This window comes from Notechis scutatus, chromosome 2, assembly GCF_049901735.1.
Source record: "Notechis scutatus isolate UNSWTSFEM ecotype Mainland chromosome 2, rNotScu1.2, whole genome shotgun sequence".
Classification (NCBI taxonomy): domain Eukaryota; kingdom Metazoa; phylum Chordata; class Lepidosauria; order Squamata; family Elapidae; genus Notechis; species Notechis scutatus.
Window position 1 is genome coordinate 220,262,235 of NC_142010.1, and position 288,358 is coordinate 220,550,592.

Consider the following 288,358-nt stretch of genomic DNA (forward strand, 5'->3'; position numbering starts at 1 on the left):
GAGTATTTTAATGACAAGGGAGAAGAAACGCCATATTGTAACATATGCACCATACAAATGTCTCTTGGCACCATTGTTCAAGTAAATATGCTAATTAAGATCAGACTACAGTGTTCAGTACATTGTTACCCAATTTAATTTTTTATCCTATTACTTGATCCTTATTTGCAAAAGTGGAGTTTAATAGGGCTGTCAGAAGGATGATTTTATTTCCTTTTGTAAAGTAAAGTCTATTATTTGCATGTTAGAGATAACATCAGTTGTCTTTAACAGAAAACTTTATGTGTAATAGGCAATAACTAATGTCAGCTATGTCCTCTGTATTGAAGTCATTTTTTCCTGCTTCCTCTAGATCTCCTTCTGATTAAGAATGTCACACTAGTCAAGTCAAAATTCTTTTTCATTTATATTACTATACATGCTTTCATAAAAAAAGATAATGCACAACTTTGTAAAAGTTAGTAGCATTTTCGTGTAGATGCCTGACTTGTGAATTCTTTTAATTAACTTTCTCTTTTACAATTTACCAATCATTATGCAGCTCTTGACGGCTGCGCACTCATGTTCTGCAAAGCTCCAGTTATGTTCACGCATCTCAGAAAGATGCTTTAGAATCAGCACTGCAGCTGCTACATGTTCTGATGATTGAAACAATGAAGGCACATCTGAAACGTCTCTTTAAAAAAATTCGTATGAGGAGACAAACAAGCATCTTTGCTTCTACTTGGATGTACCCCTCTACTCCCAACAGATGTGCAAACCAATTATATTATAATGATGATATTGTGTGGAACTTCAAATCTATAATTATTCAGCCTCTTTTCAAAACATCCTAGCACACTTATATGACTCTCCCTCCCACTCTCTCTCATATTATTGGCTTAGGTGAAGTTTGATGCCTTTCAATATCTGAAATCACTGAAAAGGAAGACAGTAAACAGAAGCTTGGTATACTGGAGAAATGTGATTAGATGGTGTATGGCTGAGTTGCCCTGCCTTCTACTTTAATACCTTTGAAGTTTCTAGCTCCCAAATAGCTGGTCACTAATCTCTGGGGAGAGAAATGAAATCATTCTAAATTTTGATAAGCCATTTTCCCATGGAATTTTTTTCCATTAAGCAAGAAAAATGTAAAGTTTTATTATACATTAATAAATAGAATCCTTTATTATACATTATATAATCCTTTATTATACATTAATAAATAGAAAAATTTAATGATGCTATTCATGATTATTCATGTCACCCTATAATTAATTTTCAAACATTCTCCTCAAGACATTTTCTGAAGGACCTCTTTAGCAAACACAAAATGCCTTGTGTACTCCGAAAGAACTGAGAATCAGTTCTTGGCCAGAGGGAGTCTTTATCTTTTTTTAAAAAAAAAGACATTCAAGTGCTCAGTGTCAAGCAATCAAAATCTATACCAGAGCAGGCAGCTTTCTAAAAGAGTTTCCTTACTTTAATAAAGTGGCAATAAAGATTGACACATACCTGTTTTATTTTCGTCCCCATGGCAGCAGAAACACTCTGAAGTCCATGCTGATATTGAGAAGGAACCTGCTCCTGTGATGGAAATCATTTTAAGGTAACTTCTGCTTCTTGCACATCTTAGGGCTGAATGAGTACTTTCTCATCCCCCCCCCCCCACAGTTGAGATTTTAAGTCAGCAAGTGGGAAAGCAAAGTCAGTAAGTTGTTTGCTTTCATCTTATCTTTACAAGATGAAGGCGAACAACTTACTGACTTTGCCTTCTCACTTGCTGGCTTTTTTCCTACTTTGCTGCCCCTTCAATCACAAGGCATAGATAACCATTGTAACCAAGATCCAGTGCAATTGCAAGTTTATATTTGAGGATGCAAGAACAGAGCTGATCCTAGGATCTGTGGAAGTCAATCCGTTTTTTTTTCCTGCCCTGGGAAATATTTATCTTTCTTTATTATCATTTAAGGCAAATTATGTAGAACTATTTAATCAAACATATTAAGTCTTTAAGATGCTACTTAATTGACTGAAACAAACTAACATGGCTACTTTTCTAAAAATAAATGCCAAAATGAAAGTCTTCTGAGACTGTTTGTCAATAGTCAACTGTACAATATGCTTTTGAAACATAATGTCCATTTTGTGTTTTGCCAGCTTCCCTTCTGGAAAAATGAATTTACATGCGCGTAGATACAAAAGCAGAATAAATATTCTCCATACAACCTCAATTAGCTGTGTGTTAATAGGCCTTATTATTGTGTATGTTACCAAAGTGAAAAAGCAAATATTCCTCTTTCAACCACAGGCATGGATTATTTTGGGCTAATTCACTAGTAGCAGGTAGCCCTCAAATTTTCTTTCCTCTGCTTCATTTTCTCCATTCTGCATCCTTAATTAAAATGGTAAAGGATGGGAATCAATAAGCTCTCTTCAAACAGCACAATAGCTTAAATGTGAATCTTGAGCCCAGTTCAAGAAATGAAAAATAATAGAAGGTAAGTGGATCAGTGAACTAATTCAGTGCAAGACATTTTTACGTTGAGTATTAAAAATCTGTAAAAATGTATTATTCCATTTTAAAATGCACTGTCTTCTGCATTTATTTCCTATTAACAACTCCTATGCCATGCACTCTAGATATAAGACATGACTTGTAAAATAATCTCTTTAGTAGGTCCCGTTTATTTTTCATTTTAGCTAAGGAAGAAGTTCCATGGAAGTATTTGTTGATTGTTAGCGTGGCAAGGGGAAGCATTGCAACTATTGTGTTATATTTGTTCGTATTCCTCAGTGAAAATTCTTTATTTCAATTTTTAATGCATGTTTATGCAGAATAACTCACTTCTTTAACGTACCTTATGATTCTAATTATAGGCAAAAGTCAAATATATTTATTGGCAAAAATAAGTAGCTTCAATAATTGTTTAATTACAAGGCACACAGATTAATAGATAAATGAACAAATTTAAGTCAAAAAACCCATATTAATTGTTTTGTAGTGGCACTTGCCATGAAAGCCATGGGGGAAAAAGGATAATGGATCCAAAGTTATTGTGCTATTGCTTCTGTTTATTCTTTAATGTCAATTGCTTGAAAATAGAACTATGACAATTGCATTTTGCTTGTAACCTGGTATCCTGTTAATAATTTATCACTATACCAACTTAACTCTATACTGGCCATCTTGGGCATAACTACAAGGAAAAAAACCAGCTTCAGCAATATGGAAAACTATAATACAGAATACGGTGGCATACTCTTCTGCTTCAGTGACAGCAAATATTATATTTGTTATCTATATTTACATCTATTATGGTATTAATTTGAATCTACCCCTCATGACACAAAATATATTTTGGTAGATTTGCATTCTCAAAACCTTTCCTATTCTTAGATTATCCGAAAGGGTTATTTCATATTTTTAGCAACTCTTAATGGATTTTTAAAAAAATACTGAAGTATATCTTACCTGGTATAGGCAAACTGATTGAAATAAACCCAGTGCAAAATGCCTGAGGTGTTGTCTTACAATTCACCACTAGAGGGAACATGGGCACTTTGAAACAACTGGAAAGCTTCAAAAAATTAGAGCCAGAGAGAGCAGTTAAAACACATACTTCTAGGGGAGGGCGCAGTTGCTGAAAAACTATTTTGTTATACTTGAAAGAACATTTCTCACAGAATTAAAAGTAATGCTGTTAGAAAGCAGGAAGGAAAACCCCTGCCCAAAATGTATTGCATGTCTTTCCCCAAGTTGTCAAAAGAACAGACACAAAGCAGGCTATATTCCTTTAAGAAAATTAATTTTATTTATTTATATATCAAATTTAGAGATTGCCCATCTCACTTACAGAGTGATTCTGAAAGGCGTACAATTCATTGCACTCCCTTTCTTCTTAATTTATTTTCTTGTATAGTCAAGTTCCACTTATAACTTGTGGAACAGTGTTTATTTTTAGTTATTGGCCTGGGATTTTGGTCTCCACTGGGGTAGTTTTTTTAAAAAAATTATGTGAAGGGGTGATGGGTGGATCCATATAAAAGTACAACACCTTAAAATTGCTTTCTGGAGAAAGGTCACCTGAGTCGGCTCACTAGCGGGGGTAGCATACAAATGCATCTGCCTGGAGGCATTAAGATATCTGTCCTGGGAACAAAGCTGATGAAATGGGACTTGCTAAGGTCCACAATTTCTCTCTCAGCAGCACATGCTCTGACATTACAGCTTGCATCAAAGCATGACATGGCATTAACCTTTTCTGGCATACTTTTTTTTCTGCCATGTCATTTGAGTTTGCCTTGTCCCCACCCAGGAATAAGACAGAGTTAAAGCACCGTCTTCTGTGATCTTTGTAAAGTCGAATAGGCTTTATCACCTGCTATTTTGGAAAGAAGTTAGGTAGCTGGCCGACCCTGGAAAAAGAGAGCAGGATATAGACAGCCAAGCACTGTAGTTTTTGCCGACTCAAGGATGGGAAAGGGTATTCAACTCAGTGAGAGGCTTGGGAACCTGCAAATGTAAGTGCAGATCGAGCAAAGAGCACTTTATTTTGAACCATCTTATGCAAACTTCCAGGATTGACCTGCTTTTTAGCAAGGCATCCATCGGGGAACAGAAGACTCCACGCAAATTGTTTACCAGATAGTTAAACTCATTTCTCCCCCTCCCCCTCCCTTTAAAAACAAATCACACTCAAGAGAGCCAGACTAAGCTGGCAGGTTGGGATGAAATTCCCGGATCTCGGCATATGATCACTTCCTTCGGCAGCCGATGCCGCATTCCTTCCTCCCAGATCTGGGTGAATGGCTTTCACTTGGTTCTCCTTTCACCTCCCTTTCCACGGGGAGCGCGAAGAGCTAAGAGCCAAGAGCCGGCACCGGGCATCGCCCTGCAATTCTGCCGCTGTTGCCCCGTGGAAACGGTTACCTGCTGCATCAAGAAACCACTTGGTATAATTCAATTAGTCAGGTTTTCAGAAGGTGGGCGAGTCTGTTTGGTGTAAGGGCGGGCCATAAGGCGAAGGAGACGCCTCTTTTGATAAGATCGGAGTCCAATCGGGTTGGAGGGACAGAAAAAGGGGAAAAGCAATCAATAAGCAAACAATCTGGGCTCTGACTGGCTGCTCCGAGCTTCCTCGTTCCCCTCCTCCTCAAGTAAACTGCCTGCAAAAATCCCACATGATCTACCAGCAGCGCTTTCGCTCCCAAGCCAGCCGCTTGCGCTGTTTTTGTGCACACGCACTGACATAAAACGGAGGCTTCCAAACCTGACGCGCAGACACATGTAGGATGTCTGCCACGGTCCCCGCATAGAGCATCTACGCAGCCCGTCTGTTGCTCACAGCCAGCTATCCCGCGAGCATCCCCGCTTTTCCTTGGTGACCGCTGACGATTTATACGCGGGCAAGAAACCGGTCGTTGCAAAAAAACAAAAAAGAAAGAAAGAAAGAAAAAAGAGAAAAAAGTGGGCGTGACTATTTAAAGACCCCCCCCTCCCCTTTCCCTTTCCTTCCTCCTCTTTGGCAGTGTTGACTTCTGCTCCTCCAATCCTGGCTGGTCCTCGCGGTCCCTGCCTGCCAGCCGCTGCATTCGACTTTTCTTTCATTTGCTTGGCGGACTGGGGAGAGAGGCGCTCCCCCGCTTCTTTCCACTCCCGCCGCGGCGATTTCTGAGAGCGGGGAGCAGCTGCCTGCCGGGCAAGCCCCGGAAAGCTTTCTTCCTCTTCCCCCATCGCCCTGCCTTTCTTGCTCGCCCTCTGATGTAGGCGTCTGCTGGGTTTCCTTGACCTCTTCTGCCCCCCCCTCCCCGCCTCCCCCGTTTTATTTTAATCCCACCGCCGCCTCCCTCTTTCGCAAAGTTGACATTCCAGGGACTCGGACCTCGCTTCGCTCCGGAGCCACTTGGCGAAGCTGGAAGGAGAGACCGCCTGCTCCCACCTCCCGGGGAGCGGAAAAGCTGCTTCCTCGCCCTCTCGGCGAAAGAAGCCCCGAGAGCTGGAAGACGTCCTTTCTCCCACTTTCCGCTTCTCATCCTCTCTTTTCCGAGCACCCCTTCCAGAAGCGAGTCGGTTGGGATTGCAAACTCCTCTCGATCCTCTTTCTCCTCCTTTCCTGCCGCCGGTTCTGTGGGTCTGTGGATTCCGGCCGGGTTTTCCTCCCATCCATCAGCCGAAGAAGAACGGAGCATCCCTCCCAGAGCGAGCCAGACGCTTCAACTCCGGCCTCCCGCAGCAGCAGCAGCAGCAGCAGCAGCAGCAGCAGCAGATAAGCGAGCCCAAGCGGCTGTCTGCTGCCGCCTCGGAAGCTTTGCCGCAGCAGCTCCTTCTCCTCGTCGGCCTCCATCTCCGCTCCCTCGGACCCTTCGCGCCAAAAGGCGGAAAGAAGAAAGTCCCAGAGAGGGAGAGCGCGGGGCGGGGGGAGAGCAGCCCTTTCTGAGGGGAGGGGAAGCCAGGACGGCGGAGCCGCCCATACCAGCGCTGGACGGGGGCAGGGCCGGTGCATGTCTCGCCTTAGGCTCCACACAGGACTCGCCGCGGTGAATGAGCGCCTCCCGCCTTCTTCGCCGCCGCCTGCTGCTGCTGCCCGTCTCGTCGCCCAGCTCCCCCTATCGGGGCACTCAGGCTCCCTACTAAGGATCTCTCCTCGGGACCGGCTTTTTTTCGGCGGGGATCTCCTCAAGCCTCCTCGTTTCCCTTGTACTTTTCTCTTTGTGTGTGTCCTGTGACTTTCTGTGGTTCGTCCTTCCTTCTCTTTTTTTCCCTTTCCTCCTCCTCCTTCCCTTCTCTCGGTGTTTTCCTTTGTTCTTGTTCTTTTTTTTTTTTTTGAAAAGACGCACACGCGCTCGCAGCTTCTCTGTCTCCCACTTCGCCGTGTCTTGCGGCGGGGAGTGATGTTCCACGTGGAGATGTTGACGCTGGTCTTTCTGCTGCTCTGGACGTGCGTCTTCAGCCAAGATCCCAGCTCCAAAACGGTGGCCGATCGCTATGCCGTCTACTGGAACAGCACCAATCCCAGGTAAGGAAGGAAGACGGCGCACTTTTAGCACCGGCGCAGTCTTGAGGGGTTTGGCACGGCAGCATTGTGCTTCTTTCAAAGGGGTACCTCGGGGAAACGGACAAACGACTTCTCTTTCGGACGCTCCCAGGGGCTTTTTGCCTCTCAAGTACGCGTAAGTGGGTGGGTGGGTGTGGGGAGGGGGGGAGAGACACTTGTTTGTGAAAAGAGCAAACTTTTTCTCGTAGTCATCAACCCGGGCATTGCCTAGAACCTCACTTCTCTTTATTATCCATGTCGCCTCAGTGATGAGTCCAGCTAATTTCTCCCTAATGACCTAGTTGTACGGCCGGCAAAATCTCTTCTTGGATCATCGGTAAATCACTCGCGAAAGCGAATATCGGTGGGAAACGAAACGTCCTGAAACGGCGTCCGCGCGCGCGATCCTGTGGAGGACCGGTTTTTGGTGTTTTTCTGCTTTGATAGGTAACAAATGTTATCGGGGGGGAAAAAAATCACCCTCTGGAAATTTTGAAGAGGCAGCGCAGCGAGAATTGCCGCGGTGCTCTGAGATTATGTCAGTCTGAAGTGTGTTTAGGTTTAAAATATTAAGCTATGTTTATATTTGTAGTCGCCCTGGGCTGCTGCGGGGAGACTCCAGTTACATGTAGCACCTGTTCTGAGGGCTCTAGAAAGCAGAACTGTTGCTCTTCCTCCCCGGGGTTCAGTTTTTTCCTCTTTGTTTAACAGGGTTAGTCTTGAGTAAGCTGGTTAAGTCAGACTAAAGGAATAAAGAGAACCTCCTCCTGCTTCCCCAAGGTTTTCAGTGCTTTCAGATGATCCTTGGTCTTGGAGGCTTTCCACAGCAGAATGACTCATGCTGTCAAGAGTATGCATTCACGTGCAGTAGTAGTTGGTGATGTTCTCATAGTGCAAAAGTAAAGTGTCCTGTCTGTAGCTGATGATTTCATGGTGATTTAGCATCATTTGTCAGTAAATGAAATTAAGGTTATTCTGCTATTAATATATATACATGCTTTATGTCCCTGAACATCCTCAATATAAAATGTTCAGTTGAAATTATGTAAAAACAACTTTTCTGTTGCTTCTTTGTTTCCTTTGCTTTAAAAAAAACAATTGTAAGTACAAATAAAACTTTGGGGGGGGGGTTGTTTCTTAATTCTGTAACAATTATAAGAGTGAGTCATGCAATTGGATTAGAAAGTTCTTTTAGGGGTCCGCCTCCCCCTGGTATTTTTCTTGTTTTTCACCAGCTGATAATAGTAATCCTTCCATTGCTGTTTGTGCATAAATAAGGCAACTGAATGTTGTGTCAACTTGTTAAAATGCAAAAAAGTTGTTCTAATATATCAGTAGGATTTTTGTTTTGGTTTTTTTAAACCTTATTGGACTAATCTAGGTTTATAGATGTTTTTACCTTATGTTAGCTTTGTGCTATGGATTCAGAATACTAGCATATTGATTCTGTTGTTGTTGTAGGTAATGTTTTAAAATAGTTTAGTAGTGCTTGCCAAAAACTGTTTTACTGTGTTTGATGGTAGAGAGAAAGTACACATTGCCAAGTAAAAAATAAAAGGTAAAAACTGTTTGTTTTTAAATACATCAAGTTTAGCTGGCTGTTCATCAAGTTAATTTTAATGTATTGTTTTAAGTAAAACAATACTTGAGGATTAGCAGTGAATATGTTCCTGTAAGTTAATTTCCTTGATAGTACTATTGTACTTCCAAACCCTGGCACATCGTCCCATCTTATTAAAAATAAAACTAGCTAAAATATTTCAACTAAAATAAGACAATTTTGTAATAGGTAGAGAGCTGTGGGAGAATTTGTGTTTTTTTGAATGATAAGTGTTATAGAATAAAAGTAACATGCTGAAATATGCATTTGTCAAAGGTGATGAAATAATAAACTGAATTTGCCCACTTTGCTTGTGAAAGCGGAAATGTTTGCTGCTTTGAATTTGACCAAATGACTTGCACATGTTGCTCTTTTGCTTAAATCAAAGCACAGTATTAAATGTTTTGTTTCTCTGCCAGTTGTGGTATCAATTAAACATGCAGTGTAGTGCAATACTTCAGTATAAATAATCGCTAGGACAGTGAGGTCAGAACTTGAACATTTAAACCAATGAACCCAGAAACCAGTTGTATTAGTGAATACCTTTTTAAACACTGCAAAGAAACAGACATGTACATATGTATTTTAAAATATCAGAAAGTAGTGGGTTATAGAACTTTATCAAAGTGGTTGATGGAGTGATACATTTCCTACCATATTACTGTATTAAAATGTATGAAATAGATTTTCTGATCTTAAATAGAATATGATGAAATTATATATTTTTCCATACGTTCATTCATTTGACTTACTTACTACAAACCTTTTTTAAGACAAATTCTAGATTTTAATACATTTTCCCAATTTATGTTTTATCATTGGAAGTTCAAAGCCCATTTATCATTGGAGTTTTAAAGTTTTAATTAACATGAGAGATATTACTTGACAAGCAGACTTTTATATCTTTTGTAAGTTTATGTATAGATTTCTGTAACAATTTCTGAGTTTATAATGCACTTCTAATTAGAATGTGTACCTGAATTTTATATACAGTTAATATACAGAATTAGAAAAAATAATTTAAATGGGATATACTAATAGTCTGCTGAGATTTAAATGAGTGCCCATTTACATTTTAATTAATTAAAAGTAATATATTACAAAAAATAAACATATACAAATATATGTAAAAACTGATGAAATTTTATTCTAAAATACATTTGATTATATTTTGAAAACTATGTTATGAATGCAAATCAAGTATTGAAGAAATTATGATTTGTAATGTTGCTATAAGCACTAATTATGAATTAAAATAAGTTTATTCTTCAAATGTATTCACAATTCTTAAACGGGTTGCATCATCTGTGCTATGAAATATTTGAAAAATTCTTTTAAAGCTACAGTTGGCATAGCAGATACTGTTAAGGACATATATAGACCTTAAACTTTAAACTCTTTATCACTGATGTCTATGATTTATGAGTCTGAATTCTATTTTCAGTTCTTCTAAAGTGATAAGTTTTATAATTTTGAGTACTGAAATATATTTTCCTGTCTATTGTGTTTCTAGATTACAGATACATTTTGAAAACTTGCAAATGCAGATATATTTGAGCACTATTTTATAGAAATGTATTCATAATTCCATCAAGAATTTTAAACAAAGTATGCATATAGTTAGTTTTTCCATTTATATAGTTAATCATATGAAAATGAAACATGTACGAAACCTATGGCCATTTAAGTATTTCCAGAGAAATATGGTAAATGCAAAAAAGGTATTCTTATGTGCAAGAATGATACTATGCAGTACATTCCTGTGCATGTTTACTAGAAATCTTTCCTTCTAGGGGATTCAGTCTAATATAATAATGTAATATTAGCCATAGATTCATTCATAGTAGTTATCACTACAATTTATCAGAGATTTGAAAAGGAATATGGAAGCATAAAATGAATAGCTTATCCTCAAATTGCTCTTCCTGTTAAAGAAACATTAAGAGATTCAAAGATAATCACAAAGCTGTAATAATGACTGTTCTTGTGAATTGTTTGCTAGTGAACTTAATTAGACTTAAATATATTATTATATTGAGACTGCACCTATGCTTAATTGTATTAGGAACTTTAAGCTGAGTATGACCAAGCAGGCTACTTTAGAATTATAACTTTTAATAAATTTCATGTTACATTAAAAGTGCTTTGCTATTCATAATGAAAGGTCATTCATATTGATAATATCTTATTGTGTGCATTTTTTTCTGAATTTTGGATATCACTTAAAGTTCATGACTTAACCTGTTGAAATCCTGTAGCAGATGACTCAAGTAGTTTTGTTCCCAATGGTGTATAAATTTTCACTAGAAAGAAATACACCTGTAATGTTATTTAAACATGTTTTAAATTTATTTTTCTTTAATAAGAATATAACACTTTATTTAATACAATAATTTTATTTTTAATAAGAGATCAGTGGTTTTATTTCAGGCTTTCACAGCATAAAATATTGGCAATTAAAAGCTGATGAAACCAGTCTCCAGCCCAGGGAATTTCTTATGATTAGAAGTGTATAGGAAAAAACTTCAGAAGTGCATTACATACTCTTTAGTTGGGCTGAAAATTGTTCTCTGTATACAGTGATTATCAGTACAGTCTAGCCTTTTGCTTTAGACGTCATCCATTCAGCAGCTACATAGACTTTACAATTCATCAGTAAAAGTAAAGTAAATAAACACATCTCTACTTTTACAAATATTCTTTAAGGATGTGTTTCGAAATTTAGGACATGGTGGCCTGTTTTATTGTTAGAAATAGCTAGATAATGTTCCTTACACAATATTTCTCTTCTTGCAGACCTAGCAGTCTGCCAGCTCTGAAACAAATAGAGTAAGTCCAACAGACATCCTGGGCTTTCTGCCTGTGTTGACTTGATCAGATAAATGTACACACAAGCACACAGGTGCTGACATTAAGGTTAGGGTGGGAAAAACATTGTTGAGAGTAGTTGCCTAGTTAACATTATACTCATACTTTTTAATTACACTGTATTTTATATTTTGTTTAGGAACTAACAAAACTAACAAAAAAGATATAATGATTTTACTGTTTGTGTTTAATGAGAAAACTAAGCATTTCCAGTTACGATGGATAATTCTGAGTTTATAGTTTGGCTTCATCAGGCCTTATAAGATAACTATTACTGATTATACATTTCGCTTCCATAAATTATTATACAATATGTAATAAAGTATGTTCCTTGAAATAAAGATTACTTAATTAAAACTAAGAATGATCAGATCTTATCCTTAGAAGCTGAATATATTGTTTTGTATAGTCAAATACTTTTATTTTTATTAGTTTTCATTGAATTATTGTTCAGTGCAAACTAATGTTACAGTAGCAAAGTTTGTTTTTGCAGTTTTAAAAACTCAAAATTGCTGAAAGCAACATTGTGCGATTATAAATCTTTTATCTTGTACATTTTATTTCAGTCTGTATGTTCTATCTTGTAGCTCTAAGTTGTAAATGTTAGTTTTATTCAGTCTAGTTTGCTGACCTATAATAAAGAATTTAAATATTACAACAATGAGCAATTCAAACTAAATTTCTACATTAAACATGTTACTTTTCAACTTCTAGATTATTAAACCATTTTTCCAGCATTACAATTCTAATGAGGCGTATGCCATTGAGAGCAGTTTCTTTGTGTGTGTATGTGTGTATGCGCATGTGCGTATATTTCTTCCATTTATGTTCAAATCTGTAGTCATTCAGAAATTAAATGTCAAATTTATACGACAAATGTTTTTGAAACCACTTTCTGCTGACCTTAGAGCTATTGATTTATCACCCACATGTAACACTCAACACATTCAATATTTCTTGTAGCTAGTCTTAAACTTGGGTATGATTCATGCACATTATTCTAAAAGCCACTAGAGATAGACTAGTGATTTTAAACAATTGCAAAACTAAGTCTATATTTCCTTCTTGTAAAGCAAAAGAGAGAGAGACACAGAGAGAAGGAATTGCTAATTAGAATATACCTTGTAATGAAGAAGTTGATTTTGTACCTAGTGCTGCATTAATCATGTAAATATAATGAGGTGTTTGGCTTGATTGCCAAAGAGATCCTCTATATCTGATAGTTTATAGATCAGTGAAAATGCCCTGCAAAGTCCTGATCTTTCAATCATGTGAGAAAATGTGATCAAATCTAAAAATGTTATTAATAAATGCAGAAGATAAAAACTTTGTTCTATTTCTTGTGATTAAAATACATTGTCCTCAGTGCCTATATGCTGCTAGTATATTTCTGTAAGCAGAACAGAGTGGGGGGAAATGGATTAGGTAAAAAACAAAGCCATTTATATCACTTAATTAAAAAACAACAACAGATCACTGACATACATTTAAATTGTACATGGTTATGGTCATATTGGGTATACTCAGCTGTTGTCGGCACTTCAAACTTTTCTGCATTTTCCAGTTACAAGCATAACATACGTACAAGAACTGTTCAGAGTACAAATTCTGTTCTTAATGATACGTAATAACCATGTATCTTGTGAACAGTACCTTCCAATTCTTTTTGACTCTAGCCTTAGCCCTAATTCTTTAAAAAAAAGACAATCCAGGTTAGAATATGCCACCATATAAATGAAAAACTGCAAGAAAATTTCCTACTAAGACTTTAAATTTTTTTTTTTAAAAAAAATAAGTAATTTGGTATGTCATAATCTCAAATGGCTCTATAATTTATTTATTAAATTTATACTCCACCCATTTTAACATTGAGAACAACTATTAGCACATTTGTTCATTTATTTGTAAATGTACAAATTGTTCTGGCAAAGAATTGTGTTACTAATCCATTGATTCAATTTCTAAGGGTAGTTTTCATCTACTAATTTTTTAGTTGTGTGAATCATTGAATTATTTTGAGTCTTGTTTATTATGAGTAACAAAGGGGGATGGAAATACAGCAAATGATATATTTAATATTTAAAATCAAATCCTAAACTATTGTACAAGACTCAAAAGCTATTATATTTTTATATAAATAAAGTAACATTCTTTGAAGGACCCCAGACAATATTTATGCAGACAAAACTGTAGTGATGAATCTTACTTTGTAGATTTCATTTTTTTGTCACTTAAGAGTTTTTGTTTAGAAATGTGGCTTTAACCAGCTTTTTTACTTATATTCATTTTTTTATGTTATGCCAATGAACTAGGCCTATATTTTAATGCAAAATGAACACTAAAAATTATAAAATATTGGTCATAAAATAACATTTCTTTTACAATCCATTTCTAGTCAGATCTGTTTGCTCAGTAAACTTAACATCCATTTCATTGAATGTGTATAGGTTGAAATATGATTCAGATGAACTATCTCTGAAAATGGAATTTAATTTAATGTATATACATTCCCATAGGGTGGGGAGAGGTGATTTTTGCTAGTTTTTTTCTATTCCCAGATTTAGATTACGACTAACTGTTGGTCAAAGATGTTGAAGAGGAAGGAGAAATTTGTAAAAAGCCTTCTGTTTTCTTCAGCCAAAGCTTCTGCTGCACTCAGTATTCTCTATTATGAAAGACCTAATTTTATACCTACCAGTTTTAGAATTATTAAAAGTTTTATAATCTCCTATACTCATGCACCATCAACAAATAGTAATGGTTCAGATTATAATAATGCTTTTTATAATAATCTCTTTTATGTATTTTTAATTTAAAGCATTCTAAATTTTGATATACATTTACAGGGAATGAATACATAAAAATAGAGTGATAATAAATAGATACATAGAGAGATACAAACCACACATACTGTATACAGGATGTATCAAAAGCCCCTATAAGCTAATCAAAATCTTTTCTTAATGTATCTTTTCAGAAAAAATGAACATTCATAGGTCATGTATCAAGTGAGAAAATATTTAGAACAAAATGGCAACCAATTAGTACTTTTAATATAATTTATATAACAACTGATGGGTATATCTAAATATATATTGAACATAGTTTTTTTTTACTTTAAATTTCAAGATGTTCAGTTGATCATTATGTCAAAAAGTGATGCTTATAAATCCTCTAATTGGAAATTGTGGTATATGATGCTAAAATGTTTCAAAGAAGGATTACATTTGAAAATTTCCAGTTAAGGTGAATTCGTTCTTCAATTAATTTTGAGATCTGCCCAACAAATTAGTATTAGAAATAGTTTTAACAAAGGTAAGGTAGTGACAAAATCCTATACATTTCTCATACTCATAGAAAAAATAGTATTTTGTAACAAATTAGTTTAAGAATACAGGATTTATTTAATAATTTTTGTAAAGAGGGATTAGTTTGAAATGAATGACCTGAAACATAAGCGGAACTTTTTTTTTTTGCATTGCATCAACCAGTGTAAGGTTGTATTGTAAATGAAGGCTTGCATATCCTCTGGAATATGATTTGAAAGAAGGGCGTTGGAATTTGAGATTGCGCACCACCTCTTTGCTATAATTTCAAGCAACTTGAGTTTTTTCAGGCTTTGTGATGGAATTTTAAGAAATTCATTCATTAAAATTTTATGGGATTCCAGAAAACATCTTTTTTTGCATTGATGTGTAAAAAATATATATGTTGCTTTATTCATCAGCAGACAGGTACTGTGCATGCATAAGCTCTGGAATATTTCTTCCAAATCATAGTTCTAAACCAGAATAACACTAACTATATCATTCATTCATGCAATCAATCAATCAATTTCCACCTAACTCAACTGGATCTGCTTGCAATTCTAAAATTATAAAAAATTAAAAGTAATGAAGCAATATTTAGTACCACACATTCTTGTTTGTTAGAATTCTAGGGCAGTTCTTCAAAGAAAACTTTTGTAGAATAATTTTATTTATTGGTGAAAACAAGGATTCATAATCTTTGAAGAAAAAAAATATTTGTTGCTTTGCTTCATATATTTTGTCAAAAAAATAATAATTTTTTGGAAACTGATATCAGTTTTTTTGTCCATATGCGTGCATTTATATTTTGTTAAATGCATTTATTATTGGTAAATTCATTCAAATCAGACAAGCCAATAACATGTCCATGCAAGACAACATCATTCTTTATTTGTTTACTCTTGTTGGTTCAGTGCATTTTGCCATTCTTTAGCAGCTTGGCTTATTAAAAATTAGTGATCCATCACTAAGAGGGATACAGTAGTAGTGTGGCTTCTTAGAGGAATTTTGTGCCAAGCAACAAGAAATAATAGCAATACAAGAGCTGCCAAATGTGTGCCTTCTAATTCCTAATTAGGAAACAACTAGAGCTGACATTGTAGGAAGAGGGAGTTTCTTCTACATATCGAATAAAAAATACAGAAAAGGAAACAAAAGGGAGAGAATAGTCAAATATTAGCTACCACTGTTTATAAGACTTTTCCATCAGTTCAGTTTGAAAAGTAAAATAGATCTTGGGTTTTGTGAAATAATGGTCACTGATGCTTTCAGATACTTTAACATATTAATAAACAACAGCTTCAGCAGAACATAAGGATGAAGGGTCTAGTCCTTTCCCCCCAATTATGTGAGCAATGGCGTATGAAAGTAAAGCAACATATCAATATTTCTGCTAGCAGGGTTGGTCTTGGCACAGACTTTATCATAATTGTGATGCCATAATTAGCACATTTTTAATAGTACAGTGGGAAAGGCAAGAGTTACAACTGTCATGGGATTTTTTTAAAAAAACCCTCTTACACTGCTGTATTTTTGTTTGGCATTTAATAAAAAAAAAAATCCAAGATAGAATACATGTGCATTTTATTTGGCTGTATTTTAAAAAAAGCTGTTAGGAAAAAAAGTATGATTTATAGTTTCTAGTTATTTATGTATTGATTCAGACTTGTATGTTGCCTCATTCTATAGAATCTAGGTAGATTACAAGTATAATACAGATGTAACACCGAAAAACAATCTATGTTAAAATGAAACAATAATCGGAACATTGAATCATCCATCTGCCAACTACTCTAACCACGGCATGGCATAACATTATTCCTGGAAGGTTTTGTAGAAGAGTAGCATTTAACTCTTCTTTGTACATAATAGGGAATAAATCACCTTGATTTGGAGATATAAATTATTCCAAACCTGTCTTATTTCTGAGGTTCCACTATGCCTATTTCTCTTAGGAACTCTCATCAGTCCCCACTTTTAATTGGTACTATTGGATGAGTTAAATTTAATCAGTTGGACACAAAGATATTGTGAACCCAACCCATTTAAGATATTACAAGGAATCACCAGTAGCTAGAATAAGTTGATAACTGGTGCAGCTCTTACTGTAGAGGTATTAGGTGACTTTGCCAACTCCTAACAGATACAGTAGCTATTTTCTTCTCCAGTTGCAGCATCAGAGTGGCCTTTGTTCTTTTAATCAAGTTATGGTAATTTTTTAATAATAATTTAATGGTATTTTCTTCTCCACTTGTATCAAGTCAATTATTCTTTGTTTTATTTATAAATGTACAAATACATACTTAAATCTAATAGCTGTGAGGGAAGTAGCAGTGAATTCTGAGGGCTGAACTTAAAGGTTGCTTAGTTTACAGCATGCAATTGCAATTGTTTTTTCCTTATCACAATTCAGGAATGTTGGCATCCATACAGTCACATGCATGTAAGAGACTTTCTTCTTTCCACCACACAGAATTATATTCCCTTCAGTTTTAGTAAGGTTTTGAGTAACTTTCGGGATATGTTGAACCTTTGAAAGACGTGTTTTGGAAGACAGAATTGCATTGTAATATTTTTACAGATTGCTGAAACAATTACAATCCTTAATTAAATGTTTATCTAATATCCATTTACTTGGTATCTGCTTATCTAAGATAAAAAAAAGTCTAATGGAACTTACTTTTACATTGTTATATATCAGATTCAGACAACAAATCCATGTATCGGGCAGTTCATTTTATTTTCCAGCTGCAGGCTTTATGCAATATGAAATACCAGCATAAGGGGCCAGTATGACTCATGTTTGTATGTCAATCGCTGATTTTCTGGGTATACAAATTGCTGTTGTAGGAAAATAGGTAGGACAATAAAACCCCGAAACATCCAGAAAGTCTTTTACATTTTTGCCATACAAAATATTATTTTGTAATTGAACTCTTCATTTTCAAAGGTCAGATACCTGCAGAACAATATGTGTATGCACAAAGGAATTTAGCTATATTTTTGGTAATAAAAGAAATCATTTGCTTAAATTCACAATACATATTTATCTCGTATTTTAATTATTGCCTGCTACATTTATTACTAAAATACTAAAATATTTTGCAAAATATTATGTTATACATAATAAATGTGTTAATCTCTGGCATACTATAATACAAACATTCATTTTGCTTCAACAGATTTAACAGAATTAGTATTTTCAAAGTCTATAGCTATGTAACTGTTTTGGGTATCTGCAAGTTTTAAATCCCCAAATAAATCCATTAGCAGTATGAAATAAGTAATCAGTGAAAACATAAACAAGTTGGGATTTGATAAACTTAACATTGAAATCCTGGGCATGTTTAAGCAAAACAAATTCCTATTGTTTTCAAATGAGATTCACTTTCTAGTAAACATGTTTAGAATTTCAACCCATTTTAACTGCTTCCATGTTGCAGACATTATATGAAAACAACACCAGATACATCAGCTAAGTTTTTGTATAAATTTGGTTTGCATTTGGAAAGTTATTTGTTAAAATAAATAACAGTTCTGATCGCATTGACAATATGAGATCTAATGTTTTAAAACTGGTGTTTTTACCATACAGATTAAGGACTTTTGTGTTTGCAAATTGGATATGTAACAGAGTCTCCCTTGGAATACATAGGTATTTTTTTAAAAAAGCAAACTGAGCTAATAGGGATTGAAATCCATGCAATGACTTAAAATAGCCTTTGCATGATAAGATTTGATCTGGATTGCATTTTCCATAAATTTGAATTGAGAAAATATGCAGTTGCATTTCATAAACAAAAAGCAATATTTAGTTTGACTTTAAATTATTTGTTGCAGTCATAAAACACTAGAAATTATTCTTAATTAAAAATAAACAAATGTATATATTATATATTTTACACATTTTGGTACCAAACCCTTAGAAGAAACATATATAAGAAAATGTTGAGGATGACCTGGAGTATATGAGGTTTTTATCAGCTTCTAAATTGGGATTGGCCTCGCTGGAACCCTCTGAAATTGTTCTGTGAAAAATTGGTGCAATTGTGCATAATAGCATTGGATTTTGATAAGGAAACAAAGAATATTTTTTAAAAATCTGATGCTTTAAACTTTGAATAAGATTTAGGTAAAGGGTTATAATGCTCCCAAGTTCACAAGTGAACAAAGCCCCAATCATCAAAACTCTTCCTTTCAACAAGAAACAAAAGAAAAACTGTGGGCATTAATTGCCAAAAAGTTGCAAAAGCAAGGGAATAATTTTGCAGATTCGCCCCCTCCGTTTGGTTCAATAATTATTGGGTTCCAAAAAATAAGGTGGTACAATTTGTACTGGAAACTAGTACTATTCAATGCATAGCATGGGAATTGCTTTGTATTTTCTAAAAATTAAGATAGTAAAATAGACTAGAATAGAAAGCCTGTGGGCTACCATAGTAACTCAAAATAGGATATGACCCAATTTTTAAAAAGCTGATTTAATGCAATCATATAGTCATCCCTGACACCTTCACTGTTAGTAACTAAAAAGTACTGTGCAGAAGAGGGATATTTTTAATGTATTTATTGTAGTGTGTAATGTATTTATTGTATTGTACTGTGCAGAAGAGGGATATTTTTTAATGTATTTATTTTATTTTATCCCTTCTCCTTTAGCAATAAATATTACCTATTTGGGCCTAAAGCATAATTGTGGCTTAATGTTAGTTATTTTATGAAACAAATTATATAGTATGCTATCAGATACTTTATTATATAGTATACTATCAGATACTTTATTATGTCATACTTCAAAATAATTCTCAAGATATTGAAATTAAGGAATTCTTAAATGCTAATTTATATTATTAAATAAATAGTTCATAGATTAAGTGGATCTCTCTCTTATTTTCCAGTACCTAAGGCAACATTTCTAATTTCAAGAGGGATTTTGCACTAATATGGGGATCAATTAAACAGTTGTATGCTGATGGACTAATTAGCGTTTAGGTGAATAGATAGATGAATTGGTTTTTATCTTACCTAAGGAAACCCAGGTGTTTTCATGCAATTAAAACATTCATAACACTTTTCTTTTTAAAAAGTGCAGGTGAAGAATTTATTCTGCTAGATCACTCTCCCTCAATCTTGAAACAGTTGAACAGTTGAAGAGTTAAGTTTTTGAGATCTTTCAGATATGCTCAATTCATAAAAGATCCAATTTTTTTTAATAACCCTAGCAAATACACACACATATTAAATAGAGGATTGCTTTCCATTGCTTTGGCAAAGCATAATTTTCAGAAAGTTACAATGGACTTAATATTAACTCTTTCTAGGGTTTAAAATGTTCCTGTTCCTCTTTCTTTTGAAAAGGGATGCTTGAACATCTCTCAGTGCTTTTAATAATTGTAAAACCTAGTCCCATGAATTATGATCCTTTTTATTTTGTAGCGGACTAATTTATTTGGATTTCTGCAATCTCACAACAATGGGAAAATTATCTAGATTAAATTGTTAGTATTTAAAGCACATTCTTTTTAATGGGATATTTCCAAGGCATGGGGCTAGATAATTTAAGGAATTGCCTCTCCCCAAATATTTCTGTCCATCATATCAGGTCTGACAGGAAAGCCATGGTCTGGATCCCCTCTACTTGGGAATGTCGTCTGACGGTGCCCCGGGGAAAAAAACCTTTCTGATGTAACTTCTTTCTTTAGAACATCCTCCTCCTTCTAAAGATTAGATTAGACCCTGACCCTGCTTAATTTTCATGAGGCTTAAATACATGGTTCTGTCACTAAGCTTGGAGATTTGGATCTGTAATAGAGCCTGTACAACGGTTATATTAATTGCTATTGCTATTTTCTTGTTCCTTAGCTGCTGACTGCATTTGTATGGTTTTTATATTGTATTTTTGCTGTTATAATTTTTAATATTTATTACTTCCCAGAGACATGCATTTGAGATGGGTGGCTGTATACATTGAAATAATAAATATTAAATGAATTTCTAATAAAAATTACTTTTTTCACAATACTACCATTTTGTCAGATGATTTGTTTTACCATTTGATTTCTATACTAACTTTATAAGGTTCCTACATCATAGCATTTTCTTATAGTTACACTTTTATCCCCAGTAAAACATATAATATATTCAGTTAGTATGCTATTATATGAAGGGTATGTATCCAGTTTTTCTCTATAGCCACATATTACTTGTGTTATTCCTATGAATTTATAAGAGTAATATTATGTTCATATTTTAGATGAATTGTTCCAGGTGATTTCTTCTATAAACCTCTGGCAGTTTGGTATTTTATCCTTTTTGGCAAGCTTCCCTAATAAATAATTAAATCTGAAAAATTAATTATTTTATTTATGTTATCATTAGAATAATTACCTAAATCATCCATTTCATTGTGTTCCTCCTTTTTTATCCTTATTTTTTTCCTGAACCTTTTTCTTAATTGGTATTCATATATGATTTGTCTACATTCTGCTTATATTTTTGGTTAAAATAAGATATATTAATCTTAGATCTAATTGTATATTCTGCTTGAGGCTATTTGCATACCAAATCTAAACTGCTGCAAAATACTGATAGGATCTGTGAGCTAAATTCTTTTCAAATATATCTTCAGCTATTTTAAAAGCCAATTATTTTTCCGTAGTCACACACCACAGCCAAGATTGAAGTATGCATCTGTTAGGAAAAAGTAATGGTACACATAAAACACAGAACACAGTTGAATTCCATTCTACTCTATTGAGAAGAAATGGATGTCGTCGTTATGAAGGGTAATAGCTTATTTTAAATTTTTGAAATTTTGAATGCTTTAGAAATAGATTACTTTTTTCTGTAATGGAACAGATGTATGTATATACATTTGTGACCTACTTCACATTTTAGACTTTTCTGTAGTAAGGGGCACTTACATTAACTTTCTCATGATGAAGGATCAGAGATAGGAAAACTGAAGAATAACCTTGAAGAATGCACTGGAATGATACCCCCTCTTCCCATCCCATAAACATCAGGCTGCCACAATTTGACTACGCTTTAGAAAAGCTAGTAAGACCTATCCAAAAGGTGTTTTCTCCGAAAGACAATGGGAGTTCCTTGATTTTTTTTCCTTTGAAAATATTTCGCTTCTCATCCAAGAAGTTTCTTCAGTTCTAACTGACTGGTGGGGAAGAAAATAATATCCCCAAGAAAGTCCAGTTGCCTTTTGGAAAAGGCACCTTTTGGACAACCATGACCTGGATGATTGAGTTTAAAATTGTTTTTTTCCACAAGCATTTGGGTCCAATTGAGTGGAGTCCACTTTTAATTGTTTCATTATTGTGCCAAAATAGTACAGATTTTGGAGGAAGGAATAATTTTTCTGCTTTCCCTTATAACCATATAATCTGGATTGCTATCTAGCTGCCCTTGTCACGTCAAAAAATAAATAGTTTTATTCTATGATTTGCAGTGTTTTCTATAATTGCCATCTTATATTGACAGTGCTTTTTGTCTTTTAGTTCAACTCATTTGTAGAAATTACTTTTCCACTGTATTTATTTAAAGGAGCATGTTGTGTGTATAAAATTGGTTTGTGTTTAATAAATGTAGTTGAGATACACATAATTATACATTGATCTTTTTCGGTTGTACATTTGAATATTTCTAACCATGCTCATGCATAAACAAGTACTGGTAAAGAAATCATCTTGAGGTGATAAAACATAGGACTCTAGTGCTAGTTTTTATTCTGCTTAAAGTAATACTTTAACTTAATGTTAACACAATTTCCTAAGGTGCAATATTAAGTACTATTTGTATTACTATAAAGCGTAAAAAATTACAGTATTCTAAACCATTAATGTTTTTATACAATATCGTGTATGGCTTATTAGTTATCTCGAATAAATTGTGGTCTAGCTGCTTTTCTTCTTTAATAAAAATAGAAAAATACGGAATGGATTGAATTTATTATAGAAATCAGTTTGATTTAAATACACTGTGTTTTGATTATAACTCTACAAATAAAAATCAACAAATAATAGAAGTATTATGGTTGCTTATTAAGCATGAAAATTGTGGTAAGGTATTTAGAAGTATGTTAAAGTATTTAGAAGCATGTTAAAGTAGTTTGGAATTATCCAACCAGCAGTAGTTTCAATTACAGATTATTTTAATCAGCTCCCTGAATTAATCAAAATAGATCAAATAATTTTCCTGTGAAATTCAACTTTGTTAAATTAGTTTGCTGATAATATGGAGCATAATGAATTATCAAAAAGATAGGACATATTGTTTCAAGTAACATATTTTTCAGTGGGTGTATTAAATAATAAATATGAACAAAGCTAATTATGCCTTTGAATAGCATATTTATTTAATTCAGTCATTTGTTTAATGTTATTAATACAGTTATGCATGCTTTGAAAACTAATAGTGTTCTATATTAGACAAGCGCAGCAATTCTCTTCATTAAAGTGACCTGGTCCTTTTTAGCTCCTTCATAAATCTTAAAATACATAGCAGTTTTGAAAGGAAATTAACCAAAAACATTACTGTGAGTCTTCAAGTAGCAGTACCACACCAAGACTGTCTTTCTGTCTGCCTTATATAACCACCAATCTTACTTAAAGTGATTCTGGATGGCATACAAGAAGGAAATAAAATCCCAGAATAAGATAATGATAAAAATATAGTTGATTATTGAAAAAACATTTATTAAAAAAATAAGATATTCAAATTTGACAGAATGAGTAAAATATAAATCTCACCCAACAGTCTACTTCCAGAAAAGCAGGGATTAATATTAGACAAATGAGTAGAAAACAATACCCTAATCAAGGAACTTCCAAGAAAAAACACTCATCCACACTTTTGAAATTGGTAATTTAATTTAAAAGTGGATAGCTTGTATGTCATGAAGTTTATATACATTGATCTCAGGGAACTGCATGATAAAGTGGCATAATCAATCTCTTATAATCACATTTTATACCAAGTAAAAATTTGTTCAGTTAGCTAGTTGTATGCAGAATACACCAGAAGTCATGTTATGATAGAAAATTCTGAAATTCATTTTCATTTACGAAGGTTTTCTTTTTACATGGGATAGAAAAGCTTAAAGATTTGACTAAGAATATAAACCTCTAAGGAGATGCCATTACAGTTTGTTAAAAAATAATAAGTTAATAAATTAGTAATATGTGAAAGAAATCCTGGCTTTATAACCTGTTACATGAAACTCAGTTTTGTGGTGTGTGTGTGTGTGTATTGGGGCAACAGAGACATTAGCTCTTGGACAAATATTTGCTTGAAGGAAGAATTACAGTTGTGCAAAAATAGCTAGGGCTTATGTAAAATATTAGTAATATGTTATTCTGCAATCAATATATCTTCATAAATGTTCTTGCTTTCAATACAAACTGATTTTATTCTAATTAATTGGCTTTTACAATAGATCCCTTAAGGACTATAGTATTTTTTTTTCTATATAGAAAATTTATCCTATTGAACTCATGAGTAATGATTGTACAAAGTTGAATTGCCTTTCTGTGATGGTGGTTTGAGAAATAATTATTTCTCTGTTTATTTTACCGGAGGACCATAGTAAATGACCAATCAAATGTTGTTAACAAGTTAAATTAGAATATAGTTTTCAAGCATGATTCCGCAGTACTTTAGAATCAGAGGCAAAAAAAGTCAATTGGAAAAAAATAGGACTATCTTCATCTTCTCAAACCAAACTTCTTTTCCTGGGAATTGCACCAGAGCTGTTGAGGTCCATCAGCTGCAGTAATCCCAGGTGCTTTGAGTTGCATGAGTGTCCTATGTACTCCCAGGTACTTTTTAGCTTTAAATCCAAAGGGACTTCACATAGCGGATAAGGGAAACTTATCTACGATCTTATCTAATTGAAAGAACTATTCTTAGCTTCCGTTTACCTGTCTATGCCTTGTGTCCTGCTTATTAGATGAAAAGGACCCTTTCTTTCGTTCTTTTGTTCTTTCTTTCCCTTTCTATAGTTTGGTGGCTTAAAAATGTATATCCAAAAACCCATGTAGTTTGGACTGGTTAAAAAACCCTTTCATGAAAGTTAATAGAAGATAAAGGAGTGTTACAATGTAATGTTTGTCTAAAGAATTTGATCCAAGGTGTCCATCTGTTTCTAATGGAGGGTGACAAGGAAGGTTTTAAGAAGTCATCCTATTCATTGTTTCCAAATACAAAAGCCTTCTGCCTGCATTGTTCAACTTTCTGCACCTCTTGTGAGGAGCCATGAGCAAAGCGCTGAATGTTTTATTAGCTCATTCAAACATTTTTTTATGTTTATATGTTTTGTGTTTTTATGTGTTTATGTTTGAATGAGCAAAGCGCTGAATGTTTATTAATCAACTCTTACAAATGAAAAACCTTTGCAAAGAAAAAGTAAGAGTTTTATATTTTTGATTGTTTTTACACAAACACATTTTAGGAGTCTTCTGTGTGTTTGGGGAAACTTCAGATTCAGTTTGGATTTTGGGTTCTCGATCTATTCTTTCCAATTCACTTCATTTTAGACTTTCTGTCCCAATATGTTCATGAGATATTTTAGAAATGCAAAGAAGATTGAACAAGAGCGTGTGTTTTGTGTTCTTTGAGGAAAAGGAAAACAGCAGGGAGAGGAATACCTTTTGGGAACTGAGGCAAGGAAACCTAAGCTGATAAAACATGACTCTTCTCCCCCTACTCTCTCCCCAAGGGAAGTTGTTTGGATAACTTGCCCTTTTCTAAATTCTTTTCTCTTTCTGTAGCCCTTTCCTCTTTTCTCTCTCTTGTCAAGCCCACTTCATAAACGGTAGCAGCTGGAGATCTTTTTAGTGGCATTCAGGGATTACTGCCCTTCAGGATTTTAATAAGCTTCTATGCTTGAAATGTCTGTAAGGGTGCTCTCTGAGACAATTACCATTCAGGGCCAAGAAGTGAGGACCCTTCAGAGGCCCAGATGGTTGTGGTTCTGCATGTGAGCAGATCGTATTCCAAGAACAACAGCTCACTGGAGCAAAGAAGGGGAGGGAAGTGAGGCACCCAAAAAATAGAGAATGAAATAATGTGCATGTGTATACTGAGATTCATCATATAGCCAGGTTTTCTATATAATCAAACAAAAAGCTCTAAAATATAAAGAAAAAAGTTAATACTGTTTTAAAAAGTTAAATAATTCTACTGATTGTAAAGTGTTCAATATGTTGTTTACAAATTGAGTTACAGAACTTTAGAATTTTTATTATTTTTCATTTCATTTCAGTATATTTTAGTTCTAAATGAGCAGAATATTTTACTCTTTACTAACACAAAGAGGAAAGAAAGAAAGAAAGAAAGAAAGAAAGAAAGAAAGAAAGAAAGAAAGAAAGAAAGAAAGAAAGAAAGAAAGAAAAAAAGAAAGCTGATAGATCACTGTCCAGGACACATGGAAATAGTACTGATAGTCCTTTTGTATAAGAAAATATGCTGAGGAATGATTTTTAAAATCTAGAATACTGTGCAGATTTTGAAAAATAAGATGGCTTTGACAAAGAGTCTTAAAAAGATGGATATTTTTGCTATGGCATTCTGAAAAACAAATTCTTGTGGAACATTTCAAAAGTTGCTACTCTATGTAATCATTTATCTTATTGTAAACACTCCTCTGACTATTGCCCATCTATCATTTTAGCCACATGTTGCCATGTAATGGATGTATCTATTTCTGGCTTAGTTACAATAAAATATATCTGTTTAAATCTTAATCAAACCAAATTTTAGATTGACTGGAATTTTGGAAGTCAGGCTTTAAGTGAAAAGAGGTCAAGAATAAGAGAAACTGAAGTCCTTTGTATCTAATTAAAGTCCTGATCTTTTGATGTCTAATGAAAAAGTATCCATTATGTTTTACCTTTATCCTAGCTTATTTATTATATTGTAACTCAACATAATAATGCTGTGATGCTAAAATGCAGAGAATTCGTGATTAAACCAAAGTTAACAACAAGAAGGCTTGTGATGTAAAATTATAAATTCAGCTGTATAGGTGTTTTTGCTGTAAAAATCTGTATTGTAAATAAAAACAACTGTCCCCTAAAATGTAATTGTTTTAGAAATTCTGGAAAGTTGGAGAACCTATATATCTTTCTTGCACAGAGAATGTAATTACATATTTTGATAAAAAGGTAAAACAAAATAGGTGCAGTCCTATACCTGTCTGAAGTATATCCGTCTTATTTAGGAAACATGCTTTTAAATTTAATCTATACTTTGTTGCAAAATAAATTATATATTTCTTTGTTCAATTTTGTATATAGTTAACTTTATTAATTTAGAAGACACATTCTTTTGTGTCTATTTAAGTATTATCTGTTTGGTTTTTCTGTACATATGAACAACTATCTACTATGACAACATTGTCTATATGCCTCAACATAAACAGAGTTATATACATTTCTCAGTATTTAATGCTATCAATATTTTTATCAGTAGTATATGTTTCATAGAAAGTTTAAATGTTATGTGGGAACAGTGCATGGGCAAAGATAATTGGCCATTAGTTTCTGGATAAAGAAGGCACATTGTATATTCTGTTGAAGAAATTGACATTTTTATTTTAATTCTTAATATTTGAAAAAGTGTGAGTGCATTTATATACGTTTGTAAATGTATGAGCAAGGTCAAAATGTTAGGAAATTGGTAAAAAAGGAGTAATAGTATAAGATATATATTCTTTGATATTTACAGAAAACATCTCAAAATTAAATATGGATTGTCTAAATAGCTTTGTAATCTTTTTCAAAAATATTTTTTACAAAACAGAATTTGAACCCTTTGAATAAGCCTTTACTTAAAGTAATATATTGTATACGCTTCAACAAATTAACAAGAAATTGGCAATTTTAGCTAAATAAACTATTTTTAATTGTCTCAAATGTATTAAATAACATTTGTTCGGGTTTTTTTTTAATTAAAACACTAATAGTGTAGTTTCTTGATTTCATTATAACTGATACTAAATAATTACTTGTAAATATTATATATGTATATATTAAAATAAATGTAAAATGTAAATATAAAATATTAAAATAAATGTAAATATAAAATGGTTTTATTCTTATTGATTTATTGACTATAATGTTTAAAGCATCTATACGTCATTTCCACAGAATTTGCCATGAATTCCCTGGTGCTTCTAGTTTTATCTGATTATTAACCTATGATGGGGCAGATAAAGCATTTCCTCATATTGAAATTGTGCATGCTGTGTGCTTTGGACTAAATTAATTATTAAAAGCTGTGTGCAAGCTTACAAACAGGAAGGGCAGGCAGACCTTAGCGCACGAATAATGAAAAAAAATTCCCAGGATAAAACCGTTGGGCATAGCGTGCATAATTTCTTCGTATAGCTTCAAAATGGTGATCTCCTAGAAAATGTCTGAAAATATAATGCAACACCAGGAACAGGAAAATGGTCTTCTTTATTGAATCAGGAGTAGAATTAGTCTCTGGGGGATGGGAAGGACCTTTTCTCTATAGTATACACTTACAACAGGCACTAGGTTTTGTTTCAATTTTGTTTAGGGACTTGGTGCAGGAGGAGACTAAGTAATCTTTCTTCTTTAGTTAAGATGTCCCTTCTGTACCTGCTGTTAATCATAGTGGGCAAAACATGTATCTTAAGGAGTCATAAAACTGGAATAGTTAGAATGGTTGCTGGAGGTGGCTCTTACAGTTCTGAGATCCAGTTAAATTTTCTGGAATTTTGCTTACTGTAAATATATCTGAGCCATGATTGCTGACATGATTATCATTGTTTGACACCTAGAGTTGCAGCACGTCAGTTTCAGTAATACCTGGAGATGTTAGGATTTTTTTTTAACTTCAGAGACCTGGTTGTTAAGTAGTAGTAGTCCATACACAAAGAAAAGGAATTCCTGATGTAACAAATGTGTGCCAAATTGGCTTTTAGTATAGTAACTTAACTGCACAAATAAACACTATCTTTATGTTGTTTTTATTCTTTGCTGGCACTTTAGTAGAGATATCTTGTTCATGAGCTTTCTGCTAAATCTTTCATCCCATAGGTGAGACGGTTGTTTTACAAATATGGTTTTATCTATCCATGTAGCATTTAGTGGAAATGCATTTATATTACTTAATTAGAAACTGCCTTTGCTGAACCTTCCCACTATGTGGCTATTACCTAAGGCTTAAAAACCATGATAATTACCACCTCTCTAAAATGCCTCTCATTACAACACATAAAATGTGTTGAATTAGAAGGATTCCTATGAGATGATTGTTTTCTCTATTTCTGCATGAACAAAATGGATAAAAAATTATACATATATGAAGTAACCATTCAATTTAGTGGAATTTGCCCACTAGATGAGAAAAATATGTTTATATATATTAGTTTATTTTATGTGTTATATAATATGAAGCCACGGATTTATTTTTGGTATACGTGTGCTAGGAATAGATAAGTAGGTCAGTCAAGTTACAATAGTTTTGCAATGATTTTATAGTGTATTTCAAACATTTTATAAAAGATTGCAACATTAAGGCCAGTGATGAATAGGATTTCATCACTGGCCTATTCAATGAACCCTATTCAAATAGAATTCACATGTTACAGATAACTTTTTAAGGTTTTAGTTTATCTAATAAGAATTCTAGTCCAAGAATTCTTATTAGAAAACTAAAACCTTAAAAAGTTATCTATAAAATTGGAAAACCCTTGGAAAACTGCATGCAGTTGAGGAAAGGTTTAAAAACTGCTCATTAAAAAAATATGTATGACTTCTGGATAGTATGAAACAAATCAAACTGAAATGTTCATAATATGCAAATCCATTTCTGCATATGAGATCTATAACCTACTCCACTTTTGCATTTAAGCTAAAATTTGAAGATAGATCTGGTAGAGGGAGGATGTGAAAGCTCTTGATGGTTAGCTCAAACCAGATAATGATAACTTTCACAAAAACAACTGCATGATTGTTTATCGAGTCTGACTATGCTGATTGGTTACATCATATGGATACCATTAACTGAGTTTGCTTTTTTAAGCAACTACTACTCTTCAATTTGAAATAGACATGGCTAAATCCCAACTTTTTCTGGAAGCAGTGCTTTCAAAAGTATATCCTTTTCCATTTCTTTTCTTTTTTAAAATATTTGGGTTTGGGGAGAGAGGAGAAATAGATGTAATGTTCTTCAAATTATTAATTTTCTTTCTTTGTCTCTCTTCTGAACTTTGCTTACAACATAGATTTGTCTGAAAGGATTCTGTAGGAGCTGAGTGTGCTTTAACAACAATCTTTCTGTTACTGAAGCATGAAATATACTTCTCAAATGGAAACATTCCATTTGCTATATCATGTTATTAGTGGATTTCAAAAGCAAACAGAAAGTGTAATTCAAATCCATCCCTCTCAACTGCACTTCATTATAAAGGTTTCCTAGTTGTTTTAGAACTACATGAGCTGTTATTCCTTTTTTTTTTACTTTAATTTACTAACTTGGAAATGCTGAATCATGAAACTGCAGTATGTTTCTAATGAAACCCTACATGTTTTTTCCAAAATGAATCCTACATTATTTCCAACCGCTTCGTCTGTTCCTTTTTGCTGTGCTCTTTATTTTAACATGTGTTGTATAACAATACAGATACCATTACATAGCTTATCCCGGAAGAATGAGAAGTAGTTTTGTATTTTATAATAAAAACCAAGTAAAAGTTAACTGAAAACTATAGCTTTTCAATTATTAGTCATGATCTTTGTATGGGAAATAGGAATTGTTAATGTTTTGCATATGCTTAGCACTACTCTTTCCTTTCCCTAGTTGTAAATATACTTAACATCTATGTTGGCAATATAGTTGATGATAAATCCATTTGCTTCCTTATTTCTTCACTCCTTCCTTTTCTGTTACAACCAGCAATTTTGTTTCCTTTATGGAAATTTAACTAACTGAGATTTACCAAATACCATTTGAAGCAAATTATTTTCAAACAAAACTAACTTAAAAGAAAAGAAAAAGCTCTGTTCTAATTTATCTAGAGTCAATCATTTGCTGTAGCCTTAGGGGCTAAATTATGCACCAACCATGCCTTCTCTAAATTCAGAATCTGTACATTAGCAGAATGAGCAGTCTTTACCAATACGTATATGGCATTACAAGAGCTACATATCAGTGGTGAAAAGAACATGGCATGCAGGTGTTTAAATTATTTATTCTCATAATTGGCCTTTATGTTAGATTGCTGTGCCAGGCCTCAGTTATTCTAGTGCATAATTGATAATGCTCAGAAGTGGAAAAGTTATAAAAGCAGAAGTAATGTGACGTGAAAGTGCAGTGAGGCAACTCTAGTTGGTGAGCCTATTGAGGCCGAGAGAGGTTTGAGGCACAATAGAATTGCATGTGTGTTGCCACTAAGGAAAACACATCAGAATTAAGAAGTTTTTATTCTGGCATGTTTGCATTTTATTTATTGGGAATGGAAGTAGGGATTGTAAAAGTTAGCACTTCTGTTGGTAGGAATAGCTATTTGTAGCAATATTGTTATATATGGGGTATGCAGATACAATTAATTTATTGTCAATCAATTTAGAGCAAATTAATTTTTGTAACCTGTCATTCTTACTAACATTTTAAATCCTCATGGTTATAACAAAAAGCATGCAATGTTCTTGATGTCTTGGTTGAATGGTGATCAGTTGTCTTATATTGTAAATTCATTTTATTTATAAACTTTTAAAAAAGCATTACAATTATTCTTTAAACTGTAAATTGCAAGTTATTCATTACAATTGTTAATGAATAAGATCCAGTCCCCGTGAATAAAAAAGCTGTTACTTAAATATCTTTGGTATAAGGAAATGGAGATGTGTATTATTACATTAGAAAAATAGTTGGATATACTTTTAAAATTTGTTTTAATTTGTGTAATTTGGAACCTGTGTGATTTAGACATATATTTAACAGCTATACAATTTAACAATTATACATTTATATCTAAAATAGGAAGGAATGTTTACACTGAAAATGATCAACCCCATGAATTATGCTTGTTTAAATTATCTTTTTTTTTTTTTTTTTTACAAAAAGTAGTACTGGTACAGAAACTAAAGGTAGAATATTTCTTCCGTAATAGTTTTTAAAGCAATAAACTAGTTAATAGCTTTTATTTCTGGACTTCCAAAATGAGAACTTTGCCTTTCATTTGGAAAAACAGTACAGAGATTTGAAATCAACTCATTTAATAATCATGCCTCATTAACATTTTTGTATTAATAATACCGTGTAAAACAAATAAACACCAGAGAACAATGAAAGATGAATAATTCAAAAATTATTATAGTACTAAAAGACAAACTGTAATTCATAATACAATACTTCATCCACTAAAAAAGTTTCATAGCATTTAATGAAGCAATACAAATGCAGATTCTTTTATGATAGTGTGGAAAAATAATTTAATAAATATTTTAAAGAAATCCTTGTTTCATTGCAGTAGCGTTGTATATTCCATGCCATAATATTAACGGATTTTTCTAAAAATGTCTTTAAGATTGGTGTAATATTCCTTAGTGAATCTTCATGTTGGTGAAGCCACATGAATTTTAAACATGGTTAATTGAAGTGTGTCCTTTACAAGTGAATAATTTTAGAATTCAAATTGGATGACTCAGTTGGGGGAAGGGAGATGAGTGGCCAGCTCATTGTATTTCAGAACTAAAATGGAAAAAATAATAGAAAATGAAGAAATTAAAATAAACTGGGACTTTAGAATTCAAACAAGCACCTGCCATGTAACACCCAAGACTCAGTAATTGCTGATACGAAAGGAAAAGAAGTCTGTACAGTGGACTTTGCAGTACCGCGGGACAATAAAATAGAAGAGAAAGAACTGGAATAAAATTGCAAAATACAAAGATCGGCAAATAGAAGTAGAAATGACTGGCAAAAGAAAGCAATGATAATACCTGTAATGACAGCACCTTGGGTGAATTCCAAAACTTTTGGAACACCCAATGAACACCATTGACATCGACAACATTATTGTCAGTCAATTGCAAAAGAAAATAATTTTAACACCATCTAATAACATCCGCTTATCACAGGTCCTTGGGAAGGACTCAATAGGTGGATAAAATGCCAAATCTTGTCTAAACATCTGCATCCAACAATAACAACATATTGAATTTACATGCCACTCATCTGCTCTCCTTATTGAAGTTCTTTTTTAATAATCTTTTTGTAATTATGTGATCATTAAGATGTGCAGTGAAATGGCAAGATAAGCACTATTCTAAATAGAAATATAAAACTCATTGTGATGGTTCATTCATAGTGGTAACTAATGATGTTGAGATTTTGTTCTCTCAGAAAACTGGAAAAGTCCAATTGCTTATTGTAACTTTAAAACTACAAAATAGGGAATATAAACATACATGCTACATTAGCGGCTACATGATGTACTAAAAATGCCTGCAGTACATTTTAAGAAATAGTGTGTAGTCTTTCCCAACCGAAGACTCTTGTACGTATGGAATTCATGACGCATTTTTTATAAACTTTAAGAAATTAAGATAAAAATTATCCTGAAAAAAAAATTAAAAGTAGTCAAAAGGTTATGAATGAGTAAGCAACTCTACACATGCAAACTTCCAACATAGTTTAATATTCCTTTTTGTTCCTTAAAGAGATAGTCCTTGTTTGTTCTGTTGCATGCTTTGTCTCCAAATTACATTTTATATTTTGTTTGCTGTTAGATTAATCTCTTTGGTTTGATTTATTATTGTTTATGTTGTACATCACCTAGAGTCACACTCTTTGAGCCAAGTGGCCTTATAAATCTTGAAACCTTTGAGGGTGATGGGCAGTTAGGAAATAGAACAAACAAATAAATCAGACAATCTATTGTGGAATTTAGAATTTTTATGCATGTTTCATGAAATTAAAATTGCTCAATTGTTCCAATAATTTTGGTGATATGATATGAAATATTCATTGTGTGAATCTATTCTAAAGTGTTTTCAAAAGTTATACATTACAGGTTATTCATAATTTGATTGAGATCATCCACAGTACTTCTAAAAAAGTAGAAGAGACACTGTTATTATTACATACACATATCTTTTTAAAAAACATTATATGGCAGCAAGCAGTTATACTTGAGAAGCTTCGCTGTTTAGTACCTCTATTACTTGTTAATATGTATCTTAGTTTATTAATATATATTGAATTGTATTTAGGGGGAAAATGCATTGTCATCATTGGAATAATGATTCCATAAGAAGATTGATCTTAAGTGTTGTGAAAAATAGATTTTAATTTTGTTAAGATTTTTTTCCATTCAGAAAGAAGAATGACATTCACCTATTCCAAATATGTTTGTGTAAGGAAGTCTGTCCATAACAAATGCATCTGTCTTATTTAAAACTAAGAATTTTTGTAAGGTAAATTAAATTTAAACATACCCATGCTTTAAATTAAAATTTATCCATGCTCATATTTGATAAGAATTACAATAACAATTCTCTTTCCATAAATAATTTACTCTGAAAAAAAAAGTCTGATTGCAGAATAGCTTGCAAAATAAGGTAATAGAACTATTAAAATACTTGATATGAAATACATTTTGCTATATGTGGATGTTATTCTTAGAAGCCATATGAAATAATTTTTGACTCTATTCACCTTTCTTCAATGACAGATCACATTTATTTGGATCATTTCAAATTGAGCTGCAAGAGAAATGTATTTTTAGAAAACCAAGGGAATTGCTAACTTGTTCAGATGTTTGATCGGCCAGCTTAAAAAGCATAATGAAATTACTGATGTATTACAAAGACAAAACTTTGTGATTATGTTATCTCTTAACATAATGTTAACTATTCAACAATTAGACTCAAGAATCATATACTTTTGGGATGTTTTGGTGTGCAGTTACTGTGCAATGGCAATAAATGGGATATTATTTTAATGATTACTGATTCAGAAATTAAATAATTGTAATATATATAGAATTAAAATGTTTTAATTTTTCAATTATTTCAAAAATTTTCAAAAATGCCAAAGTTACAGTTACATTGCTCATACAATCCTGCTACAAAAAGTAACTTTTGTTACTGGACAGCAAAATGTTACTTTTCCTCAAATTTATCAAATGTCATTTATTATGTAGCATGTATATTTCAATATAGTTAGAAGTAAATATAGAGCTTTTTAATGCCACACATCCTGATTTCACACAGAAACTTCTTCCTCATTTGTTCCGATAGAGACATAGTGATGTTTTCTTCTATCTTAAGCTGTTGAAGTTTATGGATAAGAACAACTAAAGCACAAAGCACAGCCTTTTATATAATTTCTATGAACTATGAATTCATTCATGTGACTACTTCAATGAAAGAAATAGAGTGTAACAGGCTAATTAAAGAGGAGGGGGGGAATAGGTGTACATAAAACAACAGATTTTGTTTTAGATCTGGACAAAATAAATTTTTTGATACATTTTTCTTCAGTAGAAATGGTCTAGGGATAAAGCCCAACAGTAAATTCACCTCCATACCTTATCATTTAAACAACACAAGAACAACAGCAAGGTATTTCTCCAGATACTGGTTTAAGGCTTCTTCTTACTTGCAGTTTATACTTTTTGCTTTTGGCTTTGTTTGCAAAGTTCAAAAACAAATAAGCTAACATAATTTTTATATTTGGACATTCAGAATTTATAGCAGCCAGAATTCCACTGTTTGGATAGGTGCCATACAAATTTGTTTCATAAATTTCATAGACAGCACTCGTGTGCAGACATGCTTACATTTCACAAGCACCCTGAGAAGGAAGACACATTTCAACTCATGGACTGTAACTTGCCAATAGGAAGAATTTGAAAAGTGCCGTAAACTTACCAGTAGGTAAGCATAAATCTTTCAGTCTTTTTATGTCCCAAATGGCTTTTGATTTCTCAACATTCCTATTCTCTCATCTAGTATTGAATCTTTTGAAGCTCCCATAATCTCACATTGGCTAATGCAGGTCCCAAGTGTCTGTGCTTTGGAGTATTTTTTTTTTTTTTTGAAAAAAGACTAAAAGATGCAAGATGGATGGCTGCTTTCTGTTTAGAATGTTTTTATTCCCCTTAAAAAAGCTGACTTCTTAGAACTACAAGTTCTCTGTATAAGGTATGTATTATACAGCACAAGGTTTTTCAAGTTGCATTCTGTGGAACCCTAAAATTGGACGAAAGATTTAAAGTTCCCCTTAACACATCCAATTTTCGATCATAGGAACTTTTTCTTTGGATTGGAGGATTCAGATAATTTTTTTTTTAAATTACTGTCTCTAGTTTCAAACAAAACTAGAAAGCCCTTGGTATACCATATTTAAACATTCTTCTCAGGTATTATTCAGCTCACCGTACCTTTTGCTGAAACAAAGAATACAGCTAAGAGGTTTTCAGAGAGAATTGTAATTTAACCAATTCATTTTTTTGTGTATCAGCCAACTGTTCAAAAATATTCTTATAAAAATAAAATATTATTATAAGCAATAACTTTTTGTACTGCTTGCCAGTTGACCCATGTGCTTCATAATTTTGAAGGTGGACATTTAAGGTATTTAATGAGCATTTATAATTGAGGTACTCAATGGCCTAATAGGCTCCTGATAAATATCCTGTAGCTTCAATTTATCTTTAAAGAGTTAGCAAAGTGAGTGCAGGTCATAGATAATTTGTTTAACTATTCTTGGCTATTTGAAACAGCAGTTTTAGTTACTGCCATGTAAAAATAAAAAACTAGAAGAAAAATAAAATATTTATTTTATTGTAATAGATAAAAAGCTCTTTAAACCAAATGTTTTTGTTCTCAATGAAAACTGCATTTATAGTCAAATGTGAGAAATATGAATGTATTGCCATAATCTGCAACAGTTACTATGGTGGTAACAGTAGGCATTGTATTAAATGAATATATATGTATCTTATGTTACAAACCAGTCCCATGCCATCAAGGACTTTAAAAGTTAAAACTAACACCTTAAGTTAGACCTGGAAGCAAACTGGCATCTAGTGCAGTTCAATCAATCAACTTTTATTTGATCATTGCCCAGAAAAGCCGATGCAGTTCAGGAGCAGAAATATGACATGTGCTATTGTGAGAGCACACACTTCTTGTACTACTTCATTCTGCACCAGTTGAAACTTCTACTTACTCTTCAAGGGAAGTCCTATGTAGAGTCTATTACAATTGTCTAATGTAGAAAAGACTAGGTCATAAGTGACTATGTGAGTAGCCTCCTGACCTAGGAATGAACATAGTGGCATACCTTACAAAGCTGTGCAAAATGCCTATTAACCATGACTGCCATTTTTGTTATATTATTTGTGTCCAACCTTTATTACTTTTACAAATAATTCAAGGTGGTAAATATATCCAGCACACCTTCCTCCTCCTTCTATTTTACAACCATGTGAGGTGGCTTGGGTAGAATAACCTAGCTAGCTGTTACGGCTAAGATAAGACTGGAACTCATAGTCTCCTGCTTTTGATCCTGGCGCCTTAACAATCTACCAGATCTTTATCTGGTGTTGGCTTTCATATGCACCATTATCTTCCCAAGAATTTAGTATGTGGTAATGTATCAATGTTGTACATGTGTGGATAGAAACTGTGTGGTCTTCTGTGATTGATAAATGGAACTTTTATCCAAGTGCAGATTTACTAAGTGCCACTCAAGATCTTACAGCATGGCATCCAGCGTGCCAATAATCACTGGGACTACCATGGCAGATTTATGCCATCATTTTTCAATTTTGGTTTTTAGTTCCTGATATTTTCTGATTTCCAAGTTTTTGTCTTTTGTTCTACTATATTCTGGTATTGCCACATCAATTATCCACACATTCATTGGAAATCCCACAATATTTTAACTTGTTCATTTTCAATTATTTTTTCAACTCTGTGTTTTCAACAGTTTTCATTACTGGCACATGATAAATTTTACAGATGTTCCAGTAAATCATTTTGGGAGAAGTATTATGTTGTTGTCAATCAGTTTGTGTCATCTTCTTTCACAAACTAAGTAATCAATAGTCTGATTTAATAATTTTTCTGCTTCTTTGTATAATCGGCACTTATAATAATTTTATGAGTACATATCAGTGCATATCAGGCCTTCTGTTTTTAATTTACAGTTGTAAGCCATTGCTAAGTTTATCTTAATTTTCTCCTTGATTGAATTGTGCACAGTATACAAAAGTCAATAGTACCCAATGTGGTTGTATTGTACACACTTATGAAAATACTTGTCCTTATAAGTTAAGCTTCATTTTTAGACAGTTGATTTAATTCTTTCAGTTTTAAGAAGCCTCAGGAAGAATGGTAAAGTGCATGTTTTCGGAAATATGTAAAAAAGATATTTCTTCATTCGAAACTACAATACATAATTTTTATAGGCAACTAAGAATGTCAAAGAATAAAATAATTGATTTAGTTTTAATTGATTATGTGCCATAAAGTTATGGCAACTCTTAGTGGCCACATGGATAAAGGAACTGAAGATACAGGCAGTTCCTGGGCTATAACAACATCTGTTCCTAAGTCTGTCTTGGTTTGAATTTGTAGGTAAGTCAGAACTTAAAACTTAATTGTCTACCTATTACTAAAAATGGCAGATGGCATTCTGCTTCTGTTTATTAATCACTAAAAACTGCTGAAAACATTTTGTATATTAAAAATGCACAGTGGTTTATGAAAATGTTATGGGTATATTGGTTTTTCAGCTCAAAAAGAATGTGTACCATTTTTTAATAGGCCGTAAGTTGAAGTTATTTGTAAGTACAGGATGCTAGTCAGATGTTCTTCAACCATGCACTGCCTGTATTTAATGCACATATTCCTTGCGCCCCTCCCCCCAATTCTTTCAATATTCAGATTCATATGATCTGTACTTCACAGTCTGAAGTATAAGAGTCTTGAGAGCTGAGCAGTATGCAAGCTTAAAAAAATATTACCATTCCAATCTCATTCTGCCTCCACAAATTAAAAAGATTAACTATATAGTCATAATGCAGGAATCTCCAATCTTTCTTTGAAGAATGTTCAAGAATATGAACAAAAAAAGGAGATTTTGACAATCCAAATGATTCCTATTAATATTAATTTGTTACATTGTAAAAACATTAATGTCTCAAAATTCTTCCCAGACTTTTTTTTTTTACAAAACAATTTTGGCAAAGAACTACAGGTAAGGGATTGAACTGAATTTATGTACAGTCCCCTTGGTTTCTGAAGAATGATCTCTTTAAGAACAATATATAGAAAAAGATGTTGAACCCATTGAGAAGGCTTTGCCAAAATATATTTCTTTATATGTTTTGACATATAGCTTTATAGGGTTATTACTACTTTACCTTGTGAAACACCATGGAGAAAGAATGCTGAATCCTTTCATTTTTATTGACATCTAATTTGTAGGCATTGAGACACTGTTCTCATTTAGAAAGGGAAAAAAGGGAAAAAAGCAGTATAAAATGTTTTTGTTGATTTTATGTAGGCAGGACTTTATATTTTAATGTCAACTGCAATTTAACCACACCTATTGCAAATTCCAAAACCGCTCAAAACTTATAACTGAAAAAGAATCCTACATTTTTAGATATTTTTTGTATAAAATACACTTTATTTTCATAATTTTATTTGATTTGTCTTCATTTGCTTATGAGGAATTTATCCAGCATTTTGGCAAAACAGTTCAGAAAACTTGTTCCTGAATACGTTCCTGAAAACAAAAATTGAATTTATTTATAAAATAAATAGAATAAACAATTAGGCATAGAATAATTGTTTATGAGAACCAGTGCCACTATATGTCCTTTAGGAATAACTTTCATTGTACACATTCTGATTGGCCTTTATTACAGTATGTTCCCTGATAAGATAAACAATATCATCATACAAATCAACACTAAATTAAAAATTAGGCATCATTTTTTCCTTCAATTATAATTATATTATTGGAAAAAATGGAAATTATATAATCAGAGCCCAAAATTGTTTTTGAGTATCAAAATAGAATAAAGTAACATATTACTCATAATTTTTTTATGAGCAATGAGTTATTTTCTGGGGCAGATAAGATCTAGTTCCATTTAATCTACTCCTGGGCTTTAGCTAGAAATAAAAAAAAAACTATTGGCATCAACAAAAAGGTTTATTTTAAATAAGTGGCATGTAAGGTTATACAACATATTCATGGAATAATGTTTATTGTATTTATTTTCAGAGTGCACTAATGTTTCTAATGTATATTTATATTATAAGGGAATTAGGGAAAGTATATTGATTTATATTTGCATTACATTAAATTAAAGTTTTATATTGAAAACAGTCTTATAAAACTGAAATTATAAAAAATAATTGTAAACTAAAAGCTTCAGAATTGTAATTTAAATACAATTGCATATGTTTTATTTAGTTAAAGACAATAATTTCTTTGTATATGAAAAACACAAAATCTAGAATAAATACAGGTCAGGAAAAACAGTTGACAAACAATAAAGAAAGAATAGAAGTCTTGGCTTATAGGTGTTTTATAACTGCTCTTTACCTTAATACAAGTGCTCACTGACAAGTTTTTTTAAAAAAGAAATACAAGGCACAAATGGTATATAACATGATTAAAGAATAGAAACCATGAACAGGTGCTGGAATTACTGTGGTCTTTTTAGGATCAGAAGGTTAGACAAACTGCCCCCCAGAATTTAAACAGGGCAGTTATTTCATGTCAGTTTAATTATCTTTCTGTTTTAGAAACTGTCAAGTGATCTGGAAACCTTGAGAAATTGGAGCTTTCACATCTCTGAGGGCAAAGTTCTGATTGGGGTTCATTTGGTAATCTTTCTCTTTATGAAAGCCTTAACGTGACTGATGGACTGTTAGAACCATAAGAGATACTTAGTGCAAAAACAAGTTTAATCGGTATGGTATCTTTTGGTAGAACATCTTAGCAGTTTTATGTTTTTTCTCTTTGGGTCATATAGTCATTATGGTGGTCAATACTTTGATTTTATCATTATAATTTAACTTCCAAAGTACTGCGAATAACCCTTGAAAGAAATAGTATGTCTTTAAGTAGCCTGGAATTGGATTTGAACAAAAATAGGATTTTAGAATGTGTACAAATAATGTTCATCAAGTGTTTCATTTTTGTTTTTGTTGAATATTTGAATTTTATTCTTGGTTCCTAGAAATCAAATTCTTTTTATTTATTATGTCTGCATCGGAATTAAAAAAAATAATTGGAAAAAGGACATATTTGTAAGTTAAGTGTAATAATATAAAAATAGAAACACTTGAGATTTTAATTTCTCGAGTCACAGTCCACAGTTAGAATCATGTAAGTTATAAATTAGGATGATATAATTCAAATTTATATTTGTAAGTTAGAAACCTGAAAAAATGAATGTTCATTATTTTTTACTATTTGGAATTAAACAGTATTAATGAATAGACTGTGACTTTATTTGTGTTATGCTTTTTTGACTTTGAAATAGAGATTTGTTAAACTTTTTAACAAGGTAAATATGTCCTTTTAAAATTTGTTTCATCTTGTATTTCCTTTGTTTTACTTTAGAATATTACTTTATTATTATTTTATTATTATTTATTATTATTTATTATATTATTAGAATATTACTAATTCTTTACTTTTTTTAAGTGTTAATTTTTATAGTTTGCTAAGCAGAATATATCTATATCTTAATATTATTTACTATTTCATTAAACAGATTGAAGTGCCTTAATTCAATTGTAAGAATATAAATTAATTTTTATATAGCATGGTATCTTTCATATACTATAGTGAATTTTTTTAAACCCCTTTCCTTTGTTTATCTATTTGAGGCCAAACCTTGTTTGGGCTTTATATATATTAGAGAAAATAAATAATTGGAAGCTGAGTTGTCTTTTAAAATTAGTTCAGACTCCTTTATTATTCATTTAGGAAGTTTTAAATTATACTAGTAGCCTTTACTTTTTACTTGATAATATGACATCTGTTTCTACAGATTATATTATGTCTTTTTAAAATTATATTCCAAAGTGGAATTTCTGTGTAAGATTTCTACCGTATCTCAACTATAAGTTAATGTTTTGTAGATATCGTCTAACAAATAGAAAGGGAAGAAAAAATGAGACATAGATCCCAAACACATTGATGTAGCAAAGATGTGCATTCTAAAACTATGACGTTTTGAGTTTAGTTATTTATTGTATTACTGTATACATCATACAATAAATAACTGAACTCAAAACTTTATAGATTTTTTTGGGTAGTGGGTATAATAAACTATTCAGGTTTGGGAAAATCACTATTCTTCAATATACTCAGAAATTTATTAATCGTTTAATCCTTTTGATGGTAATCTCTGATACCTTATTATCAGTGTAAATCTTGCATGAACACATTTTTAAATTGAATCCAGAAATTTTATGTATATTCCAAATATACTAATGTTTTGACATGGTTTAGACTGTTTTTACGAGTTGGGACATCATTAATTATCTTTAATTCACAAAAGCCTTAGAAAAAATATTTTTATTTGTGAATTTAAATAAAGTTTCATTTTTTTCTTACTCTCTCAGCAAGCATTACTAGGTGCTTCAGTATATATGTGATATATGTGAATTAAGTCCTCCCTTTGGTCTTGCTTTGTGCGGAGATGGTTGAAGTCAGTAAACAGTTAATTTCTAGTGAATACAGGAGCACATCTTTGCTATTTCTTGCTAGGTTACGAATCTGTCATTGCCCCTCTTTCATGCTTGTGTGAGTATGGAAATGATTTGAGACAGGATATTGTACAAAGTGGGTGAATGCATTAGAAGCTGTACCTCGTGACCATACATTGCATCACCATGAAAGCCTCTGTAGAACTCCTCTAATATTCTTTGCACGCAATGGGATTGAGAAAAGGCAGATCAAAATTTGCACTTCTAGAAAATTTCTTATTCACCACATAACACATAGCTATTATTTCTAAAAACACCCACCATATTACAGCCTTTCAGATGCATTAAGATTGCTTTTAAAAGTGTCAGAAATGCAAGAATTAAAGTACAATAGTCCGTGCAGTTAGACGTATAATTGTATTAATGAATAAATGTTTGAATAAATGTTTAAAACATCACAATTGCCTTGAAATGTTTTTAAAGAACAGGTTATTTTATTAAAAAGTTATGAGCCTATGGAATCTCTCATCTCGTATAATTTCTCCCATTATAATAGAATCAGTAAAATAAAACTTTCTACTTGGTTCTGGTAGCATAAAGAGTATAGTTCAAGAAATTAATCCAATTAACTAATGCTCATGGTTTGTCAATAATCATACTAAAGTGTGTTTTCTATTAATCTTTTTTGCAGTACATATTTAAAATCTTTATACTGAACTCTGGTATTTTTATTTATTTAAAATTATTTTGGAAATGATACTAATTTTTGCAGACATTTTGCATGTGTTTTGGTCCAATAGGTTGAAGAGATAATTATGATAAACTAATATATCAGGTATTGCTGTTTTTTCCTGTTCTCCCCTTTTGATATTCATTAAAAGTTGGAGATAATCTGAATTTATAGCATAGACGACCCATGCTCTTTAAAACTTTTGCTGACAAACAAAATTGCTTCAGTCCTTTTAAAAACATAATGGATAGATTAGTAAGCTTGACACTTTGCAATAATGATTGAATGCTTACTATCTAAGTGTAAATTAACAAATTCTTTAAAATGTGGAGGTACAGGTCTAGCTGCTGTTGACTCAGTACTAATAGGCATTCCTCCGCAATGCAATCTATTGACCTCTTATTGTATCCTGAGTCTTATTCCTTTTTTTTCAATGTAGGATTTTATTTTTAACATAGTTCGACAGCTGCCTGCATGTGGGCTTTGGCTTTCTTCTGTTTAGAAATTATTTACTTTATTCTGACTTGAACTTGCTGCCCTCACGGTTCCTGTTAATAACATAGAAAGACAGATCAAAGGAGAGAAAGCCTCTGGATAAAGGAAGTGGGACAGCCCTAGTTGGTATGAACACGATTACTTCTAATTCATTTTTATAAGCAGCAATTCCAATAGTGGCAAATTTAAATAAAGTATAAACTATTCAAAGTTTTCACTCAAGATTCTTATTCATATCTTCTACATAAACCATGAAGTTATATTAATGTATCTTTTCTTTTATGTATATTGAGAGTATTTGCACCAAGACAAATTCCTTGTGTGTCCAATCACATTTGGCCAATAAACAATTCTATGTTCTAAAAGTTATATTAATTTTTTTCTACTAAAACAAGCCTATTTATTTGAATTACTGGAAAGAAATGTAGTTTGTGCTACTATATTTTGACAGACACTATATTTTGTGGTCATATATTAAGAAATGGCCACAAGACAGAGTACATTTTGTCCAAAGTATGAATTTTGATCTGCTACTTTAATTAAAATAATGAGGAGAAATGTCTGTATTAATTTTAAATAACAGTTTTTACAGTTTAAAAATTAAACAGTTTTGGTGAAATTTTTCATTTTTAATTTCTGTTAAAAAAATAAAACAATTGATACTATATATTCACATTACTAGGGAAAAATAAATGGTAAGCTATCATATTTTTTAAAAATAAGGTAAATAATTTTCCTCCAGATTTAACTAATAGCTAGGGTGTTCTATTACTATTTATTTTCATGTTACTATTGTAATGTATGATACGTACAATTAAAAAAAACCAATATCAGGCATTTTGGATTCTATAAATTAATTACAATTGTATTGTTTTGATTTATTGTTACATTATATTATAAAGAATAATTTTTGTTAATATTTTCATTTTATTTCTTTCAATGAATTTTTTTTTTCTTTATTAATATATGCAGTTCAAATTTTAACTTTGATTTCTGTTGAAAAGTAATTTAATAATTTCTAATTAATGGTAAGAAATAAAAAAGCGCATAAACGTATATATTTTCAGTAATTGGATGTTTGAATTAAAGTATATTTGTATGTATATATGACACCTTCTCTTATCCCCTGGCATTGTAGTTTGTGTCTTAAAATAGTAAACCACTCTTCCTAAGACATTTTAGATACATATAATTTTGAAAAGTTTGTAATAGCACATTTATAATTGTCTTGTGATTTTTGCTTCACATTAATTAAGTTATATTTTATGATCCTATCTTTGTTGGAAATAACAGAGATTAAAAATGTACCCAATCCTGGAATTTAAAAAACAATTTATATTAAAAAAAATCCTTTGATAAAGGTATCTCTGTCTCTGTAACTGTAAATAATTCTACCCAGTTTTGAAAAGTTGGTCATCAAAATTGACATAAATCTTAAATTCTAAAGCCCTTAATTTTTTTTTAAAAAATGAAATTTTTCCTGCTAGTAATATTTAATATGTGTATGGAGATAAAATGCACTACCAGTAAAAGTAGCCATCTTTCAGGTACAGAAAACTGTGGTGCTTTTTATGTTGGTTTTGTCAAACTGTGAGAAAAATGTATGCATTGCGAAGCGTGTCCAATTCATATATTTGTTCACCCAGCAGGAAAAGCCAAACCGTCTGAATGGTTAAAGAAAAAACACTTTTGATTGCTTTTTTTCACATGGGTAAAGTAATTGAATTTTGAACTTGCTTTACTCTTTTGTTTTCTTTCTACTATTGAATTCAGTCCAGGAATAAAATAAGTTTATCTTTTGCACTTTTATTGCTGTGGATTGCAAATAGTCATTGACTAAGCAGTCAGTGACTTTTTGCACTCATACAATGATATTACTGTAGCAAGATTTTGCATTAGTCTTGGGTGACATAGCATGTAATATTAGGAAAATTTTAAATATGAGACCTCTCATGTCTATTTTCATGGTTTATAAGAGCTCCTAGTAAATGCTAGAGAAAATGTATAATGCTTTGTCCTTGAAAGTGATGCAACTTTATTGAGATAATATAGGCATTAACTTAGTGGGATAAATATTTTCCTAAAGACAGTCTTTGTACTTTATTATGGAATTTTGACAGAAGATAAGGAGAAGCACAAGGTTTTAAAAATCCATTCTGGTTGTTTTCTTTATTCAAGAACATGCAAATCTTTTGAAAGAGATGCTTTGCAACATACATAGCTTATACATGTTTAGCAACATGTCTTTTGATGCTCACGTAACCACTTAGTAAACCGTTCCCAGCTCTCTCCATATAAGTGTACATCCATATTTACTTCTCATGCCAAATACTCTAAAATATTATATAGTCCTACTGAGCTCTAGATAAAGTTATGATGATTTTATTATAGAGGATAATGTTGATCTCTATGTATATCACACTTTCTTTCACAAATATTTTGGATTTCAGTAGAGTATATCTTAAATACAGAATCTTTAACCTGAAAACTCTTTTTTGTGGCCCTGCTTTTCTGATTTTCATCACCTTGCTTCAGATTAATACAGCAAGCCTCCTCCCTGTGGAATGATTGTTTATTTCCTTGCTATTAATTTGATCTAAACAAACAATAATCACCTTACAAAAAAATAAATACAACAATAAAAAGATTTTTATTCACCTTTTTTTGGATAAAATTTGCAGTTTATTCTATTGATTGAAAGATAATTTGAAGAGAAATGATGGTGAACAGGTTCTGTTAAACAAAAAACTTGTTACAATATGCTTGAATATAACAACAGTGGTGTCTTATCTGTGTTTGTTCAAAAGTATGTGCCACTATTTTAATACTTGTTAGTGAATTAGGGATTACAGTTTATGAATTTTCTACAATAGGATGCTCTGATTATTATTTAGGGAAAATATAATGATAGATTTTGTTGACTCTAAAGTAGACTACAGAAGATTTGCCTGTGAGCTCAAAGCATTTAGTATGATACAGATATACCTACCAAGTCAGTATGTTGTCTATTTTCTTTCCATGCCTGATATTTATAGTACTGCTTTGTTGTAATTTTCTATACTTATCTTCATCCTTCTGTAATCAAATTCTTCTTATATTTTTTTCAGTGATTTTAAAGGTTTTTTTTCAGTGATTTTTATGGGATTTTTTTTCAGACTTCATGAATTCTGATTTTGTTTTTAAATGAGTATAGCACAACAATTAGTGTGCTGTTGTGCATAGTACAGTGCAATATTTCCACAATTCAGATCATCTTTGTGCTGCTTTTCTCTTATTAATGGCATTATATCATCACATACATTGATAAATCACAGACCACATTTTCACACAATTTGGCAAAACTTTTCTCATTAGCATACTTTATCACATATTTAATTTGTACTACAATATTTTTGCCTATAATTTTATTTAATATTATTCAAATTGTACCAAAAATAACAGGTATCTTGGTTATTATGATCTTAACATCCTTTTCGCATAATCTTTTGTCATTAAAAAAAGTACTTTGAAACAGTGTTCTATTGAAAATAGTTTTTGAAAATATGGAGAAATTGAAAAAGATGATATTTTCAGCTGTCTGTCACTACTGCTATAGGTTAGATGTAATAGAATAAGATATGCATGTGGACAAATAATAGTATATTTCTTGAAGTATGGAAAATTGTGGCTACTTTCTTTACCAGGTAAGGTAACCAATATTAAAATAATATTATTGTCTCTGTGAAAGGAAATAAAAAACAAGATTGATCAATGAATGGTGAAGCTTCAATCAATGTCCAGGCAGATGAGAGTACATATCTTAAAGAGAAAAGAGGACTTGAAACCATGAAAATTCAGTCCATTACATTTCAGAAAGATTTGGATGCATTGAAAATAATTATTATAATTACTGATTTCCAGGAAATCAGAATTCCCATTTTAAAAGAAAAGGAACAATGTTGTGATACACTTACTATAAATCTGCAAACAGAACTATTTTGAATTGAACAGTTACTCATAAACAACTTAAAAGTAATCTATCTTTGGATGTGAATAATGTTACATTGAAGAATGTATTCAGGAAATCTTCTCACTGCCAGCTGACTTTAAATTTGAGGTATTTCATATTGACAGATGAAGGGCTAGATGCAATCCTTTACAGGAATCTCCTATATATAATTTCTAATGTCAGAAACACAGGTATCTTGCTTTAACTTTCAAGATGATCTACTGAATTAAAATATTGTGGAAGTAAACCCTTTTCACACATTTTAAAAAGATATTGTTATTTTCCATGCACACCAACAAGAAATAAAAATATTAGATATATCTTATTGTATCCAGCAATCTCCTGTTTTTCCCTTGGTGAACAAATAACTCACAAGCCTTCTCCTTCTGTGGAATATTTAGAGATTCTGTGCTTATCTGATGAGCAACAAATTTATTTTTCCTCTTCATTTTCCCTTTTGTTTCATACTCATTAATGCTATATGAATATGGAAGGCTATTTTTATGTCTTTTGTTATAGAGCAGAGAGTGGATGGGTAGTAACTAAAGCTAAATTAAAAGTTTAATTTAAACGTTTTCTTTTTTCCCTTTTAGTGCTAATGCACATGGGAATGGGTATTGTCCTTTTTTAAAATCACATTTTTATTATTTTTTGTAATTTAAATGACCCCTATATATTTGCTACTCATTAAGCTTATTATAGTGTGAGAAGCTTATAATGTGTGGAAATTAATTCTGAGATTATTTTGTTTACATGGAGACGTGGCACTTATTCAGATGGTATGATAATAGATCCAAATTTTATAAAAGGTTGGTGGGGAAACACTAGTGTTAATAATTTGGAAGATTACAATGAGAATAATTCTGTTACAAAAAACACTGGATACTCCAAGGACAGCTTTTTTGAGACTTAAGACTATTGTTGGAATGGATATTAGTAGATGCTCAAATAAAGCATATGGGGTAAATATTACCAGTAGTCCTTAACTTGTAACTGGTCATCTAATAACTGAAGAGGTTTCAGGCAATCTCTCTAGAGGATTTTAAAAAACCTGGTACAACCATTTACTTCATAAAAAACATAGAGATAATTCTCTCCGTGAAAATGTGGAAAGCCTTGGATCTGATGGATTTCTGGAGGAATGATGGATAATTTTGATAAACTTATTAGAATCTATATTCAAACTCAAATACTTTGGTCACCTAATGAGAAGGAAGGACTCACTGGAAAAGAGCCTAATTCTGGGAAATATTGAGGGCAAAAGAAGAAGGGGATGACAGAGAATGAGGTGGCTGGATGCGTGAGCTTAAATGGACTCTGGAGGATGGTAGAGGACAGGAAGGCCTGGAAGAACGTTGTTCATGGGGTTGCGATGGATCGGACATGACTTCACAACAACAACAGAATCTATATTATTACAAATTTATATAAATGTATAATAAATTGATCTTTCTACATTCCATTTTATATTCATACATTACAGTAAAAGCTTAAGAAAAATCCTGTTGTAACTTACTTTGAAATGTGATGCCACCCATAATTCACTAATTCAATTCATCTACATTGATAAAATAGAAAAACATTTAGTATTTATCTGGTGATTAATATTTTAGACATTGTGACAGGTAAGTTATAGTGTAATCTTATTAGATGCAGAAAATGCCCTTTGATGAGTTCAAATTGAGTTGTGGGACACCTCCGAAATCTGGAATTTTAACATTTTTTGTATGGGATGATTATTTGGTATCTTGTTCTGTGTCTGGAGTAATTAACAAATTACAAAACAATAGTTTAGATTGCAACCTTTTGTAGTGCATTAGTGTGTGTTTTAATTTGCATATATACATGCTTCCTTTGTTCTTTAAGGTAAGCTCTCTTACAAAAAGGCATATTATCTGCAATCAAATAAATTTATTCTCCCAAAGGCTGTAATATAGCTGATTATAAATAAGTATACTTTTAATTCAGGTAAATATTTAGTTTAACTTCTGGATTTTAACTTAACACTTTATAGGCCTCCAGTTACCATATTTTTCTGACTATAAGATGCTTTGAAATATAAGATGCACCTAGTTTTTGGGGAGAAAAAGAAGACCCCCCCCCGCTTCTGTCTCCCAGCAAACAGCAAAAGCCTGGTCAGCTTCAGCACAGCCTGATTAGCACAAGCAGCTGATTGTTGGTTAGAATTGTGTCCTGATGATCAGCTATTTCAGGCAGTGGCCAAAGGGTGGGGGCCAATGGGTGGGCGGGACTTCAGCAACATTCATTGTATACACACACAGACATTTTCACCCACTTTTTTTGGGGGGAAGTGCGTCTTATACACTGAAAAATACGATAATTGGTTCCAGTGATTGCCTAATTAAACCATGAGCCTCGAGCCAAGCTTCAAAAGAATCCAAAAGAGACCAGAATCTGATTTATGACACACCGGGGGTGTGTGTCACGGTAGGCTCACAGGTGACCATAAATTATGTGTGGCAGAGTTGGTTTCATATAGATCATGCCAACATATGTTGCTCCTAATCTTTTGGATTCTTTTGAAGCTTGGCTCGAGGCTCATGATTTAATTAGGGAAGTCGCCGGAATCCTGTCAGCATGTTTTTTTCACAAAGATTCAAACAGCATAATTCGTCTTTACTTTTTGGAGATTTTGCATTGATTTTATATTATGTTAACGACTCACTCCCATAGAATCTGGAGGTTTAAAAAATACCATAAAAAAACATTAAAAATAATCAACCGAATAACTATGCTAAAGGGACTACAGCAGTTTTTAAAAAAGTAATATTACTTATAGAAAATGGGCAGGAAATCTTTGGGTTGTATGGTTCATTCCTGGTCTATTCTCTTTGTTATAATGTTCTTTGAAATACTGTGACAGGCTTGGAGAGAAATTGAATCAAATGCAAATTCCTCAGAAGTAAGACTGGCAAATTCAAATTGAAAAGTGTTCAAATGTCTGACTTGTTTTCTTAATGTGTTAATGTTTGGGGAAATTAGCCTTATGTTGTAGTATAAGTAAACTGCAAATATTACACTTTTTAAATTGTTAGAAAAATACTAAAATGAATTGAGAAAGAGATAGTATGACAACATATATTTTTTTAAATGTTGAAACAGTTTTTACTGTTATTTAAAGGAATCTTGGTAGTTTGGTAGTTTAGAAATACATTGTGTTTTACCTAGGTTAAATTCACAGTTCTTTTACCCAAAACAGTCCAAGCAATTGTGTATAAACATTTAGTCAAAAAAATCTCCCTAAGTGAACGGAGACAACTTCTACACTTTTCTGCAAATTTGAGTGCATATACTATTCTTGTACGTGTAGATCCAAAGTAGAAAACAGTGACTATAATAGATACATAATTTGAATACTACTTTGTGTTTTATAAGTATAAAATAATACGTTCTAAATATTTATAGTCAGTCTGAAAAATGTATTTTTCACATTTTGTCACAGAATTCTTCTAGCCCATAGTAGTTCTGTTTGCATGCAGAAGCTTTGTTGCACATCTTTTCTGCAAGAGGTTTTTTACTTGTAAACCATGCAGATAGCAAGATTGGCAGTGTATAAATTTGATTAATAAATAAAAATAAAATTAATTCATAGTTGATTTGGAGATATGTTTCGGATTGTTGCTGATGTGCCTAACTTAATACACACACACACACACACTTACATAACAATGACCGACAGTAACATATAGGTTGTTATATAAACAAAAGTGTAATCCATTCTTTGAATTTCATCTAAGCCCTTTAATAGATCATTTGCATCATCAGGTCCAGATCAGTTTAGATAATGGATGTGGGCTGACTGTCAACAAATTCAGCAGAATCCTGTTCAATCTTTTGCATGAAGTTTCTTTAGATGTTTGATTCAGAAATGTGAATTCAATCAGCAAGTGTTTTGAATCAAAAATTTAAAATAAGCATTGTGATACCTTAAGGTTTTCGATTCAACAATTGAATGTTTTGCTCATTTACATTTTCAAATTGAAACAAAATGAAGAATTTTAGGACTTCTGAAAACATTTCCTTGTTCATGTTATATAATAAATTATTTGGGATAACATCAGCAGCTACATACAATTCTAGAAAGAAATGAATCGGAACTGGTAGCAATGTCACCTTAATACTACTTATAATTTTTGGAATGGCTTACCTGCTTATTCTGAAAGCAGTCATGAGATGACAATGATTCATTAGTAGATTAATTAGGCTTATCAGATTTCAGTGAAATATACTTGAATTCACTCATTGTAATCAGTTGAATTTTAAAGTGCTTAACTTTGGCAAAATTGTGCAAATGCTTAGAAAATCTTTATTCTAAATTATTTGTTGAAATATTTCCATCACCTTTACTGCTTTATTTCATAGTTTCACTGCTTAATCTTTGCATAAATCATAAAATAAGAGATGACATTTAGTAGCTTCTTGGCTGTTGATAAGTGGAGCATGTCAAATGCGTCTGTACATATGGCTGAAGGATGAAGAAAAACCACAACAGAGCCACAATGAAGTAAATTGTGTGTGTGTGGTCTTCAGGATGTATTTTATGTGGCATTTTCATGATGTGTAAACCAATTGTGTTTAAATGTAATTAATCTGATTTCAGTTTGTGATGTGTTATTACGGTAATTTTAAAAATTTATTTTGCAGTAAAGATGGTACTTAATAGTGATAAAGGATTTTGACATTTGACACTGTATTGTAAATTGTTTCACATTGGCTTATTCTCCATATTTTCCTTGCAGGCATGTCAAGAATCCTACACTGTATTTCTCAAAACTGTATTTAGTTAAATTAATGTTGAAGAAGAAATCTGTCTTAGAAAGAGATCAAGTTCTTGCTTGTTGAACTGAAATATGGGCCTTGAGCATAGATAGCACAAAACATTAAAATAGTAATAAGATAGCACAGGTTGTGTAGTCATGCCAAAACATGAAAAGATCAATGCATTTTGAAGAATTAACAGGACCTAATTTCTTTTGAACAACCTCCGTTTAATCCTAGGATTCATTCATTGATTGATGTGTCCAATTGTACTGTTTGTTTTAGAGTATTAGTTTGAACAACTCATGCTCTGAACTACTTTCATGGAACATACACTCATAAAATGAGATTCTAGAAAGAATGCAGAAAAGAGCAACAAAGATGGGACTGGAGCATGGGTGGGATTCAAATTTTTTAACAACCGGTTCTGTGGTCATGGCTGAGTTGGTGGGCGTGGCTTGGTGGTCATGTTATTGGCTGGGCGTGGCCAACTCAATATCACTCACATCGAGGCACGCATTCCTCGCCTGGCCTCTCATGACTGTGGGAATGCTGCAACAGTTGTAAGTGTGAAAAATGGTCATAAGTCACTTTTTTCAGTGTCATTGTAACGTTGAATGGTCACTCCACACAAGCAAAATACCAGCAAAGGAGGGGGAAAAAAAATCCAGAGAAGTTCCTGAGACAGGAAGTCTAGTCATGCCAAGAATGTAATAAGGGTTACCAGAGAGGCAGTTTCTGTAAGCAACACCAGAATGTTTCCTTCCTGCCTTCCTTACAGGATTAGGCCAGTAATTCTAACAACCAGTTCTCCAAACTGCTTTGAATGTTAACAACCGGTTCTAGAGAATAGATGCAAGCCTGTAGAATCCCACCCCTGGACTGGAGGCTAAAACATATAGAGCAGTGGTCGCCAACCAGTGGGCCGGGGACCAGTATGCGAGAAAATTTTGGTGGTCCGCAGAGAAATGCCCCCAAGCAATTAATACAGGCTGCATGGGAACACAAGGCTGCACCGCCCACATGGTCCACCTACTGCTGGCCCCCACCCTTCAGCCAATTACAAACCTTACCTTGAGTACAGCCATGTGAACTGGAAGATAAGACCAATTGCAGGGGACGGAAATCCGCCCTGGGGTGGGTTGCTGATGTTGGTGGGAAAGTTGGTCCCTATTCCAGAGCTGCAGTAGTCACAGGACTGGCCCTTTGGTCATCCCGGAGCAGCTGCTCCTCCACCTGGGTGCACTGGCCTGCCATGGATTGGAGGAGCAGCTGCTCTGGGATGACCAAAGGGTCAGTCCTGTGACTGCTGCAGCTCTGGACTAGGGACCTACTTTCCCACCAATGTCACTGTCAGTCAAAATTCATGTTAGTGATCCACGGGATTTAAAATTATGAGTTTGGTGGTCCCTGAGGTCCAAAAGGTTGGTGACCCCAATATAGAGAACAGTTGCTAGAACTGGGTATGTCTAGTTTGATGAAAAGAAGGTTTAGGGATGACAAGATAGCAGTATTCCAATGTCTCAGGGGCTGCCAAAAGAAGAGTTAGTCAAGCTATTCTCCAAAGCAGGACAAGAAGCAATGGATGGAAACTAATCAAGGAGAGAAGCAACTTAGAACTAAGGAGAAATTTCCTGACAGAACAATTAATCAGTGGAACAACTTGCCTCCAGAAGTTGTAAATGCTCCAACACTGGCAGTTTTTAAGAAGAGATTGAATAACCATTTTCTGAAATGATATGTGATTTCCTGCTAAGCAGGGAGTTGGACTAGACCTCCAAGTTCCCTTCCATTATTCTAAATATTTTGGATTTTCTTGTGAAGCAAATGTACTTTCATTGGGAGGAGAAATATTCTTTCCTATGATAACATTTTTTTGTACAATGTTGTGTTTTAATTAAAAATTGAAGTCCTTGCATACTAGCAGAACTTTTATATTTGATTGATCATATTTGGAAAAATCACTCCTTTGTAGAGAAGTAGCCAGTTCTATGTGATAAGTAAACTGGCTTCCATGAGTAAACTGGCTTATCTATGTGATAAGTAAACTGGCTGAATTTTCCATGTGTAGCACCAGGGATGATAATTCTTTTATTTAGATTTTTTTTATGCCATCCAACTCCAACTGAATATATTCTTGATGTGAAGATGATGGCAATTTTTCCAAATACTTATATAAATGTGAACATAACAACCTAAATAGATCTGGAAGATCCCATCTTTTATGTCTAACTTGTCTATCTCTGGCAGCTTATCCAGAAGTTCTGGAATTTGTGCAATAATTGTGGTACTTCTTATGCCTTTTAGCCTATCACATTCATCCTTGACCTCCTATTTATATCACTATTAACTGTGACTGTTTTTGCTGTGATATTCATTTGTCCAAACCACATTGATTATTAGACATATGGATGCTATTGTAAAGGAGATTGGAATTCTGTTTTCATGACCATTACAAGTGGTTCTCAACTTGTGACCATTTGTTCAGTGACTATTTCAAAATAATTATGAATGAAGGAACTTACGACTTGTGCTTGAAATTTTGGCTATTGCAGCACCCCCGTGGTCACATGATAAAAATATAAGTGCATATTAGCTTAAAAATGCTTAAAACAGCAGGCGCACTTCAACTTCCTACATTTGCCTATTTCTCTTCTGATCTCACTTCCACCAGTCCACCAGTGAAAGCAAAGTTGCTGCAGCCAGGGAAGCCTCACCACCCATCTAGCCCACCAATGTAAGCAAAATTGTCCACACCCAGGAAAGCTCACTGCTCACTGGCCATTGTTTTTGCATAGCAATAAAGCATCCCTGCCAACTCATATCCTCTCTAACAACCCTACACTTAGCTTCTCTCCACCCCCCCACCCCCGTGACTCTTTGTTCCTCACCTGGGACTTGGCTGGTTAAAAACCCATGTGATCACTTAACTATCACAATGGGGAATGCTAGGTTCATGGTTATTGAGTGAAATGATCATGTGATGTCTCTCTGAATTTGGGATTCTTTCCCCACTTCTGTTATTGGTCGAGGACTACCTGTAAATACTTAAAATTGTTATTTACAAAGGAGAACAGATTTAATCAGTAGTGATAATGCTGAATGTTCTATAATTTACAACTTTTAACATACTAGAAACAGTAGGCATATAAGCAGTAGGCTAACAGTTAAACTATAACATAATAGATTTATAAATAAAAGGGAATAAAAATGGGAAAAAGAGGAGTTAAATCAAATTTGACAGAAATTTTGTGGCTCTTAGATTATTTTCTATTTAGTTTTCAAAACTTTCAAAAATAAAACAACTAGAATATTTTTCTAAAATGAGATTTGTAGATGGATAGATTGTGGGCTAGTTATTAAATAATTTATATTTATTAGAATTTCTTCTTAGCTCAGTTACTTATGCTTTGCACATAACTTTAGAACTTGCATTGAATTATTTATTTTGTGTTCATATGCCAACTTATCTGGGACAGAGCCCACTAAACTTACTGGTATTTATTTCTGAATAAAATGAACAGATTGCATTGCTAATTTAGTAAATATAAAAAAAAATGTGGTAGGTCTTTTTTTTTGTAAAATGGAAAAAAGCTGAAACATGATTTATTCAGCAGTAAACTTTATAAAGCGGAACATGGTAAATAAAAAATACTAAACATAGTTATATGAAATTGGGTTACTTTTCTTTCTAGCTAATGGTTAGTATTAGAATATATATAGATCTTCTCACCTATTTCTCTTTTCTGCCAAATTCCAACTCATCTTGCCTATTTAAGTTTCCTTTTTTGCTTTGCAATTGCTAGTCAAATAATTCTTGAAGCTACATACTTTAACTTTATTTTCTTACACGCCCAAGGTTCTAAAATCCTCAGAAATGTAAGTTTCTTGTATTTTAACTGCTCCTATCTTCTAGTCCTAGTTAGCATTTGTGTAATTATTTTGATCTAAGTGCAGTCTTTTCATTAAACATCCTCCAATGAAAGTCCAAGCATTGCAGTAATCTAAACAAAAGATACTATAACATGACAGAAGTAATCAGAATTTATAAATAAAATGGAATATGTAACTGGTAGGAGACATCTATGCTTCAGAGGCACTTGAATATCCAATTATCTTTATTATTTAAAGAGGGTACAATTTCTGTCCACAACAAACTGAATACTGTCATTCACCATGGATCACTCAACAATATCAGCCAATCCTTATCAGCACTGAGATTAAGTTAATTAACCCTTATCTAACCCATAATTTGTCCAGACACCAATTTAACAGTTCACTGCTTCCTAACCTCAATCAGCTGTATAGAAAAAGTATATGGAGATGTTATATTGGTGACACTTTCAAATCTCTGCATGACCTTTTTCAGTACCTTAATGGAAATTAAAGGCATGAAGGTCAGATAGTCTTTATATGGATCTAAAAGTTCTATTCCATGTAGGATAGAAACAGAGTAAAAATGTAATTAAATAAAATAAAATTGTATCTTGCCTGTCTTTTCTCTAGCATCAGGATGATGAAGATAGTTTCAGCACTGAAACCTGACTTAAAATTGAATCAAAATATATCTCAGTGAAATTTTTGGACCTGTTAAACATCTCGGCAAGAGTATGAACTAAAAATTGTTACAAACTCATGAATTTTGCAAGTACTGTATAGCTTCACAATTGATTCTTTGCGGTTAGCTGAGACAGTTATCTTTTCTGCTGAGAATCTGGCCACATTTGGATTAGCTAACCAATATCTTGATGATATTGTCACAAATATAAGGGTATATCAGCCAACATTTTCACATTGAAAGTATGAATTTATTTAATACAGACTTTCTGTCTGTGGTGCTTGGCAGTAAAAGGAAACCAGGCTTACAAAGAACATGGTGGTTGGACACCATCAAGCTGACACCAGCCAGAGCATAGAATAACTTACTACAAGTTCAGAAGATGTGAAGAAATCTGTTCCATAGAATTGCTAAGAGTTGGATATGACTAAATGGACATCATCATCATTATCAACATCATCAACAACAACAATATTAATTGTGTCTTATTTGTACATTTTAGTTGCACTCCCCAAGGACTACTTGTCCTATTCTACTGATGTAGATCAGTGGTCCACAACGTTTCCGGATCTGTGGGTCATTGGTGGTGGTGGTGAGGAGGGGATGGTGTCACACACACATCTGCTGCTTTGGCAAATAGAGCTTTGCACGCTCGCCTGCCACTTCTGTGACCCAGTTCCCAATGGGCTGCAGTTTGGTAACTGGCTGTGGCCCATGAGTTGGGGATCCCTATTATAGAGAGTAATAGAATGTTGGACACCTAAAATAATGACTCTTCCCTCTTATGCCAAAGAATCAGTGCCATGCAATCTTGAGTTTCTTACCAGTCCCATCCTCTCTTTGAAGACTAAGCTGATACAGTATTTATTTAGCTATACTTCTTATGTGCAGTTGTCACATTTTTATTAAACAAAAAACATGTTGCTTGGTTCAAAGTATAAAACTCCTCAAGTTCTGTCTATTTGAAAGTTATTTGAATGAATAGAACTAGTTTGAAGATAGAAAGAAGTAGAAATTGATCATTGCAAAATAATTTGAGAATGTTAGATTATAGAATTTGTACAACAAAAGTCATATTCTTGCTACTTATGCAAATCACAAATGTTTGTGAGCTCTTATGAGCATAAAGCACTAATGAATTTGTAGCTCCTTGCTCTTTTTTTTAGTTCCAAAATTTCTTAAGTCAAGGACTTGCTGTTCCATAGTAAACTATAGAAATAACTCATTAGTTAACCCTAATAAAATCATATCACTTTAATAGTAAAGTCGTGCATTTTAATGATCAAGCAAATATTTATGAATTAATTTAATTGACTGTTTATAAACAGTCCCAAAAATGGCTTTCATGCTAACAATATAAAATCTTGCTGAATATTGAACAAAAATACCTCTGATACTTTTAAAAGAATTGATGAAATACCTGTATGTGTACTTTTTCCTACTAATGTAGGGGTAGCCTGTGGGTTTTCCCACCCCCGGTTTAGCAAGGGAAAAATGTTGTGATACGTCACATAATGACAATGTGATGTCATGAGTTTGACACTGCTGCACTAATGCTTTCGTTTTTTGGTAAGAACATATAATTCTCTTAGGAATTTATAATTAATGGAATGTCAGGCCAAATAAACTCAACAGTCATATGCTCCTTATGATGCTAAATGCTACTTTAAGTATTTGATTAATTAAGCTTTTGATTGTGCTATTGGGGCATTCATGACTATTTTATTGTATTGGGAAGTTATAAGTAATAATAAATAGAAAGTAAGGTTTTCCTGAAAGTTTTCAATACGGTTGCGAGATGTTTTACAATAATAATACTGAAAAATGTTAGTGCAAAGAAAACAGAAGACTGATAGAAGAGGCAAATATATTATTCATAATAATTAAGTGTAGGATGATGGGAGTATACATTAATGAAGATATTTCCTCTTTGTCAAATCTTTTCAGGCTTAACTCTTAAACTTTTCCATATCTATTTTCATGCTAGTAATATGGCTGTTCATAGAGTACATTACCTTTCTAGACAATTCAGACCACACAGATATATGATTTTTTCCCTGTCTGAATTCTATAATGTGACTTATTCTTAAATCCTGACTTTTCACCAATGCTTGTGATGTCAAATAGTAGTATTTTTTTTCTTTTGTTTGAGACTTAAAGTTATACAGAAAATACTAATAATTCACAATATGACTGTGTATGAAAGTTTGATGAAGATAGTGTATTGTCACAAAGAGCCAATAAAACAACTCAGTGACCTTATAGTCCATCTTAAATAATAATAATAATAGATAATATTTTTTCTTTGGAGGCCTTGCTTATATTACAGTTTTCACACTAACTGTAGTACTGGTAGTCCTCACTTTATGACCACAACTGAGCCCAAAATTATCATTGATAAAACAGTTGTTAAGTGAGTTTTGCCCCATTTTATGACCTTGCCACAGTTGTTAAGTGAATCACTGCAGTTGTTAAGATAGTAACACAGTTTTTAAGTGAATCCGGCTTTGCCATTGATTTGTCAGAAGGTTGCAAAAGGTGATCACATTTACCTGGATACAATTGCCAAGCATCCAAATTTTGGTCATGTGACTATCGGATGCTGCAATGGTCATAAGTGTGAAAAACTATCATAAGTCACTGTTTTCAGTGCCACTGTAAGTTCGAACTGTCACTGAACAAATGGTTATAAGTAGAGGACTTCTTATATCACAATCCTATAACAGCGATAGACCACATAAATTATGATATAAATTGTAGTTAGATGCCTACATTTACTGTTACAGTATTTAATAATGTCAGGTATGCCAGAGTTTATTTATCAGCTAATTATCTTAAATTCAAAGATGAAATTATAAATCAGTCCTTCCTTTTACCTTCTGTTAGCCTGCTGTTTTGTTTTTGGAAAAACTCCAAAAGTCTAACACAGCAGCATTAAAAAATCATTTTAAAAAAGTTTCTCAGGCTATTTTATATAAAATCTCATTTGTGAGTGTTAAGAGTAAAACAATTCAAGTAGAAGTTCTAATTAGGATAAGTTAAATTTTAATTTTATCATTTATGTGTTTTAGAGTCAGTATGGATGCTTAATTAGGATTGCATTTCTTCACAATCATATTATACCTCTAAAATATATATATTGAAATCACTGTGGTACAAATAAATAAGAACACTTATAAGTTAATGGAATGATTCACTGTGTATTGGATCTGAATAAAAATATTACATTGCTAATCACTGCATTTTTTGTCTTAGTGTGTATGAATATTTGCATTTATGATACAATATTTGCAGGGAGAAGATAACATTTCAAGTATCTGATAAGTCATTTTTGTTATAAAGATGAAGCATTTTAGAGGCTTTATAATGAATAAACAAAATGCTGAAAGACATCTAAAATTCAGTGTAGTTGTTAATTTGGAACTCTGGAATTTTGGAATGTGTATGTTGAGGAGATGCCTTTTATGCTAACTTGCTTAGTTACGCTTTTAGTTGTAGGTCATTGTACATTTCATTAGAAAAGCATTTAAAATTTGGGTTTGAATAATCTAGCTGTGAGGAGGAGGGAAATATAGGCAATTTGCACAAAATATGAATTACTAATGACTAATTTTCAGATACTATAGAAATAGTTTGAGCAATGTTTAAACAAAGAGGAGATTGTTAATTGAGCAAAAATCCATCTTCCTTTTTTCTCTATCACATGAGCTTTGACAGTTCCTCACGGGGTAAGAAGTGTTAGTACATAGGTGGTACATTGGAATATTTTTGAGATAGGCTTGCTGATCCTCGGACCTGTAGCTTTACGGAATTGTTATTTTCCCATTTAAGATTCTATCCATTGAAACCAGTGGAGGTGAGAAAGAGTAACCAGCTAAAGCTGTGTGGATCAGGTTGAATCATCCAAAGTGGTGTCATACCTGTGTGGCCCCTTTTTGGGGGGGGGGGGTTTTTTTTTTTTTTTTAAATAGGACTCTTAAAATTTTCAACTTTAAACTTTGTGGCCCTCAGCCAGTTCAAGTCCAGGGAAGTTCCATTTCTAAACTTTGTTCAAATAAAGGAAATAATTGTGCTACTCGTTATTTCATGTTGAATTAATATCACATTTTAAAGCAATGTGGTTATTTATTTAAAGTATAACAATATACATTGAAATAAGAAATAATCTATAATAAATAAGTTTTCTCTAGTTTGTAAGAAGATGCTGCTTTTCCTTATGAAGTTTTACATAGTGAACAGTACGTAATATTGCTTTATCTGACATTATATTGAAGGCATTGCTTATGTTGTTTAATGTTTATTAATTGGAATGATAGACATAAAATACAGCTATAAACTAAATCTGTGTGAATGTCTTAACCTTTTTATGATACACTATTTCATTCTGTATATTCAAGGAACAGTGAAAATCTTTCCTTCTTGAACTCCAGTTTTGCTATTGAAATCATATTCTGTTTCCTTAATAGTTCATACGTCAGAAGGTAGAAGTATTTTAATATGAGGTGGTGGTTATGATTATACAATGTAGCTATTAATTTTTATAATGAGCTATTAACATTTGGTAGAAGGTTTGTCTTAATTTTGTGAATTGCTATCACTGCAGTTTCTTTTAAAAGAATAGTGCAGGAAAATGAAAATGTTTAAATGAAATTGCGGCAAAGTGTTATTTCAGTAGAAAGATTATCTCCCACCTACTTGTCACCATTTTATTTAACATACGGGTTTCCTGCAGAAAAGTCTTTATTCAAGTACACTATGCAGCTTATATGATCATCTATATTTTTGCAGTAAAAGCAGGGGTGGGCTTCAAAATTTTTAGCAATGGGTTCTCTGCCCGGTTGCTGGTGGGCATGGCCTAGTCAGCCTGCGCCATGGGGTGGTTGGCATTTTTGCCCTCCCTGGACTCTGGAGGCTTTCCTCAAGCCTCCGGGAGGGTGAAAACGTCCTCCCTGTGCTCCAGAGGCTCACTGGAAGCAGGAAACAGGCTTGTTTCTGGCCTTCCTGAACTTCCAGGAGGCCCATTTTTCACCTTTTCTAGTTTCCGTGCGTACCCTGCACTTATCTGCATCCAAAATGGGCCGTGTAAGGACTCCTGGGAGGATCAGGGTGAGCAGGGCCAGCCTGGAATGGGATTTGGGGGTTCTCCGAACTGTGCAGAATCTTAGCTAGAGGATCTCCTGAACCCCTGCAAATGCCCAGCAGCCCACCCCTGAGTAAAAGCTCTCTAGTTTATTTTGGAATTCGTTCTGATAAAATATTGTTTTCCATTTTATCTTGTGTGAGGAATTTTACCTTTGAAAAGTTTGTGAATTTTTATTTTCTACCTCAAAAATATATACTGGGGACTTCCAGTTGCTCTTCCATCGTGGTCGAAGTGAAATCTGCGATTGTACGTGGTTTTACTCCAAGCTCACTTGTTGGAGGATCCCAATTGGGACCGGAACCACCCTGGATTTGTAGTGAAGAAAGGGGGAACTGCTTGGAGGTTCGAGGGGATCCGCATCTCCCCTCCCTGACAAGATAAACCCCCTCCAAAGATAAGTTGCAGCTGTGGTCAAAAATGGCCACCACGAAGACGGGAAGCAGTCCAGGAAACTAAGACTGTGCTGGAGTGGTGAAGTAGCAAGCAGAGTGTGAACCAGGCAAAATACATGGACGTTAAGGTACCCTAAAACTATTTTGGATGAAAGTGTGTAGAAGCAGTGATCAGAGAGAGGGAGGGAAGGAAATTTGAACTTTTAAAACTGGCTTTGAATATTGAAATGAACTAATTTAGAGGTGAAAATTCATAGGAAAATATTTGAGCACAAAAGGCTTGGAAATTAAATTGGATAATTATTGGACTTTTGGCACTAAATAGGCATAAGTAAATGCTGTAATTGAATGTGTTGAAAAGAAATAATACCTAATAATTGAAATTAGAGAAATTAATAAAAGCTTTATAACTAAACAAAAGGGGAAAAGTGAAAGAAAGGGTGGAACAAAAGGGGAAAAGTGAAAGAAACTGTGGAACATGGAAATACTGTTGAGTGCGCCACCTGATGGTACCAGAAAAATTTCAGTGACTCTCTGAAAAGTGTTTGTTTTTTTTTTAATTGGAACTTGGAACTTAAAAGAAAATAAGAGGTACTCCATCATAATAAAATTAAAACCCTGAAAAGTGAAATACTGGAATATTACAAGGGGAAAAATATTTGAAAAAATTGTTTTGGAACCAGCCGGTGACTTTGAGAAAAATTTGGAAAAGAACCTGGAAACAAAGACTTATGGACATTGATTGTTGAAATTAAATATAACAAACACTGGTTGAAGCAACCTAATGGACATTTGGATTGGATATAATTATTAAGGAAGAGGGAAAAAAGGAGCAGCATATACAGTGGGGGAATTATTTGCGGAAATGAGACTGGATTTACAAGATATGAAGGAAATGATGAAAGTAAGCTTGGAAATGTGCAGCAATGTAATACAAAACTAGAAATGGCGATTCAGATCGAAGAAGAACAAAGAGAACCAGAAGGGGAGGAGTTAAATAAAGAGAAAACCAGTCTTGAAGATCAAATGGAGCAACAATCATTTAAGCAGGAGGAAAAAAGATTTAAAGTTAAAAATTTCTGGTTTGATGTGATAATGAAAGGGGGAAAGGTTCAGAAAACTAGACAAAGGAAAGGGAAACAGCAGAAGAGGGAACTACAGAAGAAAGATCGAGAGAAGGAGGAGGATAAAATAAATATTGGAATGAGAAATGGAGGAGAATAATAATGGGAAAAAGTGAAACTAAGAGAAAGGACCAGAAAATAAAGAGAAACAGGAAGTAACCAAGAATGAAAAGAAATTACACAGTTAGGAGGTTGAGAGACAATAGGTAAAAAAGGATAGGGAAGGAGATTCTGCAAGGTAATGTGATATATAAGAATAAGTATTTGAAATTAGATAAGATTGGAACTGATATTTTTCTTTCTTTCTAAGGATTATCATTATACTAGATATGGAATTTAATGAAATAGATATGGAAATGGGAATTTATTATAAGAATATTAATTGATAATCAGCAATGTATAATATTATGAGAATCATAACAGAAAGATTAATATCAGTTTCTATAATTAATTGACTAATTAATATTTTGCAATATATAGATGATTTATAAGGTGATTGAGAAAAGAATACCATGCGGAATCTGATGTAAAATATATGTATATCTGATACTTAGTAGATAGGAAAATATTGCTATTAATGTAGAATGAAGGTGGTAAGCTCGATTTGACAACTAAAGGGGACAATTTTTAGAATTAATAGAACAAGGGTTGATAAAATGGCTAATGTGACAGATAAAAGTAATATGTGCAACAAATATAGAAATGAAATAAGAATCTTAGATAATATTGTAAAGTAAGATTTGAGAATATCCCAAGAAAAATGAGTTGAAATTGGATAAAATAAGTTTAATGAATTTAATATTAATAAGTAATAATGTGATATGAAACTGAACAAGAAAGATGAATATGTAACTGTGATCATGTTTTTATTGAAATGTAAAAACCTGGAACTACACTGCTTGCCAAAAGAGAGGTTTTCTTTAAAAAGAAATTAAAAATGAAAGAAGGAATTGAATAATGAAATTATCATGTATGCTTTAAAAATGTGGTGATTGGCGTTAGAAGAATATATTGGAATATTGAATAATTAAATAATGAAAGATTATAATTTAATACAAATATGTGTATTAACATTAGAGATATGATTAATGTTATTACTTTTGTTTGCACCAGAATGTATGATGCTTAGATGCCACACTGTTTATGTATTGATGTGTATATATAGAATAAAATAAAAAAATTGGAAAAAAATATGTACCATTATTTTTCAATTTTACTTCAAATGACACATTTTCTTCTTTTTGGTCATTCTAAAATTCCTTTTTACTTAGGTAAAACTAGAAAATCGTAATACATTAGACCTTATGACAAAAACCTTCACGGAGCTTCTCATCATAGGTATATGATGTACACCTGTAAAGACTTTGTGTTTGTTCAATGAAAGTAGTGGCTTGGTCTAGTAATGTTATTAAAACTCTTCTTAAGATCTTTACACAATGGAGATATTCAGTAATCATGGTAGATATGTCTTGGGGTGTGCATGTTTAATTTCCTATCATTTACAGTATACCACCAAGCCATGCTGAGATAGGACACCAACTGGTGTGAGTAGCAGAACTAATATTAGGGCTGAATTCAGTAATGACTGAAGTATTAATTGGAAGTTTTATTTATATTTATCAGCAGGAGACTTACAGGTAAGAAAAATAAAGCTTTAAAGCTATATTACAATTTGGAGGCAAAGTTGGAAGCTAGTTTCTTTAATTAGGTTTTGGACAAACAGGGCCATGGAAAACAAGAGAGATCTTAAAATTTCAGGACTAGCAAATTTTAGGAGGGAAAAAATAAACTATTCCCTAACAGTGTAATGGGACTGAATGTGTGCAGTGAACACAAATTGCTGATGAAAGGAGGAAAGGATCCATATAGGGATGAAATTGAGTAAGGCAGCATTGCTGTATTAGCTAAATCATTGAAGAGGCAGCTACCACTTATACAAAGCAATAGATTTTCTCATATCATAATTTTCAAATTACAAATCTCTGAATTACTGGCAGATGGTTGGCAGAACAATAGGTTAATTTTTGAATAAATCTGAATGTTTTCATTGTTAAAAGCAAATGTGATTATTTGACAAAAGAAATGCACTAGTAATTAAAGAGAATTGTTCTGATGTGATGCAATATTAAGATTTTTTTCTGTAAGCATTTTTTAAAGCTTATTACATAATTGCAAAGCTATTACCATTTTAGAATATTTCTGTGTGGGGATTTTGCTTATCTTTCCATTTATAAACTTAGGACTGAAAAATTACATTGTTCATAACCACGGAGTTTACTAAAAATAAAATTAATTTTACAATTGTTCTGTTCTTAGTGTAAAGTAAATATAATAAAACATTTGAGTTTCATTTTAATAACTTAAGATTCAAAGTATTTCTTTGGATTTTAAGATGGTCTCATAATGAACATGCTAAATGTATATTTTATGGATAAATTTACTTTCAGATTACAATAAAAAAGTCTATGGCTATGTCACAAAGGGCCAAATCAATAGGCAATGTATTTTGCAAAACCATATTTGAAAATGTTTGATTTGTTATTATATAGATACTTTAAGTCTTCGGGAGAACAGAGAAATTGCATTTTTATAAAAGTCTAGAATGCGCTTCTAAATGTGCTTTTTCCTAAAAATAGAAAAATATGAAATGGCAATTTATGGATTTGTGGATTAAAAAGGTTGAATATGAATGAAGAGGACTTTGTAATGTAATCTTAAAGAGGGAGGAAGACTAATTAGTTTGTGTGTAACTTCTGTAAAGAAGTTTGGAAGTAATTCCTTTATATCTTTTCCCATCTGTACTTCTGCACTTTTTCTGTTTTCCATTGTAATGTTATTGGAATACAATATTTTATAAGTCTTGTACTGAATTATAAAATCTTTTTTGCCTCTTTCCATAATTACAGAAGAAGCCAGGCTATGTTTATCAATACGAGTTTAAGGTTATTCCAATTCTGTAATTAAAGTTGAGAGAGCTACGCCCTCCTCTCCTCAGTTCTCAACATGGCTGAAGTCTGGAATTTCTTCAGTGAAACTTCAAAGCTAGAAGAAATCTTGTCTCCAACTCAGAAATGGAAGTGACAAATGTTCAGTTTTGCTCTAGGCCTAGCAGGTATCCTTAGATCAGAACAGAAGGGCAAAACTATTTATATCTCTTAAGTGTTGAAATATAGGATTCCTTTATATTTGTCTTTTTAACTATGAAAGACAAGCAATAGATGTTTCTCTGATCTTTTGTTATGTTTGAAGTAGCATAAGTTCATGAACAAGACTTTGCTCCCTTTAGGGAGAGATTTTGACAATAAAGATGATGTGGTTCTGCCTTGATGGCAGTCAAAATAAATTGTTCCCTGTAGATAACTTTTAATGGTGCTGTTGTAATGGAAAATGCTTTAAATGTTTGTGTTGTGCAATTAACAGTTATGGTTTCTGTGTTTCTAATGTAAAAACAAAATAGTGAAATTTCTGTTTCAGTTAACTGTTATTGTATTCTCTTAACAAAGCACTGAAATACTCAATTTCTCCATTTTTCTTTCTTTAAGGGTTAAAAAAAAGTTGTGTCATGCTTTGTCAATGGACAGTTTTCAGTATTAATTCAAAAGAAGAGAAAGTGCCCTGTGCTGTAACTGTGTACCATTTTAAACTGGAATGTGCTTCAGTCTTTTTCAGTGATGCTTATATATGAAAGTGGGAAAAAGATACACTCTGAATTTAAAATTAACGTATTTTAATATGCAAGTAGGATTAACTTTTCCTGCCTTAAGCCTGTCAAGATCAAACTCAAGCAGGCGTTCACATCCATGATTGAAACTCACCAACCTTTTTTTTCTTAAGTTAACATTTGTCCAAATTCTCCCCATTGGTTTTGTCAATAGATCTTTTAAAGGCGGAGATTTTTTTAAAGATCTTTTAAAGTGGAGTTTGCATTAGTCTTTTTTTCCCAGTAGCTTCAGGCCCAAGGGCTTCTTTTAATAGGCATTAGTTAAAGGACCTGAATTGAGTAGACGTTTGTGAAGGAGACTTGAAGTTTGGAACAGAATTGTCTTTTATAGTTTTTCCAGAGGAAAAAATCTTCTTATGTGAATAAAGGCTTTAGACTAATCTCTCTCCATCTGGAAAATGGAGAAGCCAGAGGTTGTTGGCACCAGGTCACATCCCTTATGTAAACTGTCAAATTCTTTTCATATTAATGGTGTATTAGCTTAAACCCATGGAAGGTGGTTTTCATTTATCAGCCTTATTTTGTTGCTGGCAAAAATTAATTCTGCTGACTGATAATACATTGGATTCTGTTTTAAATACTCACTTTTGTTTTCTTAAAAAAATGTTGACTTGAAGTAGCATTATATTGGATTTTTTTTCAAGTGACTCTTGTAGCTAATTAACCTGAGATTTTAAGTTTCCATGCAAGTGAAACTGTCTATGAGACATGCAATATTTGCACTGCAAAGTATAGTAGTAGAGGGTTGCCAACATTAAATAAGAATGATGCCAATGCTAAAACAGAGCATCACAGAATATTAAATATCCCTATTGAATTAATGTGATATTTTTATGTTGGCTGCTTAAGTCTCTTCGTTTATAGACCAGCTAATGATGATGAGAGAGAAAAATAACTTATTGACAATGAAAATCTATTGAAACAAGATTAAAAGAAGATATTACTGGTTCATATTTTAGAGCTTGTAAATTGTGCTGACTTTCTGATAGATAATTAAGGCTATGCAATTCAATACTATAGCATATACATTTCAAAATTAATTTTGTGATAAAAGTCAAAGAAATAAATATCTTCACATTCCTGATTTTCTCTCTCTCTTTCCCTTTCTCCATTTAGAAAGCTTAGTAAGGATAGAACAAAACACTTTGGGATTTTATGATTTCTTAAAAGTTATAATTTTCATTAGCTGTCTAAATACAGTGGTATTTAGGATGAGTAACTGAGTATTTCAGTTTATATTGAAAAATCTTATATCACTAGGAACCATTCTTCAGCTTCTTCTTTTTAAATTTGTGGATAATGAACTTAATAAAGAGGCAAAACAGTTGTCATCTGTGTCTACTTATTCTACAGTCTTGTTCCTCTCACATTCAATACATGGCTATGTAGGTTGGAAACAGACAATATTTTAAGGAAGCTTAGATAGCTTAGGCCAAATAACTTGTTTGCCTCAGTGTAACTAACATGCAGAGTTTCCTCAGGAAACAATGGGATGGTTTATTGGACAACAAGAAAAATGGATGAATGCTTCTGACAGATAATCAGAGCTATTGTCATTAAGTTAAATGTTGCATATTTTTTATACTGGAGCTTTTGTCATCCTAATGACATAGCTGACTGGAACATATTAGCAGCAGTTTTCCTTAAGTAACCGTTTCCAATTGATGATGGTGGGAATGTGCTTTCGGATAATCTTGCTGCTTGTGTTACACAGGATTTTCTGACAGACCCCTGAAATGCTCCAGCAGTGGTGTTGAAAGGAGGTTGTTGCTATGTAAGATCAGTGTAATTTTATGAAACAACAGTTGTTCTTCCTAGCGTCCGAGGAAACTGACAACTGATCACTGTAAGGATCTCAAGGAAAGCTGTGCTTTTCTTTACTGAGGATTACAAAAAACTTTTAACTTTTTAAATTTGCAATCCCAAATAATAAGTTTAGTTTAAAAATTTAATTTACCATGAAAGTGGTAATACCTACTTTTACTAATTTTATGAAACTAAGTGCTTATTATGTACATTTTAAAGGCTATGTTTTTCCCCTTTTAGGTGCTCAAAAGCAGTGATTAATAATCAGTTTCTTACATGAAAATTATATTTCAAATTATTTGCAAATTTTTATAAGTTAAATTTGAGTTTCAAGGAATATAAAATCCCATGGAAGAAGTGATCTTTTGTTATTAATCTCAGTGAATGACATTGGAGTCAGGTTATTGCTTTGAATTATTTTACTCTTAGTTGGAACTGAATGTAATTTTAGGACGGAAAGTATCTTTTCTATATCCTGTGGCTTTAATATTTTTCATTGTTAGAAATTCAGTTTGTTCTTGATATCTCATGAATGTATCTGTATTTCTTTTATAGTGGTTTCCAGAGAATAGATAACACATTTAACTATGAAATAATAGTTAAAAATAAATACTTAAGACTTGTAGTTGAGAAACTGTCTTATATAATACACAACAGGTAAAATTTTAAATCAGTTTGCAATCTGGTAACCTTTTCAGTTTAAAATGTATTTAAACTATAAAGGACACTGAAATATATTTTGGATTTTTTCTGGAGGGGGGGGGAGGGTGTCAGAAATTTAGAAGAAAAGTGAAATGAGAAATTTCAAAGTAAGAGCCAGCAGGGGGTGCCATTGCTAGTTAAAGCTAGATAGATAATACTGTGAAAACAGAACAAGCCTTCTGTAATCCATATATACTTCCATGAACTTTTTTTATTAGATTCCAGTCCTGTCAATGAAATATTTTCAATTGCCCATCCTATAGGTAAAGAAGCCATGTACAACCGTATTCCTTGATGGTTTTGGCTGTGTGGCAAATAGCGCAATTGTTCAATATTTTGACTGCTGCCTTTGCAACACTCCAAAATATTAACTTTAACTTCTTGCAGCAGAATAGAATGCAATAGAAACATGTACATACCCACCATGTTCTAGAGAAATGTGAAACATAGTAGTAGAATTCTTCAGAGACCCAGAAGTCACCAGCTGGAATTGTCTCCTTATTATATTATGAAATTACATAGGACAAATGACTTCTTTTTTAATAGTCAAAACCAACAAAGCTCCTTTTTGGTCTGTTTTGTATAGCAGTTTTTATTTAAAATGATATGAGTGTAAGAAAAAAAAACCTTTGCTATATAGAAAGAGCATGATAATTTCAGAATGAAAGTTCACCAGTTAGGTAATCACAATATGGTTTGAAAGCCTGATCCATTAATTAAAAAAAATCCCATTAATAAAAAAACATAGTTGATCTCTGTGATCATATTAAGAGCAACTGTGTTCTCTTCGCTGATGATGTAAAGCTATTCAACACCACAGACAATACTGCTACCCTTCAAAAAGACCTTGACTATGTGTCAGAATGGTCAAACAAATGGCAACTTCAAATCTCAACAAATAAATGCTCTGTCTTACATATTGGCAAAAAATAATAATCAGAAAATAAAATACAAGCTGAATAGTCAAGACCTTGTTGATGACACAAACTTTGTTAAGGACCTTGGTGTACTCATCTCAAATGATCTAAGTGCTAGAGCCCACTGTAACTACATATCCAAAAAGGCATTAAGAGTTGTTAACCTAATCCTGCATAGTTTTTTCTCCGGTAATATCACTCTACTAACTAGAGCATACAAAACATTTGCTAGACCAATACTTGAATATAGCTCATCAGTCTGGAACATATCTTACATATCTTTTTTTTTTTTTAAACAAACTTTATTGATTATACAACTAAAATGTCAAACAAACACATACACAACACACAGAAAGAAAAGAAAAAAAAGATTAAAAACTAGCAATTTTTATTGACAGTCTAAGGTTCCTTATTTGTTATCAATATTGGTAACATATTTACAAATACATCTTATTGCGAATATATAATTACTACCTCTTTTACATTTTACAGTATTTACTAATATATTTTCTATTTTTGTTCTATCCAGTCATACCAGCATTCCCAGCTTCTATAGTATTCTGATGTTTCTTTTTCCTTAAGTGCTAAGGTTAATTTATTCATCTCTGCACAGGCTGTTATTTTCTGAGTGACCGTTTCCTCTGTTGGAATGTCTGCTTGTTTCCAACACTGTGCAAAGATTATTTTGGCTGCAGTAAGAATGTGCAGTATTATACCGTATATACTCGAGTATAAGTCGACCCGAATATAAGCCGAGGCACCTAATTTTACACAAAAAAACTGGGAAAACTTATTGACTCGAGTATAAGCCGAGGGTGGGAAATGCAGCAGCTACTGGTAAATTTCAAAAATAAAAATAATTAATTTGGGAAACGATCTCACTATCATGAAAGGTTTAATTGATTCACTAACCCAAAAGAAGAAGATGATGATGACAGCGGGAGGCAGGAGTCAGTCTCTTCCTCCCTCGGAGGCCCCCTGAGTCAGGAGTCACTACCACCGGCGCGCCCCAGTCCGCCGCCTGGGAAGGGAAAGGCAAAGCGCTTTTGCCTTTCCCTTCCCGGCTGGGCTGTTGGGAGTCCGCCCGACTCGACACACCATTTTTTTTCAAGGGAATCTGACTCGAGTATAAGCCGAGGGGCATTTTTTCAGCACAAAAAATGCGCTGAAAAACTAGGCTTATACTCGAGTATATACAGTATATTTGGCTTTTTTAGAAAATTGTCTATTAAATATCCCCAGTAAGAATTCTGGTTTTAATTCACTTTGCTCCGCCATTATTTCATCTAACCATTTTTTTATTCTGTGGCAGTATCTTTGGGCTTCAGTGCAGGACCACCACATGTGAAAGAATGTTCCGTGTTTCTTTTTACTTTTCCAGCAATTCGGATTCATGTTAGGAGACATCTTCGCTATTCTCGAGGGTGAGAGGTGCCATCTATAAACATTTTATAGGCATTTTCTTTATATGTTGCTGATTTTGTAATTTTATTATTCCTTGTCCAGACCTTTTCCCATTCCAATAATGTAATGCTACGTCCTATATTTATACTCCAAGCTATCATGTTGCCTTAGACTACTTCCTCTTTTAATTCTATCTCTAATAAATAATTATAAAATTTAGTTATATTTTTTTAATCTGGGACTAATAGGATTTTATCTAATTGTTGTGGCTTAGCATAAATTCCAAAATTTTTCTTATCTTGACTGTATCTATTTTGAATTTGCAGGTAAGCCCACCGGTCTACTTGTAGCCCTTGTTCTTGGAGATCTTGCCATGATTTTAAAGTTCCTTGCACATCAAGAAGGTCTTTGTATTTTATCATTTTGTTAAGATCTAAATTATTTGGATGTATCATCGCCTCCATCGTTGAGACCCAGATTGGGATTTTTAAATTATTTTATTTTATTTTATTCCAATTAGCCAATAAGGAGTCTCTAATTATATGTCTGTGGAAATAATTCTGTTTGATTTTTCCAGCGTCCCATAAAAATGCGTGCCACCCCCTCTGTAAGTCGTGGCCTTCTAGAAATAGGATTCTTTTATTCGACAAGTTTACCCACTCTTTCAGCCAAAATAAGGAGGCTGCACTATAGTATATTTTCCAATTTGGGAGTGCCATACCTCCCCTGCTCTTCATATCTTGCATTGCCTTTAGGTTTATCCTCGGTTTTTTCCCTTGCCAAATAAATTTGGTGATTATCTTGTTAAGTTCCACAAAGTAATTTTAATGTATTTTTATTGGTATTGTTTGGAATAAGTAAATAAATTTGGGCAGAATGTTCATTTTTATAGTGGCAATCCTCCCTAGTAAGGAGATTTGCAATTTGACCCATATCTCTAAATCTTTTTTGACTTGTTGTAATAATTTATTATAATTATTTTCCATTAGAGTTTTGCATTGAGCCATCAGCCAAATTCCTAAGTATTTAACTTTTTTTACTATTTATAATCCCATTATCCTTTCCAGTTTTAATTTCTGTTTTTCTGTTAGATTTTTACTAATTTGTCTATTGGGAAGGAGTCCATTTTGATCTTTATGTATATATTCATTCAGTATTTTTTTTAATCTATTTGCTATAATTGTGGTAAATATTTTATAATCAGTATTTAACAGGGAAATTGGTCTATAATTTTGCATAAGTCGTAAATCTGAGTCTTCTTTCGGGATCAACGATATCAGTGTCTCCTTTCATGAATCCGGCATTCTCACTGCAAGTAGGACCTCATTATATACTTCCACCATGAGAGGTCCTATTTGTTTTCCTATTTTCTTATAAAGTTCCCCTGCTATCCCATCAGGTCCTGGGGTTTTATTGTTCTTTTGATTTTCTGTTCCTGTTTTTAACTTGGGCTACGTAATGTTTCTAGTTAACATTTCCTTCATCTCCCCGATTATTTTTATCTTTAGTAGTACCCAAACAGTTTCTTATCATGTCCTCGTTTACCTCCTTTTTATAAAGATCTTCGAAAAATTTACATGCAATTTCTTTTTTCTGTTCTATTCCCTGTTGGGCATCCCCATTTTCATCTATTAGTTGGTAGATCAATCTTTTTTCTTTTTCTTTTTTAAGTTTATAGGCCAACCACCTTCCTGGTTTATTGGCCTGTTCAAAGAATATCTGTCTAGCTGTATTCAACTTTGAAACCATTCCTTCTTGTTTGATTAAATTTAATTTGTGTTTAGTTATTATCATCTGATTTTTCAATTTGCAATCTTTTGGGGTGTTTGTAGCTGAATTTCTAATTCTTTAATTCTTTGTTCTAATTTATTTTGTTGGGCATATTTTTCTTTATTTCTCTTAGCAGTATATGATATCGTTGTACCTCTTATTATTGCCTTCATTGTGTCCCATATATTCTGTTTCGTAGTTGCCTCATTGTTATTTTCTTTTAAGAAATAGTCTAATTCCTCCTTAAGTCTATTCATAAATTCTTTCTCTTTAATTAGCTGTGTATTAAACTCCACCTTTTCCTTGGTTTCTTCCTACCTTTCCACACTATCTGAATTGGATTGTGATCTGCCCATTCGTTTGGTAAAATTTTGATCTCTTTTAATTCATTTACTAGCTCACCATTCATCTACACTATATCAATTCGTGTCCATGACTGATGAGGGTTGGAATAAAATGTAAATTACTTTTTCTCAGGGTTTAATTTCCTCCACATATCTATCAAATTTAGTTCAATCATCATTTCCTCACATGTTTTCGGTAGTTCTCTTTTTTTCCTCCCCCGCCCCCGCTACTGTGATCTTTCTGGTGGTCCACAATAGCATTGAAATCCCCCAAGATACAAATATTCATTTTCTCTAATTCTACTATTTTCCCATGTAGTTGTTTAAAGAATTCCTTTTGGTTATCATCATTGGGCATAAATTACCACTAATAGAATTGGAGTTGATTTAATCCAAATTTGTAACACCAGAATTCTTCCATTGGGGTCTGTCCAAATTAGCTCTACTTTCATGTCCTCTTTCACGTATACTGCTATCCCTTTCTGTTTCCTAAAATCTGCTGGTGACGTATACAAATTCCCTAGCTTGGGGAATTCTAGATATTTTTCTTCTTCCTTCCTTATATGAGTTTCCTGTAAACATATTATGTCTGCATTTTGTTTAATTAGTTTGGTTAGTATTCTTTTCCTTTTCATCCTAGAGTTTAGGCCATTTATGTTAATTGATAATATTTTCTTTTCTTCGTCCATCACCTAATTGACTCTTGCTCTTTGTCTTGTAGTTACTCCTGTCTCTCTTTGTAGCTGATTATGCGTCTTCAGTTCTTCTCTCTCTTGATGTTGTATATTTTTCAAGTTCCTATAATTCCCATCTCTATTCTTTTGATAGTCTTGGTCGTCTTGCGAATTTGTTTCTAGTTCGTCTCTACTGCTCAATTCTTCAGGGCCTACCAATCATTCATAGAATTCTTGGGCTTTTTCCATGGAATCTACTTTAATTTTTCTTTCTTCCCATGTGATTAACATCCCCTCTGGAATTAGCCATCTGAATATGACACCTTTTTGGTTTAATTGGTTCTCCAAGAATTTATAATCTTGCCTCTGCTCTCTCGCTCTTCTTGGGATTTGTTTAAGCACCAAGATTTCTTTTCCTTTATATGTAATTGTTTCTTCTCTAGAAATTTTATATATAACATCTCGAACTTTTCCTCTGGCAAATCTTACATGGACCTCTTTTGGATATTTATGTTATCTTGCGTAATTTGTGCTCACTCTGTAGACTTTGTCTAGCTCTTTCAGGATATCATCCTTATCTTTTTCCAACAGTTCTGCTAATATTCCTGCCATCACTTGTTCCAAATTCTCTTCTTTAGACTCCATTATGTTTTGGAATCTCAAATATGCTGCGGCCTTGTCCATTTCCAGATATACCAAGGAATCGTCCATTTATTTGCTCACGTATCTTAATTGCTCACCAACCACTTCCAGCTTCTTTTCCATTTGTTCCGTCCTTTTCTCAACCTCCTTTATTGTTGATTCATTCCTTTCTAGTGCTTGTTGTATTGTTTCAATGTTTTGTTCCAGCTTTGAGATGTCTAATTTCATTTCTGCCTTTAAGTTCCTCATCTCTTCTTTTAATTCAGTCAGCTCGTTTCAGTATGATTTTTCGTCATTATTTCCTGAAGTTTCAGGATGGATTCTTGTAAAGTAAGAAGGATCGATTGGATATTAGCATTCGTGATGACAGGTTGTTTCTCTCCAGGTAGTTTCTTCAATTGTCTTTTGTGCCATCACTGAGGGCGATGGTGTCGCAGTTGTTTGTATTAAAGTAGTCTTCTTCCCAGTTTTAAGTGTTGTGTTAGTCATAGAGGACATTTTTGTTTTTGTTTTTGTATTATACTAAATATGTTGTGCCAAATTAGCATTCGCTGTTGAAAAGTATCAGCTATGTATAGCCACTACTCTAATTAATATAATGTGTTTCAGGATTAACCTCTCTTGTCAATACATATATTCTCCAGAACAATTTTAAAGCTATTTTCTAAATCAAATACCTGGATTTGTAGATCTTAATAATATATCAAATTCCTCTATTTAAATTTAAGTACTATTAATCTGTATATCTATAAATGCTATGAAATTCCTAATCTCAAAATAGTCTTTTAAAATAATATTTCAAATGCTTACAAATCTAGATGAAAATATATCAACCTTGCTATATAATAATTAATTAGTTAATCTATAGTAATCACAATTAGTCACAATTAATTATTTAATTCAATATAATCAATGCCTCTAATTAAATATCAATACCTAAATAATTGATTATCTCCTCCTATTTTTTTTAATTGTGCTTTAACCAAATATAAACTTCAATATTTACTGATGTATCAATTAAATCATGTATAAATTACGTTTACCACATTCGAAAATCAGTTGAGTTGGTGTCAAGAAATAATTATTACAATCAGCAGAGTTTAAAGGCTTAAAGTGTCTTAATGTAGTTGTTCAGTTCTTTGTCTCTAAATCAAAGTTCCTTCACTGAGCGCACTGGAAGCACAGACTTGCCGAGTAATGTCTCTGGTTTCACCGTCTCACCGCACTCTCCGCTATAGCCATTCCTCCTTTCATTTAAAAGTCTTGTAGGTCAATCTTTAAATTTCATATAGTCTCTTCCTTTAATAAATCTCCTCCACTTACTACAGCTCCAGTTCAATAATCCAAAAAGAGTCCAGTAAATTATTCAGTTTTGTCCATGGAATATTTAAAGTTGTAATAAAGCTATTTAATTCCTTACTTCAGATCTCCCCCGGTCTCACGTTCGTCCTTCCAATTTCCCAAAAATCCACAGTTCAAATCTCTCGAAGTTCCTGTAAATTAAACTTGTTCTTTCTTTCTTTTTCTTCCCCCCAATTATTGTCAGTCACTCAGGTCCCTCCGATTCTCTTATATTCTCTATCCGATCACTCGCGTCTTTACCCTCTTTTGTTTCACGAGCCCTTTCTCTTTCACCACCACTTGTATCTGCTTTGGCCGCTGTTTTTGGGCTTTGCTCTGACTAAGGTTCTCCACTATTGAACACTCAATCAGGATCGCAAATTCTTTCACCCGCACTCATCTTTCACCACAGTCTGTCACTCACTCGCTTCCTCTAAAATGTAATGATCTGGACTTCAGGACCGCCATTACTGACAGTGTCTTGATGTTGGTCTCTCTGCGTCGCGATGAGAATCACTTTCTCCACACCGCGACTCGAGTCTTCCCACACCGGCACGCTTCTCTACCAGATGCGTGCACCCCTAAGGGTCACTCCAACAGCAAGAGGAGATAGCATGAAACCCAGAGCGAGCTTCACCACCTCCATTCGTCCATATTTCGTCACCGGAAGTTTTCTCGCATTACATAATATTAATACAATTGAAAAAGTCCAGAAATATTTTATGAGAAGTGTCCTCCGCTCTACTTGTAGCAGAATACCTTATGCCACCAGACTTGAAATTTTAGACCTAGGCAATCTAGAACTACGCTGCCTTCGGTTCGATCTAAGTATAGTACATAAAATTATATATTGCAATGTCCTACCTGTCAATGAATACTTCAGCTTCAACCAAAACAATACAAGAGCACACAATAGATACAAACTCAAGGTACACCGCACCAAACTTGATTGCAGGAAATACGTCTTCAGCAACAGAGTGGTCAATGTCTGGAATACTCTACCTGACTCTGTGGTTTCTTCCCCAAACCCCAAAAACTTTAACCTTAGACTGTCTACTGTTGACCTCACCCTTTTCCTAAGAGCTCTGTAGTGGGCATGCATAAGCACACCAAGAGCTCTGTAGTGGGCATGCATAAGCACTACCATCCCTGTCCTATTGTTTCTTTTTTTCTTATTTGTATCCATTTCATGTATTCATAACCATGTTTATACTTATACCAGTTATCTAATAACCACTTGACTAAATTAATTAATTAATTAATTAATTCCAATGTACTCTACCTTTTGGTTAGATTATGCACAATCTGAAGTCTGGAAAATTTCCCACTCTTGCTGATATAGACAGAAGCAGCTCTGCAGGCTGTGGAAGTTTAATGAAAATTTTTCTACAGCATGGTCTTTCTTAAGAATGAACCTAATTAAGATTTGCAACTGGTTTGACCTCAGTAATATGCAGTTCTTCAAGCTTTTAGGAAATATTTAAATGGGTTTAAATATAATCTATCAATAGTTGGCAATATTTTTACCCAGTATAAATTATTTTAATTGGATTGTTATTATGAATAATTTAAACATCTCCAGTGTTTGCAGTGAGGATTGAATTAGAACTAAGTTTGTTGTCCTACATGCTGTTCAGTTAAATTTGCATTACCGTATTATTTTGTAATTTTTGGATTCTGTTCCATTGGATGCTGTTCCTCAGTGAAGGTATTATTATTGTTGTTATTATTATTATTATTATTAATTGCACAGTCATCCAGATGCTCAGTCATCCAGATGCTCAGTCATCCAGATGCTCAGTCATCCAGATGCTCAGTCATCCAGATGTGGTTTTGGCATTTTTGCCTACCTACTGAGTCCTTACCAAGGATCTGGGATAGGCAAATCTGGATGTTTAATGATGTTACAGATATTGCCGTAGGATGAAAGTTGTTCCAAGTAAAGCTGCCTTCTGCAATTGACTGATGGCAAATTGGTCAATGCCTATGGTGTTCAAGTGGTGCTCCAGTTGTTTTGGGACTGCATCCAAGGCGCCTATTACTATTGGTACTACTCTTGATTGCCATTGCCATAGTTGTTCTACTTCTATTTGTAGTTCTTTGTATTTTGTTATCTTCTCCAGTTTTTTCCTTTTCTCTTCTGCTGTCTCCAGGCACTGCCACATCCACTATCCAGACTTTTTTATTGATAACTGTTAAGTCCAGGATGTTACGTGGCATTATTATTATTAATATTAATGTTAATATCATCATCATCACCACCTCTTTGATTAATTAAACATGAAACTGAACATTGAAAAATGTATCACAAATACCAGTGACTGGTGCTAATGGTTGATATGTGTTGTTGCCAGCATCCTAGGTATCAACCAAGTATCTTCTTAAAATATACGATGTTCCGAGTTGCACAGTTTTTTGCAGTTCCACTAGTGTTATTGCAGGAAGCTGTAATTTCTTGATGTGTTTTGTAAAATTCTTGGACATGGTACCAAGTGCCCTGAAGACAGTGGGTATCCCTGTTACATGTTTCATCCATAATCATGTAGTTTTGATGGCCAGGTCACGATATTTTGTGATTTTTTTTCTTTTACTTTGGCGTCTCCTGATACAGCGATATCAGTAAATTGCATACTTTGTCCCTCGACAACCATAATATCTGGCTTGTTGTGTTCCAAATGGCGATCTGTCTGTATTTAAAACTTCCACAAGATCTTCACCGTCTCATTTTCAATAATCTTTTCCACTTTATGTTCCCATGACCTTTTGGATACAGGTAGGGTGCATTTTTTACGTATTGACCAGTGGATTAATTTAGCAACTCGATCATGTCTAGCTTTGTAGTCAGTTTGCACAATTTTATTGCACTCACATATTAAGTGTGGAACAGTTTTAACTTTTTCATTGCAAAGTCGGCAGTTTGGGTTGTCATGGATTTTTGTATGTTCGCTTTCTTGGCATTAGTTTGTTGTGCTTGTTCCTGAGCAGCAAGTATTAAATTTTCCGTTTCTTTCTTGATTGTTCCTTTCTTAAGCCCATGTCAAGTTATCACATTTTCCTTCAATGTTTTTCAAGTGCTGTCCATGCAAACTTTGGTTTTCCACCCATTCAATCTGTCATCCAGCTGTTTTTCCTTATATTCTGCCTTTGTTTCTGTTGTTTTTATAATGTTCTCTGTTTTCACAGCCTGCAGCAATTTTTCTGTACTTTGCTTCAAATAAACATTCAAACTTCATTTTTCTTCTTGTATAGTTCGATGGATTGCAATAGCCCTCTGTCCCCTATTCTTCTTGGCAGGTATAACCTATTGGTGTCACTTCTGTTCTGACCCGGGCTTAGCAGAACCAAGAAACAGACTCCTTGTCCTGAAAACCCCCTCTTTATTTTGTTACTGTGAATGCATAGGATTCACACACAGAAAAGTCCCAGCAATAATCATTCCAAGGGTTAAGTGCAAGAACAGACCTTATCAGTCCTTGGATAATTGCCAGGCCAAGAACTTCCAGTCACAAGCTGTAAATTATTTCCTGGCAAGGTGTCTCTGAGGCACGAACCACAATAAGTAAATCTTCATAATAAGAAGAACTAATTATCTCCTGCAACCACCATTCCCCTTTTGCTTCTGTTTATTCCCCAGGGAGGGGCCATTCAGTGTCCACATATGCCTTTCTTTCTGAGTCAGCCCCTGTTCCTTAGTTGTTCTCTCCTAACAGCTCTCTGCATACATGCTTCTGGAACATGCTCCAGCTGTTCTTTTTCCCCACTTATCTCCGACTCTGAAGGCAGCTGGGAAATGTCGGATGGCCCTGGCCCTATCTCTGCTTCCAATGCAGAGCATCCATCAGAGCCTTCCCCAAACTGCAGGACGGGACCAAGTTCATCCCTAACCTCCTCACTTTCTGAGTCTGCTGCCAGCTCTGGTACATATTCAAAAGTTTACGTGTTTTCTGGTCCAGGTTTTCCAGTTCAGCCACAGTCCAGTTGATGATTCCAGGTGGGTTGTGTATCACTGGAACTGCCCATGTATTAATTGCTTTATGTTTCCAGCATTCAGCTTTGATTTTAATATTTTGCAGATCCACCTGATATATTCCTTTTGAATGGAAAACTCTTTGATTTTTCCATTCAAGATATTATCTGCTTCCAATATGCCTAGGTATTTGTAACTGTCATCCTTTGCTAATGTTTTCATAATGCTTCCTTTTCCCAGTTCTATTCCTTCTAATTTTTTTCCCATTTTTCCTTGCTGCATGCATAGTAGAGCACATTTTTCAAATCCAAAGTTCATTTTGATGTCATTGCTGAACAGTTGAACTGTGTTGATTCAAGTTCAGTGGGGCTTTTCGCATACAGTTTTAAGTCATCCATGTATAGTAGATGGTTTATCTTGCCATGTTGGCTAGAGATTTGGTAGCCCAGTTTTGTGTTTCGTAGAATTATTGTCAATGGGATTAATGCGATGTTGAATAATAGTGGCAAAAGTGAGTCCCCTTTGAAGATACCTTATCTGATGTTGACTTCACCAATGTTCTCATTTGCTGTTAGAACTGTTTTCCATTTTTGCATATTTGCTTTCAAAAATGTACAAATATTTTTGCTGATTCCAAAGTTTTTCAGACAGAAGTTAATCCAGCTGTGGGGTAATGTGTCAAATGCCTTCTTGTAATCTATCCATGCCATATTTAAATTTGTTCTTCTTTGTTTTTCATTTTTTAGTACCATTTTGTCAATGAGCAGCTGATCTTTTGTTTCTCTTGATTTTTTGTAATTTCCTTTTTGTTCTACTTGGGTACAAACTGTTTTCCATCAGATGATTGAATACTGAATTTGCCTGTACTCTTGTAAAAAGTTTGAATGTTGTTGGCAGACAAGTAATTGGGCGATAGTTGCTTGATTCTGTGCCCTTTTTTGGATCTTTCATTAGCAAGTATGTTCAGCCAGCTGTTAATCATTCTTCGTTTGTTGCATTTTGAAGCATTTCATTAAATTGAGTGGCCATGCGGTGATGAAGGCTGGTCAGGTGTTTTAACCAGTATCCATGCAGTTCGTCCAGGCCAGGTGCGCTCCAGTTCTTGACTTTCTTTACTTGTTGTGCAACCATATCAGTTGTTATTACAATATTCTCCATTTTGTTTCATGTTGTTTGTTTTTGAATATCTTTGATCCAGGACATAGTTTTATCATGTTCCACTGGGTTTTCCCACAGTCGTTTCCAAAAGTTCAAAGTTTTTCCTTTAAAAAATTGTTGTTGTTGTTGTTTTGTAACCTATCTTGCCATAGGACTATTCTAAATAGCTTATAGCAATTAAAATGGAGAAATGAAAAGGAGTGTAAACATAACACTGGTAAAGTAATGGAACAATAGAATAAGTGAAAAAGAAAACAGTGAGAATAGATTGATATGAGCATAAAAGATATGAGCAGGTAGGGACGCAGGGAGTGAGAGATGAAGTGGGATTTGCTATCAATCCAGTTTCCAACTCCAGTATAGAACTCCTTTGTTAGGTCACCAGGCCAACTAGAAGGGCCAGGTCTTCAGGCTCTTATGGAAAGCTAGAAAGGTGGAGGCAGATATCACCTTGGAGGGCATGATGTTCCAAAAGATGGGCCCTAAGGCAGAGAAGCTCTTCTTCTGGATCTCATCTCACAATATCTTATCCCATCTCATCTCATCCCATCTCATGATATGATATCAGGAAATTTTATATTCAAAAACTCCTTTTCCATATAGCCTATGCAGTGTTTAAAACATTTAAAACATATAGAGTTTGCCATTAATAAAGCAGAGGGGATCTAAAATGATATAATCACTCATTTCCAGTATATCAATACAGTGTTCAAACTTTATTTCATTTATATCTTCTTATCTAGTTATAAGTGCATTAGTTTGTTAAATACAAAATTTGATAATGGTATACACTTTTGTGAATTTTGTGCTGCTATACCTATAATGAAGCATCATGTTTGTATAATAAAATTAACTTTTTAAAAATGGCACATTAGTTGCAAAATGATTTATTAGGACTGTTAGGAAAAAAAGTACAAGGGTTCATGGATGAATAGGTCAATATGTGCATATGAAGTGAGAAATAAATTATGGATAATGAAATAGAAAAGACACCGTTAGGATAGCAAAGGAAACAACCCAGAGAGAACAAGGGTATCTGTGACCAGTTATGAACCTATCCTTGACAACAACATATAGCCACCCATCTCAAACCAGTCACTCTGAGTGGCAGATAGTGTAATAATAAAGACAAATAATTTTATAATTACTATTATTAAAAAAGATAAAAAATCTCCAGCCTTTAGCTACATCCTGTATTACAAATAAAAGATAGTGACTTTGATTATTCCACAGCCTTTTCATGAAAAGAGAGAATTTAACTTTGTAACAAACTTTGATTAATTAAGCACAATGATAAAGCTTGCAATCTTATATTGTATCCCTCTGTTGTCGACAACATTGTAGAGCAAATGCAGGTTGTTTTGACTACAGGTGAGTGAGACATTTCCTCAGCATGTGATCTGTTTAAGATTTTTTTAAAAAACAATCAACAATCAGTTATGATATATTTGTTCATTTTCTGTTCATTACTTGATTTGTTGGGAAGATATATCCTTGATTAAAAGGATATCTCTTTTCATCTAAATAAAAGTGTCTATATACATAAAAATGTTTCAAACTATAATAACTCTGATTATCTTTGCAAATATGCTGTAACTTACTAGTCATTATTAGTGTTAAGCCAGATATTTCTTTAAAAAAAAATACCCCCTTGCTTCTTAAGCTAAAGCAACTCTGGAAATCTTTTTTCTTTTTACACATCAATGTCTCTGCCATAAATTGCTTGTAGATGGAGTTGAACCAGTCTATTTCCATTGTCTGAATGGAAATAGGCACATGAAAACCACAAATTAATCAAATCTAAGGCAAGAATAGGGAGCTCACACCCTTTTACATTCCTCTGAAAGAAGCTTTGAATTGGAGGGAAAGAACCTATCAAATACACATGAAAAATGGTGAGTTTATGAAGGAAACTAAATTGTGCAGCTTAACTGGACCTGCATACCACCATGTGTCTGGGAATGAGAGGAGAGCTGTGGATAGAAGACAAACAGTCTGTGAGATTTTCTCCTGAATGATCTCATTTAATTGATTGATTCTTGTGAGGTCATAAATGAGCTTCTTGCTGAGTCAGGGTTGGAGGTCAAAGTGTAGTGCCAGCTGCCTATCCAGCCATAAAACAATGCAGCTTCCTTTCCTATGTAAGAAAGAGGCATTCCAGCATAATGTTTTATTAGACTTCAGGGTAACCTCTCTTTTTACACGCCTTGGGATTCTCTTCAATAGAAATTATACAGTGTCACTTATAATTAACCTTTTCTTCTCTGTATCCATTTGCACTTGTGAATTCCTAAAAAATCATCCATGAATACTTTGCTGTGACCACTGTAACATTTCTTTCTATTTTTCTCTTTTGCTGTATTTCCCCAAGGTACATTGCAATTCATTCTTTGAGTTAGAAAGAAACAAGGAAGGTACAAGTAATGAAATTATTCCCTTTGTGTGGTATTTCATTTGTTTTTAATATTTAGTGGGTAGCACACATGTATTATTGCTTCAGCCTTTAAATAGATTTGCTTTATTTTCCAAGTATTTTAGTAAAATTTGCTTTATTTACCAAGTATTTTAGTAAAAACTAAAATATCTTTAGCTCTTGTGTTTTAAAGGCTAACATAACATTTTATAAAATTTTATATTTTAGACCATGCTTTATTACCTAGGCTGTCATGAAATGCATGATTTCATATATCTTGCAGACTAACGTTAACTTGCCAGTCTAAGAGATCAGTTTAAGTTGCAGTAACACAGTAATATATGTTTAACTTTAAAAGCAAAACAAAAACAGTAGCAGAAGAAAGTAAATGACAATTTACATATAAGAAAAGTAATAATTTTAAAAAGTATGTAATTCTCAGCAGTAGGCTGCTGTACACGGATCTTTGACAACAGATGCAATACTGTGATAGGAATTTAGATGTATATGTTTACTATGAGCCTGCAATGAGATGCAGCATCAGTAGCTTGGTGGCAGGGGTCCAAAGAAAATTACATTGACTGTCATCTATTCCCATCCTTGAAGGCTTTAAACAGGGATGAGACAATAATCTATCTGCTGTAGAGAGATTATAAAAGTTTTGGAAGTATTAGTGTACTGAGGGATATCAGCTTCTTGGCAGTCACACATAAACAATCTTTATCCCCTAACATACCCTAATTTAAAACTGAAGACAGCATTCTCTTCCTTTGCCTTATGTTTGCATTTTGTTCCATACTTTGGTTTTATAGTTTTGTTGAAATTACAGATAATATTTGAGAAGGGCAATAAATGAGTGTTACATTTGACTTTTTGGGATACTTGCATAGATTTTTTCTTTCGTCTTGGGGCTTCTGGTAACTTTTATCTGCTATTAAAATCTGTTGGAACTGCTTTACTTTCTAAGCTCAAGCTTCCAGACATGTCAAAGGTCATATTCCAACCAAATCAAGAGGGTAAACCACAAAGCAAAGGATGTACAATTTCTCAAAGAAGTGATATTCTTCTTTTTGGCTTCTTGGAAATTTTAATCTAATAATAGAGCTAAGCCGCTTGTAAATGTACAAAGTGCTTGGGTAAGCCATGTTAAACAAGTAGCTGACTCTCATTACATTTTTCCTATGATATTTTAAAAATGAGAAAGTATTGGAAAAAGTTAAGAATAGCTAGGAAATTCTGAGGAGATAAAGATAATTTATCATATATTTCTTTTAAAAAATCTTTGCAGTGACACTTTAATTCTCATATGCTTGTAAACTGATTTGTGTCAAAATAAAAACCTATCGCTTAATGGACTTAACTTACTGTATAAATATTTTTAAATTTCATAATTCAATCTTTAATAAAAAGTAATGTTCAGAGTTTTTTTAAAAAAATGCTAGCTTACAGGAAAAGATAAGAACCCAACTTGGCTGGATAGTTATTTTACAGTATTGCCCCCTCTTTTTTGATAAGTCTGAACTTTGCAAAGTAAGTAGCTAAGGAGGAAAACTGCAAGGTTCCTAATTTGTGCGATTTCAATAAAAATCCATATATTGGTACTGCCAAAAAAAAAAAAAGGTTTTCAGAATAAAAATATCTTTTTTATTTTCCTTATTTTTGAACACCACTTAAAACACAATGTGTGTTATTGTATTACAAACTCAACTTAATGCAGTGCTCAACTTTGCATATTTTCATGGTGTTGTGTGTCTTTTATAATCCTCACAAACTTAGAATCTGAAAAATTACTAGAAGTGTAAACATGCGGCAAAGTGGCCTTGGGGCAGAATAAGAATTAGATGCAATAATTTATGTATAGTTATGCTGTTACATTCTTTCTGAGTATACCTTTATAGCCCAAATTCAATCTGTAGAAAAAGTTCTGAAGTGTGTGTGTCTCCTTATATGTTAAGAAAATATGAATCAATACACCTTTCAAAAATAATAATTTTAATATGTTTTCAAAATATAAGGAACAATGCTAACATTTATGAATGTTTTGCTTTCAGGACATCTGGCATATCAAGCTCTAGTTATATTTTATGGAAAGTATAGTAATTGCCTGTTCTGTCCTAATTCATCTTTAGCTATAAAATACGTACAATATATATTTCAAAGTCTTTTTGGAATTACATTTGTAATGCTATATGGTACCTGGGAGCTGTGCTGTAGGATATTTTGTTTAGCACAAAATGGTATCTTCCTACAAAGTTTTGCAATGATTTCTGTAAATGTATAAATATATTTTGGAGTATTATGGAATGTTTAATGCAAAAGAAATATCCATAGCAGTTAAAACTGTAACAATGTATGCTCTTCTTAACAACTGGAGAAAATAAATAAATAAAAATGTCAGTTATCTGACATCATCTATAAGCATCACATGACCCAAACTATTCCAAAACTAATATGTTAGGTTTTTCTTGTTTGTACCTTAGAGATATGCTGAATTTTGAATTAATAGATTTTAATTCATAGGAGTTCTTTGGTTCTGGAGAATATCCATGGACAAATGTTGAATTATTATGGAGAATATAGCTCTTCTTAACAAACCATCCCTTCTTGGTCTCAGTGAAATTATAAACGCTCAGGTAAGAATATATAAGTAGGAAATGAAAAGTAGACTCTAATTATAAGATCAAATTTTATGGATGTTTTAGATTGGAGAACAATATTTATCTGTGAATCATGCCTATGTATGTATGTGTTGCATTATTGAAGAACACACTATACAACTGTTATTATTAATGTAGCTCTGTTTAGCACTTAAGTAACAGGTTAGCACAAAGCAAGAAAAATGGCAACTTTCTACTCATCCTGCACCTGGAAATGTCTGACAGATCCAAGTATGCCTTAATCCTAACTGATAAATGAAACTTGACACAAGCAGTTATGTAAAAAAGAAGAGTTGGATTCAGAAAGAATGTGGAAGGCATAGCTTTCATCTAAGTGATGCTGCTTTCCATAGAAGTGGCAAAAGCAGATGATAAAAAAAGGCTTGTCTGGCAGTATCTAAATTTAGAAATAATAAAACTTTAACAGAAATGTTTTTTGGCAGCAGATATGAAATTAAACAGCTATTACTCAAGGACAGAAATCTGGAAAGGAAGACAACATAAATTTTACTTACCCACTCAAAAAGATATAGATAGAGACACATACAGGTAGTTTTGACTTATGGCCGCAATCTTCCATTGCTAAGTGTGCTGGTTGTTGCGTGATTTGTACCTGATTTTGCAATCTTTTTTGACATTGTCATTAGTGAATCACCAGTAACTAAATGGAACATGCAATTGTAAGCAAATCTGGCTTACAATTAATTGTTCTTAATTGACTTTGCTTGTCTGAGAAGTCAAAAATGTGATCACGTGACCCTCGGACATTGCAGTTAATGTACATACGGTTTCCAGAATTTTGATTATGGGATCGCAGAGACATTGTGATAGTCATAAATGTGAGGACTAGTTTTTTCAGCATTATCATAACTTTGAATTAAATGAATGGTCATAAGTTGATGATTATCTGTAGAGAAAAATATGTGCAATGTTCAGCTGAAACCAAATCATACAGATCTCAGTAAATAAGCAAATGTGTCATATTTGTGTGTGCCCTAAGCAATTCATAATTTGCTTGTTTTTATGCCCCACACACTAGTGTATTATATACACTAGACAACCCATGACCTGTTGGGTCATCATTTCAGAGTAATTTCTTTAGAAGAATTCTCAGCTCCTTCAACAATGGCAGAGTTTCTAAAGTGCTGTCCTCCCTGATAAAGTTCTTTAAAATTCACCAATACTCAGAGATGTATTTGCCTTGAAAATAGCTCATGTTGAACTGTATAGTACAATCAAACATAAGCTGATCACAGGAAATGTTTGTGACATTTTGTATTACAGTGGTACCTTGGTACTCAACTGCTTTTGAGACTCATTAAATTTGATATTAAACACATTTAGGAGTGAAAATTTCCTCCCACTATTCATTGTTTGTTGGGTACTCAGAATTTGTTGTGGGCTATTTCACTACATTATTTCTTATGGGAATAATGGGGATTTTTTGGGAAAAATCTGTTTGTTATTCATCATTTTTGGTACTCATTGCACCTTCTGGAACCAATTAATGGTGAATACCGAAGTACCACCACTTATAATATTGAATGATAATTTTAATGGCATAAAATGTTTGATAAACTTTGCCAAATTTCAATTCCATGAATCTGAATTTTGGACATATAGTGTAATTTAGCCTTTTTGAGGTACTTTGGTGCAGAAATTCTTGCCCTATGGTGCACGGTGTCACCCTGTTAAAGGTCACAGACACAATCATTTTAGTAATATACACACACATACATATATACAAACAAGCAAATTACGATGTGCAGATTTGAATATTGTCCACATTTCATTCAAGAAAAAAAGATTGTTTTGTAGCATCTGTTGGCAGATGTGTTGAGGAAACACTTGCTCTTCCATTGCAGGGTTTTCAAATCCAGATTACTGTACCATCTCAAATGCATATGGACACATGTACAAGGTTGTGCATATTTACAATGGTGCGCATCTTCAAACTGTCAGAAGTCAAATTCCTAAGATCAAGCCACTAATCCTACTGCTGCTGCTGCTACTAGTACTATTAGGCTGTACAAATAAAGGAAAAGAAGTAGCTGGATGGGGAAGAGAGTAGTTCTGTTTAGGCATTACAAAAGGGGTTAAATTCTCCAGACAAACAACTCTTCCAAAGCAGCAGGCTAATCTTAAGGCTAAATTTCAAAGTACTAACACTTTTCAGCAGCAGTTTTTATACTTACTTACACCTCCTGACCATTTCTTGTTTTTAACGGGTTCGTCTAATAAAGGGATGTAACAGAACTCTCAATTCATTACTAATAATTTGGAGGAAAACTGGCTTAAAGTGGATGAGTACAAGAATAAAGTGGATAAGCAAACTTACTTCAGTGGTTGCACACATATTCTTTCATTCAACTGGCTGATGAAAAGTTTAGATATAGAATGTATTCTGAGAGACTCAGAGTCAAGAATTGTAGCTAGCTGTGAGTCAGCATGCATCCTAGGAAGTCAATGCTTGCTAACTCATAAAATTCTTCATGATTCTGTTTAACAATTTGTTCAATATCATGGGAGCTCTGTTGCATAATATCTCATCATTTTTTGCATTTTTTTGTCTGAGAATGGATAAACCAAAATAATACTTTTACTCTGTGACTGAGTTTATTAATGCTAAAGCTCTAGTCAATGCTTATTTTCTTAATGCTGACCTGGTCAACAAGGCAAAAATTATTTCTCTTTTTTGTTTTTTAGCAACTGTACAGAAATTGTAAAAAAATTATACAAGCAAACTTGTTTTTTGAGAATGCAACTTATGTAAGACAGGTATGGAAAGTGCTCAACAAAGTTGGTTTTGAAGTGTGTAGTCATTGTAACACTTAGAAAAATGTTTCTCACAACAAGAAAACATGATAAAGTGTTAAATTTTCCATCTAGCATCCTGGTTTGTTGTCGTAATGTATATTAAATGTATTTTAAATAGTTTCTGCATAGTTTAAATAGCTGCATTTGGATGGAAGATTTCAAAAATAATATTTAATATAAATAATAATATTTAATATAAACAATACAGCTGTCAAGACCTCTATTGGATTTGAAGCACTTCTTTCCCAATAGTTACATTCAGAGGAATCCCAAAGTATGACCTTAAATTTTAAAATGCATACAGTTAATGATAGTAAAAGTTGAAGATAAAAACTGCTTACAATGTATTTTATCTGTGTTGCATTGTTAAACACAAATATTTTAAGTTTAAATAAGCTTAGGGTTATTCTGATGAGATAGTTGATGAAAGTGGGATGTTATGCTTGTCAGTACAACCTTATTCGCATGAAAAAAATACTGGTGATTATGGCTATGGAATTCATTTAATAAAAGCAAATGATATTTATTATTTCATTACTGAAGTTTGGAACAATAATGCATAGTCTTAAAAATTAAAAATTATTTTAATGCAAATCAAGTTTATAATGTTATTATAAGAACACAAAAACTAGTCAAGAGAAGGAATGAAGCATAAAGTGACATTGATAGGTTAATTGTATCATAAGAGAGATCTAAACCCAGGGGTGGGATTCTACCAGTTCTCTCCAGATCTGTAGAACTGGTAGCTCTGAAGAGCAGCAGAGACAGAACCGGTTCTGTCTCTGCTGCTGTTTTGACCCACCCGCTCACCTGGGTTCTTACCTGACCTTTATTTCCTGCTTTTTCAACCTCAGCTGCTTTGCGTGGCACAGCTGCGGTTGAAAAAGCAGGAAAAAAGTGCTTTTTCAAATGCTGCGCACTCGCATGCGGCGCTGTTCAGCTGTCCAGGCAGCAAGCTGACAACGTTTTACACACACGTGCAGCATCGTAAATGACCGAACTGGTACACCGGTCGGATCCCACCCATGTCTAAACCTACTCACGTCTCTTCATGACATGTACTTAATTTTGAAAGATCTTGAAACATGTGCTTTGGAGCTGTTGTTGCTACTTTGGTTGGATTGTTTAGCCATGATAGATCATTCTGAGAAATCCAAATGATTTATTCATGCTAGAACTTGTACCCAATACGGGAGGGTGTGCTTTTATACTTTATCCTTTTCTCCTCAGCTACCTGTCCATAATATGAAGAAAAGGTAATGAATAGAAAGAAGGTGAATAGAAGTAAGTGCTAATAGCACTTTTAAATGCTCTTCATGGCATGAAAAGTGTTATTAAATCTATGGTTGCATTAGCCAGCAAAACCAAATGAAAGGATTTTACATAATTGCTTTGAAGAGGTACTTGGCTGAGTAGATAAAAATTTGACATATTAGAAAACTAAGTTCTGTTTTCAATTTTGCATGCAATAATTTGTGGTTATTTATTCATCATTGGGCATATGCAAGTGTTCATACCTGTGTACCATTTCTTTTTCTTTTTTTTTAACAAATTTTATTCAGTTTTTCACATTAAAAACAAAAATCTCTTTTTAGAGGACAACATATTTCCGGGTCATCACCTTTACATACAAATATGACAGCAATTATATATTCATATATGCATACTTAATTCTATTATTACCTTTTCCATTCCAAATTTTCAGTAAGGAGAGAAACAAACACATTAATTCTAGCCTCTTTCATTAATCTCAATCGAAACAGCTTTTTGTTTCATTTCAATTATTTCAAATATAATCCTTTGATATTTATTTTAAAAATAAAGATAAACAATATGTGTTTGCCAAATAATAATAATAATAATAATAATAATAATAATAATAATAATGTTACCAATGTCTCTCCTTGCTTTTAATAGTCTATGTTAACTTATTAATTTGGTCTGTCATATTCCCTTTCCATTACACATTCTTTTTATAAATTCTAGATTAATACAAATTTTAACACTAAAAAAAAAGTATAGGTTTCCCCCCTTTTACTGTTTTGAGTGTGACACCTCAATGATTAAAATATACCTTTATTCCCTCATCTTGATTCCCAATAAACCATTATTTTTAAGACGTTACAATAATAATCATTACATCTTTTCATTTGGATTCCACAGCATATTTCTCCCCTTGATTTTTAATAAGAGTTATCAGTATCTATATTACCCTATTTTCTAAATATTTTTAATTGCAGAAATATTTTTATTACCCCTTGTCACCCTGCAGAATCCCCTTTTTAATTCATCAACCATTATCTCTGAAAAAACAATTTCTTTTCAACATTTTACTATTTCTTTATTTCATGCACCTGTTTCTTACTGCTTCTCCTCCCCCTCTTTTCCCCATATCTTTTCTCATTCCAATTTATATCCCTCTCTTTCTTAATATCTTCCTTTCCCCTTTTCTGCTGGATCTTTCTGCCTTTCCTGACTTCACAGGTATTCCCCCTTTTGATTGCCTTCTTAAATTTCAACTTTTTAACCTTCCTTCTTTCCCTCCTTCTTTGTAGTGTTCTTTGTGTTAATTGTCTATTTAAAATGTCTTCTCCTTGAATCGACTCCTCCTCCTCTGAAGCTCTTTCTTCTTGTTCTTCAATCGCCATTTCCATTTTTTCTAACACAGAGTAAAGTGATTCACCTCTTTCCTGTAGTAATTCTCTCATATTTTTAAGTTCCATTTTTAATTCCCGAAGAGATATCATCATTACACACACTTATATTTTATGATCGTTAAAGTCCACACACAAAAAAACACTTTTACTTTCCTTCTTTCTTCTTTCAATTTTCTAAAGTTCTCAGTTATTCCAGCCGAGGGTCTATATCAAAAACATCAATCAATCTCACAGTCAGTCTTTCCTTGCTTTTTCCTTTATTCTGGTTCTGCTTTCACTTTCTAAGATTCTTACTTTGTTTCAATATTTCTTTAATGTTATATCCACACAAGTTCATTCAGAAACAGGATGTTTTCTGTTTTGTTTGAGCTCAAGTTTTTGTCAAAAGGTGGCACTCTCCATTATACAAAGTCTTCACCTTTTTCCCCTATTTTTTTATTTAGGGTTTTTCGAACCTCAATATTCCAGCACAGTCCAGTCTCCAATTTGTAAACTTTATTATTATTATTTTTTGACAATCTTAAGCCCAGCTTTATTTTATGCCTGTTTATTCCCAAAATATTTTAGTCCAGTTTAGTTAAATCTTAGTTCCAATTTCTTCTTTTCCTGGTTCGAAGCCTCGCTTAGCTGTCAAAAATATTTTCTTATTTTTTTTTCCTGTTCCTTTGTAATTTCGCTGCTCACTTCTCTTTTCTTAAAAATTCCATGTTACCTTAATCCTGGGGTTGTATTGCCCAGTTGTCCCGGTTCAGATGTTATCCACCTCTTTCTTCCCTCCTGCACAAATCTTAATCCAGCTGAGTCCTCCTCTTCAGGGTGGCCATTTTAACCACCACTGCAGTCGTCTTCGGGGGGAAAAAGACCAAGCCCAGGGGGGGAGGGATGTGGCTCTCCTCAACCTGGCTTGTGGCTTCCCCTTACTCCACCACCCCTCCAAGGCAGCTTCAGCCTCTAATCGTAATGATCGGGGCTCTCCAATGAAAGAGCATGGACCATAGCCACAGAGAGTCGCGATCTACGGTCCATCAGCGAGGAGGCTCCACCTTCTTCCACCACCTGTGTACCATTTCTGAAGTCATATGTCTGCTAAACAGTGAATACTGCAGAAAGTAGAACTGCTGTTAATGATCCAATAAAATCAAATTACTAATCCCTTAAAGCTTAACAAACTTATATGTTCTTAAATAAATTGTTGTGGCTATTTGGTGAAAGGACTTATATTTAGAAATGGGAAAAGCCTACTCCTCTAGTTCATTTTAGAAAGAAAAATAATAATTAAATATCTTTGTGGAAGGATGGAGTTTTCTATTTCAAAATAATTGAAATACTTTTTTGCCTTTAAAAAAATATCAAAAGAACATACTGCATATAAGTGATGATAAGATTTTCTTATTTTTTTTTATTCTCAAACTGGTAGACATAAGGATTTCCCTATATATTATGGTAGCTAACTTAAATATCTGCTTTTAAAGGGGTGAATGCTGCAGTTGGTCTGTCATAACTCCTATGAGTAGGGCTAAATTAATCAAATGTGTGCAGATAGGGCTTTGTTTTCTATTTTATCTAATGGATAAAGCAAAGAATTAACATCCAGTTTATATTATCTATTTGGAATTCTGTAGTTATGAGGTTTATGCATTGAAGGATTAATCATGTTTGGTTTACAGCCAAGATTATAAGATAAACATACACTATTCTGCATGCCAAAACTTGCTATCTTGACAAATAGGTAGTGCTTGTGAAAGATGTTGATTTGATGGCAACAGTAGCATTGTCTAGCTTTTATTTTCCTGTTCCTGGAATACACAGACCTGCCATTGAGTTGTAACTGTTCCCTATAAATGTATTTTAGTTTCTGAAAACACATTTGTATAAATATCTGCTTCAACGTTACAGAAACAAAACAGTATTGAGATTGTTATGAATTAGGAAAAAAATTAATGAACCACTCCTGTTATAATTAGAAGGTCCTGATTTCAAATGAATGTGATTGAAAACATACTTTGAAGAAGATACCTTTCCTCACTCTTCCCAACTGGCATGTGAATCTTGAAAGTTTTTAAATTTTAAGCAAAGAGAAAAAAAAATTGAAACCAAAATTACTTCCATATTTGATATTTGTTTGTGAATAGAAATTACATGGCCTCCCATCTCTCTCCAGTAACTCTGGGTACCTAACAATATATAAAACTAGGTGGCAGTGTTCAACAGCACTACAGTATATTGGAGGAGGGGATTAGCTTTGCATGATATGAAGTATAAACCACAGATTATTGTCTAGCAGTATGCATGAAATAAGTTTATTCAATAAAACAGTTAACCATGGCTTAGTTAGGATATATAAGCTCTTGTGCATAAACTATGTATAGCTGTTAGCTGTAACTGTTTTTCCCATGTGTTCGCAGTGCCTGAATTAAATAATACAACATAAGAAAATACAATCCGAATCAAAGTAGAGAAAAACCATTAAGAGAACATTTAAATATGTTGCTGCATCTGCATATTTCTAAAGGCAAATAGACAATATTATCCTAATTAATATATAAATAAATGTATACTAATTTAACTATAATTTTAATTAATTTAACAATTTTCAAAAGTTTTCCTGGCTTTTTCAATATAATTGAAAAAATTGTATTGGCAGTATTTTAAGCTAATATTTTAAATTGCTTTGTTCTTTATCATTTCTCCCAATAACTTTCACCAATTCTCTCTCTCTCTCTCTCTCTCTCTCTCTCTCTCTCTCTCTCACACACACACACACACACACACACACACACACAGAGAGAGAGAGCATGTTTTTAAATATTTCTTTTTTTTTTTTTTTACTAGAGCATTGTGTGCTATTATAACATTCTGTGAGAAATGTTGTAATCTGATACAAAAGTTTTACAACAGTTGATCTGGTCTAGCATAATTTACAAAGAGAACATTAAAAACAATAGCATTGCTGTAAGCCTTGATCGTTGCTGATTTTATTAGTAAATAGTATTCAACCTCTGCCGCATTATCATTTTTCATGGTATAACTTCTGCAAGATACATGCTATATAAACTTATAGTATTTGTCATGTTTATTTGGAACTGAACTCCATTGTGAATTTTATTGTTATGAAACATTTTTAATACTATAAAAATATTTAATACTGCATGAATAATTCAGTGAAACTCTTTGTTACTTCTATTTTGTTTTTTATTATACAACAGATTTTTCAGTTCTAAATAGTGCTAAATAAACTTTTTTTATATTTCTTTCCATGTGCTGTATTCCTCCTTTTGAAAAAGGCATATTCAAATTTTGAATTAACATTCCAAAGTAGACTATTTCATTAAATAGTATATTGGTACTAAACATGATGGGCTTGGTGGCTTCATTTGTTTACTTAGTAGTGTATATCTCCAATCAAAACCGGAACAGATTTCGTTGAAGATATCAAAATTTCAAGAAAAGATGAAGTTGCATTGTATCACTCCAATTTTATTAAATCATATTGCATATAAAAATCAAAGTTGCTTTTCTCAAGTGCTAATATTTTTATATAATATGTGCCAGGTTCTAACAATATTTTATTGTTTTATATAGTCAGAAACTTTTATGTAATTTTGTTCTATCTACGATTCCTAAGAAAGAGAAAAATTAAGTCAAAAGTTCTATATCAGATATTACATTGTATCTAAAATAGCTGAATATCTAGGTTTTTAAAATCAAAGTATCTGTATTATTAATTATAAATATAAAATGCAGGGCATAATGAGTACTGTTGCTTCATGTTTGGGGGAATGTCAGTCATGTGAAATGTATTGTTTTGGTTTTAGCATCTTTTTACAGATGTGGACATAGTTTTTTCTTCTGCTTTCAAGCTTTAAAGTTTTGGCTTAATTTGATGCTGATGAAAGTTAGAGCCTGAAAGCACATTCATCAATGAGTCATATTAAAAACAGGTTTTAAACAGATTTCTTCAAACATATCTCTCTGTAATGTCAGGTTCTGATCTGAGACACCTTGGCTTGCCTGGACCTGTGTTTCACCTGGGCAAAGGCTGCTAGTTGTGATTAATCAATGTGCGATGAAATGACAGCTAAGATTAGACTAATAGCACGTAAGTAATTTGTGAAGGCTTAATGCCATCTAATGTTCATGATACAATAGTTGTGATTTTTACACTAAAAATGGTTATGACTTTTTATTCAGACATTCATACCTGATTTGTGAATGCTCAATTGTTTAATCTCTATGTCTTTCTGCCACAGTAGATTGTAGGATTTAGAATAATTTAATAATATGAAAGTATCAAGATATGATCCATCATCACATTACTTGTAGATACTCAAAGGTTATGAATACTTAATTTTAAAAACCACAATTCTAAAATTATTAAGTGACTTGAAAATAAACCACAAGTTTTCCAAAAAATTTTTCCCCAAATATGTTTCCTGAATATTAGTTATATATGTAACTTCCTTCCCATGGTTGTGATAATTGGAGGAATCTGAGAAATAATATCCATATATGTATCTGGACAATACTCCATATAGAATAATCCCAAATTAATTATCCAAGTTATTTCTGAAAAGTGCTGCTTAAATAAAAATGTTTGCTTGCTGACAGAAAGAAAATGGAGCTGTACTGATCTCTCTTCCAAAGCCTTGAATACATATCAAGAAATATTGTCTAATGCAGGGGTCCCCAACCACCGGGCCGCGGACCGGTACCGGGCCGCAGAGCACTCTCTACCGGGCCGCAAAGAATTTTTTTTTAAAAAATGGCGGCTTTCTTCACCTTCGGTGAATGCTGCTGGGATCGGGATCAAGGACACAAATGAAAGAAGGGGAGGCGGAAGCAACCGAAGCCTGTCCTTCTCTCTGGGTCAGCTCTCTCAGTCGCTCTCTCGCTCCTCCACCAGCCCAGGAAGAAACTGCTTCAAAGAAGCGGGGGGCTTTTCCTGTCGCCGAAGCGCCCATTTCTCCCCCACTCCCACCCCGTCTGCCCGCCCGCTCGCCCACCCGCGCGCGTGCGCGGGGTTCAACCCAGTGCTCCGTTCTGCCTGCCTGCCTGCCTTCGTTAATGGTTGAATCGGAACAGCTTCGGCTGAGTAAAAGAGCGAATAGTTATTATTCTCAGCGAAGCTGCTCCCAAACAACCAGAAACTAAGGCAGGCAGGCAGGCAGGAAACGGGACAGTGTGGATTGAAGCGGCAGTGCGTGGGCGGGCGGGTGGGGGTGGGTGAAGGCGCTGAATAGCTGCGGTGACAGGAAAAGCCCCCTCCTTCTCTTCCCCCGGTCCTTGCAAAAATTTTCTGCTTGAAACCGGTCCCTGGTACAAAAAAGGTTGGGGACCGCTGGTCTAATGTATCTTCCATAATAGATACAAGTATGTTCTAAATTTTGTCATGTAGGAGTGGGCTTGTAATTCATTTAATTATACTAGGAAAAGTAACCAAACAAACTGTTATAAAAAACAGAATTACATACTTCCTATGACAATTCTTAAATCAACAATCTGAACTTGCTAAAGTTTCTAAGCCCTCCAATAGTAGTTTGTGTCACATGTTGTAACTAAAGCTACTAAAATATTTTCAGTTGCAAAATCAGGCATGAAACTAGATTAAACAGTGAGCCAAGAAAATTCTTACAGTCAAAATAGTTGGGCAACTGGATTGATACTATTCCATGAAAATTTCTGTTCTGTCACCCATGCATCTTCAGATAGATGTTATCAGACCCAGAAGGCTTGGTGATTTAGCATTTTTAAAGTGGCAAAAGGATCATGATAGCCATTTCAATTCATTCTCACCTGATCCCTGTCCCAGGACTTATATATTGTTGTAAAACAAAACCCTACGTGAATGACTCTGTACTGTTCAGGACTTTAATATAGTCAAGTCAACAAGTTTATCTAGTACTAAAGTCCCAGGTGTTCTTTTGTCATTAGGTGGTATAACAGTACCTTGAAGCTAAAATGAGGGTCCTATTTCCATTCTAACTGTTTGAACTTGCAACCAACAAAAGAGGATTATTTCTGTTTTGATGGTCTCAGTAGAAATTTATTGCTTTCTGATTCATTCTATTGATTTTAATGAACAATTAAGTTCTTTTTTTAAGTCAATAACAATAAAACCATTAGGTATCTAGCATTCTTGCTTTTGACTTACAACAGTATTTTAACATTGTTTATACTGATTGATGATAAAAACAAAACTGATAATGATCAACACATGGAGGACTTCAGTATGACCATTAAATCTTACTTGAATAATCATAAGCCGCCTTAAAATGTTGTTCTGCTGCGTACACAGGAAATAGTTATAGATCTGTGTAAATGTAATCCAGTAACCAATGAGTTCATAATTTAAAAAGCTATATGATACTAACTGGGTGATGCTTTTGAAAATGTTTCTAACAACTGACATCACTGCCAGCATTTTATCCTGAACTATTCAAAATCTTAATAACTGACTTTTATATTCAGATATTCATGTCTTCCTTTTTATCACAGTATGTGATTAATTTATTTTTAAAATACATGACATTAAATAATTTATTTCGAGACACCACCCTGATTATACAAAACGTGTGATATGTTTACAGTATTGAATTAGTGACTACTCCTTTGACCTCACAAGTGTTGATGCCGATTTTTGACAATAGACTAGACACTATTTCTTTCCACAGTCTTTTGGTCTCTGCAGTGGGTGGGACAAACAGTGAAACAAAAATGTTGTTTACTATGAGCAGATTCATCCCATCTTTAGTCCCACACATTCAGTAATCTATTTCTTAACCTCTGTCATCAAGACTTCCTTTCTTTTGAATAGCAGGCTCTCATTAAATTACTAGAAAGTGATGGAAAAAAGTGTAATATTGTACCTCACTGCTGCTACTAACAGCTTTAACATCTAGCTGTTTTTCTTGTTTTCCATTGTCATTTCAATCTGGGATATGTTTTGTATTTACTTTATATACTCGGAACATAATACTCACAACGTTTTTGTGTGTAATGAGAAGCTAGGCTTTGACAAAAGTCCAACATTACTAATCAAGCAGAAAGATAAAAAGGAAAATAATTGATGAAGCATATTAGAACAACTTAATCTGAGTTTGGGATTACAGCCAAGATTCTGTAAAAGAACACAACCATAATAATGGGAATACAGACAGTCCTCAATTTACAACCATAATTGAGTCCAAAATTTATGTTGCAAAGCAAGATATTTATTAAGTTAATTTTGCCCCATTTTATAATTTTTCTTGCCACAATTGTTAAATGAATCACTGCAGTTGTTAAATTAGTAACATGGTTTTAAGTGAATCTGGCTTCTCCCTTGACTTTACTTGTCAGAAGTTCTCAAAAAGTAATCATGTGGGGATGTTGCAATTGTCATAAGGGTGAAAAACTCACTTTTTTCAGTGTTATTCACTTTTTTCAGTGTGATTGTAATTTCAAATGGTCACTAAATGAATGGTTGCATGTAGAGGACTATCTGTAACCTAACTGAAAATCTGTTTTATGCTTCTCTTTTCTTTCATGTACACACAGACTCCTTTGTCTCTCTTCTCATCTTTTGGTTGTGGAAGTAATAAAGACTCAATAAGAATCATATAATATTTATTAAAATTTATCATCATGTAAGAAAATTATTAGTACAAATCATGGTACTTTCTTGATGAACAAAATGCAACCACTACTTTCATGGTTATAAAAATATCAGAAATATAGACAATCTCTGTGCTTATGTTTCTGTGTATGAGCACTGAAAAATTATGTTAATTTCCTATTCTTTTAGCTTTGTATGCAGCATATAATTATCTGAATTTTTGTGCAATAAAATATAACCTGAAAGTATGTGTTTAGCCATTTATGAACTCCTAATAACTCAATAAACTGAGAAGTGGCTAGAGTCCAACTTTCACAATCTGCGTCTACTCTGTCCACATATTTTCATATATATGGAGATATCCACTACATATTTCTCTCTCCATAGACATAAAAGTAAAGATAAGGGTTTCACCTTTCCAGCCTTGTCTGACTCTGTGTGGTGCTAATCTCTGATTCTTAACGAAGGAACCAACATTGTCCAAAGATAGTTTTGTGATCATGTGGTCAGCATGACTATGTGCCAAAATGCATGGAACACTGTTACCTTCCCCTGCTGTTACCTATTTTATCTACTCACATTTGCATGCTTTCAAAGTGCTAGGTTGGCAGGAGCTGGCACTGGTGAGATTCAATTTTTTTTAACTACTGGTTCTGTGGGCGTAGTATTTGCCAATTCTCTGAACTACTCAAAATTTCCACTACCGGTTCTCCAGAAGTGGTCAGAACCTGCTGAATACCACCTCTGGAACTGGGGCAAGTAATAGAAGCTCCTCCTTTATGTGGTGCTCAAATCTTAAATCCTTTCCAGCTGACAAACTCAGCATCAACTGCTGAACCATCTCGTCCAGTGGTGGGATTCAAATTTTTTTACTACTGGTTCTGTGAGTGTGGCTAGGTGGGTGTGGCCATGTGATTGGGTAGGTGTGGCTTTTTTTGCAGCATCACTCCCACCCCATTTTTGGGCCTTCCTGGCCACAGCAATCCTCCAGGGGGGCGTTTTTGCTCCCAGAAGACTCCCCTGGGGCTCAGGAAGAAAAAAACAGAGCATAGGAGGGGCATGCAACACCCCTTCACACTTGGTCTTGGGGACTTCCTGACCTCAGAATATGGGGACTTCCTGACCTCCTCTCTAGGTGGAGTGTTTTTGCTCCCAGGAAGCTTCCTTAGGGGCCAGGAAGGCAAAAATAGAGGGGGGCTGCACCCCTTCCCTCTATTTTTGCCTTCCTGGGCCTCAGGAAAGCCTCCTGGGTGAAGCAGTAAGAAGCGAGGGGAATCCTGGCATACTTGTTCATAGGAAAAGCTGATTGTTGAGAGGTTTAAAAAAAGAAAAATACCTTAAGGAGTGACTGGGCGGGTGAGCATCGGGCGGACAGGGTGAACGAGCAGTGACCAGGTGACCGGGTTGGGGTCATGTCCAGCCAGAAGTTACTACTGGTTCAGTGACCCATGCCAAATCCTTGCTATTGGTTTTCTTGAACCAGTGAGAACTGCCTGAATACCATCACTGATCACATCCCCCTCTCCATAAATATAGAGCAACAGATAAAATTAATAAAAATCACCTAAATCCTAAATTTAAAATTTCAGGAGAAGAACTCAAGTAAAAGCATGGGGGACAAGGCAAACATTTCACTTTCTCTTTGTCTATATGTAGCAGATGAAATATGACAGAAAGGATTTCATCGTATGGGAAAATTTTCTTATAAAAGTTTTATTTCAGTTGCTGATCTCCGAACCTCAGCAGCATTTACTAATGTGGACTTAATACTAATGAATATTTTGTTTAGAATAAATATCGCTGTCTTAAAAACTGGCTAACAGTATTATTATCCACTGTTTGTCAATAAGTGTAAGTAGACTCCAAATATAATTAAATATCACTGAATATTGTTCAAGATTTGAGTTGAGATAATATTAGCGGTTACACATTTACACTGCTGCATTTTTAGAAACCACTGTGAGATCTACCCTTCACTGTTGCTTATGGGTTTAATTGGTTTTATCTGTTTTTGTCATCAGTCTTATCTTCACAGATGGTTGTAGGGATAAGATTTGGAGAGGAAAATTCAAGTCACAATGCCTTCTGTCAATTAATTCTTATTTGATATTTCTGCCTGCATTTTAGTTCCTGTGATTCAGGTCTTGGGCTTTTAAAAGGATTCTTTGGCAGGGTTATGGAATTGTATTTGGACTATGAGTGGTAGTATGCGTAGTATACTATGAGTGGTAAATTTTACGTACGTTATGCACAAAATCAGGAGTAACAATTAACCATTGGTGTTGAGTGTATACGTTTATTTGTTCCATTTCTTTTTTTAGATTTTAAATCTGCTAATCTAAGATTAGCTATTATATAGATTCCTAGGAGTGTCACACTAGATTTAATGGGACAAATAAGTCACATCAGTAAATATATATGGCTGTGCATTGCTTCAGAGTGTTCAGAAATGACATACTTGTCAGCCATTATATCTTGTGCCATTATTCCTGGGAATCCACAGCTATTCTTCATAAGTGCAGCATGATTCCAGAAAAAATGCGTTTGTTTGAAGGAGTTGCTGACAGGTGCTATGCGCAGGTCCTTGTGGGCTCAACAGTACCACTTCCCTTAGAGCCTAGAATACTGCATTATCCTAATATTAAATGTTTCCAATGTACATCGATTGAATTGTGGCTAATTACATTTTTTATGGAAAAAATATATATAAATGTATGGTGTGTACAATTTTAGGTTCAGCAGACATTTATCTAATACAGGGCTGTCAAACTTGTGACCGTGGGCTGGATGCATCACGTGCTGCCATATCCACGCCTGGTTTAGTGAAGGGGAAAAGACACAATATGTCACATGATGCCTCTGTGATGATGCAAGTTTGACGCCCCTGATCTAATACATTTAATTTAATTTTTTGTAAATTATAATTGATTAAACAGTTCTTTCTGTATTCATAGACATTTTGGCATTCTGGCTGCTATATTATTTTGCTGAAGATAATATATTTTTCAATGATGAGCGAATAGTGTGGAACTTGACATAGGAAGGCAGATAGATTTCTATACAAACTTAATGCAGGTATGTAAAATTCCTGCAATCCTAGTTTGTTATTATTCTGTCACTTTTTCCACCAATTTCATTAATTGGAAAAAAGGGAAACCTATGACTTTTAATGTTTGACCCATTTGTTAGCAAGCAAATTAAATAAAAGATATTCCTATGAAATAACAGGAGCTCCAGACTTTTAAAATTTAATTAACATACAATAGGGAATTTTTGAAGCTGTATCAACTTAATCCATTTTAAAAATAAACATATTTATAGACCAAAACAATTTGAAATTAAAGAGTGTCTGTATCATGGTTATTTTAATTAATTTAAATGCACAGGTGCATTTACCAATTTATTTTTGTTTATAATGATAAAGGAATAAATTTAACATTACAAAAAATTCAGGTACAAAAAGGTAAAAAGTGTGTAAATATGTAAAATGTGTAAAATATATTTATTTGTATGTTATTTATTTTAAATGAAATTTAATCTGAAGTTGGGCAAGACCATTTAGATCATCAGATTCTGCTTAAATACATCCAATGATGGGAAATTTGTACTAACCATGGGATGACAAGGAGATTGAAGTCATTCTGCATGCATAGTTACACTCTAAATTCTTCTGTCTGCCCTCTGTTGCCACAGCCTGGGAGATGGGCTTGGTGCCTTAGCTGTCTCATTATTAGCGGCTCCATCTGAGATGTTTGCTAATGTCCCAGTAAGCTTTTCTTTAAACTCTGAAACCTGGGAATTTCTGCACCGAAAGTGTATGGCCTGCAATAAGCTCTACACCATCTTACTTGTAATAGAGACTTATGCCCTGTTGCTGTATCAGTTGTACAGGATTGTCAAAGCAAATTTGTGAATGGAAAGTGGGGAGACTAGTAGTATCTATATCCACTAGTTCTATAGCATAAACAAATTGTCTTTTGATTCACTGAATAAATTAGTTCAAAGAAGGTAAAGAATTGAAAAATAGTTTTGGTTAATACCCAATTATGGAATATATCTTGAATAATGTTAAGCTCTTCTTGTGTCTCTTTGTCTCAGTTGCTGCTTTCATAAAAAGACCATTCATACTGTATTCCTTTTCGACATCTATCTTGTTCTTTCCTTTACAGTTTTTTACCAATTTCAGTCTAGTAAAATTGGTAATGGCATACTTAATTGTCAGCAACTTTGTCAGTATTGAAGCTGACAGTAAAATTCAATAAACTAAAAAGATTTACAACTGTTTCATATTTTATGCAGTTAAGGTAGAGTACCAAACTGTCTGCTAATTATATTTTGTAAACTTGTTTAACTCAGACTACATTTTAATTCTAATATATTGATGAAATTTCTGTATAGTCTGTAGTCATGAACTATTGTAATTGATACCCCAGGAAAGTGTTTAAGATTTGAAAACTATAATATAACTAGTACTAGTAATTCCATTAATTCCAATGAATTAATGGAATCTATAAAAAGAGAAGCATCTTAGCAGTCGGGAATCTGCAAATTCTTTGAATGAAGTTTTTCAGAATGCATGAGAATGCAAACAAATCACATATTTTTAAATTGTTAATTCTGCACTGTCTTTTTTAAGACTCATAAAATTGTTACAGAAGCTGCTTTTAGATGTCTGCATGTATCCTGTAATATACACAGCCAATTCAAGCTATCATCTATTTCAAAATTTTGCACTGCAAGCCACATAGTATAAATCATTGAAATTAATTTTATGAATAAATGACAAAGAAATAATTAAATGAAATGAGGAACAGATATTTGGGTTTATCCTAGAATCATTGATTATTGAAGAAAAATGAAAGCTTGATATGGACTGTTCAAGAATAAGCTATTCAAACTAGTCAAGGGCAGAATTGAGAAATAATCAAATAATTCAAAGTGCAGATTGTACAAAGATGAAGAAGAAAAAAATATGTGTGTAGGACATGACACAGTTGCCCAATTGATTCACTGAATTATCTATAAAAATGATTATGTGCCAGGAATGAAAAATTGGTGGGAACATAGAGTTGAAAAAGTTGAGAGTAAGAAAATTAAAGTATTATGGAAGTTCCCACCAAATCTTAAGAAAACCTGCACATTGACAAAAATTCTGTCAATTACAGAAGGCCAGAATTGCTTGTATCCACACATATTAAGAAATTATATAATACCTTAGGTTCTTAGAAAGAACTTGATGTTTATGAAAACCAATACCAGCTAAAGAACTGGCAGCTGTGATTTCACATTGTTGTATGCATAATAATAATAACATACTCAATTTATTATCATTGTTAAGCTCAGTCTTTGGGCAGTATACAGAATATAAATAAGTAGTTAAACAGTAGTTAAAGATAAAATGGACACCCCAGATTTATATAAATCATAACAATGACAATAAGTTCAAGTAATAGACAGAAAAAAATTGCAAGCATATAATACTGATATGGCCATAGCAAGCATATAATACTGATTTAGGTTCCTCCAGCAATGCTTATCTTTTCCTGATCTACAAGGAAAAGGTTCTCTATAGAGGCTATAAATTACAAGGCTATAGTTTAGCCTTACATAATGGCATAGACCTTGTAATATGTATTTCAGTTTTAACTTATTTATATATTTAAATGCTTTAAATCAGGCTTGTCCAACCTGCGGCCCGCATGTGGCCCAGGTCGCCTCGTAATGCGGCCCAGTGCCCACCCCAACCTTCTGGTAAGAGCCAGCGAGGAGGAGGAGGAGAGGCAGGCGCGAGGCGGGGCGAGGCAAGCGCCACGCCAAGCAGCAACAGAAAAGGTGGGCGCCGCCTTTGCTGCTTCTGCCCCCGCTGCCGCCCCCCCACCACACTGCCGCCGCCGCTGCTTCTGCCCCCGCCGCCGCCCTCCCACCCCGCTGCCGCCCCCCCCACCCCGCAAAATTTGGCCGGAAAATTAATAAAAAATAGATAGTTTTTAATAAATAATTAATAATAAATAATAAAAATAATTTATAATTTATTATATAATTTTATAATATAATTATTTTATAATAATTTATTATATGTGCGGCCCAAACCAAATTTTCATCTTCTAATGTGGCCCAGGGAAGGTGAAAGGTTGGACACCCCTGCTTTAAATGAAGATGACTTGGCAATATATGCATGCAGACATTTTAGAGTGTGTTGCTTCCTCTAATAGTTTTATAATTAATTTTGGAGACATTAATCTCTAAGTAAAGTAGAAGTAATGAAACACATGGCTATTGTCTAAAATACAGTTAAAAGCTATCATATCTTCAAAAATTGATAGAAAATAAACAATTTGCCAGTTACAAAGTGAAGCTTGCTCATATGTGCTAAAAAACGCACATACAATGGAGAACTTGTAATTCTCAGCTGAAATAACTTGCATGATGGCTGTTACTTCCCATCTTAGAGAAAAAATATCTTGGTTGTTTTAATAGCTGGTAAGATGATACTGTATTGAAAGAGATAAGGAGAAATGCCTTTTCCTAGTTTGACAGCTATGGGCTCATCTGGTCTTCAGAGCATTGGCCAATGATGAATGACTTTCCCAGATGTTATTCTTGGGCTCTAGTTTGACCTGTATGATTCATTTATTTCCATATGGTAGCTATCATACGTTGCTATTTTATGTCATAACTTTGAGAGCTTTTCTGTTCTGTCCACAGAACAAAATAAAAGGAATAGATGAAATGAATCAAAGAAAATAATGCATTTAGTCCCTTGACTTTGGTGCTCATCAGTGAGACAAGACAAAAGAATAAATTTCTGCTCTTTGTTGTTTCTAATCCAGGTTACTTCAAAAATTATGTTGTGCTATTTTTTCTATGAATCATTTGCCTTTCTGACATAACAGTAGACTATGTAGAAAGAATAGATACGTTTATATTGGGGGTTGGAGGGTATATGTGCTAGGTTACATGGTCCTAAAATGTTTAAGCATTCTGTTTCAACACTATTCCTTGTCCATGTTATTTTGTGCTTTCTTCCATTATTATTACACTAAATTCAGTGAGGCTTGTTTCTGAATAAGGCATACAGAAAATTATATGGTTTTATAGGCAGATACCCAAAAAATATGAGACACTTAAATTCACATACTAAGTAAGAGTAATTCACCCTTAGTTATTTTGCTCAGATTTGTTAAAATGTTAATGTAGAAGACATAATTGACTTCCTTCCATATCATTTGAAATAATGATATAGAAAGGCCACAAAAAGTAATGGTTTTATAGATAAAAATAATGTTAACAAAACAAAGTTGTGAAGGTAGTATAATGAGACAAGACATATAGTTCATTGAGTTATTAGTTTCTACAATATTTTTGCATAATACCTGTTTTTCACTAGATTAATGGTAAAGAATAGAAAAGAATGCACATTAATTTATATGAGTAATAATTTATAATTATAAAATTTGATTATAGATCATAAGTATGTATCTTTTGTTACTACATTGTTTATCTTTGTAATGTAATGTACCTTATGTTATTAAACAAATAGATTTAATGATAGGTTAACATGCATATTATGCAATGTGTCTTTTGTGAAAAACTGCTCTATAATAAGGTTGAAAAGTATTTCAGCTCTGAAACTTAGTTTTATTAGATTTTCCTTAAGCACTAAAGAAGTTTGTTTTTCTATTGTAGCATTATGCTGTTATCTTTCTACTTTTCACCAAGCTAGATCATGATCACTCTTTTTTTTTTTTTGGCTCTTACATTTTTCCTGTCTCATATGACCGTATATTGTTGACATGCTAGTAAGGAGGTAGATATGTAATTCTTAGTGGAGGCTAGCCTAAGCAAATACAGGATGTAGGTATTTTAAACAAAACAAAACATTACACTTATTAACTGTAAAGCTCAATGAAAATTCACAAGAGAGGAAAGGGGATGGAAGACTTCACTGTTCAGACTGAAAATCTAGACTGATTTAGCAATTGTGTTAAATGCTTTAGCACACATTAGAAGAAAGATTAGGGATTTTAATGCAACAATTAAAAGTACTACTATAGCATATAAAATATGAATCAAAAATATATTTGTCCTTAGTATATAAATATATGTAATTCAATTCACCTTAAAACATTTTATTATTTGCATATCTAACAGTTATCTCAAACTACTCTATCAAAAAAATCTTATAAAAATATAAGTACATTCTTTTATGTTCATATAAAGTAAACCAAGTGAAACAAAACAGTCATATATATATCTGCATTCTGATGTACTAACAGGTAAAATGGTCCAATGTTTAAATTAGATTTAAACATTAATCTAAATTAGATTAGATTAGATTAGAAAAATGGCTCTCTTTCAAAAAAATGTCACCTGAAAGCTTATAGTGTAGGTTTATGATTTACAGGTTTAGCTCAATCTTATTTGTCAAAGATATATTTGAAATATACTTGGTATAGACTAGATTTTTTAAAATTCTGTATAGCATGTTCCATAATACTTGTTAGTAGAGATATATTTCTACCAATAATAATTACAGTCCAAGATTAAATATGAAGAAATAGGGTGGCAAGAAAAAAATATGTCTTTCATTTGTTTTCCAGATGAGAGAGATTTACTATTTTCTTAGATATTAATTATTAGCTTTCAGAAAAGTACTTACGACAAAATTGAAATATGGTGGAAATTGTTGCGGCCAAAGGTATACTTGTGAGGTTCAGGTCATCCAACAGGCTTCATTACAGACTCCAACTGGCTCTACAATTTTAGGTGCCAGAAGGAAATAATGTATTTCCCCCATCTAACTATGTTTATATTTTTCCTGACATGTTTCTCTTTCTCTTTTTCCCTCTCCCCCTCCCTCACATACACACTCTGAAATAATTTCTCTCTGACACATACTCAGAGTGTGTGTTTCAGAGAGAGAAATTATTTCAAATATACATGTATATAAAAATCTATTTTTTATTTTTAAATTAGGAAGATTAATGGTTTCTTATTTTCTTAAGAGCTGTTGATTATAGAATTTCCTGTGTGTATACAGAGATAAAGTATAATCATAATTAGTGCAGAAAGTAGGGGTTCACACCCAAAGACCTGCTATCTGAACTGATCCTTCCTACAGTCCCTCCCCCCATCCCCCAAACTACCTGGCTTATATAAAAAAGGGAGAGAGCAGCTGTCTTTTGCCTATTCTTGTGAGCTCTTTCTGTCTCTTCAGGTGGCTATTTTAGTGATGGGTTTACCTACTGCTTCAGTGTGCAACAGAACCCCCAGTGGCAGAAGTATGAGCAAGTGTGAAATGGATGAGGAAATGTTGGTAAGACTGTACAGTCTCTAGCGTCAATGGTTAGAAGGTTGCTGACTCACCATATAAAACATAACTTTAAGTCAGTAGTATATGCCCGAGAATGATAGATTTCTATTCCATTTCATTACATTTTTAATCAAACTAGATGATCATTGTATGTTTAGCTTCCAGAGCCACTGGAAACAATTGTTTCTGGTAAACTTTACAGCTCCATATAGTTTACACAGACATTGTGTTTGATAATAAAATAATAATGCCAATAATAATCATGCCATCAAGTAGCATTGCCTTATCCCAGGTCATTGGAAAGGTGGATAAAAAGGCCAAATCCAGTCTAAACATCTGGCTAACTTTGTAATGAACCGTAATAATAACAGGAACAACATATTAGATTTACAATGCTTTCAAATTAAATAGATTTAAGCAAAGTTGAAATTAAAAATTCAATAAAATGAATGAGATACACAAAATAAATCATGCTTTTGAGAAAGTGCTCATTCTTTTTTTATGAAATGTGGTTTCAAAAATTTGCTTTGATATTAAAATGGTCAGATCTATGACACCAATATTTTGTTCTGTATATATTTCTTTCAGTAAATTAAAGTCACTTAGTTGCCTTTATTGTACATTGAATTTCTGTTGCAGCAAATGTATAAAATCTCAAATTACTAAATCCAGTTAATTCTCCATATTGTGATCTCTTAGCTGTTTTTTTACATCCTATTTGCCCCAGGGAAAACTGGTTGCTATTGAACTTAAGAGTCAGTCAAAAGAAAAAAATTACTGATGTTGAGAAGGTAAAAAGATTGCTGTTTCTCAGTTAAATAAAAATGTTTCTGTTTATAAAAACTACTGGTATGTTTTTCTTTAAAGTGTATGCAGCTGGCAGTTTGAAATTTAATGTTTCACAAGTGGTGATTATTACTTGTAATATTGTTTAAAACTGCATGCTTGTTTCAGTCTTTATTTATGACTTTTAGTGACAAGCTAGCATTGCTTTATATACAATCATTATCAAATAGATGGTGTGCAGAAGTATAATATTAGGTCACAGGGCAAATGCTTACTATGACTTTGACGTGATTTATGAAGCATGTGAATAACTTAGAAAAACTTTAGTGATTACCTGGGTCTTCAATTTTACTGCTATAATCTTGTTAGTACAGAAATACAAATAAATTGAGAGCTCCTTTTAAAATATCCCCAAGTATGGAAAACAAATTAAAGAATTTAGAAATACTGGAAAACATTTTTGAGTTTGCTATAAATTGCATTATTTTTATCTGGCCTGATACAAATAGAATAGCATTTCCAGTTCAAGGGACGTTAAGCTTTTTGCTGCTCTTTATTTTTAAAACAAAAATAAAATATTTTAAAGCTGCTTCTAAGGTGTATTCCATATACCTTAAGTATGCATGTATTCTATATAAAATCTTAAACTTCCATCAGTGAATAATCAGTGTGTCCATGAAATTACCAAGAGTCAAGAGCTTGGTTAAAAAATTCATTCTTTCCTCATTATCCAGTTGGTTGCCTGATTGATCTTAGAGGTAAGGAGATGAAGAAGATACTTAACAGAATTGTCCTCATTGGTCTTTCTCTCTACATCAATCTAGTGATGTTTTATAGTTTACTGAAGTTCTCTGGAGATAAAACATTAGAATGAACACCTAAAACAATACAAGCAAAAGACAAAGAACAAATATGGCCAAACATGGATACAATCCCAGATTTTGGATGTACATGGTGATGCTGAGCATCTGTGCTAAGTGGATTAAGTGGATTATCTAGATCCTTCTAACCTAGGTTCAAGCCTGGACCAAAAATGATACTACAGGTAGACCTCAACTTACAATATTTCATTTAGTGACCATTCAAAGTTACAATGGCATTAAAAAAAAGTGACATTACCATTTGCCACACTTATAACCGCTGCAGCATCCCCATGGTCACATGATAAAAATTCTGATCCTTGGGAACTGGTTCATATTTATGACAGTGGGGTTATGTGATAAGCTTTTGCAAGCATCCGACAAGCAAAGTCAATGGGGAAGCCAAATTTACTTAATAATCTAACCGTGTTACTAACTTAACTGTAATGATTCACTTAACAGCTGTGGCAAAAAAGTTGTAAAATGAATCTAAACTCACTTAACATATGTCTCAGCAACATAAACTTTGGGCTCAATTGTGGTCATAAGTTGAGGACTACCTGTAGTCATTCTTGTGCATGGCCTGCAGTAAGCCTTAACTAGGAGAAATCTGCCTCTCATCCTGATTGACCTCTAAAAGAACATTCAGTATGGTTATTCATGGTGCCCTTTTGGGAAATCTGAAATATCTGGAAGTTGAGAGTACCTTTCTACAATGGTTCAGCTCTTTATATATGCACAATTAGTGAGAGAGGAGTTAGTGACCCAGTAGTGACTTCATTCTGGGCTGGCCTACCCTGGGTTCTTTTCCAATTATTTTTAATTGCTACATAAATTGCTAGGAGAACTAATCAGTTCAGGATATACTATCAGCATGCTGATGATATCCAACTTCGTACATTTTCACATCAAAATAAGCAGGAAGTAGATTTGTATTTGATTGGTACTGTATTTCTCACTTCTTTTTGGCTAAATTGGGTAAGACAAATGATCAAAAAGTTGTGAAATCAATTGCGATACTTCTTTTAGGACAGAATATAGTTCCAGAAGTTGTCTGTGTGGATGTACAGAATTGCATATACAGAATGGGTGGACATAATGGATCATTCATTTAATTTAGAAGATCAGTAGGGCACATAAAGTACACAAACAGTATTCATTGAATTGTGTCCTGAAAAACTGAAGGAAGTAATGTTTTCTGTGATGAAAACACACGGCTGTTTTCACTCAGTTCTTAGTAGTTTTGAATTAGTTGGAAAGAGTGGCTGCTATACGCAGAATAAAATATGTGTTTATAACTATGTCCTATTAACATTCACAGAAAGGTAAACATCTGTCAGTCCATTTGAAGAAAACAAAACAGATATTAACAATATACTGTAGTTAAAATGTTAAATATGATGTATTATTTTCACTGCATTCAGATCTTTCACGTTAGAAAAGTACATGCTTTACAAGCTGTCTATTAACAGTTTTTTTAACCCATTCTTTCTTAAACTGGTTCTGGGGATTATTATTTTTTTAGGTCTCTTACTACCATTTTATGAAATCCTAGTTTGAGTGCTTGGATTATTATAGGTTATTAAAACTCAAATATTTGCACCTGGTCTCTCTCTTTAAAAATTGAAGGTAGCAAAATATACTGAATTCTAAGTAAATTTCGGTACAGTAAGGGCTATATTGTAGAAGATGATTTTCCCAAGGAATTGTATAAAAAGAGCCAGAACTTTGGACTATGGGATTGGAGAAAAACACTGGTTGTTTTTTTTTTTTTTTTTACAAAAAGTACCCCTTTGCTTTCTAATTGGTATTAATTGGTTCAGGAGGCTATTAGTTATATTTGAATCATATAGTTAATAGAGCATTATTTATCCCAGTTCTTCAGTGTTCCTTTTGAGTATGTTTAGAAGTACTTGGAGCTCTTATGTTTCTAGAAATGGTATGTGTATTATCTGTAATTCCAAAATTACCAAAGACTTGTAAATCATGATGACCTCTAATGACCTGGCAAAGCTAGGAAACAAGGCAGTAGGGTCTGAAATTATCTTTTCTTCTCCAAATTGTATCCTTGTGCTATTTGTTTGTTATGTGATAGAAAAGGGTGTGTAATATTCCCTAATTATTGGAACTATATGCAAACACAACAAAGCACTTAGAAGAAATCCATTTTTAAGCCAGGCTAATTTACTGTTTGGAAAAGTTTAATGTAAAGTAATGTAATAACCAGACCTGCTAACTTTTGAAAGGAAAGTTTTTATATTGCATCTGTTTGTTATTTAAACTTCATTTTATAAACTGTCTATTAACGTTACTTCTGTTTCCATCAGGAAAAAGTGCAAATAGAGCAAATAAAATAAGTTCTCTTGCCTTTTCCATGCTCACAATTCCTGTTTAATTCAGTTCTGAAATCCATTGACACTTGCTGTACCTGATACAATTGTGTGGGTACAGTATGTGTGTCTTGTATCATCTTATTAAAACCAGTTTTCACTTTATTCTCATCAGGCCATTTATCTTTGCAGTGTATCTAATGGAGCTTCATTCTGCCTTCCAATTAAGATAAACTATTTTTTCAGAGGTAGATAAAAAAAAAGGATTTAACAAAAAACTGTGAAAATAATATTGTATTGTTTATATCATATATTTCTCATAATTTTAAAGTATTCTGTTTTGAAATATATGCTATACATAACCTATACTTAGGCTTTTTTTGTCATCTATAACATTATTGATAGTGAAGCAAATCAAAGCACAAACAAGCTTAAACTTTTTGGGTGCAGTACTGATCATGGATTATATTAACATTTATGTCTCTGTATAATTTGCATGTAATATAGAATGATGTCAGGCAGAACTTGTATGTGTCACACGAACTCTTTAACTACTAGGAAATTGGGATTAGTCAGGAACTTAATTGAGCTTTGAACAAAAAGAAACCAAATCCCACATTCCTGAAAATAATTTCTAATAAAATTCAGAATTTGGATTGCTCAAGAATGCAGTACAAGTTTTGATAGCTTGCATAATGACATTTTAAAAAACGATTCATCATATCCAATCCAAAAATTATACACTATTTTTTAAAAAATCGAATAGATAAAATTTCCATGATTTAAGATTTAATTTAATATATTTCTCTAGGTTAAAAGGAAAAATTAGAAAATAATAATACTTTATCATCTCTAATTAATCTATAGTCCTTAGATTTGCTTGGGAATATTTTCCATTGAAAATAATTGGATGGACTTCAAACTTGTTAGAAATAGAACTGTGCTATAAAATATAGCGTTAGATATACAATATAATAAGAAATACTAGATACCCAATTATCTTTTACATGCCAAGCAACGTAATTATTTTAAATTTCCAGACCAAATTTGTTAAAAACTGTTAAACTAATCATTGCCTGCAAGGTAAATACATATCTAATGTTCTAATATTACCTTACTAAGAAGCAACTATAAAGTGCTAGCTTAAAACAATTCTGCAAGATGATGATAATAGTTAATATATAGTTAAAATAAAAGTGAATGTCTAATAATTAACTTCCTTTGTTTCTCCAAATAAAAACCAACAGCTTGATAAATTGATTTGTTTTATATTTATTTATTTTATTTTATTTTTATTTTATTTGGTTTGTCAATTGCTTATAAGATAATAGGTATAAGTAAAAACATAGTTATGAATACATGGATACATATAAGAAAAATAAAAGAAACAATAGGACAGGGGTGGTAGGCACATTGGTGCGCTTATGCACGCCCCCTACAGACCTCTTAGGAATAGTAGAAAGTCTAAGGTTAAAGTTTCTGGGGTTTGGGGAAGAAACTACAGAGTCAGGTACAGTATTCCAGATATTGACCACTCTGTTGCTGAAGTCTTATTTCCTGCAATCAAGTTTGGTGCGATTAACCTTGACTTTGTATCTATTGTTTGCTCTTGTATTGTTATGGTTGAAACTGAAGTATTCACTGACAGGTAGGACATTGCAATGTATGATTTTATATACTATACTTAGATCGGACTGAAGGCGGCATAGTTCTAGGTTTTCTCGGTCTAGAATTTCAAGTCTGGTGGCATAAGGTATTCTGCAATGAGTAGAGGAGTGTAGAACTCTTCTTGTGAAATATTTCTGGACTTTCTCAACTGTGCTAATATCAGATACGTAATGTAGGTTCCAGACTGATGAGCTATATTAGAGTATTGGTCTAGCAAATGTTTTGTATGCTCTAATAAGTGTAATATTATCAGAGAAAAAGCTACGTAAGATTAGGTTAACAACTCTTAATGCCTTTTTGGCTATGTAGTTACAATGGGCTCTAGCACTTAGATCATTAGAGATGAGTACTCCAAGATCCTTGACAGAGTTTGGATATCAACAAGGTCTTGACTATTCAGCCTGTATTTTATTTTCTGATTTATTTTTTTACCAATATGTAAGACAGAGCATTTATTTGTTGAGATTTGAAGTTGCCATTTGTTTGACCATTCTGATACATAGTCGAGGTCTTTTTGAAGGGTAGCAGTATTGTCTGTGGTGTTGAATAGCTTTACATTGTCAGCAAAGAGAATGTAGTTCCTCTTAATATGATCACAGAGGTCATTTATGTAGAGTATGAAGAGAGTTGGTCCTAGAACACTGCCTTGAGGGACACCACTCTTGACAGGTACAGAATTTGATAGGATGCTCCCAATTTTGACCATTTGTTGTCTGTTTGACAGGAATGCTTCTAGCCAGTTATGCAGGTGTCCAGAGATACCATAAGATTTTAGTTTTAGGAGTAGTTTGTCGTGTACCACTGAATCAAAGGCTCTACAGAAGTTTATGTAGATTGTGTCTATTGCTTTGCCCTGATCGAGTTGTGTAGTCCATATGTTTTTGCAGTGTAAGAGTTGCAGATTGCAGAATAGTTTTTTTCTGAAACCAAATTGTTTATTAGAGAGTAGGTTGTTTGTCTCTAAGTGGAGGATAATGGTTTGGTTAATAATTGATTCCATGACTTTACAGGTGACGCAGCATAAAGAGATTGGTTTGTAATTTTCAACTAGGCTGGGGTCTCCCTTTTTGAAGATGGGGATGACCGTGGGCTTTTGAAGTTGGCAATATAATAACCAAAGTTCTTGTTTGCCAAAAAACAAACAACAAACTCTATATTTTTAACACAATAATTGTCAATAATATTAAAAGATGCAGTAAAGGAAAATTGTATGAAGCCATACAATTATACTGAAGACGCATGAAACAGAACATACATCATGGCAGGGCTTTTTACCTCCAGTTCTCTGTCATTATGAGCCTAAAGCTTCTCTGGCCTTGGTTTCACTTGTGATAAAGGCTGATGGTGATACACTCTCTATTCATTCCATCCCCACCCCCACCTCTATATTACTAGTTGGTGAGGTTCTGGAAAAGAAAACTTCTGTGTGGAAAAATAAGGTACTCAAATTGCTATTGCCTCCTGTTCATAACAATAGAATTGACTTGAAAATGATATTTCTCAATATTTCTATGTGTGGCAGTTAAATAACCATAATTAGCCATGCTTACCCACTGCATTAATTAATATAAATGAAAGATATTGCATTTGATTTTTGAATGGGTCCCTTTCCCTACTTGAATCAAATGATATGTGACTTGGTTTTAAAACTTTGGTCTACACATGTTACCTAGCTCATGCAGTAATCATTAAGGGGATACTTATATGTATGAATTTTTAAAGTATAAACCATCTGTTACTTAAGTGGTATGGAAATAAATGGAATTAACATCCATATTATCTACCCTTTTAAAAAGTTTTTGCAGTATTAGCATATGTTGATAGGTACAATTCTGAATTTAGAATAAAAAATATTTGATACCTTCCAGGTTAATTATGCTTTCAGCTTGTTGAAAAAATTTCAACAATATGATCCAATCTTTTTTTTAGAGTTTATTAGAGTTCAGTGGATATTTTTCTTGCTATATAACAATAAAATGTTTTTACTTACAGATAGCCATAAGGAAAAGTTGATTAAATATTTTTTTCATTAAAACTAATTATGCAGAAGATTTCCAGAGGTCAAAACAGACCCAAGAAATTAATAGTTTAATTAGCATGTAATTAAAAAAAAATTCTTCATGCAGTATTTACAATTGATGGAATCCCTACCACCTATAATGAAAGAGAAAATAAATGGAGGAATCACATTGAATAATTTTCAGGGCAAAATCATAATTTTTAAAAAAAGGTAATTGTGGGGAAATTTTTATTTGTATTTTGTTTTTTCTTTGGCATACATATTTTTGTTTCAAATAATAAATATGTTTGTTTAGTGTAAATTGGCAAGATATCATCATTCGCCAGGAGCTACGTCTTGATAATGCAAGTTTTGAATGGAAAGAGGATTGAAACATTTTTCCTACTTCTCAATCTGTCACCTTTCAGTGTTAATAGACAATGGTATGCATATAAACTGCACACTAAGGCAAAAGAAAGGATTCATTCACTGAATATTTCTGTTGGTGTTGAAAAAAATTCTGAATGTGTTATTTATTTATTAAACCAATTTACATAGCTCCCCATCTCATAAACAAATGGCTCTGAATGGTACAATAGAGCTAAAACAGTTAATAATTGCTGTAAAAAGTGTAAACCTTTACCTTTGTACAGGAAAGGAGAAAAATGTTGAAGTTTGCTGGAGCCCATCCTTTTTTTAATTAACATATATTTTCAGGAGAACAGGAGACTTCTGTATAAAAGAAATATCTACTTTAGGAATAACAATTAGCTTTTTTTAGTTTTTCACATTGATTATTTCTATTCTATTCTATTCTATTCTATTCTATTCTATTCTATTCCACCCCACCCCACCCCACCCCACCCCACCGCACCCACCCCACTCCTTTCTCCTATGCCTATCCCCGTCCTATCCTAAACATTAAAAGTATTCTGTTACTATTAATTTATAGGTTGTATTTGTATATTAGTCATAATATTATATATATTTATACTATAAGTAAGTTTGAAACCTATTTGAAATTATTTGGACATTACAGCACTGCTTTTTTTTTAAAAAAAAACAAGTTTTATTAATTCTTCAAAACAAACAATACATACATACACAAAAACACAAAACATAAAAGCATAAAAAATCTCTTTTCTGAAAGTTGCTTAGTCCCGGGTTATAACTCTTGGTACAGACACAAATTCAAATTCATATTCCTTTTATATACCATTTCATATCTTATTAATATTTTCAATTTTCTATATAACTTCTCCTCTCTTTTAAATTTTCTCAATTTTATTTTATTTATCTCCTCTCAATTCAGATCATAATATTTATTATTCTTTGTCTGTTCTATTTCCAGCCATCCATTTATTTTTCTTCTTTAAAAAAGAAGAAAAACTTCTCCTGTACACTATATGGAGTATGATGCCTTTATCTCTCTCCCCTATATTTATAATACTTAATATAAAACACATAACGTACATTGGGATTCTGTCTGGTACATTCTAAAATTATACTATATTATCAAAAATGATACAAATCTTATCATTAGTATTGATATTCATTTATATCTTGAACGTTTAACACATTACTTTTCAATTAAATCACATACTTTTATGGGAGCCCTATTTTCCAAAATTATTCCCCCCCCCCACATCACATATTATAGCTCATTATTTCATTACAATGTTCCTCCTTCTTCTACTTCAAATCTATCATTTCACGAAAAATTTCGCTAATATACCATAGTCTGATCATTAATATTAACAATCATTTATATCTTAAACATTTTATCCATTTCAATTAAATATCATGCCTTTGTGGGAACAATTATGCTTTCCAAAAATTATTACCCCCCCCCCCAATCACAATCTTAAATCATATTTCATTGCAGTACTCCTTTTTTCTTAACAAAAATTTCACTAGTTTATGTTGAATATTTTATCACATTTTAAATTACATATTATTTCCAATTTTCTATGGTTATTTCTAAATACAAATATAAAAATACAGTCTTATGTACCTTTCTAGAATCCCTTTATCAATAAAGTTTATCCATTATATCTAAAAAACTTTTGCCTCTTAACATCTTGCTCCCCACCATTAGGGCTTCTCATCCCTTCCTTTCTCCCTTGCTTCTTCTTCTCCTTGTCCTCTTTAACCCCTTGTCTCTCCACCTCCTTTTTATTCTGTTTTCCCCCTTTCTGTTGTTTCCTAACATAATGTCCCTTTTCACCTTATTCTTCTCTTTTTGGGTTGTTTTTCCAGATCTTAGAGTCCTCTTTTCCTTTTTCTCTTTCTTTTCCCTTCTCCAACCAAAGTCATTTGTTCATCAAAGATGGCTTCTTCTTTGTCCCCTTCATCCTGTTGTTAATTCTGCTTCACATAAGTATAAACCGTCATTTCCAAAAATTGAAAAATAGTGCCAAGACCATATTTCCCTTCTTGTTTTTCTTTTTCATATTTTTGATATACAAGTTTTAATCCATCCACAAGTGATGCCATTGTGAAGAGAAAAAGTTTTTCCAGACAACCACCCAAATGTTTTGATCAGAAATAATTCTCAAAAGTTCCAAAATCACCAAACAATCCAAACAGGCTGTTTCTTTTAAATACCTTCTTCTTCTTCACTTTCTCTTTCTGGAGTTAAAGTTTGATCACAAAGTTCTCTTTCAAATATATTTTTGGAAGTCTTATTGATGTTTAGTAATTCTTTAAAATTCTAGGCAATCTTCTCCTTATTCTCAAATTTTGCTCCAATTTTTTCCCCTCTCCCTTCCCACTCACAGCCAAAAGGATTTTTTCCCTCCGCTGTCACTTTAGGAAGGAGAGTGGAACAAAGAAAAAAACTTTCCCTTGTAAAGTATTCGCAGCTTGTAACTCTCACTAGGGACAATACATACTTAGCAGCCTTCAAGTTTCCAGGTCACTTTCTCTTGTCTTGTCCCGGTTAGAAGCAACTTTCACTATTCTTCCGACTCTCTCCCTCCTGCACCTGCTTGTCCGGCTGCAGATTTCTTCGTGGCGGCCATTGCTGACCGCCGTTCCTCCGCCTCGGGAAAAGGGGTTTAGCCGGCTGGGGAGGGGTCTGCGGCGCCCCCAAACCCCTTTCCGGATCCCTCCTGTCTTCAGCTGCCTCTACGGGCAGCTATATCCCCCAGATCCAAACGGATCAGGGGAACCTTAGCGGCGAACGCAGCAGGGATCGCGCGGTGTCGTGAATCCCTTCCGCCGCTGAAAGCTTGCAAACTGGAAGTCCATTACAGCACTGCTTTTGAAGCATTGCATTTATGTGCTCACTTATGTTTACAGTTAACCATATAATATCTAACCCAAAATTTTGCATTCATATAGTGGTTGTAACATTCCCAATTCACATAGTATGCCATATAAATCGATTTTTTGCTGAGACATTTAGTTGCTGAGCATATATGACTGTCCATCTCAATTATATGATTCTGGGTAGCTTACAGCAGCAACAACAACAACAAAACATAGAAAGCAACAGAAAAAACCATAAAATGATATACTACCGGTAGATTAACCGACAATTTTAGGTGGCCAAAATACTTGGAAATATTGGGTTCTGTTTATTCCAGTAGGTTTTTCACTGAGTTTTTTTTAAAATACTTATCTTTTTGTATAAGCTGATCTGTGAATAAGCTGATGATAAAATTGTTAATCAAAATATCATGAAACATGCACCATATGTGGATGAGACAATTGTAAAAATGAAAACATCAAATCATCAAAGTATGCTTATCTAAGGGTGATAGATTTTGGTTAAAAATTCGATAGATGACTTACCCATGAGTGTATATGGTATATTCATACTGTATATAAAAAATAATATAGCCACTGTATTTGGTCTACCATACACTTAGGTTCCCGACCTGAAGATAAAACCAAGTCCTTATGAAAAACCAGTAATGTTGAGACCACTATGATCTCTGGCACCAATAATGTTCCAAAGGATAGGGACAGCAACATGATTTTAGTATTTCATTAATATTTTGATAATAGTCAGAAGGACAAATATTTTCTCTGCCTGCAAAAGTAACAACTTACCATTTTACTTCTATTTCTTTACTTATTCTAGAATCTAAACAATCAGAAGTACATATTTGTAACAAGATGATTCAAAAGATGTTCAATACCAGTAATCCATATTAAATAATCCTTTTTCAAGAGGCATCTGGACTTTCTGATTTTTCTTTGAAAACGTTTTGCCTCCTATCCAAGAAGCTTCTTGAAAAAGCACCTTTGGGACATCTCTGAAATGCACTAAACATCAAAAAGAAGAACATGCAGAGTAGAGAACAATGGTCAAGTATGGAAGTATCTCTATTTAAAAAATGTGTACAGTACACACTGATGTTTTTGAGTTACATTTTGTTTGTGATTAATGTGATTTTACTGGAGAGACTATTCTTTGCCAAATGTCTTTTAAAAAGTGGTAAAAATGAGATATTTACATTGTTTTGTTTATTTAATTCCCTCCTATATTCTGTTTTATTGATGTTTTGAAAACTCTCCTTTGTTTTTGGATAGAAAATTGATTCAGCTAAGTTGGTAATATTTCCACCTAAGGGCATCCAGACTCTTCCTGTTGAAATAAAGCATTACAATAAACATGATTTACTCAGGTAGCAAAGAAAGAATCTTGAAGGAGAAATAAAACTACAGTTAGATTTTGATGTATCTTAAGAAGCTTCATTTCTATTTAGCCATTATTCTGTATTCATTCAGCAAATAGAAGGATTAAGATTTGTGCCACAATAATTTTAACATAGTCATATACATCAGTTCCTCAGTCTTCTATTAGGACAGCTGAACTTTAAGATTTTCTTTGAAAACAATTTTATAAAAGAGAAAGCAAGAAATATACAGAATATCAGGAAAAAAAGATATATTACAAGCAGATATTTAAAGAGGAAATCATTGATCAATAAACATTAATCATTGATCAAATGATTAGGGGGATGCTACAATGGTCATAAGTGTGAAAAATAGTTGCTAAGTCACTTTTTGTTGTAACTGTAGTAACTTTGAATGGTCACTAAATGAATGGTTATAAACCAAGGACTATATAAAGTTTTGGCTGGCATGAATAAAATGCTAGATATTTTTGCTATTAGGTCTTTCAAATTCAAAGGATAAGATAGCTGCTATGGAGGATGTTTAGTTTGTTTGATTATTTAAAAGTCTGTAGAGATTCTCAGTCATCCAGGTCATGGTTGTCCTAAAGGTGCTTTTTCAGGAGGCATCTGGACTTCCTTGTTTTTTCTTCTGAAGACCAGTTGATTATTTAAGTTGTTATAATTAACCAATCCATAAGAATGGAATCACTTTATATCTCTACTGTAGATAAGACCAGCTTCTGCTAATATATGAAGCAGGGGCTCTTTCGATTCTTCCCCAAATAAAATTGTTTATTGAGATTTGTGAACCTTAAATTGCAAACAGAGATGGGGAATCATTTTTCTCCTTTTTACGCTTTTGCAATATTTATGCAGGTCTCAAGGGACAATACAATACTATGTTTGAATTTCGTGTTGGGAATAGCCTTGCAAACTTTTCATATTATTAAAATAATAGGCATATCAGAATTAATTTAGAAAATGCATCTTGTTGGATAGAATATATTTTAAGCCATTAAATCATTATGAGATATCTTCCAGTAAATAGCATAAATGGAAAATTTGACTGTAGTTTGAGTTGAAACTATCAGAAATGGCTGTCAAATGTTGCTTGACTGAATTAGCAAGCAAAATAAAGCATGTCTGTTACCCCTGCCATTTAACTTAAAATATATAAAATAATTTTAAAAAATGAACAGTGAAAAAAGTTGCACAGCAAATGCTGAAAATTGCCTTTTAATTTAAGGGTTTCATTTCTCATCCAAGAAGCTTCTTCAGCTCTGACTGGTTGGTGGGGAAGGATTTATACTACTCGCAGAGAGCTGGTCATTTGCACTCTTTTAGCGGGTTAAGGTCATCTGGAAGTTTATCTGTGTCATCAGGGTCACCCGAGTGGTGCAAATGGATGTGGAGCCTTTGTCAGCTTTGGAAGCCATATTAGCACAAGAAGAAGGGCATCCAGCCTTCTTGGAACTGTTGAAAGGACTGTGTTGTAGATTGGAAATAGATGATGTCATATCCCTTCATTCCCCACTATCCAGTCAGGATAAGAAGTGAAACGTCTTCAAAGAAAAACCAGAAAGTCCAGTTGCCTCTTGATAAAGCACCTTTGGGATGATGGTTGGCAACTAATCAAGGAGAGATCCAACCCTGAACTAAGGGGAAATTTCCTGACAATTAGAACAATTAATAAGTGAAACGACTTGCCTCCAGAAGTTGTGAATGCTCCAACACTGAAGGTTTTCAAGAAGAAATTGGACAACCATTTGTCTGAAATGATATGGGATTTCCTGCCTGAGCAAGGGATAGAACTAGAAGACCTCCAAGGTTCTTTCTAACTCTGTTATTCTGTATTTTAAGATGCAACTGTGGGCAGGCTATTGCAAAACCTGGATGTCATTGAAGCTTAGCCTCTGCTTGGAAGGAATTACTTTCTTTGTATGGGATTTCTTTCTTTCTTTCTTTCTTTCTTTCTTTCTTTCTTTCTTTCTTTCTTTCTTTCTTTCTTTCTTTCTTTCTTTCTTTCTTTCTTCCTTCCTTCCTTCCTTCCTTCCTTCCTTCCTTCCTTCCTTCCTTCCTTCCTCCCTCCCTTCCTCCCTCCCTCCCTCCCTCCCTTTCTCTTCTTCCTTTTTCCTTTCTGTTTTTCTTTTTATCTCTTTTCTCAATGTGTTATTTCTCTATCTCCACCTATATTCTTTTGTTTCTGCAGAAAGAAGGAATAGAAAATCAATCCTTAGACACATACTCTCTGTCTCTATTATTTTGTAAATGAGGTACTTTATCTCATAAATTGTTGATTTTATAGTGGGGCCCTTTTTGCATATAATTATTTAATTATTAATTATTATTAATTTTATTGCACTTCATATCATTTGTTCTAGTTCTCTCTTTTTAGATTTTGGAGTATTCTTTCTGGAAGATTATAATTGCAATTGTGAAGTATGTGATATGAAAATTTCAGATGTTTATAGCTAGAGTTAGTGATGCTAGACTGATGAAGAAGAGAACTTGGGTTTTAATAAGAGTTTTAGCTTGTGTTTATACTAGTCCCCTTCCATAAGGTTTATAGGATCTACCCATCTCCTGTTCCTTTTTTTAAACATTAATAATAAATTCCTGATTTGTGGAGATTGAATATCTAAAGCAGAGGTGTCAAACTCAATTTCACTGAAAGCCACATCAGGATTGTGGTTGACTTTGGGGGCCGGGCAAGAATGGCTGCCTGGGTGGGTGTGGCTAGTTGGACACCACTCCCCAAACTGCTGGCATGTTTCCTCTTCGTATTGGGTAAATCGGGCCACAGCCTCTTCGCATTGGGTAGACAGGGATGAAGCACTGTGGGTAGACTGGGACAAAGTGACACAGGCCAGCCCCTTAATTTTCCAGGACAGCCCCATGGGCCAGATCCGACCACATCATAGGTTGGATCCAACCCGTGGGCCTTGAGATTGACACCCTGATCTAAAGTCTCTTCTATTGTTAGCATGCACTGTGGTGTAATAACAAGGCCTTCATTTGGAAGCTATATATCAGTTAGACTATTTTTTAAAGTTGCAAAGCTCTTCACTTTGTATTCCTTAGTGATACAAAACTTTTCCAAGAAACAGATTCTTTTCAATACTATGTTGAGGTTTGCTAAGCATTAGCACTCTTTTGATTTAGAAATCAGATAAAAATGCATTTAGTTACCCAAATATTCAAATAATTTCCATTTATTGAAAGGGAAATTTAAAAAAAAATATTTTATGAAGTATCTTATTGCTTTTATGCTTATTTACCAATTTGAATTAAAATCCTTTAAAAATAAAATAGAGCAATCTATCCACCTATATCGCTTTGCTGGGATCAGTTACAGAAAATTAGCAATTCTGCAACTCAGTTTTTAAAGCATTTGGTTCCTTTTTTATCACTGAGCTTTGAATTGTCATCATTTCAGTGGTAGAAGTATATACTAAACTCTGTATACACAAACTGTGGAAAAAAATTAATTTGACACTAAAGCTGGCTCCTTAAGTTTTAATAAGATTTTTAGATTCATACTCTTGGATTTAAATTGTAATTTTCATTAAAATGAATAAATACTATCATAGATTGATTGGTTATATAGCTTTTTGTATATTTAAGGACAAGTCTTTTTATTCATTTATCAAAGCCCCAAGTAAAATGTGACTTTAGTATATCTTTAGCTACATTGTCTGTATATTATCTGCTGGCACATAGTGAAGTCATTAACCTTGAAGGGAGAGTGGAAGAGTCCTCTTGAGCACAGTAGGTCACAAATCTCTCAAGAATTTGGGGTTCACAAAGTCACAGCTGTATTACTTATTCTGCACTAATTAAGAGTTACCATGAATCTATTTGACAATTAAAGATACAATGAACTTTAGCGCATATGTGCACTGTGGGATAGTAAACTGTTGTAAAGCAAGCAAAAAGTCAACCAGGATTTATTGCTTTATATACTTTGTTTAATGATATGTATGGTAAATGGCTAATATAAAAATAGAAATCAATTATTTCTGCACCTGAAGTGGCATTATCAAATCATGTATCACTAAGAATATTTTTATCAACTGTGGGCATGTGTAGCTAATTAGAAATTAATGCTCACTATCAATGTTTATTTTTTGTGACTACATAACTATAGTAATAGTTCATTTTCTTTGCATTATTAATATTTTAATGATTGTTTAAAATGAAAATCTCTTTTTAGCAATATTCAAGCTAAATTCTGTTCTCCACTAAAGCATCTGATCTGAATAATTATTTTGAAACTATTGGGCTCGCCATAACTCAGAAATTAATTTCACAAATTGTCTGAAATATTCCATGTGTGGTGAGTGGCATTGTGGCCTAACGGTGAAGACATTCGCCTCTCACTCGGAGGCATCAGGAAGGGCATCCAGCCAATAAATTCTCAGCTCCATTCCACCCCGAATAAAGGGATTAAAGCAGGGGTGTCAAACTCAGGACCAGATTTGGGCCACAGGTTGCTTAGATCTGGCCTGTGGAGCCACACTGGAAACAATGGAATGGCCTGTGATGCTTCTGTCAGTGAAAATGGAGCTCGGGGCTATGGGTTAGAACTCTCACTGGCAGAGGGCTGCAGGAGGCAGTCACAGCTGAAAATGGAGTTCAGAAGCTTGCAGAGCACTTGGGCCACCTGGCACGAATGACATCAAGCTGGTTACACCCATCCTGGCCATGCCCACCCCGACCCCCTGAGATCAAACACAACCCTGATGCGGCCTTCAATGAAATCGAGTTTGACATCCCTGGATTAAAGGATCAAAAAAAGAAAAAAATACTGTATATTCCCTGCTGAATTAATGGTTCCACTGGTGCAATCCACAGTATATTGTCATCAGGATAAAAAAATATATTGGAATTAATAAAGATGCTGAAGACTTCTCTTGTGATTATTACTAATCATAGAAATCTTCTGCATCTTTATTAATCCTCAAATGGAAATGAAGTATTATTTATGATGTTAGTCTTTCGATGCAAACTGTTGAATTTTATTCATAGCTGCTGTCCTACTAAATAGTATGCTTAGACAATTTTACTTTGTTTGTGTGTTAAGTAAAGCAGAAAAAAAAATCTAGGCAGCAACAGAAAATATAATCACCACTTTATTTACAAATAGAACTTTATCTGATCTGAAATTCCTGTAGCTCCTTGTAAAAAGAATTTAGTGGTGCCAGGTGATGACAGTGCAGTTGCTGTGGATTTCACCACAGGAACCACCAATTCATAAGGGAGTACAGTATTTATTTCATATAATTTGTGAAATTAATGTCTGAGTTGCAGATTGCACAAATAAATAAAATATTTCTGATGGATTAATTTAAAAAAAAAAAAACCTGATCTATTTGAGTATGAGTATTTGAGTATGAGTATTTGAAATACAGTGGAATTAATGCTGCCTTATTTGTCTTTTGTCCTGGAAATGAAAGAGGGGAGTTGTAGGAGTAATTCAAATAATCTTAAGAAATAAAAAAGATTATATTTGTTAAACTGTATGAGAAAAAAAGTTAGAAGATAATACGGCTTTGTTCAGAGTATTACATAAAGAAGATTAAAGACGGGAAACAAGCTGCTTAAACACTGTAAACTAATTAGTTCGATGAATTGTTTTTCAGAGGTTCATGAGATATGAAACATTGGCATCAATGCGTGAAATACACTCTGCCTCAGTGCTCTTTTCAATTTATTTTTCTGTTAGTGTCATATGTATATAAAAAAGGAAGCAATCAAAAAAAGAAGAGGTTACAAAAAGAAATAAAAACCTGGCTCATGATTGAAGCTGACATTTTGTCATTTTAAACATGATGCAGAAGTGCCTTCCTGTAATACTCTTGTATAAGTACCACCTTCATTTTCTGCCATCACCAGCTATATTGCAAAAAATGATGTCATGACAAGGCCCAAAGGAATTCCTTTTGTTGCTCAGAGCCACTTTGGCAGCTCCAAGCTAAGGTAATCATGAAGGAGCTGAGGCATTATTAATTAGTTTGCCCAGTATCAAGGTATTTAGAAACAAAAGCAGGAGGAGGGAGAGACCGCATGGGTAAGAAAACAGAGACAGGTGTTTGGCATTGTCAATTTAGTGTTTGGTTTGCTTTTTCTTTCCTGTAAACAGATGCCTGCACAACTTGTTGTGGGCAAAAAGTACATATAATCAAGATGTACTGCTGGGAATGCACATCATTGTATATTAAATAAGTTGTCATTGAAAAGCTTGGTATATATGTATATAGAAGTGTATAAATTTTGGCATAGAATAGCCCAAAGCACATATTCTGGTAAAGAGAAGTGCTCTGAGGAGATACATGAAGAGGTACAGATGGATGGATGGATAGATAGATAGATGATGGATGGAGGTGTGTGTGTTCATATTGGGAAGCTTCCCCCCCCCCCCATATATCATTATATTGATGTATTTGTATCAATAATCCCTTCTTTGTTTGAATTGCATCTGCATGCATTTATTGCTATTGTGTATAAACAGCAGAAATTGAAAGACCCAGCATGCATGATGTTGCAGTACTACTGATACCACAGGGCCAGCTTGTGGGGGATGGGGGGACTGCCAAAAGTGACAAACACAATGCCAAATCCATATATAGAATCTAACCAAAAAATACGGTTAATGAGATAACAACTTCTGTTCAATTTGACAATAGCGACTTAAGCTTAGGGAAGAAAGGGAAATATTGTCCTGCAACATCTGCACTGTGAACTACTTACCTCACTCAAACCAAGCACAGTAAGAAAAAATGATATTGCCAGATATAAATATACATGTGGATTATGCATATTTTAAAAAGAATTGTCAATTTTGAATCCACACATAATACTTTAACTGAGGTTTGAAAAGAGATTAAAATGTATAGATAGAAAAATATAGGGAACATTTTCAGTTCTTATCTAGGCCAGGAGTTCTCAAACCCTATGGTTCTGCAAAAGCATGATAGGATTCTGTAAGAAAGTTGGAGGTGTTTGTGTGTGTCAAACCTAGTCAATATTCTATTGCTGCTTTTAAATAGTTTCTGCAGCCTGGAATCATGGAATATGAAAATGTATCATGCAACATTTCTTATGGGATATATATTTACTGCATCTAGAATAACAATAACAGTAACAACAGTAATGGGAACCAGCAGTTCTGTTTCTAAGCGGCATGGTCATAAAGTGTGCCATTTATCATCATATTGATTATGATGACAGTTCCTGTTCTTCCAGTTGTAGTCTTTAAGTGAATCCTGTGTAGATTTTAAGCATGTCATGGGGTCATCATTTGTGACCTTCTGCTGACTTCCCATTGACTTTGCTTGTTGAGAGCTCGCAGTGAAGACTGCAAATCTAGTGATTAAAGTACTGGCCTAGAAACCAGAAGACCGTGAGTTCTAGTCCCAACTAAGCATGAAAGCCAGCTGGGTAACTTTGAGCCAGTCAGTCTGTCTCAGCCCAACCCACCTCACAGAGTTGTGGTTGTTGTGGCTGCTGTGAAAAGAGACAACTGTAAATTCAGTCACATGTTAAGTTATTGTGTATGTAGATTTTTTTTTCTACCAATGCTGTCAACTGGGCAGTGACTCCCTTCCTCCTATTGGTACTTCTTACAGTAGTGTGTGTGTGTGTGTGTGTGTTCACACACACACACACACACACACACACACACACACACAGAGAGAGAGAGAGAGAGAGAGAGTTTATTGATTTATTTTCTTATTGATCCATTTTCTCTTAATTCTTCTTTTGAGTATTAGAAAGTTAATTTTTAAAAATATTCTGGTCAACAGTTTCTTTTATTTATACACATTAAAAGTCAGAAAATTTCAGATCTCTTTCTTCAGTGGCTGTTTTATAGTGGCTACATGTTATAAAGGCTGCTGTTTTTACTTTTAACAGGTTGAAAACAGGTGAAATTCTATAATTCTATTTCCTTTTCTTTTTACTGAGTGAAATTGATGAATCTTTTTACTAAGTTTCTCCTTCTTAGTCCACTTCCAGCCAGTTTGCATACAGGATTCAAGCATTTGTGGGATACAGTGCAGAGAAGCCCATAAATGGCACTATATTTTAAATACTAACATTGCTTAGTATATGACATCTATTTAACACCTTTTAAAAAACCTGCAAAATTCTGACCAGGTTGCAGAAGGAAATTCATTTGACTATGTCCAAATAAGTTGTTTGACTATGCCTAATAATTATTCTCTCTCCCCATCCCCGGTTTTATAATTTATCAACAAGTTTTCACTTTGTATGCTATTTTTTAAAAAAAATTCACTTTGCCAACCAATGTTATGGAAAAGTTTCATGGGTTCTACCTTAATAAAATATGCACCCTGATTTTTAAAAAATGTTTTTACCCCAGACATCTGTGATAGCTTCTGAAATTTACAAACCTTTGTGCATAATCCCACAGCTGGACCTACACATTAGAAAAACTCAACTAGTGTTTGTTTGCTGCTAATTCATGTAAACCTGTGGGAACTGATTCTCTATTAATAAATTTGAGCAAGCAATTAGAAATCTTTGCATAATTTTGAAGAAATTATCCGCTTAGTTGTTTTGATTCTCCACCCCCTGTTAGGTCTTCTTGTCCCTATGCAGTCACAGTACCACTGGTGTGATTTTATTCTCATTAATTAGGGAGAAAAACAGGCTAAGAAATAAGAAATTTTACTTGGCACTACTGACTAATGGAGACAGCTGTGTAATTTGGCACTAGTGGGATATTAAATATGACATAATGATAGCATTTCTATCATGGCATTATATATCTGTCATAGCTTTTGTCAGATAACTTTTTTTCAAGATTTGAAATCTTTCACATGTATTTTCAGTGGGTATTTTTTTAAAAAAAACACCTGAAGTCCCATTGCAACCAATCAGGTCATCTTTTTCTAAATACTTTCCTTTGACTGATGTCTTGTTAGGCAAAAGGGAACTGAGCTAAATTACATGACAACAATAGCTTGGCACAAGAAAAATTCTGGTATGTTTCATGAGGTGCATTTTACCATATAGCACAGAAAACTTTGATGCAAACATTATGAAATGTCATACTGCATTAAGTACAGTGAGTCACATATAAGCATAGATTGTTTAGTTTATGCTTTCAGTTAGATATAAATAAACTGAGTTGGATTCAGCTATACTAATGGTTGGAATATATCCATAAGTCAGTGGGATATATATATGTTCTGTCTCACCTTGCTTCTTTCTCAAAAGATGAAAGAGTACAAACTCACACAAACACAGGTAGGCAAGCTGACTCGGACTTCACAGAGTTAATTCTTTGGAACTGATAATGTCCTTGGCATTCCAACACGCTCTGCCTGCCAAGTCCGAATTGATAACAAGTAAAAAGCTACTCACAGAGAATTACAAGGCAGACCACAAGAATCATTCACAACGAAAAACCTGAAGTAAGATTAAACTTTGTCCTGTATAAAGTTCCAGCCGACAACACACCCACTTTTATCCCCTGTGGGGTGTGGCTCAATGACTCAGCTCACTCTCTGACCCTGCCACGCCTCCTATGTTGCTGCTCACGTTTCTCCCTACGACGCTGCCTAGGATCAAGCCAACATTCTTCCTCTTGACTCCCTGTCAGGGGCTGCTCCGATATGCCTTCCTCCTGATTAATCTCAGGCTGTTCCTCTCAGTTGTCTGATGAAACCTGAGGCATTATCAGGGAGGAAGGCATTGCCAGAGAGGAAGGTCCTGGGGAGGAAGGCATTCCCAGTTCCTCCTCCTCATCTTCCAAGTTCTCTTCCTCTAACAGCACAGGCTCGGGAATCGGAGCCACAACATACATACATACATACATACATACATACATACATACATACATACATTTTCTTAAGTTTTCACGGGTATTTATATGTATGGTATTCAGCTTTGTTCAGGTATTTTCCCACGTCATTATAGTTGTGCTTTTAAAGTTGTAGCAACGTTTCGGCAGAATCTCATCTGCCATCATCAGGTTTCTGTATAGTGTTCGTCAGACGAACACACAGACGAACACAATACAGAAGCCTGATGATGGCAGATGAGATTCTGCCGAAACGTTGCTACAACTTTAAAAGCACAACTATAATGACGTGGGAAAATACCTGAACAAAGCTGAATATCATACATGTAAGTACCCGCGAAAACTTAAGAAAACACACACACACACACACTTAATTATATGAGTACTTTTATGTCAAGTCAATCTTGCTGTTCTAAATGGAGTATGATCAATTGATTTCAGCGGATGCGTTCTAAGCAATGTTAAGTTTGGATCCAGTTCATTATTTAAAGTTTCAGATTTAATTGAATACATGTGGAAAAACATATATTAAAAAAGCAGAGCTTTAGATGGGGGAGATGTTGGACATCAAAGGTAGAGTTCTACCATTAACTTTGTGATGATGCAGTCAGATTAGAATAGAATAGAATACTTTATTGGCCACGTGTGATTGGACACACAAGGAATTTGTCTTGGTGTAAATATTCTCAGTATACATAAAAGAAAAGATACATTTGTCAGGAGTCGAGAATCATAAAATATGACACTTCATAAGGTATGATAGCTTACCAATGAATGTTGCATACCGCTTCTATAATTTTTTTCTGAGATACAAATTATTAAGAAACCATACTCATTTCCAATGCCTTTCATTGAAATTGCATGGAATTCTTTGCCTCGAAATACTCTGAATTCTTTATGTTGGTGTACATGTATGTATGTATATATATATATATATATATATATATGTATATATGTATTTACATATTACTTATTTACTTAAAGACTTGCTTGCTTATTTACATATTTATTTATCAAATTTATTTACCATCCATCTTGGGGTTCAGGTTACTCTGAACAGCTCACATCAGGATAAACAACCAGGGGTGGGATTCTACCAGTTCACACCTATTCGCTAGAACTGGTTGTTAACATTCTAAGCAGTTTGGAGAACCAGTTGTTAGAAGAAATTACTGGCCTAATCCTGTAAGGAAGGCAGGAAGGAAACATTCTGGTGTTCGTTACAGAAACTGCCTCTCCGTTAACCCTTATTACATTCTTGGCAGGACTAGACTTCCTGTCTCAGGAACATTTCTGGACCTTTTTCCCCCTCCTTTGCTGGTACTTTGCTTGTGTGGAGTGACCGTTTAAAGTTACAATGGCACTGAAAAAAGTGACTTATGACAATTTTTCACACTTACGACTGTTGCAGCATCCCCACAGTCATGAGAGGCCAGGTGAGGAGATGTGTGCCTCTATGTGAGTGATATTAAGTTGGCCACACCCAGCCAATAACATGACCACCAAGCCATGTCCACCCAGTCACATGACCACCAAGCCACGCCCACCACCTAAGCCATTTCCACAGAACCATTTGTTAAAATTTTTGAATCCCACCCCTGTAAACAACGTATAATGATTATAAATATAAAAGTGAATTAAAATTATAAAAATTAAAACAAGCTAAAATACAGGGGATTGGAAGGGAGAGATGGGGCGCTTGCTTTATTAGTATATCAACCAACTCCAGCCAAGAGATTCTTCTTCAGGACCCCATGCCAGCAAGCATAGCCAAAATTTTCCTGAAGGCTGAAAGAGAGGGGGAGAGTCTTACCTTCTGTGGCAAGATGTTCCAGAGGGCAGGAGCCATGGCAGAAAATGCTACTTTCCTGGATTCCACAGCCAAAATTCCTTGGCTGAAGGAATCTACAGTAGGCCCCTTCTGCCAACAGGAATGAAGTGGGCCAATCCCACTGGAAAAATATGATTTTGAAAATATCCTGGATCCATGCCATAAAGGACTTTAAAGATAATAACCAACACCTTGAATTGCATCTAAAAGCAGATCACAACCAGTACAAGTTCTATAATATTGGTGTTACATATTTGAAGGCTAAAAGAGTCAAATAACAGCTTGATTGTTAGATTGTGTAGTTTGAAAAAATTTGTAAACTTTCTTATCTCATGTGATATACAATATCACACCAATTAGGGATTAAAATGAAAATACTAGTCATCAGATCATCTTCAGCCAATCTTTCTATTTGCTTTTATGAGCTAGAAGTCACTTAACAATTGAGAGAATGTACCATTGAAATACCTGTGATTTTACTATATAAGATCCTTATATTTAAATAAAATAACATGGGAATATCGGTTTTTTATTGATAATTTATTCATCTTATTTTAATAAAGTTGTATCCTATATCACTTTAAAAAGATGGTTATGTTTTCACAATATTAAAAATCACAGTATATGTGATCTCAGTGTCAGGATGAATTATACAGTACATATTAATTGTGCACTGCCTTGAAAAATATTTGACTCCAAGCCATACAGTATGTAGTATTTGTTAGTGTCTGGCAAAGAGGTTTCAGTGTTGTCTTCCACTTTTTAACAAAGGATAACTGCAAAGGGCATGAATATGAATAAGCAATGAAAATGAGAAGAAATATTTCAAACCAATAGCTTGTAACTAATGTGAAACAAGCTGCGTGAAAAATGTTACAGGTAGCTCAGAACTCCATTTATGGAGTTAAAACTTCAGCATATCAAAGTGTATTTTTACTCAGATCTACATCTACGTTACTAAATAGCATTATTTCAAAAGTGAATATGGCTCAGGTAACTGTTCAGACTTATGTTACTGATCCATATCTGTTTGTGATTCTGTTCCCTTTACCTCCCACGTGAGTTGTACCTTTCTAGTGCAAATAAGCTGCCACTAGTACCTCTGCTTGATCTCTGTGCTACAGATGTCTCTAATTAACTTTACTGTGACAGGCCACAGGATACAGTTACATAGGCTGACAGATCCCAGTATCCTTGGAGGCACTACCCTGTCACCTGACACATTCCTTGTGCTAACATCTTTTTGGCAAGCTCTTTTTAATGATTAAATCCATCTTGTACCTGAGTTTAATATGAGAAGTGGGGAGTGATAGCCACTAAAAGATAACAAAGAATTTATAGTTAGAAAGCAATTACAGCATCAGCTTTGATTCAGTAATGTAAGAAACGTGCTATTAGGTTCCTTTTGAAAAATTCTTATACAACCATGCAGAAAAAACAAAACAGCTTTTGAAATAATATTTTGGAATATTATCTTAAACAGCCCATAACATATTTGCAAAACTAAATGCTGGAAGATATAGCCTTGAAGAGTAATTGTAGTGTGACCTACTCTTCAAGTGGAAGAACAAAGCTTTGAGTTTATTTCTAAAGAACTAAATCTGTATATCAACTGTGACTGTTCGGTTTGAATGCTTAAGTCATGAAAGAAGGTGAAATTCATCAAGTTTTCATTGTATATGATTTTTAAAGATATAAGTATCCTGGCAGGCTCTGAGCTTGGCAATAATTTCAGTAAATTGATGGTACCTTAAACATTTAGAATTTAATTCACCTACTCCAGGAATTAAAACAAAGAGATTTATATAACAAGGCCAGATGTAGAAAGCAAATAGAAACAGCAAAACCAGAGATGTTCAGACTGGATTAATAATGCTGGCAGTTGAAATGGGTATACAGGATCAGACGGTGGCCTCCTCTGAAAACCCTTTGGCATTTGAAATAAACAGCTGGATAATTAAATTGATTGTGCACACATTGGTCAAAAAACCAAAGATGATTTGTGAAGTAAAACTTATTTCATAATATGACCTGGCATGTAAGTTCAGAAGGTAAATGGAGTATGGGTATCATGCTCTTGTGGACAAATCACTTCAGTTGTGGCACTGTAAATCTCCCTTTACAAGGATGAAGTTCAAATTATTATAAGCCACTCCATTAGTAAACTAATTGAGACACAGAGTAACAACATATCATGGCAACATATGGCTCCTAACCCTGCCCGTCTCAGTCTATAACACCCAATGATATATGGAATTTGGGTAATGAAGTAATGACAGGCAACTTAAGTAACTGTGGCACAATTATAAAAATGCATACATGGATGATCTAGAATATAAAGTAATAGGGAGGTTCCCCTCATGGTATCTGGGAAAAACCAGGTAGTAGACTTACATAGAGAGTTATTTTGAAGGTGCTATGAACATTACTGAATAAAAAGTACCTACTTGGTTGATTGTCTATCTAGAAAAAGATTCCTGGATCAATACTACCACATTTTATTGGTCTCCTTCTTTGATTTGGGCCTCCAAAGAGTCCAAATTTTATTAACGGTTTCTGAGATTATTAGCATTTGTCTAATCCAAGTGGAATTCCCGGCCACTTTAAAGGAAAAACTATATTTGAACTTGACTGGTTTTAACAATAATGAGTAGGTGTTTTATATTTCACTGTTAGCCAAGATATAGAAGGCAGTGGTGCGTTGTCACACAAGTCCAATATTGTTTTTTCAGGTGAAAATCCATCTTCATTTTAATGGGTGATTATATCAGGAAAGATAGTAGGAATGCAAACATGAATTTTGCATCTGACCACAGTGGATTGTTTGATGAAGGTCAGGTTCAGAGACACTGTTTCATATGACTTTACTGCTACCACTCTATGACAGCACCTAGAAAAGTATCTTATTCAGTCTTTGGGAATAATTCTTGGGGGAAAAGTTTTCAAACTTTCCACACTGTTTCTTATGTTGCTTTCCTGAAGCAACAGGCAAATACTGTATGTGGGTTTGGAGTTGTTACCAGCATCTTTATGTTACATGGATATACTTGTCATTTACTGAAAACTTGAATGTGGACAACTTGATAATTTTCTCGTTTCCAGACCTTAAAGCAGGGATCCCCAAACTTGACAACTTTAAGGCTTGTGGATTTCAGTTACCAGAATTTTCCATCCAGCCTATGCTTAAAGTTGCCAAGTTTGGGGACCTCTGCCTTAAAGAATTGGTTGTGGAAAAACAAAGTGATTTCCAGAGCCAGCTTTGACTGGAGGTTGCTTCAGATAAACATGTGGAACTGCTGCCTCAAGGAGTAGCAGGGAGACAACTGGGGCATGTTTCCGCTGCAGAGCATTTGTGGCAGCTGGAAGCAGCACAGATTGAGGTGCTGAATCTGGGACTTTCTCTTGGCCCCTAAGGCCCATAGGGCTGAGTGAAGGGCAGAACAGAACACTTATGTGTTTATCACATGTGAATACTTGTGAAAAACTCTGTTTTTTTAAATCCAGCTGACAGCCTTCCCATGACTCTGAGACCTTTGAGACAATGCCTTGATTACATTTCTGCTTTGTGCTTTGGTTATGCAATTCTTTTGGAGAGAGTTTCAAAGATTAAAATTGCTCAAAACTGCATACTTAAAATGTTTAAATGCTGTGCCTTCTATTGCTTTTAATTTTACAAACCCAAAGTAGAGGACACTGAGCAGAATTCAGAAAAGTCAGATTTGTTTTGTTACTGATTCTAGAGTAGGGACTTCAAAATTTGGGTGATATGAATCAATTTCTGTATTCTCTAGTATTTGGAAGTGGTGCTGAACACCTATCCATTCTTTATGTATTAACCCTTGAAAATTGTCCTGAAATTATGGTAGAATGGGGCAGTGCAAGGCAAACTACAGTATAAAAGCAGCTCTTGGAAATTTCGTTTTTCAGAATCTTTGAAACATGTTTGGGGGTTGTTACTTTGACCTCCCTTCAGAGTTCTCACTTGGTATATGAAGCATTACAATATGAATAAATGACTTGGGTCCAATTTACCTGTAGTTTCACTTAAATCTCTGCAATCTATCTTGCAGGGTTTTTGAAGGAACATTTTTCCGGTTCTGCCATAGATACAGCCAACATTGAAAATAAACCCTGCTTTATCATTATGGTGCTGGGCTGTTATGTTGTGGAAACAGAGACACTTATTTTTACATTTAAAGAGGAGACTCAGTAAACTTGTATTTAGTAAGATCCTTTTGTTTGTGTTTAAAATCTATCAACTTACGTTACTTTCAGGAATGCTTTTATTGTATGTGTCTAAGCTGAACAAAGCTGTTAATAAAGTTTTCTACTTTTCTACATAAATAAGATATAAAAGATTCATTAGCCATTAAGCAACAGTGCCTAAATAGATTTCCTGAAGTTATTTGCCCTGCAAAAATTATTTCCCTAAGTGGAAAAGACATCCTTCTTCTTAAAAAGAAGAGACCATTTGTTTAAACTTACTTTTCTAAAGTGAAAGCCTTCTCTTCCAAAATCAGACCAAAAGGTATATTAATGCTTGACAAAAAAAGTCCAAACTGAATATACAGTTTGTCATATTTGATTAATTCTAATTAAGTTATTACTATCTTGAGATTTAAAAATTGTTTTAAGACCATTAGTTGCATTTTTAACAGGCACAGTCATCTTATACAGAAGATATATAGTCATTTCAAAGGCTATGCAATGCTCAATCTAAGATAATTACATCCATGTAAATTCACCTTTACAGAAATCTAAATTAAATATGTTTAATTATTGGTCCTTTAGGACTAATTCAACATACCTCCCACAAGCCTTCAAACCACAATTTATCTAATTATCTTGTGGGAGAAAAACAACAACTGGTGGATGATTTACAATTATCCTGATCTTTATTTTACAACAAAAATGTTGAAATAAATAAAATTAGATAAAATGAATATATTTATACTTCAAAATGCAAACAGACTTGTTATTGTGAGGTTTTCCTTATTAAACCATAAAGTTAGAGAATTAACCACACTTTAAAACTTTTGCAGATTTACTCATAATAATATTTTGTTCCTTTCTGATATTTAGGGATATTTTTTTTCTTCATCCGGGCAAGGACCCATTGACTGCAGTGTTACTGATTTGACTATCCAATATTACTGAAATAAAATATCCAGCATTCTTTACCACAAGAGTGTCACAAGTTGCAGTTCAGTATCTGGTCACAGATTTCCTACCTATGTTGTAATGCCAAATAACCACAAAATGGCAAGCTCTATTGTTAAATGTTTTTCAGTTCCGAGTTTTCAGATATTGTACCACATCTTGAAACAATAGCATAATTCCTGGTAAAATGAGTATGATTTATATTAAACCGTTAGATTTGCTTTTCATCAATTGCAGTTAATATGTCAATATGTTTTGATGACAGATCAGGAAAGCTGCATTTGCAAAGGTTCTGCTGTACACTATTTCCATCTGAATGAAAAAGAAACTGGCATTGTGCATGCTGCTTACATTTGCAGAAATATCTTACCGTGCTTAAGAGTTGACTTGAAATTATATCACAGTCTCAGTTTTAAAACTACTTCTGTAATTGTTGACACTACCTTGTAGAGTCCAGTTAATGGGATATTGGTAATCCTAGTTGGTCTTCAGTTACCACTAGACAAGTCAGACGATATCACAGTCCAGTGATTAAGGAAATTATTATTAACAAAGAATAGACTTTTGCAGACCTGGGCTTGTAATCAGAGTTGTGGAACATACCTAATGAATTTAAGATTGAGAATACAATTTTCTTAGAGGTATCACTTGAGAATCAGAGTAATTATTTCCTATTGCTCTTTGTGGAATATACTTTTAATTGCATTAGGGTAGGAATGCTCATATAAACATTTAATTGTTAACTTCATCCTAATTTTGAAAATAATCATCTATTCATATTTCATTGTCAGAAATGATAGTTAATTTTTTTAAAGAAGAGAACATTCTCTGGAGCATCATAGGGTGGGAAACCACATATCCTCTAGAGAAGTCTTGAAACAAGGACTCTTTGGATAAACATCTATTACTTGGAAACATAATTGTACCAGAATGTTGTTTTTTTTCAAATATAGAACATTTCTGTTTTATAAAATACATTATTTTTGAGAAAAAGTTAAATAATACTGAAACAGTATAACAGTGTAATCAATATGAAAAATAATGAGACTAGGAGCTTCCGGTTTGAAGGGCTTTGGCAACAGACAGGAATCCGCGATCGTGCGCGGTTTCTGCCTGGGCTCGCCACTGGAGCGCCCCGAGCCGGCTGGTTTCGGGGCTAAGCCACCCCATAGAGGTGGTAAAGAAGGGGGAGACTGCCAGCAGGGTCGAGGAGAGCCGCATCACTCCTCCTCAGCTGGTCAAACTCCCTTTCCCGAAGGCGGTAGGAGCGGTGGTCAGAAATGGCCACCTCAAAGAAGAACTCAACCGGAAAAGAACGTGCAGGAGGAAGACAAGAAGTGAAAGTTTTGGCTGACTGGGCTAAGTTGAAAAAGCAATAACTAAGGTACCCTGGAATTTAAATTTTACAAGAAATAACATCGCTCCCAAAGAAGAGTCGGAAGCAGTGAAAGAAAGTGAAAAGGGAAAGGTTTGGTTTTTTTTCCCCTTCTCTCTCCTTCCTTATATTGACAATTTAAGAATAAGAAATTGGAAAAATCTGCTTTGGCATCAATAGGCAATTAAGCTGAAAATATAACTAAATGCCAAGGGGACAATAAAGATTTCTGGACATTAAAAACTTTTTCTTCTATAAGCAGGAAGGGAGAGAAAAAGAATAAGGGCAGGATCTGGAAGAGGGAGGAGACTGCCTGGACTTTAAAAGAATCTAAAGTAAAACTTTAATAAGATTTCTAAAAGATACATTTTAACTGAAACTTTGCAACTAAATAGTAACCCCAGGAAGAGAAAGTGGGAAAAAAAAAGAAAGAGCAAAAAGAAACAGTTTATGTGTATTTGGATTACTTGGTGACTTTTGGATTTTTGGCTATTATATTTGAATGACTAAAATCAATCAGGTGGTTGTTTAAATTTTTTTACAATGGCATCACTTTTCGATGAATTGAAAATGGAACTTAAAAAATACAAAGAAGATGCACATGAAGGGAAGGGTTCCTTTGGCTTCGTTTTTCAATTCTTAGAAATGGAGATTTGGAACTATGAGAAACAACAAGAAAAGACTGCAAAACAAGAAGACTGGGACAAAGAAGAAGTCATCTTTAATGAACAAGTAACTCTATGTGGGGAAGAAAAAGGAAAGGGGGGAAAGAGGATGGAAAATTTAAGATTTAAAAAAACAACCAAAGAAAAGAAAAATAATAAGTATAATATTGGAAAACAACAGAAAAGGGGAATACAGAAGAGAGAAGTAGGGGTAGAGAGACAAAGGGGTAAAAAGGGGACGGAGAAGAAGAGAGGGAAGAAGGAAAGGAAAAGAAGTCACAAAGATCCGGAGCAAGATATAAAGAAACAGGACCTATTTAGAGATAATGGGTGAAAATTTAACTGAAAGGGGGATTCTGTAAAGGTACATGAGATTGTGTTGTTATATTTGAAATAGAAATAACTTTAGAAAATTGGAAACAACATATGATTAGAATGAGGGATAGAATGGTTAGTGTAACTTAGTGAAATGTTTGTGAATAAAGTAAATGAAATAAAATAAATGAGAAAATTGAATTAGGAAGGAATGGGAACACTTTAGTTAATGTTTTATAAAATATGTGAAGAGGGGGGGAAATGATTATGGAAAGTTAATAATTGTTCCCATAGAGGTATGATATTTAATTGAAAAGTAATGTGAAAAATTTTAAGACTTTAATGAATTTTAATATTAACGATAGAATTGAATTGGAATGGAATGTTGTTTTAATTATATACATTTATAATATTTTTTTTAAAGAATACTGTGTGTAGTTTAAGAATGTACCAAACAGAATCCGAATGGAAGCTATGTATTATATTGAGCGTTATAACTTTAGGGGAAAGATATAAAGGCGTCATACTCCAATCAGTAACTACAGGAGAAATTTTGTTTAATGAGAAAAGATAATAGACAATTGAAACAGGACAGACAAAAAATATAAATATAATGATTTGAATTGAGATGAAATAAATACAATAAAATTGAGGAAATTAAAAGAGGGGAGAAGCTATGCAGAAAATGTAAAATTGTAATAAGATATGGAATAGAATATAAAAATGAGCATGAACCTGAAATTGTGTCTGCACGAAGAAATGTAACCCGGGATTATGCTGCTTTCAAAAAAGATGTTTTTTTCTTTTTGTGAAAACTCAAATAAAATTTACAAAAAAAATAATAATGAGACTCAAAATATCCTTTCTGCATTTTGAATAAATATTGTTAATCCAAGATTTTTTGAACAAAGTAGAATAGAATATTTTATTTGGCCAAATGTGATTAGACACACAAGGAATTTGTCCCTGGTGCATAAGTTCTGAGTGTACATGAAAAGCCACAGAGTAATAATAATGTCACAAATATGAGGGGTAGAAGAGAAATGAAAAGGATAATAATAATTGTACAGTCATGCAACATGGGTGAATATACTTAGACGTAAGCCAATACTGTGAGGAACATTTTTTTTCAGCAAAATGATGGCATAAGGGGAAAACCTGTCCCTGTCTCTAGGTGTTTTGGCATGTAATGCCCTATATCTCGTCCTGAGGGGAGAAGTTGAAACAGTTTATGTCCAGGATGTGAGAGGTGTATACTTATTTTTTCAGTGCTCCTTCTGACTCGTGCAATATACAAGTTTTCTATGGAAAGCAGGCTGGTTGCAATTACAGAATAACAAAATAACAGAGTTGGAAGGGACCTTGAAGGTCTTCTAGTCCAACCTCCTGTGCAGGAAACCCTATACCATTTCAGACAAAAGGTTGTCTGGTCTCTTCTTAAAAACTTTCAGTGTTGGAACATCCACAACTTCTAGAGGCAAGTCGTTCCACTGATTATTTGTTCTAAGTGTCAGGAAATTTCTCCTTAGTTCTGGATTGCTTCTTTCCTTGATCCATCCATTGCTTCTTGTTCTTGCAATTGTTTTTTCTGTTGGAGTCTGTATCTGTGCTATTTAGTTGCTGTACCAAACCAGACAGTGACAGAAGACACAATAATTCCTCTAAAATTGCATCTGTTTCTGGGGCAGTGTATCCCCCCTAAGTTGATGCAGGAAGAACATTCTTTGTTCTGCGTTTTTAATGATGGTTCTAATATTAGGTATCCATTTCAAATCCTGGGAGATTATAGAACCCCAAAACATGAAGAAGTCTGTTGCTGATACTGTGGTAAGCCAAGTGTTCAATGTGATTTTCCCTAGCTTCCTATCTGTCAAAAAGCTAGTAATCCACCTACAATTATGGACAACTAGCTGAATCAGAGTGAAGAATTTCTGAATGCTGAAATGAAGTCTAGAAAAAGGAACTTGACATAGGTCCTTAGAGATTCAAGATGTTGCAAGATATAGTGCAATGCCATCTTGAAAGCATCACCTGCTGATCTCTTTGCTTGGTAGACAAATTGCAAAGTGTCTAACATTGAATCCGTGTGATGATTTTCAGGTGGGCCAGCACTAACCTCTCAAAGGTCTTCATAACTACAGATGTCAGAGAGTCTATAGTCATTCAGCCAGATGGAGGGTTTCTTGGGAACTGGGATGATAGCAGCATGTTTGAAGCAAGAAGGAGTTACTCTGTCTGGACTTGGTGCTTTCTGATCTTTTGTCTATGAAATAAACCTTGCACATCTATTTCTAATATCATATCAGATATATCTTAAGATATACACGTTATGTATAAAATGTAGTAATTTATAAGGCATTTAATCACTTTTCAATATTAAAAATTTCCAATATGGAATTCTATATCTATATGTAACTTTAGTATTACTTTCTTACCTATAATACATCATTATTTTATACCGTATAGGAAAATCTCTAGTGTGTTTGTGGTTATTATCATATCAAGTTACTTACTGCTAATCACACATATAAACCAATTGGTATATATGCAGATAAATAAGAGACATTTTATTGTGCTACTGCACATTCATCAAGAATGCATGTATTATGTTTCACTAAATTGTGTGTAATTCATTTCAAAAGAAGAATGATTAGTTAAAAGAACCACTATCATACTTTAAAAAAAATACTTTTAAGATATTTGCATATCTATTAAAAAAGAAAGATACCACAAAAGAAAAAAGCAGCAGTTCACATTACTCATGTTTCATTTAAATACTAAAAGAAACTTTAGCTGGAAAGTGAACAATGTTGTATGAGTCTGTTATTTAACCAAAATGAGTCAGTGGAAACTTGATTTAAAAAGTGTGATTTTATTTATTTATTTTTAAATATATTTGCTTGTGTCTGAGAGAGAGGTTTAATGGATTTTTGAAAAAACCCTGGGGAACTCATTTTATGAGATTGTGATAACTCAGTTCTGGAATACTTCAAAAACACCTCTAAAAGAGAGTCCTCTTGTCAAAAAAAGTTCGACTGGCATAATTATGGTTCATAGATGGCTGAAAAACTATTTTTCCTGGCATTAGGTGATTTCTTATCAAACTACCCTGACAAGCTTTTTTTTTCATCCCTGTGACCGTTACTTTTGTTTCATACATTCCTTTCCTCTTTATTTTTTATAACGCAGGGTGAAATTCTTTGGTGGCTTTCTAGGAAAATAATATACTACTTATATTTTACTGGCAAAATGTAAATTTTATCTGTAAAATGTTACATTATAATAGTTCTTATATTAATTATTTAGTGATTTGAAAAACTTTATTTAATGAAAAATTATCTTGTTTTAAAATTAGAAAAAACATAAATAAATACTTGATCATTGAATATAACACCTTTATTTGCTAAGTTAATAGTGTGCAATGGATTATGGCATACCTATTCAAATACAAGCTTTACTGCACAGGCTATACAAAATCCAGAAATAATCTTTTTTTAGTTGTGCAATAAATAAATTCTGGGTGTAAAACAAAATGTGTATTTTGAGAATTTGTTTCAAGGACACTGTACTGTTTTATTCTGAATGGAAAGTAAAAGTTGGGGGTTTAGGTGTTGCTTCAATTGTTCCAACTGTGCAATGGTACCAAAGATGGTACAGAGTCAACAGCATCACTTAATTTGCCACGGACTCAAATGTATAATTGGATATCAATTATACTAATAATACTAATGATATCTCACCCCATGGTGACAGATGAACTCACTAGAGGCTTTGTATAGATGTTAAATAGGAGAGGAGAAAACACCGAAGCCTGCAGCACTGCACATAATAGGATTGAGAACAGGATCTTCCCCCTTTCCTCATTACCACTTTCTGGTATTGACTCCAGAGAAAGTAGGACAACGAACATAATATAGTGCTGTTCATACCGTATTCATTCAGTTCAAAAGGTTGATGGTATCAAAAGCAACTAAGAATTCAAGCAGAGCAAGGATGAATGCACCACATCCATCACATTCTCCCTGAAAGTGCAGTCAGTGCTATTGTTAGTGTGATCTGACCATGACCAGGGGTAACTAAAAACTTCCCAGTTTCAGATAACATTGACATTGCTCTGACATTAGAGTCAGCTAAGATTTGTGATCACAGTCCCATGCCTGGCCCTGGATGACTTGGGATAGGCCCACATTTGTCATGATAGCCGCTTGGTCCACTTCCTACCTCATTTCCAAAGATGGCAGATTGAAGTTCCCCGAGATGAAAAGTCTGAGGAATTCTACCACTGGCCCATAAATAAAATCAAGCGGCTCAGACAGGGAAGTTGCTATGCAGCAGGGAAGCTGGTACAGTAGCAACCATCTCAACTGATTCATGGAGGCCATGAATGAATAGGTGTTTATATCTAGCAACCTGTGGAGCAGCATGGTTGAAAGCCTTCAGAGATTCCCAGATAACAATCATCATACATCTACCTTTGCCTTGAAATCTCAGCTGATAACATACCCCAATCTTATTGGGCAGGTTTCTGAAAAGGCCACCCTCCATTTCAGACCCAGCTAGGTCTCAGTAATAAATGCCATTTCAGACTTCTCAGCCGTACTTAAATCACAGATAATGGGAGCCTTACTATAGACTGAATTTGGCATTTAGTAGAAGTGGCCAAAAGCCAGGCCTGTAAAGATTTTCTAAGTGGGCACAGGAGTTAATATCAGGAAGTTGGAACATGAAATTGTTAAAAGATATTGGAGCTTAATATTTAGTTAGCATTTAGCCATGTGCTTCTCAGCATTGGAATTAAATTATTGTTGCTTGTTAACATAACTGAAAATCTGTCCTGGGAGAACTTAGCACTAGTTGAATCGTATATTGAAACAAAGATTTCCATACCCTACCATTGTGTCACAGCAAACAAACTGGCTTGTAATAAATAGCAGCTCATAATAATAACCATATAGTTCATAATAACCATAATATGATCTAAGTTTATATCATTAGTTACTATGAAATGTGTAATAGCTTTTCTAGTTAAATTACGTATTAGTTTATTTTCTATTTATAATTTTTACGTTAATGAAAGAAAGAAAATGGGATTTTTAATAAAAACATTCTGAACTAATTATGATTTAGAAGATATCTACCATTATCTCTTTCATAAAAACAGTTTGCTATCCATTTTTACTTGCACTCTATCAACTGATAATTGGTTTTATAACAGCAGAGAAGCTTTTTATATTTAACATTCATGAATACTCTATTAATTTAGTCTATTGCTTTGTAGCTGTAGGAGAGATTTTTCGCAAATTTCCCCAAGAGTTCATTTTAATCCAGAGACCAACACACTATTGTTTTGAAGCACACATTGTTTATTATGTCACAAGAAGCAGTGACAGCAAACCTAGAAGGGGACAGAGAAGCAACTTCTTTCTATAATTTATATGTAATTTATGCTAATTACAGTATTATGTAAGTGATTCGGTAAAATAAGTGAATGATTACAGCAGCATACTTCGGACATAGCAGCACAACATGCATTTATTTAGTGAGGCTGTAAGAAAAGAGCTATAAGATAATGATGACAGTATTACAAATACAGTAATCCTTGATTTAAAAAGCAATACACAAGAACAATCTTAACCTAATCCTACGTAGCTTTTTCTCTGGTAATATCACACTACTAACCAGAGCATACAAAACATTTGCTAGACCAATACTCGAATACAGTTCATCAGTCTGGAACCCACATTACATATCTGATATTAGCACAATTGAGAAAGTCCAGAAATATTTCACAAGAAGAGTTCTCCACTCCTCTACTCGTTGTAGAATACCTTATGCCACCAGACTTGAAATTCTAGAACTAGAAAACCTTGAATTACGCCGTCTTCGGTCTGATTTAAGCATGGTATATAAAATCATACATTGCAATGTCCTACCTGTCAATGAATACTTCAGCTTCAACCATAACAACACAAGAGCACACAATAGATACAAACTCAATGTTAACCGCACCAAACTTGATTGCAGGAAATATGACTTCAGCAATAGAGTGGTCAATGTCTGGAATACTCTACCCGACTCTGTAGTTTCTTCCCCAAACCCCAAAAACTTTAACCTTAGATTGTCTACTATTGACCTCACCCCTTTCCTAAGAGGTCTGTAGGGGGCGTGCATAAGCGCACCAACGTGCCTACCGTCCCTGTCCTATTGTTTCTCTTATTCTTCTTTTATTTTTCTTATATGTACCCATTTCATGTATTCACAACTATGTATACACTTATACTTATTATCTTGTAAACAATTGGCAAATCAAATAAATAAAAAAATAAAAAAATCCTGGAAGCAGGGACAGTGGAAATAAGTCTAGCAAAAAAACCCCACCTTATTCAGAGAATACAACTTTTGTCTAAACAGAGTAGCTACTTTTACTGCTATCATAGAAGTAGCAATAGCAATAGTACTTAGATTTAAAAACCAATCCATTATGCTTTACAGCACTGAGTGATTTACAAATGTCAACCTATTTTCCCCAACAATTTGGGTCCTCATTTTACTGACCTCCGAAGGATGGAAGGTTGAGTCAACCTTGAACTGGTCAGGATCAAACTCCTAGCTGTAGGCAAGTTAGCTTGCAATACTGTGTTCTAACCACTGCATCTCCATGGCTCCTGGTTGCCCCATAATTCATTTAGTAACAACATTTCTATTCAGAAATGTGACAAGAAGATCTAAATTGTTTTACATTTCCTAAACAGGAACGTTTTTGTCAACAGATGATGGGGATCAAACCAAAGTTTTGAAGCTTAATATAACCATGCTTTTAAATTGTGATTCTACTATTTAACACAAATGTTGAACCAAATATTTTGTTCGATAAGCCAGAATCTTATAGATTATTTCAAGTTGCTAATTTTCTACATAAAGTATAAGTAGATTCTGGTAAATATTTTTAGTTTCTTAGAAACACAGGGAGCTTCTGCACCAGACACAAATTCCTTGTGTGCCTAATTACACTTGGCCAGATAAAATATTCTATCCTGTCCTATCCTATCCATGCATCTGTTTCAATAAATATATTTCATATAAACTAATTTTCTTTTCCACCTGAAACAGTTTTGCAACATTTTTGAGATATGTTGCAATATCTCAAAATATGACAATATCAAATATGGCAAGGAAAGTCATTTCAGCACGAATCAATGGTTATAAAATATGAAGGCAAAACTAATATTAGGCAATAGTTTTCCTTGAGTGCCTCCTTTCCTCACCCCCAATCTCCTAAATTTGGAAAAACAAGTGTTTTTCCCAAAGTATAATGTTTATATAGTACTTTATTATTACAGTATTTAATAAGCAAAATCCAATATATTTGTACATATTGGAATACATTTTAATAAAGAGTTTATAACTAAAATATGATAGGAACCTGAACATAAAAGAAAATTCATAACAGTGTATGGAAAAATGGATCAAAATAATCCCAACAAAGTTTCAGCTTTCCAGATGCTGGCCTTGACTTTTGGGCCACCATGGCATATTTTTCTTACAATCTTACCACCTTTTTCGTATGGCAATGTGGATGGCTTATTAGAGACAAAACTTGCTATCAATCCTAAAGTAATCACCAGTTATTATTAATGGAGTTGTTTATTTAATGCTTATATGCTAAATTTGTCCCTTTTTAAGAAGAAAACCTGGAATGCACAAAAAGAAGCCTGGAATATAGATCCACTATGTACTGCTTTAGAGATATCTTACTCAGTTTTACTCTTTGAAAAAGAGCAAGGATTTCTATTCCCTGATTTCCCAATCTCATATTTAATCACTTAAATCACTTTTGAAATGAAACTATTCTTGTAGGGAAATTGAATCAACCAAAATTAAGTCACTTATGTGCATGAACATTGCCAACTCTTTCTAGCTTTTTAAAAATGTTTTCTTAACTTAATAAAGGATACACCTTTGCTTGATTTAGAAGCTTTAATTTAATCAAAATACAGATTTCAAGGCCTAGGATAAAGATTTTCAAAATTATATGTTTTAGGAATGTCATATTTAAATTATATGTTTTTACAAATTTGAAGAAGGAAATATCAAGATGTGGAAGTTCTTGAGCAGAGTTCAAGCTGTTTTCAATTAACAATGATAACATATTCAAAGGAATTTCAGTATGTACTGTTATGTTAGCACATTACTTACTTTCAACAGGATCTGCTTTTGTATACTTGTAAACAAAGACATACTGTACAGTTTCTCAAAACTTTCTTAACTTAAGGAAAAAAATTGAAATGACATTTCTCTTTTGAAGAGAGGTGCTTACAAAAGGGACACATATCAAGAACAAATTACTTATATACGTTCTTTTTAATAAGTAAAATATTAGACAGTCAAGTTTTTAATAAACCAGTTAGACCAGTACGCTTTCTGTTTGACACACTGCTAAGAAATCTAATTACTTGTAGAGCTCTGTGAGATGTTATTGAACCAATTTGTGTTATATCCATTTTGCACTGAAGGATAGTTCACAATTGTTTATGAGTATATAAGAGAAATGTGAGAGAACAAAAGAAAACACTTACAGTCCTTTATTTTACAGCACATAATTTTTCTGCTTAATTTGTGGCATAGATAATCTCACAAATACTTATAAAATTGTAGCTAAGTTAGAATCAGCACTAGAGTCAACCCCTAGCACTTTATAAATCAATCTTTCTGTGCCAAGCATTGAGCTAAATGAGGGTCTGAAAAGGTCTTTATATTATCTGATTGGCAAAAGAAGGTGATGCTGAATGTAATAGCTTGTTGGAGGCAATTCTGTTGAAAGACAGTGACTTGACACTTTGGCAAAGGCCTAATGCAGAATAAGCCACAGGCAATCCTAGCACAAAGCTAGAGATGGACAGTTAATTAGAACTTGGTAATTTGTTTAATTCTCTTGCAAGGTAATTGTAATGGCTCACTTACAACTTCCGGTAGTGATCTGAAGGATGCCTCTTTTTTTTTAGGTTTAAATAAGCAATAGTAAGTAATCAACAAGTATGGCTGCTTTGATAAAATTATTCTGGAAACACTCCCAGGAGTAGTGGGATATAGTTGTGTGTATTTTAAGAATTGTTGTTTTGATGAAAGTACTAATCAGCTCCCATTCCCACCTTCCCTCAGGGGAAAAACTTTGGTAATTAGTTTATACAGAAGCATAAATAAGATTTTCTCTAATACCATCTTTCTGATAAGCTGTTTTCTGTATTTATTCTAATAGTTTCATAACTATGTTTTAATTATCTAAAATGTTTTAAAGATATAATTTCATAATTAATGCAACTTACTAAAATATGACTATGACTGAAACATCACTGGTGTCTAAATATTTATTATTTGGGGCATCAGTGATAAAACAAATTCTATTATTTTTGCTTTACTTTAAAAATATGCTTATTTTCCATCAATCCCTTCCAATTTTTATCACAGAGCAGTTATTCAAATGTATACTAACACAAATATTCAATAATAGAATACAGCCAACTAATACAAAATACATTAGGCCTAGATTAAAATAATCTGTGCGCTTAGTACATTCCATTCTAGAAAAATAATCTGAAGTGTGACTGAGCATAGAATTTCACTTATCTTTGCATAGATAGATAATTAAATGTAACATGCATTAGAAGAATCTGAAACATTATTTTCCAATAAATGAATTACTTTGTATTTTGAAAATGTGCAAGACTGGGATAGTCTGCTTCAATAAATCAGTGTGGTCTCTATTATGCTGGATACAGATGCTAACTGGACCAAAGTGATGGCTTTTAAAGTTCATTGGGGATCATGAGGGAAGAAAAAAAGAAAAAGAAAGAAAGCAATTTGCCCTGAAAGAAGTGAAGAAAATTTCCATTATCAAATTGCACTGAGCTCTAACCGCAAGGAGATACTACTGATTTTCTTCAATCTCTCTCTTTGTGAAGAGTTTGGTGAGGGAGGAAGAGACAGCCTTTGCCTGTATGTCATTTATGAGCTATTTTTCAAGGATTTCTTTTTAAAACAAGCAGGGCTTCTAAAATTCTATGTAAAAGTGTCAAGATAATTTCTCTCTTTGTGCTATATGCTCATTTTACTTTGATTTCTGACAATATACTTATATCCCATCAAATCGCCAGTAAACCTCCCCCCTTCCTGTAATTTTTAAAAGTGTCTTATTAAGGCTGCAATCCTGTACTCATTTCTCAGGAGCAAGTACCTTTGAACTCAGAAGTTTAGTTGGGAATGAACATTTGTAGAATTTAATGTTCATGATGTCATGAAAATAATAATTTCCAATCATTTGTTGCCCAGCTGCTGTCCCAGTTAACCAGTCAATGATAAGAAAATAACCAATATTTATTTTGCAATTCTAAAACAATAAACATTTGATTCAGTGTGGGGCCTCTAAGCAAACAGGTGAAGGACCCCTAACCTAAACTCTTATGCCAGCAAATATGCAAATATAGTTCTGTTATGTTTTCTATGGTGCAATCAGGCTATATCTGGAAGTAACACTTATTATTGACCTTTAAGTTTCAAGGCTTCATTGAACAGTCATGAATATACTATTTTTTCAATCCACAGATAATCTAACTGAAACTATTTTTAAATTGGAATTACCATATATATTATGTAATGTGTAGGATAAGCCAATAATCATATGTGCATTTAATACATACACTGCTGCTTCCACAAGCATACAGCATACAAATTTGCTTGGCCCATGAGAAGTCTGCATAAGATAAGCTCAAAAGAGCATTCTTAGTACAGAGATGTCAATTATTTGTGTTGCTGCTTGATGAGATTCATATTTTTGAATAATATGTAAAAAACAATGAAGTTTCTCATATTGAAAATAAAGCGATGATATGTTTTCATGAACTTGACACCATAATTTTTGTTGGTATTTTGCATTCAAAAGAATACATGTGCTTTTCTTCTGTTGGGGAAAAAAGCTTTAATAGAAAGATGAAGTCATTACAGTATAGCCAGAAAACAGAAAGAGTAAAGTATAATAGAAAAATAACAAGGAGGCAAGCCTCAAAATAGGTTTCCTCTGTTTGAAGCTTTTCTTGCAAGGAGCAGCTGAAATTGGCTACCATGACTTAAATAACATTAAATAACATCTATTCAGGAAATGCTTTATTAAAATATTATATTGATTTTAATGACTGCTTGATTATATAAATTGTAATTATTTGGTTATGTTTATTATGAACATTGATATATTACAAAAGGTGCAATGTTCTTTGGAGTTTGGGAGTATTCTACAGATGTCATTTGCTTTGTTCTCTTTTATCCTATGAATTTTCTTACCATTCATTTTCAGAACTGATTAGGTGTGAGTTAGTGTTTTCAAACTTCAATCAGTTTATAATCATGATTATAGATTCTGTCTTTGATATAAAGAATGAGTGTTAATATTAGCACAGGAATATCATTGCAAATTCTCATAAAGCTCCAGGGTGAAAGTGGCATATTTAAGGGGGGTAACAATGTCTCAATTTGAGACTCTTGACAATTGTCTGTACCAGCCAATACAGAAAATATAAAATGCTGTATTGATCTGACCTGGATATAAGGCTATTTCCTCTGTTCCTTTAATTATTTTGAGAATTTGTACTCTTACTTATCTTGTAACTACAAGAAAAAACTTGACTCACTGTTGAATTGTCAGAAGCTTCAGATAAGAAATGCATACCTGTATCTGTAGATATATACAACTTTTGATATTATAATGCTGTGTGATTTGTGTTTAAAAATTGAGCTACAGTAATTTTTATATCTGCATAGTGAAAAAATAGAGCTATTTTCTTTACTTTTTATGTTTGTTGATTTTATTTAGAGTAATACTTCTATTTGAATTGTATTTAAATTTTTTGCAAAGATTTAATTCAGTTTTTATTTTAAAAAACTAATTAAATCATCTTTTAAAAAGCAAAGTGAACTGTTCAACAGGGACAATTTATTCATTAATATTGTACTTATTCCCTGTTCTATCTGACTTTTGTCCATATTTGAAACTTATTTTAAAAACACACAAAGCTGAATCATTACCAGGGCAAGCAATAGCCTACAGTTGCCATCTTTATTTCCTAAAAACATCAAGAATGAAAACTGGCACAATAAACTTTCTTTTAAAAAAATAATGAGTGGGTGTCAGAATTCCAGTGCCTTGGAAGTATGTCATTTGGCCAGGAAAAGGATACAGGAATGGTAGGTAGAACATAGGGGAAAAGAGGGGAATGGCATTCTGATAAAGTTCTGTAACTGCTTTTATTTCTGTGGTAACCATCATGACATTTTCTCAAAATTCTGAATACAATATCAAAAGTATTGCACTTCTTTTAGTTTCCAAATAAACTACCTGTTGCTGTAAATACATTTTATAAACAGTAATTGACCCAGTATCCCCTTACAATTTTTTTTAAAAAAATAAAAATAAATTTAGTTAATTATGAAATAGTTATTGGTTTTGTTCATATAGAAATTCTGTTCACATTTGAAAAAAGAACTATAATGATGTGATCTGGAATTCATTCTGTTCTGTATCCTCAAAAAGGGAAGGAAAACCCTTGGATGCTATTTTTGCCTACGGGCTGCTGAGAGCTGATTATTCTTCTAATCAGAGCCGCTACAATCAGGGGAGACAATTAGCTAGGTTAGGTCTCTGCTGATTTCTCATGTGGCCCTTAGCATCAAATGGCCTTGAGCACTCTTGAATCATGCCAACAAGTGTCCCTGTCGTCTGTATTCAGCTCCACCTGCTGTCATTAATATTCTTTTTATCCCTAAGGGGGTTGATTTTGTGTATTCTTATTTATACATAAAATTCAGGCTGAAAGAACTTGTCACCTTCAATAGAAGGAGTATCTAGATTTGACAGTAATAGATGAGTTTAAGTGGCTGATGTGCTGTAAATTTCATAATCTGAAATGTGATATATGTTTGTCTTTTTCTTTTTTGGTTATGATATAAATAGCATGTACTTAATGTATATAGTTTAAAATATACTGTAGCAAACAAGGATTAACAGTTGCAGCTCAAGAGAGTTGCAGAGATAAAAGATATCGTCCTCCATTCCTTTGCATACTACCGCTTTGGGACAAGGGAGATATTATTCTATATAGTAGTTGCAGCCATGGAATTAGTTACAGGGGCCTCAGAAACTCTCAGGCTTTTCTTTTAAGTCCAGGAAGCAATTCTTCACGGAGGGTGGGCACATGGGATCATCTGAGCTTATTGAAACCAAAGGAAATGATAGATAGGCATGGATATAATTGAGAGATAAAACACTTGCTCCTTCCTGTTTATGGAAACATTTTTTTTTCACTTGCTGCTATCATACAGCAACATGGTAAAATGATAAATCAGGCTGTAGTGCTGCATTATTTTATCAGGTTATTCTTCCAATTCAGAATGTTGCCAAAACCCACAAATAAGAATATCTACATTTTATTCCTACTATTCAGCACTAGCATCTAGTCTAGCTCTCCACCACTAGCATCTTCTCACAGGCTATGGCATATTGCCTCCCCCTTGTTGCCAAACAGAATATAGTATATACAGATAATATCATATTTGGCAGCTTAGTCTGAAAATGTTTTGACTTCCAATTTTTTTTTTTACATTCATTGCTCCAAAGTAATCTAATTTCAAACACTTATTGAAATGCCCTGAAATTGAATATGTGGTTGGATATCCAACAGTCAATCTCACATTCTCCTCCATGCTGCATCGAGAGCCCAGGATGGGTTGACTCCTTCCTATGGCTGAGTCTGTACTAAGATATAAAAGCCAGCCCCCAGAAGAGACCCCAGCTTTTGACTCAGCTCCTTTCAGTCAGTAGCTGTGTCTCTGAAAGCTTTTGTTAGATAACACTCACCAGCAATCTTCAGTGCCGTTTTACCTCGTTTCAAGCAGCCCCCAGGATCTGGGCAGCTGCTCTTCCAGGAGAGCAGGGCTCTCTCTTTCTCTCCTGCATGGTTGGGAGCAGCATTGCCAGAGTGCTGCTCAGGCAAGTTTGGGCAGCGTCTGTAGACCTCCCCCACGCCTGCAGTTTGAGCGGTCATAAAAAGCAATCGGCAAACCGATACCAGCATCAGCCAGCTGATCGTGTGGCCAGAGGCTGTCCTTTCCTTTGCTGACTTCACTCGGGGCTCTTTATAGCCTAAGGAGAAATTATTCGATCTCGGAGCCTGTTTCCCATAGTCAGTGGCCATCTTGGATTGAAGCCTTCCACCACAAGGTGAGCGGCCATTTTTTAAGCCCGGGGGCCAATTTATACCCTAAGGGGCTTAATACAAAAAATTTACAAACAGTTTCTTTCCATTGTAAGAGCCTTTATTCTTCAAATGGAGCAAGATAAGGGTCAGGCAGAGTCCGCCCCCCCCCAGTGGAACAGTCTCTTAAGCCAATAAGAGAAAAAGTTGTAGGCAACGCACCCAATCAGTCCAGAGGGAGGTGGCTGCTAAAATCAGAGCTAAGGCTCTAGCCCCTAAGAAGGCAACTCAGGCTGAGCTGAAGGCAGAAAAGTGCAGATATGCAGCCCTAGAGAGGTAGTTCAACAGAACTATTCAATGGAAGGGAGTGCAACTACAGCATGTTTCAGGGGATACCCATGGGACCCAGCCAAGCCCTCTGAGGGGAGGAGAAGTTATCTATGAGCCTTTCCATCCTCCATCCTGGTCTCCTGAGGCTTTTGCAGTACAATGATCCTCAGGATCTAAGCAGATCTGGGCCTTATTTCCAACAGGCTTCTGGGCCCTATGCTCTTCCCCCACCCTCCAGGCCTCGAACCTCTTCTCAATCTAGGCCTGAAGCCACCTTCACTCCCTCAGCAGCGGGCCTTTGGCCTTCTGCCCCTATCTTTGTGCATAGACCAGGGGATATCCAAGATGTTGTCTCTTTGGCCATTAGGCAGGGAATGGCTGAAGCCTTCAAGTAAATCCTTCGACCTCCGGAAAGGGTTCAGGCCCTTCTCCCTTCTCAATCAGAAAGTTGCCTCATCACCCTGGTTTACACAGGCCCCAGGACCTCAGGGTCCATTCTTCTCTACCAGAATGGGAGGAGGTTGATGAGGAGGGAAGGGCTTCACCATCTGAACACAGTTACTCCTCTCGTTCAGAAAATGAAGAGGGCGAGACCTTTGATCAAAATCTTCAGAGGAAGAGGACTCTCACCCAGAGCAGACATCCTCTGCATTGGTCTTCAATCTTTCTCACTTCAGGCCATTACTCAGCATGGCCTTGGTCACTGCCAAGCTGTCGCCAGAGGAAGTGGCTCCCAAGCCACAAGGAATTCCCTCTAGCCAGGGAGACTCATTCTTCTCCAAGCCTGTAGTGCATGCAGGGGTTTTTGCCTTCTCCCACTTTGTTCCTGGACATGGTCAAGGAACAGTACGCTTCCCCTTCGGCAGGTCCTCGCTCATCTTCTCTGGATAAGCGTTTCTACAACGTCAGCGCAGCCCTGGACAATTCCCTGGCAGTGCCTTCTGTTGACATTCCAGTTCTGGCCTCGTTCCCATTTTCTGGCACTCTCACGTGGGCATCCATACAGTGGCTGCACCAACTCCAGATTAGATTGCCTACATTTGACCTTCGGTCTCACCAAGGCTTTAATAAGATTATCGCAGCGGCGGAATTCACTGCAGATGCCACTCTCAATTCTGCCAAATTTGCATCTAGGGCCATGGCATCTTCAGTAGCAGCAAGAAGACTGTTATGGCTCAGAAATTGGCAGGCGGAGTCACGTCGTAAATGGAAGCTGGTTTCAGTTCCATTCGTGGGCGATAAGCTTTTTGGCAATGCTCTGGAATCTTATCTCATCGAAACCAGAGATAAACATAAAACTCTCTCTTCCTCTGGGAAGAGAACCGACTATCGCCCAGCTCCTTATACTGGTAAACAGCCCTTTTGGGAGGGTGGGGGTCATTCCTGCTGTCGCTCTAAGTGGCTTCTCCTTGGAGGATCCCAGCCCATCTAATCTCCCTTCATCAGGGGATTCTGCTGCATCCGGAGCCCCAGTGGCTCAAGCTGACCATGTGGCACTTGAGCGGAAGCGGCTAGAGGTGGCTGATCTTCCTGAAAGGGTCATCATCACTATCCTGGCATCTCGCAAACCTCCCATGAGGCACATCTATGATGCCACCTGGAAGGCCCTTCCCGAGGTCTCTATTAGGGAGGGTCTCTATCTCCCGCTTTAGCCCAGTTGGCAGAGGTTCTTAAATTCCTTCAGCATGATCTGGAGAAAGGTTTGGCCCCCAACACCTTACACAGGTAGGTTGAGGCCCTCTCCTCGGTTCTTTCATGGAGTTCGCTTCCTTCCTTATCCCATCACCCTTCAGTCAGGAGGTTTTCAAAAGGGGCTTCCAACCTGCACCCTCCGGTGGTTCACAGGTATCCCTCCTGGGATCTTCATGTGGTCCTTTATGCCCTTACAAAGCCCCCTTTTGAACCGCTTAGAACATTGTCTCTCCATTTCCTGACTCTGAAGGTAGTGTTCCCCGTTTCCATCACTTCAGCCAGGTGGGTATCCGAGCTCGCTGCTCTTTCCATTTGTTCCTTTCACGATGGTAGGGTTGTCCTCAGTCTGGACCCCTCATTTATTCCAAGGGTTAACACCTGTTTCACAGGTCCCAGGACATTATGTTGCCTGGCTTCTGCCCCCTCCCACACCATGACTTAGAGCAGCAGTGGCACTCGCTAGATGTAAGAAGGGCTCTTAGAATATACATTAAGTGCACTTCCTCCTTCAGGAAGTCGGAAGCCATTTTGTTTCCTTTTCCCTTCCCACTTGGGGCACAAGGCCTCTTCTCCTACTATTAGCAGGTGGGTCAGATCTTGCATTGAGCAGGCCTACAAAGCTGCGGCCCTTCCGGTTCCTCAAGGTCTGACGGCGCACTCTACCAGAAACGCAGCCACTTCTGCTGCCTGGGCGACCCAAGCACCCTTGGAGGAGATCTGTCGTGCGGCCACGTGGACATCTCCGTCTCCTTTCATCAGATACTACTGTCTGGATGTCTTTGCCTTGGCAACTGCAGCCTTCAGCAGACGGGTGCTTCAACAAGTGGTTCAACAGTCGGTGTGATGAGCCGGACGAGGACCCACCCGTGGACATGCAAGCTTTGGTATGTCCCATCCTGGGCTCTCGATGCAGCATGGAGGAGAATGGGCATTGATAGAAGTTACCATGAGCGCCCTTTCTATCTATGCTGCGAGAGAGCCCAGCCCCTCCCTTGATTTGTCCGGAGAGGGTAAGTCATATTTCTGTATTCATTTGTGCTTTCAGAGACACCTTTCAGTCTGTCAAGTATCTTTGCCAAAGCTGGGGTCTCTTCCGGGGGCTTGCTTTTATATCTTAGTATAGGCTCAACTAAATGATGCCATAGGAAGGAGTCAACCCATCCTGGGCTCTCTCGCAGCATAGATAGAAAGGGTGTTCAGGGTAACTTGTACCAACGCCCATTCTGTTACATCTCAATTGTGTCACTTTGTACATTGTTGTGCTGTTTAGTTGATGTCAAGAATAAACATGTTGACTATTTCAACAGTTTTCAATTGTAAGGATACATGATACAATAGGGATCATGACTCTGGGTGAAACCAAATGATATAGATTTAATATGCGGTGTTAATTGATCCCGAGGGAGTGGATAAATTGCATGCATTTTCATGTACATATTAGGGACTTTGTATCTGTTCCTCTCCAGCTTGTGCCTCCTATTTATGTTAAAGTATGGGCTCCCACAAATGTTGGCAGAACTGGATAATCAGATTACTAATAACTTGTTATCCATCTACTAGTAAAATTGTGGATACAAAAATGTTTGAGCAAAGGGTTGTACTGCTTCACAGTTTGATTGGACTAATATCTGTGTAGGAAATGGAACACATTGTACTGGAAAAGTCAGCATAACAGAACAAGGAAAGTAAATCCGGTTTATCCTTTTCTGCATACAAAAATAACAAAAACAGTTTGCAAAATCAAAATTGCCTTTATGTCCTTACTTTCAACCTTCAAGTTTGTTTAAGGACAAAACATTTAGTCTTTTGAGAAAAACATTATTTCCATATAAATTTCAAATGAAAGGAGATTTAACTTTCAAATAATACTTTACTTCTTTCTTTAGTTATTGGTTCTAGTTGAATTAAAGAAGTATAAACAGATTTTCTTTACATGCAGGATAATTCTCCCAGCTTGTTTTAGGCAGCAAAAAAATCAACCTCTCAGGACTTTGTGGAATTTGCAAAATTAAGCATTAGAATCATACTTAAGAGCGATTTTTAGTTCAGGAAATGTTCCTTTGCATTTGTTTTTTAAACTAGGGTTTCTTACAAGATTAGATGGATGAAAGTCTGCTACATTTTATCTTCAGTAATATGCTACATATTTCTTTCATAAGGCAACCTTCTGAACCTTGAATCATGTTACACTGTTCAGTGGTTCTTAACCAACAGATTAAAGTATATTTTACCTTTTATTGAAAACTACTTAGAAATTAGAAGACAGCAATATTTACAGAGTGAATCTCTGTCTTTATATGTCGAAATGGCTCTTAAAGTATCCTGTCATCTTCATGTTATATGCTTGTTGCCATAATTTTAAAAAAGAAATGTAATGGCTATTGTACTGAATGTACTTTGGAAATAATTGGGGTGGGGGGAGGCTTTTGTTGTAAACATTGAACTCCCCTCTTTCCCCCCAAAACTGTTTAAGTTGGATTTATTTATCATATACAAAGAGCTGACAATTTGAGATTATTATTAGAATTATGTATATAATTATGCAATTATGTGCAATATTTAGCAAGTGCAGTTGGACAAAATTGTGAGTTCATTGTTTGATAACTATGTTCTATTAGTTCTGGTCTGAGCAAGGAAGAAACCAGAATTCCTGGTCCAACTAACAAATAATGGCTGGATCTGTTCTCCTTAGTTTTTCCACAGGTAGAAAGATTAAGCAGGTTGCAGTAGCACACTTGCTATTATTGCATTATGTGGCAACAAAAGGGTAGTGGAAAAATAAATATAAGGTCATAGAAATTTTCATAACACATTTCCCATTTAATTCAATTGATTGTCATTCATCAATAATGGTTTAAAAGAAAGTAAAAAAATTACAAAATGGTGATAGCATTTGTATTGATAGAAGCTACTTGCAGAAAAACAAAGTGATTTTCAGTCTGTCTCTATCAATCATCATGAATATCAGTTTTCTGAGAGTGAAAAGTAAAACCTTTCTTCAGATGTCCCTTGTTCATCATATCTATTAATGGATGTCAGTGAATGCCTCAGGACATGGTTAGCAAATATCAGTCTTAGCTGCATTCCATCAAGTCTACTGATCTGTAGTTTTTGAATCAGGTAACATGGCTAACACATCTTACATGATTCAGATATGCTTTATTTAACAATATATAAGTAAATGCTTTTTCATATTATTTTTAATTTAATTAATGTTAATTTAATAAACTTAATTTCTTTTAGTTGGATCAGTAAGTTTTAATAGTTTACATTACATAAAATAATTTTTTCTTTTACTAAAAATACCTAATGAATACATTTATAAGTATGTTAGAAATAATTGATGACAAGTTAAATTCTCTAGGCTAGGCTGGAAAAAGCAAACCTAAAAAAGTTACATAAGCATTATACGATCTATTTAGATTGTTTTTTTTTAACTACAATAGATACATTTTATTAACTTTTGGAAATGTTAGTCATATAAAAAGTTCCATGTACTTAAAAGATATAATACTTTGATATAATGTTTTAAATACTATTTTACATTACATTACCAAATCAAATAGCTCTTCTGCCTTTAATTTCTTGCTAGAATATCAGTTTTACAAATCTGAAAATCAATCTTTCCAAAACTTAATTTATACACTTATTGTACCTTAAAATTGCATGTTCTAGAATGTGTTACAATAATTTGGGAATCTCTGGTTTTAAAAATTTACAAAAGGGAAGTAAACCAGAGAAGAGACAGATTAAATCTGTATAATACTTTTCTGTATGGCCCAAACTGGAAGAAAGTGGTTAAAATAAAAAAGAACTTGAAACAGTGACATCACCATGAAACAGATTAATATTATCCAGAGTTTTGACATTGTCCTTCAAATTGAGTCAACATTGTGAATTGTAACAATTAGGGCTGATGCTAAGGAAGTATTTGGACAGAAGTCCACCTAATATCTGTAAATTATGTGGTCAAAGAAGCTGGTATAATTTGGACTGTTAGCTTTATATCAACTGGTGACAGACTAAAAATCCCTGCCTGACTTTAATAGCTGCTGAGAAGAGATACCCTGCAGTTTATGAGACTCAGTATAAAGTTCAGTTGATAAGTTTAATTGATGCCTTTGACAGAGTAAGAACTTTTCTTGTACAAATGCCCCCACCTTTTCTTTCTATCCTACTTGCAAAGTTAAATGCCTACAGCAATGGAAAATCAATACTGCTAGGTGGAAGATCCTACTTCAGGGATTAAAACTATGGAGTCATTTTGAGAATTTGAGGATAAGAGCCTCATCTCTGGATTTGGTGTTCTGACATGTTGCACAGCATGGATATGGCCCTTCTTGCCCTCTTTCTATATAATCTGGGGAACTCTTGAAATTCCACATTTTGTACAAGGGTGCTATTCTTAACATTGTAGTAAGAATTTTCACAGAAAGAAGTTTACATGTATTTCCTCTAAAGGATGGCTTATGCATTCTATTCCAAAGTGTACTTTTATCAAAATGAATAAGGAATTGCAGTATTGAATTAAATGGTACTAAAGAGGCAGGGATTTATAAATGGAAAATGATGTTGATGTGTTTGTGTATTTTATGGAAATACTAAGTAGTTTTATAGCTGTTCTTTCTTAGTATGTTTGCTGCTTTTTCTTAGTGTCAGCTATAATTCAAGAGACCACAATATAAAAATCAAAGCCTTTATAATTTGAGAAATTGATCTACACTGAAAAGTGGCAGCATGCAGATATGCTCTTAAAATCATTATATTGAGTTTTATGCTTGGGTTTCCATTTTATATGCCATCTCAGACTGCAAATTGTCAATTAAGTTACAAGATTTTGATTGAGATATATCTCGGCATTTTAGAATTTTGCAGTTAAATACTGATTTGTTTTTCTGTTCAAACTAAGCCACTTTTTGGGTTGAGATGTATAAATTGTTCCTGTTTCTTAGCTTTTCTTCTTCCTCCTTGGTTTAATTGGAGGTTGAATTCATACCAACTGCTTGGCGAACTTCTTAAAAACTGAATACTAGATGTCAAATAAGACAAATAACCTTCATGAAACAAACTTTCATTAAAGAATTAACACCAAATAAAACAATACCCTAATCAAGGAACTACCAAGGAAAAACACCAACTCCAACATTGGCAGTATAGCTACTGCATATAAACAGGAAACAAATCCCATATTCTCTAGCACTGGTGATGCTACCTAGTCAGGTGATGAAACATGCTCAGCCAAACAACCAAGCTCAGAGACTACCAAAGACTCCAAAATACTTTCATTATCTCACTGGTCTCGAAATTATGAAGCCATCGGTCAGGTAGCATATTTTCATATCAGCCTTTAGTAGTTATCTTAAAAATACTATAATATCCAATCACACTGCTAATCCCTCCGTAGGGTGTCAGATTTGGGAAAGAATAAGCTAAACTGTGTCATATGTTTTAATGTATCTGTTTGTTTTGTGCTTTTGTTTTTTTTATTTATTATGAAGCTTTTAGTAATATGAAATTATATCTTTGTTTTAAGTGTATCTAAAGATGAAGATAGTGAAATAAGTTACTACTGCATTTTCTTCCATTGCTGTGGCTTGTCCATTCAGTTTTATGAAGCATTCTGTAGAACAGCTTGATATTCCATGGCTTTTTGGTATAAATGGAAAATAAGACAGAAGATTCTATGCAAGTGTAATCCACTTATTTTAGTCTATTATGAGACAGCAAAGCCACGTTCTATCAATTCTTGCAGGGAACTGATTCTACTCAGCTGTATAATAGTGATGGCAGTTGGCCAATGAGAGCAATAGTTTAGGAATAACCTTTGGGAGTTTTGTTCCAATAGAGTGAGTGACAGAAAAAAGTCAGAGAAGTTACAATAATAAGCTTCAGTGCCTGATTTGTAATGATCAACTAAAAAATACCTTGGCTTCTTATGGAGGCCTAACTATTACAGAGCAGGTACATCTCTATGCCTGGACTGTATTTTATTTTGATCAGCTGCAGCATAACAAAGACAGGTAATTATCATAATCTTGCAATTAGCCTGGCATTCTTTTCCTAAGTTTAATTACCCAGATAAATAGTAATTGAATACTGAGGATTTAATGGCAAAAGGAAGACATTTTCCTCTGTCTTAGACATTGTTTTCCAGGTCTGAGCATGATTGTTATATCATTATTATGTTCTCAGTGTGCCATTTTACTTTACTTGTACAAGTACTTTTCGCATATTGTTAAAATTAAACAAGAAAACATAAAGATCTAGGCTGTTCCTATTTTGCTTTAAGGATCCTGCAAGATCAAAATAAAACTAAACTATTGTACGATACAGTTTTCTTCTATATGATTACGTGCACCTAGACGTGTGTGGTTGTGAAAATAAGTTGAAATTAATAGTTTACCTGGTTTTGTATTCTGTAAATTTGAACAATTAAACTGTTTTCAAACACAAATCTGAGGAAAGGAGCATGCAAATTTGAAAAAAGGATAAAACAATTAATAGCTATCTCTGAATAATGATTTAGCATAATTTAACTTTCAAATATGGGAACAAAGCACTATTTTTGCAATGACTGTAAATAATTTTATATTTCAATGTATCTAGTGAGTAGTTACATAAGAAAGACTATTGAGAGAAAAATCTAATTAATGCAAATTTATTAATGATTCAGAAGAAAGATTAATTTAAGTCAGTTTGAATAATATTTTATCGTACATATTGGTTGGTTTGTGACTTTGAATTCATGAAGTCTGCAAGTATTATGCTATATCACTAGAAATTATTTAGGAGAAGAATAGTAAGTGGTTAAATGTTGATTTACACATTAAAGTAAGAGCTATTTAATTCTAGGCTGGGAAAAAAACCAGACAACCACTACAGGATAATGAAATATATAGTAATGAATCTTTTGCTGCTCTCTAGTGATCATCCATATTTTTGCATCACAATATAAGTGACTAAGAAAAATATAATTTAGGAACAATAATATTTTACTTTTTTAACAATTTGGTCACATTAGAAATGATATCATGCAAAGCTGCTATTGCAAATAGCTTTTTTCCTACTCTGGACACCACTGTTTTTCATCATCTAATTTTACATTTTACCCAATGCATGAACCTTTGCATATATGTTTAATAAATTAAAATACAGTTGTTTTGCATCTGCAGTATAACATCTTAGTTATTAAATCTTCTGTCATCCTAAATAAGTTGATAAATGTGATGGGACTTTGAGAATTAATAAAATGTTATTGACTCCTGATAAAATAATCTGGAATGGTGGTGGTGAGAGTTCATAGATTCAGTCATTGAGATTTTTACATGATGTGTTCTAAGAAAGAACAGATACCTAATTTGGGAGAGAGGGGTAATGTCATCACAGTCATTGGTCCATGACTTTCATACCTAGGACTACCAACCTTCACTTTGTATTCCAGTTATATCCTTGGAACAGAAGGGCAACCTAGCTGCTAATACATTTGGTATAGGACCACATTAGCTCTTAGTCCAGGTTCAGCTAGTGCAGAATGCAGCAGCTGAAGTGCTGAACTATGTTGGCTTCCATTTAGTTACCAAGCAAGGTCCTGGTTTTTGGTTATGATGTACAAGATGCTAAGAATAGAATAGAATAGTATAGAATAGAATAGAATAGAATAGAATAGAATAGAATAGAATAGAATAGAATAGAATAGAATAGAATACTTTATTGGCCAAGTGTGATTGGACACACAAGGAATTTGTCTTGGTGTAAATACTCTCAGTATACATGAAGAAAAGCTACATTAGTTAAGAATCGAGAATCATAACGTACAACACTTAATGATAGTCAAAGGGTACAATCAACAATCAAATCATATTAGGAAACGGTCAATATAAATCGTAAGGATACAAGCAACAAAGTTACAGTCCTACAACTACAAGTGGAAGGGGATGGGTGATAAGGAGTGAGGATGAGAAGATTAACAGTAATAGTGTACACTTTGTAAATAGTTGAACAGTGTTGAGGGAATTATTTGTTTAGCAGAGTGATGGCTTTCAGGAAAAAACTGTTCTTGTGTCCAGTTCTGGTGTGCAGTGCTCTATAGCATTGTTTTGAGGGAAGGAGCTGAAACAGTTTATGTCCGGGATGTGAGGGGTCTGTAAATATTTTCACAGTCCTCTTTTTGACTCCTGCAGTATACAGGTCCTCAACTGAAGGCAGGTGGGTAGTAATTGTTTTTTCTGCAGTCCTAATTATCCTCTGAAGTCTGTGTCCTGTTGGGTTGCAGAACCAAACCAGACAGTTATAGAGGTGCAGATGATAGACTCAGTAATTCCTCTGTAGAACTATATTAGCAGCTCCTTGGGCATTTTGAGCTTTCTGAGTTGGCGCAGAAAGAACATTCTTTGTTGTGCTTTTTTGATGATGTTTTTGATGTTAGGTGTCCATTTTAGGTCATGTGATATAGTAGAGCCTAGCAATTTGAAGGTCTCTACTGTTGATACTGTGTTGTCTAGTATTGTAAGAGGTGGTTGTATGGGAGGGTTTCTTCTAAAGTCTACCACCATTTCTATGGTTTTGAGTGTGTTCAGTTCCAGATTGTTCTGGTTACACTACGAGGCAAGTTGTATAACCTCCTGTCTGTATGCAGATTCATTGTTGTCTCAAATGAGACCAATCACTGTTGTGTCATCAGCAAACTTCAGTATTTTAACAGATGGATTGTTTGAGATGCAGTCATTGGTATATAGGGAGAAGAGAAGTGGAGATAGCATACAGCCTTGGGGCCCCCCTATGCTGATTGTACAGGTATCGGATGTGATTCCACCTAGCTTCATCTGCTGCTTCCTGTCTGTTAGGAAGCTTATGATCCACTTACAAGTGTATTCAGGTACCACTACTTGGTTTAATTTACTTAGAAGAATGATGGTATTGAATGCTGAACTGAAGTCTACAAAGAGGACCCTTGCGTAGGTATTTAGAGATTCAAGGTGTTGTAGGATGTAATGCAGAACCATGTTAACAGCATCATCTGTCAATCTGTTTGCTCAGTATGCAAACTGCATGGGATCTAACAGTGGATCCGTGATGGTTTTCAGGTGGTACAGCATAAGCCTTTCAAATATTTTCATAGCTACAAATGTTAGAACAACTGGTCTGTAGTCATTCAGTTCCTTGTTGGAGGCCTTCTTTGGCACTGGGATGATGGTGGAACGTTTGAAGCAGGAAGGAACATAGCACATCTCTAGTGATCTATTGAAGATTCGGGTGAAGATGGGGGCCAATTTGTCAGCACAGACTTTTAAACAAGAAGGAGTTATCTTGTCTGGCCCTGGTGCAAGTTGGGATCAGAAAAACTGCTAGACCTTCACTGGTACAAATGTGGTCTATGACAGAGATAAGAAAATAGTGAAATGGGAGAGGGGAATGAGGAGATATACCAAGAGTTGCCTTCTTCCATCTGTCAGATGCTAGTGGGTATATGTTTTTTATATGGTGGGGCTTATGCTCATAAATGCTACCCCCCTGAAATTCAAGAGGACCTAATATAGTAGCTTTTAGATGCTCATTGAAAATACAGTGGAACCTCAGGTCACAAACACTCCTGTTCACAACCAAATCGAGTGGCAAACAAGAATTCCACCCAATTTTTTAATCAGGTCACGATTCAAAAATCAGGTGTTGAACAAAATTGGCACAGAAAGATTTCCTTTCCACACCAATATCCCCTTCACTGCCATTTTTTTGACTGCACGCATGCACAGTCAGTCTTGCTTCTGGACGTGACCAAAGTGGGTCGCAAATGGAGTCCGGGAACAGATTACAGTCATGACCCAGAGCTCCATTGTATACTTTTTTATTCAGGCATCCCTAGTATGAATGTTAAATATTTTTTCAACCATTTTTTAATGAATATGATTTTCTTTTTGTTAAGTATTATTTACTATGTTTTATATTTTTAGCTGTTTTTATTGTAAATTAATCTGAGATGCTTTGTCATATGAAGCAGAGAATAAACATAATAAGTAGAATGTTAATCAAAGCAATTTATTTCATGCAACATTTTTATAGAGCGTTATTAGAGTACTATGATGTGGTCTGTCACTTAAAGATAAAAATTTGTGAAGATAAAAAATAGTTGTGATACGATACCTTACTGTCCAGATGGAAATTTTTATAAAAAAACACCTGTCTTTGTGTGAGTGTCCCAAGATGAGATGGGGGCAGAGAATAAGAATAATCATTCACTGCATCCTTAAAAAAAAGGCTATTGTCTAATTTGTAAATGGAACCACTGGAAACACAACAGCATACAGGCACAAGTAGTCCTTGACTCACAACCATAATTGAGTCCAAAATTTCTGCTGCTGAGCAAAACAGTCGTTAAGTGAGTGTTGCCCCGTTTTATGACCTTCCTTGCCATAGTTGTCAATGAATCACCGCAGTTAGTAACATGGTTGTTAAGTGAATCTGGCTTCCCCATTGCCTTTGCTTGTCAGGTTGGAAAAGGTGATCTCATGACTCTGACACTGCAACTATTATAAATATGAACCGGTTGCTAAGCATCCAAATTTTGATCACATGACCATGTGTTTTAAGTATGAAAAATAGCCATAAGTAACTTTTTTCAGTGGCTTAGCTTCAAATGGTCACTAAATGTTGTAAGGATTACCTTGATTACAACCATTCATTTAGTGACCATTCAAAGGTACAACAGTCCTACAAAAAGTACCTTACAACTGGTCTTTACAATTTGGGTGCTTAGCAACTCATGCATATTTGAGATGGTTGCAGTGTCCCAGGGTGATGTAATTGCAATTTGTGACCTTCTGAGCCAGCTTCCAATAAGCAAAGTCAATGGAAGAGATTGGATTCACTTAATGTCCATGCCAAAAAGTTTTTAAAATCAGGTGCAGTCACATGATGGCTCATTAACAACTGCATCACTTAGCAATGGAAGCTGTGATCCCAATTGTAGTCATAAGTTGAGGACTCACAAAAACAAATGGCAATATTTGCGAGAGGGAATTAACAGGGAATGGTTAAACCTTCCCTTTTTTGTATAGACACAACCTTTTAGAAACGATCTTTTCCAAATAGTTTAGTTTAGTTTATACACCACCATAAAGTAAGGCAGAAAGATGATCTCGCAACTTTTTTTTTAAAGAAAGAGAGAAGTGATATTGAGAGTTACAGTGATGAAAAACTCTATGCCTAATTTACATTAATATTCAAGACAAAAGTAAATTCACATAGTAGTGTACCTTGAGAGAGAATTAGAATTTATCTTTCTGTATTTCATCCAAATTTTGTTAAAAACCTGTTTTTCAAAAGCAAAATAATGATAAAGGTCGAATAGGTTTCTCTGCATATATCCTTGGAGAAGGCAGGGTTATTATTGCTTTTCTTCTCAAATTAAATAGAAGGATCCAGTTGGCAGATTTCAGATCCATTAGGTGCTTAAAATATGTCTCTCCGGTGACAAGGATCATTATAGTTAAATATGTCACAGTGTCTTTATTACTCTCTGTGCACTTGACGGATAGCTGGCTGCCAAGGAATAGAAGCCACAGATAATGATATGGTAGTGATGACCAGTAAATAGAAAGCAGGAAGGATTGTGTCTGAAATAAATAAATTATATCTATATTTCCTGTATTTATATGCCATCCATGGTGTGTGCGATATGTGACATTCAAATAGTCTGTCTTTCAGAAAAATATAATATCATACTATGCCTCTTATATATTCATCATTATCGAAAACAAAGCTTCTGTGTTTTCGGTACAATATGGAGTATGTGGCACAGTCATAATCTGTTGGCTACAATTGTGTTTACATTTAATTAGTGTATTCCAGTGCATCTTGTCTAGTTTGTAGATGTGCTTAATAAATTTGATTAATACTACAAGAATATGTCACCTTAATTTTGAAACACTTCCTAAGTTTTATATGCAAGTAAATACCATATTACCAAATACCATATTACAAGTGCAACTTGTATGATTAAAAAAAATTATTGGTCCATTTACAAATTCAACCTGCAGTATACCATATCACTAAGAGTTAGAAATGAATTGTTTTAGCTTTACCAGCACTTTAATGACAGCAAAACCAGCCTTACAATTGTTGCAACTAATGCTGCTGATAACAAAAGTGCACTGGTAAAAATGCCTTGTACTGTCTTTCTCATCTGGTGCTCATTCCAAACTGTCAGGTGAGTGCTGATAATTCATAGCCTGGAATTCTTTTATCTGAACAGCAGTATCTCTTCTCTGTACTTGGCAATGGAATTATATTGCTTTTTCAAAAGTATTTCAAGGCATACTAGATCTTAACTCTTGCCAGCTGTAAGGAAAAAGTCAAGATGAGTAAGTGTTGTAGGAAATGCATGTTCTTGCAATTAGCTGTGGTTGTGGAACAAAAAATACATTCAGATTTGTTGTCAAGCAGGTATTTATAATTTACATATATTCCAACCCTAATCCATGTTTAATTATAAAAAAAAAACCTTATAGAACTATAGATTGACTTCTGAAGTAAACTTGATTGGGGAAATAAACTATTCTACAGATGTAAAAGCAATTGTATGAGGGTGAAGGATCTGACTGGATGGTGTCCTTTCTTTAAAGCAGGGGTCGCCAACCTTTTGGACCTCAGGGACCACCAAAGTAATTTTAGATCCCAGGGACCACTAAAAAGTTCTATGGGTGTGGCCTAGTTTGTGGGTGTGGCTTGGTGGTCATGTAACTGGCTGGGCATGGCTTGTATGTAAATATTATAAATACGTATATAAATATTGAATTTTTTATAAAAAAAACACCAACTTTTACCTAAAATCAGGCAAAGCAGGCAGATTGAGTTGCTCACAGAATCAATCAGTGATCTATCTATCTGCCATCGGCTAGCTCAGTCTCTCAGATTTGCTTGCCGTGAGTCTGCACTGAATTTGCTTGCAAGCAAACCTTCAGTCCTAAGGGAGGTTCAGCAGAGCTGAAGATCTAAAGACTAGCTATAAAGCAAGAAATCCAACCATTTCCTGCTTCCTAGCTAATCTAAATCTCCCGGCACAGCAGAACAGATGATGGTCGGAAAAAGGAAAAATAGCAATTTAGCAGGCAAGTTTACTGGGTAAGGAGTGAGTGGGCGGGGAGGGTTCCCGCAGGCCATGTGGGTGGCACAGCCTTGTATCTCTGCGCCTGGTTTAATTGCTTTGTGGGGGTGCTCTGGGGGTGAGATTTCTCTGCAGCCCACCAACATTTTCTCACAGCCCACCAGTGGGCCACGGCCTACCGGTTGCGACTGCTGCTTTAAAGGACAGTTAATTCAAAACAGGTCATATTATTATCTCTGAAGGAAAAATGTTTCATTTGGTTAAGATGTAAAATATTTTTTTAGAAAAATTACTTGAGTTGGTTTTGTCTTGATTTTATTTTTAGATTCCAGCGAGGGGATTATCATATTGATGTCTGCATCAATGACTATTTGGATGTATTCTGTCCTCATTATGAGGATTCAGTGCCAGAAGATAAGACTGAACGATATATACTTTACATGGTGAACTTTGATGGCTACAGCTCCTGTGATCATACCTCCAAAGGATTCAAGAGGTGGGAGTGCAACCGACCTCACTCTCCCAATGGACCATTGAAGTTCTCAGAAAAATTCCAACTCTTCACTCCCTTCTCATTAGGATTTGAATTCAGGCCAGGCCGGGAATATTTCTACATCTGTGAGTATACCGAGATTTATCTTTGCTCTGTAGAATCAAGAGACCGTGGTGATTTTGCCCCGTTGCAGTGGGAATCACATGCAGTGGACTTTCTTGGTTTTAGTAAAAGTAGACATTTTTAAGCACTGTGAAAACAGAAAAAGTGAACTGAAAATAGCCACGAGGCAAGAACTTTTGATGTTATTCTCCTTCAAAGATTTTTTTGTTTTGTTCTGTTTTGTACTTTCAGAATGGAGCAGGATAAAACAGTACAGTCCTTTATATAAACCTTTATCTGAGCAATATTATTATGGTTTAATTTAATAATTATTAAATTCATTTTCATTTAAAAAAATTTAGTATGGAAATATTGTGACAGTATGGAAATAGACACTATGTACACAGATAGATGGTATGGAAATACCTTATAACTCATTTAAGATGACAGAAACCACATTATCCAAAAATAATGAAGTAATCATTTCAGATTTATATGATTCTTTTGTGTTTCAGATTTAATGCCGAAATACCCTTGGTGCCACTAGAATAATATCATATTATCTTATTTGCATATGGTATCTCCACTAATGCTGCATGACTGCAGTATTGAATAATACTGAATAGTATTATTCAGTATTCAATAATATTTATTATTGAATAGCAGTCTTCTTTTAACTCATTGTAGCTATTCTTGAGCGCAAAGGAGATAAAAATACAATGGGAGCAAATTTCCAAGTAAATTGCCAAGAAAGACATACACATGCATTAGTAAATTACTACGTGGTAAGACAGGTGGTTAATAAATGTTAAAAATAAAATAAATAATAAATAATGCACACTAGAAAATAATGTTATTTTTCTGTGAAATTGTTGCTGTATTATATGTCACCCAGAGTCATTGGGCCCTATGTAGGACTTTATAAATGACAACCAATGTCTTCAATTGTATTTGGAAATCTTTTGGAAGCCAGTATCATTCTAAAAATAATTATGTGAGACACTATGGCAGGGGTGTCCAACCTTGGCAACTTTAAGACTTGTGGACTTCAACTCCCAGAATTCCTCAGCCAGCTTTGGAGGAATTCTGGGAGTTGAAGTCCACAAGTCTTAAAGTTGCCAAGGTTGGACACCCCTGCACTATGGTAAAGCCATGGCTATCTGCACCACTGCATTTTGGATCAAATACATCTTCCATATGATGTTAAAAGTCAGCATTAGTCCAACCAAGGAATTATTAAGGCAGGTTCTTTTGATCCAGGAATAGACATTGTTGTCACATAAGAATTATACAAAGCCCTGCCTTGGCTACAGCTGCCATCATTCATTGAGTAGAGACTCCAGGAGGCCCCCGAATTGCACACCAGTTCTGAGTGGCAAAATACAGTTTCCTTCCAGAACCAACATTAGAAAATATATTTGGAGTGATCAAACCCTGAGCTACTGGCTTTTCCTACGATTGAGTACGTGTGGTTTCCTCCTCACCCAAGCCCCCAGATCTTCCAGATACTGGGAAGCACCTTGACAGGATCACCTGATTGTCTCAGGGTATAAGTATACAAGTGAGTTTCATCAGCTAATTATGTTTACTTCACCTATCCTAACAAAAGCCTTCATTTACCCGTTTCATGGACATGTTAAACAAACCTGGAGAGAAAATGGGCATTCTGCAAAGCATGCCTCTTAGGGCTACTGCTTTCTTCCTCCATAGCAAATACTGGAATTGATCCTAGAGGGAAAAAAGGAAACTGGCTGGTTTTGGTAACAGGTGGAAAGAGGTACAGATTGTTTCTGCATTCCACATAAGATTTGACAAAGTTGGTGTGTTTTGTGTCCCATCCATTAAACAATATCATCTGATGGAAAATAAGATGTGCATCTGCCCCTTGGAATAGCTTACAGTTCATTTTATTTATTTATTTGTTTGTTTGTTTGTTTGTTTGTTTGTTTATTTAATTTGACAAAAGCTTACAATATAACAGAAACAAGAATAAACATAAATTTAAATACAACAAATAGGAACTAATAATTGGGGAGAATAGGACAGGGACAATAGGCATGATTGTGCACTTATGCACACCCCTTACAGACCTCTTAGGAATGGGGTGAGGTCAATAGAGGTTAGTTTGAGGGTAAAGGAGTGGGGGTTTGAGCAGGTGACAACAGAATCAGGTAGTGAGTTCCAGACATTGACCACTCTGTTGCTGAAATCATATTTCCTGCAATCGAGTTTGGAGTGGTTTACATTTATTTTATATCTGTTGTGCGCTCTAGTGTTGTTGTTAAAGCTGAAATATTCATTAACTGGTAAGATGTTGTAACATGATTTTATGTACTATGCCTAAGTCTAATCTTAGTTGGCGTACTTCAAGGTTGTCTAAACCAAGAATCTGAAGTCTGGTGCTGTAAGGTATTTTGTTGTGAACAGAGGAATATAGTACTCTTCTGATAAAATAATTCTGGACTCGCTCAATTTTTATTTATGTCAGATATACAGTGCGAATTCCAGACAGCAGAGCTGAATTCAAGTATTGGTCTAGCAAAGGTTTTGAATGCCATAGTTAGCAAAACAGTATTACCAGAGGAGAAGCTTCGTAAAATTAAATTTACAACTCTTAATGCCTTTTTGGCAATACTGTTGAAATGAGCTTTGGTGCTTAGAATATTCGATATGAGAACTCCAAGGTCCTTGACAAAGTGAGGGTCATCAACAAGGTCATATCTGCCTAGATTGTATTTGGTATATAATTTTTTTTTACCAATGTATAGGACAGAGCATTTGTTGGTAGAGATTTGGAGTTGCCAATTGTTAGACCATTCAGACACATAAGCAAGGTCTTTTTGAAGGATGGTAGCATTGACAGTGGTGTTGAATAGTTTTACATCATCAGCTAAGAGGATGCAGTTGCTAATAAAGTGATCACAAAGGTCATTTATATAAAGTGTAAAGAGTGTGGGTCCTAGAACTCTCCCTTGTGGGACACCACTGATAACTGGTGCAGGGTTTGATAGGGCGTTTCCTATTTTTACTATTTGTTGCCTGTTTGTCAGGAAGGCAGTAATCCAGATCCGGAAATGCCGTAAAAATTTAATTTTAATAGTAGTTTGTTATGTACCACTGAGTCAAATGCTTTGCAGAAGTAAATATAAATTACATCTATTGCTTTACTCTGGTCGAGAAGTGTAGTCCATATGTTTTTGCGGTGTAGAAGTTGCAAATTGCAGGACATTTTTTTCTGAAACCGAATTGTTTATTGGAGAGAAGTTGTTAGACTCTAGATGGAAGGTAATGCATTGATTAATAATTGATTCCATAACTTTGCATATAACACAACACAATGAGATTGGTCTGTAGTTTTCAATCAAGCAAGGGTCACCTTTTTTGAAAATAGGGATGACCGTTGCTAAAGTCCATAGGTTTGGTAAGGAGCTGGTTCTGAATGATAACTCATATATTATGCTTAGTGGTTCTGCTATGGTAGTGGAGATCTTTTTTAAGACGAATGCATATAACCCATCAGGGCCAATAGATAAGGATGGTTTAAGGTGGTGTAGTGCATTTCATAGTTCAGACTGATATATTCAGAGTATGTTCTCATATGTTCAGGTTATAGTTCAAAGGTTCAGACATTTCTGATCACACAAGCCTGTAATGATCTCTGCAAATCTTTTTTCCCCCCTCAAGCTCTGGATGGATCAGGATGTAACTTTCTGATGTACAGTTTCTTTTTTTGTAAGAATTCTTTGCATTACATTTACTTTTATGTTACTTATTGTTTTGTTTTAAAGTTTTATATCTTGTAAAATCTATGTGGCAGTCAAAGGCAGTGCTGAATTATTATATAAAACTAAATTGTAATCAAATGAATCAATGAAAAATTCTCTATCACAGCATTTCCCCACAAGATTTGAAGCCATTGTTTTTGCATGTCAATATCCCTTATTTCTCCTAGACTATCCTGAGCATTTGGAAGAAACGTGATTGTGATTTAGATCAAATGATCAATTATTTTGCCATGTGTTGACAAAAGTCCATTTCATCTATCTTACTTTTTTCCAGTAACTTTCAGCAAGAATGCTTGGCAGATACAGTTTATTTATTTTCTAATTCATCAGAGCCTAAGTGGCTTACATAAATACTGTAGCTGCATATAGTTCATGTTTACCTATTGGGTTATTATCATTTGTTCAAATTTAGATATCTTAAAAATGAATAATAGCAAAATTCATCTTTATGGAATGTCAAAACCTAATATCTAGTCAAAGTGATAGTATGTCAGCCAGGCCTCAGAAGAGAAGCACTAGGAGCATGTGTGCATCCATTCTCATTTATACACTCATACTACATGCCAACTAGTAATGAAAATAAATTGAAACAGTAACAGTTGAATTGTTTAAGTGCTAAGTTCTTGAGTTTCACATGAAGACATGTCAAAATTAAACTTTGGCTCATATCCTGTGAACAAATATGAAATGAATCTGAAAAGTGGAGATGACTATGAAACATTTTAATCTATTTCATGTAGTACCTACCTCGTGTATGCCAGCAACTCAGTGGACTTTGAAAAACTCATTATACAAGTCTATATTTCTTTGTAACAAGCCACACATTAAGTATTTTCTTAATGTGAATGTTAACAATAGTTTAATGTTCTGTCTGACAAGTAAAAGAACTCATCTAATATATTTAATTTTAAATCTATGCTTAATGTTTCTCCATGCTGCATCAAGAACCCAGGATGGGTTAACTCCTTCCTATGACATCATTTAGCTGAGTCTGTACTAAGATATAAAAGCCAGCCCCCGGGAGAGACCCCAGCTTTTGACTCAGCTCCTTTCAGTCAGTAGCTGTGTCTCTGAAAGCGTTCTGTTAGATAGCAATCACCAGCAATCTTCAGTACTTTTTTCCTTGCTTCAAGCAGCTCCCTGGGATCTGGGCAGCTGCTCTTCCAGGAGAGCAGGGCTCTCTCTTCTGCAACGTTGGGAGCAACGTTGCCAGAGCGTTGTGCAGGCAAGCTGGGCAGTGTCTGGAGACCTTCCCCACGCCTGCGGTTTGAGTGATCGTAAAAATGATCGGCAAACCGATAACAGCGCCAGCCAGTGTGGCCGGCGGCTGCGTTTTCCTTTGCTGACTTCGCTCGAGGCTCTTTATAGCCTAAGGACCGATTCTTTGATCTCGGAGCCTGTTTCCCCTAGTCAGTGGCCTTCCACCATGAGGTGAGCGGCCATTTTGTAAGCCCGGGGGTCATTTTATACCATAAAGGACTTAATATAAATTGCTAAACAGTTTCTTTCCAACACAAGAGCCTTTCTTCTACAAATGGATCAAGATAAGGCTCAGGCAGAGCTTTCCCCCCCCAGTGGATCAGTCTCTTAAGCCCAATAAGAGAAAAAGATGTAGGCAGCACACCCCATAAGTCCAGAAGGAGGTGGCTGCAAAAATCAGAGCTAAGGCTCTAGCCCCTAAGAAGGCAACTCAGGCTGAGTTGAGGGCAGAGAAGCGCAGCCCTGCAGCCCTTGAGAGGCAGTTCAACAGAACAATTCAACAGAACAGACTGCAACTACAGCATGTTTCAGGTGATACCCATGGGCCCCAGCCAAGCCCTCCCAGGGGAGGAGAAGTTATATATGAACCTTTCCATCCTGGTCTCCTGAGGCTTTTGTAGAACAATCAGATCCTCAGGATCTCAGCAGATCTGGGCCCTATTTCCAACAGGCTTCTGGGCCCTATGCTCCTCTCCCTCCCTCTAGGCCTCGAACCTCTTCTCAATCTAGGCCTGAAGCCACCTTCACTCTCACAGCAGCGGGCCTTCGGCCTTCTGCCACTACCTTTGAGCATAGACCAGGAGATATCCAAGATGTTGTCTCATTGGCCATTAGGCAGGGATTGGCTGAAGGCTTCAAGCAAATTCTTCGACCTCTGGAAAGGGTTCAGACCCTTCTCCCTTCTCAATCTATAAGTTCCTTGCCTCCTCACCCTGAATTACACAGGCCCCAGGACCTCAGGGTCCATTCTTCTCTACCAGAATGGGACAAGGCTGATGAGGAAGGAGGGGCTTCACTACCTGAACACAGTTACTCCTCTCATTCAGAGCGTGAAGAGGGCGAGATTTTTGACCAAAATCTTTCAGAGGAAGAGGATTCTACTACTCCCAACACCAAGACCAACGTGCGGAAGCATCTGGAAGGCAACAACCTTCTACTGGTAAACGGCCCTTTCGGGGGGGAGAGGGTCATTCCTTCCATCGCTCTAATCCCTCATTCTCCCCACCCATCAGAGGTCGCCTAGCCTTCTTTGCCTCCAAATGGGAGGAGTCAACGATGGACGCCTGGGTGCTCAGCACTATTAGGTCAGGGTTACAATTGGACTTCCTAACGCCAACCCCAGAAAATTTTTTGATCTGTCCTGTCTCTCAGGACATTTCAAAGCAGGCCCTCATGAATCAGGCCATTCAACACCTCCTGGACATCAGGGCTATTCAACCTGTCCCTCCCTCTCAATGAGGATGTGGGTTTTACTCTCGCCTTTTCATCGTTCCCAAAGCCTTGGGGAGGGGGTGGCAAGCCATCCTTGATCTAAAATTTCTCAACCAATTTGTAAAATACAGGCGATTGAAAATGCAGACTCTGCATTCTATTTTAGAGAGCGTTCGGGAGGGCGACATCCTCTTCCATTGATCTCACTGAGGCTTACCTCCACATCCCCATTTGGCCTCATCATCGCCAGTTTTCCATTTCTGTTATCAGAATGCACATTACCAGTATTGAGCACTTCCTTTCGGCCTCTCATCGGCTCCAAGAGTCTTCACAAAGGTTCTGGCAGCATTGATAGCATCTCTGTGTTCTGTTCCAGTGAGGATCCAATTCTACTTGTATTCTGTCCTCCTCCATCCAGGAGGCCCATCAGGATCTGCAAATTACCCTGTCATATCTCCAGAGCCATGGTTTTCCATCAACACCAAAAAGAGCCAGCTCTCTCCCACAACCAAATTGCAACACTTTGGGGCAGTCATTGATACCACGTTGTGCCAGGTTTTCCTGTCCCCAGCTCATGGAAAGAGCCTTGCAGAGTTCATCAGCCAGATCCAGCACCATCGAACTGTCCCCCTGTCTCTGATGTCCAAACTTCTGGGGAAGATGGTCTTCTGTATTGGCATCGTCCCATGGGCTTAGCTCCATTCCCGCTGCTCCAAGGGTTCCTGCTTCCCTACCAATGAGCAGGAACCAGCCACTCATCCATCAAAGTCCTGCTCCCACCACAAATCCAGCGATCACTCAATTGGTGGTGCTCCCTGTCAATCTGGAAGGGACTCTTGTTCAGGGTCCCAGACAGGCTAGTGATAACCACCAATGCCAGCCTCCTGGGTTGGGGTTCCCATATGCAGGGCCAGATTGCTCAGGTCGTTTGGTCCAGGTCAGAGCAGACCCTTCCCATAAATTGGCTAGAGCTCAGAGCCATTTTTCTGGCTCTCAAGCATTTCAGGCAATCAGTGACCGGCTCTCATATTCTAGTCCTTATGGACAACATGGCCGCAAAGGCTCATGTCAACCAGCAAGGGGGACGAGGTCTAAGGCCCTCATGAGAGAGGGTCTACGGTTGGGGTTATGGGCAGAGAAACACCTGTTGTCGATCTCGGTGGACCACATCTCCAGGGTCGACAACTCCCAGGCCACTGGCTCAGCAGGAACCTAGTCGACCAAGCGGAATGGTCCATTCCTCCATCTCTATTCAGGGACCTTTCCCTCAGATTCAGAACATCCATACATGCAACCTTCTACAATGCTATAACAAATCTGGGACTGGAACAACTAGTAACCAACAATACTAGACTTAACAATTGCCTCGATCTCATCTTCTGCAATAGTTTGAATTCAATTTACGGAATACAACTTAAAGAAGACTTTTCAAACAGTGACCACAACATTATTGACTTTTGTCTCAACATACGTCCACACAAAAATCATCATAACGATGGGATCCCCAATTATAACTTTTAAAAAGGCAACTATGATCTTATAGACAACGATCTCTCATTTCTTGATTGGCAATTTCTGTTCACTGGATGCAATACTGTAGAAGATCATTACAACATATTTTTACTTGAAGTCAAAAGAGTCATCAAACTATATGTACCAATAATAACTCCCAAAACCAGAAGAAAACAAATTACCCATAACAATAAGGAAGCTTCAATCCAAAAAGAAATCCCTTTGGCAGAAAAACAAATCTAGTCACGTTGCCAACTTCAAAAGCCGATACAAAAATTTATGCCACCAGATAAAGACTGAATGCACCAATTATCACATTAAACAAGAGGAAAACCTACGCACCAATTCCACCTGCACTTTACAATTTTGTAAACAACAAACTAAAAGATTCAAGGTCCATCCCACCCCGAAAGGACCTAATGGTAAAGACTGCAACAATGACACCATTAAAGCCAACCTCTTTAACTCATTTTTTGGTTCAGTATTTGTAAACAGCAATGGATCATGCCCAGTATTTCCTAGTCAAACCAAGAGAACTACAATGATCTAATACATATTGCTTTTACAGAAGACAATGTTGAAAAAGCACTACACAACCTAACACCATCTCTGTCTGTTGGACCCGATGGAATATGTGCCTACTTCTTAAAAAAGCTATCCACTGCCATAGCCGAACCTCTAAGCATAATCTTTGAAAAATCTTTCAGGACCAGCTCCTTGCCAAAACTATGGTCACTAGCTATGGTCATCCCCATCCCCAGCCTAGTTGAAAATTACAGACAAATCTCTTTATGCTACGTCACCTGTAAAGTCATGGAATCATATATTAACCAATACATTAATCCTCCACTTAGAGACAAATAACCTACTCTCTAATAAACAATTTGGTTTCAGAAAAAAACTATCCTGTAATCTGCAACTCTTACACTGCAAAAACATATGGACTACACAACTTGATCAGGGCAAAACAATAGATGCAATTTACATAGACTTCTGTAAAGCCTTTGATTCAGTGGTACATGACAAACTACTCCTAAAACTAAAATCTTATGGTATCTCTGGACACCTGCATAACTGGATAGAAGCATTCCTGTCAAACAGACAACAAATGGTCAAAGTTGGGAGCGTCCTATCAAATTCTGTACCTGTCAACAGTGGTGTCCCCCAAGGCAGTGTTCTAGGACCAACTCTCTTTATACTCTACATAAATGACCTCTGTGATCATATTAAGAGCAACTGTGTTCTCTTAGCTGATGATGTAAAGCTATTCAACACCACCGACAATACTACTACCCTTCAAAAAGACCTTGACTATGTTTCAGAATTGTCAAACAAATGGCAACTTCAAATCTCAACAAATAAATGCTCTGTCTTACATATTGGCAAAAAAAAAAATCAGAAAATAAAATACAAGCTGAATAGTCAAGACCTTGTTGATGATCCAAACTCTGTGAAGGACCTTGGAGTACTCAACTCTAATGATCTAAGTGCTAGAGCCCACTGTAACCGTATAGCCAAAAAGGCATAAAGAGTTGTTAACCTAATCCTTTTTCTTAGCTGTTAACCTTAGCTTTTTCTCAGGTAATATCACACTAATAACTAGAGCATACAAAACATTTGCTAGACCAATACTTGAATAAAGCTCATCTGTCTGGAAACCACATTACGTATCTGATATTAATACAATTGAGAAAGTCCAGAAATATTTCACAAGAAGAGTTCTCCACTTCTCTACTCATTACAAAATACCTTATGCCACCAGACTTGAAATTCTAGACCTAGACAACTTAGAACTACGCCGCCTTCAGTCCGATCTAAGTATAGTAGTTAAAATTACATATTGCAATGTCCTACCTGTCAATGATACTTGAGCTTCAACCATAACAATACAAGAGCAAACAGTAGATACAAATTCAAGGTAAACCGCACCAAACTTGATTGCAAGTAATACAACTTCAGAGTGGTCAATGTCTGGAATACTCTACCTGACTCTGTGGTTTCTTCCCCAAACCCCAAAAACTTTAACCTTAGACTGTCTACTATTGACCTCACCCCTTTCCTAAGAGGTCTGTAGGGGGCATGCATAAGCGCACCAACGTGCCCTATTGTCTCTGTACTATTGTTTCTTTTTATTTTTCTTATATGTGTCCATTTCATGTATTCATAACTATGTTTATACTTATACCTGTCATCTTATAATTGCGTGACAAAATAAAATAAATTAATTAATAAATTAATAAATAGATAAATCCTATCCCCAATCTAGAATCTAGTCCTGTCCAATATCTTGTTCCAGCAATACATTCAACAACACACCAAACCTGTTAGTTATAGCCCTGAGCCATCAAATGATTGCTCACCATGTTTTATCATCTTGATCTGACAAAAAATGTTTATCGTACTGTTCACATATAGGTCTGTTGGGAGAAATGAATACCTGAATGAACTTTTAGGAATGAAAAGTAAATCAAAGAATTTGACAAGATCTACTTAGCATCTTTAGAACTTTTTCTTTTCCAAATACAGGTGGTCTTCAACTTACAATCACAATGGACACAAAATTTCCATTGCTAAGCAAGACAGTTGTTAAGTGAATTTTGCTACATTTTACAACCTTTCTTGCCACACTCAGGGTTTGTCAAATTTTTCATCTTTCAATTTCCAAATATCAGGGGGTTCAAATATTGTGACACGCCTTGGGAATTATAAAGATATTTTGGTTACTTTAATATAACTTAGATGTGCTTGGTAAGTAACCACAATAAATATCATAACTTTCTAACATTTTGTTTGTTTCATTTGTTGTTAATGGAACTATTTCATTTCTTAATGAATAAGTATGTATTTCTTAAGTTGGTTACACAGTTGTTAAGTAACTTTGCTTGTCAGAAGGTTGCAAAAGGTGATCACATGACCCCAGGACACACAGCAACCATAATAAATACAGGCCAATTGCCAAGTGCCAAATTTTGATCATATGACTATGTAGATGCTACAATGGTCATATGAAAAGCAATCATAAGTTACTTTTTCCCAGTGCTGTTGTAACTTTGAAATGTCACTAAACAAATATTTGTAAGTTGAAGACTACTTGTAATTCTTTTTATTATTAGGCATCCTTTTAAGTTTTCATGGAGGTAGGTTGTGACATGAACATGATGCTGTTGGCTGTCAGCCACTAATGTAAAGCAAGTAACCTTGGCCTTAATATTAAACTCAACACAGTTGCTTTAAGTATTCTAAGTGAAATCAGAATAATTGGAAGAATTTGGTAGATTTGCATGTTTATTTTATCATTGTTTGATTTTTTGGTTTAGCATTGATAATGAAACATTAAATGGACAATCAAGGTGACTCTTAAAGAGGATTTTTTTCTTAATTTAGTATGCTGATTAAAGGGCTATTTGTTATTAGAAGAATTAAGTGCTGGTCTTGAAAAAGAAAAGCTGGAACCATTATCACTGTTTAATAGTTTTTGATGTCAGTAGTGTTCTTAAAACCCTTAAAGGGAGTGTTAAAAGCTATTGCATAATTTGCAGCTGAAGAAATAGCTATGTAAGAAAATGAAGATAGAGACCACTGGCCTCTATTGTTTGAATGTCCTTTCCCCTAAATGCCTATCATATTACAATTTGAAAAGAGATTGTTTGGATTCCTGCTGTTCAAAAATTCAAGTATCATTAACACGCTAGAAGCAGAAGTATTTAAAGGACTCCGCTTGTAATCTGCACCTTACAAATATATTACATATAGAAAAGAAACTCTTGGCCTTTGCACCTGGATAAAGAAACGATTTCCACGGTTAATGTGTTTTATTGGCAATTGATTTTTGGAAAAGTTTTGTTTTACTTTTCAACTTACATTTTAAAAATTCTAGTCCATCTTACAGGAAAGTTAGTAGGAACCTATAACTAGTAGTGGCTTAACAAAGAATAAAGAAATATAAAGTATTTCTTAAAAATACCTAAAGAAACTATATTATAGCTGATTGTTTGATGTTTGATAAGTGTTCATCTTCTTGCTACATATATTAATTCAAATGTATATTCAGTATTATATGTACTGTAGAAATTTAGGGATGCCTTTATGACTATCACAGAAAAGAATGATAGAATAAAAACAAATGTCCTATTTCATATAAGATAATTCTGTATTTGAAGACATCTTCTATTTGGAGAGCTGTTTTGACTAGGTCAGGTTATAAGAAAAGAAAAGTTAACAAGGGAGAATAGGACTGTCACAAAATCTAAGAATGGGTAGCATAAATGGAGCAGGCTAAGCAGCTCCCAGGACACAACCGTATATTATATGACTAATACGTATATTAGTATGTATACATACATAGTATACGTGTGTGTGTGTGTGTGTGTGTGTGTGTGTGTGTGTGTGTGTGTGTATCAATACCAGGAGCAAGTGACAATGTTTAACTTTTAAAATTGAAAATACAATTTTTTTGAAACTTTCAAATAAGAAAATATAGTAAATTTTTCGACACAAATTATGATTCAATTTAGCATCCTCATCTCTATTCATAGTCCACGCAAAGTCTATTTTTAATGTAAAAATATAAATATAGCCTATGTTATGTTTGAATAATACATTTTCAAAAAAACATCAATAACAATTATTGTTGTTTCTTCTGTCAGGGGCTGCAAAAGAAATATTAAATTGTGCATTGATGTCTGGGAGGGCATCCCTCCCTTTCTCGGCCAAAGTTTGTGTGTAATCTGTAAGATATGCCTAGTTGAAAAGATAGCAATTCTAAATTGGCATCTGATAAAATTCAGTATATTCAAATGTTACCCAATCAATGGCTTTAAAAGATTCCTACTATCATTGGCAATGTACATAACTTCCTTACTTATGCACCAAAATAATACATATACACAGTCTTCAGCAGAAATACATATTTAGAAATACTTAATACTTTTTATCCTTTTATCCAGAATGACATTTGTATAGAGAAGGGTAATCTATTAGGAGAAAAACCATTTTTCCCCTAGAAATGTTTATCATGTTTTAAACTTAGATTGAACCATTAATAAGATGGTATAGATGGTATATGACTTTGATGGAGATATGCTGAGGTTCTGAAGCATCTTTTGAGTCCAAAAGAACATAATTTTGGAAGTTGCTTACACAGATATATGCTTCCCTAATTTAATGGGATATAAGAACACCAAAATCAGACTTGGAAGCTTTATTGAGTCTTAAAATCTTTGACTAAATTACCCCCTTTTCCAGTGTTGAATAATGCCATTATCCCACCCACCCCATCCCACCCCACCCACAGAGAAAACAATTGTTTTACACAAATGTCTTGACAGTGGCCAAACTGCGTCCTTGACTCACAGGCAATTAGAGATGGCTCCATTATCCATGTAAAATGCTCCGCCCCCCCGCCCCCCAGATTAAGTACCACTGTTGCACCCAATGCCATTTAAAGTAGCATTCACGTGGAGTTGATTTCCTGGTCTGGTCTGCTAGTGGGGCATCTAAAAATATTTTCAAATATTGTCTTAGTGGCATTTATATTAAATCTAACACCTCATTTTTATCTTTACAACAGCTGTGTTAGAATATTATATAGCAACTTGCCCGAGGCCTTACAATAAAGAATTAGGGAGGATATTTTCTAATAGACCTCAAGCAGTCAATTGTTCCTGTGCATGTATGTTTGCTGTCCCAGTTTAGCTTGTATTTGAGGCAATAAAAATCATTTATACTAGTACCTTTGTGTGCCATAAGTGTTTGTGATAGGTTTCTGTGTATCCAGCACTTGAAAAAAATGAGAGATTATATTTCTGTTTCATTTTTCTACCAGAAAAGCAGATTGTTACCTAATGCATATATCTGTCTATGTGGATTCGTTGGCATTATTTATATCAGTATCTCTCAAACTTAGCATCCTTATAATGTATGGAGTTTAATTCCTGGAATTTTCTAGTGAGCAGGATGGCTGAGAATTCTGGGAGTTGAAATTCACATAACTTAAAAGTTGCCAAGTTTGAACAATGTTGGTTTATATGAATATGTTCACATGTGATCACACATAACAATATACTTATATTGCACTTATATACCGCTTTATAGTGCTTTACAGTACTCTCTAAGCTGTTTACAGAGTCAGTATATTGCCCCTAACAGTCTGGATCCTCATTTTACTGACTTGAGAAGATGGAAGGCTAAGTCAACCTTGAGCCTGTCAGGATCAAATTCCTGGCAATGGGCAAAGTCAGCCGTCAATACTGCTTTTTAACCACTGCACCACCATGGGTCTACATACATGTATGGATGCATGGATGTCAGGAATGAAATCTTGAAGCACACTATGGTCTTTATAGTAGGTTGTAAAACTCTGAACATGATATTAGTATCTGTTCTGACCAAGGCTTCCTGAGACCGTAATTGAGCACATGCTTAGTTAAAACAACTCTTGTTTTATTTCAATGCTGGGAATTATGTTCATTCCCAGCCTGTAATGAATCCCAAACAGTCCCTTGAGATAAGCACCCACCTTTCTCTCCTTTGAATTGCTGCCAACAACTAAAGTGCCAAATTAACTATAAAAACCAACTGAAGTACAAAGTCTACACAGAGCTTCAAGGTTTAATCCAAACAGTGAACGACTTTGCTTCCTACAAAGGTTTTTCAACCTTTGCATTTCCTTTGTTCCTTATGGGAGGGACAATCACCTCCAAGCCTTACTCCCGAGTTGCCCCTTTTGTCTCAGCTCCTCTTGCCTTCTAGCAGCTCTGTGCACACACACACTGGCAACAGGTTCCCCTTGTTCCTCTGCCTCACTACTGCCAGACTCTGGAAGCTTCAGAGTCAGCACACATATCCCAGATCTTCCTGACTCCATCTCTGCATCAGTGCAGGACCCTCATGCAAATCCTCCCCAGACTCCCAAACTGGTCCCCATTCTTCCCCATTGTCCGATTTCGCTGCTGTCTGCACAGGCTGCCAGTAAACCACAACAGTATCACCACCATTTATCCTTAGTTTGGGAATAAATATGCATATTTACAAAGAAAAAAAGTACAAGAGTACAGATAGCTCTCAGTTAACTACATTAATTGGAACCAGGATCTCCATTGTTAAACAAAGTGGTCATATAGTGTAACAAGCAAAGTCAATGGGGAAACTGGCAGAAGGTTGCAAATGGTGATCACATGACCATGCTGACTTATGATGGAGGTTCCAGCAGTTTTAGGTGAATCCTGCATAATTATTAGGTGTGATGTCACACGACTGCCATTTATGAGCACCTACCAGTTTCCCCATTGACTTTGCTTGTTAGGAGCTGGCACTGTAGATCGCAATTGGCAATTATGTGATTGCAGGAGACTGCACTGCAGCTGTCATAATTGCCAGCCATTTGCCAAATGCCTTTGCAATCACATGAGCAAACTGGGGCTCTGAGGGCAATTTCAAGGATTGGCTGTAAGTTTTTTCATTCACCACTCTTGTAACTTGAAATGGTTGCTGAACGAATGATCACTAACCAAGGATTACCTGCAAATAAAAACAGGATAAGAAAACTACTATTTAGTTTTAAATTTTCTCCATTATATCCTGATTGAGATTTATATTAATATGCTTTTAAATGTTGCGATTATTTTTGGTTTCAGTTATTATATTAATTGTTTTCCTATTAAAAAGCATACTCTTAATACAGGGGTGTCAAACTCACGTTGTCCTGGTGGCATCACTTGATGCATTGAGACTTTTTTCCCCTTTGTTAAATCAGGTGAGGGTGTGGGCAGCACATGATGCATCCAGCCCACAGACCGGGGGTTTGACAGTCCTGCTCTAATATAATATACCTTGTGTGAAATATGATACCTAGGGAAACCATTCTTGAATGAATTTGGTCAAGCTTTAATTCTTACATTTTTAGACACAAATTATACAAGCTTTGAATCAGTAATGAATAATCATTTAATATTTTGCAAATCTATAGGTAAATCTTGTGTAATATTGTATTTTTTGACAGAAGATAGAGAGCCAATGGGAATAAAAAGAAAGAAATTAGAATGAATATAAGAACTCTTATCAGCAATATAGGGCAACCTAACAATATGTCTGTCACACTTTCTGGATCTATCGACAAAATACGTTTTGCCCCATATACCAGACGTGGCAATGTTTGTTTCCTTGCTTTAAGGGTAAGCATTACAAAAATTGATAATTTTTAATTTAATTTGACATTTCTTTTCTCCTTGAAAATAATTGATTTTCTTTTTTAAGACATTGGAAACTTTTAGAAAGGAGAAAAGAAGATAATCAAAACAAACCCATAAAGTTCAAACTGCTCACTACAGAAGATACAAACAAGAAGTGGGAGGGAGGGAGAAGCTCATTATGAAGAGATTAGAAAATTAATTGATCCATGGCTTTGACAGTTCCCACTGGACATCTGAGGATTCTGCAAAATGAAATTGCAGTCTTAAACATGACATTCTTCTGGGTTATTTCATTTTTCTCCCTTGACTAGCAACTTCTCTGAAGGATCATTAAGTTCCAATTATTTCAGTGAAATATTTCACAGGAAAAGGGCATGATAAAAATTTGTCATGATGGTATAATTCCTTAGGGAAACCTACTAAATCTGTTATCGGGATTTTACAATGAAAGATTCCTATTCAGCATAAAATGTAGAAGCCTTGAGAAGGTTCACTTCTACCAAGCACTTCAGAATACAGTGAGAGGTTTCAACTTCTTTATTGCTATCAGGTAGTGGATGAATTAAGTGAAGGTAAAGTAAAGTCTCTCTCTTTTGTAGATAGAAATAAAATTTCTATTCCAGAGGTGTCAAACTCGATTTCATTGAGGGCCGCATCAGGGTTGTATTTGACTTCAGGAGCTGGGGTGGGCATGGCCAGCTTTACATCACCCATGTCAGGGGCGCCTTTGGCCTGAGCTCTCTGCCAGAGAAAATGTATTCCCAAGGTCCATTTTCAGCTGGGACTGTTGTGAACTAAAGAAATGTATTTAATAAAGATTCATTTGCATAGCAGGATCGTAATCCTGCACTTCCTATTGGCCCATATAATGGCAAGTTATGATTGGTTCATTCCGAGCAATCTGATTGGCTGTTGGCGGGCCGCGCCAAGATTCAAACGCTATAACGCTATCCATTGGTTATCCGGATAGCAGCTTACTCTATAAAAGAGTGACTGCTAGCCGGGGGTTTTTTGTCTCTGTTATGCTTGTGAATAAAGAGCTGAAGTTCACGGTTTACAGTCTGGTCTCCGTTCATTAAACCCATGCCTCAAACATAACACTGGCGACGAAGGTGGGATGCGGAGACAAAAGAGCTGACTAAACCCTACAGAGCACCAACCGAAGCACATGGCTGAGAGCGCATCTACACCGGCAGGATGTCAGGTGGCGCTATACCACCCGCTCCTTTTGACCCGGAAAAGGAAGACTGGGAGTCATATATGGATCGGTTTCAAATGTTTCTAGAAACCAACAATTTGAAAGATGCTACACCCGGAAAGAAGCGGGCGGTGTTCTTGACCCATTGTGGACCGGCCGTTTTTAAGATGGCGAAAGCGCTCGCGAAACCGGCTGAGGTGAAATCAATGGATTGGGACAACCTCGAACCTATCCTACGGGCTCACTATGCCCCCGCCGTACCAACGTTGGTCCGGAGACACGAATTTTATCAACGGGATCAGTGGAAGAGTGAAAGTATTGCCGACTTCATCGCTGACCTTAGAAACCTGGGAGGCCTCTGTGGTTTTTCAGACCTAGAAGAAGCTATGCGAGACCGCATAGTTCTGGGATTAGATGACCACACAGTACAGAGCAAGATCATGGCAAAGGGGGACATCGGTCTTGCAGATGCCATTGCAGACGCTACTGCAGTAGAGGCAACCAAGAAGTCGGCCGCTCGAATGCGCCGCACCAACGCACCGCTCCGTCAATTCGCCCGTGAAGCCTCGCCTCAACTAGAAAGACACTCAGCAACAGCGCACCATGAGGACCTCGAGTCCCAGTCCGAGAGTGATGAAGAAGAGGTTAACAAACTTCGGGCCGAACGAGATCAACAAACTCTAAAATTTCAGCGCCCATGTGCGGGTTGTGGGGGAAACCACCCGCGATCTGGTTGCAAATTCCTCGACGCAATCTGCTGTTCCTGTGGGAAGAGAGGCCACATCGCACGGGTCTGCAGAAGTAAGAGGGAATCCAACACAAACAGAAAGGAGAACAACCTCCGCCAAACCACAGGGAACCTCCCTGCAAATCGGGATCGTTTGAATAACCAATGGAACAACCATGCCTACAGCAGCAAAACATCTGCTCTTCCAGCAAGACGAGAAGAGGCACACCAGACTATTATTATCGGCCACGCTTCGTCATTAGACAAACAAAAGATCCGAGTAAAAGTTGCCATCGAGAACCAACCTTGCCTGATGGAAGTCGACTCTGGATCATCCCTCTCGATGGTTTCCTGGAAGACCCTTAAACAGCTGATCCCTGCCATCCGTCGTTAAGACCTCAGGACACAGAAAATCATCCTCAGAGATTACCAAGGGAACATGATCCCAGTCGTTGGAGTGAGTCAAGTCCAAGTATCTTTTAAAAATCGTGCCGTGTCACTCCCATTAACTGTCATCGATGGTGACCGGCCCAGTTTACTAGGCCTACAATGGTTCGGCCCACTTGGGATCGAGGTGGCCGGCATTCACCGGGCCGGAAGCGACGATTGGGAAGAGAGCATCGTCCAGGAATTCCACGACGTGTTTTCGGACAACTTAGGCAAGTACAAGGGGACCCCTATATCCTTTAGCCTCAATCCAGAAGTAGCCCCTATCCGCCTTAAGCCTCGTCGGGTGCCGTTCGCCCTTAAACCCAAGATTGACGAGCAACTTGATAAGTTAATAGCCCAAGGGGTGTTGGAGCCTATTGACCATGCCCGTTGGGAAACCCCAATCGTAACCCCCATCAAACCGGATGGGTCGATTAGAATTTGTGGAGACTACCGCGCCACCCTGAACCACGCACTCCAACAGAGCGCTTATCCGGTGCCGGTGGTTCAACATCTTCTCCACTCCGTGGGCGGCGGGAAGATCTTCGCAAAGTTGGACTTAGCGCAAGCGTATCAACAACTACCCGTTGATGCAGAAACCGCAGAGGCACAGACTATCGTTACTATCGTGCCTTTAAATGCAACAGACTCCAGTTCGGAGTGAGTGTAGCCCCCGGGATATTTCAGAGTGTAATGGAGAGACTTTTACAGGGAATAAAAGGGGTTGTACCGTACTTCGATGACGTTTTAATTGCTACCCCAAATAGAGAAGAGCTTGAAAGGCGTCTCAGATTGATTTTACATAGATTTAAGGACGCCGGTCTCAAAGTTAAAAAAAAAAAAAGTCAACTGTGCACTGAAAGGGTAGAGTTTCTCGGATACCTCCTCGATAAACAAGGTATTCACCCTACCGAAAACAAACTCAGGGCAATCAAGAACGCCCCAAGACCTAAAAATAAGACTGATCTCCAGGCTTTCCTGGGACTCATTAACTTTTACAACATCTTCTTGTCCCAGAAGGCGACCGTAGCTGAGCCCCTACATAGACTTCTCGACAAGAAAGCCACCTGGGTCTGGGGACATCGAGAAGAACGCTCTTTTCAAAAAGTGAAAGACTTATTAACATCCGATGCTGTTCTAATGCAGTACAACGAGACTTTGCCATTAAATATTATGTGTGACGCATCACCATTTGGGGTTGGAGCCATTTTGAGTCACGTGTTACCAAACGGGCATGAAGCTCCCATTGCGTACTTTTCGCGGACATTATCGAAGGCTGAACGGAACTATAGCTAACTTGACAAAGAGGCTCTTGCTATTGTATCGGCCGTGAAGCGATTTCACGAATATGTTTACGGGCGGCCCTTTACTCTAATTACAGACCACAAGCCTTTACTTGGCATTTTAGCAGGTGATAAACCAACCCCGCATATATTATCGCCTAGAATGACTCGCTGGTCAGAATTCCTAGCAGCCTACAACTACGTACTGCAGCATCGCCCAGGGAAAGCCATTCCCCACGCTGACGCTTTGAGCCGTTCCCCACTTCCGGAAACTGTCAGCGACCCAGCTCCAACCCTCACTACACTGCAAATTGAAACCCTCAACTCGCCGCCACTAACGGCAAGAGATATCGCTGCCGGCACAAAACGAGACTATATCCTCGCAAAAGTTCTCAGTTTGGTCGAACGCGGGTGGCCAGTCGAAGAAACCCCGCCACTTTTGCGCCGTTCAAACACCGGCAAACGGAACTATTTTCCCAGAAGGGCTGCATCCTATGGGGAGATAGAGTCATCGTGCCAGAGAGACTACAGCGACTCGTGTTGCAAACCCTGCACGAAGGACATCCTGGCATCGTCCGCATGAAGGCTCTCGCTCGAAGCTACGCCTGGTGGCCAGGCATCGATAAACAAATTGAAGCCTGGGTAAGCACGTGTAGAAACTGCCAAGAGGTCAGCAACGCCCCACCGAGAGCAATTCCCACCGAATGGGAAACTCCTCGAGGCCCGTGGTCCCGCATCCACATTGATTTCGCGGGACCCATTAAAGCAGGGGTCCCCAACCACCGGGCCGTGGACCGGTACCGGTCCGTGGAACATTTCCTACCGGGACGCCGGTTTCCTGGGCGCCGCCATCTTGTTTGACGAGAAAGTGCTTCCGGGTGAGCTTTTCCGGTTGGAAAGTGGCGTTTGGGTCCTGAAGGAATCCTCGCACCTTAGTTTCATCGAAGGGTGGGGGGCTTTGAACGAAACTAAGGCGCGAGGATTCTTTCAGCACCCAAGGCAAGGCGAGCCGAGCGACCATCCCGAAGCCGTCCCGAAGCAAAGCCCATCGACAAAGGTACAAAGGAGGAGTTGAAGGTGGCGGGGAGAAGCGGGGGATGGCTGGCTGGCCGGTGGCTCGGCTTGCCTTGTCATGCGTGCTGATGCCAGTACCGGGCCGCGGATCATTTTGTGATGCCGGTACCGGGCCGCGGCACAAAAAAGTTTGGGGGCCACTGCACTAAAGGACACACCTTTCTTCTAACCGTGGATGCTTACTCCAACTGGCTCAAAATCCACAAGATGAAAAGCACGACTACTGACTCCGTTATTAAAAAACTAGATAGATTATTTGCAACACACGGTTTCCCGGATGTTCTAGTTTCCGACAACGGACCCCAGTTCACGGACCTCACCTTCGAACAATACCTGGCGGACCGGGTCATCCGCCATGCCTTAACTTCGCCGGCTCACCCTGCAGCAAACGGTAGGGCGGAACAGATGGTCCAATTCGTTAAAAAGACACTACAAAAAATGGATTCTGGGGACATCGACACTAGATTGAACAAAATACTCTTACTACAGCACATTACCCCCCACAGTGTCACCAACAAGACTCCAGCTGAACTTTTAATGGGGCGGAAGCTTCGCTCCCACCTCGACTGATTACACCCGTCTTATTCGCCAGAGAAACCTTGTGGATCCAGCGGAACGTATCGCCAATTCAAGGTAGGCGACTTGGTCTATGCCAAAAACCTTTCCGGCGAACCGTTGTGGGTCCCAGCCACCGTAGTCTACCTCACTGGCCCTAGATCTTACCGCCTTAAAACGACAGACAGCAAGATATGGAAACGCCACATAGATCAACTTCGATCTCGTTTACAACCCAATATCCGCGACCCCCCAGACTTCCAAACTCAAGGGGGAGGGAATACCAAGAGGGACGAAGGCCGTATAGACGACGTAATCGAGGACAGACGGCCGCTAAACCGAATACACGCGCCACCTGAAGAAGGTCCGGGATCGGGGGCATCCTCCCCACAGAGGAACACCGTAGTGGAAACATGCCCGCCCGATCCAGGAGTGGACTTAAGGGACCCTGATAGTATCAAAAACAGCACCGCGGAATCAACCCCGTGCGAAGACGAGCCTTGCGTTCCACCGGAACCGAACTTTAAACAAAAACCGGTGGAACAGCGAAAATCAAATAGGCAGGTAAAACGACCTGCATACCTGCGTGATTACGTCACCACGGCCGTCAAACGGAACCCAGCGGGGAGGGGTGTTGTGGACTAAAGAAATGTATTTAATAAAGATTCATTTGCATAGCAGGATCGTAATCCTGCGCTTCCTATTGGCCCATATAATGGCAAGTTATGATTTGTTCATTCCGAGCAATCTGATTGGCTGTTGGTGGGCCGCGCCAAGATACAAACGCTATAACGCTATCCATTGGTTATCCGGATAGCAGCTTACTCTATAAAAGAGTGACTGCTAGCCGGGTTTTTTTTGTCTCTGTTATGCTTGTGAATAAAGAGCTGAAGTTCACGGTTTACAGTCTGGTCTCCATTCATTAAACCCATGCCTCAAACATAACAGGGACGACCTCCAGTAACCCTCTACCAGCCAAAATGGAGCTCAGGAGGACCACATTTTCACTGGCACAGGCACCGCTGGCTGCTATTTCCAGGGCTCCCCCACAGTCTGGATCTAAGTACCCCGCAGGCTGGATCTGGCCCCCAGGCCTTGAGTTTGACACCCCTGCTCTATTCTCTTCCAATGTTAGACATTCTTCCAGATGAAAATATTGAAAAAAAAGATTTCTGATAAGGTTTAAATGCAGCAATGATCTTTTAAGGAGCTATAAATGCAAATAAATATAAGGAATTTTATCTAAAACTTTTCAGATGCTTTTAAATAACTTGTGGATCTTTTGTTTATTGCAGCAGACATTAATTAACAAAGTATCAGCCTGGAAAATCTATGACAATATCCCAATTTAAATTGTTTTCCAGCAATTATCATAATTTTAGCTATTTATGTATAGACTGTAATTTCTGGTGTATGGTAGGAAAAAACAAAAAAAATGGATTATTTTGTACATTTTCTTATAAAAAGCAAAAATAAAACAACTAATCTGAACTTCCTTATTTCTATATCTGGCTATTTCTCAAATATCATTTTTATACATGATATAAAATTTGTGTTACATTGTAGTAATGATAAAAAGTTGTATTTGCTTTATTAATCCAATTTACATGGCTTCCCATCTCACAAAATGTGGCTCTGGCTAGCTTACAATAATCATGTGTAATAAAGTAGTATATTTAAAAAGCAATATAATAAAAAGGAACACAGTTGAGAAGAAACAGTTTACCCTAGGTGTTGAGGCAGTAGACTGGGAGAAGTTTTATCACTACCACCAAATAATATTCCTCAAATTGCCTCATTTTTCCTGAATGCAGGAAATGATGACACATTCTCTGGTAGAGAGAAATTAAATACCTTCTGTGAGTAAATTGATGCTGTTCCACATACTGGCTGACATATGTATTATGGTTCAGCATTAAAAGGAGAAATTGCTGGAAGCCATTCTTGAAAGTTAGATTTCATGTCATAATTTAAGCTTAAGTACTAGGTTTGCTTTTGGTTCTAATTAATGACAACTAGATTCAGTAAATATATTTGGAAGTAAGGCTTCTTCAAAGTGTACAGTTACATTTCTCTCAGAGCTTCATTAATGATTCCAAAATTTATTGAGATGCTGAATTGTTGACAGGATACCTGCAAATGTTGATCCATGTTTGCCATATATGGAATTCTCCAGAGTGAAGACAGGTAGAAATTGGAACGATTTAATGTTTTTGCCTGACCAATATAGCCAGTCTAGCCTGACTGATGCATCTACTTAGCATTTTGCAGAAAGAATATTGAAGTAATGTATTGCAGAACTGCCCCAGGGTTCAGTGCCCTTGCTAATGTTTTTTCTCACTGTCAAGGAAAATAGTGTGGTAGTGATGGTAGTTATTGCTGTTACGGTTCTGCAAAGTGTACAGCTTTTGAAGTTGAAGCATATAGTGCTTGCTTGGAAAATTTTAGGCCTGCTGTTTTTACTGCTCTCACCCATCCCTGACCTATTATATTTTTCTGACTCTGGACAGTATCATAAACTCTAAGGATCACTCATCATCCATATCTTCTTGGACCTTCTGGCTCCTCTTTCTGAGTGTTATAGGTAAGAAATGGTTATGTGCAGGTATGGGATCTGATTGGTATAACTACCGATTCTGTCTATTAGCATCACGTGTGCATGTGTGAGTCACACAAGTGCAATTTACAACCTGCTGAGCTGCCTAGACAGCTGAGCAGTGTTGCGTGCAAGTGCGCAGCAGTTGGAAAAGCCCTTTCCCCCTGCTTTTTCAACTGCAGCTGTGTCAGCAAAGCAGCTGCAGTTGAAAAAGTAGGAAATAAAGGTCAGGTAAGAGCCTGGGCAGGCAGGTGGGCCACAACAGCAGCAGACATAGAACCGGTTCTATGTCTGCTGCTCTTTGGAGCAACCAGTTCTACAGAGGTGGACAGAACCGGTAGAAAACCACCTCTGGTTATGTGTGACTGTTTAGGCTTAACAAGATTGTCTTCAAGGTAACCTATCAGCACCTTCCATGTACAAACCTAAAATAAACAAGAAGGCCACAGAGCTGCCTACCCTCCAGCATAAAGGTGGCAAATTCATATGTAACATGAAGATACAACATGGCTTGTTTGGTTTTGAATTAATATGATATGTGAATCACTCATAATAAAAATGCAGGGGCATATGTACAGTCTCTTCTAATCTTATACTTTGTACCAAGCCATAATCAGGTTTGCTTAGTTGTGGCTTAGCATGCAATGTAAGCCATACTTATAAAATAAATCATGCACATAAATAATCCTGTTTATCTGCCCCTTTGTAAAATGGGCCCCATTGCCACATACATTCAGTAGTAATTCTTGGATGGGTATTTTAGTAATATTATTTCAGTTCCTATTAAAAAAAAAAAGCCAAATTGATTTTTTTTAAAAAGTACTTAGCAATTGTAGAATGCCTTTGTTTAAACTAATCACAAGTTATGCTGTAAATATTTATTGTCAGATCTATATGTTATTGAAGTTTTTATGCTTTACATTATGTACAGGTCATGATTGATTTGATTTATAATTAATACCTGGAGAAATATATAAGCATTCTATAAGTTTTACAACCAAACAATTGCTTAGCTTTCATGTAAATGATTAATAATATTTTATAACAAAAATTATTGTGGATTCTTATGTTTGGTATAAGGCAGTGTAGTCGTAAATGGTATCAAAGTAGACTTCAAAGTACTTATTATAAAATATAATTTCTAGCAAATGGACAGTGGTTTTTAATGTGGTGCTGTCTTAATGAAACTGTTTCTTAATATTATGGAAGGGAGAAGATTGTGGAACCAGCTGTTTAAAGAAGGAATCATTTGTGACAAGCAGTCTATTTTCCATAACATAACCCAGTTATTTTGAACATAGTTGCTTAATTTTACATATAGCTCAGGAGTGGCTAAAATACATTATTTTCCAAAAGCAAAGATACAATTGTACAATATGTTTTTTATCTCTACCCTTTAAAGACAGAAATCTAACTAAAATTCTGTATGCATTTGAAGATGGCCAGGAGACAAAGGATTGAGGGAGACAAGTAGAAGAAGGGACATGTGACAAAATGTGCATGACAATGCCAGCTCTACTTCCATAAGGGCATGTGATGTTGCAACAGAAATACAAAAGGGGAGAACTTTGTGTTATGACCCCACTATGTGCATTCTGTCATATCGATGTCATATGCCAGCTTTTCTTTCTTCACTTATGCAACCAATTTCATCCAAGCTGTTTACACATTAAGATCTGAAAAATGTACTTTGAAAATTGAGGATGCACCTTTCATAATCAATTGCACATATCAAATTGGAAAATAAATAATAAAGCAATTCTGTTGTGTTGTTGGCATAATATTTTCCCATGTGTATATATAACTCTGTGTGATAGATTAGGAAGCTGGGAAATTGCACTTGATTATTTTGCTTTATATGAGACTTTGTGTCTGCCAGTAGATGCACTTGGATCGGCTTAATAAAGATCATGGTTTTACACAACTACTTCCTGAAATTCATCTCATATCAGAGACCAATACTAAGCTTTCTTGCCTTTTAGGAAGTAAAGTAGTACAATGTCTCATTCTTAATTTAGAGCTGTAAAGAAAGATAATGAAAATGTTACAAATATATGAATTTTTCTGTCTTTGACGCAGCTGTGGCAGTCGCTCTGCCTGCTGTGCTGCCTAGCACACTGGCCATTTGTTGTCAAGTTCATATTTCACATGGTAGGGAATTGGAAACTAGGCAGACAGGCAAAGAGTTTTATTTGTAGTAGCCTATGTATCCCTAGACTCTGATTTGACATTAAACATCTGCTTCATGATCTGTTCAAGGCTACTTCCCTTCCACCAACAAAGGTTATGACTTCAGGCAAGCTGTGCGTTCACTGGCAGGGAAAATTTGCCTGAAGTCTTGATCTAGTCAGAAGCAAAGCACTCTGCCTCTGGAAGCTTACTTTCAATTATTTTCAAAACAGACAGGCAGCATTGTATTGATACAGAAAAGGTTATCAGTAGGGAAAACAAGTGTTTTATTTAATTTGTGCATTTTTTGCAAAGATCTGCATAGTTTTTAACAAAACAAAAATGCAGTTTTTGCTTTTGGGGACGGACACACACACACACAGCCCTTGATTTAAATGTATTTCAATATTTGAAATAACATTTTTAAACTTTTCATATTGATATATAAATGTGCTCATGTTGAATTTCAGTTGAATTTTATAAATGAAAATTTGTATTCAGATATTTATTTAACATACTTAACAAAGTTTAAAGCAAAGCTTAATTAACAAAGCTAAAGAAATAGACCATATCCTGAAGTAATCTAGTACAGTTATTTTTTTTTTAAAAAAAATGTAAGTTGAAAGTTTAATTGGAAATTTTACATTACTGTAAAAAACATACTTTGAGTGTTTTGTAAAGATTTGTTTCAAGGATTATTATTTTATTTCATCCTGGGACCCAAATCTTTGTTTCCTAATTTTCAATTAGGTAGTTATTCTTGATCCTGAATTAATGTTGATGATAGAATATCATTCATAGAATTTGCTATTATTGGTACAAAGTCTATTTGTAAAAATATTTTTGCTTTAGAATTTCCTGCAGCTTAAAAAAATCTAATTGAATATTTGCATATTTCCAAGGACCCATGTGAATTAAACTCTGAATTTGTCATTTGTTGTTCTTAGACCATTTTCATTTAAGAGTGTTAGAATATTGCTTATATGAGGTCTGTTTTTCTCTAAAGTCAAAACTCTTCACAGCAGTGCACAGAAAACTAGTGGTATAAAGCAAAGTCTTTAATAGAGAGAGCTAGGTTGTAAGTGTTTTTGTTCCCACAGAGCAGATGGAGCATCTGTTCCATATTCATAACAAAAGAGCTGACTTACAGGAGGGCCAGTTTCTTTGGAATAATGTTTCTTCCATTCTTCTTTTCTTCCTTCCTTCTTTCCCCAAATCAAAGAATATAGTCATTTAACTTATACAAAGAGAAATGGGTACTTCAGACATACATTTTACTGGCACTCAGTTTTAGCACACTTTTTCGACAAATTTTAAATAAAATCTTTTATGTTTTTTTCATAACAGTTCATCTTCAGAATTGCTTTTCATTTTACTTGTTAAGAAAATGGAGAGAAACTTATTTAAAACACAATGTGAGAGCGTTATATAAGTACAGGTAAAAGCAGATTCATGCTGTTGTCACTTAATTCTCAATGATGGAGAAGTATACAATTAAAAAAACTTCTTTAAAAAAGAAGTATACATTTAGAAAATTTGACATGAAAATATGGGATTTATTGAACAATTCACTTTCAAGTCATTTTGCCTATTCTGTTGTACTGGCCATAAATTCTGTAGGCTACAAAGAGTTATCTTTTTAAAGAAGGAAATTCTGAATACATTGCACACACTCAAAAAATAATCTGTAGATTTGCTTTCCCAGGAAATAAATCCCAGTAGTTTAGCTGCCTTAAAAGAGAGTTTGTCAGATTCATAAGAACAGTTTGTAAAGTTTAAATATGATCAAGTTGGTGTTCCTCTAATACTGCTGCATCATACCAAGAATATAAATAGAGTTCTGTTTGAAAACATACTTTTGTTGATATTGACCACATTAAAACTATGAAATAGTTTCTGCTAACAAAACATTCCAGTCAAAATTTACACATGCTTTACAACTCTGTCTAAAATGTGCTGCATTTTAAATAATTGTATATCTTTATGCCTTTAAATGTAAAAGACTAAACAATTTCCATGTGGACTAAACATTTATGCTGTGGGCAAAGTGTTTCACATAATGAATCATAATGGATTCATTATGGGAAAATTCAGTCATCATGGTATATAATCTATGGTTTATGATTAAGTGTGTTGAGTGAACCCGTTTGATTTATTCAGTAAACTATGGTTAAGCAAATAACTACAAAAATAAAAGTTGAAAATGATCGTGATATTTACACTCATAGCAAACATAGTGCTTATAGATAGAATTAAACAAAATATGTTGGTTTATCAGGCATATAAATGTAATTCACAGAAACTCATTTATGGTTCACATGAAACTATAAAGATTTCTAAAAACAGTTACTAACTGGATTAATAAATCTATCTGAAAATCCTTGAAAAAGATACTTAGGACTGAATTAGGTTTTTTGCAGATATTTTTTTACGTTTAATTAAAAATGTTAATTTCTTTAATCAGAAGAAATAATATTTTACTTACAAAGAAATTATTTCTTTAATTTTGTATTTTAATAAAAAAAAATAGAAAAGTATATATCAGTGAAAATAGGAAAATAGAAGTCCAGTTCATATATCTCTTGGAATGATGCTTTAGTCTTTAGCCAGAGTTGAGTTAGGAAAGAAAACCAAACTTCCAACACAACATTTAATAAGAACAATAGTTCTATATGATAAAACAGGGGTGTCAAACTTACATTGTCCTGGCAGCGTCACGTGTCATATCGGGACTTTTTCCCCCTTTGCTAAGCCGTGTTACAACGTTGTTACAATGGCCTCACAACCTGTACTCGCACTTACAATCATCGCATCACTAATGCAGCCACATGATTGCAATTTAGACACTTGGCAACCAGCTAAGTTAACATTTAAAATTAGTTGCGAGATCCAGTCCCATAATCGTGATTTGTGACTTTTTGGGCCTATTTCGAGTAAAAAGGTTGGATTTGCTTAATGACTGCATGATTTGCTTAATGACCACAGTAAAAATTGTCATAAAATTAGGCCTGACATGCTTTACAACAACAGCTTACAACAGAAATTCCAGTCCCAATTGTGCTCATAAGACAAAGATTACTTGTATATGTGCATCTATCCTGACTATATTATATGCCCAAAAGCAACAGGCCATCCTTATTACAGTTTCACATGTATACACAGGTAACATTTATACTAAAACATGACACAAAGAGTGCACACAGATACACAAAGATGCAACACATTTCTTTTTTACGGTTGAGATTCTACCAGCATCTCCCGTGACTATTGCTGGGTAAAAGCATTGGAAATAATTCCAAAAGTCATGCTTTCCTTATCTTTATTTTTATAGTGTGTGTAATGCACTCTAAATGTAGTGCCTGCTCCGACTTTTATGTTCGGTGAGGAATTTCCTCCTTTTGGATCGTACATGTGTGTTCTTCCTGGTGGAGGTTGAGATGGATATTTGTGTGAAAGAACTAGGAGTTTGTTTTGCATTTTATCCTGGTTTCAAAATGCCCTTATCGTTTGCTTTTTTATTTTGGTGGGCAGGTAAGAAATTGTGGGTCCTACACTGTATCTCTAACCATTCAAAGTAAGAATATTTTTAAATGACTTTTTTGATGTCCAAAAAAAATTCAAGAAAGTCTTTGTTTTCTTTTACCAGTAGAAGAAATTTTTAGTTCTGTGGTACCTTCAAACTGCTTGAAAATCTAAATATGATTTAAATATGGGTCTTTTTATCAAATATATAAGCTAAACCCTAAGGACACTTTTATTTCAAATAAAATTCAGCATCCTTTATAATGGAATTCCCAGTTTTTGCTTTTTAAAGTTCAAAACACTTTTGCCTCCACTGCATCAGTTGGCATAATAAACTTTATATAGAAAATATAAAGAAAGTTACCTGATAGAAATGCAAAACTACAAACTTCTCTGCCAAATTTTCTAACAAAGAAAATATTAAATTGCTGTGAGTCACAAAGCTGGAAATACTTTCAGTTGTAATAAATGATATAAGATTTAGATTTAGTTAGTGAGGCTTGGGTTAAGTGAATCCTAGTGTTAAGAAATAATATGGTGAAATAACAGTTGATGTCAATATATTAATTCAAAATTCCCAAATAGATCATTGACTGAAGCCCTTATGATATTGCTTGTTGTTGGAGAACATCTTATTAATCAATTCATGAAAATACTGATGAACACTTGCATGACATCAATATACACACGCATATACACATGTATGTGTACACAAATACTAAAACTCTATTACCATAAACTATCATAGCAATATCTCAAATGCCTGACAGCATTTTCCCTTCCTTTTATCTTATACCAAAGAAATCAAGGCAGGACAACCTTGAATTTTTTTCTCTTGCTCTCCTGGATTCCTGGATTAAGCTCATGATGTTTTTCCAAGGTCATCACAGGTAGTCTATCAAATTTAGGAAAGAGTGTCCTTGACAATTTAGAAAATTCTTTAGAAAATAGTTAAGACAATGACTTTGACTTTTTTATATTCTGGTATTCATTGGCATATGTTTGAAATTATTCTCCCCAATCCCAATTAATCAAATAAACTTTGTATCATCTATCAATTGACCTTGACATTTCTATTCTATATCAAATCAAAGTAGTCAAATCTATCTAATACCAAGATTTGACAAAAGTAATACTTAGAAGTCAGTTCAGAATTTTATGCTATAAAAGTTTTATTTAAAATAACAGTAAAAAGTTATTCAGTTGAACAGTTGTTCAAATTCTTCAGCTCACTCAATCTTTGAGGTTCAAAGTTTCTTATTTCTTTGACTGGTTTGTGAACATTCCCTGTTAATACCTTGTCCAAATTATGCATCTCTAAATTCTCCCAGTAACTCCCAAGTTTCACCAAGATGAACACTAAATTTCACATTTGTGTGGTTCTTTTCTGAATGCTCCTCAGTTACACCTTCTCAAGTCTAAAAGAAAAAGTTGCTTAATTTTTTTCTTCTTTTAGGACAGAATCTTAACGCCCAAGAACCTATTGCTTTGGGCAAAAAATAAAATACAAGTTTCTTTATTCTTCTGGCTTTCCAATTTCTACTGTGATTTTTCCTTTACTCCAGAAACAAGATCTATCAAAGGGATATCTGTCTGACAATATAATTACTCATCAAATTATCCTTTCTAATCTAAATCTTAGATTACCATTTTAAAAACTTTTCAATAAAAATCCAATTTGGAAAATCTCACTTCTTATCTCCCAAACACATTCTGCTGATTCTATTAAACAGTGTGAATGTTTGTGTTCTCTGTGGTGTTCTAAAATTCTATTTGTCTAGAAAGATAGCATCCTGTTTTTAGCAAAATAGAGTCAGAGGTCTCAATGCAGACTTGAACTAAGTTGTCAATTTCCATTCATATTCAAGGTGAACTGTGTATAGAGACATGTATTATAAATTAGTGGAGTAACCATGGCAGCAAAAAAATATTTAAAGGGGAACTCTAAACTATTTGTTGGGATGAACACTATCTTCAAAGTATAGAGACAGCCAGGCGCATCAGAAGAGTCAGCCACCTCCATGCACAGACAGCACACTATCAATAGCACTTAGACTTATATAGCACTTTACAGTGCTTTACAGCCCTCCCTAAGTGGTTTACAGAGTCAGCATATTGTCCCAACAATTTGGATCTCATTTTACTCACTTCGGAAGGATGGAAGGCTGAGTCAACCTTGAGCCTGGTGAGATTTGAACTGCCAAATTGCAGTCAGCTGGCAGTCAGCAGAAGTAGCCTGCAGAACTGCACTCTAACCACTCTGCCACCGTGGCTCATAAATGAAATTTGCAGTGGAATGAAGCAGTTGTACCTGCAAGTATGGAAACCAGCTGTGAAAGTCATCAAAATAGTCACATCAAGCCCTCAAAACTACCTAACTGTCTTTGAGGAGGGATATTTCATTTGAATCATGATGAATTGCTCGTTTGCACAGTTGTAACTTAACTATATGTAATAATCTTACAACTATACAGAAATTAATTTATCATAGACTTTAGTGAGGTGATGAATTGTGAGGTGATGAATTGTGTCTACTGGATTTACTTTCCTGTACATTCAGTGTAACATTTGCATTAAAAATGTTCTTCATACTTGGGCTGGAATGTTGGACTCTGAGTGGTAGATAGTCCTTGCCCACTTACATCAGTCTGAGGCAGTGGTGGGATTCAATTTTTTTTACTACTGGTTCTGTGGGCGTGGCGTGGCTTGGTGGGCATGGCAGGGGAAGGATACTGCAAAATCTCCATTCCCTCCCCACTCCTGGGAGAAGGATACTTCAAAATCCCCATTCCTTACCCACTCAACTGACCTGCTTTCCAGCTCCCTTCTTCTGTGCAGGGCAACAAAAGAAGACTCAGCCAATCAGCTAGGACTCAGGAGGCAGAGAATAGATGGGGGCGGGGTCAGTCAGAGGTGGTATTTACCAGTTTTCCGAACTACTCAAAATGTCTGCTACTGATTCTCCAGAACTGGTCAGAACCTGGTCTGAGGCAGACTAAAAATGACAAGAGTCTGTAGGACCAAGGCAATCCTATTTATTTTTGTAAGATGTAGGGTCCTTGTCACTTTACATTTCAGTTACCCTCCTGGTAACATAGGACAATTTGAAATGTGGTATTTTTGAATTTGATAGCAGGCATTTAAATTTTCTTTTCACTTCCATAAAAGCACTATAGAATCTGCTATATTAGAAATGTAATGAATAAATAAAATAAAATTTCCAATAAAAGTTAGACTTTGGATCCACTAATTAAAAAATTAAAATATATAAGATACTGTAGCACAGCCATGAATTTTTTTCAGCAACAATGCAATTGCACCTTCTGTAGCTGGTATCGTTGTGTTCCTTGTTTCAAGATATTAAACCACCACCACCACCCACCCCTGCTTTGTTGGAGCTTAATCTATTTGAAAATTAAATGGAGAGAGTGAGATCAAATATTGCCAACAAGATGAGTAATTTGCTACAGTTGTTTAGCAAAAGAATTTATCGTAGAATTTGTAGGGATAAACCACATACCCAAAATAAGCACATAAGAAACATGTAAGACTAAGTTTCTTATGAGCAATTAGTTTTAAACGCAATTGACACTGCATTGAAAATGGAGCCGCAGATTTCTGAAAGATAGCATAACTTCGTATGTAAAATACCTGGTCTAAGTTAAAGGATTTATAATATATGAATATATAATTTAAAAATATGTTTTGTCAGCAAGTTTTTCTTTGTTTTTCAGCATATCAAAATTTTTCTCTCAGTTCATTAAACTTCAGCAGTCTTTCAGTAGTATTTATGTCAATGGTAAATTCTTTCAATTTCCATTGTGAGAAGAATATTAATGTTTGAACTGCATTTACCTGTCTGATCTACATATGTTTGTGTTGTGGAGTAAATCACACCAAGTCCTATAAAATAAGGGCTCAACTCTACTAATAGGGTAACTTTTCCTTTCTCTTTTTTTGACTCCTACAAATTGAGAAATATTGCCTTTGGCAAACATAATGGGAAACTTCATTTTTAATGCTTCCACACCAGCTCATTTCTTTACTAAGGATGAAGCAGATGGCTGTTCTTAAAAATGAAACTTCCCAAATCTCTACAGCTGACACACAATATTAGAATTTTGGTGCTTCTGGCAATTAGAATGTAGATCTGAGAGTTATATAAGGTTATGTGGATCTTGGATTTGACTAATAAATATGGTATTGTGCTGAAAATGGTTAAAGGCAATTCTCTTCTATTCGTACTTTTTCACACACTTCAAAGGGCTTGTCCATTAGAAACACTATCTGTACTTGAAATTTCAAATTTGTCTCTATGGGGCTGCTTCAACTTCCTTCTTGTCCTTGGGTTATGATGGTGATTGGGACAGGAATTTTATTTACTAAGCAATAAAGCATGATGTTTGACAGGAGCAATCTCACCAGGCCTGGTTGCTGTCATAATCCCAGGATTGCACAGGTTGTTAAGTGGTAAGTGATTAAAGTCTCAGGCAAGCAGATTGCAAGTGAAAGCTGCAGACAAGTTGGGAGGGAGTGCAAGGGTCAAATGCACTCTGTAGTGCAGGGATGGGGGTGAGGTGCTCAGGTCAGGTGCTGTGGAACATAGTCAGGTGGGCCAAAACGTGGCAAGACCAACTTTTGACTTCCTGCCAGCTACTCCATATATTTTGTTTATAGGAACCCCGCAGCCTAAGATAAAATGGCAAGTGTGGCAGAAAATACCAGTAATCCTTGTTGGGATTGGTAATCCAGTCGTTATGTAAGTGGTGTTAAGTGAAGCCACAACTGATCTTCAGTTTTCCTTTGCTTTAAAGATCTGTGAAGGTTGTAAATGCAAGGTCTGTGTCACACACCTGTTAGAATCTGACTCCGACGGACAGGAGGAACAGCCGATAGGGAGTGGGAGTCTGGCTCTGGAGGTTGTGGAGGAAACTGGGGAAGGGCACAGGCCGTCTGGGCATTCAGAGGAAGACCCAGGCCCATCCCCTCTTCATCCTAGGGCACGCAGGGAGGAGCGGATAAGGGAGAAACGTGAATGGCATGGTCTACGGGGGAGAAAAGAGCCTTGATCTTCTTCATGGGCTGCAACTGTGAGGACTGCTTAAAAGGACAAACTGCGCATGGGCCAGTGCTGGAAGCAAAGCTTGAAAATATTTCCATTCTGTCCATTTTTATCTGAGTTCTGGCATCCTTCCCAGTGTGTGTATTTCTATATCTGTGGACGTCTTCAAGCCCTTATCCTGCCTGGTCTCCTTAATTGCTTCAGTGTGGTTTGTGTTGTTTTTTTCTATTTATAATTTATATGTATTTTGAGTTTGAATGGAAGTTCTTCCTTTTCGCAACTGTTTGTGTTGGGAGTTTTTTCTTCAGTCAATGATATTTGGACCTTTGAAGCCAAGTTGAAGGAATTAAAGGGACTTCACCTGTTTTTATGACTTTGTTGCTTTTGTATCCCACCCTGTGTCATCACAGTCTGGTTGCAAAGTTACTATCTCATCACTGTCACAACTGAACAGTCCCTAAAAGACGCAGCCACTCAACAAGGAGTACCTGTACTACAACTAGCCTTAGAATTGATAAGATGTTGAGGCGCTTCTGCCTTTTATTAACAGTAAAGGAATTAGCTGTCAAGAAGTACACAGCAAGCACTTGACAGTATAGTAATGAAATCCTTTAAGAATATATACTGATGTTGAATGTCTCCATGCAAGTAGTCGTAAATTTACAATCATAACCAAACCTATCACATGGTCGGATCTGATTTTTACATTTTTTTCAGTAGTCATTAAGCATATGCCACAGTCATTAAGTTAATACGTTTTCCCCAGGTTTTTTTTATCAGAAACCAGAAGTAAATTTTAAAAAAACTGGCAAAAATAAATATGTTACAAATTGTGGTCACGTGGCTATAGGACACTGCAAAGATGAGCCTGTTGCCAAGTGTCCAAAATGTTACTGCAGGCGGGCTGGGGGGGGGGCTGCTGTTGTAACTTTACATGATCATTAAGTAACCGGTCATAAGTCAAGGATGATTTGTACCTACAAAAATCAGAACCATGCTAGAAATGGTTTTCCCTGTGATGCTCTATGGAAATGAAAGTTCAACCTAAAGAAGCAGGATTGATGCTTTTTAACTTTGGTTGAAGAAAGCTCCTGAGAATTCTATGAATAGCCAAACCCTTCACCCCTCCCATCAAATAGTTCAGTAAATAAATCAACCATTGGATTCAGTTATGGTGACAGTGGCTGCACTATTAGATTACTTAAAAGACCATGTTGAAGAGGAATGAACCATCTTGAAGAAAATGTGGTCACTAAGAATCCACACTGACTATATTGGTACATAGTCAATGAATGTATTAAGAGTGTAATAGTAAAATATACAGTGATTGGAAGAGATGAAATAAGATAATCATTTTTTATTTGGTGTTCAAATTAATTTGTAAGGAAGTTCAATTGGGAATCTGACGGGTCTTGGTTGCTCTCTGACTTGGTTGTTTTCTTACAGACATTACATTACCCAAACTAGGTAACATCGTCAACTATCACTGATTATGTTACCTAGTTTGGGTAATGAAATATCTGCAAGAAAGCAACTAAGTTCAGAGAGGACCAAGGATCCCTCATTTCAATTCTGAGCTACAAATATTCTCCTTTATTAGTTGGGAATTTATCAACCATTTGGAATCTAAGCAACATTTAGGAATGGAAGGGAAGGGAAAGGAAAGGAAAGGAAAGGAAAGGAAAGGAAAGGAAGGGAAGGGAAGGGAAGGGAAGGGAAGGGAAGGGAAGGGAAGGGAAGGGAAGAGAATTCTTTATTGGCCAAGTGTGATTGGACACACAAGAAATTTGTCTTTTGTGCATGTGCTCTCAGTGTACATAACAAAAATCATAAGGTACAACACTTAATGATAGTCATAGGGTACAAATAAGCAATCAAAATCATATTAGGAAACACTCAATATAAATTGTAAGGATACAAGCAACAAAGTTACAGTCATACACTCATATATTGGAGGAGATGTTTGATAGGAACAATGAGAAGATTAATAGTAATAGTAATTCAGACTTTGTAAATAGTTGGACAGTGTTGAGAGAATTATTTGTTTAACAGAGTGATGGCGTAGGGAAAAAAACTGTTCTCCTCCATGCTGCATCGAAAGCCCAGGATGGTTGACTCCTTCCTATGATGTCATTTAGCTGAGTCTGTACTAAGATATAAAAGCCAGCCCCCGGGAGAGACCCCAGCTTTTGACTCAGCTCCTTTCAGTCAGTAGCTGTGTCTCTGAAAGCGTTCTGTTAGATAGCAATCACCAGCAATCTTCAGTACTTTTTTCCTTGCTTCAAGCAGCTCCCTGGGATCTTCCAGGAGAGCAGGGCTCTCTCTTCTGCAATGTTGGGAGCAACGTTGCCAGAGCGCTGTGCAGGCAAGCTGGGCAGCGTCTGGAGACCTTCCCCATGCCTGCGGTTTTAGCAATCGTAAAAATGATTGGCAAACCGATAACAGCGCCAGCCAGTGTGGCTGGCGGCTGCGTTTTCCTTTGCTGACTTCGCTCGGGGCTCTTTATAGCCTAAGGAGCGATTCTTTGATCTCGGAGCCTGTTTCCCCTAGTCAGTGGCCATCTTGGATTGAAGCCTTCCACCATGAGGTGAGCGACCATTTTGTAAGCCCGGGGGTCATTTTATGCCATAAAAGACTTAATATAAATTGCTAAACTGTTTCTTTCCAACACAAGAGCCTTTCTTCTACAAATGGATCAAGATAAGGCTCAGGCAGAGCTTTCCCCCCCAATGGAACAGTCTCTTAAGCCCAATAAGAGAAAAAGACATAGGCAACGCACCCAATCAGTCCAGAGGGAGGTGGCTGCTAAAATCAAAGCTAAGGCTCTAGCCTCTAAGAAGGCAACTCAGGCTGAGTTGAGGGCAGAGAAGCACAGACATGCCGTCCTAGAGAGGCAGTTCAACAGAACAATTCAACAGAACAGACTGCATTCATGGTAACTTCTACCAATGCCCATTCTTGTGTCTAGTTGTTCTGGTGTGCAGTGCTCTATATTGTCATTTTGACGGTAGGAGTTGAAACAATTTATGTCCAGGATGTGAGGGGTCTGTAACTATTTTCACAGCCCTCTTTTTGACTCATGCAGTATACAGGTTCTCGATTGGAGGCAGGTTGGTAGTAATTGTTTTTTCTGCAGTCCTAATTATCCTCTGAAGTCTGTGTCTGTCCTGTTGGGTTGCAGAACCAAACCAGACAGTTATAGAGATGCAGATGACAGACTCAACAATTCATCTGTAGAACTGTATAAGCAGCTCCTTGGGCAGTTTGAACTTTCTAAGTTAAGGAATGTTACATTAAGATCCTTTTGAGCTAGTTTTATTAATGATTGGTAGTAAATTTAGTTACAAGAGAGTTTCACTATTTGGGGTGACTATATGTAATAATCATCACAATTTTTAAAACTTTTTCTGTGGTTGTAAAAGTTAGAATTGTATTTGGAGCTTTTCATTATAAGAAAAATAATTTGTAGTCTGAAAGCAAGTTTATGGAAATTCTTGCCTTGCTGTTTTGTCAAAGAAAAAAAATCTGCTGTACAATGGATTATTATATACTGCTTTGGAAAGGCACAGCTTCCAATGTATAAGCATAAAAATTGACATCCTGCCTTTGAATATGCTTTTATGCTTTTTGGTGTCATTTGTAAAGGCAATTAAAAGACAAAATGGGATAGAAAGAATCACACATTTTGGCCATTTAAGATAATGAGGAAGTTTCTTCTATACCTGTATCCCTGTTAGGTAGAGAACATGATATTTCTATTTTATTAAGCCACATAATCTATCTTGAATATGATTTGTATATTCATCAGAGGCCTCTGGAAGGGGGCCAGTTTCCTGCATGCCTCCACAGAGTGCAATACTCTGCCCTGTAACACATTCTTTACAATAAATGTCAGTAAAGGCTTCCCCCATATTTGATTTATTGAGAGCACACAGGGAAGCCAGCTGTTAGCACTTCTTAAGTATTTGTCTTTGAATATGACTTAAAACTGAGTCACATTGTGCAATTTTGTTTATGATTAAAAGAGGCAGACTTCTTATGCCTCTTAATCTTTTTTTGTCTTGGATTTTTTTCCCCTCTTAACCCAATATTTTGTCATTTGCGACCAAATATGTCTTTAAATCAGTGCTCAAAAGAGTTCCTGATTCTGTCTATATCTACGAGGGCTATCCACAAAATAGATTACGTTTTGCGATAGAAAAAAAACAAAGTGTAGGAAAAAATTTTTATTATATACACTTGAAAGTGACACTTAAATACTACTTTTCAACATATTCACCGAACAAATTGAGGCACTTATCATAGCGGTGAACAAGCTTTGTAATTCCATTGTCATAAAATTCAGCCGCCTGAGATTTGAGCCAGTCAGTCACGCCCGCCCGCAGTTCCGCGTCGTCATCAAATCACTGTGTTCCAAGCCAGGTCTTCATCCTCGGAAACAAGTGGGCTGTAGGGCGGATGAGGAAAAATCTCCCACTTGAAAGTATTCAGGACTTCTCGGTGCGATTTGCTGTGTGTGGTCAGGCATTGTCATGCAAAAACAAAATTTTTGAGCTTAACTTTCCTCTACGCTTGTTCTGAATTGCTTTTCTTAGTTTTTGCAACGTTTCACAATACCTCACAGAGTTTATTGTTGCACCATGTTCCAGAAAATCGATAAGAAGCATACCTTGCCTATCCCAAAAAACAGTCGCCATAATCTTCCTTGCAGAGAACATTTGCAAACATTTTCTTGTTTTTTGGGGGGAATTTGTGTGCCCCCACTGCATAGACTGCAATTTGCTCTGGCTGTTCACATGTTTGACCCAAGTCTCGTCTCCAGTTATGATTCGATCAAGAAATGAATCTCCATCTTTGTCGTAAGAGTACAGAAATGTCAATGATGCAGCCATACGCTGACTCTTGTGGTTTTCTGTCAGGATTTTTGGCACCCATCTTGCACAAAGATGGGTAGCCTAGCTTTTGTGTAACAATTTCATGCAACAAACTGCGTGAAATTTGTGGAAAACTAAGCAAAAGTTCAGTTACTGTGAAACGGTGGTTTTCACGAATCTTGTCATCGACTTTCGCGACCAGTTCATCAGTCACAATGCTTGGACGTCCACTCCGCTGTTCATCATGAACGTTAGTTCGGCCATTTGTAAACTTAACGCACCATTGGCGCACTCCACCTTCAGTGATGATGTTGTCCCCGTACATTTCACACAGTTGCTGAAAAATTTCAATCAGTTTATGGGTTTTTGCCAACAAAAACCTTATCACTGATCGCACCTCACAACTCGCGGGATTTTCAATTGCAGCACACATTTCAAACGTTTGCTGTGAAATAACGGGCAACGATACGAACCTCCCACTAGCACGACTAGATGCAGACTGAGTGGCGGACGCACAGACCAAAGATGGCTAGCTCTGCCCCTTCTTGCTACAGACGAAAATGTAATCTATTTTGTGGATAGCCCTCGTATGTGCTTTTCAAATTAGCATCAAAAACTGAAATATAGCACTGCAATATGAACAATTTTTTATAAAGTAGCATATCATTTTTAAGCAAGTTACCTCTTAAATCCCTGTAAGTCCTACCTTCCTTGAAATTTAATATGTGGAGTATTGCCTGGCTGTACACACAAACCAATGATTATCAACCTTAAGTTCACATATGAGACTAATAAGAATGTTCAGAACTATTTATCAACGTATTTTCTCAGTCTTCATGGGACAGTGCAATTTTCACCAAGTCAAGTAGATTGTACATATTGTTCCCTTCTTTGTGCCATCATCATAACATTTATTATTTTTGGAGCATCCTCTCGGTGGCCTTCTTAAATTTATACAACAATCCTCAACAATTGATCTTAATTAGTAATTGTGTTATCTCTGTATTCCAAGTACACTATTCTATCTCCAATCTTTGGTAGCCTATTATCTGGATGATATACAATCATAATTCATTTTGCTTTACTGTATAGTAGGTTCAATTAAATAAATAAAACTATAAATATTGGCAAACCATTAATGACATATCACATACATTAATTTATGATCAAACACAGTCATATAGTAACAGACATTATTTGTAATATTCAAAAGCATCTTTTTAAAAAAATCAATTATAATTGCACATCAGGTTAAATAAAAGCCTCCAAGTTAAATAACCTATATATAATCCCTGATAAAAAGTTCAAACTTCTAAACTATTATAGCAATATCTCTTACCAAGACATTTAGTGATAAAATCCCTCTACTACCTTTACTCCTGGAACAATATGGTAACTGAATCATATTTTCCCGACTGGAAGGGAAGGAATTCCCCATATCGTAATAAAGGGTTGAAGAATGTGTCTGCTGATTGAAAAGTCCTGTTCAACCTCAGTATTGTCAGGAATAATTTATTTATCAATACATACACATTTTACATTGTTATGATTGATTGTGTGCCATCAAGTCAGTAGTGAGTCTTAGCAATTGCATAGATAGATACATTTGTTTAGGTTAGTATAATACTTGGACACAAGCTCTTACAATAATGGCCCAAACCATCAAATGCTTTTGCTGAAAAATACAAGGAAAGTTAATTTTTCTTATGTGGATAAATCACAATCTCTTGGAATGTCCAAGTCAGACAAACAGCTTACTTAGAATCTTTATTCCAGATCAGCTAAGTTATGCATAGAGCTTAAGCCCAGGGAGTTTATAAGAGAAGATTTAGCAAAGGCACCACATTCAATTTTAAATAGAACAGATTTATAATTTTCTGTTATTTGTCACTGTAGGTAGATAAATAATATAAACTCAAGAGTATAATCTATGACTGCTTGTTTTTAGAATCAGCAGCTAGAGATAGTCCTTGATTTATGACCATAATTGAGCCCAACCTTTCTGTTACTGACATATTTTAAGTGAGTTTTATCCCATTTTATGACCCTTCTTGCCACAGTTGTTAAGTGAATCACTGCAGTTGTTAAGTTACTAACACAGTTGTTAAGTCAGTCTGGTTTCCCCATTGACTTAGATTCAGAAGGTTACAAAAAAGTTGATCACATGATCCAGGGGACCCTGCAACCATAATAAATACGAATCAGTTGCCAAGCATCTGAATTTTGATTATGTGACCATGAGGATGCTGCAACAATCATAAATGTGAAAAAAATGGTCATAAGTCACATTTTCCAGTGCAGTTGTAACTTCAAAGAATAGAATAGAACAGAACAGAACAGAATAGAATGGAATTCCTTTATTGGTCAAGTGTGATTGGACACACAAGGAATTTGTCTTGGTGTAAATTCTCTCAATTTACAAAAAAGAAAAGATACATTCGTCAAGAGACAAGAATCATAAGATACACTACTTAATAATAGTCATAGGGTACAATAAGCAATCAAATCATACTAGGAAACACTCAATATAAACTGTAAGGATACAAGCAACAAGGTTACAGTCATAGAGTCATAAGTGGAAAGATGGGTGAAAGGAAGGATGGAAGGATTAATAGTAATAGTAATGTAGACTTAGTAAATAGTTTGACTGTGTTGAGGGAATTATTTGTTTAGCAGAATGATGGAAAAAACTGTCCTTGTGTCTAGTTGTTCTGGTGTGCAGTGCTCTATAGCATCATTTTGAGGGAAGGAGTTGAAACAGAGTTTATGTCCGGGATGTGAGGGATCTGTAAATATTTTCACAGCCCTCTTTTTGACTCGTGCAGCATACAGGTTCTCGATTGAAAGCAGGTTGATAGTAATTGTTTTTTCTGCAGTCCTAATTATCCTCTGAAGTCTGTGTCTATCCTGTTGGGTTGCAGAACCAAACCAGACAGTTATAGTGGTGCAGATGACAGACTCGATAATTCTCTGTAGAACTGTATCAGCAGCTCCTTGGGCAGTTTGAGCTTTCTGAGTTGGTGCAGAAAGAACATTCTTTGTTGTGCTTTTTTGATGACATTTTTGATGTTAGGTGTTCATTTTAGGTTTTGTAACTAAAACAACTGTTGTAAGGCAAGAACTAACTCTATATTCAGTTTTCAATTCTGTATTGTTACATTAAAGGCCAAAGTGGACAAGATCAGAGCCAAAAACAGTAGGGCGAAAGAGAAATACCCCTACTTGAACAGCCATTTCCTTTGGAAGGCTCATAAGGATGCTTTAAACCTTGTGATTTTTATGAATATATCCATGCGTAGATAATTGTTTTGTCTGATCCAATAGTGAAGAATAGCAGTTATGCATGAAGGAAAAAAAAAATCAAAGATAGCCTTTGAAGCAGCCATACAAGGGAAGTTGCTTGGGGCAGGTGTACTTTGCTCATCCTAACCCAATTTTCAAAACAAACCTTTCAAGTATTTTTCATAGCTGCAGAAAAATTAAAATATTTGTTAAAAAAAACTTTCTCACATGCATGCAAATCCTATTAGGTTAATTTCTTTTTAATGCTGCAATGAAAGCTCCCAATGAAGCCTTGATTTAGTTTCTGAAACAAAATGCAACATATTAAACAGATGTATGCATCATGAATGTATTTTTATTCAAGCTATGTAGAGACCTATTCTGCTGTTCCACTGTTGCATTCAAATTGCCATTTTCTATAGACCCATTCACAATGTGACTTCTTTGATGTGGCATATTGTGCCATGTAGAGTCCATTCCATATCTGTAAAGCAGATGTGAGGAACTTATTTCTATCCAAGTTTTGTGTTTTAACTGAAGCAGGATAAATCCAATCAAATATTCCCAGGACTATAAGCCAACATAACCAAAAGTAAAGGTTCATCAGAGTTACAGTTCAACAACTTAAGGGAGACCATATCGCTATTATCTTCTGGCTAAAGTGGACAATTTGTGAATTTTGGGCTCCCAAGGAAAGACCACCAACTTAGCCTTATTTGTTATTTATATACATTGATGTTAAGAGATAGAAAATTTGGCTTATCAGTGCTGTTTTCACTCCTACTTTTTGGGAGGAAAGCAAAATAAATGAATAACATAAAGTAATAATATATAAAAATACAAAACACTGGATATTTAGAATTTTTGTTTGTTATTTGTTTATTCCCCGATAATATGTAGATTGTGCTGTGATTACATACTGAAGGAAAAGAAGAATGTTGGATGTTGTTCCTTAAGATGAAGAAATAACTATGCTCTGAAATGTCCTATTTCTTTTTCAGCATCTGCAATCCCTGATAATGGAAGAAGAGCCTGTTTAAAGCTGAAAGTCTTTGTACGGCCTGCAAGTAAGTGCTTTATGCCTTGCTTTAGAGGGTGGCTTTACTTAGTGCATGCGTCGGTTCAGTAAACATCAGTATAAACTTCTTTTAACTTTTAAAATCCTATGTGGTATCTCTTCTTTTCAGCATCACTTTTTTTTGTTTTTGCCATATCTTTTAATCATTTTTCACAAAGCAGTTTTCTTATTTGTTTTCCATATGCATCAGTTGCTAACTTGTTGTTTCTTAATTGTGGTACCAAAAAGAAAACTACTGTGGTGTTTCAAAGCAGGCCACAGTTAAGTTATAAATATATGCCTATAATAGAAATAGAAATCAGACATGAAGACAGCAGCAAAAGAAAAAAAAAAGGAAAATGGGGATTTTAAGGGTGTCTCACTAACTTATTTGGCTGTTATCTCTATTTTTGTTATAGACAACTGTATGAAAACTATAGGTGTTCATGATCGTGTTTTCGATGTTAACGACAAAGTAGAAAATTCATTAGAACCAGCAGGTTAGTATGCTTAGAGACTCTCTTTTAACAAATGCCTCTCTCTTTGTGGAGCTTTTGTGTTTCTTTCTTTGTCTTTGCATGGTTTGCACGGTAAAATTATTCTGCTTTTACTCATTTCTTGCAGCACTAATATTGCTTATGGTATATCTAATTTGCTAATGCTAGAATTCTCTTTTATGGTGTTGCAAAAAAGTATGCTTTTTCCATGACAATCTGCTTATTCAAACATGGCACCTCATTTGAAAACACAGTTATCCTAATCCCATTCCCACCCCATTTTTTGGTGTTTCTATTCAAGAATATGTAAGGGGAAAAAATAGGATATATACCTAAAAGACACACACACACATATATGTTTTCCATAAGAATTTAAATGTAATTTATCTAGTTGCTACCCTGCCCCAATATATAGATGCATTTTGGACAGAATTTTACAATGTCCTAGAGAAAAATATATGCACTGTATTTTGCAGTAATATGTAATAAGTAATTATGAATAATATAAAATTGATTTCAGGTTAAAAGATGGACAATTGGATATGGTAATATTCTTGGCACATTTATGTTAATAGTGTATTGTAGATACAATACGTATTATTAAATAAGAGCAAGTGAAGCTGATCTCAATGAAGATTTATTTGTGTGCCTTCTGGTTCTATTTTAAAAATAAAAATATTGTAAAAATTTAGTTAGATACAATTTCGATACAATTTTGCATATTTCTCTGGACATTGTGCTGCTTTAAACATTCTCTTTACATCAAGGTCATGTTCTCCATGTCTCCCCATTCTTCCTACTGGGGAGAAAATCAATTTCTTGATTTCTGAGTGTCCTGTTCTAGAGCTACCTGAGGCCTACAGAGGAAGTCAAACAAGGTTAAGGCAGAGGTTCTCAGATGAAGGAAACTGAAGGGACAGCAGGCAAACAAAAGTCCCTCTGATGAAGAGAGAAGCTGACAAGGAGTGAATCCAAGGCAGAGACCCTCTGGCAAAGAGAAATGACAGAAATTCAGAACCTAAGATAACTCCCAAAAAAGAGTAGGAAGAAGTTTTCAAAGGAATACTCTAAAGTTTGTTATACGATCAAATAGCCAGAGCCTTCATTTTACATATTGAAAGATGTATGTTCAGGGAATTGTGATGCTCATATTCCTGAAAGAGACATTCCTGGTGTCTAAACTGAATGTTTCCAACATCAAGATATTTTTTCTTAATCATGTACTATAAGCTGTATATGTTTTTAAGGTTAGATATTGTTTTATGTTACCATTTTGATATATAAACAACTGTGAAACTTTTAGAAATAATTATGACAATTTGGATGCATTTGCTCATAAATATAAAAATGAATTTGGTTTAGGAGAGGGAACATAGCGACTTTACAATTAAGTTCACTGTCTCTTGATAGTTATAAATCTTAATCATAGATAACATTTTTCTAGGTAAGCATTTTCCTACTTTACAAGTTAGGTGCTATGGAAAACTGATTTATACTGAAAAAGACCATCTGGATTTTTGTTCTTACTTCTAAGCATTCTTCTTAAGCATTCTCCAAGAGAGAGATGGAAAGACTCTGTACCACTATTTCTTAGAAATGTCAAAAAACAGAATAAGATATTCTGCATAATTCCTACTTGTGGCCATCTCGCCCTCACTGAATATCTTTATTATGTGGTTTTTGCTGCTTTCTTAAATGATGTGTCATCTGTTTAAATATGGTATAATTTCAGAGTTTATGTTGTTGTCTACTGATAGGCAGCTACAGCAGCTTTTCATCTCTCTGCTTAATTGCTTTCACTTTCCCATTTTTCTAACAAAATCATAATATTCTATATTTTAAGAAAACAATGTGCATTGATATAATTGTTCTCTTAAACAAGATCTCTGATCTTCCTACAACCCTCTTCTCCTTCCTACAACTCTCTTCGTTTAAAATTGTATGTAGCCAGATTTTACTGGCAGAAATTTTGGAATTGTTTCGTAACTGGTAAATCATCATTTGGACATTTGTTGATTTTCTGTACACAAACTACACAAAACAAATAAAAATCTAAAACTAATTGAGAGAACGATGTCCAACATTTCAACCAGTGTTCCTTCTAGATTCATTAAGTTTTTTTTAAAGTGCAACACATAGTATTTGACCAAGGAACTATTAAAAAGCTTTAAAATAATGTGTGTGTATGTGTGTGTTGTCTTTATCTTTGGAGGAAAAAAAATACAAATTGTGCTTTCTGTTTGAACAGATGATACGGTACATGAATCAGCTGAGCCATCCCGTGGTGAGAATGCAGCTCAGACCTTAAGGATATCCAGTCAGCCTTTCACAACTCTACTGTTCCTTCTAGCAATGCTTTTGACGTTATAGCACATATTCCAGCAAGCTGCCACAGTCAACTTCAGGATCTCGGAACATCAAAGATCCACTTAACTGCTCATCCCAACAACGGGACTTTGTATTGGTTTGCAGATGTTGGTTTGTTCTCCTTTCCCCGTCTTCTCCCTTTCTCTCCTCTGCAACCTGAACTTTGAGCAAAAATTGAAGGGGAATTAACTAGACCTCTTCCTACTCCCAAGCTTTTCCCTGGCTTTCCTTGATCCCTTCTAAAATGAATGGACTCCAAATGAAAATGCCAAATTTCAATATTGACACTAGTGATTCTTACTTTCCTCTGCAGCCTCTCTTTAAGATACTGCCTAGTTAATTCATTGGGCCATCTGTATATGGAGAAGGAAGAATAATAGGAGATGCAGTTAGTTGAAGAATAAGGAAGTTATTTGGGGGGAAAAACAAGAGAAATTTTTTACTCTTTTCAATAAAATATTTATTTCTCCTTGTTCAGCACTGTAAGACGATCATGCAATGCACTGTGTCACCATGTCAGAACTGGAGGGAAAATATTAAGAATAGATATATCTCACTGAACAGGCTCCTCAAAGTAAAGAGATATTATTTGTATGCAACTGCCTTGAAAGGTCCTTGACAGTGGAAGTTATGCTCCATAACAGAAGCTCTGTCATTAGGGGATAAAAACGTGACTACTGACATGCAAGGTCAGGTTTAGGAAACTATGTTGGAGTGATAGTGCCTCTGTTATCGCTCTAGGTGGATAGTGCACACCAGATTACTTTTCTTTTGACTCAGATACCATGGTGCTACAGTGATTTTTGTTCAAATGCAAAAAGGCATTTCTGTACTCTAAGATACCTTTTCTGTGTGAATAAAGTGACCTTTCCCAAGGCTGACTTAGTAGCCAGTAGCCTTGGATCCAGCTCTGGGTAATGATACATACTATGTTGATAACAGCTCAGGGTGGAGTAAACCTGGTGAGTAATACAGAATCCCCAGTGTCCTGGATTTTTCTGCCTCCTTGAAAGTTTGGCAACTCTTGGAGTAAAATGCTGCCAGAAAGGAACCAGGACATTTGTCATAGAGGGTGGACGGGAGTTCTGCATGGGAAGAATACAGTACAGGAAAATTGATTTGAACTGTAGAGTGAAAGTTGAGGCATTGATCTCATCTCTTCTTTTCCAACACAGTTGAAAATTAGTGTAAATGTCTTCATTGGCAGGAGATAATAGACAGACTCCCAAAGACCTTTAACTATTTTGTTGCTTTTAAAAATCCACTAGAGTAGAAAATACATTATCTAGATATACCTTATGCTGAAAATAATTATATATGCTTGTCCTATTTAAAGATGATAAAATGTGGTAATTTGTGACAAGAATATGGGATGCTGATCGGTTGAAATCAGAAGTGAGTCCTTAGGCAGCTATGATATAGCCTCATAAAACATTTACCAGGAAATGCCTTCTTTATAGTATTCCATTAACTTAGGCAGACCAAATTTAGATTTACTAAATAAGAGAGATCATGAAAACTACTTAGCAAACTTAGTTGTCTCCCAAAATTAGTGAGAACAAAACTTTACAAAAATGAGGTTAGGCTTCACTGAATTTTCACAAGATAGAAAAAAAAGGAGTTTAATACTAAATCATAATGCAAATGGACAGAATTTTGAAATTTCCTCATTGTATTATGAAAAGAAAGCATTTTTTTAAAAAAAAGTTGCAGAATTTCAGAATTCAAAAATAGCATGAATAAAATGGTAAATATAAGGCGCTCTGGGCTTGCCTGATACCACAAAGTCTAGGCTGTATTTGAAAGCACAGAGATGTCTGATATAGCACACAAATAAAAAAAAGTTTCATTTCCTCAGAGTACAATCAGTCCCCTCTCTTCAATATGTATTTTGGGTGCATATGTAGGAAGGGATGACCTTGAAAATAGTGATCAAGGCAAAGACAATGTTGCACACGAATTAAGATCCTACAAGTGTAGCCTACCAATTGCAAATATGAGTCACAGTGTTTGTTGTCCTAACAATGGCTATAGCTGTTTTTTCATCGTTCATCTACCAGTAATAAAAGGCTGGACTCACTTGCCTCAATAGCACGCTTTCTAAACCACAGATTGTCACCACAGTGAATTCAAACTTTTGCTTTGCCACGGCGTCACTGCTAATCTAATGAATAAAAGCAACACTGTAATTACAGTTCAGATGCTAATTGCTACACTGCCTCAAATGCAGATTTGTTGGCAGTAGGTTTACAGGACCTTCGGATATTTGATGGCATCAGGCAATCTTATTAAGCAAGAAATGACCATGATCACAGGACATAGTGAGACATAAGACTTGATTAGTATAAATACTTCTGAACAATGCAGATACTAAACCATCCATTTGTATGTTCCATCTGAAAGCAAATCATAACTCCTTATCAAAGAAATTAGCCATAAGCAAGCCATAGTTTTATTCTATGGTATGTGCAGGCCATGAATTGTATCTACTTGGAACTGATATTTAACAAGGTTTGCTGCTCATGAAGGAGCACTGATGCTAAACAAGCCTTATGGTGCATTCATGCAAATGTGGCCAGTGCCTGAAAATCTCTTTTAATCTCTCCACTTGGGTATGTGTGTGTGTGTGCGTGTTGTCCTGACATCTTCAAAAAGTTGTCAGTATGTATGTTTATAATAGCTCCTGTCCACAAGCATGAAATATGAGATACAACATTTGGTCTCCCTCAATTCAGACAGTCTGCCCTGTGCCATCCAGTCCGAGTTTTGCTAAGGGCTTTGCAAAGGGTAGCAGGGAAATAAGGATTGATCTGTGTGGTGGATACTGTGTATCCTTTAATAGACGACAAGGTAACATTTTGTGTTAGTTTAGAAATATTGTTTTGTACTGTACTTTCTCAGCTGGCGAAGGAAAGACAAGTTAAGACAAAAAAAATGCTATGTTCTTTAAATTCTGTATTATTAGCAGCCTTTGTTGTACATAGTGTTTGATAATAAAGTATTAATTTGATTATTATGTCTTTTGTAAGTGAGAAGAAAATAGATTTTCGTGATATTAAAATTTAAATAAACAATTCACCTTCTGAATATATCCCCCCAAAAACTCATCATGGCTACTGAAGATGTAGCCACCACAGGTCACTCCCCATACAGGATTTACTCATGAAAGCCATTCAGCCACTCTCAAGATTTCACAATGGCAGGACTTGGAACATTGTAGCATCTGGTTATCGATGTTTTGTCTGTGGAGTTAATGGTCTATTGTTGGAAGCCCATGGTATTTTTCTTTGGGTGTTAGGTTTTCATTAGCATGTGGATTCACACCTTGGGATTTTATTCTTCCTTCTTGTGAGAACATTTTTCCCCCTTCTAGTTGTTTAATCCTCTTTCTTTTCATGGGTGATTGTTTCAAAAAGGGACCTTCCCAGCAACATATGTGATAATGTACAGTGACTTGATTCCTCACTCCATTGAACACCAAATGGAGCAGGGGGTTATATGTAAATATTTTCTTTCCTATATAACCAATGAAGGAAAGAAATAATAGCTACCAAGGGAATATGTGTGTTTGGAGTTTTTTCACATATTTTATGAAAGCAGTGGCTGAATCAATTTTTGCAAATTTTGAAAAATAATTTTTCATACTTTTTCCCATAAGTCCAGTTATGTACATTTAATAAACTTGTTTCCATCTACTGTACATCAGATTCCTCTTTCTCTTCCCTGCTACCAAGTCCCCTTAAGTTCTCATTAAAAGTGGAACAGTGAATGGGCAAATCTATTTCTGACTTGCAGTGCCCTACTTTTGCCATTCCTTCACCCATGTTTTTCAGATTTGAGACTAATCTCCCTGCCAAAATCTTACTGCAATTATCTGAACAGTTTAATAGATGCTGGCATAGTGGAGGTTGCCCATGAGCTTACAGAATCTGCTTTCCATGGTTACCCTTGATGACCTAAAGAAACCACTGATTGTGTCCTTCTGGGTATGAAAGTCCAACTCAGTGTGGTCCTGTCCTTGTACTGCCCTGCTTTGCAGTTTCTTTGCACTTATTTATTGAGTGCTGTTTTTAAAATGCTTACATTATATGAATTTAAAAAAAAGTGTTAAAAAAACAAACCCATAAAAGTCTGTATTTGTATATACACGTGTCCGTACAATTATATCTGAATAAAAAAATTAAAGATTTTCATCATTTTAATAAATTCTTTCAGGCTACATTTTTATTTGCTGAATGATGCCTTTGGTTCAGGAGCTTTTTTTTTTTTCATCTTAAATATTTGTAGGGGAGTGGAAGCCTGCAAGGAATACAACACTGAGCAATTCTGTAATGCTTGGAATGCTGAGGAGTTTATTTATTTATTTATTTATTTATTTTGATTTGTCAATCGCTTACAAGATAACAGGTATAAGTATATACATAGTTATGAATACATGAAATGGGTACATATAAGAAAAAAAGAAACAATAGGACAGGGACGGTAGGCACATTGGTGCGCTTACGCACGCCCCCTACAGACCTCTTAGGAAAGGGATGAGGTCAATAGTAGACAGTCTAAGGTTAAAGTTTTTGGAGTTTGGGGAAGAAACCACAGAGTCAGGTAGAGTATTCCAGACACTGACCACTCTGTTGCTGAAGTCGTATTTCCTGCAATCAAGTTTGGTGCGGTTAACCTTGAGTTTGTATCTATTGTGTGCTCTTGTGTTGTTATGCTTGAAGCTGAAGTATTCATTGACAGGTAAGTCATTGCAATGTATGATTTTATATACCATACTTAGATCATACCAAAGACGGCGTAATTCAAGGTTTTCTAGGTCTAGAATTTCAAGTCTGGTGGCATAATGTATTCTACAATGAGTAGAGGAGTGGAGAACTCTTCTTGTGAAATATTTCTGGACTTTCTCAACTGTGCTAATATCAGATATGTAACGTGGGTTCCAGACTGATGAGCTGTATTCCAGTATTGGTCTAGCAAATGTTTTGTATGCTCTAGTTAGTAGTAGTAGTGTGTTAGTTAGTAGTGTGATATTACCAGAGAAAAAGCCACATAAGATTAGGTTAACAACTCTTAATGCCTTTTTGGCTATGTAGTTACAGTGGGCTCCAGCACTTAGATAATTAGAGATGATTAATGTAAAGGTCCAAGGTCCTTTACAGAGCTTGGATCATCAACAAGGGTCTTGACTATTCAGTTTGTATTTTATTTTCTGATTTTTTTTTTTGCCAATATGTAAGACAGAGCATTTATTTGTTGAGATTTGAAGTTGCCATTTGTTTGACCATTCTGATACATAGTCAAGATCTTTTTGAAGAGTAGCCACAGTATTGTCTGTGGTATTGAACAGTTTTACATCATCAGCGAAGAGAATGCAGTTGCTCTTAATATGATCACAGAGGTCATTTATGTAGAGTATGAAGAGAGTTGGTCCTAGAACACTGCCTTGGGGGACACCACTATTGACAGGTACAGAATTTGATAGGACACTCCCAATTTTGACCATTTGTTGACTGTTTGACAGGAATGCTTCTATCCAGTTATGCAGTTGTCCAGAGATACCATAAGATTTTAGTTTTAGTAGTTTGTCGTGTACCACTGAATCAAAGACTTTACAGAAGTATATGTAGATTGCGTCTATTGTTTTGCCCTGATCAAGTTGGAATTGAAGTCCACAAGTCTTAAAGTTGCCCCTGGTCTAGACTGTGACTATAGAAATAATCCAATGTTTTAAATTTGTGCTGTCTTGTTTTTCTGATAAATGGCAATTTCATGCAGAATAAAGTAGGATGTTTTGCTAAGCGAGGACTGGGGTGATGTAAAGGACTGCAAACAGGGCAGACAATGCATGGCACCCCCTTTTCAAGTTTCCTTCAGCTAAAAATTAATGGACTAAATGAGTTTTAAAAGTGGAGAAAAGTCTGTAGCATAGCTACAGATCTCCCCAACTTTTTAAAATCGATTTGAAATATTGACACCCAATTCTTGAACACTGTATTAGAAAATACTGCACAGCTCTACAACAAGTTATCAACTGGTGTTCAATATGCTTCATTATCTATTAATGGTAGTTCTGTTTTGTCACTCTTGGACCATTGAAATGTCAACTGTTGTGTGTGCATTAAAATTCCTAAAAGCCATAGGCCCCTTCCCTGAACCAAGGTATACTTAAGGAAATCTTTCCTCACATTTCATCTTTTCAAATCCAAACTTTAATTACATTCATGTTAGCATTAACCTCCTTGAAAGCTTTTTATTAAATTTAATTGGTTAACAGGATAGCAAGTACTAATTATAACTTGCTTTGACTTCCCTTTACAAATTAGGAATGACAGCCTACTGTGGAGAGAAAGAGAGAGAGAGAGATACATGTTTAGTACAAAGAGCTGATGTGCTGAACTCTTGTTTCTGGTAGTATAAATCTAAGATCATACATAATATATTCTTGGTTTAGCTTAGCATAATAACCTCATTTTTTTCAGCTTTAATAGGATCGGTTATAGTTCCAATGGGTCATTTTTAATGTTTTTATTTAAGTTGTTTCTCTCTTTTCTCTAGTTAAGATCCTTGATATTTCTGTTCCCATAGACTGCACCAAATAATGTAATAGTTTTAGCCTAATTTCAAAATGTCTTAAAAATTACTCAGGCCTCTAACAACATTACCTTGTCTTAGGCCATTGGAGGGAAAGTAGAAAGGAGGCCTTAGCAGCATAACAAGGAAATTACTGTTCAGAAAGGGCATAAGAGAGTCCATTCACAGTTAGATAAGAATCATGTACACGTACACACACACACACACACACACAATCATTATTAGGAGTCTGACTAAATTTAAATATGTGCAGAAAAAAATTGCAGAGATTTTTTTCCATTTTTTCAAAGATCGATAGAGCTTTCTCTATGACAGTTTACCAATCTTTTTAAATGGCTGGTTTAAATGAACACAGAATACTCAAGTTATGAAATTATGCCAGTTATACTCTCCACTGATTATATTTTTTAAATCCCAGTTATACATAATATTGAACACAATAATAATTGTTTCTTTGGCTCTTGATGTCACCTAAACTCAAGGTTGAAGTGCTTATTTCCAAAAAGTGGATAGATTCACATCACATGAAGTGGGAATGAGGTGGTGAAGGAATTGTGGGAGGCCTACCTTTATTATTGTTTTAATCTGTAACAGAGTTTATCAGCTTTCCAATGTTAGAAAACATGGTGGAATGTGTATGGCTTTAGGGGTCATCTAGAGAGACCATCAAGTTCTGCCACTCCTGGTTGCTCATCCATGATCTAAACATGAGATGCAGAAGTGTTGTGGAGAACATATGTATTGGATCTGAACTAAGCAAAGGGAAAGGTTAATAGGATTAAATCAAAAAGGATATTGTAATTTAGCATAGTTGATCTCCAAAAAAATTCTTTTATGTCTTTTCAGTAAGTTTAACTTCTTCCCATGCCAAATACTACTGGTTTTTGGCCAAAATCCCTACTTCTAGTTTTGATTCTTTTTGCCACATATTGTTTGAATGGCGTGTTGATTAAATGGACCACTGAACTGTTCTGTTTGTGCCAACATCAAAGACGTATCTTCATTTACTTGCTAAATGCAGCATCAGGTCTGTACTGAGTTGGATGAGTTGTTAATAGAATGGGACAGCTATTCTTTGATTCCTTTATATATGCTGGCATCTAACACTGGAATGTGAACAGTAAGATACAAGCTTTTTGGTGTTGCAGCCCCTCTCTCACGATTGTAGTCAAAGCATTCATAAATAGAATAGAACTTTCTACCTCACAGAAACAGAAAGGAATTCAATAATTTGAATCGTGTCACAATATACATATATTAAAACCAGCTTAACAAAACTCAATTTAATGGATTTGGATAGAACTATGTCTAAGTTAACTCCTGTTAACCGGATTTCTCTGTTAAATCAAGGGTTCCTCCCTTAAGCTGGGGTTAGTACAAATTAGGCCATTTATTTCAATGACATAACTGAAACAGGTATATTGGCAAAAATAAAATAAATTTGGATTTAAAAAAATTACCTTCCACCAAAATGATCCATCATTTTGAAGTTCTACTATATCTTAAGGGATATTATGTAATTCAAAAGTTTTAAAATAATTTTTAATCTAAAAATGATGCTCACATAAGAAAATAAAGTCCTGAAAAAAAAAACAATCAAGTATTCACTTTTCATTGCATACTTCTAAAAAAAATTATTTTTATTTTGCAATAAGCAGTTCCAATCAAGCCTTTTTATGACTAAGTCAATTATAAATGTGGGTGTGAGCCTATAAAAAAATTGCAATTTCCATTGTAAGCTGACTCCTACAATGGTTTGGCTCTGCCACAGATGATGGCAACCACACTTGATAGCAAAGAGATCTCATTTCTTTCACTCGATGATGCTAAAGAAGAACAAACGAGAGCCTTATGGCTGTCATGCCAAGGAAGTCTGCTGTTGCTATTTTGATTTTTTTTCCACCTTCATTTTTACATATACATATTAAAGCGACTTTGTCTCCAGGTATAAATGGGCAAACCTGCCTACAGTTCTTATGTGCTTTACTCATTAGCCAAACTTTTCTCTAAAGAACCTTTGCCAAAAGGTTAAATGGAATGCATACAGCTGCAAATGTTATGAATATTTATGATGGTGTGAGATGGGGATTTTGCATCCATGAATAATAAAGGTTCCCCCCCCCCCAAGTAGAGATAACGAGATGGGGACAAAACGGTGATGTTGCAAAGTGTGGAAACCCCACTGAGAACAGCAGGGGCAGCCCAATTCTTCCCACCCTTTCCTGCTTGAACTGAAATCAAAAAGTAGGACAGAACATACAGACTTTAAAATGAAAGCTTCATAGCAAATGAGGGCTTTATCTACTGTGTATGTCACCATCCCCTCCTGTGCACTTCATTTGCAAAAACTTGGGGCATGGGGTATATGTCAATGATAAAGTCACCTTCCAGTTTGGAACACAAGATCTTATTTGTGAAATGCTCAGGGTAGCTGTTACGTATTAAGCAGAGGCTGAAGAAGCTGTTTTGCATTCTCTTCAAGAGCAGTTGACGGGAAACTCTTTACAACAGCATAAAATTTTAAGTTCCATTGACTGTGTAGCTTTGAAACAGTCTGGTTTGCTTTGGGGAAAAAAAAGCAGAGCAACCAAGCCAATCCTACTTATTTCAGAAATGGACAGATGAATAATATTGAAGGGATGTGCAAGGTCCATTTCAGAACACCCTTAAACTACATCTTTAGGTGCTTAAAAGCCAAGAATATCACACATGAAAGAAACTTCAATGTTCTTAGCAACCAAGAGACTCCTACAGTTAGCCATGCTAGCGTGAGAATGTATATGGAGATTCTCAGTCATCCAGGCCATGCTAGCCTAAAGGATGACTGAGATTTTTCAAAAGGCAACTGGACTTTCTTGGTTTCTCTTTGAAGACATTTCACTTCTCATCGAAGAAGCTTCCTCAGGTCTGACTAAATGGTAGGGAATTGAAGGAATTATACTCTTTACAGACAGCTGGTCATTTGCATTTTTTAGAGAGTCATTAAGGCTATCTGAGGTTTATCTGTCAGGGTCACAGTTCCAACAAGGCTCCACACCCATTTACACTACTCAGGTGTCCCTGGAGACACAGATTCAGTCAGAACTGAAGAAGTTTCTTGGATGAGAAGTGAAATGTCTTCAAAGAAAAACCAGAAAGTCCAGTTGCCTCTTGAAAAATCACCTTTGGGATAGCATGAGAAAATGTTATGCTAAATGTTGTACACTTGGGAATTGTACAATTTCTTAGTAAAGAAACATTAATTAATAATGACCTTTGTTAGTACAACCCACATCTTCAGCTCTTTCTGACTTGACACACTTGTTATTATATTGAACTCAACTGTATTCCTCTTTCCACTGATCAGGGATCCTATCTGCATATACCAGGAATGCATAAGTAGCTGTCCTAACCATGCTTTGCAAAACATATTATTGATTTATGAAATGTATATCGCTGCCTTTTGCATATGGCAACTCAAGACGGCTTACAAGAATATAAAAACCTCATAAAAAACAATAAAACTAATAAAAGGAATCATACAATAAATTAATAAAGTAATATAATAAAATAATCCAGAATCTTCAGGCATTTTGATCCCGTAAAACCTTGTCTGCAAATATGTTTATTTCTATGATGGATGAATCAGAGAGTAGAGTGGAAACTCACATGCTAATTGTTTGGTTTATAACCACAACGAGATAAGAAAAACATTTTCATTGTTAACATCCCACACTTGGGTTATTTCTTTTCTGGTAATTTATTATTTACTTATTGTCCACTGAGCTCCAGTTGGACTTGCTGTTGTCATTCTATTACTGCTTCAAATAAAGTAGTGTTTTCATGGCTGTGGCAGGTAGAAGAAGCAATTGATAAGTCTTGGGTAATAAACAAACAAGTGTGAAACATGATTGCATTTTACTGCATCTTAGTTTTCTGTTAAACACAATTTAGGATGATGAATCACTGGTGACAGCTATTACTTTTACCACTTAAACAATTTTCTCTTCATTATTTGCCATTAAAGTAATTTTCCAGAGAGCAAATTATGTGTTTGTATGTTTATTTTTAAAAGCATTCTCTGCATTGATGAGACTTAACAGTAAGCATTTGCTTTCTCCCTCACTTTGTGTTCCACAAAAGATTACTGGCAGGAATGGTCCTTCTGCAAATCAAACATCACCAAGACAAAGTTCAACTAAATGAAATTATATTTTCATTTGGATTCCAGAATGTGAAATTGTTGCTTAATGGTAATGATTTAGCACATGTTATCTCTGTGAGATGGATTAGGCTGAAACAGTGTGACTGACTCAAAGTCACTTAGTGTTAGTTAATACCACATAAGTTATTGTCCCACACTCCAATGAATCCAATCAACCTTTTTTGTGTGTGGCCTAACTACTTTGTTTCTTGTTTTTGAGTGCTTGATTATGCCATCTTTATTCAGTTTAATTATTCCCAGAAATTAACCTTGTTTCAATCTTCTCTCATCAGGAATCCTATTTTACTTGGGGAAAACAATAAAAAAATATAATGAAATCATTATCCAACAGCAGAGGTGTGCAGTAGTGCAATAACAATTATATCCTTCCTCCTCCCCTTTATAAAAAAAAGAGTTTTAAACTATGAACTACCTCTAAGAAACAGTCCACTCATGCATAGCATATATCTGTTTTAATTTTTTCTATGATAATTCACAGCATCAAAATTACTGTATACCATTGGTTAATCATTATATTATACCCAAACTTCTTTGCCTATTGAATCATACTATATTTCACACATTCATTTTCTAGATTCAATTTCAGCACTTTATAACTCTTGACAATAACATGTTAATCATTAACACACAATACAATACAATTTCCATTCAATTTTTTTACTGATTTAAAGTTACAGTTTTTGCCTAACACATTAATTTTTTCCTTCATTTGTAAATATGTCAACCAGTGACATACATGGAATCCTTCTGATTCCAATCCTTCTTTTGACTTAAAATTGGTTTCACCTTGATTAAAATATATTATTTGATCATAATTCCACCAGTTTGGAATTATCACCATCATTTCTTTTCTGAAGAAAACTTTCTGAGGTGACAATCAAAGATGTATCTTAAGGGAGAGCCTTATTTTATATTTATTCCAAATCCTTAGGATAGCATGCCTAACACATGTTTCTTAAAGTCAGTATTCATTTTAATTTTGTCACACCATAAGTAGGTGTGCCATCCAATTCTTACACCATGACAGTGCAGTTCAAGTAATATCTTATTTCTAAGAGTCACCCAATCTTTCATCCAAACCTCACCAAGCTCATGTTTCCACCATTTGACTTTTATTGTGTTGACTTTGTGCTGACTTCATTTAATTTTCTTTCAAATCAATCCATGCTTTTCTGATTGATTTCAATTTTAGAACTGTTTATGGCTTTCAAAGTTGGGTAGTCTGATTCATTCTGTCTTAACTATATTCATAGCTACTATGAGTGTGTTTAAAATTGAAAAACAGGATTAGACACATTTGAAATAAACTAAGATTTTTGCTCAGATTGCTTCAGACACTTCTCATCATGTTCTGAGAGCGAAGGCGGGAAAGTATTGCTGTGCCCAGTAGTTTTCAGGGACAGCTGCCAAAGGGTTGAGGTTGCATATCTAAAAATAAAGTAAAAATAAAGAGAAGTGTATCATCCTCTGGCTATAAATGTTTATATTCTGCAATTTCCATCAGATTGATGGCTGACCTTGTTTTCTGCTGCAGTCCGTCCCATAATTATGGCTTTACCTTAATTCTGTACAGTCATATTACATGAATCTTCCACCAACCTCATCTATTGTGGAGCACAGTTGGGAGGCTAAAACCACTTGTGCCTCATGGCACTCCAGAAACACTCATCACAAGACAAACCACTTTCAAAGATATTCTGTCAAGTAGCATCTTTGAAAATGTCTTCAGTGGGTTTGGAAAATATATATGTTCAAAAATACACGTATTGGCTGAAGTGCAACTATCATTCAGATCTGAATGAAGAATAAATAAATGAAGACTGAAGAAGCTTCTTGGATGAAAAGTGAAATGTTTTTAAAGAAAAAAAACAAGAAAGTCCAGTTGTATTTTTGGAAAAGGCATCTTTGGGAATATCATTCAGATCAGATGTTAAATTGCTTCAGAACTCTGCTTGAACTCCTTACTGTAAAGTGAATATTTAGTCCCATTTCATACTTTCATACTCAAAAGGCTGGAAATTTTTAAAAGTTTGCATTTCATTAACTTGGCAATTATTAAATTCAAGAAGAAGGAAAGATAAGAATATAATTGGCATATATCTTCTTATGGCAAGCCTTTGTTTTGTATAGAATGATGGATCAGGTTAAAGCATTACATTTGGAAATTATAGCGAACCATTCATAGTGTCAAGCTTGCTAACTTAGTGGAAATGCCCTGCAGACAAATCACATGGGAGAGAGTACAAGATACAAACCTGAGAACATAAAACTGTGTTCTTATAAAATATGTTTGAAATGTGTATGGAGATAAATAGATAGGGAAGGAAATCTCCCTCAATTTAAATTAAAATCCAAGATGGTGGAAAGTTTGGAATTTGGCAACACTTTTCCTTGACTTTGAAATCGAATTATTACTTTTAAAAAAAAAATCCTAAAAGCTAGAGATTATAATTTTCATGGAAAACAAAAATAATATAATAATTCAAGTTGAAATTTAAGTAGAAAAAATAAAAGCTTACTTTAGGTAAGACTTTGAAAATTCTTCCTGATCTAGCTATGGCAAATTTTAGGCCAATCATCTCTAAATGGATAAGACTCCAAAAGCTGTTTTAACATCATGCATTGATAGGAAGCCTTGCACTAGTGCAGCAGATGAGTAGATGCCATTATGTTAGTAACAATCACTGCCCGATAGTGTTCCTGAGCACATCATTTGGAGAAAGAAATGTCTTTTTGAACCTTTTCTTTAAAACAGTGAAGCTGCAGCCACCTATTTATTTATTTTATTTATTTATTTGATTTGTCAATCTCTTACAAGATAATGGGTATAAGTATAAACATAATTATGAATACATGAAATGGATACATATAAGAAAAATAAAAAGAAACAATAGGACAGGGATGGTCGGCATGTTGGTGCGCTTATGCACACCCCCTACAGACCTCTTAGGAAAGGGGTGAGGTCAATAGTAGACAATCTAAAGTTAAAGTTTTTGGGGTTTGGGAAAGAAACCACAGAGTCAGGTACAATATTCCAGACATTGACCACTATGTTGCTAAAGTCGTATGTCCTGCAATCAAATTTGGTGTGGTTTACCTTGAGTTTGTATCTATTGTGTGCTTTTGTATTGTTATGGTTGAAGCTCAAGTATTCATTGACAGGTAGGACATCGCAATGTATGATTTTATATATTATACTTAGATCGGACCGAAGGCGGCGTAGTTCTAGGTTTTCTCGGTCTAGAATTTCGAGTCTGGTGGCATAAGATATTCTGCAATGAGTAGAGGAGTGGAGAACTCTTCTTGTGAAATATTTCTGGACTTACTCAACTGTGTTAATATCAGATACGTAATGTGGGTTCCAGACTGATGAGCTGTATTCAAGTATTGGTCTAGCAAAAGTTTTATATGCTTTAGTTAGTAAAGTGATATTATCAGAGAAAAAGTTACGTAGGATTAGGTTAACAACTCTTAATGCCTTTTTGGCTATGTAGTTACAGTGGGCTCGAGCACTTAGATCATTAGAGATGAGTGCTTCAAAGTTTTCCTTTTCAAGGTCTTCTGAACAGATTACCAGCAGAGAACTGAATGCCCAGATGTCTTTGGGAGGGCCTCAAAGCAGCCATATATCTGTTTCCCTTCTTTGAAGAACCCATTTAGAGAGATTTTATTTGTTTCTTTGTAAAATTTATTGGCCACCCATCTTAACACCACGGTATTTCTGTGGGGCTGCTTCATTCCCAAATAAAGCAACTTGCTTACATGATTTGCCCAGCCCAGTACACAGTCATAACTTTGCAAAGACAGCATAATGTGGATTGGATAACTTTGCTTAGTGCCCAGTTCCAAAGGCCTGGGATAAAGTAGTTTTTCTGGATCCTCTGCAGCTGAATTCAGACCAGATTATAGTACTGAGATGGCATTAGTCACACTTATGCATGATGTCTGGAAGGCTTAGGAAAGGGTTGGAGATGGCCCTAGCCCTTCCGTATTTCTCAGTAGTTTAAGTATCATTGATCATGATGTCCTTCTAGACTGATTTAGAAGATTGGGAATTGGAAGTACAATTTTTCAGTGGTTTTCTTCCTTTAAATGTTTTCTATCTTCAGTTGGTGTTGGGAAAGGAGTAAAGAGAGGCATATCTTATGTGAGATGCCTCAGGGCTTGTTTTTTTCTCACCAAACATCTACATGAAACCATTGAGCAATGTCATCCAGTGGTTGTAATACTGATAATATTCAATTGCACATTTCTAATCCCAGGCGGGACAAGTGATGCTATTTAGGTGCTTACCTGGTATCAGGTGCTTATTTAGGCTGTAAATGTCTGGATGAAGAGGAACCAGTTTTCATTTAATCCTAGCAAGACAGAGTGGCTTTAGGATTTGCGATCCCCTAGATTTTGAGAGTTGCCAGATTTAACTCTTGACAGGATAGTACTCCATGGGCCAGAATTGGTATACAATTTGAGAGTCCTTGTGGACACAGGTCTTTCTGGGCATTGCATGCATTCATTTTATGTGCCAGTTTGCACCTAATCCTAGACTGAGAGTCCTTATTCATGGTCACTTATGTCCTAGTCATTTCCCATTAGTCCTATGATTTATCCTCCAGACACTTTATCATCTTTGGTGATTTTCTCTGCTTTCCAGAGTCTCAATTGATGATATAAGAAACCAGATACTAACTTTGATGGCCAACCCTCCCTTTCAGAATACTTGAGGAAGTGCTGCTTTACTGTCTCTTTCTCTCACTTATTTGTTACAATTTGTTTATACAAGGTCACTGAGATGGAGGAAAAGAATGGGCGGAGAGTATACTCTGATTTATTTATTGAATAAAGGACATAGGGTAGTTACTTAATATCAGAACACTGGAAATACTATATGAAAATGCTTTTCATTATTTATTCATTTATTTGTTTTAGAAAATTTATATTGCTGCCTATTTGCACATGGGGACTCAAGATGGGTTACATGAATATAAAAACATCATATATAAAAAATAAAACTAATAGAAGAAAATATTAAAATAGTAGCCTGCCCACCCTACCAGTGACCACACACCACACAAGTCATTTAATGGGCTTCATCATGCTCTGGGTTCCCTAGGCCCGCTGGCAGAACCAGGTCTTCAGCACTTTCCTAAAGAGTCAGGACCAGTCTAATTTCTGTGGGAATGATGTTCCAGGAGAGGGAGCCACCACAGAGAAGGCCCTTCTTCTGGGTGCCACCAGATATATCTCCTTAGGGGATTGGACCCGCAACATTCCTTGCCTTCCCACTCTAGTGGTAGTTCTACATTACTTGTATAAGAGTGATAGACATACATTTCTCAGATTATTTTTAAAGTGTTACACAAGCAACAAATATTCATTTCTAAAAGAAGCTAATTTGCTAAAGAGCTTTTCAGAAAATTCAAAGGCTCAGGGAATGATGGTGTCTACAATCTTTCTAAAACTTTACTTTTTAAACAACCTATAAATTAGCTTACTCTTTTTTCCCATCCTTGCTATATTTTATTATTATTATGATTTTAATACACTTTGTAATATATTTCATCAATGAATTAACTGCTCAAGATTAATGATTTATGGATACTTCTGCAAATAATAAATCTTTTGTATTCCAGTGAAACCCTTGAAGCTACTTTTGGTGACACTTTGCAAGGCCTATTCTTCTAAATCAATGTTTTTGAATATCAGCAACTTTTAAGATATGTGGACTTCAGCTCCCAGAATTCCCCCAGCCAGCATATTGATGATCTACTCCTCTTGCTATTTTCATCTTTTTCTGAGAAAAAACTGAAGCCACTATAGTTATTTTGATAGTCTATTTTCTATAATCAAATTAAGCTTGATGTTGGAGTCTGTACAGTTTTTCTTCAGATCTATTAGGCATATGTAAGCTGACAGGTAAACATTTTTCTTTTTCATTTTTTTTTCTAAAAATGATCAGAATTAAGAAGTTAAGAAGTTCACAGTATGTTTTCCTGGATGCTTGGTGATGAAGAGGTCTGCTCTTTTATATATAAAAAGATATTACATATGTACATGCGCATACATATGCGTGCACACACAATCACAAGTTTGTTTAAAAATTTGGTTAGAACACTAAAAGGTAATACAAATTAAATATGAAAAAAGGAAAAAGCACAAGAAAGCAAATAAATACATAAACAAGCCCATCCTCCAAGACAGTGACTTCCCATCCTCATGATGTATAAACCAATTTATAGAAGGATAAAAGACACACATTTCAGAAATGTTGTTTTTTCTGAAAAGATAGTAATGCTAGTGCTTAGCTTAAAAATAAAGTTGGAGGACGGGGAAATTTTTAACATTTATTTTCAAATTTGCTTGCTGCCCATATTAATGTTACTCTTACATTAATCTCTTTTGGTTCAGATAGCCAGGAATACGTTTCTCCTTCCTGGTATTATGGTGGAGTGAATAATGATATTCCATGTTATATGAGATGGCACACAATAATTCTAACAGACTACCAATGGTATGCTGTAAATTAGGGCCCCCAACCTCCAGGGGGCTATGGCTTGTTTAAAACTGACCCACGCAAGAGGCGCATGAGTATGCAAGTGCATGCAGTGCCAATCACGCAAGCAGCAAGAGCACCTGCCACTCATACAAAATCAACCCTTCTCTCCCTCTGTGCCAGGCCACTAATCCATAAAGGTTAGGGACCTCTGCTGTAGAGTACACCACCATTTGCAATTTGGAATGGCACTCAACTAGTTGTTAATAACAAAAGCAACTCTTTTTTCACTCTCTGTTTCTTGCCCTTATTTTGTCTCACACCCAATTCTAAATGATAGGGTATAAAGGTACACAGTTAGGGAAATTGCTCCAACAAATTATCCACCTGTAGATTTTTTCATCCATATTGCAATACATTTCACAAGGTAGCAAGTGACATGCATTGCAATATCACTTTGGTAAGAGAGCTGGCTATCTAAATTAAATAAATATTGCAAAGCTTTTTTTGTTTGTTCGTTTCTATACTTGAGTACAATGGCCTCATGCAAGTACAAAAAGACAGAACTTGACTCATGATTTCACAATGCATGTTTTGTAATTTTCAAGCTATAATTAGGAACTATATCTTTATCTTTAAACAATAATTCTCTTTGGGGTTAAGTGGAGGAGGAATAATAACCAAAGTTTTACCTTTTAAGCTTCTTCTTATCTGTGTTTTCTATTACAGCATGCCAACTGAGATTGTCCAATCACTTTTTTGTTCATATTACTAATGATAGAAAAACCAAGACATGAGATTGAGAACATTCTCTCTCAGCCATCCTTCTGTCAGATCTATTATACGTCTACTGTCTTCTTCTTTCTGCACTCTGTAGCATTCTTCTTTGCCAGATATCTGGAATTATTTAACATATCCACGATGGTCCATGCTGACTATCACATATCTTTAATAATTACTTGGCATAATCTTCTCTAAATTTGGATTAAATTGCTTCAGCTTTATTATATACAAAGGGAAATGTTTGCTAAGTTCTGCTAACAACTGATATGAAGCATTTGCACATCCTTTTAGATCTTGTGTGATGGTGACTAGGTATCAATCAGTTGCACTACTATTAAATCAGCTGTTTATAATAGACTGCCTGACACAAGGGCTGAAACCCAACATGTTACTTTTGTTGCCTTAGTGGGTTATGTTTGGGATTAAATTTACAGAGTCCCACATTCAGATCCATTTCCAGCCACTCTCACCAGGTGCTTTGAGGTTTGTCATTTTTTTTCTATAACCTACTAACCTACTTCAGAAGGTTGTCACTTTGTGGGAAAAGAAGGAGGAGAATGTGCCACACGGATGGAAGTAAAAAAGTATGTAGATAAACTGTTTGTGCTGTAGTATTTTGCTTAAGGCAAACTATGGATTTTCATACATAATTCTAGCATGAGATTTAATTGAATAGTGGATTTTAACAGTCAACATAAAGGTGAAATTGTTATAAATCAAGCAATTAAATTAAAGAATTGTTTTTAGGCTACCTACAGACCTCTTGCCAAGATCTCAACAGAAAAAGTCTTTAAGTGTGTCAGGGGATACAGAGGCCCTTTTAGAAGAAAAGAATGACCTCTGACATCATTCACTGTGACATATTGTTCCTTGTGATAGAATTAGTCTGAAAGAACCCTCCCATTAAAACTAACAAAAAACACAAAGAGCATCCTTAGTTGTGTTTGCATATGTCCCATCTGTGTATAAATGGAAGGTAAATGTGAAGATGGATATATGTGAATGGGCATGGGTCTATGTTTGGTTTTGACATTCTTCAGTGACATACATGTAATACTAAGAAGTAGAATGGAAGTCCTTAAATGACTTTTCTGTCACCTTGATATGAGTTCTTCAGGAATTAAATAAGTTTGCATTAACTGAAGCAGAGAGATGGAAAACCGAGATCATTGTAAAATGTGATTGTGCATGTTGTTTCTATAAAATATATATGAAGTTAAGTTGTTTATTTATTTTCATCAGAGTTCTTATCCCAAGTAAGGATATTTATTCTAGGAAAATTATTTTCTTCTATCTTAGTATTTCTCAAACTTAGCAATTTTAAGATGTGTGGACTTCAACTTCCAGAATTTCCCAGCTGAGGTTGAAGTCCATACATCTTAAAGTATTCAAGCATGAGAAACATTACTCTATCTGAACCATTATACTTCATAATAGAATCAGGAAGAATATTGATGATGTAGGCAGAGAAATGATTTGATTTCAGGAAAGAAAGAAAATTGTGAAGCTGAAATATTGAATGGAAATTTGTTATACCATTATTTATTTCATTAATGCTCATAAAACTGTTCCACCCTTGTGACAAATTATACACAGGAGTTGCAGAAATGAAGTGAGTGAAATGTAACATAGATTGAAAGAAGCATCTATCAATTGCATTTGTACTAGCCTAGTTGATGTGAACCGAAGTGAGACATTAAGCCCTAATCAAAAATGACTTTAAATCACAGCAATTTTACATCCAGCTTGTGTCCTAGCCATTAACATGTCTGAAGTAGTTCAAGATGAAAGAGCTCACATCAGTCTTGTTAACACATACACATGTATTACTTCCTTACTTACAGAATTGTAAAGGCAAGAAATGCTATCTGTAGAAGTTGTGCAAAATTGTGGATTTGTTCTCTAAGAAATCCTTGGAAGATGTGGGAGCAATGAAAAATAGCATCCTTCTACAATACCTCAAAGCAGCTGCCCCATATCCTGCTCTGAAAACAACCACAAACAGCAACTTATTTAAAGTTGTTGGAGATACCAAAAGCCCTTTCTGAGATCAAAGCTAAAGTACCACAAGGGACATTTCTATCTATATGATGGACTCGCCTTTTAGTTAGTGCTATATCAATTGGAATAATAAAAACATTACACAACACCAGGTTTTGAATGTCTGGTTAGTTTTTGAAATATTGAAACTTCCATTACCGACTTTCCTGCCCTTTGATCGCAATCCCTTTTTTCAGCATAACCAGTGAGGAAGACATGACCTGATAAGGAGAAGAAGAACCTTTTCTTGTTATATAAGCCTCACCTACTGAGTGAGCTTTGGGAGGGTTGTGTTTTATGCAGTAAAGGATCCATGGAACAGTTACTTAAAAATAGAATTACAAAATAAGTTCAGCAGTTTGCCCTGGGGGTCTGACATGACCTGGCTTGATGAAGTTTCACACAGAGAATGGCTTTTATTTTATTTTTAGGGCACTCTATCTAGGGTTAGCAGTGATAGTGAAACAGTAGGAGATAGTTTGTCTTGATGGCTGGCACTTATGCTGGAAAAGAATGGAACAGCATATTTAAACTGTCAGACCTTAATTGTTTCATTAGGCAGTGGTACCTCCCTCAGAAAAGGAGCAAGTGAGCCACTGAAAGAATGAGTGATGATCAGCAATTCTGAGAGGGCACAGTGGCACTGCAAGCTTTGAGCCACTCATGAAAGGAAGAGTAGAAGGGAATTTATAAAGATGTTTAGAATAGGTTTTTAGCCCCTGAGGCATATAAAAATACAGATATATAGTTGTTTCTCTCCCTCCCTCTCCCTCCTCCCCCCCCCGCCCACTTCTCACTCCTGCTGCCCAGTTCACCACTCTGTCAAGAAGGCAAAGATTCAGGAGAGTGCTTTTACTTTTACTTTTTAATTTCAATTGTTATAAAAATCTGCATTCTAATGAGATAGTATAGATCTAGCTAATGGTAAACAAATCTAAACCACCAAATGTTCTGGGCCAATTATCCTGTATTTTAAGGAGAAGAGGCGAGGTTCCTATTACTACCCTTAAACAGAGCTGAGATTTTTTTTTGATGCTTCAAGTAGTTTTGAAATACCTTTTTTATATTAACATCTCTATATTATGAAATAAGATTCTCAGGGCATAAAAGTTCCAAAAAGCTTTGGATATGGTGTGGAAAGTAATTCCCATGTATTGTTCAAAACTATAATACATAGGAGCTTGATAACTTAATATTCAACCTGGCCTTTTCAAAACCCAGAGATTCTAAAAAATTCCTTAAATCAGCCTCAGAAGTATAATTAATTGTGCTTTTACAAATGTATCCAAGATCATAAAATGTTAAAAAATAAATCCTGATAAGGTACAATAAAGACTATTTCATCATTCAAGTTTTGTAGATTTGCATTCGTGACCACCCAAGCTGTTTTCTAAGCCATGCGTCAAATGAACTTTGCTCATGTTAGTACAAACAAACAATTACAAGGAAATTGAATTCACTATTCTGTTGATTTGATCTTTACAACATCATGATGTTTGAAAAAGGCAATAATTCCCTGTAAGATAAGGTAGACATTCAAGTCTGGCCAAATGTTTCCAGAATTTCCATGTTGTGATTTTTTTCTTTGCAAAATGTGCGCTTTCCTTTTAGTACTCACATCTTTGCAGGCTTAAGGAGAAACTAAGAAGCAGTATGGAATCTTTCTTTGGTTTATTCCCACCTACCATGTGAAAGAAAGGTTCCCAATATGCTTCCCATTTATGTCCTTTTAGGGACTTAATGGCTCTTTGTGCAAAGTCCTAGTAATGTTTTGTCAAGAAGCAAAACAGAGAAGTTTTCTTTCAGTTTAAGCTCAGGTAGGAGTGTGTGTTTCAACTGTACTTATCTTTTATGAAGGTGTGTTTTTTTCATATTTCTTTTCCTCGGGTATAAACAACTGTGTGTGATTAATAGGTTCTTCAAGAAAAAACTTGCTTGGAGTGGGCAGCTACAAATGGGAGCATTTCTCACAGGTGTCCTTTATAAATCTGAAGTGGGAGGAAGGCTGCCAGCCATAGGCTGGTAAAGGCACTCAAGCAGAGCAGACAGCTTTTGTGCTTCTGTAGATGGGGCTGTTGAGTAATTTCAATTTATCTGCCTTAAGGGGTGTTGTTTAAGCAGGTTAATGCAGTTCATCTTCTGGCTCAGGCTTAACTTCATGCTAATGACTTTCAGCCAAGGCAATGTGTTTCCTCAAATTTGTGACTAGATTACATGAATTGCAACCTTGTTTTTCCCTCGTTTTCATCATTCTACTATAACATGGTAGTTTAGCTTATTGAACCCTCAGGAGAAATTTACAGTTCTGTCTAGTACAGGCATATAAACACAAGTGCCAGGCCTGTTCCTGCAGAAGCATCCAAAAATGCTCATTTTGATTGTGCCAGGATGTTCCTTGTGGCTACAATACAATTGGACAGCAGCCAGTAAGTTGGTCTCTTAAGCATAACTAGATTTTATTGGATTTATTAAACATGTGGAAGCTTAGAAGGGGAAAGGTCCCAAACTCTGATATTCTAGAGGCCTTTGAGCCCTATAGAGCCAGCGTTACCATTGTAAGCAAATAAATATTGTTATAGTAAGGGAATAAATATCTGTTCTTAGGCAGGAGGATACCAAAATCAATCAATCTTATTTTCCTGTGCTATTGAAAAAATAGGTGGATTCAGAGGAGTCAACAATTTCAGAATAACACTAATATTTATTGAAAACTCTTCATGATATTCCTTTAATTTAGTAGGTGAAGGAAGTGGCAAACTTTCTCAAGGAATTCCTTTTGATGAGATTTAAGGAATGTGAGTGTGAGCCAAGAAGTCCAACATCAAATCACTTCTAATAAGTAATTACGCCATAGTCAAGCTAAATGTTCTTGCCTCAGTGATTTCATCTGCATCTCTGGAATAACAATACTTTATTTCATTAATCTCCCCAAAAATCAATGTTTTGCCAACTTTAACATGTGTGGAACTCAACTCCCAGAATTCTGGAAGTTGAAGTCTACATATCTTAAATTTGCCATGGATGAGAAACACTGGTTTTAAAAGTTGGGATGGGAATCAAATTGTAAAAATATTGTTAATAGTTCTTATTAATATAACTCTAACCATTTGGTACAAAAGTTTAAACTAAGTTACTGAGTTAATTTTACCTTGACTGCAGTACCAACAAGTTGTGCCAAAAATCATCATGCTATGATGCTATAACTCCCAGACCTCCATAGCGTCCCCCAATCAAGAAAGTTAGATTAGGCCTTGGCCTTTACAATCATAATATAAAACACCTATCTTTTTTTCCACATTGTACACCTTGGAATTTCTGAAGAACCCCAATATCTCATGAGAAACTATACAAAAATAGTTTGGCTCCTGAAACTCTACTAATTCATTCAGTTTGAGAAATACTCCTGTTGACTATATGGTCAACTCATGTTGTTTTCTTGGCAGCAAATTGAAATTCAGTTTTTCCCAAATTCTAGGTTAATTTACATCTAGGTGATTCCCTAGTGGTCTCCAAACCAATTCTAATCAGTTCCAGTACCATTTAGCTTTTTCAGAATCAGTCATGGTCTTTTAGATTCTGACACTTGCTGTAGACCAGTACTTCTCAATCTTGACAACTTGACAACATGCTGGCTAGGGAATTCTGGGAGTTGAAGTTTACACATTTTAAAATTGTCAAGGCTTAAAAACACTCACTTAACACATTAAAAATTAGTATTAGATTGATGGTTAAACAAAAATCTAATATATAGTATAATATAATAAAACATTCATGAGGGTTTTTAACTAATCTGAAGCAGTCTATCCTTATGGACAAATGCACAAATCTGGTGCTTTAAAATTTTATGTTGTAAAGAACCTGAATTCTAACTAAGGCAAAAAAAAAAAAAAAAAAACTGTGCACAGAATTACAGTCTTTAAGCAGTTTCCAAACCGAGTTAAATATACAGGTTATTTTTCAGACACAAAGCTAAAACAGTTAGACACTGTTGCATACTCAAACCAAATAAAGTTAATTTTCTTAAGGTGATGTAGAGTTGATAGTAAGATCCTCTAATAAGTTTAGGAAGTAAGTTTAGGAAGATTTTTGGGATTAAAAACCTGATCGTTAATGGAATTTCTGCTATATGTGGAATGCTAGCAGTGGGCTTTATCAAAGGAACTCACTTATATTCTTTCCACAACTAGAAAAAATTAATAAAATATTTTAATAGTTTGACTGACAGGACATGATACATTGAATTTTCTTTGTGCTACTGTATATTTGTCTCCTATTCATGACTATTTTGTAAAAAAATAATTCTATTTACCTTTGACAAATAGCCCATCACCACCACTTGGAAAGAAGAATGAATTCAAGTTGATAACTTTCATGTAATGTCAACGTAGATTTATTTTAAAAAAGATATCTTCATTTAGAGTTGGCTGGTAACTAGCTGGAATGAATGTAGTGAAAACCAACTGTGAATATGACTAAATGCATGTATCAGTCATCTTCAATGCTATAATATTTCTGCCATCATTTAGTTCTCAGGATATTGTCCAAAAATTATATTATTTGGTGACTTATTCCAATTGAGACAAGTGGAATCTTAATGGGAGTACTTGCTAGTGATTCTCTAGTATAGACAATACCTTTCTGTCTCTGTCTATCATCTATCTATCTATCTATCTATCTATCTATCTATCTATCTATCTATCTATCTATCAATCAATCATCCATCCATCTATCCATCCATCCCTCTCATTTTAGTATTCAGTTAAGCATGTGAAAAAGTGCAGTGGCATTTTGGAACATCTAACTGACAGGAAAGGAATTTTACTATTATTCAGCGGAAACATGAACATCCTAATGCAATGTGACAGTTGTGAGGGTTTTTTTCAGCGTGGCCTCAATGAAAGGTCACAAAGCATGTTCAACTCATTTTAACATTTGATTATTTATTTATTTATCTTTTTTAAATTATAGGCCACCAAGTTTCCTAATTAGGAGTTATATAAAAATACATAAAACTCCAAGAGAATACAAAGAGAAAAGTATTTAAAATAAAGTCAAGCAAAACAAAAAGGACAAAGGGTTCTCCACAACCACTCTGTTCCCAAGGCCTTGGAGAACAACAAAGTATTCAATAGTTTCCTTAGTGACATAAGGGTGGGAGCCACATGAATCTCTCAATGTTGCTGAATGATTCATGATGATGAATATTTCCTACTCTGACAGGATACCAATTCTGAGATTTCAAATCCTTTATGGTCTTGTTTGTGCATCTTAAAGCCTGATAAGATCTGTTCATACAAAGTTTAAACATCTATCACTGTGGGTGTGAGCTACCTGTGGTGAACTAAATGGTCCATGCTGTTCTAAAAAGATAGAGAAGTGACATTGTTATCTGTATCTGACTAAAAGCATGAATCACTCTAGTTAATAATGTGTGCTTCCCACTAACTCACCTTAGGAGATTAATTTACTCATTCTAATTTGCTTCTTTCCATCTCTTTTGCTGATGTTTCAATAACTTCTATCTTCTGGTACAATTTTTGCTGACATTTTTATAATTTTTTAAAAATGATCATTTTTGAGTAAAATGCTTTGGAATCCTTTCTTGTGTTTCTTTTTTATGAAAAACGTAAGTCTTTTAAATTATTATTTATTCAAAATGTGTCTACTTTTTTCAAAGAAACTTAAGACTATTAATTAACTTAATAAAAGAAAATATTCTATCCACAGAATAGCAATGAATAAAAAAGGTTAATTTGTAGAAGTCAATAGAAACAAAATATATTTTAATTTTTCTAAAGAAAGAATAGTTTTCTTTATTTCTGACTGAAAAGAATACTGTAATTACAGGGATACTAAAGAAAACACGTCATGCTTCATACAGGACAATCTCCTAAAATAATTTGGAGCAGAACCTTATTAAAAGTACACATGTTGAGATATATTACATCTCAAGCACTTCAGAATCATAGCATTGAAAATTGCTGTTCTGAACCAGGCTTGGAGATAAACTGAAAGCCAGCACAAATGCTTAAAAATAGGTAATCATGGGAATTTCAGAGTATGTATTAAGAAGCATGATACTACATTCTAGAGAAATTTTGGACATATTTCAAAATAATCAACCATGATAACTTGACCCCAAATCAAGAATATTTAAATCATTTCATTGATATTTTATCCACAGACAGTATTTTTGTAGCAGACCCCAATCCTACTTTATCTCCTATTCTTCTTAAACATCTACATGAAACAATTAAAGATCAATTTGGCAATTTATGTTTGTTTCATGTTGACAGATTTATATATTTTTTATTCCTCTATATTTTCTGTCAGCACTGTCAGCTGATTCTCATACAATATTTGTTCTAAAGTCAGTCATAAGAGATTTTACTGAGATTAGGAAGAATCTGTCATGTAGTATATAAAGCTAAATACAACTCTGACATTAGAAATTTGTTGTTTTTAACTAAAGAGTTTATGGTCATTGATCTCTTAATGATGCTACAAGCTAGTGGAATGGTTGGAACAAGGCTGAGGACAATTTTGGGAAGAGAGGATTGGAGGCATTGAAAAGGCTTCCAGGATATAGATCAGCAGAGCAGAGCAGAACAAGCCTGGGAATAAAGAAGGAAAGAGGCTAAAACACCTCTTTCTGAAAAGGAAGAAATTGAAGTCAGTGTGAGTAGGTTACTAGAAAATGTTTCTACTGCTTTCCAATGATAGCCTACCTCCTTACTCTTTTCTGGTGGTCTTCAGTTTTCCTATTTAACTTATTTATACTATCTTCATTATACTCTTATCTGACATTCTGCTGTTGCCACTGGTTGTGTTACCGTGCTTCCAGAATATCAGTCATATGGAGAAAGGAGTTGGCTGTGAAATTTCTATTTCTATTTTCTATTTCTGAACAGGTTGTTTTGAGATGCATTAAGTGATGCAAAATGAAACTTAACCTAGACAGGATAGAGATGTTTTGGGTAGCAAGATGGTTGATTCTGAATGTGGGCTATATTTTCCCAAAGCCTATAATCCTTAGAAGCTATTTTGAAGACAGCAGAGATGATAAACATGGTGATGGTGGTATTGCCTATTGCCAGGAAACCTTTGTCAACGTTCAGTGCATTGGTTGATTGACAGTTGAAGTTTTAAATCTCACTAGTATTACATATAGGTTTGGTTATTGTTTTTATGTGGCATTAAACTTTATCGTCAGGTCTATCTATAAGAGATATAATATTGGTACCACTGAATACAGGTTTTTTTTTCTTGATGGTTCAGTTTTTGAATAATTGCAAGAAAGGTAAGATACTGCTTTATCTTGTTGGACTTCATAAAATGTTTAGAACTTTTTTCTTGTCTATATATGATTAATTTTAGCATGCTGTGTTTTAATTTTTTATTTAGTAGCTACAGTATTTGATCTATTATGGTATATATCTATATCTATCATCTATCTATCTATCTATCTATCTATCTATCTATCTATCTATCTATCTATCCCTATTCATCTATCTATATCTATCTCTGCCTATCTATCTATCATTCTATCTATCTATCTATCTATCTATCTATCTATCTATCTATCTATCTATCTATCTCTATCTAATATGTGTATATATGTGTATATAATGTATATAATATATATAAAATAATGGGTTTATATATTTTTTATTTTTAAGTAGTAATCCAACTTGTGAGAATTTTACTTTGAAAAGTGGATAATGTACTAAGTTAAATGTAAGGGAGAAGAGAGAAATTGCTGCATTGTTTTTGTATTGGCATTCATTTTAGGAAGATGTGTAGATCCAATTGCTTTTCATTAATGAAGATCAGCACATGGTAAATCATAATTTAGAATTCTTATTCTGTCTACAAGTTTAGCAATCTTCTTGATTTGACACATTTATATGAAGAATAAAGATTCAACACAATCAGTTTCAAATTTTTTATGTAGAATATTTTTATATAATAAGACTCAAAATTGACACTAAACAGCCATTTGGTTGCTTCAACGTGCCATTCTTGAAAAACCTATTTAGTGCAACAGCTTCTCTGTTTTTCAAAATCCAAGTCATTAAGGATTTAAGCAAATTCTTCAAAGTTGTACATGTGCTATACATATTGAAATATGAAGACTGATTGTCAGTGATTATTAAAAGCTAGTTGACACTATCCAGTAGTGCATTTAAGTATTTTTCTTATAAAAATATTCTCAAGGAGAATATTTGTAGTTATATTTAAAGGAGGGGTCCTTGGTGCTCTCTGAGCTTGGTTGTTTTCTTGTAACAGAATAACAAGAGGTGGAAGGCACCTTGGACTGAGGCAGGAAACCCTATAGTTCAGACAAATGGTTGTCCAGTCTCTTCTTAAAATTTTCTAATGTTGGAACATCCACAATTTCTGGGGGCAAGTCATTCCGCTAATTAATTGTCCCGTCAGGAAATTTCTCCTTATTTCTAGGAAGCTTCTCTGCTTGGTTAGTTTCTATTGTAGATGTTTCATTAGCCAAAGTAGGTAACTTTACACTAGCAACTAATGCTATTACCTAGTTTGAGTAATGAAATGTATGCAACGAAACAACCAAGCTCAGAGAGCACCAAGGACACCTGATATCTTATTCAAGCCCTGACACTACAGAAGAAGCTAAACTTATTCAGAAAATATGAAATATGAAAACACAAAGTATATATTGTATATTGTCTATTCAAATCAGTCTCTTTTGGCAGTCATCCCATCTAAAATGCTTGAATACTAGAGTAATTTCATATGGTATTCTTATTTCCCTGCTACACATACATATATTGATAGAAATAATTTGTGTATTCAGTTTAGTTTTTCTTTTCCATTTGTTTGGATAAATGATTAGTATTTACTTTATAGTTTCCAATGGAGTTATTTGGCTGTTATCATCCTTCTCCTACTCCATGTTAGAGTCACTTTTCCTTGTGGAGGTGGTGATGATTTTTGTTGTTATCTCTATTGTTCCATCTAAAGGCATTTAAGCAAGCATAAAAAATGGAACCACAACCATCCAAAATAAAAATAATTAAAATTGCTATAATTTATTTAATCTAATAAAGCCTAGATAATTAAGATGGTCTTCATAAAAGCAAAAAATATAGGGGAAAGGAGCAAACCCTGAAGAAACAACTCACCAAAGTCTCTGAAGTGGGTGTCTCTAATAAAGTTAATGAAACAAACAAATAAAACCATGTAGCATAATCAATGTTATGCTTAAATGCCTATTGCCATGAGGCATTCACCCATCTCCTGAGGCTCATTCACCTATAGATGAACCTTTTTGTAGAGCACTGAACACTGGTGCTCATCAGTCAGAATGATGTGTCACCTTTTAAGCCCTTCATGGCTTGGTATCAGGTTATCTGAGGGACCATCTCTTTCTGGTCACATCTACCTGACCCATCAGAGTGGGGAAGCAGGGAATGTTGCGGGTCTCATCCCCTAGGGAGATACACCTGGTGGGATTTAGAAGAAGGGCCTTCTCCATGGTGGCTCTCTCTCTGGAATATCATTCCCTCAGAGATAAGAATGGCCCCCACTCTAACACTCTTCCAGAAGGTGCTGAAGACCTGGTTCTGTCAGCGGGCCTGGGCAACTCAGAGCAGGATGGAGCCCCTTAAATGGCTCGTGTGATGAGCTGTTGCTGGGGTGGGGGGTGGGGGTGGGGATGATTATATTATATTAATTTATTTGATTCTTTTTTATTAGTTTTATTGTTTTAAATGAGGTTTTATATTCTGTAAGCTGCCTTGAATTGCCATGTGCAAATAGGCAGCAATATAAATTCAATGAATGAATGAATGAATGAATTTTGAGAATGCCCAATGTTATTTAATTTATTATAATAGGGATTTTCTGCCTCCAGTACCAGAATAACAACAGATCTTCAATTATATTTTACAATTATATCTCTGTAGCAGCAATTTGTCATGAGATATTCCTGCCAACATTTCCCTAATTATTGCTAAGTTTGTTAAATCTATTGAAAGGGTTATGTAATGACTTAAACATATGCTGCATAGGTATTCTGTATATTTAGTTATTATTAAATGTATATGCTGAACAGCTCCCTGATAAGGTGATTTTGTATACAGGTATATGTGAATATGCACAGTTAACACTTTCATTAGGAAGTGACTATGTGCACACACATAGAGGGGTTCTGAAACAACCTTGAAGCAAATGCATAGTTCATTCTGGAGGGCATGGATGCCTCATTGTTTCAAGCAGTGGCATTTTGATCTTATCCATAAATACTCAGGCTGGATTAACACAGCTTAAATTCTCTGTGTAGCTTTTTTATGTGGCGGCTCATCAAATTGTGGACAAGCTGCATGTATCATGGGATTGATATAGAGAATGGAAACATTTTGACTGCTTTTTATCCCTCCTAAACCACAATCAAGGAAACTCAGCAGGGTCTCTCTAATAATAGGGTGATTTTTATAATTACCATAGCAGGCTCTGCTTGGGTGGTCACTAGAAGTTGTGCTAACATTTAAGTAAGCACTGCTAACTGAACAATATCGTCTGCATATGTGTATTTGTGCCTGTTACTATCAGCCTTTCCCTGAAGGGTCTTTTCATTGTTTTGCAAAACTCCAATATCCGATTCTTTAGAATACAACTATTATTTAAATGTCCATGTTGATAAAAACTCTCTTTAGTGGATCTGTCTCATCAATAGAATTATACCTAGCATATAGTTACAAATCTATCATTGTAGATCTGTTTTTCAATGCCAGTTACATAAGTAGACTCCCCTAATAAAATTATATTTAATAGCTTTAGCTTTTTATGGATTTTTTGTCTCTGTTTACAAAAGCTCTTTTTTTCAATGAACTCCAAAGCAAGAACTTTCAAATGATAACCACAAGTGGTGACAGAGAACCAACATCTTTGATTCTATTCTGGTATAATGTAGAATATGAAGAGAGGAAACCACTTGGAATTTTGGTAGAATATTCTAATGAAGAAGTGAGAAATTTAAATGCTTTGAATGATGGGAGATGTGTTTAAACATGATAAACAGTAAGTGAAAGAGAATAGGCCTCCATTCTGCTTTTGTCTTCCTCTTCATTAAAATCAGTTAAAAATATCTGTTGAATGTTTTTTAAAAATAGAAATGGGAAATGGGAAACTAGATGAGGAATCAGATGTTGAACAGTATGCACATGTTAAAACATTTGCTGTATTTGTTAACTACATTTGTAAAATATTCAATAGAGACATGTTTGAGGTCAACATTTCATATTAATATCCCTACCCATAGTTGACACACTGGAAAAAGATGAAGTCTAATATTAAAAATAAACTGTAGTAGCAATAAAACTAAGGTACTGGTTTTTGTTTCTTTGAAGACTGTAGTCTTCTAGCTAAGTTAGATATGTGGAGTACTATTTTAAGTACCGTATTTGCCGGCGTATAAGACGACTGGGCGTATAAGACGAGCCCCCAACATTTCCACTCAAAATATAGTTTTGTTATATACTCGCAGTATAAGACGACCCCCCACTTGGAGGCATGCTTTTCAAGGCAAAAAGTCGTCTCATACGCCGGCAAATACGGTAAGTTGTAACACTTGGGGTATTCTGGATATAATTCTTGATTGACACCCCCAACCCCTTTCCCCCAAACTTACAAAGCCACCAAAATGCTTTAGAGAGGCAGCTTCGCCTTTCTCAGGCTGGCACTCAATTCCTCTCCCTTTCTTTGTGACAGCCCCGCGTGCGTGCCATCGGGACTCCAAGGGTGGGGATGGACAGCTGCCAACTCTCTCTCTCTCCTCTGTGTGTGTGTGTGTGTGTGTGGTGTGGAGGGTAATTCCGCTATCTCTGGCCTCCGCTCGGTTTTAAAGTCGCTTGGCCGGTTCCCAAGTCGCAGCGCGCGCTGGCCGGGAGACGCGCGCCGGGTGGAAGCTCGGTGCAGGGGAGGCAGATCTTTCTCTCTTAAGCGGGGAGGGAGGAGGGGACAAGAGGAGGGACGGGACGGGACAGGGGCGGGAGGAGGGCGCTCGCCTTCTTCCACCGCCCACCGGACCCTTTTTTCCCAAGGGGACCCTGGAAAGCAGCTCGGGAGCCGGGTGGCCCTGCCCAGCGGGGTCCCATCAGGAACTTCCTGAGGACACCCCCGCCCCAAGCACAGCCCTCCCGGTCTTTCAAAGAGGGAGGGAGAAGCGGGAGGAGCAAATTGCCGCCCCCGCCCGCTGCCCAGAAGGAGGGGCGCCACAGTCCACCCCCACCACCTTCTCCCCCCACTCCCCGGGCCATTATGCGGCTCGGGGCTGGCTGGCGGCGGCCCCGCCAGAGACCCCCCGCTCCACCCCCACCCCACCTCCAGATTGGCCTCTGCAGCGCCCAGCCGGGCGGAGGGTGGGTGGGTGGGTGGGAGGAGGAGGAGGAAGAGAGACTTCGGCTGGGCTTGAAGGGGCTTCGTAGTTGCGGAGCTCCGCCCCGTCGCTCTTGCACCGAGTGACAATGTATTACCGGCGCATAAGACGACCCCCCACTTGGAGGCATGTTTTTAGGGCAAAAAGTCGTCTTATACGCCGGCAAATACGGTAACTCAGGTAAGTTAACGTAAAGTAAATGAATATCTAATAGCTTTTTAAAAAGTATTAGAAGGACAGCATAGAGGTTGCCATTTATGTAAAATTTTACAATGATCCCTTCATATGAGACAATGAGGTCACACACAGGGCACCTTGCTGCTTGCTATGCAGTACTATGCCACGGATGGAGTGACAGTCCAATGGTTCCTCTGCCACTCTGCCCTTTAATTTGTGACCTTTCCATTCTAAACAAGACTTACTCGTATTTTCAGTATTCAAAGTATCCGCATGAGGACAGGCTCAAGGTATCAGAAACAGATATTTAGTTTTCACATAGCAAACATGGTATTGCAACCCACTTTGTCAGATCAATATGTGAATTCAAAATTCCTTAGAATTATGCTTCAATCACTGTAACCATGACTTTGAAGTAAACTAAAAGAACCTATATGATATGATTATCTTTACAAAAAATTTACTAGGAAACCAGCTCATCAAGGATTAATGATGTGTTATTGAGTCATTGCTGTCTTTTAGCAACTCCATATATAGATTTTCTCCATTATTATCTGTTCCTAACCCAATATTTCAGAACTTCCAATAGTGCATTCTTTACCACCATAACTGAATCCATCTACACCAGTGGTTCCCAAAGTGGGCAGTACCGCCCCCAGGGGGGGATACCTTGGGGGGGCACTAAGAGGTAAGGGGGCTGGCAGGGGGGTGCTAAGAGGTGGCAGGGGGCATTCGAGGCATTCGAATGTGGCGGCAGGGGCTTTGCTCTACTTTCCTAACGTGCTGCCCATTTGAGGCGCCAGCTCCGAAGTAGTGCAACAGTCAATGGGTGAGCCTGCAGGGCTGGTGCCTTGAACACCCCCCTGCTGCCTCTTAGCACCCTTCTGCCGGCCCCTTTGGGGGCACTAAGAGGCAGCAGGGGATGTTATGAACTAATAAAAACTATTTAATAAAAACTTGTCAACCTCACGAGAAAGCAGGCTCGTAATCCTGCACCTTTGATTGGCCCATGGATAGCGAGCAGGGATTGGTCCTTACGGAGCAGCCTGATTGGCTATTAGTTGAACATCTCCCATTGGGCACAATTTAAACGTTTGGACACAATTCATTGGTTAACGGGTCAGCAGCCAGCTCTATAAAAGAGCTGCTGCTGCCCAGGGTTTTGCTCTGTTCATAATCCTTAATAAAGAGTTGAAGTTCACTAGTTCTCTGACTTGTCTCCGTTCCCTGCGCCCATGCTCAGAATATAACAGGGGAGTGTTCAAGGTGCTGGCTCCACAGGCTCACCCCATTGACTGTTGCACCGGAGTGGTGGAGGGGGCCCAATGGGGTGAGCCTGAGGAGCCGGTGCATTGAACGCAGCAGCTCAAGCATGTTTGGAAAGTGGAACAAAGCCACTCTGGCTTTGCTCTACTTTCCCAAAGTGCCACCGCTGTCACATTCTGTCTGTCTGTCCGTCCATCCATCTGTCCATCCATCCAAAAGGTCTGCCTGCCTTCCTGCGTGCCTGCCTTCCTGCGTGCCTGCCTTCCTGCCTGCCTGCCTGCCTGTCTTTCTGTCTACCTAACCTACCTACCTACCAATATAGATCTACCTACCTACCTATCTATCTACCTACCTACTTATCCATCCATCCATCCATCCATTCCTCCACCCAAAAAGTCTGTCTGTCTTTCTGCTTGCCTGCCTACCTACCTATCTACCAATCTCTCTATCTCTCTCTCTCTCTCTATCTCTCTCTCTCTCTCTCTCTATCTATCTCTATCTATCTATCTACCTACCTACCTACCTACCTACCTACCTACCTACCTATCCATCCATCCATCCAAAAGGTCTGTCTGTCCGTCTTCCTGCCTGCTTGACTGCCTACCTATCTACCTATTTATCCATACTTTCATCCAAAAGGTCTGCCTGCCTGTTTGCCTGCCTGCCTGCCTACCTACCTACTACCTACCTACTTGTCTCTCTCTGTCTCTATCTATCTATCCATCCATCCACCATCCATGTTCGAAGCACTGGCCCCGCAGGCACATCAGGAAGGTAGAGCAAAGCCAGTCTGTGAGAGGGAGGAAGGGAGGGAGAGGGAGAGGGAGAGAGAGAGAGAGAGAGAGAGAGAGAGACCTGATGAATCAGATTGAAATGAGGTCTAGTTTAGAATGAGGCCCTTTTACACATTGAAACATCTTTGCCAGCACATTAAAACATCTTTGGCTTCTATTAAAGGTTTTGTGGACGAAACATGGTCAAGACTATCAGGAAGCTCCCACATTTTGTTGAGACTTTACACAGGATCCATTGGACCAGATCTCCACCCTAAAGATTATTTTTTCCCAATGTATTACAGTGCCAATTCTGAAGAAGACAAAAAACAAAATGTACTGGTAAATTACAAGGAGAACACACACGCATACACACACACTCCCTTCTAATCCTCTGGAGCAAGTGATTGGACTAGAATAGATATCTCATGATCTTTCTCCTCCCTCCCTCCTTTATTTCTTTTTCTTTCTTTCCCTTCCTTCCATCTCCCCCTTTCTTTTTCTTTCTTTCCCTTTTCTCTTTCTTTTCTTCCTTCTCTCTTTCTCTCTTTCTTTTCTCTCTCTCTCTCTTTCCGTCTCTCAGGCTCACCCTATTGACTTGATGCACCACTCCGCTCGGATTTGCTTGGGCAGGTCCCTCCAGTGCAGCAGGCTCAATGGGGTGGACCTGCGGGGCCGGCACCTAGAACGCGACAGTGGCAGCACGTTTGAAAAGTAGAGCAAAACGAGAGGTCGGTAATTTTTGCTGCAAAGAATCACAAAAGCTTCTGGGTTGTGCACAAGAAGGGACACACATGTCAATGCAATTCAGCAACATAAAATAAAGAAATACAAATAAAACAAATCAACAAGAATCGGCAAAGCATCTCTGATTAGATTCTATTCACTACTAGAATCTAATCAGAGATGCTTTGCCGATTCTAGGCCAATGACCTGCTCCAGCAGGATTGGAAGGGAGTGTGTGTGTATGTGTGTGCATGTCTGTCAACTCCAAAAACAGTAGCTCTGGGGAGGTCAGTCATAAATTAGAAGACTTGCTAAACAACTGGTCATTAAGTGAGGACCACTTGTATTTGGTTTGTCAGTCACCTGGCCATGCCCACCCAGTCACATGATCACCAAACCACACCTACCTGGTCATGTGACCAGCAAGCCACACCCAGCCAGCAAGCCACGCAGCCAGTCACATGACCAGCAAGCCACGCCCCCAATCATGTGACCAGCAAGCCACACCCTCAAATTTGGCCACACCCATAGAAATTTGAATTCCACCCCTGGGTGGGGGGGCACCGAGGATGAGTTTGTAGCACCAAGAGGGCGGTGGACTGAAAAAGTTTGGGAACCACTGATCTACACCCTGCTGCTGGTCATCCTCTTCTCTTTCCTTTCAGCTTTTCCAGCATTCAAACCTTTCCTGAAGAGCTACTATAGCTTTTGCATAATATATCCAAAGTAGGATAATTTGACTCTGGTCATTTGTGCCTCGACTGAGAAATCTGAGCTAATTATCCATTTATTTGTTTTCTTGATTGTGCATTCTTTCACATGTTCTTCCTTTATTTTAAATTTCAATAAAAGTTTATACATTTTAGGAATTACATATCCATCATTTGTACTCAATTCCATTTTAAACTCAATTTTATAATGTTCAAAACCATAAGCTCTATGGTCTGTTTTAAACCTTTCTAATAACTCTAGATAAGAAAACCAATGACAACCATACCCTTCTATCAATTTTGTGTAATCCTTTGACAAAATTCTAATATCTGATGATAAGTTTTTGCTTATTATTGTTTGCTTATTATTTCTCATCAATAAAATGCATCTTTGGCTTAGAACCACAAAGTATTTTCAAGCACAAACTGGGTTTGTATCTATTCCTTATTCTCAAGAGATCTTTAGCTTGTGAATAATATTTAAGACATGTTTAGAGTGGCCTTGCTGAGAACAAATTTATTCTTCTGTTATTGTGGTTCAGTGCTCATTTTGCCATATTTTCAGACTGAATTTTTATTCATCTACTGGTATCAAGCCCTTCCCAAGGAACTGCAATAGCAGATGTTGAAGTTTTGTGGTGTTAAAGAAATCATCACAAAATGTAAGCTGTTCCAAGTAAAGCTGTGTTTTGGAATTGACTGATAGTGAATTTGTCAATAATGATGGTGTTCAAGTGGTGCTCCAGTTGTCTTGGGATTGCATCTATTACTATGATATTATCTTGTTTTCTTTTGCCACAGCAGTTCTATTTCTATTTGCAGTTTTAATTTTTTTTTACCTTCTCCAGTTCTTTCTTTCTACTCAGCTGTCTCCAGGTACTGTCACATCCACTATCCTGTCTTTTTGGTTTTTCTTATTGACAATTGCTAAGTCTGGGATGTTATGTGGCAGGTGTCTGTCTGTTTTGATTCTAAAGTCCCAGAGCACTTTAGCTTCTTCATTTTCTATTACTTTCTCTATTTTATCACCCTGCCAATCCTTGCTTATTATTACTTGATTAAGACTGGTACTTAATGATAATTTGTTATTACTTACATGAAGGACAGTTCATCAGCTTTGTCTCTCCAGATGTACTGGAAGTATAGTATCCAATTTCCTAGCCAAAATTTGGAGACCCCAATGTACATTGAATTATCGTCTTCACCAAAAATGTTTCTTCTCAGATTTTGCTTTTGTTATCTTACATCTTTATCAGCATAACGTTTTGCAATGTTAGTTGTGTTTGGAAAGTAGTGATTTGTTCTGGAAAGATATACATCACAATAATAACAACAAAAAATAATTAAAAGTGTGCCTGTGTGTGGAGGAAGATGACCATATGTGTAAAACATATTTCCATGTTATCTAGACATTGAAGCAGTTACTTAAAACTTCAAAAGTGTCATATTTAGACAATAAAACACTTCGCCTCATAGGTCTCCAAGTATGGATTTTCTCTACAGTTACTGATGATGTACCCAGCTGCCTCTATTTGTATGATTCAGTCTCCTAGATACTGTTACTGGTATCCAATTTGCTCAAGGCAAAAATAATATCTTTTTTTGTACCATTGAAATTCTTGCATCCTCTGTGCCTTTCTTTGGTAGTCAAAGAACCTCTTGAGAAACAACAAGGTTTTGTTTTCTGAAAAATGTTATTTTTTATTCTCTCTCTAGAAATCTCTAAAATACTATGACCATACTATATTTGACATTTTAGTTAGGCTGAAAGAATAGATTTACAGGATTGGATCTACATGCACTTACAGGAGCTACATTGAGAGAAGTGAAAGGAGTTAACATAAGTAAAATAAAACTGATATATTAAAATGGTATTTTCAATAGGTTAGGATAAAATGTACAAAGTGAAAATGTATTATATCCAAATAGATATAGGTTTCTTTTAAGCCATTAGTAGGCTCAGACTATTAACATTAGCATCTTTTTTTCATTCATCAGCTAGCATTCTGTCATACTCATTCCTCTAGAAACCTTTTTGTGTTTGACTTAACATTTAAAACTCAGAGAGCTTAAACATATTTAATGTAATAATGATTCCTTGTAATTAGATCTACTCTTTTAATCACAGATACAAAATAGTACTTCTTGTCCCCAAAGAAACTTCTGACTGACATGATGGGTATATAGCAAGGAACTGATCTTTTTGTGAAAGTACAAGCTCATCCACTCTTCAGTTGTCTTTATTATTCTACAATGATCTTCTTAGTTCCCCATTATTTTTATGAATATAAGGGAAAAATAAAAATCCTAAATTATATTATCCAAGGAACTAGGGTGGGTAGCTTATTGTTAATATGGTAGTACACTATAGAGACAATGTTCTTGGCAGAGAGAAGTCAAAAACATGGAATATATTATTTCCTTAATAATAACATAAAATGAATTAGAAATATAATTTTTTTCATGAGTGAAAAGAAAGATATATGTCCCAGAATAATGTTGTAGGACTCAATCTGGTTTAGTCTTATGAGCTTTCAAACTCATGTTGGCCTCCATCTGCAGGGAACTTCTCTCCACTGGAATGTGTGCTTTGGGAGTATTTATGTGTTGCCTGATTGGGTGTGGCTTTTTATTAGTTGATTGGAGTGTTGATGGCTGGCTATTAAGTTGCTCCTTGACTGTTGTTTCTTGTGCTGGCAAGGAAACAGCACCTGTTGACTGACAAGGGGGCTTCAATCAATGAGGTGTTTTCATCTGAATGCTCACTTGTGTTCTTGCAATGTGGTGGTTAGTTTCCTCTGCCTCTGTCCTACATAGTAACAGGGGCAATGACCAGAATTCATTGGTAGCCTCACATTGCAATGAACAAGGACATACATTCAATTTCACAGCTACTAAAATTGTTGGCCAAGCAGGTACAAAAATATCCAGTGATTGAAGTCTAGGAAACAGACACCTTTTCAGTCAAGAAGAGTGCTGATTTACCACCAGCTTATCCAGTACTTAGGAGCTGAGGACTTGGCAGCACAAGGAAACAACAACCAATGACTTAATAACTGGCCATCAACATGCCAATCAACAACTAAAAAGCCACACACAACCAGACACCACACAATTGCTATAATAGCCCAAAGCATGCATTCTGGTGTGACAGAAGTTCCCTGAGGATGGGCTTGAGCACAAGTCCAAAAGCTCATAAGACCACAGTTCTGGTCCTGTGACTGACCGAGATTGGATCCTGAAATATAACTTTTCTTCTTTAAAGTAAAGTAGTTAAATTTGTTCCTTCTAAAGAAATATATTTCACTGAGAATTCAACAAATGCAGTCCCTTTGTATCAACCAAACAAAAATTAGTAACTGATTTTTTTGGAGTAAATGAGCAGAGTCTGTCTTGCCTTAAAACATTCATTTGAGCACAACCAAATTTGTCATTTCTTTGCAATTGGCCTTCCTCTCCCGGTGAAAAATAATCTTGTTTTGATTTATGTATTTAATATTTCACGCTGGAAATGCAAAACTATGGTGGTTGTTTTATAGTGCCTGGAACAATTTATTATATTTATTATTTGGCTTTATAAAACTATAAATCAACAATATTGAAAATTAAATGTAGTTAGTGGTTAGATGTGGTTAGACTATAAGGGACAATTGAGGTATAGCAATGTTTTACATATGGCTTCTGAAGATATGATAAGAAAATGAATTATTCATGCAAGACCCTAGATATTCCTTCAATTTAATCAAATTAATAAAACAATTTTGTTTCAAGACCTGAATTAAATTGTTATACTCAGTAGGAGCTTAGCAACAAGATACATTTATAGTTCATTTCAGAATTGTGTTTTTTTTTCTTTGGTTTAGTTGTAAAAAAATAAAAATAAAAGTTGGGTTCTTGTGTGCATGTGTGTATCACAACTTTCATGGTAACTTGATACATTTCAAGGTTTCTTATTATATTTTTCAGTTAATAGTATAATAATTTTGTGTATAGAGAAATATTACTATGCATAAATCTTGTACTAAGCCAGGTTACATTCTTGTACTAAGCCAGGTTACAAGTATTGTGTTGGGATTCTATGGTGAACAGAAAAAATAAATGGTGGAATCATAATCCAAAGTAGGTGATGAGAGTCATTCTTTTGGGTATATTAAGAAGTTCAGATCAGAATAATAAAAAAAATTGAAGAGAAACTGAGCTTTAATTCATATCCCTCCAAGAGATGGTGGACTGCATAATGACTAGACATGCAATGCGACATGAGGAAAACATGGGTGTAATTCCCATACACACCAAAGGTTCACTCAGTGACTTTAGGCTAGTAAGAGGTCTTAAGTATAATCCATCTTCTAGCTTGAAAGGGAGAAGGAATTATCTTGGTCGCCCTAAAGTCTTTACAGGAAGAATGAGGAGAGAAACATATGATAAATAGAATAATACATGTCATACTTTAAGTCCAAATTGTATAGGTGACTGCAAAAATAGATGAAATGGTGCATGTTTATATTAGATCAATATGCTGATCAATATTTTGTGTTTGAACTGATGTCCTACATTATATATTATACTGACCTATTTTATAATCAAACAGCATTTATAATGAGAATTTGTCAAATGATAAAAGCCATGTGATTTTCTTCTCCTTTTAGATGATGCAATGCTTTTATGTGCTACTGTAGTTTAATTCTACTTTCTATCCCTTTTCAGTTCAACTAATACCACAGTATTCTCTCATTCTTAAGATTATCTATGCCCATTCAATTAAATTTATGGTTGATGAAAATATATCTGTTAAACAAGTTGATAAACAGATCCCTCCATGAAAAAAAGCTTTAACTTTATTATAGCGAAAGGATTTGTTTGAGTATTTGTAAAGTGTCTTGCTTCTAAACATTACAGCACTAACTTAAATAATATTTTAATTTCTGTGTGGAATGTTACCCCTACCCCACTATTACTCAATAATAGATTTGCACAGATAAATCTTTCTTCTGAATTTTTAGCATTTTCCTCTCAATTCATTGGCAGTCTATACCAAAAGAAATATAAATATGATGATATAGCTAAAATCAAGAGTCTCCAAGAACGACTTACTCTAACAAGGATAATCAATACATTTATTTAATGGAAACAATCATCTTTAGGAAAAATGGATCAGAATACAGGCTCTTCTAGTAACCTGGTAAATTGTGCCCCAATTGTGGCAAAGATAACTTTTTGCTTGAATCCAATATCTGGTGATTTCATACACAAATCCATTGGGAGTAGTTTACAATTCCTTTTATTTCTGATATATTTTGGAATCCTTAGTATAGTTGAGTGATTAGGATTAGAAATATTTGGTCTCTCATCTAAGTGCTACCTAGTAAGGGTAAGATGAATTACTGGAAAAATGAGCAAATGGGATTTGAAGGCCGTAGTTCCTTTCCAAGGAGCAGATTTTTACTGCTAATAGAGTATATTTTCAACAATACATTTCATTTAGATGCTCTGCCTTTATTTGCTATACTAAATGGTTATGGTTTTTAATTTGAGCTTCTGACATGTATTATATGATATATACACAGGCTATTTTCAACCTTTGCTTTATACACATCATATCTGTGGAGTGTACTCCCTGAGCTTTTCATTACCCAACTAGGTAATATTAGCAATGATGCCATTTGCATCATTAAGAATGATGGTTATTAGCAACAATCATTATGATCATTTATGATCAGTATTATTTGTGATTTTTAAATCATTTAATCATTATCATTGCTCATTTATAAATCTTGTTACTTAGTGACATTGAAACATCTGGAAGCAAATAACTAAGCTCAAAGAGCACAGAGGATCTACAATTTAATCCTGCAGATATTATGTTACATTGGGCATAACTAATAATAATAATAATAATAATAATAATAATAATAATAATAATAATAATAATAATAATAATAATAATTGTGACTGCAGCTGACCAATGGTGATCTTGTCAGCGCCAATTGTTTTTAAGTGCTGTGCCTAAAGACCTAGGCAAGCACTTAAAAACAATTACGCTGACAAGATCACCATTGGTCAGCTGCAGAAGGCCACCTTACTGGGATCTGCTCGCATAATCCGCCGATACATCCCGCAGTCCTAAACACTTGGGAAGTGTTTGGCTAATGATTTGTGATACGAAACCCAGCATGATTATCTCGTCTGCTGTGTATACTGTCATTTTTGTGTACAATAATAATAATAATAATCAGCAACAGCAAATGGGTCAGCAATGCAGATCTACAGCACCTGCAGAATCACTTTGAATTAAAATAGGTAGCAAAAAAATCAAATAGATAGATGGATGGATGGATGGATGGATGGATGGATAGATAGATAGATAGATAGATAGATAGATAGATAGATAGATAGATAGATAGATAGATAGATAGATGATAGACAGATAGACAGTCAATAATGGAAACCCAGTGTAAGTCTACCAGCAATCATAAAGCTCTATACGTAATGTTGGCAAGTCACTTTCTCTCAGTGCAACTTGCCAAACAGGTTGTTGTGGGGAAAAATAGAAAAAGGAAATGCAACGTATGTCATTCTGAACACTTGAAAGACAAGAATGTAAATATAAATATCTTGTAGTTCAGGGATCTGCTATTTTGACCATTTTCATTTTTGTGACCACACAGGAACTATTCTTACAGTAACTCGTTTTGGCTACTTCAAATGGTTTCCATTGTTTTAAGCATATTTACTTTTTCTTATTTCTAAGAATATCAAATACAGTATTCTAAAATGTTCATAATCAACCTTTCAACTGTCAGACTTTTGAGGTAGACCAGATTTGAACATCAAATGTATAAATACTAAAACTATTTTTATTGCAGTGTTAAAGTAATGGAATATTGCAAATCTGAATGAACCTCCCCCTCCCTGCTTTTAGCCCAAAGAGAACTAAAGAGAATCAATGTGAAATATTTTCTCAAATTACGTTCCTCTTTGGATTTGGATTACTCTTTATTACTCCATTTTCTTGGCTACAATCTTCATCTTTATTTTATTTATTTGATTTATTTGATTTGCCAATTGTTTACAAGATAATAAGTATAAGTGTATACATAGTTGTGAATACATGAAATGGGTACATATAAGAAAATAAAAGAAGAATAAGAGAAACAATAGGACAGGGACGGTAGGCACGTTGGTGCGCTTATGCACGCCCCTACAGACCTCTTAGGAAAGGGGTGAGGTCAATAGTAGACAGTCTAAGGTTAAAGTTTTTGGGGTTTGGGGAAGAAACTACAGAGTCGGGTAGAGTATTCCAGACATTGACCACTCTATTGCTGAAGTCGTATTTCCTGCAATCAAGTTTGGTGCGGTTAACTTTGAGTTTGTATCTATTGTGTGCTCTTGTGTTGTTATGGCTGAAGCTGAAGTATTCATTGACAGGTAGGACATTGCAATGTATGATTTTATATACCATGCTTAAATCAGACCGAAGACGGCAATTCAAGGTTTTTCTAGTTCTAGAATTTCAAGTCTGGTGGCATAAGGTATTCTACAACGAGTAGAGGAGTGGAGAACTCTTCTTGTGAAATATTTCTGACTTTCTCAATTGTGCTAATATCAGATACGTAATGTGGGTTCCAGACTGATGAACTGTATTCGAGTATTGGTCTAGCAAATGTTTTGTATGCTCTGGTTAGTAGTGTGATATTACCAGAGAAAAAGCTACGTAGGATTAGGTTAACAACCTTAATGCCTTTTTGGCTATGTAGTTGCATTGGGCTCTAGCACTTAGATCATTAGAGGTGAGTATTCCAAGGTCCTTTACAGAGCTTGGGTCATCAACAAGATCTTGACTATTCAGCTTGTATTTTATTTTCTGATTTTTTTGCCAATATGTAAGACAGAGCATTTATTTGTTGAGATTTGAAGTTGCCATTTGTTTGACCATTCTGATACATAGTCAAGATCTTTTGTAGGGTAGCAGTATTGTCTGTGGTATTGAACAGCTTTACATCATCAGCTTAAAAGAACGCAATTGCTCTTAATATGATCACAGAGGTCATTTATGTAGAGTATGAAGAGAGTTGGTCCTAGAACACTGCCTTGGGGGACACCACTATTGACAGGTACAGAATTTGATAGGACACTCCCAATTTTTGACCATTTGTTGACTGTTTGCCAGGAATGCTTCTATCCAGTTATTCAGTTGTCCAGAGATACCATAGGATTTTATTTTTAGGAGTAGTTTGTCATTTACCACTGAATCAAAGGCTTTACAGAAGTCTATGTAGATTGGCGTCTATTGCTTTGCCCTGGTCGAAGTTGTGTCGTCCATATGTTTTTGCAGTGTAAGAGTTGCAGATTACAGGATAGTTTTTTCTGAAACCAAATTGTTTATTGGAGAGTATGTTGTTTGTCTCTAAGTGGAGGATGATGGATTGGTTAATAATTGATTCCATGACTTTACAGGTGACGAGCATAAGGAGATTGGTCTGTAATTTTCAACTAGGCTTGGGTCTCCCTTTTTGAAGATGGGGATGACTGTGGCTTGTGACCATAGGTTAGGCAAGGAGCCAACAGTATTGCATCCAGTGAATAGAGATTGCCAATCAAGGTTCATCTTGTTCCTCAAGGTTATTCTCTAACATGTATGCAAATTTCTAGAGGGACATTTTTGCAAGTTTTGGACATGATACCCAGGAAACTGGGTTTGTGTAACACAATTAAATTTGTCAAGAACAAAATTAGCATGTTAATTGAATACCTGGGCATGAAAGATTTCTGAATTTTCTAGCTTTCCTATCAAGCAATTTTATACAAATGAAAGACAACTTTGACCAATCATCCTTCAAGAAAAAAAGTCTATAGGTGTGTCTATTGAGTGGTTTAAAAAAGAAGCCTCAAAACTGACTATCAAGTCCTGATAGCACCCAAAAATTCTTCCAAATTCTGATTGGCTGTATTGCCCAAACCATTCATACTGTGTCCTTCATGGTTAAGAGAGAAGGGAACAGTGATGCAATAAAACCTTGCCAGTGTTTAGATTAAGGATTTATGGTGTGGTGGTGCACTACCCAGACAGAGTGGGGGAAGTGTGAAGAGGGGGGCAAACTTAATGTTCTTGCAAGGCAGGAAGCAACATAGATCTTAGCTCCCTCCAAATCCCAGAAAGTCTAATTTGGCAGTTCCTAGAAAATGCAGTCAGTCTGGCAAGATCCTTATAAATAGTCATGAAGCAATAAAGAAATAACCTGATCAATTTACGGTGTTGTTCTGGTTCCTTGTCCCTGACATAAGGAGATCAGGCTGGATTGTAGAAATTAGGTGGCTGATGGTGGTGCACATAAGGACACTAAGTAGTCCTCTTTTAATACCTGACTGTTGTGCAAAGAGAGGTTAAATAATATCATTGAACCTTAAAGTCTGACAAACACAATATTGCATAAAATGTTGTGGACTAGATGGCACTTCTTCAAATGCATGGCAGGTTAATCTCACAGAAAAGGATCTACATTCACCAACATGCACACATGGACAAACCATGCTTTGGAGGTATTTGCATGTACATATTCATTATATTCCCATTCATCTGACATTTAAGCCACAAATAGTTATGCTGTAATCTGATACAAATAGTCCTACAATGAAACCATATTTGAGAGTCCCACAATTCAATCACTCAAGATATCCAATTTCCCTTCAAGGAAAACATATCCTCTTTGTGTATGTAACACAGGAAAATAAATCCCCCAAATTCTTTGGGAAAGAAGTTATTCCATTCATTGACACTTCCTTTCCTCAAAGTTATTAAGGTTGCCCCTAGATGTGAGGCTTGTGAAGCAGATATCTTTGGGGGTGAGGGATGCTGGAACCAGAGGAAAAGAGGCACTTTTCTGTTTGGTGTTCATTGCAATTCATGCCATGTTTAGGAAGGTGAAAGCATTAGTGCTCTGGAGGTCATTTGCTTTCATAAGCTTTAAACCAGAGCTGAAGAAGTTTCATGTCTTGATTCCTTTCCAACAGTGCTCTCTCTCTCTCCCCTTCTCCCTTTGTCTCAGCAAGGCACAGAGAAGCAAGCTGAGACATACTGAGTGCCAGTAGAATCCTCCAACAAAAATTACCCTGTCTGATTCACTTAAACTAGGAGTGAAGAGAGAAGTTCTGCCAGTTCTCACCCATTGTGCTGAACCACGCTGGAGGCTCTGGAGTACTCCTGTTGGGAATGCAGTTTCTTTTCTTAATCAGTGTTTACGACTAGACTATAATTAATGTGACCCTTGACTTTATACATTTTGTATAATGCCTTGTGAAATATTTATTCTTTGATGTGTCATATTGAAGAATGAAGGACACACACACACACAAATATATGCATGTCTCTGTAGAGAAGCAGCAGAATACACCACATGTGTATTCATACAATATATTAAATGGGTAGAAAATAATTACTGTAAAATTTATGTAAACCCAAACTTTAGGGAGAATGCTTCATTGTATAGATGAAGAAGAAGGAGAAGGAGAAAAAAAGAGAGAAGGTGAAAGGAAGGAAGAAAGAAAAAGGAAAGAGAGAAGAAAGAAAGAAAGAAAGAAAGAAAGAAAGAAAGAAAGAAAGAAAGAAAGAAAGAAAGAAAGAAAGAAAGAAAGAAAGAAAGAAAGAAAGAAAGAAAGAATAATCACACAAAAAAGTGGAATGGAACGTGAAATTGCCACTTGGTTGTCATAGATAAAAGAGTAATAATAACACTCAAATATTCAGTTTAATTTATGCCAAACACAAAATGCTATCTTTATTCACAGTGTTTTTTAAGAGTTTGATTTGGGATAGGGACATCCAGATTCAAATCCCCTCTCAGCTATGAACACTACTTTTGAAAGAGTAGTTCCATTTAAAAACCCAGCTTGGAAATATCTGAGGTCCCAAATAGCTAAAGTTAATAAATTTGCTCTGAGTGCTTTGTGCTCTTCCTCCCAGATGCCATTTTGACATTTTATGTTTATATCCTCCTTCTTAGGGTTTCTTCTGGGCATGCTCATTTGATGCCTATTTTATCAATAGAGGATTTATCTTCCTTCTGTTGCTAGAAGCATTTTTTTTAACAGCCTGTTAATGGAGCTACCTGATAATATAAAAATAGTTAATTAGCAATGTTTGCCAATTGCTTTATAGGTATAGTTTAGGTCGACTATTCCCTTTGCATCCTGGACCTCGGGGGTTTATTATTTTCTTGATAATGGCAAGGAACAGAGTAGAAACATTTATAAGTGAACTAACTATATTTGGCAATGTTCTCATACAATCAGACAGTGGATAAATTATAAACGTGATTTCACTGATTATATTTTGTTTATAGATTACAAGCCAATTGTTTCAAGTAAAAAAAAAGGGAGAGGTAAAGATTTTTTAAAAATCTTTTGATCCAGAAACTGTTGCAAATTTGGTAGTGCGGTTAGAGTAGTCTGATTTAGTTGTATATTTAATTTCGCTTGCAAAAGCCAAAATCCTAAAAACATCAGTCCATTTGTTCTTAATGCAGATTGGACTGGGCTGCACAGGAATGTATCCTGCAAGAGATACATAGATAGACAATCTATGGGGGGGAAAAACCCTTTCATACATGATTTTGTACTGTGTGCATGTGTGTCTATATATGTATACGTATGTAGAGACAGAATATATTGGTAGTAGAAGAATTTGGTACATGTTATTTGCTGTGAGTCTATCAGATTCATTTCTGAGACAGCATGTAGAAAAGCAATTTTTCGGTTCATGTCCTTGTTTACTTCTCAATCAACATATAGGGGAATAGACATGAATCTGAGGGCCTTGTTTATTCTGGAAGAAGCTTTGTCAACATTAATTTTGGATATATCAAAACTATAATGTGGTCCTCAAAGTCCCTCCTAGAACTGAACTGTAAAATATTCTCTCCACTTTGATGCAAACGTGATTAAGTAGAGTAAACATCAGTTATGATTAGAATGCCTTGTTGGTGGATCTCTATGGTGTATAATCCATTTAGGGTTTGAGATACAGATTATGTGCTGGCCAAGAGAAGGAGGGAGAAGCCTAGGGCTTATATAATAACCATGTCTCTATTAGATTCCCATAGGCAGACAGATAGATTTAAAAGAATGTTGAGAAGAATGGTTGTGTCTCTACACTTTTCAGCAGAAGATGATCTTAGTTTGGCCTGAAGTTCAGACCACATTTCAGTTTTGGCAGCCTCGCCTTTAAAAGAATGCAATATCAAATAAAATACTTGCAAATGATGCTACTAATTAGAATGGTTCTATTAAGGGGCAGTGACAAAATACTTCATATCTTCCTGTCCTACTTACTTCAGCACTTCTGCTTTGGATAAATCTCCCTATCTTTTGAGAGCCAAAGTTTTGCTTTTGGTTTGATTTCATAATCTTGTATTTAGTGTCTTAGAATTATGCATGGACATAAGAATAATGCATGGACCACAAGAGAAAGTTAGGTGTTTCTTGGATTTGTTGCCTGTTTTTTTGGAAAAATGAAAAGGAAGGGGAAGAAGATTAAAAAAAGACCATAGTGCTATAATATTGTGAATTTGGACTGAAGGAATATATTTGACCTCCACTGGCAAGATAGTTCAACATAAGGATAATTTCTGGAAATGCACATGTATATTTTATTTTCAGTTATAGATAACAAAGTTTGGAACTGCTTAATGTTAACTAAAACTTTATTGCATCATTCTTGGCCTGTTAGAAAGGATTCTCATGCAGGGACAAGATGATCATAACTAAACAAAATATGTGAGCGCTAATATGTACAGATAATCACTGAAATATCCTCCCTGTATAATTTTTTTTTTAAAAAACTTACATGCCTGTTGTACTACTTACTTCAGCTGGATAGGAATTTAACATCCAAAGTATTTGCATTAGAAAAGAGGCTTTAAATTGATTGGTATGTGTGGATTTTATTTTGTTTACTGCCTAGATTAGAATGCATGAAGTAAGGAGGTTAGCAGCTGGTGGATTTGCTGTGAACTGAAATAGTCTTAAAATTATGGATGATTTAAGGAAAGGCTGAATCTCCAGTGTTGAAATGATGCCTGTTATTTAAAGATCTTGAATATTAAATTCCCTGCATTTAAAACTCTGTTAAATGAACGGGAGGGGGGAAACTTGTCTCTAGTGGAAATCCATAAGCCTAGGAGTTTTGTGTCTTTTCTCTCTAAACAACTTGAAACAAAAGTTGCCCGGTTTGTTCCATTTATTGTAATGGGGTGCTAATGGCTTCAAAGGCAAGCCATGACCATTTAAATGCAAACACTATTAATCAAGCAGCTAAAATACAAACAGTCAGCTTGAGGTTCTGCAATTTAATTGCATGGGGCAGTTGGGTCCAATTTGAGGCTGGAAGAGAAATAATTAAATAAGCAATGAAGTTGAAAAGGCAAGGGATGAAAAATCTCAGCAGAAAGTAAACAGAATAAATTAGGAAGAATAAAATATGGGGATAGAAAAAGAGCTAGAGACTTAACAGAGGTTTTAAAAGTGTGCTTCTTTCACAATCACAAATCAGTCTGCATGAAATGTTTTAGCACAAGTATCAGTTTTATGAAAACTTGGAAAAGTTAATTTTATAAAATCTGGCGTCATCTACCCATTGAATACAAAGGTATTTTTATAAATCACTTTCTATACTTAAATTAAGAGGAAGATTTTAATGAGTTTTTTTTCAAGGATATCCTGAATGGCCTTAGAAGAGACCCATTGTAGCTTCTTTTGGAATTAACAGAAATAGTTATTATCTTTTATTCTAAAATCACCTCTTCTGAAATTGGGACACTGCTTACACAAGAATAGTGGGAAATTTTTATTATTATAATTAGGTTTTTATCCTATCCATCTATGACTAAAGATGACACAAGGGTTATTAAGATTAATATGGAAAGGATTATTAATTTTAGATGCTTCTCTTATCTTTAGATTCTTACCTGCATTTCTTTCTTGGGATTACACTAAACTAATGTTTCCAACCTTAGCTATTTTAAGATTGTTGACCAGAACAGCGGTTGCCAACCAGTGGGCTGTGGAAAATTTTTGGTGGGCCGCAGAAGAAATGGTCCCCAAAAGCAATTAATCTGGGCCGCGCAGTTCTCTCACCTCCCGGCTCTTCGAGGGACCTCTGAGTCAGGTCCCTGAGATGCACGCGCCAACCAGCTCCCACACACGGTAGTGGCGGCAACAGCAGTCCCCAGCCCCAGCCCCAGCGCCCACTGTTAGCTCTCCCCATTAGTTCTCTAGTTTTGAATTGCTCCCGCCTCTCTTTCCTCCCCCCGCTACACCCACGTGAAGCCATGCGCAGCTCTCAGCTCTTCCAGCCCTCACTGCCTCTCCCAACATCAAAACCTCAGAGACGCAGGCAAAGCCACCGCAGCGGTAGCATCCTGAATTGCCTTAGTATGCTCGGTTAGTTAAGAATCGCCCTACCCAGAGAAGGAGGTGCTAGAGGAGGAGGAGGAGGCAGCAGTGGAGAAACAAGCAACTCAGGGTACTACCGCTGTGGTGGCTTTGCCTGCGTTTCCGAGGCTTTGATGTTGAAAGAGGCAGCGAGGGCTGGAAAAGCGGAGAGCTGCACACAGCTCTGTCTACCTTTCCTTTCCTGCCTGTATGTGGATGCGGGGAGGGGGGGACGAAAGAGACAAAGCCAGGAGAAATTCAAAGCTAGAGAACTAATGGGGAGAGCTGACAGCGGGCGCTGGGGGAGGGGACTTTTGTTGCCACTGCCGCCATGTGTGGGAGCATGCATCTCAGGGACCTGAGCTAGGATGCGCGGGAACTGCAAGTGGGAGCATTTGGTGGTTTTTAAGATCTCCTGGAACATGGTAGATTGGTGTTTTGTAGGTCTCGGTGAAAGAGTGAGTTTTGTTTCACTTCCTTTCCTCCCCTGGTAATGCGAGAGATGCTTTTTCTCTCTCCCCTCCCTCCCCCGCCCCCAAATAATCACTGGCTGTGACTGGGTTTGGCAGCGAAGTGCTAAAGCGAGCGAAGTGCCCCCAGGGACACCTTTCCTTGCCTGTCTCCAGGTGAGGCTGGAAGAGCCACCTCCTCCCCAGCTTTTCCTCGGCTGCAGATCTGAGCTCTCTCAATCCTCCACCTGGCATCTGAAAGGCTCTTCTGTCTCTTTGGAAGGTGCAGGGGCGGGGTGGCTTCCAGCCCGGAAAGTTTTATTTTGTTATCACTAAACATTTATGTTTTTGTTATAATGCATAAGTGCACCATTGTGCCTCCCGTTCCGGTCCTATTGTCCCCATTTATTTGTACCTATTTCCTGTATTCTTTCTCATGTTTATAGTTATACCTATTATCTTGTAAGCGATTGACAAATAAAATAAATAAATTAAATAAGTGTATATATATATAATATACTTTTTATATTAAATATATTAGCTTTTTAAAAAATCGTATTAGTGGTTCTCGGGATTTAATAGTATGAATTTGGTGGGCCCTGGGATCCAAAAGGTTGGTGACCCCGGACCAGAATACCTCAGCCAGCAATGCTCACATCTTAAAATGGCTGAGAAGGAAATGGGAAACATTGGAGTAATTATTGATACAGGTATGTCCCTTGATACTCTACATTCCTTTACATCTTCCATCTACATCACCAAGAGGGAATCCACAAACTCAAATATGAGCTGTTCTTTCAACCTCTGCTTGTCAAGAAAACTCCTCCTTCCCCTCTCTCCTCCCTCCCTCCGTCCCTTCCTCCTCCTCCTTCTCCCTCTCCCCCTCCTTCTCCTCCTTCTTTTTGAAAATATCCTGAAAAAGGGGAAAAGAAGTGAGAAGTGGGACTGAAATGAGAAGAACAGGAAAGTTTTGACATCTCTTTTGAATCCCGGATTTAAGCTTGGAATTCTCATGAAGTCAAAAAGTAAGTCCAGGCAAAATAGAAGGACAGCACTGCTACTTAAGTACACACAGATAAATCCCTGGTTAGCCTTGTGTTAAGTTTGTTCCTTTCTGTGTACTCCTAAGCTTTTGTATTGTCTCTGAGGTTTGTTTTATTTATCCAACTTCAGATATTGTTTATTTGATACATCTCAGGATCACACTGCAATAACCTCATATTTTATTAGTAGATCTGTCCCATCCTGCAAACTCTAGCATTCTCTGTGATTTTAGCACCCTATGTATATTTTTTCCATCTTTGTTTTCACATGTGACTATTTTTTTTGTAACAAAGGTTCTTTTCATGTTTCTTTTATTAAAAAGTGATTTTATTAGCTCTTTGTTATTACATTCCATGGATTTATTTGCAAAGGAGGGATAGGTGTAGATTTCCCTAGTTGCACATCTCAAAGATACAAAGGAGATCCTCTATTTCTCATATGCCAGGTAAAGGATAGATATTGGCAATGGGAATTACCAAAATGGCTACACTAAGGCAGGAGTCAAGTCTGAATGTATGGTTACCAAATACATCTGGCAGAGGAAGGTTGAGACCTGCTATCTTTTCCTGGACCCAAGGAAGTTTAGTCTCTCCCTAGATCAAGTCTGTCAGAAACAAGAGTATCAAAGTCTAAAATAGCACAAATGTTATTGTGATCTATAGTATCAAGGGCTGCATTTTTTTCTACCCCACCATTCCAGTTCCTTTTATACTATTTCCGAACTCTAAATTTTATTCTCTACTTTGTGTCCCTGCCATCCAGTTCCCAATTCCACTATTTTTTTGTAGGCTCTATTTTTTCTGCTATGAAGTTCCAAATTTTGTTGAATGATCTATTTCCCTTTGTTTCTCATTTCTCTCTGTTTATACTTTCAACTTAGGTCTTGTACCTACATTTTTCTAACTTCAGATTCTGGATTCCATGTGCCAGACTTATTTCCTTGTCTCCTGTGCAGTGGTGGGATTCAAATTTTTTTTACTACCGGTTCTGTCGGTTTGGCTTGGTGGGCGTGGCAGGGGAAGGATACTGTAAAATCTCCAGTCAAAGGTGGTATTTGCTGGTTCTCTGAACTACTAAAAATTTCCACTACCGGTTCTCCAGAACTGGTCAGAAACTGCTGAATACCACCTCTGTTCCCATTACAATCCCCTAACAGTTTACATCAGTTTCATTCATTTCTGAACTTTATATAGCCCCTGAGTTAATACATATACATAATACCAATTCATAATTTTATATAAATTTTAGCCCTTTAATTCATACATAAATCTATATATTTACTTCCCTGCATGAATCATCAATTCCACTTCACAATAAAAAGCTCCCATTCTAATCTGCTGCATGCTTTTCTTTCTTGTATTGATATAGACCAGATCAAACTGGCAGCCCACAAGATGGGCAGCCCACAATGCACAGGCCATGTACACTCTGGCTCTGCAAAGGCAAAAAAGTCACCAAGGATCACAATATGGCATCTGTTATGTGACATGATCAAGTTTGACACCGGTCTATATCACTGGTGTCAAACTCGATCATGTCACATAACAGATAACAGATAATCAGAGTTGGAAGGGACCTTATAGGTCATCTAGTCCAACCCCCCCACCCAAGTGGGATACCCTACACCATTTCTGACAAATGGCAGTCCAATCTCTTCTTGAAAGTCTCAAGTGATGGCACTCCCACAACTTCCGAGGGCAAGGATTCATGCAGGGAAGTAAATATATAGATTTATGTATGAATTAAAAGGCTAAAATTTATATAAAATTATGAATTGGTATTATGTATATGTATTAACTCAGGGGCTATATAAAGTTCAGAAATGTGATATAGACCATAATGCTTTTTAATAAGGTGTATTGATTAGATTATCAGTCTCATGTCACCTGCAAGCTTCCCATGCTAGGGATGAGGACAGTTCCAATCACTTAGGACCCATTTTGAGCAGAATGCCACATATATAATCATACTCTTGCTAAGACCATACTCTTGCTAATCTGATGATAGTCAATTATACATTTCTACCCCTGGCTGAGGGGACACAGTGGCTCAGTGGCTAAGACGCTGAGCTTGTTGTTCAGAAAGGTCAGCAGTTCGGCAGTTCAAATCCCTAGCACCATGTAACGGAATGAGCTCCCATTACTTGTCCTAGCTTCTGCCAACCTAGTAGTTCGAAAGCATGTAAAAATACAACTAGAAAAATAGGGACCACCTTGGATAACAGCATTCTGTGTGCCTTCCGTGTTTAGTCATGCTGGCCACAGGACCACAAAGATGTCTTCGGACAATGCTAGTTCTTCGGCTTTGAAATAGAGATGAGCACCACCCCCTAGAACCGGAAATGACTAGCAAGTATGTGCAGGAAGAACCTTTACCTTTTACCCCTGGCTGGGTAGGTGATGCTGTCATCGTGCTGATCAAGTGCCTGGAACTGTGAGGGACTGGATGGGGAGGGATTAAGTTTGACTCAACCATGGCAAGATGCAGGCTTTGGGGTTTGCCTGCCAAAAATTGGTGATATGCCATATTAACTGGTGTGTAATTTGGGAGTCCTTCTACACTCTTGGTTATTGCTTATGAGCAGGTGACAGCAATGAGGGGTCTTCCCATAGATTCATCTTGCATACCAATTGCAACTGTTGCTAGATGAGAACGTCTTGTTCACAGCTACTCATGCCTTGGTCACTTCCCAATGTGTTTTACATGAGACTTCCCTTGAAGACCACTTAAAAGTTACAATTGCTGCAGAATGCAGTGTACAGACAGTGTTCAGCACTCCTAGGTTCACTTATGTTGCCCTTTGCTATGTAAGCTGCACTGGTTTCCATTTCTCTTTTGGATGAAATTCAAGGGCCTGGTTATTACTGTTAAAACCCTACATGGCATGGGATCAGATAATCTACAATACTGCTTCAGCCTGAGGGCATTTGATCATTTCACCAGAGTTGATAGAAAAGACACTCTCCAGGTGCCTTCCCTTAAGCATTGTTACCTTGTGGATTCTTGGAAGTATGTTTTTTTTTAATTGCAGCCCCTCCCGCATGGAACATTCTCTTCCAGAGATTAGACATGTTGCCCCCCCTTTTAACTTCCTGAAAAGTACTCAAGACCTGATTCTTTCCTAGGTGCTGGAATAGGGTAAAGTCATAGTGGGAAGACAATGTGATTGTGTGCACCAGAGATGTGTGATTATGGTACCTGGTGTTTCTCTTTTTCCTATTTTTGTTTTTGTTTTAGCTGTATATGTTTTTTTTTGGGCGGTTGAAAGCTGTCCAGACTTTAAGATGTTTTAAATGAATAAATACATAATCGATGCAAGCAAGAAACAATAATCAAGAGACTGTCTGTATGCTTCTCTTGTATCTCACCAACTAGGATACTTGTAAAGTATATGCCATTTTTGCTCTAAGTTAAGTTAATAATAATAAATCATTGCAAACGAAACAACAAATTTAAATTCTAAGTATCTGTTGTGACACAGGTAGTCAAGGTAAGGCAGGTGTCCAGAAAGTCCTTTATTTGTTTCAACAAATGGTCCAGCAATCGACCATCCAACAATCGGTAAGGCTCCACCCCCATGCTGCCATGAAGTCATTCACCCTCAGTTCCCCAAACAACAGCCCCTATAGTACAAATAAAGCCCACAGAGTAGGAGGAAGCTCACAGGTCAAGGTCCAAGGTTTGAAGTCCAGTCCATAAGGCAGAGTCCAGGCACAAGGCAATGGCAGTCCTCAGGGCAAAGAAAAGGTCCAAGGCAAGAAGCACTTCCAAGGACACAGCAAAGCAAAGGCCAAAAGCAGTTCAGAGGGCTAGAGCAAGGTCTAAGACAAAAAGGTGAAGAGCAATCTTTGAAGCAAGGCAAGGCAAACAGCAACAGGCATGAGTCAAAGCCAGGGGAGTGTAAGTGAAAGCAAACAATTCTTTCTGGTAAAGACTAATTCCCATGGCTTTTCCTTAAGTTACTCTGCTCCAGATATTCCTTGTAAGGAGCTCCAGATATTTCTCCTGAGCTGTTGTCTGGGTTTGCCTGCATTTTGCTCTCCTTGCCCTTGGATCTGTGTGGATTGGGCAGCTCTTCCTCATCAGAGGAGATCTGCTGCCTATTAGCACAACTGCCTGTCAGCAGCTGATCCTGCCCTGTGTCTGTACAGGCAGGCCACTCTCTGTCTGGTTGGCCACCTCCCACAATGCCTGAGGAGTCTGGACAGCATTGTCCTCAGTCCCTGGCCTCTACAAATCTGCCAAGGGAGATGTGCCATCTTTGTCAGACAGTCCCAGTTCAAACTCCTCCTTCTTCTCCAAACTGGGCTCCATGACAGTATCCATACCATGCTAAATGTTGAGTATGGCATACATCTATTCTATTTTCAGAAAATCATAAATCTCTGTTTTGGATTTATATAAAGAACATTCTTAATTCTGAATATAGTTGCCCAATCTTTAGCAGATGTTGCCTATGAAGAAAGAGGCACTCAGGGAACGAGTTCAAAATGTTTCAACTATCAAATAAAAGATTGTTTGTGTAGATACTGTTTTTTCAGTCTGTCTACTGGTAGAATGCTTTATTTCCAGCTTTCCCATTTTTGAACAGTTTATGTACAGTGAACTAGCTGGAACTTGCATTTTGAGCTAAGCTAGTTACAAGACACGTGATCATAGTATACAGGTATAATAAAATACGATGTACAATTAAAACTAAATTATTCTTCAATAAAACAACAAACCTCATTGTATAGTTAAATATAATTAATAATACATAAATGCAACTAGGTACAGCTTAAATATATGTATCTTCAGAAAAATGCAACCTGCTGTTCTTTTAATGGTTCTTTGCTTAAATGAAATTTGAGAAAACGTATTTAGCAGAAATGAACTTGCAGAGATCATCTACAAAAGCTAGCTATCATACTAAAATTTGTCTCCCTCAGGCTAGAACAGGGAAACTTGTGAGAACATATCTTCTCCCAGAAGTAGCTTCATTTGAATTAAGGAGGTGCCATTAGATGTGAAAGGTTGTCTTACCTTGCTGTTGCCACATTAATTCCTCCTTAAATAAAATATGTATTGAAAAGGAAGGCTGGATATGGGTATGAGAAAACCAGCTTTTTAAAGGAGGTGCAATAGATAAATTGAGTGCAGTCACATCCCCACAGATAATCATTTTTACACACCTGATGAGGTTTATGTAAAAATGATAATTGTTCTTAAACTCCACATGAGAGCATGAAAAAAGAAACCATATCACCTTTGGGACCTAGTGGATAACACTAGGAAAATGTTGATTAAAAAAGGCATGGTATTAGCTTTCTCTGGCAGAGCTGATATATGATATATGGTTGCTCTTTTTGAGAATCTAGAACAGTGTTTTTCAAAGCTGGCAACTGGTTGGACTTCAACTCCCAGAATTCTCTAGCCAGTTGCCAACTTTGAAAAACAGGGATCTAAGAAGGTCTCTAGAGGCTCAGCAGCATATTGGTCTTAGTTAAACATCTTTTTCATTTAAAGAAGTAGACACATGACAGACAGCACATGGATGGAAGTATGATCATTATCATAATTAAATTTGTCATGCTTTTCTATAGGTATATTTTACTTATTTAACTATCAAATTTAAAATATGTCCATCTCCCTCACAGAGGGACTCTTGAAACTATTGATTTAATAACTAAGTTCAATTTGTTGCTTGTGAACATCTGCCCTTAAAACAGAAGACTGAACAGAAAAGAGCCATTTTAAAACTGCATATATGTTCAGTCACTGTTGCTCTGCTGATGTGGGAAATGCAAAAACCAATTTAAGTGTCACTTGTGACTGTGGCCTTTGTCTTTAATAGTCATGTTCTGTGGGAGCTACACTGAACCTGTCAAGTTAAAAGGTTGCTAAAAGGAGAAAAATATGACTCTTTCTTGGCAAAAGAGTAGAGCTGTTACATCTAACAAACAGTGGAGATGCCACAGAACATTAATCTTGCTATCCCCAGAAAAAAAAGCCTGCAACTCTTTGACATTACTTCCCAAAGCCATGTTTACTTACGAGGACAATGGAGAAAAAGGAGAAAGTCATCCTTGCCATAATGACAAATTAAAAAATAGAACAAAATTATCAAAATAATTAAAAAAAAACCTACTATTTGAACCAAGAGTCAAAATCAGAGGTGGTATTCAGCAGGTTCTGACCAGTTCTGGAGAACCAGTAGCTGAAATTTTGAGTAGTTCGGAGAACCAGCAAATACCACCTTTGACTGGATATTTTACAGTATCCTTCCCCTGCCACACCCACCAAGCCATGCCCATAGAGCCTTTAGTAAAAAAAAATTGAATCCCACCACTGGTCAAAATGGTTTGATTTGGGATGCTAAAATGTGGATAATATGCAAATACTTTATATAATGCACAGTTTCTCCAAATAAGTTTGTATATCAATATATGACTTTATAGAAAAACTTTGATTTATCAAATAGAGTCACAAAATCATTGAATATAAGGTGGAAAGTTACCTTAAAGATCATATAGTCCAATTCCTGCCCAGTTCCAATTGTTTAAAAGCTCCACCAAAGAAGATTCCATCAACTCCCAAGGCAGGTTATTCAACTGTTCAACTTCATTCAGATTATTTTTCCTGATGTTCTGCCTATATTTTCCTTGCATTTAAACCTATTTTTCTCTTCTGTTTTCTGAAACAACTCTGGATAATTCTGATCATTTTGTATTTCACAGCTTTCAGATACCAGAAGGTATAGAAGATAACAAAAAGTGACTGAATAATTTTATCATTAAATGGCTCTCATATCTTCCTGAATTTGAAACTACCCTAATTTTTGCTGTTCTACCTTATCTCTAGGGAGTCTACAAATTTGATAATCATATCTTCTAACGACTTTTTTATATACTAACATAATTGCAAAACAGTTTCCGAGGAGTTAACAAGAATCAACATTTTACAAAAATGTTGAAAAACATAGGGCCCATGATAGCCCTGTGATATACTAATCAACAGTGCCCTCCTGTTTGATCCACATCTATTCTTAATGAGCTGTGGTGGTGCAGTGGTTAGAATGCAGTACTGCAGGTTATGTTTGCTGCTAGCAGTTCAGCAGTTCGATTCTCACTGGCCTCAAGGTTGATTCAGCATTTCATCCTTCTAAGGTTGGTAAAATAAGGACCCAGAATTCTGGTGGCTATATGCTGACTCCTTGAACCACTTAGAGAGGACTGTAAGGCATTGTGAAGCAGTATATAAGTCTAAAGGCTATTGCTATATGTTTCATTGTTTTGACTGACTGCCCAGCACACTTTTTTCACCTTCTGTAGATCTTTAAAAGAAACTGTCAATGTTTTTCTAAAGTTAAGATTATTATTTATTAACTAAACTAGTCTTTTTAAAAAAGGAGATTGGTTGGTTTGCCATGACTGATTCTTGACAAACACATACTGGCTCATGTGAAGCAATGCCATATTTACTTTTTTGAAGAGAATATTTGTAGTTCAGGGTTGAACTGTGGGGTCCTTGGTGCTCTCTGAGCTTGGTGGTTTTCTTGCAGACATTCATTATCAAATTAGGTAACATCATCATTGCACAGCAAGAAAACTACCAAGGTCAGAGAACACCAAGGATCCCACAATGCAATGTTTTCTAAATGCTCACTAACTGACCAATATCTTTCCAGAGTTTTCTCCACTATTGATGTCAAGCTGACCCCTTTACCAAACAACATTTGCACTTCATTGGCTGAAATTATGGCCACATTATGAATCACAGAGGATTTTAAGTTCCAAGCTCTTTCAAGACTGTTGAATGTAATTGGTCTGATTGGGCTACTGTTGAAGCATTTCTAGAATTACTTTGGGTTGCCATTGCCTTCTTTTTTTGAACATTCTACTTAGATGCACTTAAACATCTTCCACTGGAGAGAAAGACCAAAGGAAAATAGAATTTGCCCTTTGTCCACTATCTATTACTATCCTAGCATCTTCTCCTACAAGTAGACCCACTTTTTCTTCTTTTTCCATTTTTTACAATGGATAATTGTAAAGCAAACACTTTCCACACTCTATTACAGTCACAGAAATACTGTGACATAATTGAGTTCTTCCCATTATTTTGTGTATTTATGTTCATTTATGCAATATTGGTTTATGAGGTGCTATCAGTTTTCAGAGCAATAACAGATTGTTTCATTAGGTCCAGATTTTCCATTGAGTTCATTCAATTCCAAAGGGGAAAAAAAAGATCCATAGGAAAAGCAGTACAGTAGTAAATGTGTCTCTTTAGTATGATGACTTTTTGACATTTTATATGTGTGTGCATGTGTCCAATTTTCTTTCCACTGTGGACATTTTGGAATGCAAAACCCTGACCATGTTCATATTTGATTTCAACCATTATAGAGTCAGTGTATTATTATGATTACAAAGTTGGATAATTGAATTTCAGTTTTATTCAGATATTTTTTTATCTCATGAATTTTTTATGAAAATTTAATCCACTTTAAAATCTTTTCTACTGTGAGTGAATTTAGGAAATGTTCAAGCTATCAGCTTCTCTATTTGGATGGTTCTCAGTTTATATTGATGTCTTAGAGACAGTTGTGCTTAGCTATATACGAATAACTTCCATGCATGCGAGCTTTCCTGTAGGGATCCTGTTATCAGGGGGATAGGGTTTATGTAATATTGTAATGTGGTACATATTTTCAGAAAATATGACATCTGAACAGAGCTGTAGGCATAGCAAGAAATATGATTTTCTGACCCTACAGTCTCTGATTCTTTCAAAATCTCAAAACTGGATATATTCTTAGGGGAATTAAGCTACAAAAGGTTAGGGAAATCCAATCCCTTTCTGGTGTCACTGACAGGAGCAATTTCATTAATGGAATATGACACTCAAGTTTAGTAAAATTCTACAAATTAATATTTCTTCACTATAAAAGATGCACCATCTTGGATTATTAATGTTGCTCTAGGTATGAATTATTCTTTTAATATAAACTTTAGAATGTCCTTCAACCTGATTAGGTTTGCATCAAAATTAAAGTCCAAACTCATTTTGGCAAAAGTGTAAATGGTTGATGCATGCCAAGAAATTAATCTTTGATTTTTAAATATGAAACCCATGCAAAATGACAAGAGTTCTCATGTATGGAGAGACAATATAGTAAGAGGCTGGAGTACATACATTTAAAACCAGGCTTTTCTTGGGACATCATGATTTTATTTAGCATTGTTAATTCTGTGGAATTTGGTATCCTCATTTAAATTTACTAAGGGAAAAAACACCCGTTGTTTACAAACATACAAAGTTTCAGTCTAGATAGTAAATTACTATTTACTTTTGGATATGTTATCTCAACCACTCTACATTTGACAGAGAACGTATTCTCAAATGTACTGGCGCATAAAGTTAGCTTCCATCAAATGTACTGGCGCATAAAGTTAGCTTCCATCTTGAGGAATTCTTCTCTAAAGTGTTTTGGCATCTGAAAGATCAGTGGAAATAGCCGTGGATATAATGATTTTAGAAATAAATGAATATATAATATTTCTTTTTAGCACTTATATCAAAAAGAATGTCCCAGCTGCATGGCAAGTCTCCAAATGATCCACTTATCAACTGATTGTAGCACTTACCAACAGATTGTAACAGCTGCAGTTTTAAGCAATTTCCACACGAGGGAGTGACCCTGAAATCTACCTATCCATTCAATAAGCAATAACAATAAATGTTCTTATATCATCATTAGGCACATGCTTGATTTTTAAAAGTAGGCAGGTTGGTTTCTGGCTTTGATCCAGTGCATCTAATTGCCAGGCTGCATGCACAGTACTAGAGCTAAGTGGGGAATTGTAGGTGTCTTTCTCACAGGCAAATAATCTTACCAGCTTCAGCAGAGCCACTTCTTGCCTGACGAATAGGAGAGACAATACACAACAACCATGGCTTTCCTGCAATGTAATAAAAATTATAATGGCTGTCTCTTTTGTAGGTGGATTCTGGAAGACATGCAATGTTTTTCAGGAAAAGAAAGGCATGCATGGAAAGAGATTATGAGTGTGTAAATTGTATAGAAATTCACAACAATAGTGACTAACAACCAACTTCTGTTGTGATTTTAATTCCTACCATCAAATACTCGGTGCAGATACTACAACAACATCTAAATTAGCAACAACTTTTGAAGTAAGCATAAACTTGATGTAGGCAGTTATTCTGAAATTAATGGTTATCTCATTCATCTCAAGATCACAATATTTTAAATCAGAATGGGTTCCTTCTATCTAGTCATTACCAATATGCTTCATACCTTAATAAGAACAATAAATACATTCCCACTATATTATACAGGTATTTTTTTCTACATAGTAATTTCCTTCAGGACCAATATCAATGCTAATACAGCATTAATAAAGATAACAACATAAAATAATGTTGCAATAAATTTCTCTTCTTAGACATGGAGGCACTATTTCCATTTAAATTTACCTCAAGACAGTTTAATGTTTTCTCTTGCTAGAGTTGCAGAATTAGGGCACATTGCTAAGAAGACCTCTATTACAGCCATTAATGAGATTTATAAGAACATTAATAAGTAAATCTAAAGCTCTACTCTATCAGCACTAATGCAAATGAGTGCAGCTTCAATGCCTTTAATACAAGTATAAATATCACATTTATTTATACACATATATAACAAAACAATATTGCATATAAAATGCATATAAATATTCCTAATTGTTTTTATTTTTGTGGTATATGCATGTTGTTGAACAGATGTCAATTGTTAGTATGGAATTAGCTGTGATTGCAGGGAAAGGTTATGTAATATCATTTAACTACTATGATTGGCATCTCGGTATTCTACCTACTTATAGAGACATAGCTTTGTACTCTCTGGTTCAAACCTCACAGTACTATGTACTCATTGGATAGTTATCTCCATTATTTATCAGCCTCAGTGATGGACCTGTCCCATTTCCAGTAAGTGTATACTAATACTATTCCCCCCTCTGTGGTGTTGATAGTATATCAACTGAGGTAGTATACAGTATGCTAAGTGCTTTGGGGGCAAATATGTTTTACTCTCTTTTTAGTATTACCATACTATAATTATAGCCAATATTATTATTATTTTTAGTAACAAAGGGTTCAAAATTGCAATTTAAATATTTTTTTAAAAAAAATAGAGATTGGTTACAAAGTCTTAGGAGAAAGGTTAAAGCACCAACCCAGCATGCTAAAAATGAAAATAATATTAATAATAATTAGGAATCCAGATGGTATCTATATCGAAATATTGGAAGAGTTGTCATAGATGGAATGAGCAAGTTGTTCCTATAACTATAATGCAAAATAGTGGCGTGGCCGGAAAGAACTACACTTGACTGCTACTTCTTAATAGTTGTAGGTAGCCCTAAGATGGTTACCAATGAAGAACATTAACTCTGCTAACTCTTAAGAGTATAATTATAAAGGTTTTATTTTTGCTTAACTGGAATATATATTTTCTACAAGGGTTTCTGTTAACTGAAATGAAGAATATGTGAGGTTTTCCTACCTGGGGCTTCAAGGCAATATCAAAATATTGGTTGTATATCAAAGCTTTAGTATCTTCTCTGCTTAGAACTAAGCTGTATAAACAATGATAAAAAGGCTTCTTGAAAGGAAAACCACGTAAAGGCTGATCTATGCATCAAACCATCCAATCTTAGTGTCATGGCGTTTCAAATAGCTATCTCACTGCTGGGTATTTTTTCCTGAAAAGAGCCTTAATGAATGAGCCATGTTGTTTACATTACTGATGAATAATGATCCTTAAGAATTATGGTTGTGAGAAAGTGACTTCTTGACCCTGGTGCTTTTAATTCCCTTATGGGAGGCCCGGGTTATTTCTTTTCTAGGGAGAAATTTTAAAAGAAAAGACTAAATAATCTCAGGTGTTTTTCTAAATGCATTGTCTTTATTACTGTCCAAGAAAGGAGCATCTATAAAGATTCTATATTACTCCTAACAGACAGCATTGATTTAAACTCATCTTGCAAGTTTATATTGCAGCAGTATGTCTTTATGACAAATTATCATTTTCAACTTTTTATAGTAGAAAGGACTATCCAAATACATAAGAATTGTTATTATAACGTAGACTTAAATTTCCTTCTTGCTAAGCAGGAAATATAAATTGAAACCAACATTTTTTTCTAGAATTGTTCAGCACTATTTCTTTTTTTAAAATTTCCTATACTGTTGTGAGATAGTAGAGACAAATGCTGAGCTGTTATTATGAAATGCAAGATGTTTCTTTAAACTTCATAATACTGATTTTACTAAATACCCCTAAACTTCTTAAAACAGCTGATTTTTGTGTGTGCATAATTCCCTATAACCCTAAATTATTCTTAACATGCAAATGTAGACTTGTTTTATATTTTATAACTATTTTTCTCCTTCTGTAATATCATTAAATCATTTTCAATACCATTTCTCCAAGGCATCAAGATAATTCCAAACTGACACGTAGTTTCATGTCATCCGCCAATGTGATAAGTACGGTTGCCACTTTTTCATCCAAGACATTAATAAAATGACATACCTAATGTCTTGCTCCTTCACTCAAATTAAAAGTAATTGAGTTTATGAAAAATCAATAACATTAATATGCAGTCCATTAAATTACATGGCATTTTTATAGTGATGAGAAAAATGTATTTGCACTCTGTTAAAATGTGTTCATTGGGTATGGTTTTGACAGTGATATCTACTCCTCTGCATAGTCCCTGTAGGATAAAGCTTATTTTACATGGAATAGAGAAATAGTTCATAAGCTGCTCTGCAAAAGCATCATGGACACAGGTCTGGTCAAAAAAGGCATTATTTGAAAACCAATGGTAAGGCACTTCAACTATCTGGACTCTCTATTTGAACAGACGACAAGGTGGCTGTTTTTCAGAAGAGAAATTACAAAGACCTGTTTCATAATTAATTGAACAAGCAGACATTCCTTAGAGTATTTACAACAATTTGTCAGGGATTAAACAGATAATAAATTTTATATCATACTAGTGTATTAACCAGTTTATCAGCCCAAAAATGTACTGTATGTTATGATAACTATCACTGGGTTTGGTCACCTTTAAGGCATGTACTTTCAGTATTTGACTAAGATATCTCTTGTCTCTCCTCCCTATTCCAACAACAGTTTGAGGATAAGCATATACTATTTAAATTGCTAGTACAAAACAATATCCAATATATTGCTAATATAAAACAATGTGTCATGTTTTTCTGATGACACAAACCTGAATCCTTGATGACTTACACTATAATATGTAAGTTGTATTTAAGATGCTTCCACAATTAGCAAAGACTTATATGGATATCCATTTGAAAATTATAATCTTTCTAACAATTGTATCATTTTATCAATAAGATTGTATAATTAACTTTTTAAGGAAAACAACTGATGAATATATAATTACACATGTTGCTGCAGTATATCAGTTTGTTTCTTTTGAATGTATACAGAAACATTTTTTCAGAACAAAGTCTTATATATTTATTTATTTAATATATATATTAAATTATTAGTCTGATAAGCATTGTATTTTTATTAGTGCAATAATCATGATAATAAAACAATAGACTTTTTCCTCAGTAAGAAAGGATTTCTTATAAAAGCATTCTGATCATATCAGAATTATTAAATAGTTATTATTGGGTACCAGAGGTATTACTGATAACAAATTTAGACATCAATCCTTTAAACTAATTTAGAATTGTTCATGATCATTATTTTGATAAATCATTTTGCACTAATTCAGAATATTTATCTGTCAACAGCTTTTTCTGATACAAGAAAAGAAGATTTAGAAATCTATCAAATAAAATTACTACATTGAATATTGCTGCTTTTGCAATAAATTAACAATGCAGTTTATAAGAGAACTAATTCCATTTCTGATATTCGTTGTATTCTTTTTTTTTAAAAAAAAAACAAGGTTGTGTGTATGAGTGGTGTAAATTAATGACTGGACCTGATATAGACCATGGTTGGATTCAATTTGTTACAACTTTCCTCAGTCGGGGGATAAAGGAGATCTGAATTCAGAGGGACAGTGCTCAGTTGACCACTGGACATTAATATGATGGGTGGTTGTCTCCTCAAGGACTCAAGAATATTCATTATTCTGTTGATAATATTGAAATGAAAGAAAAAATTAAATAAATAGTAGGACATTGGAATCAGGACATTTTCTTGATATCCTACTTCCTACAGGAGAGAAAGAAGCAGAGCCAGGGAGGGGTAGAGCCAAGTGAGGAAACTGCCTGGAATCATTACATTCCCACAAGTGATCCAAGTCCAGCTCCATTGAATTCTGTTAACCCTTATCTAGCGCCAATTTAGTTCTATTAGTTGACTAGAGTCTTGTGTATAGACATGAGCAATAAATCAGCTTAACTGGAACTTAACATGTGATTCTGATTCTTTGTGCCTGACACTTCTAAACCATTGATTTTTAAAATGCAAAAAAAGAAAACAATCTAGTGACAGTTATCAGAGTTGGTCCAATATTTATTACCTACAGTGATGGAAATGATAGCGATCTTCCTTTCAATGAATAAATCAATGAATGTCCTTTCACCAAACTCCAAACTCTGTTTGAGGCAATGGACCATTATATCTCTAAAATAAATTGAACTGGAACAATTACCACTGATTTAGGAAGTAGAAGAAACAAATAAAACTTTAACATTAAAAATAGAGTTTACATAAGTTATGCATTCATCCAGATCTTGGATAAATCATTTGATGTCCTCCTGATGGTTTGAATTATTCAGATTGGGTTTGAAATCTAAAAAGTTTCCTTTCTCTGATAAAAAGGATGAAACAGAAGCAATGACAAAATAAAGCCTGAAAAAATATACAAGTTATTAGGCATTAACATAGGTAGTTCAAAACAGAATATTTACATATTTACTTACCAGAAATTTGGATGATTCCAATGCTTCAAACTACTACAGACAAATATTCACACCTCTGTTCTATAAAATTGAAAATCTATGCCTTTTCCATTGCTTATACAACTAGTTTCTTAGGTTAAATTCTAGAATTCTTAGTCTTTAGCAATTTCTGATTTCAGCCTATTGCTATAAAATGAATTACATTCTTAGTATTTGGACTTGGTTATTCTTTTATCAGAAAAAATACATATTTATAGCTTTGTCTATTCACTTGGGGCTTTCTGAGAATGACACTTGATAATAGGCATCTATTTAATTTCACAGCATGATCTTTCATTTCTCCCTTTTTTCTTTCCTACAATAATTCTATTTTCATTTGTCATTTACTATTGTGTATACCCACTCCAAGCTGTTCTGCTCTTGGCAAGGTCAGCACTCCAAATATCTTCTCTCTGAACTTCTGGTTCTCTTATGAGTGGCAAAGAATGGTAATTTAGCTTGTAGGATTGAGTTGCTGTGAGAATACTTAGTGAGATGATATAAAAATGCACTTATAGCCACTTCTGTGTATTTTAATTCTTGAGAAAATGTGCAGAAAATAAAAGATGCTTACCATCTCTTTGTGAGCAATTCTCTTTATTGTCATCAAAACTCAGCTGAAAGTTCATCCAGATGGATCAGATTTCAGGATGTAAGTTCCAATGTTCTGAGTGGTGGTTCCATGTGGTTCATAGAAACAAATGCAGCATTTATAATCATTCATTGTACTTTATATTACATGTAGTGTTTTATTAATATTATGGGACATTGTTTTGCATGACCAGTACTGTAAGAAAATGTGCTTTATATAAACAAATAATAAGAAATAAGAATTGGTGGAGAATTTACATCCTCCATAATCTGCTACATTACAGCTTTCAGAAATTCTAGTCAACATGAGCACTTTGTCTTTCCCAATCCAAGCAATTATTTAAATATCTTAACAAAATAAAAGTATGAGCCTTAAGCCATTGGTAACCAAGGAATACAGAGCAGTTTTCCTTGTCTTATATATAAAATAGAAAATAATGGGTTAAGATTAAAGTGTTTCTTTCAAAATATAAATTGTTTTATATTTTCATAAAAGTAATTTGTTACCCAAGTTACTCATAAGTAACAATATTGTTTTGTGACCATAATTAAATGTTGATGAATATATTTTTAATTTATTTTGTCTTTTTGCAAAAACCAAATAACACAATAATAACTATAACTTTAAATATAATTAATAGAATTAATATTAGATAAGGTTAGATAAGTAATAATTCTGAAAAAAAATCCTACAGTTTGTAGTTAACACATTCATATGTGGGCCCCTGATTTGAAGAACTAGTCTTAGCAATACACTAGAAGAGAAGGAAGAATCCAGATTTTACCAATAGTTTTTGTTAAGAAGTTGTATTCAAAGCAGTCCTTATAAAGATAATATAAGACTTCACCATACATTTGACTCATCAATTTTGCTTATCAGAAGAACAGATTGTATACTTCATCTTAATTTGGTGTACCTGGAGAAACGATACTTATATGTGAATGCTGTTTGTTGGTTTTTGTTCAGCGTTTAATACAATCATTCCTCAACATTTGGTGAACAATCTGGGCCTGTGAAGTTTTAATACTTCTTTATGTAACTCGATTTGTAACTTTATGCAACTTGATACTTGATTTCCTTATTGATAGTCCACTGTTTGTACGAGTTGGAAGAAAACTTTCCAATTTCATCTCCTTAAGTGCGGATTCCCCACAGGGCTGTTTCTTGAATCTGTTACTGTTCAACTTGATGACCCATGACTACTGTGCCAAGTCTGCTAGGAATCATATTATGAAGTATGCAGATGACACACCAGTGGTAGGTCTTATCCTGACATAACAGTAAAGAGTCTTATAGGGAAGAGGTGAAGCCTTGGTGGACCGGTGCAATAAAAATAACCTGGTTCTGAATGTGAATAAAACAAAGGAGATCATTGTTGATTTTAGAAAGAGCTGGCATAATCATAGTCCACTTTGTATCAAGCTACAGCCGTGGAGGTAGTCAACAGTTTTAAGTATTTGAGGGTGCAAATAGCTACCAATCTGACTTGGTCTCTTCATATGTTATCTTTAGTGAAGTGTGCAAACCAGCATTTGCATTTTCTATGTCGTATGAAGAAAGCATATCTTTCTCCTTCTATCCTGGCCACTTTTTACAAAGGCACAGTTGAGAACATTTTAACAAACTGTATTACTGTTTGATTTGGTGGTAGCAGTGTATCAGATAGAAGGTCCATTACAGAGAGTGGTAAGGACAGCTAAGAAGATTATAAGAAGCTTGCTTCCTGTTATTCAGAATACTACTTATAAGCACCATGTGCTTAGAGTTCTGCTTCAATCAGTCTCTATGTTTTACTTTTCCTTCCTGTCTAACAGATTTTTTTCCTCTACACTGATGTGAGTTATTTTTAGAGCAATTCACAAATGCCTTAGGTGGCCACAAAGGTTGGGACAAAAGTGTTGAAAGAAGACCAGAATATCTTCTGCCATAATTGAGCAGGAGTTGATAGAACTGCACCTGCAACGTTTCTCCCAGTTGCATAAAAATGTCTGAATTAAGATATCTAACAGTTTTGCTTGGTATAAAACATGGTCATCTTTTATCTGTCATTTTTGGAATACTTACTATATTCTTTATTATACAGTATGAGGAGTTATTTTCACATCCAGCCTAAACAATTGAAATCAAAAGATTTGATCATGCCAGAATATCTAATGCCGTCCTACATAACTGTCTACACTGATCATAACTCAGGTGAATGGATGAGAAAAGGAGTCTGTGCACAAGTGTTCTCAGAATTTGTTTTAATAATTTTCCTTGAAGTTCTTAAAATGTGTTCAAGCTTTTGTAAATAACATCCTTCCCACAAATGCCAAATTCAGAAATGTAATGAGATACAGCAAGAAAATTCTCAATCAGCACCAGCTGTTGCCCAATTAAACTCAACAGTTCACAGGTGTTCACATGAGAATACACAGTTTTGCCAAAGCCAATTTATGTTTCTTAACAAAACCTTCAGACAGAGAAATGAAATGGATTCATAGGGTGCTCTAGATGGTTTCAAAAAAAAGAAAAGGAAAGAAAAAGACAGATATTTCTTGCTTGTGTCAAGAATTTCATACACAACAAGCACATTTCAATTAATCCCAATTTAGTTAAAACCGATATGTCAGTTGTAATGTTTGAGATACCTGCCTTCTCATTTGCCTCAGAATATGTGGATATTTGCTTAAAATTCTTTTTTTTGTAATAAGTTTTTCTTTTCTTTTATAGCATATGAAAATTCCAATTTCAATTGAACAGTTGTGTGGTTACAAATCATTTTAGGAAATAAT

General features: G+C 35.3%; 1 protein-coding gene across 2 annotated transcripts; it reads left to right on the forward strand.

Annotated features, from left to right (window-relative positions):
• The first annotated feature begins 5,165 nt into the window (after positions 1-5,165).
• Positions 5,166-219,603, forward strand: EFNA5 (ephrin A5). Of its 2 annotated transcripts, XM_026672979.2 has the most exons (5): positions 5,166-6,998; positions 170,771-171,063; positions 214,990-215,055; positions 215,465-215,545; positions 217,791-219,603. In XM_026672979.2, exons 1-5 carry the CDS (start codon positions 6,874-6,876, stop codon positions 217,910-217,912), a joined length of 687 nt encoding a protein of 228 aa, XP_026528764.1. In that variant the 5' UTR covers positions 5,166-6,873; the 3' UTR covers positions 217,913-219,603. The 2 variants fall into 2 exon arrangements, with proteins under 2 accessions (XP_026528764.1, XP_026528773.1); XM_026672988.2 differs by lacking the exon at positions 215,465-215,545.
• Positions 219,604-288,358: the final 68,755 nt, after the last annotated feature.

Coding starts and splice junctions, on each gene's coding strand:
- EFNA5 (XM_026672979.2), top strand. CDS start 6,874: ATGTTCCACGTGGAGATGTTGACGCTGGTCTTTCTGCTGCTCTGGACG. Junction 6,999..170,770: donor TGGAACAGCACCAATCCCAG/GTAAGGAAGGAA, acceptor TTTTATTTTTAG/ATTCCAGCGAGGGGATTATC. Junction 215,056..215,464: donor AGTCTTTGTACGGCCTGCAA/GTAAGTGCTTTA, acceptor TTTTTGTTATAG/ACAACTGTATGAAAACTATA.